This window comes from Mus musculus, chromosome 9 (genome assembly GCF_000001635.26).
Source record: "Mus musculus strain C57BL/6J chromosome 9, GRCm38.p6 C57BL/6J".
NCBI classification, from domain to species: domain Eukaryota; kingdom Metazoa; phylum Chordata; class Mammalia; order Rodentia; family Muridae; genus Mus; species Mus musculus.
The window spans coordinates 53,427,697-53,716,054 of record NC_000075.6 but is presented as its reverse complement, the minus strand read 5'-3'; the positions used below and the strand labels follow the sequence as shown (position 1 = coordinate 53,716,054).

The 288,358-nt window shown below is 40.3% G+C and overlaps 6 protein-coding genes, 1 long non-coding RNA gene, 1 other non-coding gene and 2 pseudogenes across 21 annotated transcripts in view; 5 read left to right on the top strand and 5 right to left on the bottom strand.

The window, feature by feature from the left end:
• Positions 1-9,822: 9,822 nt before the first annotated feature.
• On the top strand, positions 9,823-31,945 carry Rab39 (RAB39, member RAS oncogene family). Its single transcript, NM_175562.3, has 2 exons — positions 9,823-10,166; positions 29,319-31,945. Exons 1-2 carry the CDS (start codon positions 9,940-9,942, stop codon positions 29,743-29,745), a joined length of 654 nt encoding a protein of 217 aa, NP_780771.1. The 5' UTR covers positions 9,823-9,939; the 3' UTR covers positions 29,746-31,945.
• Positions 16,126-16,249, bottom strand: Gm51731 (annotated as a pseudogene).
• On the top strand, positions 25,734-26,560 carry Rps6-ps3 (ribosomal protein S6, pseudogene 3; annotated as a pseudogene).
• Positions 31,946-34,724: 2,779 nt separating the features above from the next.
• Positions 34,725-48,962, bottom strand: Gm16124 (predicted gene 16124). The gene is made up of 2 exons (NR_166653.1): positions 48,700-48,962; positions 34,725-35,195 (listed from the first exon to the last, which is right to left on the bottom strand). It is a non-coding gene; the product is annotated as a predicted gene 16124 (long non-coding RNA).
• Positions 48,548-101,474, top strand: Cul5 (cullin 5). Of its 3 annotated transcripts, XM_017313680.2 has the most exons (20): positions 48,928-49,017; positions 57,375-57,484; positions 57,870-58,097; positions 60,684-60,783; positions 69,212-69,388; positions 71,427-71,568; positions 73,229-73,374; positions 73,457-73,537; positions 80,990-81,083; positions 81,940-82,070; positions 82,216-82,323; positions 83,718-83,782; positions 86,748-86,880; positions 90,061-90,192; positions 91,774-91,897; positions 92,245-92,420; positions 93,112-93,273; positions 94,079-94,197; positions 94,772-94,895; positions 98,045-98,969. In XM_017313680.2, exons 5-20 carry the CDS (start codon positions 69,365-69,367, stop codon positions 98,237-98,239), a joined length of 1,956 nt encoding a protein of 651 aa, XP_017169169.1. In that variant the 5' UTR covers positions 48,928-49,017; positions 57,375-57,484; positions 57,870-58,097; positions 60,684-60,783; positions 69,212-69,364; the 3' UTR covers positions 98,240-98,969. The 3 variants fall into 3 exon arrangements, with proteins under 3 accessions (NP_082083.3, NP_001155090.2, XP_017169169.1); NM_027807.4 differs by lacking the exon at positions 57,870-58,097 and having other exon boundaries at positions 48,548-49,017; positions 98,045-101,474; NM_001161618.2 differs by lacking the exons at positions 57,870-58,097; positions 73,457-73,537 and having other exon boundaries at positions 48,548-49,017; positions 98,045-101,474.
• Positions 75,950-76,078, bottom strand: Gm22304. Its single transcript, XR_003948469.1, has one exon. It is a non-coding gene; the product is annotated as a small nucleolar RNA SNORA61 (small nucleolar RNA).
• Positions 101,475-105,704: 4,230 nt separating the features above from the next.
• On the top strand, positions 105,705-135,533 carry Acat1 (acetyl-Coenzyme A acetyltransferase 1). Its single transcript, NM_144784.3, has 12 exons — positions 105,705-105,842; positions 117,923-117,970; positions 120,655-120,772; positions 121,266-121,361; positions 121,549-121,649; positions 123,944-124,087; positions 124,598-124,748; positions 126,782-126,877; positions 128,489-128,602; positions 131,151-131,215; positions 132,461-132,618; positions 133,390-135,533. The coding sequence occupies exons 1-12, from the start codon at positions 105,780-105,782 to the stop codon at positions 133,508-133,510; spliced, it is 1,275 nt and encodes a 424-aa protein (NP_659033.1). The 5' UTR covers positions 105,705-105,779; the 3' UTR covers positions 133,511-135,533.
• Positions 135,534-140,427: 4,894 nt separating this feature from the next.
• Positions 140,428-179,166, bottom strand: Npat (nuclear protein in the AT region). Of its 3 annotated transcripts, XM_006510336.4 has the most exons (19): positions 178,867-179,166; positions 170,769-170,887; positions 167,085-167,145; positions 165,945-166,017; positions 164,417-164,457; positions 163,581-163,805; positions 162,083-162,170; positions 160,914-160,998; positions 159,576-159,667; positions 159,400-159,487; positions 157,834-157,930; positions 156,848-156,973; positions 153,072-154,013; positions 152,379-152,900; positions 149,223-149,338; positions 149,031-149,139; positions 146,108-146,168; positions 144,877-146,008; positions 141,708-143,484 (listed from the first exon to the last, which is right to left on the bottom strand). In XM_006510336.4, the coding sequence occupies exons 1-19, from the start codon at positions 178,901-178,903 to the stop codon at positions 143,407-143,409; spliced, it is 4,092 nt and encodes a 1,363-aa protein (XP_006510399.1). In that variant the 5' UTR covers positions 178,904-179,166; the 3' UTR covers positions 141,708-143,406. The 3 variants fall into 3 exon arrangements, with proteins under 3 accessions (NP_001074621.1, XP_006510399.1, XP_011240833.1); NM_001081152.1 differs by having other exon boundaries at positions 140,428-143,484; positions 152,379-154,013; positions 178,867-179,008; XM_011242531.2 differs by lacking the exons at positions 159,400-159,487; positions 159,576-159,667; positions 160,914-160,998; ... (5 more) ...; positions 170,769-170,887; positions 178,867-179,166 and adding an exon at positions 160,536-160,667 and having other exon boundaries at positions 152,379-154,013.
• A 60-nt stretch (positions 179,167-179,226) lies between these two features.
• Atm (ataxia telangiectasia mutated) lies at positions 179,227-278,933 on the top strand. Of its 4 annotated transcripts, none has more exons than XR_870525.2 (63): positions 179,231-179,492; positions 182,089-182,190; positions 182,283-182,395; positions 184,279-184,424; positions 188,718-188,882; positions 191,543-191,708; positions 193,769-194,007; positions 195,900-196,063; positions 197,386-197,552; positions 199,479-199,850; positions 200,703-200,897; positions 202,855-202,950; positions 204,126-204,351; positions 205,767-205,892; positions 208,152-208,277; positions 209,423-209,512; positions 211,929-212,109; positions 212,911-213,110; positions 215,053-215,135; positions 215,228-215,383; positions 216,858-216,933; positions 217,068-217,198; positions 218,802-218,922; positions 220,030-220,203; positions 221,274-221,443; positions 222,771-223,017; positions 223,687-223,856; positions 225,015-225,141; positions 225,745-225,944; positions 227,334-227,505; positions 227,985-228,149; positions 229,109-229,241; positions 229,951-230,046; positions 231,811-231,982; positions 233,612-233,753; positions 235,305-235,481; positions 236,297-236,474; positions 242,352-242,439; positions 244,548-244,703; positions 248,003-248,090; positions 250,741-250,829; positions 250,921-251,023; positions 251,754-251,902; positions 253,470-253,574; positions 255,045-255,164; positions 256,108-256,342; positions 257,079-257,252; positions 258,564-258,677; positions 259,347-259,561; positions 260,080-260,287; positions 261,226-261,339; positions 261,608-261,774; positions 262,385-262,523; positions 262,620-262,702; positions 264,366-264,506; positions 265,421-265,537; positions 267,853-268,002; positions 270,545-270,710; positions 271,977-272,063; positions 273,534-273,648; positions 274,318-274,381; positions 275,888-276,024; positions 276,126-278,923. XR_870525.2 is itself a non-coding variant. In XM_011242385.3 (63 exons), the coding sequence occupies exons 2-63, from the start codon at positions 182,119-182,121 to the stop codon at positions 276,307-276,309; spliced, it is 9,234 nt and encodes a 3,077-aa protein (XP_011240687.1). In that variant the 5' UTR covers positions 179,238-179,492; positions 182,089-182,118; the 3' UTR covers positions 276,310-278,923. The 4 variants fall into 4 exon arrangements, 2 of the variants coding, with proteins under 2 accessions (XP_011240687.1, NP_031525.3); XM_011242385.3 differs by having other exon boundaries at positions 179,238-179,492; positions 261,608-261,766; NM_007499.3 differs by having other exon boundaries at positions 179,384-179,492; positions 223,687-223,814; positions 261,608-261,766; positions 276,126-278,933.
• A 2,695-nt stretch (positions 278,934-281,628) lies between these two features.
• Positions 281,629-288,358, bottom strand: part of 4930550C14Rik (RIKEN cDNA 4930550C14 gene) — a 31,714-nt gene continuing 24,984 nt past the window's right edge. For all 7 annotated transcript variants that reach the window (XM_006510654.4, NM_001376945.1, XM_006510656.4 and 4 more), the window contains 2 exons: positions 287,865-287,920; positions 281,629-283,652 (listed from right to left, as the gene is read on the bottom strand). In XM_006510654.4, the coding sequence (XP_006510717.1) occupies positions 283,492-283,652; positions 287,865-287,920 (217 nt within the window). In that variant the 3' untranslated portion in view covers positions 281,629-283,491. The remainder of the gene's footprint in view (positions 283,653-287,864; positions 287,921-288,358) is intronic.

The window sequence follows — 288,358 nt, the reverse complement described above, 5'->3', positions numbered from 1 at the left end:
CCCTCATTTATGCTCACAGATATCCCTAGGAAGGACCAAATTAGAAGAAGGCTGGGCCACATCCCTCCTCACTCCTCAGCCACTCCTGCTGGAGTACATTCAGATGGAATGTCACTGTCCTTCACTAAGGGGATATCTATATCTATATATCTATATCTATATATCTATATATCGAGAGAGAGAGAGAGAGAGAGTCAAACTCGCTGGTCTTTCCATGTCTTCACTTCCTCACCTTCATAGATGCTTTTCATCAGAACCATGAAAGAGAGAGAGAGAGAGAGAGAGAGAGAGAGAGAGAGAGAGAGAGAGAGAGACCCATTTCCAAGGTCTCATATATTAAAGTACAGTCATCACTAGAAACTGTCTCACTTCCTAAATGACAGATCAGATGTCTCACCTTCCTGGCAGTCTGTTCAACTCCTTTACTTAGCTGCCTTGGTGCCCAAATGTCATCAAGTGCATCTGTCTACTGACCCACCTTCATTCTACCAAGGTTCGCTTACAGTCTCATTCTTCCTTAACTCCCCACAAGCACTTAGGTCTATATTTATAGTCACACATGTGATTTACAAATCAGAGTAAGGGTCCATGAGATGGTTCAGTGAGTAAAGGCACCTGCTGAGCCTGAGGACTGAGCTCAACCCTGGAAGAACTTGGTGGAGAAAATTAATCCCCACAAGTACATACAGACAAATATGCACACACACACACACACACACTTTAAAAATAAACACACATATTAAAATTGAATTTTTTTTAAATTCAAGGTTGGAGTTTGGTTAGAGTTTGATATAAAGGATCAGAGGATGTCAGTAGGGAGGATCCTCAAAAAATAGGATAACTGAAGAAACTACAAGCTCTCTCTCTCTCCTCTGTGTGTGTGTCCTGGCATAGCAATTGACAGACAGACAGATGGATGGATGGATAGATAGATCCTGTCTTAGTTAGAATTTCTGTTGTGTTGAAACACCATGACCAAAAGCAACTTGAAGAGTACTTTTCTTACTCTTCCATATCACAGTCCATCATTAAGAACATTCAACACAGGATCCCAAGGCAGGAATCTGTATGCAGGGCCCGACCCAGAGGCCATAGAGGAGAAATGCTTACTGGCTTGCTCAGCTTGCTTTCTTATAGCACCAGGACTACCAGCTTAGGAGAGCTCCTACCTACAATGGGCTAGGCCCTCCCGTATCAATCACTAATTAGGAAAATGCCTTAAAGGCTCGCCTGCAACCAGATCTTATGGAGCTATTTCTTCAGTTGAAGTTCCTCCCTCTCAATGACTCGAGCTTGTGTCAAGTTGACATAAACTAGCCAGCACATACCAAAGGACTCTAAGCACACAGTAGACACATTTGTAGATCCTTGTCGATTGTTGCACTATGAACCAGTCTAGGTATCCATCAACGGATGAATGGAGAGAGTAAACGTGGTATACATGCGGAAGTCTACACAGCCAGAAAGAACAACAAAGTCATGACAATTGCAGGGAAAAGATACACTGCAATGCATTAAATAAAATAAGTAGGGACTTGGGGGAGCACTGTCTCAGAGGCAAGGGAGAGGGGGGATGGGTGAAGAATGTAAATAAATAAAACAATTTTTAAAATAAAATAAATATATATTTAAATAAAACCATGAAACAATAAAATAAATAAAATAATGAGTATTTTACTTATTTTATTTATTTACTTATTTACTTACTAATGAGTAAAAATAAAACAAATTTTCTCTTCTATGTGGAACTTGGATTTAAAGTCTTGAGGGGAGAGAGAGATTGAGAGAAACTAGAAAAGGGATGGTGATCAAGAGGAAGAGATCTTAAAGGAGGTGGGAGGCAGTGTAACAGAATTCACATAATAGGAATACACAAAGGAGCACTAACTGCAGAGGGAAGGAAAGAACCAGCTAGAAGGGAGCTATAAAGACACCATGATGAAACTCATTAATTTATACCACAGCCTGAAACATTAATTGAAGAACTCACTACTTAAAGCAGTGACACAACAGGAGGTTCAGTGGCCACCCACAGATACAACTCTCATCATAGCTCCAAGCTTCACTGGAATATCCTGTCTGAACAAGCGTGAAGCATTTGTTGACATGGACACCCACTACCATCCCTCTTACATGTCAGTTATCATCCGTGCCAGTTCCTCCTCTGATAGGAGGCACGATTCTTCCAGTTTACTGCCGCAGGCATGGAAGTGAACAGTGAATTCTTCCTACAACTCAGTGTGGTAGCCATCCTGAGAGTCCATTCCGCCTGATGATAATACATTTACTTAAGGTATCTTTTCAATATTGTTATAGATTTAACTTACCAACTCAGGACTCCCTCCTCCTCATATTTGTTCAGATTGTCCAAATACCTAGATGGTTATAGGATCACAGTAGATTGGAAGTGGGGCTGGCTTGGTGGTGCATACCTTGAATTCCAGCAGACTGATCCCTGACTTTGAGGTCAGCCTGATCTATAGAAGGAGTTCCAGGACTACACAGAGAAACCCTGTCTACAAACAAACAAACAAACACACAACAACAACAATGACAGGAGATGGGGGTGGAACTGAACATTAGCCCACCTGAGAGATGGCAAAGGCTTTCACAAGCAGTGACTGTAGGGTCTTAATTTTTTGTCTTTTGTTTTGAGTCCATAGTTTTGCTAGGTAGCTTAGTCTAGCTTGGTACTTGTGTAAATCCTCTTGTTTCAGCCTTTCAAGTGTTAGAATTACAGGTTTGTGCAAGTTAGTTTTAATTTTTTTTCATTAATTTATTTATTCACTTTCCATCTGATATATACTCTCCTCCTGGAAAGGGTAGGGGCCCCCTTGGTATCACCCCACCCTGACACATCAACTCACTACAGGACCAGGCACATCATCTCCCACACAGGCCAGACAAGGTGGCTCGGTTAGCTGGATCCACTGGCAAACAACAGATTCAGAGACAGCCTGCCCTTCTCCAGGTTTTGGGGAATCCTCATGTAGACCAAGCTGCACATCTGTTACATATGTTGTTTGGTGGGGGCGGGGGTGGTTAGGTCCAGACCGTGCTTGCTTTTTGGTTGGTAGTTCAATCTCTGGGAGCCACCAAGGTCTTTTTGTCTTGTTCCTATTAGCTTCAGGTCCCTCAATCTTTCCCCTAACTCTTCTACAACACTCCCCAAGCTCTGTCTAATGTTTGGCTGTGGGTTTTTGTGTGTGGGCTGCATTTGTTTCCATTGGCTGCTGGGTGGAGCCTCTCAAAGGACAGTTATGCTAGGTGCACATCTGCAAGCATAACGGAGTATTATTAATAGTGTCAGGGATTGGTTCTTGCCCATGGAATGGGTCCTAAGTTGGGCCAGTCATTGGTGGGTCATTCCCTCTGTCTCTGCTCCATCTTTGTCCCTGCACATCATGTAGGCAGAACATGGATTGAAGGTTTTGTGGGTGGGTTGATGTTTTTAATCCCTCCACTGGGAGTCCTGCCTGGCTACAGGAGGTGGCTACTTCAGGCTCCATATGCCTCACTGCTAGAAGTCTCAGCTAGAGTCACCCCCATAGACTCCTGCCCCCATCTCATCCCAGGTCTCTGGCATATACTAGAGATGACCCCCACTGCTCTTTTCCTGCCCCTCCTCTCCCTATACTTCCTTTCTGCCCACCACCCTATCTCCTCCCCTATTCAGTTCCCAACCTCCATCCACCTCCAATATCTATTTTATTTCTCCTTCTGAGTAAGGTTCAACTATCCTTCCTTGGGCTCTCCTTGTTATTTGGCTTCTTTGGGCCTGTGGATTATAGCATGGGTATCCTACACTCTATGGATAATATCCACTTATAAGTGAGTACATACTATGCATGTCCTTTGGGTCTGGGTTACCTCACTCGGGATGATACTTTCTAGTTCCATCCATTTGCCTGTGAAATTCATGATGTCCTTGTTTTTAATAGCTGAATAGTATTCCTTTGTGTAAATGAATCACATTTTCGTTATGTATTCTTCAGTTGAGGGACATCTGGGTTGCAAGCTATACTACAGTGAAATAGTAATAAAAATTGTATGGTATTTGTATAGGAACAGACAGGTTAGTCAATGGAATTGAATCGAGACTCAGGAGTAAACCCATACACTACTGACTCTTGATTTTTGACAAAGAAGCTAAAACCATACAATGGAAAAGGGAGAGCATCTTCAGCAAATGATGCTGGTCTACCTGGATGTCTGCATGTAGAAGAATACAAATAGATCCATATTTATCACCCTGCACAAAACTCAAGTTCAAGTGGATCAAAGACCTCAACATAAAAGTGGATACGAATACGCTAAATCTAATAGAAGAGAAAGTAGGGAGTAGCCTTGAACTCATTGGTACAGAAGACAACTTCCTGAACAAAACACCCATAGCTCAGGCACTAAGATCAACAGTTAATAAATGGGACCTCAGCCGGGCAGTGGTGGCACATGCCTTTAATCCTAGCACTTGGAAGGCAAAGGCAGGCAGATTTCTGAGTTCAAGGCCAGCCTGGTCTACAGAGTGAGTTCTAGGACAGCCAGGGCTACACAGAGAAACCATGTCTCAAACAAACAAACAAACAAACAAACAGACAAAAAATGGGACCTCATGAAACTGAAAAGTTTCCGAAAGGCAAAGGACACAGACAATATGACAAAATGACAGACTACAGAATGGGAAAAGATCTTCACTAGTCTGATATCTGACAGAGGGCTAATATCCAAGATAAAGAGCTCAAGAAGTTAGATACCAACAACCCAAATAACTTAATTTAAAAATGGGGTACAGAGCTAAACATAGAATTATCAACAGAAAAGAGAAACATAGTGAGACTCTGTAGATAGATAGATCGATAGATAGATAGATAGATAGATAGATAGACAGATAGATGAATGGATAGACAATTTGGTTTTTTTTTTTAAAGATTGATTGATTATATGTAAGTACACTGTAGTTGTCTTCAGACACACCAGAAGAGGGCATCCGATCTCATTACAGATGGTTGTGAGCCACCATGTGGTTGCTGCGAATTGGACTCAGGAAGAGCAGTCAGTTCTCTGAACCGCTGAGCCATCTCTCCAGCCCAACAAATTGGTTTTTCAATACAGGGTTCCTCTGTCTGGAACTCTCTCTGTAGCCCAGGCTGGCCTCAAACTCAGAGACATAACTGCCCCTGCTGGGATTAAAGGTGTGTGTCACCACTGCCAAGCTTAATAAACAATTTTTAAAAGAAAGAAAAGAAAATCCTATCCAGAAAACAACTATAATTTTTAGAAGTATTGCAAAGAACATGAACATATATTCTAAACTAACTTTATTTTATGGAATTATTTTTGGCTTCTCTATGTAGTAAATTCTAGACAAGCTCCCTATCCAAGACTAAGAAGTTAGATGAGAACCAGTTCAAATCAGAGCTTTGGTTCCAGCGTCAGCTGTCTCTGTGAGGAATAGGAAGTTGCAAACACTTCACACAATCCCTCAATGGTCTATCTCCAAACTCTCAGCTGGAGCCATTATGGAAAATTCCAGTTTTGGCAGCAAATTTATGACTGAGTTAATGTATGTACTTTAGTTTAATGTATCAAAAGCTTCTAGAAGTTTTTAAAAGAGGAAGCAAAACTGAGGGCCAACTGGGTGTTTAATGGGTAGAGATTTGTTCTGCCAACGTGAGAACCTGACATCAGTTCCTAGATCCCAGAAGAGAGAACAGACTTCTACATGTATGTACCTACAAAATAATAAGTGTTTCAAAATTTAAAATATAACATGAGACTGGAGAGCTGGCTCTGTGGTTGAGAGCACTCATTGTTCTTATAGAGGACCTAGCACCCATTTGGTGTCCCACAATCATCAATACCTTCAGTTCCGAGGAATTTGACACCCTTTCCTGACCGTTGTGAGTATCAGGCATCTCCATGATACACATACATAAAGGAAGGTAAAACAGTAATGCCCATGAAATTAAATAAATCTTAAAATTGTACAATAGAGGCTGGAGAGATGGCTTAGCAGTTAAGAACAATAGACTTCCAGAGGTCCTGAGTTCAACTCCCAGCAACCATAGTAGCTCACAATCATCTGTAATGGGATCTGATGCTCTCTTCTGGTGTGTCTGAAGACAGCTACAGTGTACTCATATAAATTATATGTATCATACATTTATTATATAATGTATATATTTTAAAGATTATATATATGTGTGTGTATCTCTATCTATCTATCTATCTATCTATCTATCTATCTATCTATCTATCTATCTATCATAGGAAAAACAGCAAGCCTTGTATCAGACTCTCCTGGATAGATTGTAGATGTAATTATATATGCTCTGTCTCCAACACTATAACACACACAAACACAATTTAACATCACCCTCAGCTCCACCCACATTGGTGTTACAAGTATATGCTGTCATATTCTCCTGCAGCCCCTAACTGCAGGCCCTCATTCAAGCAGCAAGCACTTTACCCACTGAGCCATCTCCCTGGTTTCATCACAACTATCTTTGAAGTCATGCCTTCCAAGGACCGAAAGACCTTCTATCACCGTCCAGCAATGTGCCAAGCTGGGGGGGGGGTGTTAATATATGGAGCTTTTAGCTTCATCTAAGGCCCACATTATAGCATGTATGAACACCTATTCTAGATCAAACCAACTAAATTATTTCTATACAGAAACAGAAATCAGTCTGTAATGTGTCTAGACACCACCTAACAGGAGCTCTGCAGCAGCTATAGCCTAATGCCTTTCAGATACCTGCAGCATTCCTATCTGTGGATTTTGCTAAAAGAACAAGGAGCAGCAAAAGGGGGGAGGAAGAGGAGGAGGAGGAAGAGGAAGAGGAAGAAGAGGAGGAAGAAAGAGGAGGAGGAAGAGGAAGAAGAGAAGGAGGAGGAGGAGGAGGAGGAGAAGGAGAAGGAGAAGGAAGAAGGAAGAAGGAAGAAGGAAGAAGGAAGAAGGAAGAAGGAAGAAGGAAGAAGGAAGAAGGAAGAAGGAAGAAGGAAGAAGGAGGAAGGAGGAAGGAGGAAGAAGGAAGAAGGAAGAAGGAAGAAGGAAGAAGGAAGAAGGAAGAAGGAAGAAGAAGAAGAAGAAGAAGAAGAAGAAGAAGAAGAAGAAGAAGAAGAAGAAGAAGAAGAAGAAAAGGAGGAAGACAAAAGAAAGAAAGTCCAGCCACCAATAGTTGAATGGGTACTGATTCATTTGCCTATTACAAAGCTGGTAGCACAGATCAACAAAGTCACATAGGAACCAGTATCTTTTTCACTTTCCCACTACCTTAGCATCCAGACTTTCCTCTTCACAAGATGGTTGTTATAATACATTCCGGGTAGGAAGAAAAAAGAAAGAAGAGTGAAAGGCATGCAGCTGAGAAGTAAATCAGAGCACTGGCCCCATCTCCTGGGTACCCAGCTTCAATACCCAGCACCTATATGTTAGTCCACATCCTGTTGTAAATCTGATGCTCCCTTCTGGGCATCTGCCTGCATCAAGCCCCCAAATGGTGCTCAGACATAATGCATTCAAAACACTCATATTCAAGAAGAGGAGGAATGGGGCTGGTAAGATGGCTCAGTGGGTAAGAGCACCCGACTGCCTCTTCCGAAGATCCAGAGTTCAAATCCCAGCAACCACATAGTGGCTCACAACCATCTGTAACGAGATCTGATTCCCTCTTCTGGAGTGTCTGAAGACAGCTACAGTGTACTTACATATAATAAATAAATAAATCTTAAAAAAAAAGAAGAGGAGGAAAAGAAGGAGGAAGATGAAAAGGTGGAAGACGAGGAGGAGGAGGTAGAGGAAGAAGAGGAGGAGGAGGAGAAAAAGAAAAACAGACAAAAAGGTTGCCATGCTCTCACAGAAAGAAATTATCTTTACCCAAAAATGCCACTCCTCTGTCTCAGAGGATAGAACCGTCACTTGGTTACCCTTAAACGGAGGGGTCCTGAGAGGTCAGAGGTGAGAATGATGAGAACAGGTAGGTTGAATCTGATAATTAGGGGGTCTCATGCACAGTTATCTGAAACAATTGTTTCATGAGAGTCTGCGGCATAGAAAGTGTATGAAGGTTTGTTAAAGATAGTCTTGTGGACAAGAAATGAGGGAGGAGGGCTCTTTTGAATACGTGAAAAGGAACAAGATGGTGGAAGCAAAGAAACATCACCGAGGGGGTTCTGATTAATTAGCTTTAGGACTGAGAACACTCAAATATGGTTGTAGGCAGAGGAGTAGAAACTAATAGTAGAGCCAGGTGGTGGTGGTGGTGGTGGTGCACTCTTTTAAGCCCAGCGCTAGGGATGCAGAGGCAGGCGGATCTTTGTGAGTTCGAGACCAATCTGGTTGACAACACTAGTTCTAGGATAGCCAGGGGTACATAAAAAACCCTGTCTCAACAAAACAAAAATAATAAATAAATAAACAGGAAGGAGGGAGGAAGAAAGAGGGGGAAGGAAGGAAGGAAGGAAAGTAGGAAGGAAGGAAGGAAGGAAGGAAGGAAGGAAGGAAGGAAGGAAGGAAGAACAATTGTAGAAGGGAGACAAGATACATACCACATAAAATAAAGATTGACTAATTGCAGACAGGGGCCTAAAGATGCATGGCAGAGGAAAGAAGAGTTCTCTGAAAGTCACGCTTCTTCCTCCAAAACAAAGAAAGGAATTAAGGATGAGTGTGATAGTTAGATGTTGCAAGAAAAGAATGAAATGGTTGGCAAGAAATTTGCACAGTCCTAGCTGTCCTGGAACTCACTCTGTAGACCAGGCTGGTCTTGAACTGAGAAATCCATCTGCCTCTGTCCTCTGTGTAGCTGACACAGAGAGTTACAGGATATAATCTTAAACTTCTGATCCTCGAGCCCCATGTGGTGGAATAATAACCGTGGGCCACCATATTTGTTTTATGCGGAGTTGGGGACTAAACCCAGGGTTTCATGTTGCTAGGCAACTCTACCACCTGGGGGCTACATCCCAGTCCAGAAGAGAACACAGTAAGGTCTCACCAACATTTAAATTACGCTTCGTTTATTAGGTCTTTGGTCATACGCAAGCAGAGGGCAGCTATAGACCGAGAATAATGATGACTCGTATGAGCTTCTCAACATTTTAAGTTTTTCCCAGGCTGAAGGGCCCCAACGAGCATAGGGCTAGAACCATCCTGAAAACGCTGTGGCAAACAGCAACAGGCAATCCTTAACAGAAACTATCAGAACTAGTTCTGCAAATTTGTTTTCTTCAGAGGAAACTGTCAACTGGAATCTTCTGAGAACCCGGACACCACGAATCCACATACAGAAGCCTGACTGACTTTCAAAACTAGGGTCTTAGTCTGAAGAGAGCCTTCGCAGATGCGTGAGAGAAAATGACTCTCACTTCCCATTGGCTGACCTTTCTGGAGTTTAGCCCTTGAGTACATTTTCATTGGTTGCTATTGCTGTCACATCCTTTCGCCACACCCATTCCTTGTCCATTTCCAGCAAGATCTGCACTAGAATACGCTAAGGTCGTCTAGAGTTCTGCTACTTCCCTATCCCCTCAGCCGACGCTCTCGCCGCGCCCCTCTAGTTAGAGGCCCCGCCCCCGCACGACCAATGACCCGCCTCTACAACGTCAGTTCCCTCCCCTTACAGCTGGGGCCCGGCCCCCTGCCCGACGCAGCTGCTCTGCAAGTTAGGTTCCCGCCCCCAACTCACGATCACACCCCTACCTACGGTCCCTTCCAAACTCGTGGCCCCGCCCTCACTCTCAAGCCCCACCCCAATCAGACCAAGTCCACGCCCCCTGCCCGCGGCCCCGCCCCTCCTTCCCCAGAGGGCGGCTACCAGGCGGCGGCCGCAGCCGCAGGAAGATGCTGGAAGCGGGCGGGCGCGCGCCGCGTAGGTGCTGAAGGGACAGTTCCTTAGGCAGAACTTGCTCCTGAGCGCACGGGGCACGTAGGCGATGGAGACTATTTGGATCTATCAGTTCCGCCTTATTGTGATCGGAGACTCCACGGTGGGCAAGTCGTGCCTTCTGCACCGCTTCACCCAGGGCCGCTTCCCAGGGCTGCACTCCCCCGCCTGCGACCCCACAGTCGGCGTGGACTTCTTCTCGCGCCTGCTGGAGATTGAGCCGGGCAAGAGGATCAAGCTGCAGCTCTGGGACACGGCGGGGCAGGAGCGCTTCAGGTAGGGAGGCACCCGCCACAGGCTCTCGAAAGTGCTAGCGCTCGGTGCTCGCTTCCCCTTCGCCCCTCCCCTTCCAGGGGCGACTTCCTCCTCCGCAGTTTCTTCTTTCTTTAGTGCGGATTTCCTGCGCCCCCTTTCTGTCTCCTTTCCTGTCCGAATCAGGGTCGCCGGTCTTTCCCAGCTCTGTCTGCTCCTCTTGGCCGTTTGGGTCCCTTTGGCTCCACCGCTGCCTTCTCCCCAAACTCGACTTCGCTCGCCGTTCACACACACCCTGCCTCAGCCACCCTCCTCCTAGCACCTCCTCCAAGCCTTGACCAAGCCTCTTTCAGGCCCGGGAAATATGCCAAGTGGGGTTCCCAGGTCTGTGAAAAATCTTTAGTTCTCAGCAAGCAGAATTCCAGACGGGGTTCCAGCCCTCGGAACGGTTCACAGAGAGATGCATGCGGTAATGGTTTAAACATCTGAAAGCACCGAGTGTGGTCATCAGAAAATTCTGGGCCATGACCCTCGGGAGTAGGTCTTGGAAAACAACTAAATGCAACATCGGAGTCACTGAGACAACTAAGGGTGTGTGTTTGCATTTATAGGGTGAAGTTTCCTTTAAAAGTTTGTCACCTTTGACGCTTTGGTGTGAAAAAGATAATACTGAGGGTTGTCTGCAACCCTTCCTTTATTTCACTGATGGATTCGTAACATTCTGTATGTGACAACAGAAGAAAGCACTTTTCTAAATGGGGAGAGAGTCAGTCTCAAGTAAATAGTCTCATTCTGGTTGTTTACTGGGGAACCTGAAAGATTGTATAAAGTCGACTGGCCTTACAGAAAAAAAGTAAATGAAACTGAATTCCTTGGATAGTTGAGATTAAATCACATTTAAAGCGTATTTCCAGTTTTTGAGATCGAAGAGTACTTTGTTCTAGAGCAAAGTAAGAAAGCTGATAATGTAGGGAATTGTTTCTTTAAAAATCATATGATCGGGGCTGATGAGATGGCTTAGTAGGTAGAGATGGCTTAGAGCGCACTGACTGTTCTTCATTCTGAAGGTCCTGAGTTCAAATCCCAGCAACCACATGGTGGCTCACAACCATCCCTAATGAGATCTGATGCCCTCTTCTGGTGTGTCTAAAGATGGCTACAGTGTATTTACATATAATAAAAAAAATAAATCTTTTTTTAAAAATCACATGATCAATTGGAACTCTTGTAGGCAAGCATTTTTATATCTCTCAACAAGTACTTTTGCTTGTGAAATAAAGAACTCCGTTAAGGAACTTAACAAATGTGGCTTGCCCTCATTCAGCCAGCATCCATTCCAAGAGAGTTCAGCCTACATGTGTAAAGTGTTCAACATTCAGAAGTTTGGCTTCTAGTCAGAGTGTGATAGGACAAGCCTTTAATCCCATCACTCGGGAGGCAGAGACAGGCAGATATCTCTGTGGTCTCAAAAAAAAAAAAAAAAAAAAAGTGAGCCGGGTGTGGTGGCAGACGCCTTTAATCCCAGCACTCGGGAGGCTGAGGCAGGTGGATTTCTGAGTTCAAGGCCAGCCTGGTGGTTTTGTTTGTTTGTTTGTTTTTTTATTTCCATTCCTGGGTCTGACAATGATTCCTCGGGTACACAGAGATAACAAGGGATGTGATGCATGGTAAGGCCAGCTTCCAGAGCGGTGCTAAAGGTCATGGACTGTTTAGAATTCCATGAAGACATTGTCGTTTCCTTTTCAGTTGGCCTCCTTTGATTGAAGCAGTTTTGGTTTTTTCTTTAAAACTTGTGCTCCATCTGTAAAATGAAGACATTTTTATGATTTCTAAGACTTCTTCCGGTTCAATCACTCGTGAAATCCTTTACTGAGTCTTCCATTTGTGATCTTAATCAGAGATGATCTTGGCGATATTTCAAGGTCCGGAGGGGGAGAAAAAGCATTTACTAAGAGCGTTTGCTTTACCCTTTAAAGATAGTAAAATCTTCCTCTGTCTATTTACTTAAAAGTAATTCCTCACCCTATCGACAGGAAGGTGAAGGATAATTAATTTGCTAGAATGTAAACCTTTGCTAATTGAGGGTTTTGTAATGGCTTTGAGAAGAATCTAAATAGCAATTCATTTTATGTATACATTATTAAAACCACCCAATAATGCAAGGACAGTTAGAGAACATTTATGATGAGTCATACTTTGCTTAGTTTGGCTCTTTACCAATGATATATTCATATAAATACATATTTCAGTAGCTACCTACAGTAGTTGCCTTTCTAGCATTTAGCAGAATGCCTCACCATAAAACGGTATTCAGAACAACTGATGTTAAGTCATCCCATGGCTTCTAGAAAACGAAGACATTTGCTTTGAATCGTGGATCTCCTTCAAGGGTACTTGAAGATATATGTCTGTCATTACAGTCGTAACCTGAGGAATTTGTGGGAAATATTATATTAGGTTTACTGGTGATTAGACATAAAGAAAAAAGGAACTTACCTTAGGGAGCTTATGAGATAGTTTGAAATATATTACAGAACAATGAAGTGATTATCAGATAATTATCACCATTAGTTTTACTTTATAGTATTTAAATTAGCATTCTGGTGGGTTTTAACTACCAGCATAACAAAGAAGGAACAAGATCAGGTGGGCATTGTGATACTTGCCTATCATTCAGAGATTGAAGTAGGAAGTTCATAAGTTCAAGGCCAGCCCAGGCTACACAACCAGACTTGGTCTCAAAAGAGAACATTACTGGGCATGGTGATGCAATCCTTTAGTCCCAGCACTTTGGAAGCAGAGGCAAACAAGTCTCTGACTTACAGGCCAGTCTTGTCTACACAGAGAGTTGCAGGCCAACCAAATGCTACATAGTGAGACTCTTTCTAAGAAAAATAGAAGAATAAAATCGGAGTATTGATTTGATTTGATTTGATTTGATGCAATACTTAGGTTTCCATGAAGAACCCTAGTTCAATAGAAAAAAAGGGCTGTTCTATGTCTAGGAAGTGGGAAAGGGGAGTTTAGAATTATGAATGTTACAGGGGAACTAGCCATCACCACCTTTTATAATTTCTAATATATTGGGGAAAATTGATCAGTAAAAGAAAAAAATGTGTTTAATGCAGTATTTGGTTTCTGTTTGTTTTGTTATTTGTTATTTTGTTTGTTTACTGTTATTGTTTTTATTCTCCCCCCCCCCCAGCCCTCTTTGTAGCTCTAGGAACTCATTATAGAGCAGGCTGGCCTTGAACTCAGCCAGCCAGCTGCCTTTGCTCCCCAGGGCTTGCATTAAAGGTGTGCACCATCACACCAAGGCAATACAGTGTTAATAAGTATACAGAGAGTGCTAAAATATGGAAAAGTATTAAGTAAAAGAATACAAATTTTGATTTTGTTTCCATAAAGTACATTTATGTACTATAAAGTACTAATGTTTATCATTCATGTGTTGACACTACCAGTCTCAACCAAATTCACCAGTGTAATTGGGAAGAGGTGTTGGGACTCAAAATATAGGGGTCTATAGAGTAAAACTATTGGGTCATTGGCTACACCATCCTTGGGAGGGATCAAGTCATTTCTCATGGAAGGGTCTGCAAGATGGCTCCATGGATAAAGATACAAACCTGACAACCTGTGTTTGGTTCCTGGGACCCACATGGTATAAAGAGAACATCGGCTCTTGTTACAAGTTGTCCTCTGACCTCAATGTGGATAATGAGGTGCCTTTCCCCATAAATAAATTCATGAAATAAAATTTTAAAAGAAAAATGTAGGATAGAAAGTTTTAAAAAGTAATTTCTCATGGAGCCTCAAATAGTTTCATGAAAATAAGTTCTTTCAACAGAGTGAGTCCAGCCCCTTCCAGCTTTCTGGCATCTTGTCTTGCTATGTGATGTCTTCCTCTCAAACATGCAGCCAGGAGGATATCACCTACCATGATGGGATGCAGCAGAGGTTGACCTCACAAAACCCAGTGTCATGCTGCTAGATGAACTGTTTTTCTTTATACTGTATCCAGTCTCAGATATCCTGTCACAGTAGCAGAAAGTGGTCTAATTTACAGGGTGAAAAACGCATAGTAGCAATATTGAATCCACACATGCATCATGAAACTTGTGAATTTCAAGCCAAATTTGGCCATTTTTTTTTCATATTGTTTGACCTTTTGGGACAATACAGTTATAGGCACTAATAATAATACTCCAGGAGTGATGCCTTCTTCCCTCACCTTCTTCCCTCAGTCCTCTCAAGGTGTGCTTGATCCCTAGTGATCCTTTTCAAAGGATGACTGAATAATCAAATGTGTCAGAAATCTCTATCACTTTAACATTCCTTTAAAGCCCCATATCAAAGCATCTAAGAAGCTGAGCAGTGGTGGCACATGCCTTTAATCCCAGCACTTGGGAGGCAGAAACAGGCGGATTTCTGAGTTTGAGACCAACCTGGTCTACAGAATGAGTTCCAGGATAGCCAGGGCTACACAGAGAAACCCTGTCTCAAAAATAAAATAAAATAAATATAAATAAACTAAATAAAGTATCTAAGAAGCCGGGCATAGCGGTGATCTAAACATCTGGGAGGCAGAGGCAGGACTGTAAGTTTGAAGCCAGCATAGGCTACCTCGCAAGACTTCGTCTCAAAATACTAAGGACTAAAGCTGTGGCTCAATGGCAAACTTTTTCTTTACCATTCCCAAGGCTCTAGGTTTGATCCTAGCACAGGAGCACAGGAAGAAGAAAGCTGCTAAGATTGCAGCAAAGAGATGTGTTTTGTTTTATTATTATTATTATTATTATTATTTATTAAATTATCCAATTTACTTGGGCTCTTTCAAAACATGCAATCAGGAATAACTGTTTACCAAGGAGTATAAAGAAGAAGCAGCTCTTTTTTCTTTTTTAAGATGGAAAGCAATAGCAAACCTACTAATGAGTTAGCTGACTAGTTAATTTAGCAAAAGGCTATAAGGGTCATTGAACTCCAGGTCTCCTCCTGCCTCCACTTCCTCAATGCATGCTGCTGTGCCCGCCTTTTTTTTTTTTTTTTTTTTAAACATGGGTGCTGTGGACCCAAATTTAGATCCTCTTGCTTGCAAAGGAAGCAGTTTACCCAGTGAGCCACTTCTGCACTCGCCCTTCCCAGTGTATCCTTTTTACAGGATACAGTAACATTTACAGGATGCAGATACACTCCTGTGATATGGAGTCATGTAGGTAAAGCTGAAGTATAGCTTCAACCACAGATGCGTGCCTCAGAGGTACAGAAATAGAGGAAGTGATCCATACAGGAACCTCTTCTGCAAAACTAAGAGAGAACGCTGGGGGTAGGGTGAGGGGGAGCTAGGAGGCTCCCAAGAACTTCCCTAGCCATAAAAGAAAGCATTATGAAGAAACATTATAGATTCTCAAATTGTAGGTTTTGCCCATCACTTTTCCCTGAAATAGTTTTCAATGTACTATTAGTAGGTGTCATTGGAGGAAAGAGCTTCTTATTTTTTATGAAACTAAATTTATTTTATTGAAAAATGGTCTCAGTCAGGCGTGGTGGTGCGCGCCTTTAATCCCAGCACTTGGGAAGCAGAGGCAGGCAGATTTCCGAGTTCGAGGCCAGCCTGGTCTACAGAGTGAGTTCCAGGACAGCCAGGGCTATACAGAGAAACCCTGTCTCAAAAACAACAACAACAAAACAAAAAAGAAAAAAGAAAAATGGTCTCATGAAATCCAGGTTGTCTCCAACTAACTTTGTGGTCATTCCCTTAAAATTCCCTTAAAACCTTGAACTCCTGCTCCTCCCACTCCACCTCTCAAGTGCCATTTTCTTTCTTTCTTTTTTCTTTTCCTTTCTTTTCTTTTCTTTTCTTTTCTTTACTTTTCTTTTCTTTTCCTTTCTTTTCTTTTCTTTTCTTTTCCTTTCCTTTCTTTTCTTTCCTTTCCTTCCTTCTTTCCTTCCTTCCTTTCTTTCTTTCTTTTTCTTTTTTAGCCTACAGCACCTGGTATTCCCAGGTAGTCTTCCATCCAAGTACTAACTAGGCCCAACCCTGCTTAGTGTCCAAGATCAGATCAGATGAGATCATGCGTGTTCAGGGTGATATGGCTGTAGACTCAAGTGCCATTTTCTGTCTTGTTTTGTTTTTGTTTTTTGAGACAGGGTTTATCTGTATAGCCCTGGCTGTCCTGGATCTCACTCTGTAGACCAGGCTAGCCTCAAACTCAGAAATCCGCCTGCCTCTGCCTCCCGAGTGCTGGGATTAAAGGCGTGTGCCACCACGCCTGGCAAGTGCCATTTTCTAAGTAAGATAATTAATGTGTAGAGAATCTTTGGTTTGTCCACGATCTTATAGCTTATATCTACCTGGCTTGCATAAAAAGTCTCTCTCTCTCTCTCTCTCTCTCTCTCTCTCTCTCTCTCTCTCTCTCTCCCCACTCCACTTTCTCTCATGTACGTCTCTGTACCACATGTGTATAGTGCCCATGGCGGCCAGAAGAAGGCATCAGATACCCTGGGATTGAAGTTATATGCCGTTATGACTGCCAGATGTGTATAGTATTTAATTGTATCTGATAATCCATTTTATTATATAAACAATAATGCTAAGAAGCCGGGCGTTGCTTTTCTGCAGAAGATACCATGAAGCACTGGATTAGGAGCTGGGGAGCTGGCTCAGTGACTGAAGAGCTTGCTGTTCAAGTATAAGAACCTGAGTTCAGATGCAGGGTCTTAATACATAGCCAAAGCTGGCTTCGAACTCATGATTCTCCTGCTTCAGCCTCTCAGTCTTGGGATTATAGCCATACACCACAATGACTAGCTCTGTGGACCTAATTTTATAATGGGAGGAGTTGAACTATAAAATAAGCTAAAAATCATATAGGATGTCAGAATGTATCCACTGCTATGGAAAATAAAAAAACAAAAATGGCAACTAGAATACTAGGGAAGGCAAGAAGCACTGTTACCAAACGCGGATGTGTCATGAAAGAGAAATAAAACATGTCCACAGGGGAGTGGATTGACTGACATATTCAAAGGGAAAATGGGGTCTACCAGCCTCTTGTCAGTATTTCTTGGAGCCTTTGTAACCACAGCATTATTTTTTTTTAATTGAGAAGATGCTGCAATTTTTAATGATTGGGTGAAGAAAGACTAGCCTAACTTCAAAGTGTTGAGTTTCAGAATCCTAGACAAGGGCAGGGACTGAGCCCTGCTAAAGCGAGAGGGCGGGCATTTGTTGTAAGCAGTCCTAAGGGCTAGAATCACAAGGCAAAAGGAGCAGGTGAGCGAAGCAGTAGCACGATGCCTATTCCCACAAGGGCAGTCGGAGCACAGCGCCCTGGCTGGAAAAGAGGCTAATGCATATAATGCTAATGTTGGGGCTACTAGCTGCCAACCGTCTCCAGCATCAGAGCACTCTCGTCTTCTTAATGCCTACTTCACAGTTGGCAAAGCCACAGGACGGGCATTTCCAGGAGAAGCATCTGATTCACTTAACCCAAGTCGGCAGATGCCCAGTGTTTTAAAGAGTCTGAGGTCCATCCCGAAAAGTTCAAGATGACATGCAAACACTGTTTAATCTGGCCACTTACACTTAAATATTTATATATGTCACTGCTATAAATCCGGGCACTCCAGGGCCTGTGGGGCGTTGTCCTCCTTAGAGCAACATCATCTTCTTTTCAGTGCTTGCCAAAAAACTAGGTAGCTGTTTGAGATATCATTAATATAATTTTAGAACCTCAATAATTGTTCTTTGTGCCAAAAGACTCCAAATTCCCCATAGCCGTTCACTCCCAGTTCGTTACATTAATCAAACATTAAGTCTTTATAAATTTAAGTGGGTTCTGAGGCTGCTAGCAATTACTCATGTATACATTATCTCTGGAGGAAAAGGAAGAAAGAAAGAAAATTCAGCAGCTAAAACCCTTTAAGTAGCCATGTTAGACATGGTGGCAAACACCTATAATCCCAGCACTGGAAGCCAAGGCTAGCGCTGAGGCCAGACTGGGCTATACAGTGAATGTTGGAAAGAGACAGAGAGATGTCAGGGGATATATAATGCATGATTCTAGAAGCATTTAACCTGTCAAACTTAAGGAAGCAGGAAATACAGTGATCAAGAGAGATCTAGATTTAGAGACCTGAAGACCTGAGCAACATTGTCCTTAAAATGAACAATACTGTACTACGCACTTAAAGATTAAAGATGTGCCGGGAAGTGATGGCGCACGCCTTTAATCCCAGCACTTGGGAGGCAGAGACAGGCAGATCTCTGAGTTCGAGAGATCTCAGCCTGGTCTACAGAGTGAGTTCCAGGACAGCCAGGGCTACACAGAGAAACCCTGTCTCAAAAAAAAAGAAAACCCAAACAAACAAAAATAGAAGGTGTGTGACAATTTGAGTCTGAGATGTCCCCCAAAAGCTTGTATGAAAGGGACTTAGTCACCAGCTGATGGGCTTGGGAGAAGGGACTGAATCCTGACCTAATTGATAGATGCTGTCACAGTTTGATGGCGATGTGAAGAAGTGACGAGTGATTGGGAGAAATGTCACTGAATGATGCTTGTCCCTGGGAAATGGGTGTGTTCTGTCTCTCCATCCCCCTCTGCCTATCACGTTCCTCTCCCTCCCTCTCTATCCCTACAGCCCTGCTCCCCCACACCCTGCATACCATGATGCTTGTCCTCATCACAGGCCCACACAGTGGGATCATGGGACTTTGGGTATAAGCCTCTGAGACCATGAGCGAAAATAAATCTTTTCTCCCCTTAAATTTCTATCTTTTAAAAAAAAAAGATTTTATTTTATTATTATATCTAAGTACACTGTGGCTGTCTTCAGATGCACCTGAAGAGGGCGTCAGATCTCATTACGGATGATTGTGAGCCACCATGTGGTTGCTGGGATTTGAACTCAGGACCTTTGGAAGAACAGTCATTGCTCTTAACCGCTGAGCCATCTCTCCAGTCCAAAGATTTATTTTATGTATATGAGTACATTGATGCTATCCTCAGCCACATCAGAAGAGAGCATCAGATCCCACTACAGATGGTTGTGAGCCACCATGTGGTTGATGGGAATTGAACTCAGGACCTTTGGAAGAGCAGTAAGTGCTCTTAACCACTGAGCCATCTCTCCAGCCCCCCCGCCCATTAAATTTCTTTTCTCAGGTATTTGTCAGGGTAACAAACAGTCTGGCTGACTAACATAGAGGAGAGAGAGAGAGAGAGAGAGAGAGAGAGAGAGAGAGAGAGAGAGAGAATTGATTGATCAGTGATTAAGAACACATACTGTTCTTTTGAAGAACATGAGTTCAATTCCCAGCACCCACATCAAGCAGCTTACAACTACCTATAGCCTCAGCTCCGGGGTGGGGGGAGGGGGGGCTGACACCTCTGAGCTCTGTGGGCATTCATGTGCACATTACCCATGCCTTACCCCATACACATAAAGAAAAAAGAGGAAAAAGTGAAAGTTGCTCTGATCACTTTTCAGGCTGCCATGATAGAATGGGATGAGATTGTTCCTAAGCTGGAGACGCAGGTTTAGAAGAACCAGTAGATCCTATGAGCTCTGAGCAGAAGAATCACAGGAAGCCTGCAGTCCCCAGGTGATGGTGCTGCCTCTCCCTGCCTGCTCACCCACGGCTATAAGTAGCTCCGAGGAGCCAGTTGGCACCCTGGGCTTACTCAGTAGAAGCATTACGGTGTTCTCTAGTGAAAGCATTCCTCGTCTGATGGCAAAAGCTTCTTAATCAGCAAAATTTAAAAGAATTCAAGTCACCCAACGTATTTAGTGACTCACATGCCAAACATGGTAACTCACATCCCCTGTTCTTGGGAGGAGATGGCAGAATTGCCTAGAGTTCGAGGCCTAGTCTGCTACAGCGTGAGTCACAAAAAAGAAAAAGAAATTGAAAAGCAAAAAAAGACTTAGTGACTCATTAAATGTGATTGAGAAAGGCTCCCTTACTCAACCTTCACCTATAGCTTCCCATACAGCAACTTTGACTCATGGAGGAAAAAAAAAAACCCACTTTATGTACTATTCATAAGTTTAGAATGAACACATTCTGAAAGATCATGTCACAGTGTTGCCAGGTGACATCCTCTGGCCGTGACATATTTATATCTTCATGAACCTTTCCACAGTTGTATAGGAGCAGCTGCCTCTCGGTGATAGTGTCAAGCTCTTGGAATCCCATTGTTGACATTAGTCCCCTTTCCATCTTTACCACCATTAACTGAATGCTTTAACCATTGTGCTAAATAAATACGTCAGCAAGGAATGAAGCATTCTGTGATTTCGTGGATGGTCACTAAGATGTCCTGATTCCAGGGTAAATCCTTGACAGTGAGACTATCCAACTTCTCACATCCGTGGTTGCTGGAGATGTGGGTAGCAAACAGGGATGGATGGCCCAGGCCAACCTGGGTAAGAGGAAGACCCTCAAGCCCTGGCACAGCTCCCAAGTCCACTTTTCATTCAAACTAGAGTGAAAATCTTTACTGATGATGACAGTATTTTGCTTTGCTAATTATCAAGAATTCCTCTAGGGGGGGAGCCTTTTGGTAACCTTTCATATAAGCTACAAGTGTTCATTACATGTTCATCAACATATTCCTTAAACCTCTTTGTAACTAATCCTCTGATCATGGTTTTTGCTTCTGTTTCTAATATGACAATCCCTTAGCCTGTACTAATGAATTGCTGTGGATCTTAAACCACATCTATCTTGTAGAAAGAGTAGACCATGCTTGGGCCACTAGAAGCTTTCCAAATAGGAGTTTCCCTTTTCTATTTATCTTTAAGCTCACCAAAGAAGTGGAGCTAACTGGTACTAACTTGATCTCGATCTCTCTCTCTCTCTCTCTCTCTCTCTCTGTCTCTCCCTCTGTCTCTCTCTGTCTGTCTCTCTCTCTCTCTGTCTCTCTCTGTCTGTCTCTTTCTGTCTGTCTCTCTCTCTCTGTGTCTCCCCCCGTCTCTCTCTCTCTCTCTCTCTCTCTTTCTGTCTCTCTGTCTCAGTCTCTCTCTGTCTCTCTCTGTCTGTCTCTCTCTCTCTCTCTGTCTCTCTCTGTCTCTCTCTCTCATGGTGTGTGTGTGTATATATATAGACATGTACTCGTGCACACACTGTATGTCTGTCTAGTGACAAAGGTCAAGCCTGGTAAATCAAAGAATACCCTACTCACAGTGAGCATCCAAGTTGCACAGTCATTTGGTGTTTTACAGATGGGTATTTAGTCTCTTTCAAGCCAGGTTATAAGCCAGGAACTATTTTTCAAAGGTGTAATAACCTTTGACAAAGAGCATGCCTCTGTTACAAAATGTCACTCCTATGATTGTTATTGGAGTCTTCCCTGGGCTAAATAAAACATCTCATTCTGCTGTGTACACTTGAGGCCAATGCCATTAGATCTGATGGCTTAGATGGCAAAGTTGCTTTCATTATAGCATATACCAGTGGTTTTCAATTTTCCCAATGCTACAGTCCTTTAATACAGTTTCTCATGTTGTGGTGATGCCCCAACCATAGAATTATTGTTGTTGCTATTTCATAACTGTAATTTTGCTGTCATTATGATCTTAGTTGACCCCTGTGAAAGGGTCATTTGACCCCCAAAGGGGTTATGACCACGGGTTGAGAACTGCTGGCAAAGACCAACTGAAGGTACTTCACCTGTTAAAGATGGCACTTTTTGGGTCTCACAGATATGGGGCAGAGAAGTACATTATTCTATACAAATATCTTCTAAGATTAAAAAAAAAAATCTATCTTTCTTCTTGGCAGGGGTATAAGATATACAACTACAACTACAAGGTAGCATACAAGCCTGGTAACCTGAATTTAATACCAGAACTCCTATGTGGTGGTTTGAATAGTTTAACCCCCATAGATTCATGTGCTTCAATGCTTGGCCATCGTCAGTGACAGTGTTAGGAGGTGTAGCCTTATTGGAGGAGGTGTGGCCTATTGGAGGAAGTGTATCACTATCTATGTGGGCTTTGAGGTTTCCTATGCTCAGGCTCCTCCCAGTGCAGAAGAGAGCCTCCTCCTAGATGCCTGTGGATGACAGCCCATTTCTGCTGCCTGTGGATCAAGATGTAGAGCTCTGGGCTCCTCCAGCACCATGTCTGCCTGCATGTTGCCATGCTTCCCACCATGATGATAATGAATAGAACCTCTGAAACTCTAAGCCAGCTCCAATTAAATGTTAGCCTTTACTAGAGTTGCCTTAGTCATGGTGTCTCTTCAGAGCAATGAAACCCTAAGACACCTTCCACCTAAGGGTGGAAGGAAAGAATTGAATCTTCATATTTGTGCTTTGGCTTTCACATGCATGCTGTAGCAAGCCCACACATTTACATCATACAAGGATGGTGATGATGATGACGACGATGATGATTTTTTGAGATAGGATCTCACTATACATGTATCCATGGTTGGCCCCGAATTCACAGAGAGCTACCTGCCTCTGCTTCCTGAGTGGTGTCATTATAGATGCACACCACTGTGTCCAGCTAATTAATTTTAAAAGCTACCACAACTCACGTTCTTTGGTCTCATCTACACGTCTCCAACTTAAGAGTCAGTCCCCACAAGAAACTTTGCTAAGATCATTGACTACTATTATGTTAATCAACCTCTCCAAATACTGATAGCAACTGCTCTTGTATAAAGCATGAGGCTAAACTAATTGATGACATGTTAGACAACATTTTTGCACTGCTCCTATCTCTTTGCCCTGGCTTTCATTATTCTGTTATGTCTCTTGTTTCCTCAATAGCTGTGTTGGTGACCCTGACCACATCAGCCATTTATTGATTCACAAAGATACTGGGTGATCATTCTGTCCTATGCACTTGAAGAGCAGTGGGTATTCAACAGTGAACAAAGTGGACATGGCGCCCTTCATGCCTCTCGCAATTAGCAGTCCAGTAGCATGCATATAGAGTGGAAGGGAGGGTAAGAGAATGCCATGCAAGAGCCCTGGCAGTGCTCCTTGGCACTGCTGAGTGCCCACCTGGGATTGGGTATAATTAATTCATAGTGATTTCAAATGATGTACCGCTGAACCACCTCCTCAGCCCAAATTGCAGTTAAATTTGTTTTTTTTTTTTATATTTACTTATTTGGGCGGGGATCATGTACATGACAAAGGACATCTTGCAGGAGTAAGCTCCTTCCTTCCACTATGTGGGCCCTGAGACTGAACTCGGGTCATCAGGCATAGCAGCGAGCACCTCCACCCACTGAACCATCTCACCTCACTGGGCCCCCAAATCTAGGTCACTATAGATGAGAACATCTAGGAACAGGTGCGATTGAACAGCTTGCCAGAGTAGCTGCGGATATCAGCAGAATGACAGGACTTGAGACAGAGACAAGGTCAAGTGCTAAAATCTCTAGTCTAGGGAGAATGGCCCAGAACTGACAGTCTCTAGCAGATGGCCTCAGTTTCAAAGGAGCAGAGGATTTGTTTACAGCAGGGATTAGAGGGGATAACTGGGGGAGGGGTTAGGGTGGGGTCTTCCTGAGGCCTGGCCAGAGAAGATGCCTTTGAAAGTGGGAGAGACTGTGTCACCTTCAAACTGTGAAGGATCTGCAGGCTTCCTTCACATGCTAACCAGTGGGACTGAGGATATAGCTCAATGAGAGAGTGCATACTTGTTAATGAACGCTTGGGCTTAATCCTCAACTCCTAAAGACATAAAAACAGCAGCCAAGGGCTGGTGAGATGGCTCAGTGGGTAAGAGCACCCGACTGCTCTTCTAAAGGTCAGGAGTTCAAATCTCAGCAACCACGTGGTGGCTCACGACCATCCGTAATGAGATCTGACTCCCTCTTCTGGAGTGTCTGAGGACAGCTACAGTGTACTTTAAATAAATAAATAAATAAATCTTAAAAAAAAAAAAAAAAAAAAAAAAACACAGCAGACAAAACCTGGATCTTTCCTTTGGGAAGAACAAGGGGCTGCTAAGAGCTTGTAACCTGAACTCCAGTCCCATTATATTGTACTCTGGGAGTTCTGTATCCCCCTTACATTTCTGGCCAGAGAATGTCTCACAACTATTCCCTCTAGTTCTACCTCTATCAAACAAACTTAGGATTTTTTAAAAAAATGCAAGTTTCTAGAAAACATGGTATTTCCTATAATGTAAGGCATGCTTATGTATGTATGTACGTACGTATGTATGATGTATCTAGCTACACACACATTATCATGCAAACATTTCAACATTGAATTTTCCTTTTTGGGTGGTAACTCATTCTTTAAATTTGTAAACTTTAACATTTACCAAAGTATCTCGGTGATTCAATGAAGTCAAGCTAATCTGTTTGTATTACATCCTGTAATTTTGGCAAAAATCCATTTCTGTGTAGTCCTGGAACTCACTTTGTAGACCAGGCTAACCTTGAACTCAGAGATCCACCTACCTCTGCTTCTCAAGTGCTGGGATACAGGCATGTGTCACCACTGCCTGGCCATTTCTGTTCTTTTTTTAAAATAATCTTAATTTTAGAGCTTAATATAATTACATCATTTCCCCTTTCCTTTCCTCCCTCCATGCCCTCCCATGTGCCCCTCACTTTTACTCTCTTTCAAACTTATGGTCTTTTTCTTCAATTATTGTTGCCGTGTGTGTGTGTGTGTGTGTGTGTGTGTGTGTGTGTGTGTGTGTATGTCCCTGAATATATAAACACACAACCTGTGCAGTCTGTGTAATGTTACTTGTGTGTTTGTTTTCTCGGGGCTGATCACTTGGTATCTCCGTGGTGTGACCTTCCTGGGGAAGACCGTTGCTCCTGCTCTCAGCATTCTCCAGTTGCCTGTGGTCTTTGTCTAGGATGGAGCATGCGTTTCCCCCTCCTCACTAGCCTGTCTGTTAGTGTGGTCCTTGTCCAGGCTCTATTGTTTTTAATTATGTATACTTGTGTCTACCTGTAAGTGTGTACATTTGAATGTTGCCCCCAAAGAGCCAAAACATCAGTCACACTGAAACTGGAGCTATAGGCAGTTGTCAGCCACCCAGCTTGGGTGCCAAAAACCCGGTGTGGGTTCTTCGCAAGAGCTGCACATACTTGTGACCCCTGAGCTATCTCCTAAGCTCCCACATCCCAGGAGAATTTTGACAAACTTGCACTTAGTAATCTTTCTCAGTATTGAGTTTTCAACTGCAAAAGTTTTGTTTATAAAATTGCTCTGGCGCAGCCAGTAAGATGGCTCAGTGGCTAAAGGCAACCAAGCCTGAGTTCAATCCCCAGCCCCACATAGTGGAAAGGGAAAAGCAACCCTTGAAAGCTTTGATCTTCATGTGTGCTATGATATGCATATACCCAAATACATATGGGACATATACACACATTAGGTAAATAAATGTAATAAAAATTACACCAATGAGCCGGGCGTGGTGGCGCACGCCTTTAATCCCAGCACTTGGGAGGCAGAGGCAGGCGGATTTCTGAGTTCGCGGCCAGCCTGGTCTACAAAGTGAGTTCCAGGACAGCCAGGGCTACAGAGAAACCCTGTCTCGAAAAAAAAAAACAAAAAAACAAAAAAAAAAAAAAAAAAAAAAAAAAAAAAACAGTTTTTCGTGACGCCTCCCAGGCGCTCGGCTGTGTCAAGATGAAGCTGAACATCTCCTTCCTCGCCACCGGCTGTCAGAAGCTCATCGAGGTGGATGACGAGTGCAAGCTCCGCACCTTCTGTGAGAAGCGCATGGCCACGGAAGTAGCCACTGATGTTCTTGGTGAAGAGTGGAAGGGTTATGTGGTCCGGATCAGCGGTGGGAATGACAAGCAAGGTTTTCCCATGAAGCAAGGTGTTCTGACCCATGGCAGAGTGCGCCTGCTGTTGAGTAAGGGGCATTCCTGTTACAGGCCAAGGAGAACTGGAGAGAGGAAGCGCAAGTCTGTTCGCGGATGCATTGTGGACGCTAATCTCAGTGTTCTCAACTTGGTTATTGTAAAGAAAGGAGAGAAGGATATTCCTGGACTGACAGATACTACTGTGCCTCGTCGGTTGGGACCTAAAAGGGCTAGTAGAATCAGAAAGCTTTTTAATCTCTCCAAAGAAGATGATGTCCGCCAGTATGTTGTCAGGAAGCCCTTAAACAAAGAAGGTAAGAAGCCCAGGACCAAAGCACCCAAGATTCAGCGACTTGTTACTCCTCGAGTCCTGCAACACAAACGCCGACGTATTGCTCTGAAGAAGCAACGCACTAAGAAGAACAAGGAGGAGGCTGCAGAATACGCTAAACTTTTGGCCAAGAGAATGAAGGAAGCCAAAGAAAAGCGCCAGGAACAGATTGCCAAGAGACGTAGGCTGTCCTCACTGAGAGCTTCTACTTCTAAGTCTGAGTCCAGTCAAAAATGAGTCTTTAAGAGCAACAAATAAATAATGACCTTGAATCTTAAAAAAAAAAACAAAAACAAAAAAAAAAAAACAAACAAACAAAAAAAAATTACACCAATGGTAAGTTATAGAAAGTAATGTAGATGATGAAGTTTTGGCCTAACAACATAACCTTAATTAGAGTTATCTTATGGCATGGCACATCTGCCTGAATGTACACATACAGATAAGTGACAAAACAATAACAAATCAATTATCCCACAGAATTAAAGAAGACAGCATCGACTTAATTGAAATAGATTATTTGTATCCTGCCAAAGATGGTGGGAGATCTTTCTTCTCATCAGCGCCTGTACAGTACTGTAGTCCTCGTGCTCTTGGAGCCTGGCATGATGGTGCACGCCTACAATTCTAGCACTCAGGAGGCTGACCTAGGGAAACAGCTGGGCTGCACAGAAATTTTGGGCCATCCTGGACTTCTAAAACCATGTCTTACAAATAGAAAGATGCCAGCAGAAGCCCCAGGAGGAGTGGCTAACTCTGCTGCCATCTGGGCCCATCCAGGGCTTTGAGTAGGTCCACCCCAACATCTATTCCATCTATGAGCTGCTGGAGCATGTGGAGGAGCTGGTCCTGTATAACCAAATATCATCATTGAATATGGCAGTCCTAGGCCCACCAGCTGGCCCCAGCTTAGAGATGCTGAGACTGCAGCCTGAGCTGGGAGACAGAGAGTTGGGGGTGGGGGCTGTAGGCAGGGAGGCTATGTGGCAGCCTGGAAGTTGCACAAAACCTGCCTTCCCCAAACTCCTAAGGAGTGTAGCCACAAGATCACCTCGACTCTGGGCAACAGCGTGATATCCCAGTGATGGTCCAATATTTATAGTGTGTCAGAAACCAGACATTTGAACCAGACCAATGCAATGAATATTTGCATGTAAAGCTGTTAGAAATTAAAAACCAAAAAACAAAGACCAAACAAAAACTTTGCGACACATTCTAGTTTCCAAATGCCACTACATCGAATGCCATATTTGGTGTCCTTGGCCAGTGTAGCCCTAGAGGCTGTGTTGATGTCCTTGGCCTGTGCTGCTGTGGCCTGTGATGGTGTCTATGGTTGGTGCTACAGCAGAGTGCCGTGTTGATGTCCAGTAGTCTGTACTGCCACCGGAGACCATGCTGAGGTTTATATAAGTGCTGACTCCGGAGACCATATGGATGTCCATGATCGGTGCTCCCCTGACTGTAAGGGGCAAGGAAGCTATTTTTGTAGTGGGATACATGACTGCAGATTCACAGTTAAGACTGAGGGATGTAGAAGATTTCGGGTGACAAACCCCAGCCCACCTCCACAACAAAGAACAGCAACAACCTAGACAGGAAACCATAGAAGAGAACTCTTAAAAATAGTAGTAAGGATGCTGAAGTGTAGCTCTCCACAATTTTGGGCTTCTGGTGGGTTGGGGGATAACCTGGTTTCCTTTAAAGGGCTGGCTACTGGGAGTTTGACCATGCTCCAGTGAGTGTACAGGCAACATAAATTAAATTTGTGGGTGTTTTTTCTTTTGGGGGAGTGAGTCAAAAAGGTGGGGAACGGACCTAGAAAGACTAGAAAGTGAGTGTGATTGGGGTGCATGATGTGAAATTCCCAATTTATCAATAAAAATATTATGAAAAAAGAGAGATGGATGAAGGGACAGGAGGGGGGAGGGGAGTCACTTCGGAATATGCTAGGAATTTTGAGGAACAACTGGGAGGCAAGTGAATAAAGCGAGAGGTTAGACACTTTGCATTCAGAAAGCAAATGTGCTTTGTTTTGTTCCTCCTAGCAGTGTTAGGTGTTGAAGCTGTGTGTTTGTGTGTGTGTGTGTGTGTGTGTGTGTGTGTGTGTGTGGTGTATTGTATACATGTGTACCTGTTTGTGTGTGTGCAGGGGCTCATGCACATGTGTGTGATGAGTGTGGTAGGGTTTTGGGTTTTTGGTTGGTTGGTTTTGGTTTTTTGGAGACAGGTTTTCTTTGCAGAGCCCTGGCTGTCCTAGAGCTAGCTCTATAGACCAGACTGGCCAGGAACTCAGGACACACTTCTGTCTCCCAAGACTAAAGGCATGGGCCGCCACCTGGTGTCTGTCTGCCTTATGTTTTTGAATCCTATCTCTCACTGGCCTAAAACTCACTCAGTGTATTAGCTGCCTGGACAGCAAGTCCCAGGGGTCTGCCTGTCCCTCACTCCCAAATGCTAGGATTACAATTTTGAGCCACCACCACATACTTTTTTTTTTAACATGAATTCTAGGGACCAAACTCAGGTAGGTCTTCATACTTTCTTGGCAAGCACTTTACCAACTGAGTTAGCTTCTCAGCCCAGCCTTGAACTTCTCATCCTTCTCCCTTCACCTCCTGTGAAGGGATTACAGGAGTGTGCCACCATACATTATACTTGGTGCTAGGCATTGAACTCAGGGCTTCCTGCATGCTAGGCACTCTACTGAGTTACATCCCTAGTTTTCTATTTGTCTATATGTTTTAAACCCAATTTTGTAATAACTTTTCTACCAATTACTTAAAAATAAAACCTCATAAGATACTGCAAAGTATGCAAGTTCTTATATATCTGAAAATGTTATTTTAATATTCTGTCAGAATATGAAACGGGCATGTGTTAATCTCAGAATATTTCCTTCACTTATGATACTTCATATTGAATTTTTAAATTCTGTTACATGATATGACGGTATCTTCGAATTTGGTTTTGGTGTTTCATTATTCAAAGGAGTAAGAAAGAGCATTGTCCTCACACAGCCTTTTTTATTTTTCAGATCAATAACTCGATCCTATTACCGCAACTCAGTTGGAGGATTTTTAGTGTTTGACATTACTAACCGACGGTCTTTTGAACATGTGAAAGATTGGCTAGAAGAAGCAAAAATGCATGTACAGCCTTTTCAGATTGTATTTCTACTGGTGGGACATAAATGTGACCTGGCTTCGCAACGCCAGGTTTCAAGGGAAGAAGCTGAAAGACTGTCAACAGACTGTGGAATGAAGTACATAGAGACCTCAGCCAAGGACGCGACAAACGTTGAAGAGTCCTTTACAATCCTGACAAGAGACATATATGAGCTTATCAAAAAAGGAGAGATTTGTATTCAGGATGGATGGGAAGGGGTTAAAAGTGGTTTCGTTCCAAATACTGTGCATTCTTCTGAGGAAGCAGTCAAGCCCAGAAAAGAGTGCTTCTGTTGACTTCAACCTGCTGAAGAACTACCACAGACAGACCGTGCCACTCTGGATAGATGTCAACATTCACAGCAGAATGATGCAGGGAGTGAACGCCCTCAAACATCCAGACCCGTTTCATAAGCTGGTGGACACAACACTGTGTCTCACCACTTATACCAACAGGCTGGGTAGTCTGCTAAGTTAGGAGGAAAAGGAGACAACTTTTCTCTTGAAACCAGGGTCTACAAAATTACATCCATTCTCACTTTGTTAGCATAGAGCTGACCTTAATGTCCAGATATGTCAGTATTTATTATCTTTCTTGACAGCTGAAAATAGATTTTTTGTACATATGTAATCCCTCTGAAAAGAATGTATCAGGATTTAGATTCTCCTGGGTTAGCTAGTATTGAATACAAAGTGCACTTGAAGGGCCAATGAGGTGACTCACTGGGTAAAGAAGCTTGCCACCAAATCTATAGACTTGAGCTTCATCCCTGGGGCCCGTGTGGTAGAAGGAAAGAACCCACTTCCCTTGAAGTTGTCCCCAGACCACATGCGCACTGTCATACACATGCACATACAGATACACATGAGCAAGTACAGGCCCATACACTACATAATGGTGAAGATACGTATGGTCCAACCTGAAGGCTGTGCCTGTGGCTCAGTGATAGAATGTTCCTTTAGCTCTGAAAACCCAGATCCAATCCCCTGCATCAAAACTAGAGCAGGAAAAAGGCAGAGTACCTAGAAGCCGTCTTAGAAATACTGACTAGGACTAAAATATAAATTTTCTATTCAAAGAAGCAGAGTTGCCATTCTTGGAACATAATAAGTTTTATATTCCCCTTGTGTTCCTGGATTTTTTGCTCCTGGAATCTCCACAATTAATAAGGGATGTGAATGTTCAAAGGAGATGCTTTAGGCGAATATTGTAAGGGAATAAAAAGGATCACTTTATCAAATACTTTGATGTTATAGTACATTGTCCAAATTTAACAATGCATATATACTGACATTTCCAAAGAAAAAAATACAGTTTACCTTGAACTACTTTTAAAATTATCAACATACATAGTATTTTTTCCAGATTTCCAAATTATCCCATTTCCAGTAAAAGTGTGGACAAGATGTTCTGAACAAGAAAAATGGCGTTAGAAACTCGATTTAGCATTCATAATTCATTATATAAACTCATTTGTAGAAGGGAAGATAAAATAGTTAAGTGAATAAAATAATGTTCAAGTTCAATTCTTTTTTAAAAAACAATATTATTGTTTTTCTTCTTTACAGATAGTTCTTCTATATAGCTCAGATCCACTTGCCTCAGTCTCCCAAGTGCTGGATATGTGGCACCATGCCCAGCTCCTTAATTTTTAGCATGGGGGTCAAGACCAGGTCTCACTCTGGGAGGCCTTGTGGACCTCAAACTCAGTATGTAGACTCAGCTAGATGTAAACTCAAGAGATCTGCCTGCCTCTGCCTCTGTGTGCTGGGATTCAAGGTTTTAACTTACTGCTTGAACATGCATGGAAAGGACATTTTATAAGTGTTATATATTTTATAATATGTATACCTGTTCTATGCTATAAATTGCAAAGTGTATCTAACTACCCAATGAAGCTGACTTTTTGACATTGTAAGGCTCTTATTCTTAAACCATAGTAACCTTATGTGTACAAAAAGCAAAATGGTTTAGTGTAAAGAATATTAAGCAAGAAAACAGAGAACATAGCTCTAAGCTTACCTTTGCTCATTTTTTTTTCTGGTTTATAAAATGAGCCTACCAGACTCATTTATTGAATTCTATGGAGCTATTCTGAAAATCAAGCAAATGGTGTTAAAACTATTTGGGTGCAGAAAGCATAATACAAGTGTTTTGCTGGTTCTGGACATGTCCTTATATTTACAATGAAGACAGATTTTCTTGAGTTCTTTCTTGTTATTTCTGTGTGGAGATACCAGAAGACAGTGTGTGTTTTCACGGACCAGGGGAGCTCTTGGCTGGTGTTTGTCCTCTGTCCTTCTACCTTGAACTGCTGCTGAATCACTGCTTCTCTAAAGCATAAACAATAGAGAAGAAAACCCTTGGGAAACTAATTCAACCAAAAAGTTGTATCTGGAAATATTTTGTGCAACGTTGAAGTAGGTATTTAATTGTATTTTAAAATATAAACACTTGTACATTTTCTAGATTTGTGTATTTTTAATAGTACCCATGAAGAAAAGAACATAAATTATGTCACTATGAAAGTTTTGAATATTTATATTGTCAATATTTTTATATCCCAGGACTGTTTTGTGAGAATGAATGCAAACTGCCCCTCCCACACAAGTCTATTTTTACTTTTATAATATTCAATTCCATCACATCCAAAATGAGGTGACTTAAAATGCTGAATATCTAACGGTTTCAAGTACAGTTAGTTACCTGTGTCTACTTGTCAAGCTAAAATACTGCAGTTGAAAGAGTGACTAGACTTTCAGTGGACACCTTTTATATTAGTGCTGGATAAAGTCTAAAATCTGGTCTGAAGGTTAGATGTATTCCATACCCAGAATAGAAGCTGGAAGAACAGATGGGAAGGCGGGGCCCCCAAAAGTTGATACTTGCACAAGCAAGTTCTACAACTCTGTGTCTCTCAACTCTTTGGTTATCAGGGTGTGTGTGTTGTGTGTGTGTTGGTGTGTGTGCATGGTTAATGAATGTAAAAGGAGAAGTAAAGCAGGGCACAGTTGATTTTACTTTATAGAGGAGGTCTTTCCCTCCCCTTATGGGAAAACTGTGTGGAAACTGGGCATGAGATAGAGGCACACAGATTTCTGTGAGTGTGAGGCCAGTCTGGCCTGCAAAGTGAGTTCTAGGACAGCCAATGGTTATGCAGAGAGACCCTAGTGAGTGAAACTAAAGATTTAAGGCTGCCAGAATGTAGACCCTTATCCCCAAATCCATTTATATATATACATATATGTGTGTAACTGACCTATTTTTTTTAATATATTGCTATAGAGGATGTGGATAATCATGCAAAAACAGCCAAACATTTACTCTAGGCAAAAATATTTTGCCCAGGTTTCATAGAAACCAGACATATGCCTTTACTCTCCAGCACTTAGAAGATAGAGGTTAGGTGGACCTCTGTGAATCTGAGGCCAGCCTGGTCTACAGAGCAAGTTCATGTCAGCCAGAGTTACATGATGAGACCATATCTTAAAAAATAGACACACCTTATTTTATATTAATATTACTAAGATTAAATTTATTTAATCTTATTTAATTTTAATGCCAATAGTTGTAGCTAATTACCAAATACTTTAAGTCATTCTAATTTTATAAATGAACAAATTTCTACCCAGTGTACAATAAATTTGTGCCTGATCAACACTGCTCATCCACAGTGCTAACACTTTCAGAACATGTAATGGTGTGATGGTTTTCTGTATGTAAGCGTAAACAAAATGTCCAAGTGATCAGAATGATTTTCAAAGCTTTATGGTTTTTGTATCATCATAGGAACAAGCAAGAAAGAGTTTTTCAACCTGGAAACCTGAGGATTTGTTTCCAGAAGCATTAAGAACTCCGCGAGCTTTCTTTACACCACTGAAAAGCTGAATCTGGGTCAGTAAAAACATTCTAAGGATGATGTTTGTTTTTATATGGCCCTTGGTTCAATGAGGAGCAGAACTTCCATAACTTCAGAGTGATCTGGAATTGCATAATTCCTTAGATCTGATCCAATAAAAAGGATATAAGCAAGACTAAGGATCCATTTGGATCCATATGGTTTCCACATAGTTGCCCAGACAGACTTAGATCTGAAAAGCAAAGGAAACATCATCACCTCTGGGGGGAAATCACTCAGAGTAAATCTTTTGTATTTTAAAACAGTAAAGTATCAGGGCCAGGTGTAGTGGTGCACTGCTGTCACCCAGAGACAGCAACAGGGTCACTGCTACAGAGCAAAACCCCTTATCAGTCAACCAACAGTAGAACAGATGACCAAACAAAGCTACTCTTAGAAATCCCACAGTTGATACATTTATGCTTTCCAATCTTCAAATGTTTGCACCAATCTTTTCCTGGACAACCAATCTTCACCTGTGAAATAAGAGACAACACTATTCTCTTGAACATGAATGAAGTGCTGTATGATTCAATACTTCTATAAGAGCAATAACTGTAGACCAGCCGTGGCAACCTGGATCAATTACTATACATTCTAGTTCACTTGCTGAATATAGTCATGTAAAAGAAATAAAACAAAAGAACTCCTTTTGTTTTATTTCTTTTACATGACTGTTCAGCAAGATATATTACAAACGAATGTACCTTGTTATCTCTCTTGGTAAAAATGTTGTCTCTATTAAAATAGTGCCTAATGGGGGCTGGAGAGATGGCTCAGTGGTTAAGAGCACTGACTGATCTTCCAGAGGTCCTGGGTTCAATTCCCAGCAACCACATGGAGGCTCACAACCATCTGCAATGGGATCTGATGCCCTCTTCTGGTATGTCTGAAGAGAACAACGGTGTACTCATATACTTAAAAAAAATAGTGCCTAACATACAGTTGTAACTGTGACATGAACTACTAACATGATTATGGTATTGAATTATGCCTTTTAAATGTGAGTTCCACATATTTAATTTTAACTTAGACATTCCATGGGAGGATACATGTTTTTCTGTCATCATCTCTTGGTATTTTTCCCACAATGACAAGAAAAGTAAAATATGGTATAAACTTGATCTATATTTTTAATGCTACCTGTTTTAAAATAATGAAGACTGTGACAGAAGCCTTCAAAGCTATGAACTGAAATAAACCATTTAACAAGCTAATTAGTCAAACTTTTGTTATGGATACAGAAAGTTGAAAACATATTCTTGATTACACATTCTCCTTTTCTTTTGACTGTGTAAAACAAACCATTTGGTTAGCTTCCTGTTTTACAACCAGGACACTGGTAAACCAGCGTTATTCAAAGAAACAGAACCAATATTAAGCTCATAGGTGAAGATATTTATTCTGTTGTATTTGTTACATAGCCAATTTGAACCCCATTTCTCTTGTGGAGTATCTTGTCAGTTCCAAGATATTCAGCCTGGAGACTCAAAAGAACTAATGGACTTCAAAAGCCATCTGTCTGCCAAGAGACAATGAAAAAGCCAGTGTTGACAATGATATTCAAAGACCGTCTTCTGGAGAATTCCATGTGCTCAGGGCAGACCAGCTTCTTCATTCTAATTAGCCCCTCAATTGATTAAATGACACCAATCCACATCACAATGGCTGATATGCTTTACTCAAAGTCCAGGAATTTAAATGTTAACTTCTTCTGCAGGTGTGGTAGCACATGCCTTTAACCCCAGAACTCAGGAGGAAGAGGCAGGCAGATAAGATCTCTGTGAGCCTAGTCTACATAGTGACTTCCAAAATGGCCAGGGCTATGTAGAAACCCTGTCTCAAAAACTGTAAAATAGGAAAAGAAAAAGAAAAGTTAATTATCCTCCAAATACACGTGCACATAAACTTCTATTAATGATCATTAATGTCACGGCTCAACAAAGTGAACACATTAAACTAGTCACCCCAAAACCTAGAAAAACAAAAAGAATTCTCATTTACATGTAAACTCTAAAACAAGAGATCTCATAAAAAGCAGAGATGAGAATGTTTTTTACCAAAGACCAGGAATAGGAAGAAATGGAGGTGTTACAGACCAAAAGATACAATCATTCAATTAGACAGGAGGAATGAACAGTAAATACAATGATGGGTATGTGGATTAGGTTGATTCAGTAATTCCACATTGTGTACCTATGACATGGCATCTCTTTGTATCCCATAAATACATGTACTTTGACTTATGGTTTATTTATCTATTTATTTATTTATCTATTTATTTATTTATTTATTTAGGTCTTTTTTTTTTAATGTATTTCTTTATCTTATTTATATGACGAGTGCACTCAAACACAGCAGAAGAGGACATCGGATCCCATTACAGATGGTTGTGAGCCACCATATGGTTGCTGGGAATTGAACTCAGGACCTCTGGAAGAGCAGTCAGTGCTTTTAACCACTGAGCAATTTCTCCCGCCCTATTTGGTCTTTCAAGTAAGTGTTTCTCTGTGTAGCCTTGGTTATCCTGAAACTGGTTCTGTAGACCAGCTAGCCTTGAACTTGCCCCATCTTCCTACCTCTGCTTCTCAAGTGCTGGGACTAAAGGCCTACCACCACCACACAGCCCAATATTCAAAAAGTTAACCATTAAGAAACCATATCTACCTTTAGTCCCAGCACTTGGGAGGCAGGCAGAGGCAGGTGGATTTCTGAGTTTGATGCCAGCCTGGTCTACAGAGTGAGTTCCAGGACAGCCAGGGCTATACAGAAAAAGGAAGGAAGGAAGGAAGGAAGGAAGGAAGGAAGGAAGGAAGGAAGGAAGGAAGGAAGGAAGGAACCATGTCTAGGGCTCTAGGGCTGGAGAGATTGCTCAGCAGTTAAGAGCACTGACTGCTCTTCCAGAGGTCTTGAGTTCAATTCCCAGCAACCACATGGTGGCTCACAACCACCTATAATGGGATCCAATACCCTCTTCTGGTGTGTTTGTAGACAGCTATAGTGTACTCATATACATAAAATAAATAAATTAAAAAAAAAAACAAAGAAACCATGTCTAATCACTTTTCTATGAAGCTGCACAAAAACAACACCTGGCTGCCCCCTGAACTTGCCATACATTATGACTGAAATCATATGGTCATTAAGTGTTGTCACAAACTACTAATATAGTCTCAGGATTGCTATTCCTACCGGGAAGCCTGTAATGACCTCTCCTATCACCAGCTTTGGTCTACAGAAGTGAACTGCAAGAAGTGACCTTCTTGGAGAGAGAGACAAATGCCCTTTTATTAGAACACTTCTTTCTGCCTTTTCTGCAGAACATAGGTATGTGGAGAGCCTCTCACTTTACATGGTACATCCATTTAGCATGCTCAATTTTCTGGGCCTGTTGAGCCCTTTATCTCCTGTCATGGCAGTTCCCGAATTCCAACAGCAGTTAATATGGTCCGATTCTCTGCCTTCCCGAGGTCTACCTAGGAAAAAGCTGGCACTATTTTCCAGGATTCTTGCCAGAGTTTTAAATCTTACATTCCTGAAAATGCTCCCAAATCAAGAAGAGCACTGTCTGTTCTTCCAGAGGTCCAGAGTTCAATCCCCAGCAACCACATGGTGGCTCACAACCATCTGTAATGGGATCTGATGCACTCTTCTGGTATAGCTACAGTGTATTCATGTAAATAAAATAAATAAATAACTCTTTAAAAATAACAACAACAAAACAGTGGTAAAGCAGGACATAATAACAGCGTAAGCTTTTAATTCCAGCACTTGGGAGGCAGAGGCCAGCCTGTCTATATAGTGAATTCCAGGACATCCAGGACTATTAGAGAGACAGTTTCAAAACAAAATACAAAATGAAAACATTACCTGACAACAAAAAAGCCAAAAACTAATACAAGACAAAACAGAAAAAGAGTGGCAGGCATTGTTCTCAGTCCCTGTCAGCTGCAGCCTTGTAGCAGTGTTTTGTTTTGTTTTGTTTTGTTTTGTTTTGTTTTGTTTTGTTTTGTTTTGTCTTGTTTTGTTTTGTTTGAGAGGGATCCACCTGCCTTTGGGGGAAATTAAAGGTGTAAACCTCATTGGGTTGTTTTATTTAAAGATGATTTTTACTATCCTTCTAATTTATCTCCTGAATACTTTTTAAAAAAAAAATCAATGTGTTTCCTGCATGTTCATATGTGTGCCACTTGTTCCTGGTATCCAGATCCCCTGGAACTATAGGTGGCTGTGAGCCACCATGTAGGTGATTGGAACTGAACATAGCATTATGAAACAGCAACAAATACTTTTAACTGCTGAGTCATCTCTCTGGCCCCTCCTGAAAATATTATTAAATTAGTTTGCCAAATTAAAAAAAAGAAGTAATTTATTGGAATTTTAATAAATACACAGATTAAGTTTGGAGAAACATATCAAAGGTAAATGTGACAAGATGTTCCTGCTGGTCTGACCTGATCTAAACCACAGAAGTTGAAGGAGAATTTGTACTTCTTCAGCTTACTCCACCTGTGATGGAGAAAAAGTTTAAAGACAAGAGACAGGGAGAAATGACTCTTTGGAGATATAGTGTCTATTGCAGCTACAGTGTAAATGCCTTAAGCCCTAATTTTTTCTGTTATGCTTTTTCTCAATTGCCCCATAATTAGCACTTACAATTACACTATCTGAACTCATCAATACATTGTATTACAGGGAGCCAACTAAATGAAGTCTAATGAAGCAGGAGTCTCAATCAGAACTGGTCCTGTTTCAACAATGAAGTAGGCTTGGAAGACCAAAAGAACAATATAGAAAGGAGGGGCCTGTGAGATGGCTCAGTGGTGAAAGGTACTGGCTACCAAACACAGCAACATGAGTTCAATCCTAGGAACCCACACTGTGAAGAAGGGAACACTCTTGGAACTTGTTCCCTGACTTCCACATAAACATGCACTGAGCTATACAAACACATATATACTAAGGGGAGCTGAATGTGCTAGTACACACCTGTAATTCCAGCACTGGAGAGACAGAAAATTTACTAAAAGTTCCATGCATACCAGGACTACATAGTGAGATCCTGTCCTTAGAGGAGCCGGGCATGGTGATGCACGCCTTTAGTTCCAGTACTTAAGAGAAAGAGGCAGATGGATCTCTGTTAGCTCAAGTCTAGCTTGCTGTTTAGAGTGAGTTCCAGGCTCTGTGTAGCCAAGACCCTGGGGTGGGGGAAAACCAATAGAGAAAGTGGCAATATTTGGGTATTAATGTTATCTCCTTGCTTAGACCTATAAAACCTGGCCATGTTTTAACTGTATAAGTGCCACACCCACTCCAGTGGAGTCTGCGTGACAAGTCCAAAAGCTTGGCTGCAGTCCTGAGGCAAAAAGTTTCATGAAAACTGGTCTCCTGGAGAGTCTTTGGCATCCCATAACACGATGTGGCCCAGATATGTCCTTGTAATAGTCGGTGAAGGATTTAGCATGCTTTCTTTCAGTATTGTTTTATTATAAGTGCCTCCAAGGAATGAATTAACAAATAGATAAGATAACTGGTTTCTACCACTGTTCCAATACCCTATCAAGGTCGACCTTGAGCTGACCTTGGTCTTTGAATTTCAAAAGAATGCTACTCATTCAGACGAAAAGCCTCCAGTGTTGACAGAGAGATAGTGAAAGAAATCAGGCATCACAGTTTACTGGATTAGAGTAGAAATCTCAGGGCAATTTCTACAAAGTTAACTTGGAATTCTCATTACAGTCAGGTATGGCAGACTACATTACATATTAAAAGAAAGTTGGTGGGCTCCTCTGTTAAATGGAGGTTCCCTACAGATACTTAAAATAACAACTAAGTCACTCCCTTATAGAGGAGTTTACAATAGCCTAGGAAGAAGGTGGGTTGTGGTCTAAGAAGGAACTAGAGTAAATACTTAGAATAACAGCTGAGTCACTCCCATATACAGGAATTTACAATGGCCTAGGGAGAAGAGGGATTATACAATAGACTAGAATTGGAACTATGGCAAGGGCATAAAGCCCTTGCCCCTGGCTTCTAAGAATAAACTGACCTGAGGTAGGGCTAATTTTAATCCCAGTTGTAAACACTGATTTTTATCCCAGTTGTAAACACTGCCTGGTTCCTGCTTGCTTTTATGTATATGTTTCTCTGTTTTTTTAAAAATATTTATTTATTTATTTATTTATTATATGTAAGTACACTGTAGCTGTCTTCAGACACACCAGAAGAGGGTGTCAGATCTCATTATGGGTGGTTGTGAGCCACCATGTGGTTGCTGGGATTTGAACTCTGGACCTTCAGAAGAATAGTCAGTGCTCTTGCCCATTGAGCCATCTCGCCAGCCCGGTTTCTGTTTTGTGTAAAGAATCGTTATGCATCAGATGACCTTAATGTGTCACCTAACTTCCTTGTTTTCTTCTGTAATATAAGTCTGATGCTTGCATTGAGAAGTTACACTCAGATCCAGCACTCCCTTGTGTTAGTGTCTGTCATTTAGCAGACTCTTTGGCCACCTGAGTACCCTGACCCTGGTTCTCCCTTGGGTTGAGGGACCAACTGAGTCTAGTCCATGGCATATAAGTAATGTGCTGGCTAATTTTAAGTCAACTTGACACAAGCTAGAGTCATCTTAGGGGAAGGAAATGCTTCTATAAGATCTCACTGTAGGGGCTGAGAGTTGGCTCAGTGATTAAGAGCACTGACTGGTCTTCTGAAGGTCCTGAGTTCAAATCCCAGCAACCACATGGTGGCTCACAACCATCTGAAATGGGGATTTGATGCCATCTTCTGGGGTGTCTGAAGACAGCTACAGTATACTTACATATAATAAATAAATTCATTAAAAAAAAACTCACTGTAGGCAAGCCTGTTGTGCACTTTTTAAATTAGGGATGTGAGAGGGCCTAGCTCATTATGGGTGCAGACACTCCTAGACTGGTGGCCCTGGATTCTATAAGAAAGCAGGCTGTGTAAAACATGAGTAAGCCTGTAAGCACACTCTTCTGTGCCTCTTCATCAGCTCCTGCCTCCAGGTTCCCACTCATTCTGAGCTCCTGCCTTGGCTTCCCTCAGTGGACTGTGTGACTCAGGACATGTAAGGGAAAAACTTCCCTCCCAAGTTTCATCACAGCAATAGTAACCCTAAGTAAGACAGGTAAGTAGCTTACTAAGTTTTAAGTTGAGAGAGAGAGAGAATGCAATCATTGCATTTTAACTATTATACTTGTACACAATAAAAATATTCTAATGAAACTTACTTTAGTTTTAATTTTATTTATTTATAAGATTTATTTATTTATTTATTTTACGTATGTGAGCACACTGTAGCTGTCTTCTGACACACCAGAAGACGGCATCAGGTCACATTATAGATGGTTGTGACCCATCAGGTGGTTGCTAAGAATTGAACTGGGACCTCTGGAAGAGCAATCAGTGCTCTTAACCTCTGAGCCATCTCTCCAGCCCCTGATTTAATTTTATTAAGAAATTGAGTTTGGGACTGGAGAGATGGCTCAGTAGTTAAGAGCATTGGCTATTCTTCCAGAGGTCATGAGTTCAATTTCCAGCAACCACATGGTGACTCATAACCATCTGTAATGGGATCCAATGCCCTTTTCTGGTTTGTCTGAAGACAGCTACATTGTACTTGTATGGGTGGGGGGGAGGAAGATCTTTAAAAAAGAGAAAGATACTGAATTCTGAGAGTTGGAGCAATAGCTGGGTAGTTAAGAGCACTGGCTGCTCTTCCAGAGGACCCAAGTTTAATTCCCCATACCCACATGATGGCTCATAACCATCTGTAACAGTCACAAAGACTCTGGTGTCCTTTATGACCTTGGTGTCATGGCACACACGCACTGCATAGACGTCTATACAGGTAAACCCCTGACACACACACACACACACACACACACACACACACACACACAAATTAGTAAAATAATTTTTAAAAGAAGAAATTGAGTTCTGTGTAGTTTTAAAAAATCTTTTAAATCCCATTACTAAAATATTACTTTCATTTGGTCCATTCTTATTTTTGAAAATTTTGACTGTGAATTTAAAAACAATTTTCATGCCAGACAGTGGTGGCACATGCCTTTAATCCCAGCACTGGGGAGGCAGAGGAAGGTGGATTTCTGAATTTGAGGCCAGCCTGGTCTACAGAGTGAGTTGCAGGACAGCCAGGGCTATACAAAAAAACCCTGTCTAGAAAAAAAAGAAAAAATATGGTTTCCTTTTTCTTTTCTTTTCTTTTCTTTTCTTTCCGTTTTGTTTTGTTTTGTTTTGTTTTGCTTTTTTTTCCAAGACAGTGTTCCTCTGTTTAACAGCCCTAGCTGTCCTGGACTGGCTTTGTAGACCAGGTTGGCCTTGGACTCACAGAGATTTGCCTGCCTCTGCCTCCTGAGTGCTGGAATTAAACACACCACTATATCCTGCTCTATCTTTTGTTTTTCTATTTAATGATAACTGGACTAGCTAAAGTTGTTTGAAGTTTTCTGGTACTGGAAAAGTAGATAACTAGATGTGCAACTATGTATAAGAAAACAGCATTAGAGATGCTGGGAAGCCAGGCATGTCTTTACTGCTAGCACTTGGGAACTTGAATCAAATAGGTGGATCTCTGAGTTTCAGGCCAGTCAGAGCTATGTAGAGATGTCCTGTCTCAACACCCATCCTACCCAGCAAAACAAGAAGTGCTGGGAGTGTGATTCTTTGAATCTGTCCTTTTTTTTTTTTTTTTTCCCGAGACAGGAATAGCCCTGGCTGTCCTGGAACTCACTTTGAAGACCAAATCTGTCCTCTTCTTGTATCAAGTCCAAGTGAGACAGCAGTCCCTGTCATGGGAGTTAGTTGTTACACCACAGCGGTTACACCTTAAATAGGGGCTGGAACACTCTCCATCCATCTCCACTACTGCAAGCAGAACAGTGGCCATTAGAGGGAGCCAGAGTACCAGGTTCAAGAACCGACCTACAAGTCTTGCCTTGTCTGTAGCTACTTAAGGTAGAATAAACCTGACATGGACACTGAACCAAAAGGGTCTAGAAGGCAAACAAACAGGTCAAATGGAAACATCAGAAAATCCAGAACAATCTCCAGGTTCATCACTCCTATCCCACAGGAAGAGAGTTGAGGGAAAACTCTTGCTAATTATGGTCAAAGTCTATCAGGGGTCCCTTTCTTTGACCTTGTCTGAGGAATTCAATCCCCCATCCCTCCATGTCTACCTGCAGAATATCTCCTAGCCTTAGTTAGATTATAGGTTCAACTTCCTTTCTCCTTCAGGACCCAAGATTCCTGAAATGCTTGAAAAGCTTTCCTTTGCCGATGAGGTATTTCAATACCCTAACCCATCCCGGATGTTACCACCCCAAGTTCCCAAAATTACATAAGCCTTGAATCATTCCAAGTAAAGTTGATCTGCCTCCCTGCAACTGGTCTTGGTGTGTTATTACCAAACATACTCACAGGGTTTCCGAACCCCTCAATTTCCTCCCCTGTGTAACCTTTGCCCTCGTGAACATACCAATGATCCTGAGGGCAGGGGGTTGAGAGGTCAGGAGAATAAGGCAGGGCAGGTCATCTTTAGATAAGGGGCAGAGAGGAAATAGTTTTGGAGGTGGCAGCCTCTGGGGAGAAGGGAAGAATTAGGTTTTGCTTTGCAGGGTAAGATTCACATCTAGGCCGGGCGTGGTGGCGCACGCCTTTAATCCCAGCACTCCGGAGGCAGAGGCAGGTGGATTTCTGAGTTCAAGGTCAGCCTGGTCGAGTCTTTTGTTTCTGTTTTTGTTCATATCCCCATTCCACCCCCCGAAACCATCAGACAGAATAAGTAAGCATCCAGTCACAAATTGGAGCCCCAATTCTGTCAATCACCCATACTATGGTGGTGAAGAGGTCAGCTCAGCTGCTAGAAAATTCCAATGGACTCCATTCCCCCCCCGCCCCCGCTTGGGTGGATGACATTTTTTGGACATTGGACAGACTGAAAGACAAGTTAATTATTCTTTCCCACCACACAGGTTCTGACCGTAAGGAAGAAAGAAGCACGGGAAGAAAGATCTGGACCTGTGAAACTTTTGGTCCTCCAAGACCCTTCAACAGCAGACCTAGTACTCCAAGACCCTCCTCCTCCAAATCTCCCTACCCTTGCCCCATGGCACCAGTTCTGGCATCCTCAGCCCATACGAGTCTGGGGTCATTGCACCCCCTCTTTACCGGAGGGAGGGATGGGAGGAGACCTGAGAGCCACCTCTCTTGATACCACGATGGCTCTCTCACTGAGGGCATATGGGCTTCGTATGGGCAATCAGGCTATGCAATATTGGCCCTTCTCTTTGGCTGACTTATACAACTTATACAACTGGAAAGCCCAACCACCCTCACCCTTTTTCCAAAGGGCCAGTTAATCTCTCTGAGATTGTTTTATTTATAATGCAGGAGGCCAGAAGCCAGAGACATGGGGGCACCATTGATTGACCAGGCTGTCATGGACAGTGGGCCTTCCCTGACTAGACTTGACTAGGACTTTAATATGGCAAAAGGCAAGGGGCACCCAAAGGTCTAACACCAGGCTACACTGGCAGGTCTCAAGGGGGCGGAATGACAACCCACAAATTTGAACGAAGTACGTGAGGTTAAGCAGAAACCAGATGAGTCACCCGCAGCCCTTCTAGGGCAGCTCATGAAGCCATTTACCCAATATACACCCCATGACCCCAGCAGCAAAGAGCATAAAGCTACTGTGACAGTGGCTTTTATAGACCAGGCTAGTAGAGATATCAGGAAAAATATTCAGAGGCTAGAAAGACAGGATAAGCCATTGAGGAATTTAGTGTAGGTTGCTGAGAAAGTTTACCATTACAGGGTAACAGAAAGAGAAGGAGCAGAGAAAGAGAAAGAAAGAAAAGTGACAGGGTAGGAATCTACAGAAAGTCTGGGCTACAGTAGTTAGGGAAAACAGAGAAGAGAGACTCCAACCAGAGAGAGACAGAAAATCCCTTAAAAATGACCAGTGCACATACTGCAAAGAGAGAGGCTGCTGGGCTCAAGAGTGCGCTAACAAACAGAAGCTGGGAGCAGGAAGTCCCAGGCCTTGGGAAAAGCACCCCCAAAAGGCAAAGGTCTTAGCCCTGGATAAAGACAGTGATTAGGGGAGACAGGGCTTGGACCCCCTCTCAAAAAACCCAGGGTAACTCTGGGAGTAGAGAGGAAACCCACTCAATCCTTGGTGGACACAGGGCTCAACACTTGGTCCTCCAAGCTGATGGCCATTTCCAAGAAGAGAGCTTGGGTACAAGGAGCCACTGGCACCAAAATATATTCATGGACTACCCGAAGAACAGTGGACCTAGGGATGGGCCGGGTATCCCATTCTTTTAGGGTTGCCCCAGACCGTCCCTACACTCTGTTGGGACATAATCTCCAAAATGGGGGCCCACATACACTCCCTGCTGGTCCAAAAGGAGAGACCTCTCAAACTGATGCCTGCTGAAAGCTGAGGCTACCTGGTTTATAGATGGGAGCAATTTTCTCCATGAAGGTCAGAGACAAGCAGGTACTGCTGTGGTGGATGGCACAAAAGTCATCTGGGCAGAACCTCTACCTCCACCCATTCCCCTGCACCTCTATCCCATGGCACATGGACACAGAAAGTGGAGCTAATTGCCCTCACCAAGGCCTTGGAACTTGGAGCCAGCAAGAAAATTAACATCCATGTGGATAGCAGATATGCCTTTGCTACAGCCCACGTCCACAGAACTCTCCCTGTAGACCAGGTTCTCCTCGAACCTTGCCTCTGTCTCCCAAGTGCTGGGATTAAAAGTGTGTGCTACCACTGCCCAGTCCTTAATAAGGATCTTAATGTTACACTGAGAAATGATATGCATTCCTTGGTGCACAGTGGCATGACTGTTGGGAATGTAAACAACTAATTTTAGGATTGAGCTTCTAGTCTGTTCCACAAAGAAAATTTACACACAGTGCTGTAACAAAGGACAAAATGCCAGTGGCTGGGAAGGTCTTAGGCCTCAGTGGAGAAGCAACTGCTACTGCACTGTTAAATGAGTATGATGTGCCTAGTAAATTGCCTTTTTTTTTTTTGGTTTGTTTTCAAGACAGGGTTTCTCTCTATAGCCCTGGCTGTCCTGGAACTCACTTTGTAGACCAGGCTGGCCTCCAACTCAGAAATCCGCCTGCCTCCGCCTCCCAAGTGCTGGGATTAAAGGCGTGCGCCACCACGCCCAGCTGTAAATTGCCTTTTAAACATTTGTGATTATACACATAATTACTGCAGCTGTCAGCCTAGTTTGTCGTGGAGGGATTTCCTTTCCTGCAGTGTACTGCAGAGACTCGTTAACCACTTAGCTAACCTCCTGAGAATTAACTGTGGCTGTGGCAGAGTGGCCCGGTGTTCAGCTTCCCATGGAAAAAAATAACTGGGTACCTACAATTACCACCCGTGCCTCCCAATAAGCTCAGAAAGCATCATAGAAGTAAGGATGGAAAGAATATAAGCCAAAGGGAGGGGTGGCAGGTTGTGTGGCTACTCCTTGATTGAAACATTTCTTCCTAAAAGGAGGATGGAGGCTAATGAGACTCAAGATGCCGAGGTTAAAGTTCAAAGCTTAGAAACTGTATTGGCTGGTGTTCTCCGTTTGTAAAGAAAGTCTGCCCCCAGCTGGCTCTGATTGGTAATAAAGACTTGCCTTACAATGGCTGGGCCAATGGAGAGAGGGCAGGACCTGGAGAATTGCAAGGGCTAGATAACCAGACTAGAGGAAGAGAGGAAGGACTGGATATAAGAACAGCAAGAGAGCAAGGCCAAACAGCTTTGCCTTGTTCGTACAAGAAGTTGGGTAAGTGGCCACTGGCTACCCGGGAAGCATGGGAAGGTTTAGGAGTCTCAGGAGTACCAGACGGGAGTGTTTACTAGCAGGGGAAAGTTTAGGAGTGCCCAATCTTTGAGCTAGTCATGGCATGTCAAAATTAACATACTTACATGTGTGTTGTGTGTATGTGTATCTCTCTGTGTATATGTATGTGAGTACAGAGTCCCTCGGAGGCCGGAAGCATTAGATCCCCCACAGAACTGGATCTTTCCAGACAGCCGGTATATTTTTTTACCCGAGTCATCTCTCTGGACTATTCTCCCTTCTATTTTTGCATCCTTGGCTTTTTTTTTCTTCTTCACTGTTCTTTTCACAATGTTTAATTAATACTTAAGGTTTCTGCCATGAGTGATAAATTCCAGCATTCAGTAATTAATCTATTAAAATGTATGGAATCAGCTGAGGTGGTGGCAAACTCTAATCCCAGCACTCAGGAGACAGAGGCAGGCAGATCTCCGAGTTCAAGGCCATCCTGTTTAAAGAGCGAGTTCCAGGAGAGTCAGAGCTACACAGAGAAATCTTTCTGTTGTGAAAAACAACAGAACAAAACCAAAAATGAATAGAATCATGTCTTGTTTGTTTGTTTGTTTTGTGTTTTTTGAGGCAGGGTTTCTCTGTGTAGCCCTGGCTGGCCTTGAACTCAGAAATCCACCTGCCTCTGCCTCCCAAGTGCTGGGATTAAAGGCGAGCGGCACCACACCCGGTTTTGTCATTTTTATTTTTTTAATGGACTATGATACCCTTTTTATTTTATTTTATTTTTAATGTATGTGAGTATACTGGGCCATCTCTCTAGCCTTTACATTTAATTTTTGCCATAGCACTATGCTATAGATGTTTTAATACTAATTTCACAAACAAGATAACTAAGGCCCATTGTGAAGTAGCAGATTTTTTTTTTAAGATTTATTTATTTTATGCATATGGGTACGCTGTAGCCGTCTTCAGACACACCAGAAGAGGGCATTGGATCCCATTACAGATGGTTGTGAGCCACCATGTGGTTGCTGGGAATTGAACTGAGGACCTATGGAAGAGCAGTCAGTGCTCTTAACCACTGAGCTATCTCTTCAGTCCTAAAGTAGCAAATCTTAACTCACTTTAAGTGCTATATTGTTTAGATAGGGGTCTCACTTTATAGCTCTAATTGGCCTGGAACTTAAGAGTGTGCTAGGATTAAAGGCATGCTCCACCACACCCAGCACGAAGCAGATATAAAGAACTCTTGGCCTTTTCCGAGGGAGGCGTATACCTATAATCCCACCAGTCACTCTGGAGGCAGAGGCAGGCAGAACTCTAGAGTTCTAGGTCAACTTGGTCTACATACAGAATTCCTGGCCATCCAAGAATACATAGAAAGTCTTCTTTAAACATAGCTACCTGGAATGCTTGGGGCAAAAGGAGTTTTCAGGCATAATATATGAAATAAAATCCTTCAGAGTGGAGCCTGAAAGTCTGCTTTTCTAAGTAGCACCCCAGGTTATATTAATATAAAGAATGCACTAGCAACGTTTGAGAAACTTTTGTTTTCTTGGGTTTTTTGACCTAGCTGTTCTGAAACTTGCTCTGTAGACCAGGCTGTCCCCAATCTTACGGAGATCCTCTTGCCTCTGCTTTGAGTACTGAGACTAAAATTGTTGGACAGTGAGAGATGAGTTTCAAAGAAACAAATTTGATACCAGGTGGTGGTTTCCCACACCTTTAATCCCAACACTTGGGAGGCAGAGGCACCTACCTCCACTCTCCGAGTTCAAGACCAGCCTGGTCTACAGATGGCGTTTCAGTACAGCCAGGGCTACATAGAGAAACTGTCAAAAACCAATCCAACCAACCAACCAAGCAACTAAAACCCCCAAAGGGTAGTATTAGGAACTTGCATAATGCATTAAATAACAGCTAACCTGAGAGATCCCTGTATAAATTACATTCTCTTCCCTTGATCAGAGATTCGTGATCAGAAGCGATGCAATTTGGAGAAAATACTATAGGGTGCTCTAGGATATGTCTTAAGGAACCCAAGATTAACAATCACTTCTTGAACAAGCAGGGTTTTTTTTTTTGTTTATAGGAATAACAGTACGTTTGTGCATCATTTATTAATTGACTGGGCGCCTTCTCTCAGTCAGCATTTCCTGAGGACAGCAGTAAGAAGCCTTCCAGGCTAATCTAATCCTGAGCTCTGAATAGCCATTCCGATCTGGGGCGAGCGCGTGAGGGCTGCGCCGGCTCCAGCCAGCAGAGGGCGCGCTCGCACCCTCCGCGCGGGCCTCGGGACCCAGTGGCTTGCTGTCGCCTGGGTTGCTCCCGAGCACGCCCCCGCCCGCCGCGTCACGTGACGCCGCCACGGACCCTGAGGTGCGGGCCCTAAGCCGAGATAAAGTCGTTGCCGGCGGCCCAAGCGGGTGCAAGCCCAGCGGCAGAAGCGAAGGCGAGCTGGGGAGGCCCGAGGAAGTGGCTACTACCTCTTCCCGGTCTGGTCGGCTCCCGGTCCCTTCCCACCATTCGCCGCTCGCGTCTCCTCAAGCGTTTGCATGCGCTCTCTCGCGTGGGCAGGCCGGGGTGACCATGTAGCTGGAAAGCCCGAGGAAGCACGGCTGCCCGGGACGAGCTCGGCGCTGACGGCACGCCGCTCCGGCGTCCCCCGCATCCCCCGCCGCGGCCTGCGGGGTCCTGCTGGGAACCCCGGCCTCTCGAGGAGGCCTGGCCCCGAGCGCCGCCAAGTCTCGCCCCGTCTCGCGAGAGTCCAAGTTGAGAACATGGCGACGTCTAATCTGTTAAAGGTAAGTCCCCCCGGCTGCAGCCGGGCTTTTGCCCGGCCATCGATGCGCTCGGCTCCCGGGGAAGGACCGGGCTCCGTGGGAGCGGCAAGATGTGTATGAGGAGAGCGGTTCGGGGTTGTCCACCGGAATGAGCCGGGGTGGCTGTTGCCCGAGCACCCCGACGCCGGGCCCTGGCCTCGGGGGTCCAGAGGACCTGGTGGGTTCCTCCCGCCGGCTCACCGACTCGCAGCGATGCTTTCAAGGGACCAACCCCGGCTGGGAGCGAGAGCAGTGTCGCTGGGCCGCACCAACCCATCATTGTGACTCTTGGGGCCCGTCCCTTCTGAATGGAGTGTCAAAGACATAATAGGGGAAAAAAATCCCAGCAAAATGCTGCCTAGCAGGTTTCAATGGCTGGTCCCCCCATGCTCCCCCAACCCCATTCCTTAATTTCTGTTCGCACTCTGCAGGAACTGTGAGTTAGACAGCAGTGCCTGCCTGCCACTTCACCTCTTTCCTCCCTTCTCTGAATGTCACACCTTCCCACCAGTTCTCTCACGCCTGGCCGTCTATTTCCACCTTTTCTCTGTCCCTTGAGGAACTGTCTCCCAATCCTGACCTCCCTTATAGGACATCGATGGCACCCGATCAAGTGCTGCTGTCCATCCTTTTAGGGTGTAGAAAAGTTTTCATTTAAAGAAAGCATTGAAAAGTTGTAAATGCCAGGAGAGTCCCAGGGCGAGCAGGTTATGTAGAATCATCTCTAAAAAAATGAGGATTGAGGAAGACAATTGAGGCGAGTTTGTGTTTTTTAGTAAGAATTCTGACCTGAACTTACTAACTGAAATATGGGACTAGTGATTACCTGAGGGGACATAAACACTATGTTCGCAGGCTGTGTGAATTAATAATAATAATAATAGATAATAATAGATAATGCTCCCTCCCCCCTAAAAAAGGGTCTCATTGGACCCGTCTTGCCAGAACTTGCTGTGTAACCTAGCTGGCCTTGAAGTCACAGAAATCCATTGTCTACACTGAGGCTGAGGGGAATGAAAAGGCCTACCTGACCCAGCTAGGAGTAAAGATAACTAGGATGATTTTTAAAGCTCTGCATTCCAATATGGTAGCACATACCTTTAGTCCCAACGCTCTTTTTTTTTTTTTTTTAAGATTTATTTAAGTATATGAGTACACTGTAGCTGTACAGATGGTTGTGAGCCACCATGTGGTTGCTGGGATTTGATCTCAGGACCTAGGAAGAGCAGTTAGTGCTCTTAACCACTGAGCCATCTCACCAGCCCTAGTCCCAACATTTTTGAAGCTGAGGCAGGCTGATCTCTGAATCCAGGCCAGTCAGGGCTGTCATTAGAGCCTGACTCAAAGCAAGAGAGAAAAAGAAGTACTGTAACTTCATGACAATATACTGGAAAGACCAGTAACCAACTGAGTGAAGTCAGATGCCAGAAATAGGAATTTTCAAAAAGATCTTTGTAGCTTTACCTGATCTTGGTACTCACTGTGTAGACCAGGCTGCTCTTGAACTTAAGAGAGGATTCTGGGTGTTCCCCACAAGGCCTGGCTGATAGTCTGATTTTCTATAGCTAGTACTGTTGTAATATGAAGGACATAATAAACAGACATTTGATTCTGTTATCTCTACATTGTCAAACATTTACCTATTTTAGTTGTTGGAACTTTTGGGGAGAGGGATTCCAAATACTCATATTTTGAAAAGTACTAATCATAAAATGGGGAGACTGAAGTTTGTCTTTGGAATATGTGAGGACCAGCCAGGGTCTGTCTATGATTTAATATATGGGATTATTAAATTCAGGGCTGTTACTACCTTGAGTAGCTATAGAGCTTACTGGGGAGTGGCCAAATTAGCATATTTTTTGTTGGACTAGTATATTGGCTTATTTGAGAAATGCCTTGGACTTATGCAAGTAGATTTTACCAAAGAGAGAATTAGCATGTCCATCGGTCAGACAAGAGTAGTGTGAGTCAGTCCCAGATCTACCAGCTGTACCTGACACATGCTGAATAATGAGCCCGAGCCCCTTCAGGGGGAAAATCTCAGCTTGCTTGTGACTTCCAGAAAGGTGGTTTTTTTGTTTTGTCTCATTTGTTTGGGGTTAGGTTGTTTTGTTTTTATAGTTGACAGAATTCAGAGAAATAACTACTAGTACATTTGAGAAAATAAGATTAGAAACTTTATGAAATTTCTAAGAATCTGATGCAATAAGATCTGCTTTTATATTGGCATTTTATTTTATTTGGGATCATGTTTTCTGGTTAGATCAAGTGAACTGTCAATTGGATTTTGGCAATTTTTTGAGTATGTAGTGCATATTTGACAATACAGTTTGCAACTGGTTGAATCTTCTGACTCCGTTTCATGTGGGACCTATCCCTGTTTTCCTTACACAGTCTAGCTGTAGAACATTTCATCACAGCCCCGTTTCATCTCCTACTTTGGATTACTTGATACTTAATTCTGCCTGTTCTTTTTCTTTTGTAGTTGTCATCTGAGCCCAGAGTGCTCATTCTCTTCAGTTTCAGTTGGTTCTTCTACTCCAAACAGCAATTGTTCAAATGTTTTCACTCCTCTTAGTTCCTAACACTAACCAGCAGTGTTCATTTATTTCCCTTGGCCACTACCATGGGTCTTTCTGATTTCCCCATATTACCACAGCTCTTTTTCAGGTTGCCCTCCACCTGTTTTGTTGAGCCTGCAGTGTCCTTCTGGACTTGGTGGCATGTCTCCCTCCTGCTGCTCTTTTCTTTTCCCCTATGTAACTATAAGAAGGCTTGTATCTCTTGTGTCTCTTGTATAAGCCTGTAAGACTTTGCCCGTGGGCCCTTTGTAGCCCTCTTTTCCCTTAATTGGCCCATTCAGTTACCTTGAAGCTGTCGGATGTAAGAGCCTGAACAGTAGGGATATCCTGATTGCCAAACCAGATTCTTGTTGATAAGCTTCATCCTCTTGTCTGGTATTACTTCTCATTCTCTGCTGTTTCTCTCTTTTTTGTGTGATTTTTTTTTCTCCTTATTTTTACTGTCTTCCACAATCACTTGTTTTTCACTAACATACAAATTATTTCTCTGGATTCAATCTTGAGCTCTTTCTGTCTTTGTATTTTGTTGTTGTTCTGGTGCAGTTACAACACCTCTTTCATAATTTTATCTCTTAGTGCTAATCTGATCTCTAGGCCAAATTAGGTTTCTGACCCTATCACTTTCTTGCTTAGCTATGGTCCATCCTGCCAATCATTTGAAACCATCTCAGTTGGATCTTTCAACAAGAAACTGAAAAAGAACTGAAATGGGATGCCCAGCTTTCTCTCAGTGAAAACTTTCATCATTTGGACAGAATATAAAAGTACAAACAAGCAAGTCTAAATGTCTAGTATTTATTCATTCTTATAGTATTTTATTAGATACCAACGTGCAATGGTACCCTAAGGAATTGAAAGACAGACATAATAATGCCCATGGTCTATGGAAATCTGTCATTCAAGAAGATTGAACTGATGGTTTTCTCTTAATGCAGGAGAAGTTTCAGAAATGTTACTGTGCCTTACATATTGAAATATTTTTGATGGGATGATTAAAGAAAACTAGGAAGAGAGCATTGGAGGAAATTTTGAAGAATGGATACTGTGTGTTTGCATATGTATATGTTTGAATGTGGAAGGCAGAGTCAACCCGGGAGCTGTCCACCTTGTTTTTTGACCGGCTCTCTCTCTCACTTGCTTAGAATTTTCCAGTTACCCTAGATTGGCTGGGAGGGAGTCCTGGGGATACACATGCCACTCTTTCACTAGCACTGGGATTACATGGAAAGGCCACCATACTCAGTGGTTTGGTTTGGCGGTTTGTTTGTTTGTTTGTTTGAGACAGGGTTTCTCTGTGAAACAGCTCTGGCTGTCTTGGACTGGCTTTGTAGACAGGGTTGGCCTCAAACTCACAAAGATCCGTCTCCTTCTGCCTCCCAGTGCCCAGTCTTTTTTTTTTTTTTTTTTTTAAAATAAGAATTCTCGGGCTGGTGAGATGGCTCAGTGGGTAAGAGCACCCGACTGCTCTTCTGAAGGTCCGAAGTTCAAATCCCAGCAACCACATGGTGGCTCACAACCACCCGTAATGAGATCTGATGCCCTCTTCTGGTGCGTCTGAAGACAGCTACAGTGTACTTACATATAATAAATAAATAAATAAATAAATCTTTAAAAAAAAATCTCTTATAAAAGAATTCTCTGGGCTGGAGAGATGACTCAGTGGTTAAGAGTACTGTCTGCTCTTCCAGAGGTCCTGAGTTCAATTCCCAGCAACCACAAGGTGACTCACAACCATCTGTAATGAGATCTGATGCCCTCTTGTGGTGTGTGAGAAGATAGCAACAGTGTACTCATGTACATAAAATAAATAAATCTTTAAGTGGGGGGGTCTGGATGATTCCTGTCTTCTCATTTTTGTAAGTCAAGTACATACCAACTGAGCCATCATGCAATACTCTGTAGCATCTTGAATTTTGATTGTAAGACTTGCATTGCTTAACTTTATAATTGCCAAAAGTGCCTGTATAGAATGACTTAGTCGAAATGAAAAGGAGAAGGGAGTGTGATAGCAGGCACTGGGTGAGGGTGGGGGTGGGGCGGAGGCAATATGTGGATCTCTGAGTTTGATGCCAGCGATGTCATCTGAGATTTATAGTGAAATCTTGTCTCAAAAAGAGGGATGGGGGCTGGAGAGATGGCTCAGTGGGGAAGAACACTGACTGCTCTTCCAGAGGTCCTGAGTTCGATTCCCAGCAACCACATAGTGGCTCACAACCATCTGTAATGGGATCCAATGCCCTCTTCTGGTGTGTTTGAAGACAGCTACAGTGTACCCATATACATAAAATAAATAAACTTAAAAAAAAAAGAGGGATAGTAGTTGGGGAGATCACTCAGCAGTTAAGAGCATTGGTTGTTCTTGCAGATGACCAGGATCCAGCTCCCAGCACCCACCTTGTGTCTTATATGTAACTGTCTGTAAAAGAGAACCAATGCTTTCTTCTGCCCTCTGCAGGCAACTACACATGCACTTAAGTACACACAGACAGACACACATAAATACAATATTTTTTTTAGAAGGAGAAATGAAGTTACAGGACAATAGTAGCAGTAGAAAAAGTAATAGGCAGCCAGGCGGAAGGTTAGCACGTAATGTATACTTTGGGATCATGAATCTGGCTAAGCTCATTAGCTAGCTCCACAAGGAGAACAAACTTAAATCTTTCAATTTACCTAAGTTTTTCTGTTTAGACAGGGCCTAACTGTGTAGCTTTTATTGTCCTGGAATTTGCTTTGTAGATCAGACTGGCCTGGAACTCAAGTTCAGACAGGGCTTCTGCCTTCTACGCGCTAGAACTTAAAGGTACATGCCATTGTTCCTGGCTCACTTACATTCTGTAGTTGAAGGGAAAAGGGCTCAGCTAATTCTGGTGTTTATCTCTCAGTGTCTTTATAATATTACTATGTGATATCAGTAGGCCCTTGGGGCGAGGCCTTGGGGTAACCTTTGTAAGTGACTATAAGAAACCACTTCCTTTTAGTCTTATATGATGATGGCTGTTTGTAGTTCATAACTTTTGATGCCATAGACCCTTTTACATTTTTACATGAATTTATCATTTGATAAGCCTGCTGATCCTGAATTCTAGTGGGTTCAGTAGGTCTATGGTAGGTTTAACGTTTTAGGTAAAATTATTACCCCATAAGATTTGATGTAGGTTGTCAGAGAATATGTTGAAAAATGGTTTCTGAAGTATATAATTTAGGAGGTTTGCTGATTTCATGCAGTATATGAACTTTAGGTTAAGAACTTGTGATAGCGGTGGTGGCACACGTCTTTAATCCCAGCACTGGGAAGCAGAGGCAGGTGGATCTCTTGTGAGTTTCAAGGCCAGACTGGTCTATAGAGCAAATTCCAGGACAGCTAGCTCTACTAAAATAAAAACCAACAAATAAAACAAAAAGAATCCTATAATAAATAATTAGACTAAGCAGTATCCTTAAAAACACTTGTGTGGTCTGGCAGGTCAGACCAGCTACTAAAGCTCTTGCTGCCAGGCCTGAGAACTTGAGCTCAGTTCTCTGCAACTCTCACGGTAGAAGAGAGCCTACATTCAGGAATTGTTCTCTGACCTCCAAATGCACCTGCATAGGAAGATGTAAAGTAAATAGGTAGAACTGTAAAAAGTAAGCTATATAGAAACAAATCATGAGTTTCATAAAATAGTGCTACTTTACTAGAAAATGAATGGGAGGGGGAGGAGTCAAAAAAGAAAAGAAATGAATGAAATTTATTGGCCAGAACAAGTTGTATAAATACATTTAGCCTGAATAGGAGCTAAGCTCTTGACTGGTGCAAATGAGGTTGTTCCCTCTTTCTGTCTAGTACCTGACTAATTAATTTGTTTTTTCCTCCTAATAAGATACTATTCATAGGACAAAATGGTTAGGATGAACTAGTGTTTTCATATACTTATTTGATAGTGCTCATTTAAATCTTTGTATATGTTTCCTTTGTGTCTTATGCTGCTCTCAAATTTGATGTCAAGATTTTATTAGCATTGTAAGATGAAATCTTTTCTTTTGGCATTGATTTCAACCAACTGTGGGTCAAAGTACTTTTTTTAAGTACTTAAAAAAATTTAGACTTTTAAATGTATACAGATATTTTCCTTGTCACTTGGTAATTATTTATATAACATGATATATTAAGAATTAGAAGTAAGCTGGGTGGTGATGGCCTATACCTTTAAACCCAGCACTTGGGAGGTAAATGACTCTCTGAGTTTGAGGCCATCCTGGTCTACAGAATGAGTTCAGGACAGTCAGAGATATACAGAGAAACCCTGTCTTGGTCAAAACAAAACAAAACAGCAGGATTAAAGGTGAGTGGCACCACTGCCTGGTGGGCTTTTGTGGGTTTATAATGTTTTATTTTGTTTCTTTGAACTGGGTCTTTGTAGCTATAGCTTGTCCTAGAACTCACTATGTGGATCAGGCTGGCCTTGAACTCACAGACATTTATCTGTTTCTGTTTCCAAGTTCAGCCACCACACCCAGCCTCCCTCCCTCCCATTTTTAAAAACACATCATCCATGGACATAAATATTTTACATGCATGTATGTGTAATATGTGCATGATGGGGGTCCCTGAAGTCTGAAGAAGGAGTCAGATCCCTTAGAAGTGGAGTTGCAGAGAGTTGAGTTACCACCAATGCTAGCGTCTAGACCCAGTTCTTTGCAAGAGTAGTAAGTGCTGTTAAATGCTGCGCTCTCTCTGCAGCTGACAGCTTTACAGTGGGAAGAGTTGAGTACAGCTTCAGAATTAGAGGATTAAGTCTCTCTGTAAGATACCCATTCATTTTCAACACCAGAAAGACTCAGGCTTTACTGCAAGCTGGCATAATTACTGTTATTTGTTATGTAGCTGCAACATTCAGTTCAAGATCAGCTTAAGAGAGAGAAGTATAGGACGGAGTCTAGGAGGTCCCGAGTGTAGTTTCTGTTATCCTTCCCGTGGTCAGTGTATGACAATATACACAAATTATGCCTAAGGAAGCTAATCTAACTTTCTTCCTGTCCAATTTGTGTGGAATTTCTTCACAAAGACGAGAATGTTTATGTCCATGAGTACTTTGAACTCTACATTGACACAAAGCCCTTCTTTAAATTACATTGTTAATCTTTTAAATTGGCCAGCCCCACTTTTGAGACCATGTTGACCCTGCCAGTCCCCTACCAAAACTACATTTGTTAGCTAAGGTTCATTTTAGGTACACATTCCCATTGACCATGGATTATCTGCCGGAAGGAACCAAGAGGGAAGGCCACACTCTTTATAACAAATTCTTCCCTGTGCATTCCACTTTAATCTTAGTATTGCTGTCTGTTTCTTCCCCCTTCTCCTAGGATTGACCCCTGGGACTCACGCACAGCCTATAATTCTGACCTATAAATCAGCCCTGATTTGTGTTTATAGTTATCTTTGATTCCCTGCTATAAGATTAACCCTATAAGAACTCTTGTTTTGGAAAGGTATTTGTTTTAAATTTGATCTCTCTATTTTTCTGGGCTCTTTTTTTTTTTGGTTTTCGAGACAGGGTTTCTCTATAACCCTGGCTGTCCTGGAACTCACTTTGTCTGGCCTCGAACTCAGAAATCCGCCTGCCTCTGCCTCCCAAATGCTGGGATTAAAGGCATGCGCCACCACGCCCAGTCTCAGGCATCTTTTAAGAGATATTTTTAGATAAAAGTATGTGAAACTTTTGTATTTAATTGATTTAAAACAAGCCATATTTTATCTCTTTTGTTTTTAAGAATAAAGGTTCTCTCCAGTTTGAAGACAAGTGGGACTTCATGCATCCAATTGTTTTGAAGCTTTTACGCCAGGAATCTGTAACAAAACAGCAGTGGTTTGATCTATTTTCGTAAGTAATCCAGTAATTCTGTTTGTTAACAGTGGGTTTTGGTGGCTTTCCATACTGGATGGACAGTATGAGTTTAAGTGATAGGAAAACCTGTATATTGTTACTTAGTTGTGTTGGAGATTCCCAAGACAGAGTAGAGTCTAGGTTCCTTGACGTGCTAGGTGACCTTATAAGCCTGAACATACAGCGAAAAGACATATGGGTTGAAATTGGAAGATGTAAGGGGGAGATTAAGCACAGATTTCCAAAGGTCCTTTTCCAGGGGATTCACCTGGGACATTACGTTCTTTTTCTTAGATTAGTTTATCTCATTTTATGTGTATGAGTATTTTGCTTGCTTATATGTCTATGTAATATATGTGTTCTTGGTACTGGTGGAGGACAGAAGAAAGTGTTGGATCCCATGGAAATGGAGTTAGTGAGCCACCATGTGGGTGCTAGGAAATGACCTCGGGTCCTCTGCAAAAATAACAAGTGCTCTTAACTGCTGAGACATCTCTCCAGCCTTGGGACATTTAATTTCTTCAGCAGGAAGATTGAAAACATGTGATATGTTATCAAGAGTTAATGAAAGTGGCTATATAGTCATTCAAATTCTGGATTCCTAGGAAGAGTAAGTATAAATTCAGTAAAAATCAGGATGTTTGTGTTATCAGTTTAGATAAACTGAACCAGTGTTATCATTTCAGGAAGGTTTTATATAGATGTGGGAACCTGTCAGTTCTCAGATTTCAGTCTAAGGCTAACCTTACAAACAGATTTTTTTTTTTTTTTTAAGGAATTGAATCTCAGGTCTGCTTTGTTACTGCTTAGCCCTTGGCCAAATGTCTAGAGAACAGTTATTGTTAGAAGTCCCTAGGAGGCAGTGTAGCAAGTTTTAACAACCCTATTAATCACAAAGTTCACCTTAGAAGCCAAATGAGATGGTTTTCTCCTTCAGTTTCTATGTGAACAGTTAATTTAATTTAATATGTATGAGTGTTTTGCCTGCATATGTACAAGTACACAGTGTGCATTCCTGGTTCCTTTAGAAACCAGAAGAGTATGTCAGCCTCCATGTGGCTGATGGGAACTGAATCCCAGACCTGGGAGAGTAACAAGCAAGTCTTCCTAACCCCTGAGCCATTACTATAGAATCCCCACCCCCACATCCTTAGGGTTTTGTTTGTTTGTTTGTTTTTAAGATATATTTATATATTTCATGTATACGAGTACACTGTAGCTGTCTTCAGACTCACCAGAAGAGAGCATCAGATCTCATTACAGGTGGTTGTGAGCCACCATGTGGGTACTGGGAACTCAGGACCTCTGGAGGAGCAGTCAGGGCTTTTAACCGCTGAGCCATCTCTCCAGCTCTTCCCCCAATCCCCTCACATCCTTTTTGAAAAACTAACTTTTGGTCTAGTGGTAGAATACTTGTTAACATGGACAAGACCTGGTTTAATCCCAGTATGGGGATGAGAAGGTAGGAATAGGAACTTAGCTAAGGCCTGAAACATTAATTTAGGAACAGAGCCTAAAGCTTCCAGGGCTATAGTCTATAGTATCTAAGGTCAGGGCATTCTACACACGCCTATTTAATTCCAGAGGCCACATTTTTGTTAGCAAGCAAAACCAAATAAGTTGGTTAGTGAAGGTGGATGATTCCAGCAGTGTTGGGAAGCTATCCATGTTGGACTTCCCAGTTCAGTCAGCTAGTTCAGCTCAGACCTTGGTATCAGCTAGCTGTTCTGTGTTAGTCTCAGTCTCACTTACCTGTCACATCACTGAGGTGAGCAAAATTTGCAAGTTTTCTTGATGGCAAGTGCAGAAAGAAGTGGGAGTTGTCCCAGCTGTTTCATCGGCAGTGCAGTAGGTGTGATTGCATCTGGACAGAAATCACTCACAGCAGTTTAGAAAATCAACTCTGACCATTTTCACTGAAGAAGAGAAAGCTTTGAGCAGTAGTTCTGAAAAAGCACAGTCTAATGATCATTACTTATACCTGAACTCTCTTCCCAGGTTCTGCTTATCAATTTTTTTCATTTATTCAGAGCTATGAGAACAAAAGTATCCATTTAAATAGAAATACAGTGTTATAATGTAACTAGAAAGACATGGAGTGTTTATGATTTGGTCAGGTTGAAATCCACAAATTTCACAACTTCTAAGAATAGGTTCAAATTGCAATAGAAAAAGATTCTAAGTTATATGATATATTAAATATTAGAACATACTCAAAACCTTACACGGTCGGTCAATTACCAAGTAGTATAGCTGGGAAAAATTACAACCATAGTAATTACAGTACAGTCAGGGGCAGGGAGAAGATCCAGTAGACACAGTTCTTGCACTGCAAGCGTGAGTACCTGAACTTGATCCCCAGAAATGGTGTATGTGTATTAATGCATGTGCTTGCATAAGCCCATGTGTATGTGTATGCAGAGGCCAAAGACTGACAAGGTAGAAGGGAGGAAGCAAAGTCTTACTTACTAAACCTGGAACTCACCAATTCAACTACATTGGCTTACTGTGCATCCCCACCCCCACCTCCCACCCCACCCTGCCCGTGTTGGGACTGCAGGCATGCACAACACTCCTAGATAACAAAAAAAATTATAGCAATTAACTTTGGGGATAGAGATTAGGAGACAGGGGCATTCTTTTGTCATGATTTTGGTGTTTTATCTGTTGTATTGTTTTTCAACACAAGGTTTTTCTGTGTAGCCCTGGCTGTCTGGGAACTCCTTTTGTAGACCAGGCTCTCACCTGGAACTCAGAGACCCACCTGCTTCTGCTTCTTGAGTGCTGAGATTAAAGGCTTGTGCAACCACCACCTGGTTTGTAATACATTTCTATACTACACAGAGAGAATTAAGAAAGCAGCTAGGAGGGAGGTGATGCTGCACATCTTTAATTGCCAGCTCTGGGGAGGCAGGTAGGTGGTTTTCTGTGAACTTGAGGCCAGCCTGGTTTACAAGAACAAGTTCTATGACCCCAGGGGCTGTACAGAGAAACCCTGTCTAAACAAACAATAAAAAAGCAAAAACAACAATGACAATGGAAATAAGTAGAAAGTTACCTGTTTGAGTACCTTACAAAGAGTGTTTTCTTATGAGTGGTCCATGGAAACTGTACTAACTGTATGTCGAACAAGATGAATGCTTGTCTGTGTCCCTGTTTCACTACTGATTTTTATCCATCTGATTTATTTTTACAGGGATGTACATGCTGTCTGTCTCTGGGATGATAAAGGCTCATCAAAAATTCATCAGGCTTTAAAAGAAGATATTCTTGAGTTTATTAAGCAAGCACAGGCTGTAAGTTCTACATGTTTTCCATGTTTAATTTACATTTTTTTCTTTTTAGTGCAGGGTGCCAATTACAGAGCCTTAGACTCTTGGCAAATAAATGAGCATGGACTGGATCAGTGAGCCACAGCCTCACATCCTTAGATTGCTTTGTATGTTTGAGTTGGTTGGTTTTTGAGACAGCTCTGGCTGTCCTGGAACTCACTATGGAGACTAGACTGGCTTCAAACTCAAAGAACTGCCTACCTCTGCCTTCTCAGTGCTAGGGTTAAAGGCATGTGCGACCATACCTAGCTCCTTGGATTGCTTTTAAAAACTATATATCTGGTGCTAGAAAGCTGCTCTGGGTTAAGAACATATACTGCTTTTGCAGAAGACTGGAGTTTGGTGCCTAGCACCCATATCAAACACTCATAAGCTGCTTGTTGTAACTTTGACTCCAGGGGTCCAATGTTTCTAACATATGGACACCTTCACTCAAATCAGATAGTACACAACTACACATAATTAAAAATGAAATAAATATTGAAATTGCATATCTAGCTGGGGAGATGATTGACAAGTATTTGGCTTGCAATCACAAGGATAGGAGTTTGATTCTCAGAACTCAAGTTTAGAAAAAGCCAAGTGTGGACCAGTGAGATGGCTCAGTGGGTTAAGGTACTTGCCATCAATCCTGACATAACTTTAGTTTAATATCTGAGACCTACATGGTGGACCTACAAGGTAAAAGTTGTCCTCTTGCTTCTATATGTATGCTGTGGGGTTATACCCATCCTGCACATAAGTAAATGAATATAATATGTGGAGAAAGAGGAACACTCCTCCATTGCTGATGATATTGCAAGCTGGTACAACCACTCTGGAAATCAGTTTGGCGGTTCCTCAGAAAACTGGACATAGTACTACCTGAGGACCCAGCTATACCACTCCTGGGCATATATCTAGAAGATGTTCCAACTGGTAATACGGACACATGCTTCACTATGTTCATAGCAGCCTTGTTATAATAGCCAGAAGCTGGAAAGAACCCAGATGTCCTTCAACAGAGTAATGGATACAGAAAATGTGGTAAATTTACACAGTGGAGTACTACTCAGCTATTAAAAACAATGAATTCTCCAGACAGTGGTGGCACAAGCCTTTAATCCCAGCACTTGGGAGGCAGAGGTAGTTGGATTTCTGAGTTCGAGGCCAGCCTGGTCGGTCTACAGGGTGAGTTCCAGGACAGCCAGGGCTATACAGAGAAACCCTGTCTTGAAAGACAAAATAAGACAAAAAGGCCACCAACAGATTGGAAAAGGATCTTTACCTATCCTAAATCAGATAGGGGACTAATATCCAATATATATAAAGAACTCAAGAAGGTGGACTCCAGAAAATCAAATAACCCCATTAAAAAATTGGGCTCAGAGCTAAACAAAGAATTCTCACTTGAGGAATACCGAATGGCTGAGAAGCACCTGAAAAAATGTTCAGCATCCTTAATCATCAGGGAAATGTAAATCAAAACAACCCTGAGATTCCATCTCACACCAGTCAGAATGGCTAAGATCAAAAACTCAGGTGACAGATGCTGGCCAGGATGTGGAGAAAGAGGAATACTCTCCCATTGTTGGTGGGATTGCAAGCTTGTACAACCACTCTGGAAATCAGTCTGGCAGTTCCTCAGAAAATTGGACATAGTACTACTGGAGGATCCAGCAATACCTCTCCTGGGCATATATCCAGAAGATGTTCCAACTGGTAAGAAGGACACATGCTCCACTATGTTCAAAGCAGCCTTATTTATAATAGCCAGAAGCTGGAAAGAACCCAGATGCCCCTCAACAGAGGAATGGATACAGAAAATGTGGTACATTTACACAATGGAGTACTACTCAGCTATTAAAAAGAATGAATTTATGAAATTCCTAGGCAAATGGTTGGATCTGGAGGGCATCATCCTGAGTGAGGTAACCCAATCACAAAAGAACTCAAATGATAGGTTCACACTGATAAGTGGATATTAGCCCAGAAACTTAGAATACCCAAGATATAAGATACAATTTGCGAAACACATGAAACTGAAGAACGAAGACCAAAGTGTGGACACTTTGCCCCTCCTTAGAATTGGGAACAAAACACCCATGGAGGGAGTTACAGAGACAAAGTTTGGAGCTGAGACAAAAGGATGGACCATCTAGAGACTGCCATATCCAGGGATCCATCCCATAATCAGCCTCCAAACGTTTACACCATTGCATACACTAGCAAGATTTTGCTGAAAGGACCCTGATATAGCTGTCTCTCTTGAGACTATGCTGGGTCCTAGCAAACACAGAAGTGGATTCACAGTCAGCTATTGGGTGGATCACAGGGCCCCCAATGGAGGAGCTAGAGAAAGTACCCAAGGAGCTAAAGGGAACTGCAATCCTATAGGTGGAACAACAATATGAACTAACCAGTACCCCGGAGCTCTTGTCTCTAGCTGCATATGTATCAAAAGATGGCCTAGTCGGCCATCACTGGAAAGAGAGGCACATTGGTCATGCAAACTTTATATGCCCCAATACAGGGGAACGCCAGGGCCAAAAAGTGGGAGTGGGTGGGTAGGGGAGTGGGGGGGAGGGTATGGGGGACTTTTGGGATAGTATTGGAAATGTAAATGAGGAAAATACTTAATAAAATATTAAAAAAGGAAAAAAACCCCAAAAAACAATGAAATAATGGAATTCTTAGGCAAATGGATGGAACCAGAAAATATCATCCTGAGTGAGATAACCCAAAGTGGATATTAGCCCAGAAGCTTGGAATACCCAAGATACAATTCACAGGCCACATGAAGGTCAAGAAGAAGGAAGACTGAAGTTCGGATACTTCGGTCCTTCTTACAAGGGGGATCAAAATACCCATGGGAGGAGTTACAGAGACAAAGCGTGGAGCAGAGGCTGACGGAAGGGCCGTCCAGAGACTGCCCCACCTGGGTATCCATCCCATATTCCATACCCAGACACTATTGTGGATGCCAACAAGTGCTTGCTGGCAGGAGCCTGATAGAGCTGTCTCCTGAGAGGCTCTGCCAGTGCCAGTGTGGTAGTTTGTTGTTTTCCTTTTTTTGAGACAAGAGTTTCTCTACATAGCCTGGTTGTCCTGGTACACACTACATAGATCTAGCTTATCTTGGACTCACAGAGATCCACCTGCCTCTGCTGATGCTGGGATTAAATGTATGCTACCATGCCCAGTGAGAAATAGTCAAAAAAAGAAAAAAAGAAAGAAAGAGAGCTGGTAAGATGGCTCAGCTGTTGAGAGCACTGACTGTTCTTCCAGAGGTCCTGAGTTTAACACCAGCAACCACATGGAGGCTCACAACCATCTATAATGAGATCTGATGCCCTCTTCTGGTGTGTCTGAAGATAGCCACAGTGTACTCATATAAATAATAAATAAAAAACTTGAAAGAAAAAGAGAGAGAGAAAGAAAGTAAAGGGAAGAAAGAAAGAAAGAAAGAAAGAAAGAAAGAAAGAAAGAAAGAAAGAAAGAAAAAGGAAGGAAAGAAAGTATGTGGCACCCCGGGAACAAAACCTCAAAACCCTTCTGGCTTTCACATGTATGTTTATGTGTATTGATGAATACCTGCACATACATGAACATGCACAATACATAAAGCTATGTATTTTATGATTTTGAAGACAGGAGTTCCTGAAGTAATTTAAAAATTGATAATTTTAAAAATACTTTTATTTACTCATTTGTTACTGTGTATCTGTGTGTATGTATGTGCAGTATGAGCTGTAGTGTTGATAGGACAGCTTTGACGTGGTTCTCTCCTACCTGTAGGTGGGCTGCAGGGATGGAACTCGGGTCTCAGGTAACGAGTGCCCTCACAGTAACTTGTGACATATCTGTTACAGTTTGAAATGAAGTGATGGCATTAGCTTTCCCATATTCCTGTCAACAGAACATTATTCTCAAAAGATTCTATAAGTTGGCAGTACACATGCTTCTTTTTATTTTATTTTTTTAAAGATTTATTATATCTAAGTACACTGTAGGTGTCTTCAGACGCACCAGAAGAGGGAGTCAGATCTCATTACGGATGGTTGTGAGCCACCATATGGTTGCTAGAATTTGAACTCAGGACCTTTAGAAGAGCAGTCAGTGCTCTTAACTGCTGAGCCATCTCTCCAGCCCTGGACACATACTTCAGTTGGTACACCACTAGCATATAAAAGGACCTGAGTTCAGATTACAGCACCACATAAACTATGCATGTTGGCAGGTGTTTGAAACCTTAATACTAGGGAGGTTAAGGCAAGAATATCCCCAGTTGCCATAGACCTTAAGAGTCAGAGGTTTCTTAGCAGAACCGATGTGTCCCAAAGGGAAACTAGATTACTACAGTGGCAGATACAACTCAAGGTCAGCTTCTTTTTCCTCATGACTAAGTCCAACTCCAATGGGAAGTAACTTTCCTTCAAGTTCAGATACTTCTCTTTTAGGATTGTTAAATCCTGCAGTTACATTTTGTGTTGTTGCTGCTGAGCTGAAGTTAGCACTCAGTTTTTGATAGATTTGAAGTTTTTAGTATCGCTGAAATGAAGACAAATCTTACTTAGGCATTTAATTAATTACACAAGTGTTATTTTGGTTAATTTTTTTTCCTGTTTTTTTCGAGACAAGGTTTCTCTGTGTATCCCTGGCTGTCCTGGAATTTACTCTGTAGACCAGGCTGGCCTCGAACTCAAAAATCTGCTTGCCTCTGCCTCCCAAGTGCTGGGATTAAAGGTATGTGCCACCACTGCACGGCTTCATTAAGGTCTTATTAACACCATCTTTTGGAAGGAAAAAAGATGAATGCAAAGATGGTGTGTTTCTGAGTAAATGTGCCATCACTAATACATGTGTCCCTTACCAGTAAATGTGCCATCACTAATACATGTGTCCCTTACCAGTAAATGTGCCATCACTAATACATGTGTCCCTTACCAGTAAATGTGCCATCACTAATACATGTGTCCCTTACCAGTAAATGTACCATCACTAATACATGTGTCCCTTACCAGTAAATGTGCCATCACTAATACATGTGTCCCTTACCAGTAAATGTGCCATCACTAATACATGTGTCCCTTACCAGTGGAGAAAATGTGCCATCACTAATACATGTGTCCCTTACCAGTAAATGTGCCATCACTAATACATGTGTCCCTTACCAGTAAATGTACCATCACTAATACATGTGTCCCTTACCAGTAAATGTACCATCACTAATACATGTGTCCCTTACCAGTAAATGTGCCATCACTAATACATGTGTCCCTTACCAGTAAATGTGCCATCACTAATACATGTGTCCCTTACCAGTAAATGTGCCATCACTAATACATGTGTCCCTTACCAGTAAATGTACCATCACTAATACATGTGTCCCTTACCAGTAAATGTGCCATCACTAATACATGTGTCCCTTACCAGTAAATGTGCCATCACTAATACATGTGTCCCTTACCAGTAAATGTGCCATCACTAATACATGTGTCCCTTACCAGTAAATGTGCCATCACTAATACATGTGTCCCTTACCAGTAAATGTACCATCACTAATACATGTGTCCCTTACCAGTAAATGTGCCATCACTAATACATGTGTCCCTTACCAGTAAATGTGCCATCACTAATACATGTGTCCCTTACCAGTAAATGTGCCATCACTAATACATGTGTCCCTTACCAGTAAATGTGCCATCACTAATACATGTGTCCCTTACCAGTGGAGAAGCAACTGCAGAGCAGAGTACTTTCTTCATATGAAATTAAATCTGAAAACTACAAAGCCAGATCTTCTTACTCCTCAGCTGTCTGTCTGTCTATCTATTCATCCATCCATCTATCATCTGTTTGTCTGGTTTGGTTTTTTGAGACAGGGTTTCACTGTGTAGCCCTGGCTGTCATGGAACTCACTCTGTAGACCAGACTGGCCTCAAACTTGACCTTAGAGAGATCTGCCTGCCTCTCAGTGCTCTGATTAAAAGTATACTCTACTTATCTGTCAGTGGTAGACTTTTTAAATGATAATTTTATAAGAAATTACTTTACTGAAAACTGGGGTTAGGAGTTGGGGTGATAGTGGTATACCTTTAATCCCAGCATTTGAGAGGCAAAAACAGGTGGATCTCTGAGTTCAAGACCAGCCTAGTCTGCAAAGCTAGTTCCAAGACAGCTATAGCTACACAGAGAAACTCCTGTTTTAAAGCCTTACTTAGAAAATTAAATGGTTTAAGTACCACAATTTAATTTGTGCCCTAGCAAATATCAGCTTATTTGTTAAAGATTTTGGGTAAAACTACATAATGATTATTTCAAATTAATAAAGTTTACACTTTAATTTCTGGAAGTAGAATCATAGAGGCAGATTATTAACATAGATTATATATGTAATGTGTATATATACTATATATGTCTTGAAAAACAAGCCAAAAGAAAAGTAGATAGGGTTGAGAAATTATTAGGAAAAGGTAAGTTTTTTTTCTTTAAACTTGTTTTTACAGGGTTTTTTTTTTTTTTTTTTTTTTTTTGGTGAGTGTGTGTGTGTGTACACGTGTACACACTTGTGAACTATAATGTGTATGTGGCAGTCAGAGAACACCCCATGGAGTCAGTCTCCTTTTTCTATCATGTTTTTTTCAGGCTATCAGATTTGGCAGCAAGTATCTTTACCTGTGAGCCATTTTGCAAGTCTGATTTTATTTTAAATAGTACCTAACCATTTTATTTTACTGATTTATATTTCAGTTCTGGGGAATCCATGGTCTCACACATACTAGGCAAGCAATCCATCCCTGAACTGTACCAACCAACCCAGCACAACTAATTTATGCATTCATAATTGTATGGTTTAGTAATGTGGGCTTGCCTCAACTAATTTCACCCAAGCTTGTAAATGCATTGGTGGTTGGGTCTGCAAGGTTAGGAAGTCCAAGTGAGCATAATGAAGTACCTATTACTCAATGCTATTTTCTTCTTCAAACAAGTAATCTCACATTCTTAGGGAAAACATCTAGAAGGTGTTTGTGGGGCCTACAAGATTTCTTCAGGTCTAGGTTTGTAAATGCCACATTGCAGTGGCAACATGGCCTATGGGTAAAGCTGCTCACAAGATCAGCCCAGTGTGAGCAGTGGGAAATTTTTTTTTTTTTTTTAAAAGTGAAGTCAATTGATTACCATGTTTAAGCTCTAGATATGACTTCAGCACCAATTCCACCCCTGCAAAGAGAAATAATTTACATGTCATAAAATTTACTGTTAACTGGATGTGGTAGGGCATACTTTTAATCCCAGCACTCATCAGGAGGCTGATATCTGTGTTGGAAGCTAACCTGCACCACACAGTGAGTTCCAGGCCAGCCCAGGGATACATAGTAAGACCCTGCCTCAAAAAAGGAGTGAAGATGACAGGCAAAAACTTAGAAACAAAATACTTCCCTTAAGTGTATGCTGCAGAGAGGTTTAGTTCATAGCTCAGCCACTAATTGTAGAGTATTTTCACCACCGTCTGAAGAAACAGTACTGTTAACAGACAGACACTCCTGTTACTTCTCTTCTCAAACCCTGGTCACCACCTCTTTCTCTCTTTTCTCTCTTCTCGCCCCTTCCACTTGCCCTGCCGTTCCCAAAAAAACATCTTTCACATGGAAGAACAAAACAAAACAAAACAAAACCCTGTTCCTCATTACACATGAATTTTTTTCAATTTTAAGATTAATTTATTTTATGTACATGAGTACACTGTAGCTGTCTTCAGATACACAGAAGAGGACATTAGATCCCATTACAGATGGTTGTGAGCCACCATGTGGTTGCTGGGAATTAAACTCAGGACCTCTGGAAGAGCAGTCAATGCTCTTAACCACTGAGCCATTGCTCCAGCCCTACTTTTTATGCCTCTGAGTTTGTCTGCTCTTGGATTTCATAAACTGATTGATCTTTTATGATCAGTCTTTACTTGGGATAATGTTTTAAAACTCAGCTGTGTGTTCCCTTTACAGGAGTACTGCTGGGTTGAGTTGTGTATCACCTCCTGTTTATCCTTAATCAGATAATGGGCCTTAACATTCTTACTGTTTTGTGAGTTTATCTTGTAGCCCTGACTGTGCTGGAACTTGCTTTGTAGAACAGTCTGGCCTCTAACTCAGAAATCCTTCTTCCTACCAGCAGCTGGGATTAAGGGCATTCTCCACCATGCCTGGTTTCCACTTCCTACTGTTGACTGTTTTGGATAATGTGGCTCTGAACATTTATATACAGGATGTTTATTAGGACATGTGTTTAGTTTCTCCTAAACATAATACTTTGTATAATAAATCATATGTCTTTAAATTACTGTTTGGCTGCATACTGTTATTATTTTTTTCAAAGCATTTTAAGTTCAAGTAGGTACAATTTTGTTTTTCAGCGTGTACTGAGCCATCAAGATGACACAGCTTTGCTGAAGGCATATATTGTTGAATGGCGGAAATTCTTCACACAGTGTGATATTTTACCAAAACCTTTTTGTCAATTAGAGGTGACTCTATTGGGTAAACAAAGCAGCAATAAAAAATCAAATATGGAAGACAGTATTGTTCGAAAGGTATGTGTCTCACCCTTTTGTTTCTTGATGTTACCTAATGCCCTTTATGTCATTTATTTATTTATTTGTTTGGTTATTTATTATGAGTACACTGCTGCTGTCTTGAGACACTCCAGATCAGATCCCATTACAGATGGTTGTGAGCCACCATGTGGTTGCTGGGAATTGAACTCAGGACCTCTGAAAGAGCTGTTGGTGCTCTTAACCACTGAGCCATCTCTCCACCCCCCCCCCCCCCCCAATTAGGAAGAAGGTGTTCATTGATTTATGTCGGCTTTGCTCTCACATGCAGACACTTTATGGCTGTTAGCTTTGTTTTTTCATGAAACTTTCTTTTGCACTCAAATTTTTGTTTCAGCTTTCCTTATCTTTGTATGTCCTCTTAAACTGTAAGTCTGTTTTCAAACATAACCTCCTCTTTTTTTCTTCTTTAGCTTTTCCTTCAGTATCTTTTTGTTTTATTCCTTTGTACTTTATCTTTTTATGAATTATTTATTCATTTTCTCTTTGAAAAACCATTTCTTCTAATTTTCCATTTAATTATGCTGACCAACTGTTATCTTTATAGTTACTTTATGCTAGTTTAAACTTGGTATATACTGTGTTAATTTCTTTACAGTGCATGTTTTCTAATTAAAAAACTGTGCCCGGTACCTACTTGTGCTTTAGTCCTGTGTGTCACAGGGTTTCTTTCCACTCTAAGATAGTTTTTTAAATTTGTCGACCTACTTACCAGTTACCTTCCTACTAGTGAGACATGAGTGAAACTTACACGCTTCTGTGTGAGCACATACACGCTTCTGTGTGTGAGCACATACATGCTTCTGTGTGAGCACATACATGCTTCTGTGTGTGAGCACATACACGCTTCAGAAGCTTTACCACTGAGCTGCAGCTTCAGCCTTAACAAAAGTGACAAATAAAAACTGCCATTTGAATTTCAAAAACTGTCTGCTGTGATGGTTAGGTTAACAGACCAGTACCAGAATTGTGTGGCCTGGGTGTTACCATCCTATCCTACTCTTAAATTTTGCTTTATGTGAAGTTACTATAAAATTATATATAGATGGTTTTTTAGTGCTAGAATTTGCTGCAAACTGAAACATTTCTTTTTAAAGGCAAAAAACCTTTGAAGATGCTGTTTAATGTGTAGCCCATAACCTGACCCTCTTTTGTTCTGTCCTTGTTATTCCTTTCATTTTTACCATTTTTAAAATTTGCTGCGAGGCTTACTGGTTTAAACGAGCATTGTTTCTGGGATCAGGTTTGTTGGGTTCAGATGTGGGCATGTTAGTGCTGCCTGCTGGGCCCCAACTCTCAACATAGAGAAGTAGTTCCTACTTTGGGACTATTATTGGCATTGTGTTAAATGCCATTAAATCTGTGGAAAATACACAGTGCAGTCCAGGGCATGTGGTAAGAGTTACAGAATTGTTAACCATTGTCACCACTCTCCCTGTTACTGATAACTGTGGGACAACGTGACTTGCAGCATCAATGTTTGTTTACTTTATTTCTATAATTTTGATAACCAGATAGTAGAAAGATATATATATTTTTATTAAGACCATTAGCATGCATATGAGTATTCTAAACACAAGTTTTCCATATATTACCATATTTAATTTTTATAACAAACACTTGATATTTGGCTATTAGTGTTTTGCACATGAGAAAAGAAATAAATAGCAGAGCTAGGAACCAAATCCTTTTCGGAAGAATTAGTTTTTTGTTTTTTGGATTTTTGAGACAGTCTCTTTATTGTTCTGCTGTCCTGGAGCTCACTGTGTAGACCAAGCTAGCCTCAAACTCAAAAGAGATCCCCCTGCCTCTGCCTCTGCCTCTGAGTGCTCAGATAAAGGTGTGTGTCATCATGTTGGTCCTAGTTCTTTACTGTTGGGCTAATATGTGACTTCCTAAAGGACCCAATCCTGAAGATCTAGTAATAGGATTTCCTTTTCTCCCATTTGTCCTGAGCCCCGTGTGGTACTTGAGATGTTAGTCACTGAAAATGATGCTGTATTTTCTTCTTTCCCAGCTCATGCTTGATACGTGGAATGAGTCGATTTTTTCAAATATAAAGAACAGACTCCAGGACAGTGCAATGAAGCTGGTGCATGCTGAGAGATTAGGGGAAGCTTTTGATTCCCAGCTGGTCATCGGGGTGCGAGAGTCCTATGGTATGTTCCCAACTTTTATCACCACATTTCCAGCCTGGAAATCTTAGGATATTATAGTTTGGTCAGACTCCCATGTACTTTCTGTTCCAAATACTTTGTAACTTTAAAATCATACAAATGATATTGACTCTGTGTCTGAGAAACCTGCTAAATTCAAATGTATTTTTCATGTTTCCTCTTTATTAACTCCCTGGGTTAACAACTTTCTGGTGTCCTAAATTAGAGAACTGTAAATTGCAACCTACAGCTCATAAAAGGTAACTTTGTTTTATCTAGCTGTTCTCAGAAGTTAGGTTCCTGTGCATGTTCTCTGCCTTCTCTGCTTCTAACAATGATGCTTGGTTCTATTTACTCAAATACCTTGTCTCTTCTGACTTAGAGAATGAATGCTTCTTCACCTTCAAATTATCCGCATGCCCCGTCCGTCCCTTCCTACTTTTCAGACTAGGTTAAGTCCTCACATTTAGTGACTCCTAGTAGTTGTGCCTCCTTAGCGTAATAGTTTACGTAAGGGTCTTTCTCACTGATGCTTCATTTTACTGAATTAGTGTGCCTAACAAAATAATCTTCAGTAAATCTATTTGTTAAAGTAATGAACTTTAAATCATTTAAAAAAATTTTTTTGGTTTATTTATTTTAGATATATGAATACACTGTAGCTGTCTTCAGACACACCAGAATTGGGCACTGGATCCCATTACAGATGGTTGTGAGCCACCATTGCTGGGAATTGAACTCAGGAGCTCTGGAAGAGCAGTCAGTGTTCTTAACTGCTGAGCTATCTCTCCAGCCCTATTTTTAGATTTTCTTTACTTTATCATTGAAATTGTTTTTATTTCATCTGCTACTAGTCTAGACCTCTTTAAATTCTACACCTAGACTTTTGAAATGATCCTCTTACAGTTAATTTTTTTTTCCAGTACTGGAAATGTAACCTTGGGCCTCACATGTGTTCTGTATAAGCTCTGCTAATAAACTGTTTCCTCAGTCCCCTTTACATGCGTGTGCCATGCTCTGTGTGTGTGAAGGTCAGAGAACAGCATGCAGGCTTCAGTTCTTTCTACGACGTTTGACTCAGGGGCTAAATTCAAGCTATTAGGCATGACAGCAAGCACCTTTGCCTGTCACCATCACACCAGCCTGCTGCTTAGTGGTATCTCAGAGCGGAGTCTCCCCATAACTGTTCTTCACTTCCATTCTTGTAGGCAGCTTAATCAGTATAATTGAGCTTTTGGGCTTCTGGGTATTGATTTTCTTATCCTGACTATGCAAACCCTTGTTTATTCCTGCAGATTCAGTTAAAATAATCAGTTCAGAAGACAGTCTCTTCTTTTTTAAAAAATGAGATATTCCACATTACTATAATATTTGTTAGTTTACTGCTTTGTGCTTTGATCTTTGGGACTTTTTTCCAGTCACATAACCATACCTCAGTATGTTATTCATCGGTCATTCTTAAAAATACTCAAATTATAAAAGACAGCCGGGCGTGGTGGCGCACACCTTTAATCCCAGCACTTGGGAGGCAGAGGCAGGCGGATTTCTGAGTTCGAGGCCAGCCTGGTCTACAGAGTGAGTTCCAGAACAGCCAGAGCTACACAGAGAAACCCTGTCTCGGAAAAAAAAAATTATAAAAGTCACTTTATTTTCTGTTTTTCAGTTAATCTTTGCTCCAACCCCGAGGACAAGCTTCAGATCTATAGGGATAATTTTGAGAAGGCATACTTGGACTCAACAGAGAGGTTTTATAGAACACAGGCACCCTCATATTTACAGCAAAATGGTGTGCAGAATTACATGAAATATGTAAGTCAGAATTCAGTGCATTTCGTAATTTTGACTAGTCTGCTGATAGTCTTAAAATGATTGCTATTTTGCTTCTGGACAGGCAGATGCTAAATTAAAAGAAGAAGAAAAAAGAGCACTCCGATACTTAGAAACACGACGAGAGTGTAACTCTGTGGAAGCAGTAAGTAATGTGACTCTACTTTCTGGGACTGTCTGAAGTCATAGCACAGGGACGACAATACACCAGTGACACCACATCTTTGTTGTATGTATGTATGAATGTATGCACTGTTCGTGACGTGCATCTTTGGAGATCAGATGGCCTTAGATATCTGGAACTGGTAGTTGTTTTTTGCTTTTTTGTTTTTGTTTGTTTGTTTTGAGACAGGATTTTTCCATCTGTCCTGGAACTCACTCTGTAGACCAGGCTGGCCTTGAACTCAGAAATCCACCTGCCTCTGCCTCCCGAGTGCTGGGATTAAAGGTGTGCGCCACCACAGCCTGGGCTGAAACTGGTAGTTGTAAATCAACATGTACATGTTGGGAATTGAACCTGAATTTTCTGGAAGAGCAGACTGTGCTCATAACTGCTGAACCATCTCTCCAGCCTACCACACTCCTCTTTGTTATGCCTTTAACTAGTATTGGTAACTGGTTATAATTCTCTTCCCAGGTGTGAAAAGTAATCTGCAAAGGTATCCTAGTCCGTATTCTAGTCTTTACTGCATGCAATGTACAGATGTACAGTATTTCAGCTTTGGTCATCCTCCTTAAATACGTTTTATTTATATCAAAAACACATGTTCTATACATAGCTAAAAACAAATCAGTGGGATTTCTCATGACCTTTTTTTTTGAGTTCTTTGGTCTTGATTGATAGTCATGCTAACACTGAGCAGAGTCTTTGAACATGGTCTTTCTTGAAGAGGCCTACTTGTTCATTATTCATAGTATATTTAGATTTTAGTCATTAAAGTAAGTTTTGTTTTGTTTTGTTTTTCGAGACAGGGTTTCTCTGTATAGTTCTGGCTGTCCTGGAACTCACTTTGTAGACCAGGCTGGCCTCGAACTCAGAAATCTGCCTGCCTCTGCCTCCCAAGTGCTGGGATTAAAGGTGTGTGCCACCACACCTGGCTCAAAGTAATTTTGATGCAGGCAAAGAAAAGGTGAAAAGTTGAGGCTAATTTAGTGGTTGTTTATAGAAATTTTTATAGAAATTTTTAGCCAGGCTTAGACTTACTCAGAAGTCAGGGCCATTTTTTGTTTGTTTTATTTTTAAGATTTGTTTATTTATTTTATGTATATGAGTACACTGTAGATGTTTACAGACACACCAGAAGAGGGCATTGGTTCTTGCTACAGATGGTTGTGAGTCACCATGTGGTTGCCCGATTTGAACTCAGGACCTTTGGAAGAGCAGTCAGTGCTCTTAACTACTGAATCGTCTCTCTAGCCCCCATCAGGGCCGTTTTTTAAACCAGTGTGCCGTGATCAGAATTGCTCTCTGTGGCCTGGGAAGTGACTCTGTGGGTACTGTGCTTGTTATGCAACTGAATTATGCTGTCACAGAGCAACTGAGTATAAAACATTTTAAAAATAACAAGTTCCAGGGAAGTGACTTATTAGTTAAAATTGAATGCCCCATGACCTGGATTCAATTTCCAAAAACCCATGTAAAATTCCAGATGCAGGGGCACACGGTTGTAATCCCACTACTCCTAGGGCAAAGATGGCAGCCAGAGGCAAGAGAATTGCTAAGCAGCTTGAGAACTGACTTATGAAAGCTGTCCTCTGATTTCCACACATTTATATGATTTACACACACACATAACAAAACAGCAAATATGTTGTAATTTATAAATTGTTAACTCTGTCTTAGCTTTCAGTATTTCAGTATTTTAAGGGCCTTGGATTTGATCTCTGTTACCCAAAATAGTCACACAAAACAAATTGACAATGAGGAGGAGGAGGAGAAGGAGGGTGGAGAAAAGGATAGTTTAGAAATGAAACAGATGCCATTAGTAACACTGGTGGAAAAGATCTTAACCAAGCCAGAGAAGCCAAGAGAAATCAATTTTGAGAATAGCTTGTCATATAGAAAAAAGAATTGAGGGACTTTGACGGTAGTGTTAACCCAGAATCCTGGGCCAGCAGTGGAATGGTGCTCACCATCAAGCCTACTACAGAATTAAGTTCAGGCTTCCGGACCCACACGGTAGAGAGAACTGATACCTGCAAATTGTCCTGACCTCTACATATGTGCTGTCCCCTCCCCAAATAAAATTATAATTTCTAAAATTTAAATAGAATTTAGGTAACTTTTAGTTTAACTCTTATTTTACAGCTGAGGCAAAATAAATTATTATTTACAAATTTATATAACTAATAATAACCAAAGCTGTTTTGTTACCTTCATTAAATTTCAGTGGAGTAGAATTAATTGTGCAATTAATTGATCCCACTAAAAGAAAAGCTACCCTACCATGTAGCTTTCTTTCACTTTCACTGTCAGTGTGTTTGGTTTTTGTTTTTTAATACTACTGCCCAAAGGCATTTTTAATTCTCAAGTTATTTCATTTTACAAAGAGCCCAGAGATGTTTGGATCTGGCCTGATGCTCTACAGCAGACTGCATCACTGTTAGGCCAGCTTCAGTGTGTTCTTCCTCCTTTACGACCACCGAGACCAGTGTTGAGACCCGACGGGAAAGGAAACTAGAGGGTGTGTTCCTTCTTTTTTAAATGCTAGCTGTGCCCATGGCAGCCTTCCTTACCTTTGAAGGGTTTCCAATCCGGGTGTAGCAGAGGGTAAAACATCAAGCACATTGATAACCTGCTGCACTCTACAGATACCTGGGGATGGATTGCTCATCTCAGGGAAACAAATACAGGAGGAGCTGATGGCATTTGACAAAAAGGTTTCTTGATTCTCTGGAAGCTAGCAGATGGAGACAGATGAGAGAGGTGGTTGAACATCCATTCATACAAGATGCTTTCACATAGCAAGTATATATCTAGGCTCAACTATGTATAGTATTTTGATAAACGGTATAGAAGAAATATAAAAAAAAAAAGGGTTTAAATGTTTTTTTTCCTCAAGAAATGGACTTTTTTGGTATAGGATGAGACTCATTTGAAGCAAGAAAAGAAATTAGCAATCTCTTATTTTTGCCTGATGAAAATGATTTTCTAAGTGATTTTTTTAATAGATAGGGTCTGTGCCATAATCTTAGGGGTAAAAGAACTTTCAAGAGTTTCATTGCTTTCATTATGTGTATTTTAAGTTTATATGTGTGTAGGAGCACATGTGCTATAGCATGCATCTGGAGCTCAGAAGGATAGCTTGCCAGGATTGGTTCTCTCTACCATATAGGTTCCAAGGATCAAAACTCAGTCACCAGGCTCCATAACACCCCCAAGGTCACACACACACACACACACACACACACACACACACACACACACACACACATACACACACATACACACACACACACACACACACACACACACACACATTTTATTTCTTTTTTTTCTAGTGGTGCTGACGATCAAAACCATACCCCTCATGCATGCTAGGCAAAGACTGCTACTGAGCCAGGCCCTGGCCATCAGATTTATTAATCAAGAAATAGTGGGCTGGAGGGGAATGAAATATGGAGTGTAAAATAATTTAAAAATTTTTTAAATTAAAAAAAAAAAGAAAAACAATGTGAAAAGAAATAAATTAAAAAAAGAAATAGTGGCCGGGCATGGTGGCCCACGCCTTTAATCCCAGAGGCAGGCGGATTTCTGAGTTCGAGGCCAGCCTGATCTACAAATCTACAAAGTGAGTTCCAGGACAACCAGAGCTACAAAGAGAAACCCTGTCTCAAAAAACCACCAAAAAAAAAAGAAAAGAAATAGTGGCGTAGCAAACGCCAGATTCCACAGTTGTTTATTTTATAATAGTCATTTGCTTCATTTCTTTTTCTCTTTCCTTCCCTCCCTTAATCTCTTTTCTTCCTTCCTGTACTCTGGCATTTTTAAAAGAAGTTTATGATATTATATATACATGCTGACTCGATACTGATGTAACATTACATACAAATACACTGTAATATACCTAGCCAGGTTTCTATTGGGAGCCATTTTTTTTCATTGTTTTAGCTTCTTATAAGAAGGGGGGCTGTAGAGATGGCTCAGCGGTTGAGAGCACTGACTGCTCTTCTAGAGGTCCTGAGTTCAATTCCTAGCACCCACATGGTGACTAACAACCATCTATAATGAGATCTGGTGCCCTCCTCTGATGTGCAGGCAGAACACTGTGTATTTAATAAATAAATGAATCTTTTTAAAAAAAAAGAAAGAAAAAGGTTTGCAACTACAGATACATCCTTCCTCACACTCTGCACTCTCTTGGGTTGGAATCTCCTGGAAAAGCGACTGCTGAAGAAGCAGTATCGTATCACCCATATACAAACTGCTGTTTAATTCCAAACTGACATTTCGATTGTTACAGTTCTTATTCTAATCTATCTGTACAGACCTAAGTTTTATTGTTTTTTTTTAATATTCTTCAATTTCCCAGTGTAATAAAATTTAAAAGATTTTCTGTACATTTAAAAATTGGGTTGGTGCTGGAGGAATGGTTCAGCAATTCAGAGCACTAGTTGCTGGGTTTGCTTCCCAACACCAGCACCCTCTTTTGGCCTCCTGCCAAAAACCTGCAGGTACAATACAGGTTAAAAGAGTTAAATATCACTGGTGCTGGAGAGATGGCTCACTCATTGCTTTAAGCAGATGACGTAGATTTTGCCATCAGCACCCACATAGTAGCTCACAGCTCTAACTTCAGAATGGAGTCTGATGCTACCATTTCACAAATGCCAGGCATGCAAACAGTATACATAGATAAATTCTTACCCATAAAATAAATCTTTTAAAAAAATTATGGGTAAAGCTGAGTATATTTATTGTTGCTTTCTTTTGTAAGTTCATGTCAATTTTTCAAATGTATCATTCTGAATCTGTTACTTATTATTTAAAAATCACTTATTGAATCTGAGTACTTGCCAACAGAGGCAGTGGATGTCTGGGATCAGGTCAGCCTGGTCTACATAGTGAGTTCCAGGACAGCCAGGGCTACACAAACCTGTGTCCAAAATCCAAAAAAAATCATTATTTCCTATTCCCAATTCAAGGCCCTTCAGAATCTGGCCTTTGCCTATATGTCATACTCAATATTATTCAAAATAGTTGGACAAAGTGGCACACAAATTATAATCTGTTTTGTCATGTCCTTTATCCAACGTCAGCTGTTTGAGGGACCAAGACTATAGCTGTGGACAAAGCTCAGTCCTGTCCTTATGAAGTTTACTGAGTGTATGTAGCAGTCATGTAGGTATTTCACTTCTGTACTTATTTATGAACTGAACTTCTTTCATGTATTCACCTATTTTGCGAGTGATACACCTAATTGAAGGTACATAATTAGGTTCTCAGAAGGGCTATAGGCTCATAGAAGATAGCCTGGCTGTTGTGGTGTATGCCTTTAATCCCAGCACTCAAGAGCCAGAAGTAGGTGGGTCTCTGGGTAGGCCAGCCTGGTTTACAGAGGGAGTTCCGGGAGTATACAGGAAAAAAAAAAATTGGTGTTTCTTTGCTGAACTTTTATTCCACCTATAGCCATGTTCTCTTAGTATATCGAGAGGGATTGTACGTCAAAAAATCATATTCCTGTCTTTCAGCTGTAGCACCAATCCTTGTGAACTATCTGGATAGTGTTGTGGTTTGGCCTCTCACTGCTGCCCTGCCCACTCTCTGAGATATGGTCTTACTTAGCAGATGCTGGCATCTTAACTTCCTGTATAGTTAAGGATGGCCATGAATCTTGATCTGACTCTCTTCCATCTCCCATGTGCAGAAATCATAGACACATACCACCATGCCTTACTCAGTCCATGTCTCCATATATTAAGAAGACACTTTATAAGGCTGCTGGTTACTTTTGAGGATTGGAGAGATGGATCAGCAGTTAAAAACACTGGTTGCTCTTCCAGAGGACCCAGGTTCACTTCCTGAATTTATAAGGCAGCTTGCTACCATTTGTAACTTCAATTCCAGGGATTCTGATGCCCTTTTCTGGCCTCCTTGTGTGCACCAGGAATGGGAGTGGTGCTCGGATATACAAACATGCATACACATAAAATAGAAGATGCTTGTTAGAAATAATTGAATGTTTCAAACTAGAAACTGCCTCCTCTACCAGATTCCTTTCAATGAGGCAGTTACTAAATTCTGTGTAATTGTCTTTGTAATTGTAATTCAATTTGACTTCCCATTTAAATCTCCTTGTAAACCACAATAAGAAGTACATTTTATGTTTATGTATATTTATATATGAAATATCAGTATATATGTTTATATGGATGTCTGTTGTAATTTATTTGTACATACCTACAACAAAAGTTTTATGGAGTTATGATCATGGTTTTTGTTTTTGTTTTTTTTAAACTTATTTATTATTATATGTAAGTACACTGTAGCTGGCTTCAGATGCACCAGAAGAGGGCGTCAGATCTCATTACGGGTAGTTGTGAGCCACCATGTGGTTGCTGGGATTTGAACTCAGGACCTTTGGAAGAGCAGTCAGTGCTCTCACCCACTGAGCCATCTCGTCAGCCCGATCATTGTTTTGAGATGTGATATATTCTGCTGTTTTATTGTTTTATTTTTGTACTCTTTTGTGACACTCTTGGTTTGGAGATGGGGCCTGGCTGCCTGAGTTTCCCAAGTGCTGGGATTTAAGAGGTTTGCTACCATATCTGGATTTACTGATCTGTAATATTAAAACAAATAGTCATAGCATTTAAACCTGTCTTTACAACATTTTGAAATACAACAGGCTAGATTTTTGGGATCTGAAAATTCTGGATTGCCAATCACAACATGTTTATGTGCAACATTTGTTGGAACAGAAAACATTTAAGTGACTATGCCTTAAGCTTATCTGTTTGTTGCTTCATACGATTAAACTTAGCTGGTCTCATCTGACTTTCCTGGGCAGGTGCATGGGTGTGGGTCTAGCAGGAAGGCTCAGCTGTTAAGAAAGCACTGTTGCTGCTGAGCGCCTTCATAGGCAGTTCACAAACAGCTGGATCCAGTTCCAGGGATCTCATGGCCTCTGATGGCACCAGCCATGCTCACAGGCAAAGCTCTCATAGGAATAGCATAAAATCAATTAGTGTTTAAAGGGAGTATGTTGGTCTATGGTAGAGTGACATCCCTCCGCAGGTGGGACAGAACTTCCTACCATATTGGGCAAGAGGCTGTTAACCATGTGTGTATTATTTTTAAATGTTCATGTCTTTTTGGATTATATGTAGAATTAAAATTCTAATACAGATTTCACCAAGTAAGAAAAGTTAGCCAAAGTTTATTTTGTTTGTAGCCTAAGTTCTGTGGGTTTTTCCCTTTACTTTGGTATAGTAGTATGGTTTGTTCATTGACCCATACATTGACAGCAATCCTGCGTAAAGGTAGAGAAAGTCTACTTTCAGTGTACTTATTTTCTCTTTTCTGTTCCACAGTATGATTTGACTCATTCGTGTGCTGTAAAGCTTATAGTAGCTGTTACTGTTCTTTCTGTTTCAGCTCATGGAATGCTGTGTAAATGCGCTGGTGACCTCCTTTAAAGAGACTATTTTAGCAGAATGCCAAGGCATGATCAAGCGAAATGAAACTGAAAGTAGGTAAACTCTCACAAAGACAGAACCTTTTAAGCGGGTATCTTAAGTACATCACCTAATTAGTTGCTGTTAGGCCATTCTTGTAGATGGAGGTGCATTTTCTCCTGCATAGACCAACACTTATTGTTTGAGAAGGCTTTTGTCTTTTTTTCCTTGACGTTGAACTGTGCTTTTACAGACCAGTATAAGTTGTAGACAGTGTAGACTAGAACTGGTTATTTGACTTGTATAGAAATTTGGTGCATCTTTTTAGAAAACAAAGATGATTCAGTAGGCCTGCTGACCTGAGGTCAGACTCCAAAGCACAGGTGGTGCAAGGAAGACTCCTAGATTGTCATCCGACTTTGCCATGCTTAGGGTGTGCACTCACGCATGTATGTGCACGTGCTCTCTCACACACCAGCAATGTTTATCCTGCCCAGCAGTGCTGGCCCACAACTTTAATTGGAGCACTCAGGAGGTAGATGCAGGCGGATCTTGAGATTGAGGTCAGCCTGGACTATAGAGTGAGTTCCAGGACAGCAAGAGCTACAAGGTGAAACCCTATTTTTAAAACAGCAATTAAAAACAAACAAAACTTTTCTCTTAAATTTTAGACTAATTATAGCTACATGATACTAATAATATATTTCAAACTCCCAAGTAACATTTCTTCAGAATCTTATGACTGAAGACCTAGCTGCCAATAGTGCCTCACACCTTGGGAGGCAGAGGGAGGTAGGTGTCTTGAGTTTGAGGCCAGCTAGGGTGTAGTGAGATCATGTCACAAAATAAAAAACAGAAGGCCACAGACATTAATGAAGAAACAATTTTATTCTTATAAAGTAATTATATGAATGTGTTGTGTCCTTTCAGAGTTACATTTGATGTTTTCCTTGATGGACAAAGTTCCTAATGGGATAGAGCCGATGTTGAAGGACTTGGAGGAGCATATTATAAGTGCGGGCCTAGCAGACATGGTGGCCGCAGCTGAAACCATCACTACTGTAAGTAGTTCCAAAGCCACATCTACAATAGTGGTTGAAACAGCAGACTAGTAAATCATTCAGATTTACTTTTAAGAAAATAATTTCCCCCAAGTTTAAACCGTATTTTCTTTTAAAAGCTAATATGAAAACATTCTGTTTCCAGGACTCTGAGAAGTATGTGGAGCAATTACTTACACTGTTTAATAGATTCAGTAAACTGGTCAAAGAAGCTTTTCAGGATGATCCTCGTTTCCTTACTGCAAGAGATAAGGTGATCTTCTCTTTTTGGCCATTTTGTATAAACGCTGACACTGTAGAGTTGACTGACTGAGCAGTGGCGTCATACTGCTGAGTTGAGAACTAAGAATTCAGGAACTCAGATTTTCTGTAGAGCACAGCAGCTCTATTTTTTACATTTTGCTTAGTCTTTTTGTATTATTGTGAACTCGGATTCAACCAGGAAGCTTCTCCCTTCTTCATTTTTTCCAGGGATATTTTCCTGTGTTTTGAAGGTTCCTGCTGGTTAGATTTTTCTTCATTCTCCATTCTCCCTTTAAGACCAGCCTTGCTACACTGCTGCTCTCCATGGCTCATCCTAAGCAGAGCCATATCTGTATATAACCTCTCTCTCTCTCATCTTCTGTTTTGTTTTGTTTTTAGACAGGGTTTTTCTATGTAGCCATGGCTGACTGGAACTTAGTCTATAAACAGACAAGCTGGTCTGGAACTCAGAAATCCACCTGTCTCTGCCTCTGAGTGCTGGGATTACAAGCATGTACTCACCACCTCTGGCTGATAATTTTTCTTTAACATATATATGTTATTTATTTTGCTGGGGTGAGAGAGGGTGTGTATTCTGAGCTGTATTTGAGTATGGAGGTCAAAGGACAACTTCCAAGAGATGGTTCTCTCAAAACAAGGGCATCAGGCTTAGCAGCAGCTGCCTTTACCTGTTGAGCCACCTCTGTCCTTTGGTGGAGCTCCTGTGAGAGTTCCTTTAAAGTTAGTTGGTTTTGTGTCCCATAGGAACATTAGCATTGCATCTTCTCTGACAGTCACAGTTTTCTCAGTGAAATGGGAGAACGTACCATTTGTTGAGGATGGACACTGGAAAGAAAATGTTGGCAGTTTTAGGAGAAAGGAGATAGAACAAACTGTTGTTTAAGAAGCTGAACAGGGCAGGTAGAGGTTATGACCTCACTGGAGAGAGAATGGTGGTGGTTACATTGTGACAAGGAATGTGCTGGAATATTTGGAACAGTTACCTAGGAGGGGATCAGTGAGGTAGCTTAGAGGATGAGTCAGTTGTCATGATGTCTTTTCTCTAGAACAGGTCTAAGTAGAAGGGAGCCTCACGTCACAGCATACACGCACATGGCACATCCTGTGCCTACCACTACACCAATAATAATAATGTTTTATTTTAAAAAAATTACTAAGGCAAAAAAAGAAAAAAGTTACTGAGTAAAAATTAAAATTGAGTTGGAGATAAAAGTCAGTAATAGTGTATGTATTTTGCAGTCTTCATGCAGTTCTAGCACGACAAAAAAAATAAGTAAACTGAGAAAAATACCTGATTCAGATTTACTTGTCTCAGCGAACACGTAGTTTCTATATTTTAAATATTAAATCTCATTCCATTCCAAATTGGATTTTATTTTACAGGCATATAAAGCAGTTGTTAATGATGCTACTATATTTAAACTTGAATTGCCTTTGAAGCAAAAAGGGTAAGCTTTTAAACTTTTTTTTTTTTTAAATAATTCAAGTTTGGGGGACTATATTACACATTACTGGGCTACTCAGGGAGCATGGGGCACTGTTTCCCTGTTTGGGTTTTACTTGGGCTTGCTTTTAAGTTTAATTGTTACTGATTTGTTTAGTTTTGGAGACAAGGTCTTTAGCCTTGGATGGTCTCAACCCCCCTTTGTAGCCAGGGAGGACCTTAAAAGACTACCTAATCTTCCTGTCTCTACTTCTGAGTGTTGGGATTACAGATTCAGTGCACTGTGTATGGTTTATTCAGTGTTGGGAAATGAATTATTAGTATCCTATCCAGGGCTTTTTGTATACTAAGCAAATATTCAACCTACCAACTGAGCTACATCCTTTACCCTTTTTGTTTGTTTGTTTGTTTGTTTGTTTGTTTGTTTGTTTGTTTTATGTGTATGAGTATGTGCCTGGTATCCATATAAGTTAGAAGATAGCCTCAGATCTCTCAGAAGCAGATCTCACAAAGCTATTTGTGAGCCACCATGTGGGTGCTAACAACCCAGTCTGGGTCCTTTGGAAGAGCAGCTATTGCTACTAATCACCGAGAGCCACCTCTTAAGTTTCATATCCTTTTTATCTTTTGGTTTTTTTATTTGTCTCACTAGGTAGCCCTGACTAGCCTTTAACTTATATAGATCAGACCCAATTGGCTACAAAAATCATTATTCTTCCACCCATGCTTGGATTAAAGGCATGTGCATCACAACTGGCTTTGTCTCTTGACTTATGAGCATGTGTGTCTACAGAGCCTCCTGCGTCCAGCTCAGAAATGCTGTGGTGTTGCATACCTTACTATTTGACTTTTGTTGTTGTTCTTAAATTTTTTGCTACCTGTTGCCATTAAAATTCTTCAATTTATAATTTTTTTGAATCTCCTTTGTACCAAAATACTGCTTTAGAAGTTAGAAAATAACTTTTCTTTCACGTTTTTAGAATCTCTCCCTCTATTAGTCACTAAAAGTTTACTATTCTGAAAGCATACAAAATGATTTTACTCTCATGATATAAAAAAGGAAATCAGTTTAATGTAAACTATGAATTACCAATTTTAATACATGATCTCCTTACCAAGTATGAGGCCCTTGTTTGATCTCCAACTCAGAAGGAAGTAAACAGGTGAATTGGTCAAGGAATGCACGCACCATGAAGGCAGAAGAGACAGCGAGACTAGCTGGAGAAGGAAGGAGGAGCAACTAGTTGGAGCAGGGATGAGGGATGCACAAAATGTCAAAATAAAGCCTATTAGTGAGCCTACAAAACAGTTCAACTGATGAAGAACCAGACAGTCTGAGCTCAGTCCTAGAGATCCCACGTGAGATGAGAGCAACCTGTGAATTGTCCTCTGACTACCATCTAGCTACAACACACAATAAAGGGATTAATTAAATAAATAAAACCAACTCACTACTTTTCTATACTAAATTTAAACCAGAAGTTAAAAGGAAAATATGTCCCTTCATAAAGTAATCTGGTTCATGCTAAGTAATAAAACTTAGAGAAAAATGGAAAGTTAGACTTTGGACTACTAGGGGGCTGGAGAAATGGCTCAGTGGTTAAGATCACATCTGCTCTTCCAGAGGTCCTGAGTTCAATTTCCAGCAACCACATGGTGGCTCACAGCCATCTATCCTGCCATGCAGGTGTACATACAGATAGGGCATTCATTTACATACAATAAATAAATTTTAAAAAGAATTTGGACTACTAATTAATTTGACTTAGGTACAGCATCCCTTCTTACAGTTTATAGCTGAAAATTAGCATTTCATAGAAATTTGGTGCCAGGCGTGGTGGCACACACCTTTAATCCCAGCATTGAGAGGCAGAGGCAGGCGGATTTCCGAGTTCGAGGCCAGCCTGGTCTACAAAGTGAGTTCCAGGACAGCCAGGACTATACAGAGAAACCCTGTCTCGAAAAACAAAACAAAAAAACAAAAAACAAACAAACAAACAAAAAAATTGGTGTGTGGTGTCTTCCTTTAATTTAGCACTCCTAAGAGTACAGTGAGAGGATCTTGAGTTTGAGACCAAACTGGACTTTATAGATCCTGTCTTCAAAAATAATAAAAGAACACTCCTTTAATCTGAGCACTGCAGAGTCAAAGGCAGGAAGATCACTTGAATTTGAGGCCTACAAAATGAGTTCCAGGACAGCCAAGACTATACAGAGAAACCCGGTAAAAAATAAAAACAAGCAAACAAATAAAAGAAAGAAAAAATAAAAGATTAAAAAATAAAATTGTAAAAATTAAATAATGTGAAAGGAGCAAAGACATTGTTTTGTCAACTCATGAGGCCAGCGAGGGTGTAACGGCAGATTACATCACAGCTGATAGGAAACAGTGACAGCAGAAATAGGCCAGGGAAGATACAGCCTTGAAGAATGCCCATGCCTATGCCTGACCTGGTGACCTACTTCCTGAATGAGGCCATAGCTACTAGTCTCTTCAGAATTTGAATCCCTAACAGATGATACCAGAGACTAGTCCTAACTGGAAACAACCCTCACAGATGCAGCCACCGGGTGTATCTCAGTGAAATCAGGTTGGCAGTCAAGGTTAATTTACCACTAAAGGTAAACTTGTAGCAGCATCCAGACTACTTAGGCACTCACTGGTGAGGGGCCATAAGTGGTTGATGCTAGACCTGTGCTTCTGCAGAGAAAAACTGGAATGAGGTGCATGCAGCACAGGTCCAGACTGTTTATTTAGTTCATACTTGGATTAAAGTGCTCACCTCTTCCCATGCAGAGTGAGGGGCGAACCCACTGTTAGCACACGTCCTCTTGTGTCCTCACGATTCTCCCACACACAGTGCCTTTGCCAGCTCTCCATCACCAGTGCTGTGGATACAAAGACGTTCCAGGCAGATGTTTGGGTGACTGAGTATTCCAGTAAAGGACAGCTACGTTTTCTTTTCTAGAGTGGGGTTGAAAACTCAGCCTGAGTCAAAATGCCCCGAGTTGCTTGCCAATTACTGTGACATGTTGTTAAGGAAAACGCCATTAAGCAAAAAACTAACATCTGAGGAGATTGAAGCAAAGCTTAAAGAAGTGGTAAGTACACTTTTTATTTCATTTCTTTATCAGTAAATATTTATTTCTTGCAGTAGGTAAGGAAAACCTTTGTATCCAAATCAATGTCCTCGACAGTGGAGTAAAGTACTTGCCGTGCAAGCATGAGGACCTGAATGTGGACCCCTGCACTCACATAAAAACGCCAGACGCTTTGTGTGGTGCTGTGCAGCTGTGGTCCAGCCCTGCGGTGAGCATGTGGTGCCAGAGACAGGTAGAGTACAGGGCTCACTGACTAACCAGTCTTGTTGAACCAGTGAGCTCTGGGTTCAGTGGAAAAACTTGTCGGAAAAATTAAGGTGGACTGGAGAGATGGTCTGCGGTACCAAGTTCTCACAAGCATCCGCAACTTCAGTTCTAGATCTGACATCCTCTTATGACTTCCACAGGTCATGGAGGAACACTCATAAACATAAAATATATTTAAAGAAATAAGGTGCCGGGCGTGGTGGCACACGCCTTTAATCCCAGCACTTGGGAGGCAGAGGCAGGAGAATTTCTAAGTTTGGGGCCAGCCTGGTCTACGAAGTGAGTTCCAGGACAGCCGGGACTACACAGAGAAACCCTGTCTCGAAATAGAGAAATAGAGGAAGGTGCCAAACTCTGACCTCCATAACACACACATTCAGACTCCACACAGATAAAAATGTATTTATTTGTAAATACTATAAAGTTTTACAGTGTAACACACTTCATAAGGTATATAGTTATATTTAAAAATTTTTATTCAGTGCCTTCCTGAAAAGAAACTATCATCTCTTTATTCCTAATTGTGTGTGTGCATGCCTTTTTCTGCACGTGGATGCTGTGCTTGCCTGAATGTGGTAGTAGAAATGAACTTGGGTCTATACATGCTAACCTGGCACTATTCTATTTAATTACATCTCCAGCCCTTTGTTTTTCGAATGGTTCTCTTCAATGTTGCTGGTTGACCTTATCATTATCATCAACCTGCCTCTTTCTCCTGATTGCTGTGCTATAGGCATGCATCTAATGTTTTTTTTAAATTACTTTATTAATTGCTTTATTTTCTTACATTCCAAATGTTGCTCCCCTTCCTGCCCCCCCCCAAGAGTTCTTCACTTCACCCCCCTCCCCTTTGCCTCTGAGATGTCGCTTTCTACCCCTCCTTCCACCTTCCTGGGGTACCTAAGTCTCTACAGGATTAGGTGCATCTTCTCCCACTGAGGTCAAACAAGGAAGTCCTCTACCACCTATGTTCAGGGCTGACACGGACCAGCCCATGTGTGCTCTTTGGTTGGTGTCTTAGTCTCTGGGAGCTCCCAGGGTTCTGGGTTAGTTGTTACTGTTGCTCTTTCTATGGGGTTGCAGTCAGCTCTTTCAATCCTTCCCCTAACCATAGGGGTCTCCTACCTTAGTCCAGTGATTAAACATAGGCCCTACCTTAGTCCAGTGATTAAACATAGGGCCCTACCTTAGTCCAGTGATTAAACATAGGGCCCTACCTTAGTCCAGTGATTAAACATAGGGCCCTACCTTAGTCCAGTGATTAAACATAGGGCCCTACCTTAGTCCAGTGATTAAACATAGGGCCCTACCTTAGTCCAGTGATTAAACATAGGGCCCTACCTTAGTCCAGTGATTAAACATAGGCCCTACCTTAGTCCAGTGATTAAACATAGGGCCCTACCTTAGTCCAGTGATTAAACATAGGGCCCTACCTTAGTCCAGTGATTAAACATAGTGCCCTACCTTAGTCCAGTGATTAAACATAGGGCCCTACCTTAGTCCAGTGATTAAACATAGGGCCCTACCTTAGTCCAGTGATTAAACATAGGCCCTACCTTAGTCCAGTGATTGGCTGTAAGTGTCTGCATCTGTCTTAGTCAGCTGCTGGCAGAGCCTCTCAGAAAACAACTATGCTAGGCTCCTGTATGCAAGCACAACATGGCATCAGCAATAGTGTTGGTGTTGGTCCTGTATATGGGATGGATTCCAAGGTGGGCCTGTCATTGGATGGCTTTTCCTTCAATCTCTGCTCCATTTTTGTCCCTGTATTTCTTTTAGTTAGGATCAATTCTGTGTCAAAAATTTTGAAGGTGGGTTTGCTCCCTCCACTGGGAGGTCCTGTCTATCTACTGGAGGTGGTCTCTTTAGGTGCCCTCTCCCCATGATTTGACAGTTCAGCTAAGGTCCTCCCCATTGAGTCCTGGAAGCCTCTCTCACAGCCCAGTTCTCAGGGCCTTTCTAGAGGCTTCCCCCACCCTCCTGGTTTCTTTCTTGATGCATTAGTTAATTAAAGTCAGTTTCTGTTAAAGAATAAAAAAATAAGTGGAGTTTTTTTGTGTTTTGTGTGTGTGTGTGAATGAGAGTGAGAGAGACAGAGACACGGGGAGAGAAGGAGAGAGAGAGAGAGAGATGAGAATAGATGAAAATAATAAGTTTATATGTGCATTAGTGTTTTGCTTACCATGCATGTCTGTGTGAGGGTGTCATATTCCCTGAACTTCAGTTACAGTTGTGAGGTTCCACGTGGGTGCTAGGAATTGAACGGTGTCCTTTAGAAGAGGACTAGTGCTCTTTAACTGCTGAACTTTCTTTCCAGTTCCTTGGGTCCTCCAGGTTGGTTGTTAGTAACATTATTTTAGCCCAGGAATGCAGAGAGGTGGGTAAAATGAGGAAAACATCACATAAGTACAGACAGAAAGGCCTGGGGACATGATTTGCTGTCACAAAGGGAGGGATTAAGATGTGCCGAGAAGTTACTTCTAGTTTTCTCATAAGGTCTTATCACATTCATATACAGTCTGAAAAATTTGGATAGTAGGAACTAAAAGATTAGTTGGTTTAAAGTCTCAAGTGTGTAGCTAGACATAGTGCTGCACCTTTAATCCTAACATGCAGGAGGCAAAGGTAGGTGAATCTCTGGGCTTGAAGCCAGCCTGGTGTATGTAATGAGTTCCAGGACATACCCTGTCTCAAAAATAAATAAATGAATGAAGGAATGAATAGAAGCAAGATTTGCTGTAGAACAGATTTGCTGTTGAAGCAGTTACTTAGAATTAGTTTCTCAGAGATGAGTACTCTAACAGGCCTGTCTTTGTAAATCTCTTCATCTTTGCTGTTGGGCATATAGAAAGGTCTACATGAAAGAAATGGCTGAGTATATAAGAATTGAAAGTAATTTTGTCTTCTGTGCAGCTCTTGGTACTTAAATATGTACAAAACAAAGATGTTTTTATGAGGTATCACAAAGCTCATCTTACCCGACGTCTCATATTGGACATCTCTGCTGATAGTGAGATTGAAGAAAACATGGTAGAGTGGCTAAGAGTAAGTACAACAATTTTTAAAAATTTTATTGGTGGTGTTTAATAGGCGCCTCACTGTTTTGTCTACATGTTAGTGCATGTAGAAGAGAAAACAGCTAGAGAGGTGCAAGTGTCTTATTAAATAGAATTGCTAGTGTGGGGAGGCCTCAGAGGCTATTCCAGAGAGATGTGGACAGCCCACAAGAGTGTAGTAGGGAGTTAAGGTGGAGGGAAAAAGCAGCTGAGAGAATCAAATTTGGCGGGTGGCAGAAGCCAGCAGAAACAAATGGCCCATACATTCCTTAGGACAGTCAGCTCAGCAGCTTGGATAGGAGCTGCGGAGTTCCTTGGGAAGGGAACTCATTTAAGTCACTGCCTTGGTTTCTACAAAAGATGAATGGAGAAAAAAAAGGGAGAAAGAAAGAAAAAGAAAGGGATGTGACTGATGCTGTAGGTGTGGTGGAGGTGAAAGCTTATTGTAAGCAAAAGGAGACACAGCAAGAGGCAGACACAGCTGGGAGAGTCCAGGGTGGTCATGACCCTGAGCCATGAGAGGAGAGAGAAAGGTGAAGGGAGAGACTGGAGCCAGATTTAGCAGCCAGGAGGCCAGAGGTACAGAATGGGGGAGGATAACCAAAATGTCTGGAATAGGGGGCTGAGGGATGCCAGGAGAACTCAGAGGCCAAGTCTGTTTGATATGTTAATATGCATCTCAGATATGTTAAATCGGCATCTTGGGTGACTGTTTTGGATTTGAAATTTAACAGATTCCTACCTTGGTGTAGGAATTGAATGCAGATGATGAGTTGTTTCAACAAGCACCTTTACCTGATGAGCCATCTCATTTGCCTAAAGTGTTTTTTTTTATGTTCCTGTTATTGATACAGCATATTATTCATGTGCATGCTAAAGTAATTGTTTTAGAATTGCTATTAATGTCAGACAGATTCATTTTATAAGAATATATAATAAAATATATAAATAGTAGTATCTAATAACGTGAATTTTCTTAATTTTAATCTTGCTTTCTTTTTACTGTTGTACTTTCATTTCCACTCTCAATTTTAACTGATTTTACTTAAGTAGTATCCAAGACAAAACAGCAACTTTTTAAAACCATGTCTGGTAAGAAATGCTTAACTATAGACATATTTGTAAATAAATAGTAACCGATGTAATTTTTTAAGAGGCTGGAGTGGTAGTTCCTAACTGTAAATAAAGGAAGTGTAGAGGCTTAGAGGATCATCTTCCTCGAATTTGTCAAGGCCATCCTGATGAATGGGTTTAGTTAGTGACCATGTACAAAGACCCTTAGCATGCTATGACTGAGCTATACCAGTGACAGCCTTCTGTCATTTGTCCTGACCGTATGGATTGAGGAGTTAAAGGTGTAGGTTGCAGTCCATGCAAACACATTTATCTTACATAGTGTCAACAGTAGTTGGAGTGGGAGTTGATTTTATTCACACTGTGGTAACTGAAATCCATGCACACTGGAATTGAACAGAGCAAAGAGTACCAAAAACTACTGTTTATTTAATACGAATCATGTAATAGTATTTATTACACTATATATAATTATTATCTGTCTTTATTTTCATAGGAAGTTGGTATGCCAGCAGATTATGTGAACAAGCTTGCTAGAATGTTTCAGGACATAAAAGTATCTGAAGACTTGAACCAAGCTTTTAAGGAAATGCACAAAAATAATAAGTTGGCATTACCAGGTATTATTTATAATTACATATAAGTATATATTTAAGCTTAAAAAATCTTTCTTTTTCTTTTAACAAAATCTTTCTTTTTTTTTTTGAAGATTTATTTATTTATTATATGTAAGTACACCATAGCCGTCTTCAGACACTCCAGAAGACGGAGTCAGATCTTGTTACGGATGGTTGTGAGCCACCATGTGGTTGCTGGAATTTGAACTCCTGACCTTTAGAAGAGCAGTCGGTGCTCTTACCCACTGAGCCATCTCACCAGCCCCCAACAAAATCTTTCTTAAACAAGATTTTTCACCAAATTTTAACTTGTCTCAAAAAGTTATGATTTCTGGTTTTCTTACCTGCAGCTGATTCCGTTAATATAAAGATTTTGAATGCTGGTGCTTGGTCTAGAAGCTCCGAGAAAGTCTTTGTCTCACTTCCTACTGAACTGGAGGATTTGATACCTGAAGTAGAAGAATTTTACAAAAAAAATCACAGTGGTAGAAAATTACACTGGCACCATCTCATGTCAAATGGAATTGTAAGTAGATGGGCTGTCAGTTTGGGTGTTAGTAGAAAGTGTTACTTAAGAGCTGGAGAGATGTTTCCGTGGTTACGAACTCTGCTTTTCCAGAAGATCTGGATTCAATTCCAGGCAACCACATAGCAGCTCACATATTCATAACTTCAATCCCAAATAGATTTGATGCCCTCTTCTGGCCTCTATAGGCATTTGTGGTGCATAGGCATTTATGCAAACAAAACACCCACACATGTAAAATAAAGTAAAAACAAAACAAAAAGCTAAGAACAAGAACAGTGGCTGTGTTTTCAGGACTGTAGTTTTCATCATTGTGTTGCTTACCAAACAGACCTCTTGACTGTAGAATCCAGTCTGATCCCCAAACAACCCTCTCTGTCTCCCTGCAAAAAGGAGGGCAAGAAGGGAGAAGAACCTTCTTTTAAGGCAACCTATAAGCATTCTCCTCACCATTTCTACTTCAAACACATTGGACAGAATGAAGTCACATGAGTGACCACATTGAGCTGCAGGGAAATCTGGGCGATGCATTGTATGTGTGCTAAGATTATTACCTCTGAGTAAGGAAGAATGGGTCTTGGGGAAAACTAGCAATCTCATTTTCCCATAGTATCTTATGTGCATTTACTAGGTATTGGAGTAAGCTTCATGAAGAAATGAGTTACTTATTAAAGCCCATTATCTATTACAGATAACATTTAAAAATGAAGTAGGTCAGTATGATTTGGAAGTAACCACGTTTCAGTTGGCTGTGTTGTTTGCATGGAACCAAAGGCCTAGAGAGAAAATCAGCTTTGAAAATCTAAAACTTGCAACGGAACTCCCAGATGCTGAACTTAGAAGGACTTTATGGGTTTGTTTTATTTTCTGTTTGGCTTTGTTTTTAAAATAGCATTGTGTCACATAGCTGGGATGGCTTCTAAAATTGGATTTTTGGTGCTGAGAGTTAAATCTCTGGCCTTGTACATGTTAGGCATACATTCTACCACTGAACTACATAACTAAGCTACTGTAAAATTTTTAAATTCATGACACTCGAAATATGACTTTCAACACAAAATGCACAATATTGAGGAATTTATAAAAAACAATATGAAAAGAGGCTAATTGCCAAAGTGGAAAACGAAAGAGGATGAGAAGAGGGAGAGACTGAGCTGGTGTTAAATGTGTTTAAGGAGTTCTAACAAAGACACACTACAGTTAAGTTTATAATCAGTGAGTTAGTTCTTCTCAGTTTATAAACTGTGCTAATGCTTTCTTGATTATAACTGCATTTAGTTCTGACTCTGTAATATGAACTCCAGAATAAACTGTTTCCACCGGACAGAACTTCCTACATATTACTGGCAGGTAGTTTACTGTAGTACTGTGTATCAGTCCTAATTGCTTGTGTCACTCACTATATATGTAGTAAGAGAACATTTATTGCTTTCTCTGAGCCAGCTCTTTCCTTTCCGCTCTTATCATGCGTTTACATTGTCATATGCTTGAAGGTACTGCATAAACGTTTGGATTGTGATTTGGTACATTTGTACATACACAATTTACTGCATGAGTTTGAGCTGTAGATTGTCTAGAAGTCATTCTTGCCTGTGTGGGAGAGTTGAGCTATCACTCCACATAACTTACTGTGTTAATTGCTTTCTTTTTCTTCATAGTCTTTAGTAGCTTTTCCCAAGCTCAAACGGCAAGTTTTGTTGTATGACCCTCAAGTCAACTCACCCAAAGATTTTACAGAAGGCACCCTCTTCTCAGTGAACCAGGACTTCAGTCTCATGTGAGTAAGCTCGCGCTGCTGAGCATGCCAGGGCTTTATTTTTATTAAGGTGATTGTTTTTCTTATGTGACGTTAAAAACAGTAAATGAATAGTATCACTAAACCTGTTGTCATTTCATTTTTTAATTAAAAACAAAGACCAAAAGGTAGAGGGGCTGGATAAAACAGCTTTATTTAGGCAGAGCTGTTTACCTGAAGAGTCAATCAGATAATGCTGCATAAAACTCTTTTGCTTTAATTATTATTATTTTCATGGCAATGTAATTTATTTTCTTCTGAGGAATGAAGTCACTGGTCAGCAGAGGTTTTATTTTTTGAAAGAATCACATTTTTTAAAAAAAATTGTTTGAAACAGGTAGACTAGCCTCAAACTAATCAAGATCCTTCCCTTACTAGGATTATGGTGATTATAGACCAAGTTCCACCATGATAGGCATAGGGATTGCCTTAAAGTAAAGCTGTATGTTGTTGTTTCTTAACTTTTAAACAGCTCTGAATGTTAATTTTCTGAATACTTATAAAACTTCAGACATTGTGCTGTAATAAATGTTTAACACTTTGATATTTTTTGTAGAAAAAATGCAAAAGTACAGAAAAGGGGGAAAATCAATTTGATTGGACGCTTGCAGCTCACTACAGAACGAATGAGAGAAGAAGAAAATGAAGGGATAGTCCAACTAAGAATATTAAGAACCCAGGTTTGTAAAGGGAAAAGGAATGTCTGAATTTTTAAAAGCTTCTTTGAAAAAACAAACCTTCAAAGTTGAACATGGTAACACATTGTTTTAACCTCAGCCCTCTGGAATTAGAGGCAGACAGATCTCTGTGAGTTTTAGGCCTGGTCTGTAGAGGATTTCAGAACAGCCAGGACTACCTAGAGAGACTCTGCCTCCAAAATAAAAAAACAAAACAAAAACAAAAAACCTTCAAACATTGAATTAAAAGCCATGAAAGTTATTTATTCATAAATAAGAGCTAATGCTCATTTTATTAGTAATTAAAAATTAATTTAATTATCACTGCTATAAGAAATGCTCTTCTGGGTTGGACGTTTCTAATAAATTCTGATGTATTCTTTCGATAAAATCTTGTTTTTTACTCATGTCTCTTTTGATACCCAACTGGATAAGTGTATCTCAGCAATAACTTAGAGTTTGTAGAATTCAAGTATTTAAAATTTAATTTTGATGTGCCCATAGGAAATTTGTTTTATTTAGCACAAAAAAGCATTATCTGGTGTATTTTTCTTTGAAAAATGTGTTAAAATTAGGATTATGATGGCTTCTGAACATGATAAAAATTTATTACTAGAAAGATAAGATGGCTCAGTTTGTCATTTGACACCAAGCTGACAACTTGCCCTGTCCTGGGGACCCACATGGTGGATGCAGAGAACAGATTTCTTAAGAAAGGTGTCCTCTCGTCTCCACTACATGAAAATAAATACAGTATAATATGAAAAAACAGAGCTGGTCAGGTGATGGCTCGATAGGTAGTGTAATTGACAACCTGAGTTCAATTCCAGGCACTTAGTTGACGTAAGGAAGAAACCAGCTCTCAAGTTGCCTTCTGACCTTCGCATGTGTAGGACAGCAGCACTATCCCATGGGCACACGCACATGCACACAAACAAACAGGCTTTTAAAACCTCTTAATGTATTGCAAACTGATAGTTATTTTAATTTTAGAAAAAAGTCTCTTAATGGGACTGCTTCTTTTGTTCTACTTTTATAGTTTTTATTTAATATCATTCAAAATTCTGGTGCCAGTTTGAAGCACAAAAAAGATTAAGTTTTCATGGTCCTATAATCTTTACATTCCTGGATGGACAGACTTACCTTTTTTTCTATATATTTTTGATATAAAACCCTATTGGTAATCTGATAAAAGCCTGGTATCATTGGACAAGATGACTCATCAGGTAACAGAAACCTGGTGATCTGATTTGATCCCAGGAAGCCACTTAGAGATGTTCCAGGGCAGCCAGGGCTGCACAGAGAAGCAAAGCCTGCCTCAGACATACCAACCAACCAACCAAAGATGGAGAGAGCTGACCTTAGAGAGCTGTCTTCTGACTTCCACATGCGTGCTATGGCATGTACTTATAAACATGTAATATATAGTTATGCACAAAAAAAACTTAAATAAAAACCCTTGTAGCTGGATGCACCATAAATTATCTAGCCGGGCAGTTCTAGCACACGCCTTTAATCCCAGCACTTGGGAGGCAGAGGCAGGAGGATTTCTGAGTTTGAGGCCAGCCTGGTCTACAGAGTGAGTTCCAGGACACCAGGGCTATACAGAGAAACCCTGTCTTAAAAACCAAAATCATCATCATCACCATCAGTCATCAGTATCAATGAAAGACTGTCTTGCCTGTACAGGAAGTTGAAGGGTTTATCCTGCTGGACGCTAGCTTCCCGAGCCGATTTGTATGATTACAATCAGGTGTTAAATACAGCGTCCACAGCAAATTAGTTCAAGGATTTCCTGCAGGTCCCAGAATTTCTTGTATAAAGCATTCACCCTACAGGTTTTATACTATATATTTAAATAATCTTTAGGTCACCATAGCACCTAATAGAGTATAAATGCTTTGTGACTAGTCACCATACTGTGTTGTTTAGGAGGCAATGTTTAAGTTTGTGTGTTTAATACACATGCAACTATCATAGGTCTGATTATATTTTTGTGGTTGGTTGTTTGGTTGTTATTTGTTTTGTTTTGGTTGATTGGTTTCCTTCTTGAGACAGAGTTTCTCTGTGTAGCCCCGGTTGTCCTAGAAATCACTTTATGGACCAGACTGACTCAGAGGTCTGACTAGGATTAAAGGCAAGGACCACCATACTCAGCTCACAATTCTCTTGTTCATTCAGTCTGTGGGTATGGAGCTCATAGAACCAACTGTTTCTCTTTTGCATTTACTTTACTAGTCTTTACTAAGGCACCTTGTTGCTTTTAGTTGCCTAAGAAAAGCTAAAATTTAATGATGATTACAGTAGGTGTACTTTGCAGGTAATGTCATTGCCAACTTGTATGTAGTTTAAAAATCACCAAGAACATAATCGGTAAAATTGACTTAGGCGAAACTTGTTGATTTCTTTAGAAACATTTAATTGTCAAAAAATGAATTAAAAACAGGATCTGTGGTAAATTTTGCTATCACTTTATCAGTCTAGTTAATATGTAGTGTTTACTGATTTTTAAGAGTAGATACCCATGGTTCTCTTCTGTTATACAAAGATGCACCTTAATATTAGAGGCAAATTTGTGTAAGTGGAGTCTTATGTCTTAGTATTATCTATGTATTTGTATGTGTGTGGCCATATGTGTATGTGTAGGTCAGAGCACAACTCTTTAAGAATTGATACTATTTTTCCACCATTGGGTCCTAGTGCTGCACTCAGGTCATCGTGCTTGTTAGCGGACAGCGCCTTTACCGTCTGCTCGCTCGCTCGCTCGCTGGCTGCCATAGCAGTACTCACCTGTTTGCCCACAGTATCTAGAACTCCAGCTCCAGGGCATCCAGGGCTTTTTTTCCCAGCCTTTTCAGGCACCAGACTTGAATGTGATAAAGTCATACAAGGAGACAAACATTCAAGTGCATTATTAATTTTAATAAAACAATAGAGAGAGTATAGGTTAATTTTGGCTTCCTTTACTTTCAAAATCTTTGTGATAGTGTAATGGAGAAAAACTGTAGCTGCTGAGTGAGTCTCCAAATGATGACCTGGGGCTGCTGGGCAGTGTGGGTGCTGTTAGAAGATAACATAGGAAAAGTTACTGGTTTGCTTTGCTCAAATTAATTGAATGTATTAATGTACTTTCATTTTCATTTTTCTCTTAGGAAGCCATCATACAAATAATGAAAATGAGAAAGAAAATTAGCAATGCCCAGCTGCAGACTGAATTAGTAGAAATTCTGAAAAACATGTTCCTGCCTCAGAAGAAGATGATAAAGGAGCAGATGGAGTGGCTGATTGAACACAGGTACATCCGGAGGGACGAGGCCGACATCAACACCTTCATCTACATGGCCTAGCCGGGCCGCTGCTGCCGCACACACGCCCCTGAAGGCCTGGGCAGAGGCTGTCCCAGCCCCAGCTGGAGGAAGCTTTATTTGGACTTTGATTACATAAATATTAAACTCTGCCTTACCTTACAAAACGACTCTATTTTGCCAGTCACATTAGTTAGCATGATGGCATTCCCTTCATGTTGCACACTCTTTAACAGCATGCTGTTTTGTGGAGAAAATTGCATTCATGAAGAGCCCATTGTGAACTTTCAAAGTCAATTCAATTTTTACCCACCTAGAGAAATAACATGTCGGAAGGGTGAGGGTGGGGTTCTTTTTGCTTCTTTTATCCCCTTTTCTTCTTCAAAGAAATATACTTGCACAAGGAAGGATTTTCAGATATTCATGCACTGAAAAATGCTGGGGATTTTTGTTTGTTTGTTTGGGTTTTTTAAATTCTTTTTTTTTTTTTTTTTTTATGAAATTAAAGCTAGACGTAGCACTAAGCTACTTCTGATGCAAAGAATGAATCGTCAACACTGTGCTGGGCAAGGGCAGGCACACTTGAGAAGACACGTGTGCCAGTGTCAAGTTGTTTGTCAAACACTGCTTTCACTTTAGTGACTGGATCTTAATGGTAACCTGAAATGGTATTAAATATTTCTACCTTATAAATCCTGATTTTCAATGAGCAGGAGAGTTCTGTTTAGTTATTTGTTGTTAAATGATAAAGATTTGGGATTTTTCTTTTAAACCTTGTACGGCTGGAGAGCTTGTTTTGAAAACATGAAGTTTATAATGAATGTTGCTTCAGTTAAAAAATGTGTGGGTATACGTACATTATTGATTGCATAATCAGAATCTTGAAGCAAAAATTAAGTGTGTTACTAATACACTCAATTCTCATACGTCTAATATTTATTATACTGTACCTGAATTTGTTGAAAACAATGCAGAAATATTCTGATGCAGTGCAGTGAGAGAATTGCTTTCTTAACCTGTAGCATAGAATTATTTGGTGATTGAAAGTGTTGTGATTAGGGATTTACCACCTCAGTTTTCTGGAAAGACATTCTCTATTTAAAAGTAATAATTACCTGCCACTTAGCAGGAAGAAAGGTGAGATTACAACCTGCAACCTGAAAAGCACTCAAAGTTGTTAGTCTTAACATGAGCAGTAACCTTGCCAAATATGTACATATATTTATATATTTTAAAAATAAACATTTTTAAAATGTTCAGAGGGCAACACCTACCTTGCTCCTCTCAGTGATCCAGAGCAGTGACTCAGGACTTTACAGAGCAGTGGAAACTTAGAGATTGAGGACTCAAGCAACTGAAGAGAATTATTCCCCAGCAGGAAAAATGGCTCCCTGTGGATTTTACTCATTGTGGTGCACGTTTCGAGTTTTCTTGCAAATTTTAGAACTTTTGATGTTAAGTAGTATTTTGAAGTATTGGTTCTGAAGCTAGCAGAAGATGGAGTGTTGAGAAGCATACAGTATTATCTATCCTATTACCACAGAGGGCTGTGGATCTGCCCTGCTGCTCAGCAGCTGGGGTCTCCTTGCTGGAAAGAAGTAAAGTATATGTTAGATGTTTAAGGCTTTGATAATTATAGTCATATATCTGTTGTGAAACTCATAGGAAGTTGGAAGTGCATGTGTGCTTGCTGTGCCCTGCAGCTCTGAGGTGATGGCTAAAGCAGGTGTGCAGCGCAAACTCAGTCCCTGCTGCTCTACCACGTGGAGGATGGAACATCCGGAATTTAGAGGGATAGTTTTATCATGACTGTTCAATAGCTTGGTGTTGGCAAATTTTCCTGTCCCAATACCAGAATGCCAAAGGAGGAAACAATCAAGGGAAAAATTTTAGGCCATTTAAAATGACAAAAAAGATTTGTCATTTTAAACCATCATTTTCTTTAGAACATCTTTGAAATTTCTAATCGCTTTGGTCATTTAAGAATGAGAGCTGTGATGTTTTGATTTATAAAGGCAAACTTAATGCAAAGTGGGTAACACTAAATCCATAGCAAAGTTTTTTATTAAATTTTTATAAATTTTTTAATAGTTAATTATGTCCTAATTGTATTTTGGGGAATGAGCAGCAGTAAATACCACAGACTTAACAGTTTCATCCTTTTTTAAAAATATATATATAAGAGTGTAACTACTTTTTGGTGTTTATCAAAACTATTTAGTTGACAAGGTGCCTATACCATTGTTGGGATTTTCTTTAAATGTTTTATGAATAGATTTGATAATTTATCTGAAGATCCAGAACCACTGACAGCGCCCCTCTCTCTCCCTGCAGACTTCATAGTCTTGCTATCTGAGCAGGGCCAGACATGCACAGGGAGGGAAGGAGAGGCCAGCTCCCACTCACACTGGGAGGCATTGTTAAGTGAACGGTACCGCAGGCTCAGATTTGAGCACTTCTGTCTACCTAAGGTGGCGCCATCTGTAAATGCTAACCTGTCACCAACTCACGGCCAGAGTAAGGAGACAGGGAACAGATGCATGCAGTGGAAAGGGGAGACTCCTGGACGCGCAGTTAGACAAATGTGAGGCCGTCATCAGTCTAATAATTTATAAGGATCCTCAATCAAATTCTGAAGTCTCCGACTTTCACAGTTCTTGGAAGGGATCCCTGAGTTTACCAGCGTGCTCACTGAAAGCTCTCACTCTTTGTGCAGAAATATTAAAGTCTCCGAAAAGGTGAACTGTTAATCATTCTTATTTTTTTTAACTCTTCATTAAATTGAATATGATATCATTAGCTCTGCTCCAAGGGCAAATTTTCAAGTTTAATCTGGGTGAAATATTTGCTAGTTTACAGAAAGATTTGCTATCATATCAATAGCTGGCTCTTCTGTTTTTGTGTGAATGACTGGGATGCTGACACAAGTTGTCCCAAGGTCACAGTTATGAGAGAAACACTGTTGGAGAGCGTTCCTGTCATCTGCACTATGTGTGGTCTGGAGTTCCTAAGGTGTAGCCTCTCATCGTGACCTGTACAGTTTTGAATGTGCACCACTACATACCCGGATGGCACTGTACAGTTTCCCACGGTAGCAGTCTGTATGCAGTAGGCTGAAATATTTTGATGAACGCTTAATTTTTGGATTTTATTTTTTAAGTTGTATAATTTATTTTCTTGCAAAATAAAAGTGTAATATAAAACATTTCATCTATCCAGAAAATCTTGATGTTCTACCATAAAAATTTTTGCAACAGTAAAAAATTTTGGCAAGCCAGGGCAGTATCATGTACCTTTAATCCCAGCATTCCAGAGACAGGCAGAGGATCTCAGAGTTCAAGGTCAGCCTGGTGTACTGGTAAGTTCCAGGCCAGTCAGGACGAACCTGTCTTTAAACTCAATGAAAATTGTTTCAATTGGAGAGGGCTGCATCTGTCGTCCAGCTGCTTGGGAGGAGGTGGTAGCTCATTGTTCAGGCGCAGCTCAAGACTAACATGGACAAGCATAGTGAGACCGTCTCAATGAAGAACATTTTGTTTTGTGTTGGGATATAATAGTAAACTGTAGCCACCATAAAGACCAGAAATAAGACATGACCGTTGGGTTAATGAATACATGACTGGCTTCCTAAAGGCTAGAACTTTTGCCACTGGGATTGGGGGAATTGAGGAATAGGGGTGACTGGGAATTAAAGCCACAAAAAAGCATGAGGTTAACCTGAGCCAAAATGAGATTAATAATTAAGCTTAGATTTTAGGCTTCTTCCACGAGTGCATTACAAAGCTTTGGCAGTCCTGCCCAAGGCATTTTGATATAGTATCTTAATAAGGAAAGAACACCCCCACCGCCCAAGAAAACAGTACGCTTTACAGTGAGCTAAATTGTTAAGAGCCCAGACTCTTATGACAAGAATGGAGTCTAGAGGCAAGCAACATTAAGACAGCTGGGTGTGACTAGGATAGACATTTCTATTATGAAAGAATTTGCATGGAATAAATAGCCGTCACTGACAATAGTTTAAAACAGAAGTATAGTATGTTGTAACACTTGTAATGTCCCAGCATTTGGGAATCATGAGCTCAGAGTCCTCCTTAGCTATATAAAGAGTTGGAAACCAGCTTATACTACAAGATGATGAAAACAAAGCTAAAGGGCTGGCAGGGTGGCTCAGTGGGTAAAGGCATTTGATGTGAAGCTTGGTGACCGGTCTTCAGTCCTCACGGCCTGTGTAAAAGTGGGGAAGAGAATCCACCCTACACAGTTATCATCTGACTCCACAAATGCTCTGCAGCACGTGTGTTACAAAGGCTAACCATAATATAAACTTAGTTGGTTTTGGAAAATGGAATTTATGGGTAGAAGACCTGTCTATTTGTACATAAAGTCACTACTAAAGACTATAAAGGTAACACCTCTCGCCAAACAACAGAATCCTGGTAAGATCTAGTGTGCTAGACTAAGATGTTAATCTATTTGTTTTTGTGAGAAATAGATTTCTACATAGTCCTGGCTGTTCTAGAGCCCACTATGTGCACTCTGCCTCCTGAGGGCTGGGATAAAATTTGTGTGCTGCAACACCTGGCTTAAGGTTTGATTTTTGTTTTTGTTTTTTCACAAAATTTTGAGGGGCTTGTGACCGAACAGTTAAGAACATTTGCTGCCTTTTCATAGGTTTGAGTCTCAGCATCCACCTGGTGGCTCACAACTTTATGTAACTCCAGTTTCAAGGGTCCCTTTTCTTCCTCTGTGCCCACCAGGCATACATTTGGAGGATAGATATGCATGCAGGCAAAAACACTCATACATAACTTTTTTTTTTTTAAATCACAGGGCTCTCAAATAATGGTGAGCTTCAAGGTCTTAGAAAAATAGCAATATCAGAACCACAAAAATCAGGGCAGAAATTAAATGGAGAAGCTTGACACGCTTAGACTCCCAGTATGGCGGAGCCTGAGGCAGTAATAATATCACTGCAAGGTCAAAGCTAGCCTGGACTACAGTGAGTTCCAGGCCAATTAGGGCCTTGAGACAAAACCTTGTCTCAGAAAAAAGCCAACCCCCCCCCCCCAAATCTAATGGCTGTAAACAAAGAACCAATGCAATAGCTTTTTGGGGGAAAAAAAAAAAAAAAAAACAAGAATGACAACCTCCAGCTGAATTAGCCAAAATACAAAAATACAAATTAATAAAATTAGAGCAGAAAAAAATTACAATGAACATTAGCGTCTCGACCACTTTGAATCCTTATATTCCATCAAATTTGAAAATCTAGAAAAAATAAATTTATAGGCAATTATAGCCTGCTAAAACTAAAAAGAACACACATAACAATGAGATTGAAGTAGTAAGTAAGATGATTTTTGTGTCTGATAGCTGTGGCTGTCCTGGAACTCTGATCAACCTGCCTTTGCCCCCCAAATGCTGTGATTAAAGGTGTTCACCACCATGCCCAGCACAGATGGCTCAGTGGGTGAAGGACCTTGCTACCAATCCTGTCACCTGAGTTTGATCCCAGGGCCCTATGTTATGAAGAGAGAGCGTCTACTCCAGCGAGTGTTCTGACCTCCACATTCACGCTGTGGGACATTCATCCCTCCTTTGCCAATTACATTCCAAAACAAACAGACAAGCCAAAACTACCCCAACAAAACAAAAACCATGTTGAAGATGTGTAGGCTTCTTATAGAAGCCCATCCCAAAGCTTTGCCAATCACCCAAGACATTTTGATATAGTGAGTATCTTAATGAGGAAGGCACACCCCCACCATGCAAGGAAACGGTAGGCTTCATAGTGAAGAGATAGCTTAGTATACTTGCCTAGATTATATGAAGACCTGGGATCAATACCCACCTCTGTTGCCAGCAATCTAAAGGTGGACATTGGAGGAGTAGAACTTCAAGGTCATCTTTGACTACCTAGTGGGATTGAGTGCATCCTAGGCTACATGAGACTCTAACTTGAAAAACAAAACAAAAGTGGGGCTTATGGTTCAGCAGTTAAAAATACTATCAGCTCTTAGAAAGGACCTGGGTTCAGCTCTCAGAACACAACAGACAGTTCCCAACTACCTACAACTTCAGTTTTAGGAGTTTTGACGCCCTCTACTGTCCTCTTCAGGCGCCTGTATGCACTTGGTGCAGATACACAAAGGTGCATATACACATACACACACTTTACCCCAAAAGGGTCTGGGAAGATGATTCAGTGTGCAAAGTGTTTGCATCACAAGAAAGCGTTTAGAGCATCATCCATGTAAAGAGCTAGGCGTGGTGGCCCTTGATTGTAGCCCCAGTTCCATGGATGGGTGGATAGGGTTGAAGGAGTAGAGATGGTGGCTTATTAGCCAGCCATTCTAGTGCAAGGAGAGATAGACCCTGTCTCACAAAACAAACAAAAACAAAACAAAACAAAAAACACCAAACAAAAAGCAGCAGAGAGTCTCAGAGGGAGTTATCTGAGGTTTACCCTTGGCCTACACAGGAGTGCACACAATTACATGAAACAAGTCGACTTGAAGTAAATTGTTCAATTTGTATGTTGTGCCTTTTGTTTTACATCAAGGAAAATTAATGTCACAAGCAGAAAGATCTGCTATCCCCAACTGAAGATTCAAAGTCAGCAAATGGCCTGGCATAGTGCTTTTAATACCAGCACTAGGGAGGCAAAGACAGAAAGATCTCTGTGAGCTCAAGACCATCCTGGTCTACATAGTGAATTCCAGGATAGCCAGAGCTACACCGTGGGACCCTATCTAAAAACTAACCAAACAAAACCTAAGCAAAACAATCCTCCAACTAGCCTTAGCAATGGGTTACACAAATGTGAGAATTATCATGTAATATCAGTTAATGCACTGTTTCTGTTTTGTTTTAATTATTTGGAGACAGGGTCTCCGTCTGTAGTTTTAGTTGTTCAGGGACTCGCTATGTGGACCAGGCTGGCGTCGAACTCATAGAGATCCACCTGCCTCTTTCCTGAGTGTGTCCCATCACACCCAGCCTGCGGGGAGTTTCTTTGAAAGTTGATGTAATCTTATTATTACTCAGTGAAGTTTAGATAGTAATATGTATTTTACTTAGCATCCTACAGAAAAACAACTTCAACATTCTTTTAACGTAAGAAATTGGTTTATTTGTATTATAAATGAATATAATGGGAATTGCTGGAAACATTTACCAACATCCTTTGTCTGGGTAATACAGTCACCTGATCAGGCACGGCAAAGTGAATGGAAAGTCTCGGACTGCACGAAAACTACAGGCATCTGGAGGCAGAAACAACTGGCATCAACAATCAACAGTTTAGCGTGCACCACCTAGGTGTCAAGCCACGTGGTCATTAGTCCTTTTTTTTTTTTTTTTTTTTTTTTTTTTTTGGTCCAGGAGAGCCTCAGCTCAGTCCTCGGGCCAAGCGCCAGGCCCCGCCCTCTGGCTACGGGCCAATCGCCGCCAAGCGCAGCGATCTTGGACTGCTATTGGAGGAGAGGGTCGGGGCGGTGCCCGCCACGACGTCGCAAGCTCTGCGGTGGGGAAGTGGAGGCCGCGGCGCGTCTCTCTGCCCTTGACAGCCTTTCGCGTCTCCATGGCTGCCCTGGTGGCTCTGCACGGCGTCGTCCGCAGGCCTCTGCTTCGCGGGCTGCTGCAGGTGAGCAGGGTCGATTCCGGGGGTGGGCCGGGATCGGGGAGCCCACCAGCCGCCCGCGAGGTCCGTCCTCGTGGGCCACAGCGCTCAGCACCAGCGCCTTGGGGATCGAGTGCCTGCGCCGTCGTGTGTCAGTCCACCTGTCAGTCTGTGCTACTGTCACGCTCCGCATCAGCTGTGCAGCAAAGCTTGGGCCTGACCAGGCGCGATCCCAGACTGCAGAGAGCTGAGTCTCTCTGTAGGCCCAGGAGTTTCTAAGACGTTTTTGTGACCTTGTGATTTCCTTTTCCTTGTTTTTTTGTTTGATTGGTTTGAGTTTTGGGGTTTGGTTTGTATTTTGTTCCACTGGTTTTTCTGTGGAACCCTTGCTGCCCTGGAACGCTCTCTCTCTCTCTCTCTCTCTCTCTCTCTCTCTCTCTCTCTCTCAAGATCAGGCTGGCTTCGAGCTCATTGGTCTTCCTCCACCTGCAGAGTGCTGGGATTAAAGGCATGAACCACCACCTGGCTAATCATTGGTTTAATTAATTGTCTTAATCAGAGCTCAGGCACTATATGGCAATCAGAAGATTGTCTTAAAACTAACAAGATGGCTACTGAGACAGTACAAGAAATAATTTTTATTTGAAGTGAGTGCCTCGCTTCTGATGGTTGTGTTCGGCGAACACTTTGTACTTTCCAAAGGTGACATTCTAGACTTTGTCGGTCAGTCTTTAAGAGTCTGGAGTTAGGTTTGCGTGGTTTTGTTTCTGAGAAAATCAGGGTTCGCCGAAACGGGTAGTTCTGGCAATAGGAGCTGAAAGAGAGCATTGCTCTGCAAGAGATTGTGAAAGAATAATTGAGGGCCCGAGGCTTGGAGCTGGAAGCTGAGGGCAAACAAACTATAAAATGAATCTTACTTGAGTTGCTGCTCGGGCAAGAGGAGCTTGAGATCAAGGATTTCAACCCACGTGGGCAATTTGGAGATACCCAGTCTCCGAAAGATAAAAAAACAATAAGTACTGGGTGACTGCAGTAATAGGAAAGCCAGAGGGATAGTCTATTTTCTCATCTGGAGATGGGCAGAACCTCACTCGTAAAATAAGTGTTCCCGGGGCTGGAGAGATGGCTCTGTGGTTAAGAGCACTGACTGTTCTTCCAAAGGTCCTGAGTTCAATTCCCAGCAACCACATGGTGCCTCACAACCATCTGTAAAAAAAGGAATCTGATGCCTTCTTCTGGTGTGTCTGAAGACAGCTACAGTGTACTCATATGCATAAAAAAAAAAAAGTGTTCCCAAGAAAGACTCGTGTGCCTTTTTCCTTCTGACCCTTCCTTCTCCTCCCCTCCCTTTTCTTGCCTCTCTCCCCGCCCCAGCCCCACTCTCCTTCCTCCCCCTCCCCACCATTACTATTACTCTCTTTCTAGTGGTTTTGCTAACTAGGTCATCTGACTTTGAACTCCTCACTCCCCTACCTCAGCCTCTGGATTATCTGGAATTGAAAGAGTAGCCATCATGCCCAGAGGAGTTCTGGATGAGTAAGTAAGTTTCGCGAGGATGGCTGGAGAGAGGTCCATGAAATTAGGTTAACTGGGATTCTGGATAATGTGCCTGGACGAATTAATTAGATAAGCCAGGTAGTCAAGGTGTGTAAACAGAAGTGTGCAGAGCCGGCTTAGTCTACACTGGAGGCTTTATAACCAAGTGCAAACTATCTTCTGCATGATAAAAGTGAGTCTGAACTGGTGTAATGGAGTCCATCTAAATGTAATTCTGCATTGAAGAAGCTGAGGCAGGAGGATTGTGATTTGAGGCTACCCTGGGCTGTATAGTGAAAGATGGTCTCAAAACAGGGCAACCAAAATAAAATTGATGTATAGAAATTGATATAGAACTTGGGTCTGGAGGAGGGATTTCTGTACAGTATCAAATGTAATTTAATGATCAATGAATCCCCTACGCTCTTAGTCCTAGATTTGGGGCCTTCTCTATCTTCTTCTTCTCTGGGTCCCAATGACCTAAATTTGTCTCTTCCCAGCATTTATTTTTATACTGTCTAGTTGCCTGTGTTCTGGGCTCTTTTTACCACTTGTAGGTTATGTAGCATATGCCATGTGCCCATCTCCCCTTTATGTTGGGTATTCCTCTACTCTAGAATGGTCTCCAGAATGCATGTTCTTTTTGCCTCTTCATCATGAGTTCTGGAATTAACAGTCGGGTGCTTGGGACTGAATCCAAGTTCTCCAGCCCAGTTCACCTTTTTGAACTCTAGAAAAGATTTTTTTTTTCTTTTTTGTGGCTTTTCCGAGACAGGGTTTCTCTGTATATCCCTGGCTGTCCTGGAACTCACTTTGTAGACCATGCTGGCCTCGAACTCAGAAATCTGCCTGCCTCTGCCTCCCGAGTGTAGAAATGAATTATTGCATGTCACTTGAATTAAATTAAACAGTAATTTATATAACCATAGAAATCTTTCAAAGAAGAATTTTTTTTTAAATTTTCTTCCTTGAACCTCAAATCATTTTTTTTTTAAAGATTTATTTATTTATTACATGTAAGTACACTGTAGCTGTCTTCAGACACTCCAGAAGAGGGCGTCAGATCTCGTTACGGATGGTTGTGAGCCACCATGTGGTTGCTGGGATTTGAACTTCGGACCTTTGGAAAAGCAGTCGGGTGCTCTTACCCACTGAGCCATCTCACCAGCCCCTCAAAGAAGAATTTTTAATAATCTGTGCCATATTGTAGAATGGGAATTGACCTTTCACCCATTGTGTGGGCTCTTTAACCTTTGCTTTCAAGTACACACAAGCCTCTCTGTGGTCAACAAATCTTTATGGGACTTTATCCTGTTATCTGTCTGTCTGTCTGTCTTTTTTTTTTCAGACTGTGTTTCTCTTTGTAGCCTTGACCTGGAATTCACACTGTAGACCAGGCTGGCCTCAAACTTTAATATTGACCTCCCTCTGAGTGCTGGAACTAAAGGCGTACACCCCCAACACCCAGCTGTCTGTGTTTTTCACACAAGTCTTGTGTAGCCCATGCTGGCTTTGGATTCCTGACCCTTTGCCTCCACATCCCATGTACTGAGATGCTCTGAATGCCTGGCATGCTGGGCAGGGTTTTACAGTTGTTTTAACATACAGGATTGACCTGTGATTCTTTTTCTTGTGTCTCCGGTTATACCTATACCTATAAAGGAGACAGACTTGACCAGTGAAGTAACTGATGTCTGCCCAATGAGAGATGCAGTGTTTGGGAGGAGCAGTGCCTCAGGTTCCTGAGGTCTGTTATATTTTTTTTTTTGGGGGGGGTGGTTCAAGACAGGGTTTCTCTGTGTAGCCCTGGCTCTCCTGGAACTCACTTTGTAGACCAGGCTAGCCTCGAACTCAGAAATCCGCCTACCTCTGCCTCCCAAGTGCTGGGATTAAAGGCGTGCGCCAATAAAGGTAGAGATTAGAGGCCCTAGAGGACTTGACAGCCCTCCCCCTTCCCTGGCTTCGTGACTTCAGATGCTGGGTCTGCAGGGCTTTAAGATGCCTGTTGGTGAAAGGAGACCAGCAGTAGCCGTGGGCACTCCTGACTTTAAGGTATTCCAGGACCTGTGTCTACCCCCCTGGACCTCCTAAAAGTAGCCATACTCACCATTGCCAGCCCCCACCCCCCACCTTCTATTCTTGCCTGCTACATTCAGCTCTTTATGCTGTGGCGAGAGCTTTCTTAGGAAAGTAGCTGGGGATTGCATGGGCAGAATCCAGATCTTCCCATGTCTGCAGCCTCAGGTCATGGGCTTGCCTACTTCTGCTTGTCACTTTTTCCCCCCAGCATACTGGCTGGTTTTGTGTCAACCTGACACAAGCTGAAGTCATCAAAGAGAAAGGAGCCTTGGGTGAGAAAATTCCTTCATGAGATATTTTCTCAATTACCAATTGATGGAGAGGGTCCAGCCCCTTATGGGTGGTGCCATCCTTGGGCTGGTGGTCCTGGGTTCTATAAGAAAGCAGGCTGGGAAGCCTGGGGGAGCAAGCCAGTAAGCAGCACCCCTCCATGGCCTGTGCATCAGCTCTTGCCTCCAGGTTCCTACCCTGTGTGAGTTTCTGTCCTGACTTCCTTGGGTGATGAACAGCAGTGCAGAAGTGTAAGCCCAGTAAACTGTTTCTTCCTCAACTTACTTTTTGGTCATGATGTTTCATTGCAGCAACAGAAACCCTAAGACACCCAGAAGTGACATCAGAGCCTCAGCAAGCATTCCCCTACTGAGCTCTACTCTCAGCCCTCCCTGCCTTGTCCTCTCTTGTTACAATAGGCTGGCCATTCCCTGTGCCTCAGACGCCTAGTTCTCCCTAAGGCTGACTCTGCTTTTCAGCCCCATGGCCAGCCCAGAGAGGCTTTTTTGACCATGTAAGATAGATAGGCTGCAGCTACTCCGGGCTTCTTGTTTGCTGCTTTCTTAAAGTGTTACTGGGAATATGGTTTTTTCAGCCTTGTTAGTAAACATCAGACTTTGTTCTCACACATGTTTAGCACTTGCTACCCTCACTGAGATAAGTAAACAATATCTTGTCATTTACTCTTCAGGTTTTTGGTGTTGGGATTTGTCTGTGAGATCCTGTCACAAACAAACAAAACAAAACAAAACAAAACACCCCAGTGAAGTTAGCCTACATAATTTGTTTTGAAATCATTGATCTGGTTTGAGATCTCTGGCTTCTGTCTGTTGTTGCCCTGTGTCATGGAGATCCTGCAGCTTTGTTGGAAATGCAGGACTGGCCCTTTCACATGTCCCAACCTTTAGCAAATGATATATGTTTTGGGGTGGACCAACTCAGAGCCCTGGATCTGGGCATGTGTGGTAGCAGAGCTGGTCAGCTCGTCGGCTCTCCCTTATCTGCACACCAAGGCAAGCTCTTTAGCACTGGTCTGGATAGGCCACCCAGTGCCACCATCAGCAGGAGGCAAGATCAGCTCTCTTGCTCTCATGCCCTTGGGTCCAGCTCACCCACACCCCGGACACCAGGGCCGGGTCCATTGTGCAGCCAGGGCGAGGTGCAGGGCCCACTCTCCTGAGTGCGCTGCTGGTGAGAGATGGGGTGGGTTCTCCAGAGTACAGCATCCAGTGAGGGGCAGGGCCAGTTATGCCCAGCCCATGGACATTCACAGGGTCCCTGGCAACTGTCCCAACCAGGACAGCCCATGTTCTCTAGTGATAATCTGAGTCATGGACATCGATACCAACCCTGCCTAGCCACAGACTCAGACATGTCTCTCAGAAGCAACTTGGGCTGGGCTGGGACCTCACCATGGCCCCAGTTGGCAGGGCTGGCCACTCACAGCAGGCTACTCCTCTCCACACTCGACTTTGCTGTCCCATCTCTCTTTGTGATGCTCAAGCTGCTCCACTTCTGTTTCTCTTCCCATCTGACTACCACACACTTACACATTATGTTGGTTCCCACTGCAGGATGCCCACAAGGCTGGCAGGCCCCTGGGTGACATCCTTCATCCATTCTGTGTGGTGTGGAAACGAGCTGGTGTCTGTGGCCATGTGCTGGAGGGCAGGTCTGTGGGTGTCATGGTAGTCTGTAGGTCTCTGTCTGTGCTGCCTGGATTTGATTTGATTTGGTTTGATTTTTATGAGTCCTAGATATAAGACAGCTTTGCCCACCAAGCCAGGCATTGAGCTAGGATGCACAAAGGACCGCCATCTGCTCTGCCCTGACTGATACAAGAACAGCACCACCATGCATTTTGCCCATCGCTGGGGGGCAGGATGATGGTATGGATGGGTGGATGGACGATTGATAAATATATCTTTTAAAAGTATTGATACTGATAGTACTAGCATATCTGTTCGATTCCATAAAGGTATACCATTGTTTTCTGTTACATACCCAGGATGGTGATTAGAGCCACATACATATCTGGATAAAAATCCATACCTATTACTATATATGAGTATGTTTCATAAAAAATAGCTTTGCATGTGCATACGGGCAACCACCTATAATACCGGGCTTCTCTCATGTGCAGGCAATAAATTTCTTATCCCAGCATTGATAACCATAGTAGTCTGGATCTCACAGGTATCCAGACTACCATGCAATTTCTGAATCGTTTATTTGCTTTTGTTCCAGACAGTATTGACCTTGTTCAGAGCCAACAGTGATAAAGTGGCAAAGATAACAGGAAGCAAGAACAAGGAGACATTGCAGGCATGGGAGATGTCAGAGTTCACTGCATGTGGGCTGTGTGTTCAGTTACATGTTCTAGGCTAGAGTTGTTGAAGAGCATTTATGTGCTTATGGAAAGATCTAGAAGGAAGAGAGAAAGGAGATAGGAGAGTGTGTATATGGCATGAGAGCCACAGTGGACACACAGGGACCCTTCAGTGACAATGAGCCTGACATCTGCAAGACTGCTGGGACACAGTGGGACACAGCCCTGCTTTACAGCAGCTATGGGAATTATTCTGGGGTAGTACTGGGATTAGACCCAGGGACTTGGATATACTAAGCACACACACTGCCACTAAGCTACACCATCCATTCAGAAAGGGAAATGTGTGAAGAGATGTAAGACAAATTCTTGGATATTCATAGACAGGAAATAGGCACAGCTGGCCTTGCTAGGCCCTAAGTAGAAAATGACTCACCAAGGACTCTCCTGGCTCTGGCAGTGTGCCACTTCCTGTTTCTTGAGTATGTTTTTGCTATACATTTCATTCTCTACTAATTTGTGGCTTCTCTCTCTGGCTCCCCCGCCCCATCATGATTCAGCTGAAGTACCCATTGTCAACTGACCCAGGCTCTCAGGGTGCCAACCAGGTTAAGTCTAGTCTATTCTTGGTGCCACCAACTCTAGAGCTGTCTTATGGAGTTGTCTTATGGTAGCAAGGACTGGCATATTTATCATGTCAGAATTTTTATTCAGAGTTCTATTGCAGACAGTGTGAGAGTAGACAAGCAGCTTATGTATAAACAGTAGCATGGCTTTTATCGATGTAGAAGGCATGGTTGGGGAGCACAGCCATTGAACACATGCACTTGGGCCTTAGATGTGTTTATGGTCATGGCTGAGTGCACTGTCTGAAGCTCAGGAGAGTAAGAACAATGTGTATCTTCTTAATTTAATGTCTTTTTTTCTTTTCAAGACAGGGTTTCTCTGTGTAGCCCTGGCTGTCCTGAAACTCACTCTGTAGACCAGGCTGGCCTCGAACTCAGAAATCCACCTGCCTCTGCCTCCCGAGTACTGGGATTAAAGGTGTGCGCCACCACTGCCCAGCTTAATGACAGTCTTTAAGAAATGCAGATATGGGGCTGGTGAGATGGCTCAGTGGGTAAGAGCACCCGACTGCTCTTCCGAAGGTCCAGAGTTCAAGTCCCAGCAACCACATGGTGGCTCACAACCATCCATAAAGAGATCTGACTCCCTCTTCTGGAGTGTCTGAGGACAGCTACAGTGTACTTTAAATAAATAAATAAATCTTAAAAAAAAAAAAAAAGAAATGCAGATATGGGTTGGGTTTGGTATTGGGGGAACTTGATTTCAAGTCTTGCCTTGGCTACATATACATAGTAAGACCCTGTCTAAAACAATACTTTTAAAAGTATAGATATAGTAGCTGTTTCATTTCAGTCGGAATAAACACAGGCTAGTTTAATAGCAACTGGTATCAAGTATTGTGTTAATATAAGATTTCAACAGACGGATGATAGAACAGGAGCACGCTTTTCAGGGGAGCCCTGAAGTTTGAAGACCACTGCTCAGACCAAGGGACCACTCTCCGTTGAACCCCAGGGGCAGCTTGCTTATGGTAGAGGTCTTGTTGTCCTTACGGAACCCTAAGGAATATGTCCAAGTGATCCCCTCGCTTCTCGACAAGCATGCATTGCTGCTGGGGGGTAAGCCCAGGGCACGGGAGCTCAATCCCTGCAGGGCCTCAAGGGTTTGGCTGAACAAAAATAGGATCGAATAATTTTATGCATTTTGGTCATTTCTCCTGTGACACAGCAAGGACTAAAGACCTCTTCAAAATGGAAGATATATTTTGTGATGTTATCATTTTTAAAACCGGATCTTGACCGAGTTGTTTGTATAGCAGAGTTGATTGTGTGCACTTCCACCTTCACATTCTCTCACACTCTCCCTGAGGAGAACCATCTTTGGAGTCTGTCATGTCGAGCTGCCTCTGCCATACACTTCTGTCATTCACATACTTTGTGAAACCCAGTTTGGTTACCATGGCTGTTTCCGTTTATAACTCCAGTGTCAAATTTATGTTTTGTTTAATCTGAGTTTTAAGCGGAAATTTTAGATATCCACATTCAGTTAGGATAAAGTGTTTAATCTGTGAAAATCCAAATTCTTGGGTCACCTGAAAGTCTAGGCATTTGCAGGGCTGTTGATTGCTCTTCATGAGCTCTAACTGCACACTAACTGCTGCCAGCTGCTGTCTGAATGTCAGGCCTGCTGACCTCAGAGTCTAGCTGCAGATCAGCTAGGGTTTGAACTCTGCTCTACATTTTCAGAACCTCCTCTGTTGACATTTGTTTCTACAAATAGTGTGGAAAGAATTAAGGTGCTTCTCCTTCTGTTCTAATGAATGTGATGCAAAGGATCAGCCAGAACCTCACAGCTAGGCAAGCCTTGTGTCACTGTGCCACTGAGCTACACTCCAGCCCCCGCCTTAATTAAGAATTATCTGGCAATATAGGCCATATTCCATGGCGTGTGTTTGCCTGTGTAAATCAAGAGGCATCATTGGAAGGCTTGTGGAGTAACAGCAAGCTTTACTTAAAATGTTTTTAAAATAGATATTCCATCTAGTAGTAGTCTTTTAAAAATATTTGTGTGTGTGTGTGTGTGTGTGTGAGAGAGAGAGAGAGAGAGAGAGAGAGAGAGACCAACCTGTGTTCTCTGAAAGAGTAGCAAGGTCTGTTAATCACGGTCTTCTGCCTACTTTAAAAAATTAAACAGGGGCTGGCGAGATGGCTCAGTGGTTAAGAGCGCCAACTGCTCTTCCGAAGGTCCCGAGTTCAAATCCCAGCAACCACATGGTGGCTCACAACCATCCGTAACGAAATCTGATGCCCTCTTCTGGAGTATCTGAGGATAGCTACAGTGTACTTACATATAATAAATAAATAAATCTTTAAAAAAATTAAACAATATATATATTGGTTTTTCGAGACAGGGTTTCTCTGTGTAGCCCTGGCTGTCCTGGAACTCACTCTGTAGACCAGGCTGGCCTCGAACTCCGAAATCTGCCTGCCTCTGCCTCCCAAGTGCTGGGATTAAAGGCATGCGCCACCACCACCCGGCTTTAAACAATATTTTTATGTAAAACTTTAATATCACATAATTAAGAACTTAGATAAACTACAATTTGTTCAGGAAGCTGGGGCAGGAGGAGTGCATTCAAGGCTGCTTTGGGTCTTCATGAGTTTGAGGTCAGCCCGGGCTTTACAAAGGTACTTTCTCAAAAAAGCAGCCCAAGGCTAGAGATACAGTTCAGCCACTAGAGAGACTGTCTGGTGAGCATAAAGTGCCCTGGGTTTGACCCATCTCCAAATAAACCAAGTGTGGTAGTTCAAGTCTGTAATCCCAACATTTGGGAGGTAGAGAGTCAGGAACATCAGAAAATGACCATATAGTAAATTTGAAGCCAGCCTGGTTCACATGAAATTCTGTCTCAAAACAAAGAAACACAAATGAACAAACAAAAACCCTCAAAATAAAAGCACTGGATTTTACTAAGTATTTACTTTATTTTTTTAATTTAATTTTATTTTGTTTTACTTACTCACTTTACATCCCGCTTACTACTCCCCTCCCAGTCATCCCCGCAACAAATCCTTTCCCCACTCCCCCTCCCCTTCTCCTCTGAGTGGAATGGGGGGCCCTGGTTATGCCTCCCACCCTGGCACTTCAAGTCTCTTCGGGGCTAGGTGCTTCCTCTCCCACTGAGGCCAGACAGGGCAGCCCAGCTAGAACATATCCCATATCCCGTGTACAGGCAACAGCATTTGGGAGAGCCCCCGTTTCAGTTGTTCAGAACCCACATGAACACATCTGCTATATATGAGCAGGGAGGTCTAGATCCCAACAACTCACTCAAATAGCCTAATTGAAACATGGGGTACAGAACTAAACAGAATTCTCAACAGAGGAATCTCGAGTGGCTGAGAAGCAGTTAAATGTTTAACATCCTTAATCATCAGGGAAATGCAAACTAAAAACAACTATGAGTTTCCATCTTACTCCCATCAGAATGGCTAAGATCAAAAACTCAAGAGGACACATGCTGGCAAAGATGCGGAGAAAGGGGAGCACTCCTCCATTGCTGGTAGGAGTGCAAACTAGTGCAACCGCTTTGAAAATCAGTTTGGCATTTTCTCAGAATACTGGGACTAGTTCTACCTCAAGACCCAGTATACCACTCCTGGACATATACCCAAGATGCTTCAACATCTCACAGAGTATTTACTTACAATTAAGAATCTTTGTTGTTTTATATTTACTTAAAAAGTTTTAGGGGCTAGAACGGTGGCCCGGTGATTTTTCTGGAAGTTCTTGCAGAGGACCTGTCCAGTTCCTAATACCTACCTGGCAGTTCACAATCCTCTATATCACCAGTCGCAGAGTATCTTATGCCTTTTGTCCCCTACTGCATGAATGTGGCGCACAGTTACACATACGTGCAGACAAAACATCCATACACAAATGGCAGCTCTTCAAAAGTTAAAATGTATGTTGTAGGACAGTGGAAGGTCTCCTGGTTCCTCGTTGTGCTAAGGCTAGAAGCCCTGGGGACCCTGAAGGGACAGTAGGAGTGTTGCCTGTTCCTGGGTACTAGGCCACTGTCACTAGGTGCAGGCTCCCATGGATTTGTGGCCATCACTCATATAAGGACAGCTCTCCAAGCACCCCATAGGTAGGAAAGGATGTGACCACAGGCCACGTAGGCTCAAGGCAGATCTCTGTTTTAATGAGGTACCTAAAGGCCTGGAGGGCATAGCCAATAAGCTTTCCTTCCCAGATGCTCCTCCCTGCAAAAGCTGCTTAACCTCAGGCCCGCCCTGAGAAGTGGTGTTTGGTTTTACTCATCCACTTTCCGCCATGGCAATAAATGCCTCAAAACCACGGGCTGCCTCTTTTCACTGGGATCTGAGTGGGGAGCCATGGAGATGGCCTTTGCCTATGTTAATCTCCCATAGAAGGCCTCTCTGCACTCCCAGCCACAACAGTCATCAAGCAAAAGACCCCCTCTCCCCACCCCAGCCCTGGGCTAGATCCAGCCCTAGGGGTGGAACCCACTCCATTCTCAGCTCTTCCAGTGGTGCCTGGACGTCCTAGAGCCTGAGAACCAGTCAGCCCTGGCCTCTTCACTTCAGACTGTGCTTCCTCACCCGGAGAGGAGCAGTGACCTGGGGCTTCCCTAAGGCGACAGTGTGGGGTCCCGCCTACGGGATTCTCCAGCGGCTGTGACCTGTGACCAAGTGGACATGGGACCCCACAACCCTACAGTATGTTTCCAAAGAAAAGAAAAGCTCACCAGAAAAGTAATATTTAAGCTTGGGCAGTTATGTCACATGCCTTCAACTCCAGCAGCACTCAGGGGCAGAAGCAGGTGGATCTCTCAGTTCAAGGTCAACCTGGTCCACAGTGTGAGTTCTAGGATAGCCAGGACTACATAGAGAAACCCTGTCTGAAAAAAGAAAAAACAAAAAAACCACACACACAAAAGAAAGGCAATATTGGCCAGGTGATGGTGGCGCACGCCTTTAATCCTAGCACTTGGGAAGCAGAGGCAAGTGGATTTCTGAGTTCGAGGCCAGCCTGGTCTACAGAGTGAGTTCTGGGACAGCCAGGGCTACACAGAGAAACCTTGTCTCGAAAAACCAAAAAAAAAAAAAAAAAAAAAAAAAAAAAAAGAAAGGCAATATTGGCTATAAGCATTTTCTTTATAAGAGCGGTGTATATAGACTGTGGAAAACTTGGAAATAAAAGTGTAAAAATGAAGAAAGTCACTTTGATTCTATTATTGCTAAGTGTAAAATTAATGGATGAATTTTAAAATATTATAACATAAACATTTACCTTACAGGAAGTAAGATGCCTGGAACGAAGTTATGCATCCAAACCCACTTTGAATGTAAGTAAAGTTTCAATTGCACCTTCAAGAATGTAAAGGTGTGTTGCCAGTAGAGACTCACATGTTGCTAGGCAAGGTGGCTCATGGCTTGAGGATCACCAACCCTATCACATCAAACAGAGCTGCATACAGTTTTTTGTCTTGAATATATTTGAAGATTAATGGGATTATACAGTGGCTCGGGAAAGCTGACAATTCACATACTAAGTTCTTATATTATCACAAAAGTGGTTCATTCAGTCTGTGAATAATTCCCTATAATACACTATGAAACAGTTTTCCTCCAAAACTTCCTTTATTATGAGGGGCCCACATTGCACTGTAGGTGGTGCAGTGCAGTGGACACGAGAGACTCGGCAAGAGAGGAACTGACTGCCTAGGGGTTAACCCAGAAGACCTTTGCTTCATTTCCTAGTTATGATCTCTGCCTTTGTTTATAGGTTCCCAAAGTGAGACCAAGTCTTCCATGCTTTTACTGCATCCAGTGCTTTTTGGAGACTGTAGGAACCAAACACAAGGAGAGTGTGTTTCATGGCATTGACGAGGACTTAGCACTTTTCATTTTGTAGTTAAGGAAATTATGGTTCTGGCTATGTTCTAGTTGGTGCTGTTCTTGTAGCACATACAGATGGCTTGCTAGCCCAGGACTTTGTTCTGTAGTAAAGGAGCTTTTGGTTAGTGTTGTTTATTTTTTAGTTTAATAGATTAATGGCTAAGAGCATTTGCAGCTCTTCTAGAGAACTTGTACTTAATTCCTAGTAATCAAGTTAGGTCGATCTTAACCACATGCACCTCTAATTCCAAGGGACCTGACACTCTCTTCTCCAAGCCCTGCCACCCCAAAACATTCACTTATACAGATAGATACTGTGTGTGTCTGTGTCTGTGTGAATGTATACATGCCTGGGGGGCGGGTTACACATGCTTCATGTGTAGAGGCCAGAATAAGGTGTCAGACCTCACGTAGTGGAGTCACAGGAGTTTGTGAGGCACCTGGCTTGTTACAGAGGTGCTGTGATTTTATTTCTGGTTCTCAGGTTAAAACAACATGCAGTCTTAAGTGTTGAGCTATTTCTTCAACCTCAATGTTGTTTATTGAAGCAGTTTTTTGTTTTTTATATTGTAAGGTTACCATTTATAAAAGTTTTTAAAACTTTATTACTGGGGCTGGAGAGATGGCCCAGCGGTTAAGAGCACTGACTGCTCTTCCTGAGGTCCTGAGTTCGATTCCCAGCAACCACATGGTGGCTCACAACCATCTGTAATGGGATCTGATGCCCTCTTCTGGTGTGTCTGAAGACTGCAACAGTGTCTTTGGGGAAAAAAAAAACTTTATTATTGCTGGATATAAATCTTTAACCCTAGCACTCAGGAGTTGGGTAATCTCTGATTTCATGGCTAGTCAGGTCTATGTAGGAAGTTCCACGTGGCCAGCGTTACGTGTAAAAAAAAAAAAGAAATCCCAGGCTGGTGAGATGGCTCAGTGGGTAAGAGCACCCAACTGGACTTCCGAAGGTCCAGAGTTCAAATCCCAGCAACCGCATGGTGGCTCACAACCATCTGTAATGGGATCTGATGCCCTCTTCTGGTGTGTCTGAAGACTGCAACAGTGTCTTTGGGGAAAAAAAAAACTTTATTATTGCTGGATATAAATCTTTAACCCTAGCACTCAGGAGTTGGGTAATCTCTGATTTCATGGCTAGTCAGGTCTATGTAGGAAGTTCCACGTGGCCAGCGTTACGTGTAAAAAAAAAAAAAATCCCAGGTTGGTGAGATGGCTCAGTGGGTAAGAGCACCCAACTGGACTTCCGAAGGTCCAGAGTTCAAATCCCAGCAACCGCATGGTGGCTCACAACCATCCGTAACGAGATCTGACTCCCTCTTCTGGTGTGTCTGAAGACAGCTACAGTGTACTTACATACAATAAATAAATAAATCTTTTAAAAAAAAGATTTATTTAAAAAAAAAATCCCTCCCAAAACAAACAGTTATTTGGGGCCTGTGTGTGTGCGTGTGCGTGTGCGTGTGTGTGTGCATGCGTGTGTGTGTGTGTGTGTGTGCGCATGTGTGTGTGCGTGTGTGTGTGTGCATGTGTGCGTGTGTGCATGCGTGTGTGTGTGCGTGTGTGCGTGTGTGTGTGTGTGTGTGTGTGCGTGTGTGTGCGTGTGTGTGTGCGCACTCTCAGTGTGTACATATACACATGGGACATTTCCCCTGGGATCAAGCTCAGGTTGTTCAGGGCTCATTGCAAACCTTTACCGCTAGGCCACCTTGACTGCCTGAGTTTTAAGGCAGACTGAGCAGACTGCCCGAGTTTAAGCCTTTGCTGTTAAACATCCCAGAAATTGCTGGGAAGGATTTTTATGTCTGCTTTAGAATTTGCCTTAGTTTCTTTCTTCACCTCCCTCTGTATCCCTGTTGTATCCACACCTGCTCCTCCCTGCCCCCTCCCAGCCTCTGTGGATTTGTGGATTGAACCCAGGGCCTTGTGCTCGCCTGACAAGCACTCTATCACTGAGCCACACTCTTGTCCTGTCTTTCCGTTGTGCCTTAAATTGTGGTGTGTCATGGTGTTTTCCAGCTGCTAAATAACTATTCATAAGTTGTCTGGGTATGAATGTTTATTAAATGAAAGAGAATTTGAGTATGCCTATGCTAATTTTTACCTTTTTCTGTCTTGCCAGGAAGTGGTTATAGTAAGTGCTATAAGAACTCCCATTGGATCCTTCCTGGGCAGCCTTGCCTCTCAGCCGGCCACTAAACTTGGTACTGCTGCAATTCAGGGAGCCATTGAGAAGGCAGGTCAGTGGTTGAACTGTTTTGGTATTGAGGGGACAAATGATGGGTGACACATACTTATTTTACATTTGCTGACTATATTCCTCTTAGAAATGACATGATTCTTCCATATCTAAATGCCTTGTCATAGGTACACAGGAAGGAATCCAAAACTAACAGGAAAAAGAAACCATTCCTGTCTTGTGTCATGGAATTTGCTTGGTAATCTTGATTATATAAATTGAAGGCTGGGGCTGGATAGCTCACTCAGTGGTTAAGGGCACTCGCTGCTCTTCAGAGGGCTTGGTTCAGTTTCCACATGGCAGCTCACAGCTGTCCAGAACTTCAGTTCCAGGCGAGTCGATGCCCTCTTCTGGCCACTTTAGGCACTGCATGCACATAACAGACACAGGCAAAACACCTGCAACATACAAAATAAAAGCAAATAAAATCTTAAAAAGGAAAGAAAAATGGGTTGAATAAATCCAGGACAGTCCTTTTTTGCTGTTTTTAAAAGGGATTCCAAAAGAAGAAGTGAAGGAAGTCTACATGGGCAATGTCATCCAAGGGGGTGAAGGACAGGCCCCTACCAGGCAAGCAACACTGGGCGCAGGTATGAAAACACACATTTGCTTTTATACTTAGTATGCATTAAAGTGTCAAGACCAGCTAAAGTATTAAATGCACAGCTCTTATAGAAATGAAATTTGCAAATTATAGTTACAAGCTCTATTTTAATTTTACAGTTGTTTTTGAAAACTGTTTCTACTTTTCAAAAATCTGATTTATGTTGGCTTTAGGTTTACCTATTTCCACTCCATGCACCACAGTAAACAAGGTTTGTGCTTCAGGAATGAAAGCCATCATGATGGCCTCTCAAAGTCTTATGTGTGGACATCAGGTAAGAAACCCCTTGTTTTATCTGTTACTTGGAAAAACTCTAAATTCTAGAAAATACTAAAATATCTAAGCACATTTATATTGTAGTGGTGAGATTCATTCTTTATTCCCTTTGTATGTGTGTGAATGTTTTACCTGTATGTATTTGGGCGTCACATGTATGCCTGGGGTTCAGCGGCCGGAAGAGGGCACTGGCTCCCCTGGAACAGGAGTTACAGTTATGACTCACCACGTGGGAGCAGAAAATCAACCTTGGGTCCCAGGAGAGAGCAACACGTGCTCCTAATGGCTGGGCCACATTTCTAACCCCCACCTCCTTTTAAAAAGTATTTATTTTATGAGTACTTGCCTTGCATGTGTGTATGTGCCGCACATGCTTGCCTAGTGCACACGGAGGTCAGAAAGGACATTAGATATCTTGTTGAATGGTTCTGAACCACCATCTGGATGCTGTGGGTTGAACCTGGGTCCTTGGGAGAGCATCAAGTGTTCTCATTGACTATCTGTCCAGATTGTGTTGTTTTTGGTTTTGTTTGTTTGTTTGAGACATCTCTGTTTTAAGGCTTTCTGTTTAGCTTTGGCTGCCCTAGAACTTGCTCAGTAGACTAGGTTGGCCTGGGACTCCCAGAGATCCACCTGCCTCTGCCTTCCACCAAGTGCTGGGATTTTAAAAGGCATGTACCACCACAGCCTGGGCCCTCTGATTTTTTTAAATGTTTATTTTCATTTATGTGTGTGTGCTTGTGTAAACAAATGCCACTTGTGGACATGTCCTGTGTCGACCAGGAGAGATGGTGGCTCCCCTGGAGCTAGAGTTCCAGGTGGCTGTGAGCTGTCTGACGTGGATGCTTGAACTGAGCTCTAGCCCTGAGATTCTTTTCCATGAAGCACGTGCCGGATTTTAGCATTTATGAGATAGAGCAGGAGAATGCAAGTTTGAGGCCTGTTGGTTAAATCTTCTCTTTACCTAAGAGTGAGGGAGAGGCCGCTCAGGGACTACACTGTGACACTCAGAGCCTGTTTTCTGCTGATGTCTGGATTTAAGAACTAACACTTCATCAGTTTTAAGATGGAAGGATACTGAAACAGCCACAGATACAAAGTTACAGGGCAGGGGTGAGAAAGACAGAGGTCTTCATTAGATCCTCTTCATTCCTGGGTGTTGTACCTACTGTGTATCACAACCAAACCAAGAGTAAGTGTGGTGTGCTCACATCACTTCTCACAACACACTTATGGGCTGGAGAGAGACTGGCTGTTCCCCCAGCACCCCTGTGTAGCTCACCACCATCTCTACTACAGTTCCAGGGTCGTAGAGGCCCTCTTCTAGCCTCTGTGGGGATTAGGCCACATGTGTACACAGTAAGTACATGGTACACAGACACACATGCAGGCAAAACACTCATGCACATAACATACAGAAAATGGAAACAGGAAAAAAAACCCCCATGCTTTTATGTTGGAAGTTGTCAATTGTTTTCCAAACTTACCAGCTCCACCTTCCAAAGTTAGGTGCAGTCAAATTGTCCAAGTCTTATCGTTTTTTGTTTGTTTGATTTGTGTTTTCTGAGACAGTGTCTCATGTAGCCCAGGATGATTTCAAACCCTCTGTGTAGCTGACAATGCCATTGAACTCCTGAGACTCCTGCCTCGGCCTTCCAAGTGCTAGACTATAGATGTGTACCACCATACCCATCTTCTAATTTTAATCTTAACTGTCACTGAACATTTTTAAAAAAAGATTTATTTATTTATTATTATAGGTAAGTACATTGTAGCTGTCTTCAGACACTCCAGAAGAGGGAGTCAGATCTTATTACAGATGGTTGTGAGCCAGCATGTGGTGGCTGGGATTTGAACTTAGGACCATTTGGAAGAGCAGTCAGTGCTCTTAACTGCTGAGCCATCTCACCAGCCCCAGCGTTTAATATTTTTTTTTTTTTTTTTTAGTTTTTCGAGACAGGGTTTCCGTGTAGCCCTGGCTATCCTGGAACTCACTCTGTAGTCCAGATCACTGAATATTTTAAACTATTTTCTTCTTATCAGGGAGATGTGATAAAGGGCATTCACTGTGTAACCGTGGTTAGTAAAGCCACATTGAACACTCCTTTGCCAACAGCTGTGTGTGTAGAGTACAATGGATCACAGTGCCAACAGTTGTGTGTGTGGAGTGGAGTGGACTGGACTGGTGTTGACAGTTGTGTGTGCAGAGTGGAATGGATCACAGAGCCAACAGCAGTGTGTGTGGAGTGCAACTCACAGTGCTGACCTTGGCTTTGCTGTGCTGCTGAGCAGGATGTGATGGTGGCAGGCGGGATGGAGAGCATGTCCAATGTCCCATACGTAATGAGCAGAGGAGCAACACCATATGGTGGGGTAAAACTTGAAGACCTGATTGTAAAAGACGGGCTAACTGATGTCTACAATAAAATTCATATGGTAAGAACTATTTTTTTAAAACATTTCTGTGTGTTGGTACCCATGGAAGTTAGCGTGGTGTCAGATCCTCTGGAGCTGAGTAGGTGGGTTTGAGGCACCTGACCAGAGAGTCTAACTCAGGTACTCTGGAAGATCAGTATGGGCTCTCAGTTACTGAGGTCTCTCTGGCCCCCGAATGCTGCTTTAATAGGGAGTACCATTTAATATATAACCCTTGGCTTTTCAGAAGATATATATTTTAAATACTGAGTTCTAGGGTGGGTTCTGTAAATGTTTTAGTCAACTTTATAAAACTATCTTACTATGTCCATTTCCTCAGCATGGATTAACTATTTATAACCACCCCACACGTAAGTGGGGTGTTTCCTCCTAAAATGGCAATTCTGTTTGCTGCAACCATTTGAAAAAACAAGGGAGGAGTTACCTAGAACGAAGGAAAGGAATGTAGAGACATGGAATTGAACTCCCGAGCACTGAGTTATGCAGAGGTAATTTGTTCAAATTTCTTAGGGTAACTGTGCTGAGAATACTGCAAAGAAGATGAATATCTCACGGCAGGAACAGGATACGTACGCTCTCAGCTCTTACACCAGAAGTAAAGAAGCGTGGGACGCAGGGAAGTTTGCCAGTGAGATTACTCCCATCACCATCTCAGTGAAAGGTAGAGACATTTCCAAAGCAGACTTGACATTTGTGGTCATTTATTTTTCTTGGTTAGAGTTTACTATTAATAGATAAAATGTGTTATAGAATTGATGTTTCCAGTTTTTTAAAAAAATATTATTTCCTGTGCATTGGTGTTTTGCCTGCATGCATGCTGGATCCCCTAGAACTGGGAGTTACAGACAGGTGTGAGCTGCTATGTGGGTGCTGGGAATTGAACCTGGGTCCTCTGGAAGAGCAGCCAGAGCTCTTAACTGAGCCATATCTCCAGCCCACGTTTCCATTTTAAATGAATATTATCTCTGCTCATCTGTGCTGACCATCTTATCGGTTTTGCTTATAGTTAGGAAAGGGAAAGGTTACAGGTTAGAAGAAGTGACGGTTCATCCAGGTCACAGTGCCTACACTTAGTACTTCTAGAAGTTTTTTTCTAATGTTTGTTTGTTTGTTTTGCTTATTTGGCACGTGTACACAGTGCTGTATATGGGGAGGCCAGAGGACAACCTGCAGGGGTTGGTTCTTTCATCTCGTTTGTCCCAGGGGTGGAACGCAGGTCATCAGGTGTGGTAGGAAGCGGGGAGACTTAACTGTTCTAATTGAGAAACAGTAGTTGTTAGAATCCCTGCTCCTATAAGTGACTGAGAGCACGTTAGCCTATGGATTTTCCATATTTAGTTAACTTATTTATCTTGGTTTTTCAAGACAGGGTTTCTTTGTGTAACAGTCCTGGCTGTCCAGGACTTCACACAGTTCCCCCTGCCTCTGCCTCCCGAGTGCTGGGATTAAAGGCATGCACCACTAAACCTGGCCTTAATTAGTTTTAAAAAGATTTTCGGGGGCTGGTGAGATGGCTCAGTGGGTAAGAGCATTGACTGCCCTTCCAAAGGTCCTGAGTTCAAATCTCCAGTAACCACATGGTGGCTCACAACCATCTGTAATGGGATCCAATGCCCTCTTCTGATGTGTCTGAAGACAGCTACAGTGTACTCATATACAATAAATAAATATTAAAAAAATAAAAACAAACAAAAAAATATTTTCTTCTTACTATGTTGTGTGTGGGTCACATGCACACTAGTGCGAGTGCCTGAAGAGGCCAGAGGTATTCAGGTCCCCTGGGGCTGGATTATAGGCAGGGTGAGCTACCTGACATGGGTGCTGAGGCTCAAACTCTGGAAGACTAGTCTGTATGCTCTTTACCACTAAGTATCTACCCAGCCCTGCTTACATGTTCTTTTTATTAGTATGTGCATATGTATGTGCACACATGTGCTCCATTGCATCCACGTGGAGGTCAGAGGATAACTTTGTGCCATCAGTTGCTTTTTTTCCCCTCCTACCTATACATGCATTCTGGGGACTGACCTCAAACTGATAAGCTTGTGCAGCAAGCAATGCTGTCTACTGAGCCATCTTACTGACTCTAACAAGTATTTTTTAAAAAGGGATTTATATTGAAAGACTATTAGGGTTACATCCCAGAAATGAAGGCTTTGCCATCCACCTATAGAGTTACATGTTCTGTAGTGCTCAGAGTCAAAGAAAGAGGCCTTCTCATCAGCATCACTGGAATAAATTCATGGTACATAGTAATTACTAAGTTTGGACTGCTTCCAAGAATGATCCCCGTGCCTGGGTTATAGCTAACTAGTTCATGCAGCACTGGTTGAACATCTACCCCAGGAGTACAGGCTGTGAGGTCTATGATCATAGAAGAGGGTTGGGAAGATTGGGTTAGGACTCTTGCCCTTAACCACAGCATTTGACTCTGGGAGGCAGAGGCAGGGGGATCTCTGTACATCCAAGGACAGCCTAGTCTACATATTGAGTTCCAAGATAGCCAGGAATACATAAAGAGACTCTGTCTAAAAAGAAAAAAAAAAGAGAAAGAAAGAAGGTTGGGAAATAACAGGAGTTGTTGGTGTAGTTTCACATTCTAGATGAACTTACTTGGAGCAGCTTAAAGCATGTTAGAAGTAACAGTTTCTTCCTGAGGTGGTGTCTTGACTTGGGATTACTTTTCAATTATAGGTAAACCAGATGTGGTGGTGAAAGAAGATGAAGAATACAAGCGTGTTGACTTTAGTAAAGTGCCAAAGCTCAAGACCGTGTTCCAGAAAGAAAATGGTAAGGAGGAAGAAATCAGACATAAGGGAAAAATCTGAGTTAATATGAAATGTTTATTCTTGGACTTGCCTAACAGGTTTTTAAAAGATTTTTTCTATGTGTGAGTATTTGGCCTGCATGCATGTCTGTGTATCACTTCGTGCCTGTTATGCATGGAGGTCAGAAAATGACATCTAACCCCTGGAACTGGAATTGTGAACTGCCATCTGGGTGCAGGGAACCAAACTCTGGTCCTCTAAGAGCAGCCAGTGCTCCTACCTGTGGAATATCTCTCTTTAGCCCTGACCTAGCAATTTAAACAAAGGTATAGAAAACATCTAGACATCACATAACATTTTTAAAATACTGTGTTCAAATAAAATTAACCAAGTAATATAAATTCAAGGTATGTTTAAAATTGCTTAACAGTTAATACCTTCAGTATATTAAGTCCGCGGGAGAAGACTATATAACATGGCTAGAGAGTTGTTTTCCACAGACAGGCATCTCTATGGTTTGTGAATTGAAAATACAAACTTCCGTAAGTTCCTTGAGTCTTCTTATGATGGCTGTGTTTACCAGTATTTAATACCTGGCTTAGCCTGTATTAGTCTTTAATGTTGGGACAAATAAGAGTCTGTGTTCTAAATTTCCTTTTGGGAGGGTTTCCTGGGGAATCAAACTTAGAAGCTCAAATATTAGGCAAATACTCTCTGAGTGCCATGCCTAGCCTCTAAATTTCTAAGTGATTTGGAACTTTAAACTTGGAGAAAATATGAGCTCTTTAAGCTTGGCTGTGTGTACTGTGATACTCTGCAATTAGTTTTTCCTTTCTTGATAGAATTGCTCAGTTCCAATATGGAAATGGCCAGTCATCTTTCTGGTCATTCTCATAAAATTTTATAAGTGTAAGAGTACGTGTTGCCAGGTGGTAGTGGTCCACACTTACCCCAGTACATTCAGGCGAAGATAAGAAGATATCTGAGTTTGTGGCCAGCCTGGTCTACAGAGTATGTTCTAGGACAGCCAAGGTTGTACAGAAAAACCATCTTGAAAGCCAGAAAACAAAACACCAAACAAACAAAGTACATGTTAAGCTGATATGGTGATACACAAGTTTGATTCCAGCTCTTGGGAGGCAGAGGCAGGCAGATTTCTGAGTTCGAGGCCAGCCTGGTCTACAAAGTGAGTTCCAGGACAGCTAGGGCTACCCAGAGAAACCCTGTCTCAGAAAACCAAAAAAAAAAAAAAAAAAAAAAAAAGTCTCTAGCTGAATGGTTTTAGCGTTCACTGACATTCAGCTTCGAGTGACTGTAGAGAGTATGTGGTTCTGACATAGGTTTGAAGAATACATTGAGTGTGCTCTAGTTTGGCTGTGCAGAGGTGCTGAGGAGAAACATTAACTCAGTGCCACCGTGTGTTTGAACTACCTCTGAAACTCCCACACTGCACTCTTGACACTCACTGTGGAGCTAGCTTTGTGCATGTTTCCTCAGGGCAGAACACATCCCCAAGCCGATCTGTAATATGTCTACTCCCTTAATAACCCAGATAGTGCTCTGTGAGTATTGTGGGAGAGAGCAGAATGGACTCAGTGCAATGAATGTGTGACTTGAGTTTTGTCGATTCCAGGCACAATAACAGCTGCCAATGCCAGCACACTGAACGATGGAGCAGCTGCTCTGGTTCTCATGACTGCAGAGGCAGCCCAGAGGCTCAATGTTAAGCCATTGGCACGAATTGCAGGTAAATGTTCTCACCTTGTTTTTCCTTTTCCCCCCCTGGTATTGAGAATCTAGGTTTCAGTCCAGGTTACTAATGCTGAGATGAAACACCAAGTCCAAAGTAACCTGGAGAAGGAATGGGTGTATTCAGCTTAAGCTGCCACATCACGGTTCATCAAGAGATGTCAGGATAGGAACTCAAATGGGGCAGGAATCTGCGGGCAGTAGCTGATGCAGAGGTCATGGAGTGGTGTTGCTTACTGGCTTGCTCTTTATGCCTTGCTCAGCCTGCTTCTTATAGAACGCAGGACCACCAGACCAGGGGTGGCATGACCCACAATGGGCTGGCCCCTCCCCCAAATCACTAGTTAAGAAAATGCCCTATATAGCCTGATAGTATGGAGGTATTTTTATTTTTATTCATTCTTCTTTCCTTCTTTCATATATTATACCTCTACTGCAGTTCCCTCCTCCCCTTCCCCCTCCCCCCCATATACTATTTTTGTTTCCCCTCAGAAAAGAGCAGGGTTTCCAGGGATAGTAACCAAACATGGCATACTGTTACAATAAGACTGGGCATATGCCCCGGTATCAAGCCAGGTTGAGACTTACCTAGTAGAAGGACAAAGGTCCCATAAGAAGGCAAGAGTCAAGAGAAAACCCGACTCTCAGAAGTTTCACAAAAGACCACGCTACATAACATATGCAGAGGACTTAAGTCTTACCTCTACAGGCTCCCTGATTGTACTTTCAGTCTCTATGAGCCCCTATGGGCCTTGCTAAGTAGATTCTGTGGGCCATGTTCCTGTGGTGTCGTTGACCCCTCTGTCTCCTATAATCCTTCTTCAGGATTCCCTGAACTACATCTAACAATCTGCTAGAGGCATTTTCTTGAGGCTTCCTCCTCTCAGGTGACTTTAGCTTGTGTGAAGTTGACATAAAACTAGCCAGCACACACATGCTAAGCAAGTATTCTGTCACTAAGCTATACATCTCCAGCTCTCCTGGGACAAGGACTCAGTTGTACAGGCTGGCCTGAACTCAGTCTTGTAGCCCAAGCTGGTTTTGATCTTGTTATGTTTGCCACAGCTTCCGTAGGTAGGATTATAAGCTTGTGCCACCAAGCCTGGCTTAACCCTGTCTACCCCAACCCCCTGGGGATCCATCCTATATGAGTAGGGAAAAGGGAGACGTATGCCTTACCAGATGGAATAAAAAGATATGGGGTTAGGAGTCTAGAAAAACACAAACAGAAGTTATTATATTCATGTATGCTATGCATGTGGCAGTGAGAGGACATTTGTATAGTTGGTTTTCTCCCTCCACCTTTATGTGGGTTTTACAATTGAACTTGGGTCTGTAGATATGTGTATACTCAGTAAGCCAGCTTGCTAACCAGTATTTTCCACCTTTAAAATGTGCTGTGCCTTTTGTGTAAGGACTTGAATACAATTTGCTTCATTATACATTTAGCCTAATTATACTCTAGCTTCTGTCATAGGCTTTTAGCTAGTGGTTCACAACCTGTAGGTCCCAACCTGTCTTAGTTAAGGTTTTTACTGCTGTGAAGAGATACTACAACTACAAGCCCATTTGAGGGTTGAACAACTCTGTGGTGGTTTGAATAAAAATGGCCCCCAGTCCATAGGAAGTGGCAGTATTAGGGAGATGTGGCCTTGTTAGAGTAGGTGTGGCTATGTTGCAGGAAGTGTGTCACTTGAGATCTCAGAAGCTCAAACTAGGCCTAGTGGTTCACAGTTCTCTTCCTGCTGCCTACTGATCTGGAATGTAGAACTCTCCTCTGCCTCTCCAGCACCATGTCTGCCTGCGTACTCACCATGATAATGGACTAAGCTGTGAGCCAGCCTCAATTAAGTGTTTTCCTTTAAATAGTTGCTGTGGTCCAGCTGTAGAGTTGGCTTGCCACCTCCTCAAGCAACAGCATGCTTGGTGCACAGACACACATGAAGGCAAAACATACACATAAAATAATAAAAGTAAATCTAAAATATTTAAGAGTTGCCATGGTCATGGTGTCTCTTCACAACCATAAAACCCTCAGACAAATCCTTTCACAGGGATCACAATCAAGTATTTATGAGTAGCAACGTTACAGTTAGGAAGTAGCAACAAAAACAATTATATAGTTGGGGTCAGCACATGAGGAACTGTATGGAAGGGTTGCAGCATCACATAGGTCAGAAACCACTGTCCTAGACAGTGCTATTGTCTTTAACCTCTCTCCAGGCAAATCAGTGTCTAGAAACTAATGTAATCGTATTAAGAATAGCCAAAGGAGCAATGTGTAGCTGGGTGTGGAGGTACAAATCTTTAATTCTAACGCTTAGAAGGAAGGGGCAGTAAAGTGTCTTGAGTATGAGGTTAAGGCTCCCCTGGTCTTCAGAGTGAGTTAAAGCACAGACAGGGCTACATACGGACACCCTGCCTTAAAACAAAAAAGAGCAAATACAAGTCACACGTGGCATAGAGATTAGGCAACATGCACTTGTTAGCTTGGACTTGAGTGTTATGTACAAGGGTGAAAGAGTTAACAGTTACTGTTTTTGCAGCATTTGCTGATGCTGCCGTAGACCCCATTGATTTTCCACTTGCGCCTGCATATGCCGTACCTAAGGTAAGAAACAAGGAGGGGCTGTACCCATTACAGTAACTCCTGGTACCAAGATGTTTCTACATTATAAATGTCGTCCACTTGCAGAATCAGAGATGATTTGGTATTGAGCCTTTCTACTTCAGAAAATAGTAACTGTCAGGAACCCTCAAACTCCATCTTGATTAGAATGGATTAGAAGCGGATAGCTGAATCACTTGTAAATACATCCAGTGCTTACCCCTGGAGTGGTAAAGGAAAGGTGCCAGGTCTAGAAAACAAAGTAAGTAGCTGCTTGCAGAGGCTTCTCCATGCTGAAAGGAACCATGGACTGTATGGTTCGCAGTATAGAGTAACGCTAGACTCAGTGAACCCACATTGTTGTCTTTGCATCCAAAGGCAAACACAACCAAGTTTGTGGGAAGCCACTCACAGGCAAAGGAAGAGCAGGACACTTAGGGGTTCAGGGATCTCAGATGTGTTCAGCAAATGTATGCCTACAAGAGATAGCCTCAATTTGACCTCTTGTTTGTACGCCAAGTTCTTGCTATCTTTTCTGGGCTGGTATTGAACTTGAGATCCTCCTACGTCAGCCTCCTGAGTGTTAGGATTAGAGGTGTACACGCCCCATCCAACTTGAGTGGACATCTGAGAATAGTACATAAAGAAGGATCAGACACAACTCCACATAGGAGCAGACATCTGTGAAAGTGAATGTGCTAGGTTAGCAGCTAATGGTAAAATTTCTAAACAAAAAGGACTTTGGCAATATTTTAAAACTGTATTATCATAAGGATAAACCCTTCCCTTCAAGATGGTCATGTTTGGTGAAACAAAACATGATCAAAGTTTTTACAAGAAGACCTGTGATATTTGTGCCTGAGATAATCATTCCACAGCTTTTCTAAAGAAATTGAGGAGATGCGTGGCAACAGACAAAACTATCCAAGAATATAGAACTAAATAATATAGCCATCAAGGTACATCTTAAGGACCTATATATATTTTCATATAGAGAATGCACCTTTTCAAACATCTGTGGAGACTGTATTATACTATAATGTAATTGCAAACAAAATTCTGATTATAATACATAAAAGCAAAATCTGGAAAACAAATCCTTTTAAAAAGAAAAAAAACCTTCCTATTTAAGCATGTAATTACTTTAAAGGAGAAATATAAAACAAAACTATAAAATCTCTAGAAAATAATGAAAATAAATTTTGAGTGCTAAATATCTGGAATAATCATCCTGAAATTTGTTTTTAGGTTCTTAAATATGCAGGACTGAAAAAAGAAGACATTGCCATGTGGGAAGTAAATGAAGCATTCAGTGTGGTTGTGCTAGCCAACATTAAAATGCTGGAGATTGACCCCCAAAAAGTAAATATCCACGGAGGAGCTGTTTCTCTGGGCCATCCAATTGGGTGAGTACCTAACAAGCAATGCGAGCCAGGCCAGTAGCTGCCTCTGTGTTTCTGTAAGCTGCTTCACCACTGCTCCTGTTTTGATTAGCAGTTTTCCTTTCTGTCCATCTCTAAGATATATTTCTGAGATAATATCCAGTAGTGAACACAGTTAGCACTTCTGTGGCTTGAAACACGACTGCCTTAGGCTTTCTATTGCTATGATGAAACACCATGAACAAAAGCAAATGAGAGAGGAAAAGGGTTTATTTGGGCTATATTTTCACATGGTGGTCTATTGCTGAAGGGAGTGAGGTCAGGGACCTCCAACAGGGCAGGAACTTGGAGGCAGGAACTGATGAAGAAGCCATAGAGGAGGGGTGCTGCTTACTGCTTGCAGCCTGATTTGTATAGAACCCAGGACCACCAGATTAGAGATGGCACCAACCATAAGGGGCCAGGCCCGCCACATCAGTAACTAAGAAAGTATCCTATAGGCTTTTATACAGCGTGATCTTAGGGAGACATTTTCCCAATTGAGGCTCCCTCCTCTCAGATGATTATAGATTGTATTAAGTTGACATAAAACTGTCCGGGACACTAACAGCGTTGAGTAAAAAAGTTCAGGTTTTTATAAGAGTTATCACTCACTTCTTGAAATTCATTGTCTAAACTTAAAAGTACTTACCCACAAGTACTGGATTTTCAGGCAGTTAGTTTGGAATAGAAACTTCTCTGGTTAGTCCTAAATTCTGTTCTTGATTAAAGAACCAAATGCTTTCTTAATCCTAGGATGTCTGGAGCCCGGATTGTTGTTCATATGGCTCATGCCCTGAAGCCAGGAGAGTTCGGTCTGGCTAGTATTTGCAACGGAGGAGGAGGTGCTTCCGCCCTGCTGATTGAGAAGCTGTAGACAACCTGTTTTAGGAGACAGTTCCATGTGACCGGCTGAAGTAAATGTGACTCCCTTGGGCCAGGTTATATTCAGCATAAGCTATTTCATTTTTTATTATTTTCTACTAAAATTTTTAAAAAATCATATCCAAAAAACACACTTAAATTACAAATAAAAATTTCTTCTTTATTTTATTTTATTTTTTTGTAAACTTAAACAGTTGGATACTCTATTATTTGAAATACCAATATAGGTATTTGAGGCATGGCTCAGCAGTTAAGAGAATTTGTTGCTAGTTGGGTGGTACATGGCTTTAATCCCAGCACTTGGAGATAGAGGCAAGTGGATCTTTCTGAGTTTAAGGCTAGCCTGGTCCACAGAGCTACTTCTATGACAGCCAAGAATACACATAGAAGTAGAAACTCTGGAAACAAACAAACGAACAAAAGAGCATCTGTTGCTCACACAGAAAACATTTGGTTCCCAGGACCCACACTGGGTGACACAGCAGGGAGGACTTGGACACTGCACTGCACGCAGAAACCAGAGAAATGAGGTCCTGTGCTTTTCTACCTCACTGCTGCCGGTACAGCAGAAGCCAGCCTTGGGGATAACCTGTAACCGGGTTCTCTCCTGATGAAGGCAGGGTAAAGTTCCAGCATTTTTACATCTAAATACACCAAAGAAATGAGAATATCACAATAGCAGCAACAAAGTTCCTTGACTCTCCCAAGCCCCAAAATAATCTAACATCCATGGACTTCTATTCTGCCATTAGAATGAACACTGGCTGTTTATGTTTTGTTTTGTTTTCGAACTTTAATCCTTGGACAGTCAAAATTGGTTTCAAATAAAGTTATGTGAATGAAAATTTTAAAAAATATGGTTAAGTCTTCCAAGTGAGCACAAGTTATAGCAATCTATGTCCACCAAGCCAACATAGAAGCTCTTTAAAGGAGTCCTGCAAACAAAACAGAGCAGGAAGCAGCAGTCACAGACCTAAGAGCACAACAAAGAATACATTCCAGGAGAGGAACTGAGAGCCAGGAGAGAGACAGACCATGCCCAACTCAGTAAACCAGAAGAGCTATAGAATGAGGAAGGAAGAAAAAATAGTATTCAAGCCAGCCAGAGAATCAACAGAATTACTGTAATGAGAAAATATCCTCAGCCCAAACTTTTAATGGGCTCAACATAAAATTTAAAAATACTATCTCAAAAACATGATCCACTGGGTGTGCATGCCTTTAAATCCCAGCACTTGGGAGGAAGAGGCAGGAGGATCCGAGTCTACATAGCCAGCTTGGTGTACATAATGAGTTCCAAGACAGCCAGGACTACACAGAGAAAAAAATTCTCTCTTGAAAAGATCAACAAAGTATTGTCTTACAAGAGACCTCATTGGCAAAGACTCATAGACTAAAAGTGGCAGAATGGGAAGCCACGTGCTCTCAAGTAGCACAAAATCAAGTAGGTGTAGCTTTGTCCGTCAGTTATAAAAGCTAGGTTTGAAGCAGCTTGTCAGAGAAGACAAAGAATGTCACTAAACATCAATGAAGGGAACAATCACCAAGAAGACAGAAGAGGACTGGGGAGGTAGCTCAGTCGGTAGTGTTGGCCCAGCAGACCTAAAGCCCTGGGTTCTTTCTTTCTATCCCTGCACTACAGAAACAAGCAGGGAAGGAGGTGGAGTAGAGACTCCATAGAGAGAAACGAACCGAGAAACGATCCAAAAAACTTGTGGTGTGCTGCAGTTTCGTACCTCTTCAATGGACTCGGGCTGATTGGCAAAGTGATGTCAGCGAGACAGATGCTCATGCTGAGACAAGACCCAGGCCCGCAGAGGACTTGGGATGTTTAGAGGCCTGTGATGTTAGGCCCAGCAGACAGTGACGGAGGTTTGGTTGGGCTTGCTTATATACCTAGCTGTGCAACACTTGTGGGTCTGGAGTCTTCACTGGTATTTCCCACTACCTCTAGTGGGAGGTGGGCCAAAAGGGATGTTAAAGCGTTCAAGAACCATCATTAAAAATGGGTGTTGAAAAACATTAAAGTTACAGATGTGGATGAACCAGGAAGGTTCACAAAGTCATGAGGAAAGAAAGAGCAAAGACAAGACTCAGGCTGAAGGTAAAGGACCACATGGTTGGGAAACAGGCAGCCTTAGAGTTAGAACAGCTCAGAACCTGCTCAGCATAGTGTATGCAGCTTGTTAATAAAAATACCATGTCTCTGTTTCATTTATTTGGGAGCTAAAATGGGCTAGAGGTGGCACAGCAATGCCCTGAAGTTATTTGGGAGCAACAGGGACATAAGAAATCCCTCAAATTACTTTTACTTTCACCTTGTACAAAAAAACAGTTTTAAAATGGATCAAAGAAGGTAAGATGTTGATTTATGACTTGAAGCCTTGAAACTCTACAGGAAAACAGGAACAATACAGGAATAGAACAAATACTGACCAGGATTCCAGCAGCCCAGGAAAGCTGAGCAAGAACTGAGAAATGGGATTACACAAAATTGAAAGCTCAGCACAGTAAAGCTAATAGAATGGAAAGACAGTCTACAGAATGAAATACTCACTATTCATCTGACAAACTGTTAATATTCATGATAAAGAATAAAAAATAATAACCTAGGGGAAACCCACACCAAATAACCCAATTTGTGCAGATGAGCAAACAGTTATTAAGAAGTGGAAATGGTTTGTAAATATGAAAATGTTCATTATCCTTAGCCATCAGAGAAATGTAAATTAGAACTAAATTTGGGGGCTCAGCAAATTCCTCAGTAAAGTGCCTGTCACACAAGTATGAGGACATGATCTCAGATTTCTCACATTCACATAAAAGCTGAGATTGGCATATGTGTCTAACCCTAGCATGGGGGGGGGGGGGGCGCAAGAGAGGCAAAATGGCTAGGCAGGTGGATCCCAGAGTTTGCTGTTTATTAGTGGGCTTTTGGCTAGTTAAAAGAACATATCTCAAAATATGAGAATGGTGCTAGAAAAATCAAGGAGTGTGCACTGTTCTTCCAAAGGAGCCAAGTTCAGTTTCCAGTACCCATACTAGGTGGCTCCCAGCTGTCTGTAATTCTAGCTCCATGGGATCTAATGGCCTTGTTTGAACATGTGCACAAAACCATACTCAGATACACATGATTAAGAGTAAAAATGAAAAAGGTAGAGACTTAAGACACACGACACAGCCTTACCTCAGTTCTATTCTTGCTAAGTCACACTGCAATGCTTGGTTGGGACCAGCCTTGTCTAGCAAACTTGTGGATACAACAAGCTTCAAACAACAGGGCTCATTCTTGACACTCCCCAGTCAGTTCATGCAAGACCAATGGCCAACATGGCAATAATTATTAAGAGACACCTCTCCTCAAATATGGGTTTGGCTCCACTACTGCTCTTACCATTTCTTGCTCTGTCCTATTTGAAGGGTAGCTAGAGATCAGGCAGAGATACTCCTGCCTTTTCAGGCCAGCAGTGCAAGTCTTGGACTTACCTTCAAGGTTCCTAAAAGGTACATGCCAGAGACAGACAAGACAGAGGAAAAGTGGCATCAAAGAGCCCGTAGGTAGCATTTCCCATTTCAACAAGGACCAGGCTAACCTCTTGTTTTATTGCTATATATCAGTCAAGAACCTTCCCTGCTCCTTGCTTCAAAAAGTTCTGCCAGTCAGAACTAGGAGAGCGTGCAAGAGATACTAAATTCTCATTGGGTATGCAATGCATACTCAGGCTCCATGTAAGTGAATATAAGTTTCTTATCCAACCCAGGTAAAATGTTCCAGAATGTACAGCTAGTTGTTACCCAGTGACTCACACTTTATAGTATTATCACTAACTCCTTCAAATGGAAGGAAACAGAGCCCTACTCCCAAAGGCCAGTGGTCCTAGGGGTTCATAGGATTATCTACAGCAACAATAACCTGGGAACATTGCAGTACCTTTTAAATTGTGTAAGCAAGGCCAGTGAGACAGCTCTGCACATAAGTGTGCTTACTACAAAACCTGATGACCTAGAAGGAAATAATTCAATGTGTTGTTTTTTTAAAAAAGAAAGTATGCAAGCAAAGTTCATTACTTAACCGTGACATACAACAGCAGCCTCACCTGGGACTACTCAGGACTACAGCTGTCTCACTCTACTGTCTTTGGGGATACTAGATAGACTTGCATTAAACTTAAATCCCCCTTGGCCAGTGGTTCTCAACCTTCCTAATGTTGTGACCCGTTGGTACAGTTCCTGATGTTGTAGTGACCTCCAACCATAAAATTATTTTGTTGATATTTTATAACTGTAATTTTGTTATAATGCGATGAATTATAATGTTGACATCTGATATATGTAGCTCCCAAAAGGGTCATGATCCACAAGTTGAGAACCACTGCTATAGGATATGAAGTATTGAAGTGAAAATGGGATCCTCTTAAGTATATATATATATATATATATACATATATATAAAACTTCTAAATATTACTAGGTAATATTGTTTTTGAGATAGAATTTAATGTAGCCCATACTGACCTCGAACTTACCATGTACTTGAAGAGACCTTCACCTACAGTTCTTCCTGCCTTCATAGCCCAACTGATGGAATTATAGGCTTGCACAATACATTCTTGTTCCACTGTAGACCCAGACTTGAGCACACTTCTAAATTCACCAAGGATTAATCGGCATCATTACCAAAGACCTAACTGGCCATTTAAAGGTACTTTCTCAAAAAGAAAACAAAACACCCGTATCCCCAAAACCCTCTTAAACTGGTTCCAGTTTCTGACATTAAAAAATACTATATGATTTAGTTCACAGATATAGATATATCAAGGCATCCCTAACTTTTCTGAAAAGAGTCATTCCCCTTTCCAATAATGAGGTCCCCACCTGGCATCTCAGGCCTTCCTCTAAATGCACATGTGTTTGGCCTTCTATATCCATCCTGGAATCAACCTCACTGCATTCTCTCCCTGGATACCTGGACTGTTCCAGGCTCTTTCATTGCTCAGTGCAGCCAGCTGTTTGACATTAGGTATAGTATAGGGCGCATGTGTTAGCAAAGTGGAACTGGTGTTGCCCACAGAAGCAGATAGAACTACAAGACCCAGGTGTCCACTGGCTGTAAAAGGCCAAGACTGACTAGCAGAGGCAGGTGTGGAAATCTGTGATATGGACTTGTACAGGAACCAAGGCAGGCCAGTGGAGGCAGAAGTAGGGCCTGAAGCCTGCCCGAGTTGCTGAGACTCATGTTTTTGGAGGTCTCTAAGCTCCTGCAGTATAGTCTTTTAATAAGTGGGACATCAATTCCAGATGGATGATTTCTTAAAATAGGACATTAAACAAAAACACTTGAAGAAAAATACAGAAAATATTGACATCTGAGATCAATCTATTCAACTATAAACCTGTATCTAGAATATAGAAAGAAAACTGAAAATTACAAAGGCAGACAATTCATTAAAAAGATAGGCAAAAGATATGGATAGTTCACAATAGCAAGGAGTATACTAACATACTCTTCAAAATGATTAACATGAAAACCGTGAGCACTGGTGACAACTGCTGAGCGGTTACAGACAGCCACATTCACTCAGGATAAATTAAACATGTTTGGGAATAAACGACACTGTGATCCAGCAATACCACTGGGTGTGTAAAAGTACATATACTGTTGCAGGATATTTGGTCACAGGCTGAACCCCAAGATTGTGTTATTTTCTGGGAAAAAAAAAAAAAAAAAGCTTGTGGTGTGGCTCAGCTCTAGCACTCGCCTAAATTTAATCCAGGAGCTAAATAAAGTCAGCCATAGGTGAAGAGGTGGAAGAAGCAACCAGCGGACAGAGTGGACACAAGTCAACAGAAAGGGGTGGGAATAGCCTCTGAGGTAAAAGGGCTTTAGCCTTCCAGGACACTGGTGGGAGTAGGAAGGTCAGCTGGGTGCTTTCTCTGCCTCTCTGAACTATTAGGTTTTCAGCTCAGGACCTGGCTCCTGAGTCTTCGTTAGTAAGATTGGACAGCTGGGATTTTTGTCTTTAAAAAACAGTATACTTAACTGAACAAGTGTAGCAGTTCCCCAAACATAAACAAGCACAGCCATGGCCCCATACTGGACATCATTCGAACATAAAATATTTGTAAAACTAGATCCACTGTTTAAAATCAGACCTATACACAGATTGAGGAAGACTGACTAAAACACAAGCAACCCTCACAATGAATATCCTATACTAACTAGGAAACTTAGAACTAATACAAGAAGCTGAGCCCATGCGTCTAGAAGGCAGGGTAGTGGTGACCCTTTGGGCTGGGAGCCATTAGGAGGGATACAGGACTTTAGAGTGTTGGGAGTCTTGACCGGGATGATCTGTAGTTTGAGGAAATCCCTTGAAATGTATGACTTCATGCATTTTCTGTTTATGTATATAAGCATACGACTGTAAAAACTTTACATTGGGTATCAGTTTGATACCTACTGATTGGGGAATGAAAGATATGTTTTTTCCTCCATAACTGAAACATGGTTTCCACGGTTTCCCCAAGAGCAGAAAACTTTGTATGTCAGTAAAACACTGCAATTCATAACATGTCAAACCCGAGCCAAAGTGTTTCACACAGTCAGCAGAAATTTACATTAAGAAATAACATCTGGAATGCAGGGTTCTCTAAAATCAGCTTGGCAAGAAATCCCGAGGATAGTGATACATACAAAGTTCTCTGGAGTGCCAGACATGGCAGCACACCCCTGCAGTTCAAGCCAGCCTGGCCTACAGTGAGCGACAGGACAGCCAGAGCTACTCAGAGATTCATTCTCAGAACCTCCAAACCAAATCAAACCCAAAAGAACTTTATTGATACTTACCTCATGATTTTTACCATTTGCTCATGGCAATGCTCCTGCCTCAACCTCTTGAGTGCTGGGATTACTGGCTTGTGCCCCCATCTTGACCTCCATTTGCTATTCAGTATCAATTAAGCTATATATAACCTTAACATATTTCAAAAATTTATTTCAATAGAAGTTTAGTTTGAAATAGTGTTAATTCTGAATTAGGAAGTATAACAGGCATACTTGAAAAAACACGAATAACAGCTAGAGTTATGATGCAACCAATGAACACAATTTATACACAATTCAGAACATTTTGGGTTTCTAAAAAGTAACGTAATATATGTATCATATATCACAAAATAGCATACAAGTTAAGCACACTATTTTAATAATGAATTATGAATGTTCTGATAAATGAAATAAAGGACTGTAAGAGGGGCCTCACAGTCTTTAACAATGTTTTGCCATGAAATGAGCTTTAATGTTAAGTTGGATAACAAAGAATTGGTTGTCAGAAGTTTTTGGACATTAGAATTGTAAAAGACTGTGACTCACAGTAAGAGGAGCATGTGAGCATGGGAAAGGAAAGTTTATTTAAAAAACTGTGGTAGCCACGTGTGGTAGCACATACTTTTATGCCCAGTACTGGGGAGGCTGAAGCTGGTGAATTTCTGTTTTAGGACATCCAGGGCTACACATAGAAACCCTATCCTGAAGAACCCCAGCACTACCACCAAAAACCAAACCAAACCAAAAAAAACCCCAAAACAGCGAAAAAACAAAACCCCCCAAACAACCAAACCCACAACATGAAGACAGCAGATGAAGATCTGAATTTGGATTTCAGGGACCCATGTAAAAGCCAGGAATGGCTGTGTTTACCCTTGCTTCAGATATGGCAAACAAACATAGGAGAATAGCTGGGACTTGCTGGCCAGCCAGCAGAAGAACCCTTTTCCTAAAGGAAAATGACAGAGAAATATAAAAATACCTGATATTTGTGTGTGTGTGTGCACTAACTGTCTTTGGACTATCTAGTGGTTTCAAGCTAGTTCACTAAGAATCTTGAAGGCCAGGAGGGGTAATATACACCTTTAACCCCTAGCACTTGGGAGGCAGAGGCAGGAGGATCTCTGTGAGTTTGACGTTAGTCTTGTCTACACAGGTCAACAAGAACTACATAGCTACCATCTCAAGAAACAAATCAAAATGACAAGAATCCTGAAGCTCTGTGTATGGTGCATGCCTGCAATATTGGCACTTAGAGGAGGTAGATGAGGAGGACCAGGACTTCAAAGTCACTGGACTATGTAATGAGTTCAAAGCCAGCCTGGCCTACAGGAAAGACACTGACTAAAAACACACATAGAGCTATAGAAAAGAGCATGAGTTAGTTTATATATGAATTCTCATTATGCAGCACATAGATATGAGTTACAGGAGAAAATCTGTAATTTCCTGCATTATATGAATTCCTGAAAAACACAGAGAATTAACTAAGCTACAAAGAAATTTAACCAATTTCTAAATATAAATCCAAACTGGTAAAGTTAATGAAAATATATTTATTCAAACCTAACTGTAGGACAGACCCAGACTGAGTTATGCAAACAGTAACTGTATGCTTAGTTAGCTCCTTAGGAGTAGAACAGCTCAGTCATAGAACATTTCTCAAAATATAAATTTGTACAGTAAAATCTAGCAATTAAAAAGACATAATTTACATCTTGAAGACGTTTTTGTTGTTGTTACAGTAGGATGGATTTATTTCTTAAAGGCCCAGTACAAAAAATGGTTGAAGAAAGTGACTTTTTAATAAAATATACACCCGTAGAAAAAAAAATCCTAATATGCTGATATTTAAACAGTAAGAACTTAAGAAAACACTTCAATATCTAGGCACAATCGGTCAAGTATTAATGATAATTTCTGTCATTCCTTTAAAGTTTAGGCCAGCTTTTCAACTTGACTGTTGTTTATGAGTCAGTCCAACACAGAGAAGGCACCTCTCACTCCCCTAAGGACCTTTTGAGAGTAACTATTTATAACACTTTAAAGAACACAAGGTTCTATAGGTTATGTATGAACACAGTTATTTACACATCCCATTTCAGGGTAAACTAAATTACAATATAACTATGATTTGCATTTTTACATCTTATGATGGATATGACTTTCAAAGACACCAGAAGACAATCCTCCATATAAGCTTTTACATACAAGATTTAAATTAAATGTGCATTGGTCACTAGTATGTGAAAAAGTCTATGAATTAGTGCAATTCTTTGTATCCCCAGTGCTTAGGGAAAGTTTACATATAATCAAGAAATCTCGACTACTACATAACTCAAATTTTTATGGCTCAATAGTCTAACCACTTAATGTTCTGTAAAAGATTTCAAAAAGTTGTAAGTGAAATATCAGAACACTTAATAAATGGTTTATAAAAATCTCTTTAAAACAAAGAGAATAGATGATCAGAATAAAGTATAAAACTTCAGAAATATAGTTTTTACTGAAATTTATGAAGGGTGATAAAATATTGACTCTAGGGGGAAATCATCATCCAACTGTTGTTTACTGATTAGATATTTTACTAACCAGTTGAGGTGGTTATCATTATTATTTTTTACTTAGTGGCTTATCTAATATTGGCTGAAGGTAATTTGTAAGAATAATTATCATCTTCCTCCAAAGGAGATGAGAAAGTACTCCAGAAGAATAAGCCTCGGGCGAAGTCAATCAAGACAGTGTGGGAATATTAGGTTGATTTAAGCTCTATTTTTACACAATATACACATGTACAATATACAGTGTCAAAGCTGTACAGTTTTGCAGATTGGGTTTACTTACATTTCTGCGTATGTTCTTTTAGAATACAAATATTCCATGAGAGTCTATTTACAAACTAGGAAGCTGCTTCAGAAACAGCATGACTTAGATATAAAGTGAAACCTCAGTACAGTCAAAGTGCAGGTCATGTTCGCAGTCTGTCTCTGGCCCGTTTCCTACTCGCCATCTGAAGGACACTAGTTTTAAATAGCTACTGGTCTCTGTGTCTGGGTGTTCGTTCACTCATCATAATGCAATGAGAGCAAGAATTTGTCCACATCCATTCCTGCTGGAAATGAACTAGGTAGCTTCTTTTTCTGTCAAAACAAACAAAAAAGAAGAGAAGGAAAAACAATAAACTCTAGGCCAGATAATTTTCTTAGCAAATCACCTAAAACACCGTATTAGGCTCTTTATTATTAAAATTGCATCATTTTTGAGTTTGTTAGAATTTATTTCCATAGGGAAAGACAGACAGGTTTTATTAACCCAATTCAACGTTAGTTTAGGGCAAAAGGCAAAAAAACAAATCTAGAGTATATATATGAATGTTCAGACAAGAGACATGCTTCCTTTAAAATGGTCATTTGTGTCAAATCATAAACTTACAAAACATTACCAACAGATACTGTTTTACTATACTATACTGATTTATTGTGTGCATGTGTGTATGTGTGTAAGTCAAAGGACTGCTTTTGGGAGTGTTTTTGCTTCTTCATGGTTCTCAAGAATTGAACTCTATAGTGGATCAGCCTTGAAGCTAGAGGACCCCTTTGCTAACACACATTAAAGAATACCACTCACTCACCAAGCTCCAAATGTTAAGATAGAGGAGATGCTTTTTAAAGTGTTAGCCTAAAACAGACTACAAAACCACAGGGTGAGACAATTTTAGGTTCAATGATGAGGCACAGAGGAAGAGACCAGAGACTAGACATGAACAGGCAGGCACAGGAATGGCATACACTTGATAAGAGAATTCAAACTCAGGCTTGCAGGACACCAAACCTAAAAACCACTCCTAACTTACTATACTTTCTCCTGTGAGTAGGACATTCACATGCTTTCCGTTTAATCTACTTGGTAAAACAAACTTTAAATAAATGCACTTTATTTATCAATGCTACCATCCTTGTACTGCCTTACTACAGACAACCATGGTTACAGAAAAAAACAAGAACATGAGTTTTTCTGCTCCTCTGCTAGGACCATCATTATAGACTATGGAAGGGATGGAGACCAGGAGGTGGGTTTTTTTCTTTTTTCTTTTTTTTTTTTTTTGCTTTTTTTTTTTTTCAAGACAGGGTTTCTCTGTGTAGCCCTGGCTGTCCTGGAACAACTCACTTTGTAGACCAGGCTGGCCTCGAACTCAGAAATCCACCTGCCTCTGCCTCCCAAGTACTGGGATTAAAGGCGTGCGCCACCACCGCCCGGCATGAGGTGTTTTATTTGGTAATTCATTTAATGGTTGTTTCCCAGGCTTTCACACTTTTTGTATTTCCATGAAAAATACTGGGTGATACCATGACAGAAACATTCACTTTTCCTCAGGATGATACATAGACAACTTGTATCATTGTGACTAGGAAACACTACTAAGTGTATAGTTTTGGAGGTATAGTTATCTATGTAGCTGCAGCAAACACAACTGAACTCTCTAGATACTGAAGGGACAGGAGTAGAATTGAAATGAGAACTTTCAAACTTGCCTTGATTTTCTTCTTTTTCATTGGTACTGATGAATTAGCAAGATTTTTACCAGACGTGCGGGAGTTTCTCTCACACTCATCTAATTCCTCAATTTTCCGTTTCTTTGTAGTGCTCCTTGAAGATGTTCTAAACTGCTGCGTGTTATCTTTTAGAGGAGTTGCTGTAGTCCTAGCAATTGCTGCTCTGGAGAGAATCATGAGCGTGTGGGCAGCCATGCTCACACTGTTTTCACTGCCTGTTTCACTGGCTGGGCTGCAGGCAGGCAAGTCTGCAGTGACAGGAGGGATCATTACTCTTGGCATGCTGCCTTCTTCACCACAGCGTCTACTAGCGGGGGCCTTCATACTGTCACTAGGCTCTTCTTTATGCTTTTCCCCTGCTCCTGAGCCAGGGGTCCGGGGTACTGGCAAGTCAGTATCGGCACTCCTATTGGCTGGGCTGTGGATGGGAACATCCTGCAGTATTTCTGCCCCAATTAAAGAACTGGCAGGTTTACTCTGCTCTTGTTTTTGATCCTTCACAGTTCCACCTACAGAAGTGGCATTTTTATTGTTTGAGGGTGTGGCTTGTTTTTTGGTCAATTCCTGCAGCGAGGCTATGGCTTTTTCGTTCCTCAAGCTCCCATTCTGCTGCCCACCAGGCAGTTTTGAGGTGTCTGCATTCTTCGGCCTTTCCCCATCACCGCACAATTCATTCTCCTTGTTAGCTGTTGCTTTATGGAGAGACTCAAGGGCCACTTCTGTGGGGGAAACTTTCTTTTCAGACTGAACTTCTTTCACAGTGGTGTGTCGACTAGAGGCAGTTTCTGATTTAGATAAAATCTTGGGCACGGTTTTCTCTCTCTCTCTTTTGATGGCGTTATTAGGAGGTGGTTTTAAGGTAGAGGACAGAATGGGTGAGTCAAGATGAGAAAAGGATGCTTCCTTCTTTTCTTTGTTTTCGGAGGTCATCTTATACAGTGACCCCTGTGTATTTGCAACAGAAGAAACAGTACTATCGAAACAAAGCACCCGCCTATGACTTTCAAATGGCTTGCTGGGAGGAGCTACCCTCTCTCCTGAGAGGGAAATCGTGGTGTCTTCCATTTTTTTCCCAAGTTCAGTGGCTATATTCTTATCAGAAGCTTCAGTTCTACCGAAACGAAAATTTAAAAAAAATCTCATTTTTAGCAACCAAAATTAGTCATTTAAGCATTTTAATAGCTTATGATGCAACATATTTTATGCTCACCTCTGCGTATGACATGCTTCTGAAAGACTGGACAAGTTTGTCAAATTATTTACCTGTTTTCCTGGAATTATAAATTAATTCATTAGAAATTATAAATTAATTCTTTGTGAAAGAATATATTCTTCTGAAAGAGAATGAGTCAGATGACATTATAATGAGTTAATCAACTTATTTGCTTCTATATACTTATTTTTTTAATACTTACATTGTTTTACAAAATAGACTCACACACTCTATAGAGGAAATCTAGATACAGAACCAACGATTTGCTTTAATTTCAGGCAAACATGAATTCAACCTTCAGGGCTACAACTTTTAATGTTCCAGATAGTACTTAGTGCACCAATTCTCTCAGTGTCTCTGAATGAATAGATCCCATAGATAATGCATGCACATGACCAGGTTCCTTACAGAAAATTGGAGTTATACATGTAACAGAGACATATCCTTTTATCACATCTAGGTTAGTCATACGATACAATACAAATACCATGTTAATAGCTAATATTGTACTGTTCAGAGAAAAATGATGAGAAAGGTATTTGGCACAAATGTAATTTTTAACTCTTCAGAAATGTTCTACCTGTGGCTGGCTGAATCTACAAATGTCAATGAAACTGAGAAGGAAATTGAACTGTACTTTGATCAATATAGCTGTTCAAGAAAGCCCCTTGGGGCTGAGTGTCTGACAGTGGCACAGCAGCAGAGGCAGGAGGATTTTTGTTTGTTAAAGGCCAACCTCATCTACAGAGCAAAAAGGCTACACAGAGAAACCCCGTCTCAAAAAACAAAAGGACAAACAAAACAAAGCACCGTGGGGAAAAGGGTTATAATGAATTAGAAGTGGTGTTTGTGAGACCTGGAGTTTGGATGGAATAAAGTCAAAGTAATAAAATCACCAATGGAGAAAAAAGGGGAGAGCCACATGGATTAGAGATAGGAGTAGATTAGGTGGGCTTTTCTCCATAAAGAAGCCAGCTGGTATAGCCAGCCACACCATGCTGCTTATACACACATGGTGGCTCATAACCATCCAGTTCCTGGGAATACAGTGGCTTCCTTTAACTTTAGTGGGCAGCAAGCATGCACAATAGCCATATACATATGTAGAGAAATCTTAAAAAAGAAAAGAAAAGAAACTAAACAAAACAAAAATCCCAAAACAATAGTGATCAGAAAAGAGCACCCTTACAACACAGTAGCCAAATTTTCAAAACAAACAAACAAACAAACAAACAAACAAAAACAGTAAAAATGTGAGGGAAAAACACCAATTCACACATAGAGGCAAAAACATTAAGACATGAGATCTCTTGTCAACAGCCCTTAATTTAGAAGTTCAGGAAAGGATATTTTAAATCCTGAAAGTAAATAATTCAAAACTGCAATTGTTATACCTCTCAAATTGAAAGTAAAATTCTACAAGACAAGCACAAGTTAGTTAACAACCAAACCAACACTGTAAGAAATTTTACTATAATAAACACTAATTTAAAAGGTTGACCTCAGATACTACAATATTTCTGAATGATGGTTATCAGAGAGATACTAAGTAAATTATCCAATGGTTACTTATAGCATTATATATACCTATATAGATATACATACATTTGTTCGCATATTTGTGTATGTATACATATATATACACATACACACATACACACACACACACACACACACACATATATATATATATATATAGAGAGAGAGAGAGATTAAAACCCTCATCTTGTAGGGAGGCTCCTTAAGACACTGGCTGTTAGCAGGGAAGTAAAACTGCATCCTACAGGGAAGCTCCTTAAACTCAGTTAGTAAACAACTCAATAACTTCAGGAAGTCACTGTGGCTAATCAGTCACCAGTCCCTCCTCCAAGAGGCATATATAAACAGTAAGGACTGCAAAGAGACAGTCACAGACCAGCACAGAAGCCTGAAGAGGTACATCACCCAAGCTACCTACGAAAGAAAAAAAAAAAAAAGAAACTAGCCCACTTGCCTGGAAGAGTCTCAGATCAACAGAGCTACCTGGAAAGGCCTCAAACCAGCTGAGCTGTACAGTACACTCCAGGTTTCTAGATTTTGTGAGCTGTCATCCAGGCTTGGGTGGTTTTTTAAAGTCATGCTGCAGTCATTTCTGCTGTTAGTAATCTCTCACCCAAATTCCTGTAAATACGTTCAATAAAGCTCATTGGTTCACAAAGTGAGACTGATCTGTGGTCAGTTCCCTGGTTCCTTATCTGGGGTGAGTACAGGTGTGCTCACACCTCCCCATAGAACAGTGTCACGTAACAATGACGCACGCATCTCAAGGTTTCAGCAAACAAACTCAGAAGGAGCAGGCAGATGGTAAAGAATCACAAGAAAATGAGGGAGAGGAGGGGAGGCTGCAGTGACCTCACTGGAGGTAGAAGGAGCTCTTACAAACACTCTCCAGTAAAATCCCTAGGAAATCCTTAGTGGGTCAGGGGGATTGCTTCACTTCCTTTTCTTTTTCTCAAGAAGGGGCCTCAAATTGTTCGGCCTCATCTAGCTTCTTATTTCAGTCTGCCATGGATGGGGTATGCAGAATTTGCCACCACACAGAGCCAGGAGCTTCAATTTTATAATGAAAGGAACAGGGAATTCCTGAAATGTTTAGGTACAAACATATATTCTAATATGTAGGAAGGAAGGGGTCACTCAGCTAACAAATATAGGATGAATTAGAGAACCGAGGATATCCCCCCCCCCCCCAAAAAAAAAGGACAGCAGGGTAGAACACTACTGAGACAGAAAATGAGGAATATATGAACTGTGAGAAATGTGTCAAGAATAACTCAGTTTTTTGACAAGAGTAAAGAGATGGTACAATGTATTCAAGAAGAAAACATTCAGTTGTTACTTCTGAGATAAAAAGTTGATTTTAACTTTTTTTAAAAAGTACCTGTAATAAGCTTGTTTCTGAGTCCCTGAGCCTTCTGGGATTTTTGAGGAATGGGGAGCTGAGCGATACTTCTATTACAAACAGGTGCTGCTAAAGGCATATGAAGGACCTAGGAGAAAGAATGAGAGAAAAAACTATTAGTTATGCTGTTTGAAATGCTTCCCCACACTATTTTTAGTTCATAAATGCTACCTGCTGAGGAGGAGTAGAGAATGTATTTCCATTCTGTCCAACTACAGACACAGGTATCATTCCCACCATTCCTTGAAGTACAGGCTGGACTGGAGAAGCAATTATGATGGCAGATCCTAAAAAAACAATTCTAATATCAGATTTCCTCCCTAAATATTTTGGTAATAAATCAGTATTTTGAAGCAAATTCTATGACCAAATCTTCTTTCCTGACAGTTTCTGCATCAGCTCCAGGTTCCTGTCCTCACACCTGAGCGAAATAAACCCCTTCGTCCTCAGGTTGCTTTTGGCCATTCCATGTCAGCAATAACCCTAACTACAACAGAAGCTGGTACTAGGAGCATACCACTGAAGACTTACGAGCCCACTTTGTTTTTGGGAGGACTGTGGAAGAACTTAGGAACTTGGGCCAAAAAAGCACTTGAGAGAATGTTGAGAGCAGTGCAGACAATGGAAGCCTGGCTTCTAAATCTCAGAAAGCAGCAAAGACTCTCCTGGGCCTTTTGTGTGTAGAAGCTGTAGTGTCTGGTCAGCTGGAGCTTAAGAACTGGCTGTGATTAACAGGAAACCAGAACTACTAAAGTAAAACCTTTGCTGTGCTGGCACAGTTGATGCTGGTCAGCTGGTGCTGAAGGATCAGCTGTGATTAACAGACTAGCATCACTGAGGTGAAGTCTCCTGGAAATGTTTCCTTGGGGCCAGCATACAGAAACTGTCTCAGAAACAGCTGAGGTCGTACCTCTTGGGGGCAGCCAAACACTCAACACTGAATTGTTTAAACTTTTGGGACTTTGGTTTTGCTTTGTTCATACTGAGACTGTGCCTTGGTTCTCCCCCCTTGAAGAAAGTATTTTATTTTTTTGATTTGAAAGGAGACCACAATTGAAAGACTTTGAATTTTAAAAGAGACTGTCCATTTTAAAGACACTTAACTTTTAAAAAAGATTTTATTTATTTTGATGTTGTTTTGCATGCATGTTTGTCTGACGGAGAGTGACAGAGAGTGCCAGATCCTCTGGAGTTACATATAGCTGTGAACTGTCATGTGGGTGCTGGAAATTGAACCAGGGTCCTCTGGAGAAGCAGCCAGTGCTCTTAACCTCTGAGCCACCTCTCCAGCCCCCAAAGATTATATTTTAAAATATTTTTATTTTTAGAGACAGTGGGACTTTTAAAATTTGCAATATTTATATTGTAATGTTGCTATTGATGTCTGATCTTGTGAAAAACAAGAAAAGAAAGGTTATGGTTTAACAATGATATATTTGTGTGTTAAACACTGATGTATTTAGTGTGACAAGGGGTTAATTTTGCTGGCTAGTTTTGTGTCAATTTGATACAAGCTGGAGTTATTTGAAAGGAGGAACATCAATTAAGAAGACGCCCCTATAAGATTGGGCTGTAGGTAAGCCTGGAGTGCATGTTCTTAGTAACTAATGTGGGAAGACCCAGCCCATTATGGGTGATAGACAGCATTCCTGGGTTGGTAAGCCTCGGTTCTGTAAGAAAGCAGGATGAGCAAGTGATGAAGTGCAAGCCAGGGAGGGGGGTGGGGGTAAGCAGTAAGCAGCCCTCCTCTCTGGCTTCTGCTTCAGCTCCTGCCTCCAGGTTCCTGCCCTGCATGACTTCCTGTCCTCACAGCTTTTGATGATGAGCTGTTGTACTGAACTGTGAGGGAAATAAACAAACACTTTCCTCCCCAAGTTGCTTTGGTCATGGTGGTTTTTTTTTAATCACAGTAATAGTAACCATAACTAAGCCAATCTTTTTTAAAATTAATTTAAGTACAATAACAAAGTGAAGGTTTCACGTTTGAACCATGTATCAGAATACTTAAATTCTAAGTGAATATTTATAGCCCCAAAGAATTTTCCCAATGTATTAAGTCTTAAAAGTATTGTTCAAAAAGAATACATACTTTTATAACTAGATTAAACTACTGGGGGAAATTATAGTGCCTACATGGTCCTCATGAGTTAAGCAGAATCAAAGCAATAGTAATTTAGTCCTGCTCTGTAAATCAGCCTTTCCCTAAAATACTACCTGCTCCTATCATATTGATCTTATTTTCATGCAAACTGACAATTTCCTAACCATCCACGAATGCTTATTCTACTTCCCTTGGCATTATACTGACTTCTTTTAACTGTCAATCTTACCTCATTATTCTAAGTCAAGAATATTCTGTACCAATTCTGGCCTCTCCTTTATCTCATTTGAAACAGATTCACTAAACTTAATACTTAGTTGATAATATTTAAGCAAACTTCACTGTATGTCTATGAACCAGTACACATGGAAATGTAGGTGAACATGTATGAATTCTTATCGCTGAGAAACATAAATTAATTGATACAAGTTTGTCAATTACTAACTGCTTGTTTTGTCTTTTGTTTGTTTGTTTTTGTTTTTTGAGACAGGGTTTCTCTGTATAGCCCTGGCTGTCCTGGAACTCACTCTGTAGACCAGGCTGGCCTCGAACTCCGAAATCCGCCTGCCTCTGCTTCCCAAGTGCTGGGATTAAAGGCGTGCGCCACCACTGCCCGGCATTACTAATTGCTTGTAAACCAGCATATAATGAATGGAAGAGCCCCCAGTGGAGCCTCTAAAGACTTAAATCATTTTTAAATGGCAGAAGATAGTGAGAAATTAGAAAGGGCTTTTAAAATTTTTTTTCTTGAAAGCCTCTCTAAATGACAACTTTCTTAAAAACTTTAACTATAATAAAAATAAATATCCTGAAACATTGAATTTAAGTATGTATACAGTTATGTAATGAATTAGGCTTTCTTTCTCACAGCTTAGTGTTGTAGATTAAAAAACTGTTCAAAGAAAACAAATTAAAGCTACAGCCTACCAGATTTAAAACAAAACCTGGCTGAATTAGATGGCAAAAGGCATAAGCAATTACTCAGAGGATTTTGTCATATGAATCATCTATATTATTTTCCTAGTCTGTGACTTCACACAAGAAAATTAAGATTGCAATCCAGAGAAGCTCCAAAATATGTGCGCACACACATATACATTATACACACATACATGTATCTTGTTCTGTGCAGTGCTGGATAGAGTCCATGGCCTTGCACATGCTGTACAAGAGCTTTTCCACTGGACTATACCCCAGCTCACCTCCGATATGCTTTTACAAGTTACCTTGTGAAAAGTTTGGCGACACAGCTTGGCTGACAGCAAACGCACTGTTAGATTTAGGTGGTGTCTGTAACTGCTGTTGAGGAGGCTGTGCAGTCATAGGTGCAGAACTCCCAGGCAATACCACTACATTAGACTGACTGACAGTTGGTCCCAAGGCTGTTGAATCAGTCATACAGGTAGCTATCAGAATGTTACTTGAATTGCCAAACGCTGTGCTTGTGGTAGGCATCAACTGTATGTATCCTCCGTCCTTAGGAACACATGGTGCAACATTGGCTGAAAAAGCAATGCCATCTTCATTCTGAGTGTTGTTTACCATGGGCTCCTCAGGTTTGAGCACTAAAAGGTTCTGCTCCATGGAGCCGGAATCCCCTACTTCAACAGATACAACAGCACTTGCAGTTTCTTCTGAAGATAGGCATGTAACAAATTCTGCATTTTTGGCAGGAGATTTAGAAGACAGAATTATCGTTGGTAAGTTTTCTCCACTGATACTAGACACAGCACTGTTAAGCTCTGCATCTGAGGAAACAAATGGATCATCACTAATGATAATTTTGAGAGAGACAATACTTGATGCATCTACCTCTGTTGAGTTGCTAGTTTTACCATCAGTATTTTGGGTCTCAGGAGAGACTCCCACTGAACCACCAGATTCTGAAGAAAGCGAATTATTATTTTTTACAGGATTACCTTCTCCAAGAACCAGTGCAACTTCTTCACAGCTGTTATGTTCACTCAAAGAGAGAAAAATAGTATCTCCATCTTTCACAGAAGGGGGCTCGGGCTCTTGAGCACTGGCAGACTGAAGTGGCTCCGTCTTGCTTTCCGTAGGATTTAAGTCAACAGACGCTGCATCATTAGAGAGCTGTTTATCTGAAGGGGCTGGTTCTTCAAGATGAATTTCTATTTTCTCAGTCACATTTACACCCAAACTTTCACCAATCCCAGGAGGTGGTTTGCTCTGCAGTGGAGAGTTATCTTGGCAATCTGCTTGTGGCTGTGCAGCAGCTGGCGATACAGTGTTAGTCTCAGTTTTCCTGTTTGCAGTTTCACTAGAGTCTGCTGACTCAGAAGCCTGAGGATTAGTTTTAACTTTTATTATATTGTTAGAATTTTCACAAAGTTGGCTTTTTGATGGCTTTGTAGTTAGTGGAGTACTTTGGGACAAAAGCTGGGAATTTTTCCCAGAGAGAACTAAGTTTTTGTCATTGGTCTCACCACCAAGAGACACAAATGAAGTCACTGGCACACTGGGCTGATCAGGCTGATACTGAGATTGACTCAGTATATCTGCAGACAAAGAATTCTTCTCACCCACAGCCACTTCAGCTTCAGTGGGTATCTGACTGGCGAATAACTCAGAACAATGTTCATTACATTCAGCAGAGCTTCCTCTTTGGTTAAAGTCACTCAAGTTAGACACAGACTCAAGGGTAATGTCAAGGGCACACTTCTGTTCAGCAGGTATGGCTGTTTTAAAGGTCTTTTTTTGAATGTTAGAGCTTATCTGAGAGAAGTTTTCCTGGGATTCCTGTGGAAGAACATCATGGCTGTTGCCACTCTTCAAATCATTTAATAATACATCTTCATTTTGATAGGATGTACAAAATGGAGGCTGACCAGACTGCCCATCTGTAAAACACCAGTGTGATGGAAAGTTGAGTATGCTTAGCTTCCGAAGCAGTCACTTTCTGTACAACCTATTTTGCCAAGCACATAACAATCTTTGGCATACCAATAATTTTAAGACTGACACATAATTACTTCCATTCTCTGGGTATCAAAAAAATCTAATTACTTTTCTAATTGCAGACAGTTTTGTAAACAACTGTCAAATTGTTTCCCAAGTTTCTACGAAAACAGATGCCACAAAGAAGGAAAACATAGAGGCTTAAGAACATCCAATGCTTACTAAGAGACAAAATGCCCTAAGCTCTAACCCTAGTGGAAAGAGTGTTGTTTCCCTCTCTAGACCTTTTCTCTTTCTCATTTTTCCGGTGTTTGTAAGACAGGTCTCACTGTGCATGTTGCCCACACTGGCCTTGAGCCTGATCATGCTTCAGCCCCCTGGCTGATGGGATTTTCAAATTTTGCCACATCTACTGACCTTATTTTGATTGATATACTTTTTTCATGGTGAAATGAGACCAAGATCATTTTACACAATTAACACAATTTCTGTGTATACTTTAACATTTGACATATTTCCTGAGGTTAACCATACACATGGCTCTAGAATGCAAATATGAATGCTTCACTCAGTAATATTATAGAGATTAAGACAGCTAAAAAAGAACAAACAGAACAGAAAACTGTGATAAGGTACAGGCTGCTGGGCGATGAAATGTGGCATCACTATAGTGAATGTTACAGCAACCATAATCTAGACAACCCAAACAAATAAGGAAAGAAACGTAATAGAGAAAAATAAAGAAAGATGTCTGCAACTATAACAAGTAAGTATCATATTGTGTATAGAGCCCATTAATTCTATATTGAGGGAGAGATTAGTGTATATTAAGGTATACAAATACAGGAGAAGTGGTATTTTTAAAAATGTGATGCTAGAGATTAAATTGAGGGTTATGCTACATAAGCACTCTGCCTCCGAACTCCAGTCTCAGCCTGGAGGTAAATTCAAAATAAAATGGCAAGACTTTCTGAGAAAGTAGAATTACAAGTTTTATTTTGTTTATGATAAAGCATAATCTACTGGATGTGAACAAACATGCAAACACGTGCTCAGTTAAGTTACAGTGCAGCCTAAGAAATGGAGGATTGAGCTTTGCTATTAACAATGAACTCAAAGGAAGATACTCTAAAACTAGGTTTTGAAGACAAAGATGTAAAAACACTGGATGCCATTAGGCATTTAAAAGTAGGTATGGAGTTGCATGGTGGTGGGTACCTTTTCCCCCAGCACCCAGGAGGCAGAGGCAGGTGGATCTCTGAGTTTGAGGCCATCCTGGTCTACAGAGTGAGTTCCAGGACAGCTAAGGCTACAAAGAGAAACCCTGACTCAAAAACAACCAATCAATCAAAACAAGTAAGGAGAAATGATGATCAGGCACAGCTTGCAGACTGACTACATAAATGGAAGTGGTACTGAAAGGGGCATAAAGTTTACCATATTATGAAAGGCGAAGATGACAGCTATCTCTGAAGAACAGAGATGCAGGGTGCAGAGGGGGAGTTACTGGGAGGAATCTTTCCTGTGCTGACAACAATATCCTTTTCTTACATAAGAGCTGATCCCAAGAGAATTTCTTCACTTGATTTTATAACTGAGAGAACTATATACATTTTTATTATGTGTTTCTCCAAATTTGTTATATTTAATAATACTTTTAAAAACTAATTCTCTATTTTAACTGTTTTGATAATGACTGACTCTTGCTTTCCTTTAATTCACAAGTGCTTATTATATATGGACTACCTATGCTACACCGGTATTCCATGAAAGAACGTTCAAGACTATCAGTATATACTATATAATCCCCCCCCCAAAATGGCGACCGTCACCCAACTCAGAAGGCTGAAAAAACTCTAACACATGAACCCAATAGATCAGGCCTCAGAATTGGTGCACTAATAAAATTATTTTGGTGCAGACTTACTCATTTGGGCAATACTACTTTCTACTGGGTTGTGTGTCTACTACTCTATTAAGGAATGAATATGAAAAATTAATGTATTAATCAAATCACTAGAGTGTACTGGCTAGTTTTGTGTCAACTTGACACAAGCTGGGGTTATCACAGAGAAAGGAGCTTCAGTTGAGGAAATGCCTCCATGAGATCCAGCTGTAAGGCATTTTCTCAATTAGTGATCAAGGGGGAAGGGCCTCTTGTGGGTGGGACTCTTGTGGCTGGTAGTCTTGGGTTCTATGAGAGCAGGATGAGCAAGCCAGGTGAGGCAAGCCAGTAAGGAACATCCCTCCATGGCCTCTGCATCAGCTCCTGCTTCCTGATCTGCTTGAGTTCCAGTCCTGACTTCCTTTAGTGATCAACAGCAATGTGTAAGTGTAAGTTGAATAAACTCTTTCCTCCCCAAAATGCTTCTTGGTCATGATGTTTGTGCAGGAATAGAAACCCTGACTAAGACACTAGAGATTTAGCAAAAATTTTCTCAATGGACATAAAAGTATAAGCATAAAAAAGAGACCTATAAGCCAGGCGTGGTGGCGCATGCCTTTAGTCCCAGCACTCGGGAGGCAGAGGCAGGCGGATTTCTGAGTTCGAGGCCAGCCTGGTCTACAAAGTGAGTTCCAGGATAGCCAGGGCTATACAGAGAAACCCTGTCTCAAAAAAAAAAAAAAAAAAAAAAAAGAAAAAAGAAAAAGAAAAAAAGAAAAAAAAAAGACCTATAATAATTTAAATAACTTCCAATTTAAATATATATATATATTTTTAATTTTGAGACTAATTTTAACGTTTTCGATGACATTAAGAAAATAAAAATCTTACCTGATTCTTCAGTTTCAAAAGAACTTTTAATTGTTAGATTAGTTTCTTCAGGCAAGACTATATTAGAATTAGTCTCCATAGGTTGACTAGAGATTTGTGGCATATTTTTATTGTTCTTTGTTTTACCTATTAAAAAGATAATAGAAAAATAATTAAATAACCATACTAGGGGAAAAAAAAAGCACAAGTATTGTCATTCTTAAATACATGTTAAAATTTTATTTCAATCATATTATTTATTTATTTTTTTCCAGATAGGGTCTCAGGTAGCCCAGGCTGACCCTGACCTCACCTCACGATGTAGCCAAGGATGACCCTGACATTTCTGCCTCTACCTTCAAATCCCTGAGGATTACTATAGGTATGCCCCCCACCTCCTAAACAACGCTAACATGCTTCTTTATATGCCACTTACAAACACAAATTCAGAGTCTTTTCTCACCAAATTTTCTTTTTTTTTGGTTTTGCTATGCTGCCTTAGGCTATTTTGAAGTTCTTAGTTCAAGCGATCCTCTTGCCCTCAGCCTTTTGACTGAGATAATAGGCACATGACAAGCACCTGGTTGTCAATGTTAATGTTTATTAAAATCTTCTAAGAATCTGTCCATGTAATAAGTTCTTAGATAACGCTGATTCCATTGGCTGTTCTGACTGTAATGCCGACTACTTTGTATATTGGGGATTCATTTATATTTACCTGCATTATAAAAGACTCACCACAGCTCATGTTGACTGGTCAAAATACTCACAAAATCAAAAGAAAAACAAACCCAAACCCAAGAAAGAAAAAGAAAACCTCTATTTTTAGAGTTGAACTTTCCTAAGTAAAAATAAAGACCCACTTTCCCATGTCCATTACTTGCTGTAAGGAAACAGGTAGTTTTTCAGAAGTCCTGGGTGATGTTACTTAATTCTGGGTAGGTTACTCAATCAAGTCAGTAGAGAAAAAAATTTATCTAGTTGTTAAATCAATACCAAATAATTACCATAGTCAAAAAGATCAAAGAGTGCCTGAAAGGCGGGGTCTGATTCTGTCTGCTCCAAAATATCTTGTATGGCTTCTTCAGACATATGGATTTCACTCTAAATTAAAAACGAAGGAATGAAAAATTAGAATTAGTATGTGTTTAATACCAGAGAAATTACTCACCTTTTACACGTAAATATTTCCCTACAAGAAATTTTCTTCTAATTTTAATAAGAGGTTTCTGGGCTGGTGGATTATAAACTGTAGCAAATGACAAGAGTGAGGATAGGACAGATCGGAGTCTACTCCAAAGAGGATGTGTGGAAGAACAATATCCAACATCACAGAGGGGCTATCTGGTAACTGTTAGGTGTGAAGAAACAGATGGTGACAGAGTAAAAAGGAATGAGCACATGGCTCCAGCCCAAAAATTAAGCCAAGTATCAGGAGTGAAAGAGAGACCAGCAGTCCTACACATCCATAAGACAAACCCACAGTTCTCAAAGGCTGTGCAGGTTTTGGTAGATAGTGAGTGCTCCATTGTGCCCAGCAGGCCAGTAAGGAGAGAAGGACTACTTTGTCACTTGCTGTGTCTTGGAGGGTTATAAATAGACAAAACTGAGACGGCGTCTATTAAGATGAGGTACCTTGAGACCAGAAAATGAGGGATAATCACAAGTCAGGGATCCTAGAGTCAACTTATATGAAGGATGGGAGAACTGTAGGAAGGAGTTCTAGGAATAATGAAGATAGATAAAGAAATACTGAAAACGGCTTGGCTTAGACAGTGAAGGATATAGGATATATATAAAATAGGATATAAATATAAAAAAATTGAAGCAACTTTAAAAACATCTATTTTAAAAAATCTGCCGCATTTAATCTATGAGTCCAAAGGTTCAGGGTGGGAATCTCTTGGGAACTTCTATATTTCCTATGATTTCTGCTGGTCCTAATCCATACTGGGTAAGTGTCTTATATCTGACAGAGCCGTCTTACTTCAGCTTTACTCATCTCTCAGTTTGTAAGTTGCTAAGGTTGCCACTCTCTCAGTTGATATACTCTAGGGTAGCCAATGGTATACAGAATATAGTTGGCAACAGTACTCCATAAATTGTTCTCTGTGGCTAGGCAAGTCTACCATTACCTGAACTCCAGAGCTGAGCTCTCTGGAACCATCTGTCTGCTTTTAAGTTCACTGTTGTAAGAACTGAGAAGCCTGAAGTTTCAGCAAATTACTTCATGTCCACTGCCACACCCTTTGCCAAGGTATTTAATGTCTATAGAATTTTCAGTGTTATGGAGGCTAGTGCACTTAGACCAATCTCAGTACCATGTGTGCTTCCCAAACTCCCAACAGACTCCAAGACATCTGCTGGCTTGAACACTGTATTCACTACCCAAATGTGTTCAGAAACAGATCATATTTGTGATGAATGAACAGTCTATTTTAATTACTTTAAATTAGATTATACCCATGTAATTTTTTGGCAATGATTTTAAAACAAAACCAAAACACTGTTTCATTCTGACTCTACTTCGCTCACACTCTCTCACACTCATCCCCACACACATCTACCCATACCGGAAGGCCTAGCAGTTCATCAATTGACGTTTCTGGCTCTGTCGGGTTGCTGTCTGTCTGCTTAGGTACTTGAGCAACACTACTATCACTGTAAAACAGAAAGGAAAACCAAGAAACTGTTAGTGCAGTTGGGGGATTAGGTAAAAACAATCAGAAATTTGAATCATACAGCTCACCTAGTCAAAAACTTATTTATGTTTTCTGCTAGTTTTTCTTGAAGAGATTTGTTGCTTAATATTTTCTCTCTTGCATTTTCAATAACCATTTGCTGAAAAAGAAAATCAAGATTAGTAAAAGATAGGAAAGCATATTACGTCATTCCCCAAAACCCAACCCGCCAAACCAAACGTAAATCACTTTTTGTGATCACATTTTTTGTTCCAGCAATTTGGGGAGCTGAGATAAAATTATAAATTGTAGTCAGGATTTTATGTACAATCTGGAACACAGGACAAGACCTCAATTCTAAATAAATAATTAAAAAAACAAAATGTCAGCCATGCGTGGTGGCGCACGGCTTTAATCCCAGCACTCAGAAGGCAGAGGCAGGCAGATTTCTGAGTTCGAGGCCAGCCTGGTCTACAAAGTGAGTTCCAGGACAGCCAGGCTATACAGAGAAACCCTGTCTCGAAAACAAAACAAAACAAACCAAAAAAACCAAAACAAACCAAAAAACCCCCAAAATGTCACAAAACCAAGTGGCTAGTTTTGATAAACATTAGTAGAAAGAAATGCAAGTTCTGGTGCCTCCATCTGCATTCAGGTCTGAACAAAATATTTTGCAATTCAGAAGTGTTGTCCAGATCACCAACTTGGTCTTCACGCCATCCTGAATGCAGTTCTACACGTTTTACACAAGGTCTTCAATGACCTGATCCTGGTCAAATGTTCAGCTAAACCCCAGGAGCTGGCAATCACAAATAGCTTTTACTTGGTGCATTTGTCACTATCCAAATGTGTTCAGAAACAGATCATATTTGTGATGAATGAACAGTCTATTTTAATTACTTTAAATTAGATTATACCCATGTAATTTTTTGGCAATGATTTTAAAACAAAACCAAAACACTTGTTTCAATCTGACTCTACTTCGCTCACACTCTCTCACACTCATCCCCACACACATCTACCCATACCGGAAGGCCTAGCAGTTCATCAATTGACGTTTCTGGCTCTGTCGGGTTCTCTAACTGCTACTTTCAGTTACTGTCCCCTGCTCCATAGCCAATCCTCTTGCTCTCAGATTCATACCAAACACATAAACACACCTAACTATAAATACATCAGTGGTTTTTTTGTTTTGTTTTGGTTTGGTTTTCCCCGAGACAGGGTTTCTCTGTGTAGCCCTGGCTGTCCTGGAACTCACTTTGTAGACCAGGCTGGCCTCGAACTCAGAAATCTGCCTGCCTCTGCCTCCCAAGTGCTGGGATTAAAGGCGTGCGCCACCACGCCCGGCACATCAGTGTTTTTAAATGTGAGAATACTTCAAACTGAATTTTGAGAAGGTCACTTACTTTTTCTACTGCAAATGCATTTGGATCCTGAAAATTCCTTGATGAATGCGGTCCAGATGATGTGAGACTCTTCTTTTGTGATTCACTGAAATAAATTATAAAGCGTGTTTGTTAGTATCTAACAGATCAATGATAGTATGAGTACACATTTTGAGATCATCATGGTAGTAGGCAGATTTTTCCCCCCTCTTTTCTTAAGAACAAAGCCAGAAGAACAGAAAAGCATGGATTCAGATGTAATGAGTTCTATTAAAAAACAACAAAAATAAAGATGAAAAGAGAAAGAAAACAAGTGAATGGAAAAACAAAACAATCAAAAAACATCACGCCCAAAACAAAAATTAGCTCTGTGGTCCTAAGTGTACAAGCTCTGTACTTTTATACCTTTTTCTTTCTTTCTTTCTTTAGTGGTAATGGGAATTTATCCCAAGACCTCATATATGATAGGCATGTGTTTTTCCAGTAAGCTACAATCTACACTCCACCACCTATCTTATGATGGAATGTGAACCATTTTATTAGTGGCTTTATGAAAAAAGTTTTAAGTATTTATAGACTTTTTATTATAAAAGTTTCTGAAATGTTATTAATAAGTTTTATCATTGTATGTGTTTGAGAAGTTAAAAATTCTAATCAAAAAAAGAAAAAAATATTGTTGGCAGATGAAGAATCAGATAAAAACCATTTAGAATCCTGACCGCTGATTTTTTTTAAGAAATAGAAGCTTAACTAGAACAGGAAAAATATACATATGAAAATAAAAAACGAGAACATGCTTTCATGATTTAAAACTTCATGCATTCTTGTGGACCATAGCACACCTAAAAACAGGCTGTCATGACTTAGCTCCATGTACTCTTCTGGATTATAACATTAACATTATATTCATTCAAGAAACGCTCGACAGATGAGCTAAGATCTGTCATAAGCTCTACCATTATTCTGCACATCATCACACAAAGTTACTGAACAGCAAGTTACACACCATTGATTAAAGGACACAACTCAAATTCAGTGAAGTTACAATATTGGAAAAGATGTGTTTGGAATGTGTCACAAAAACTTAATCTAGTCTTATTAATTTATTCACAATGCAAACACTTACTAAGTTATCGTTTGTCTGTTTTTAAGTGGCTATTGACAATGTGCTGATTATATAAAGTAATTACCTTTTACGTCTACCAGGAGACATTAAACTGGTTTGAGTTTTCCTTTCCTGAGGACCAGGAATGATATTCAAAGACTCTCCAGCTGTATCTTAAGAAAACAGAGTAAGCCAAAGAAACAGAAATTTTATTAACTTGTAATGAGATACTATTATTGTATATTAAAACCTAGAAAACATTTTCTGAGTACCACTATGAGCAAGGCAGTGTACAAGATTGTAAGATGAATCAATACGGTCCCTATGTACTTAAGGTTGGACACTTGACACAAGACAAAGGAAACATAAAGGAAAAAAAAAGTATAAAAACAATCAACTGAATGCTCTTAGTATACAGGATTTGGAGAAAGACAGAAATGAACAATCTTCTTCTTGTTATTTTTCAAGGCAAGGTTTCTGCCTGTAGCCTCAGCTGTCCTGAAACTCTCTCTAAAGACCCAGCTGGCCTCGAAGTCAGAGACCTACATGCTTCTGCTTCCCCAGTGCCGGGATTAATGGCATCTCCACTATGCCTAAAATGAGCAGTCTTAATGGGTGGCAAAATTACTCGACTCAGAAATAAGAGATGAACCCTGAATTCTAATCCCAAAGAACATACTAAAACAGTTTCCTACTTCTTACTACCCTGTTTTCACTTCAACAAGTATACACACAACAAGTATACATACAACAAGTATACATACAACAAGTACACATACAACAAGTATACATACAACAAGTATACATACAACAAGCATGATCTGGATTAGAACACAATCTCCAACTTTACTTCTAGCTCTAAGACTCAGCTGAGACTATAAAGAATATTCAGCACAGAAAGATGGTGGTATATTGGGAATATATTCCAGGACAGACTGACATTTACAGTAGAGATGGTGAAATATAATGTACATTCTGCTTAAAAACATAATCAAGTCTTTCCAATTATTAGCCCAAAATTGAAAGTTAGACGAGCCAGGCAGTGGTGGCACATGCCTTTAATCCCAGCACTTGGGAGGCAGAGGCAGGAGGATTCCTAAGTTCGAGGCCAGCCTGGTCTACAGAGTGAGTTCCAGGACAGCCAGGAGCTACACAGAGAAACCCTGTCTCGAAAAACAAACAAAAAACAAAACAAAACAAACAAACAAACAAACAAAAAACAAGAAAAAAAAGAAAATGAGGTGAGTTCAAGGTCGGCCTGCAGTTCAGTTAGAACAGAAAGAACTGTAGACTGCAGCCACAACGACGTCTAGTTTTTAAATAAATAAATACTTATATTTGAAGGCATGTAGCAGATGACCTTGAATTTCTGATTCTCCTGGCTGCTGGGATTACACAGGTGAGTCAGTTTTATATAACAGTGAATAAAAAAATCCAGTTTTATGTTTACATTCTTGTGGCTGAACAATTGTCTGTTCTTTTTATAAGTTCTTTCATCTCGCCCTTGGGCCATGATTTTATATTTTAAATTAAGTTATGATTACTTGGATGAACTGAATTTAAAGAATAAAACTTAAACTTACTAGTTACAGTACTTTGTGGCTGTGACTGGTTGACCACCACAATATTTGACCTCACTGGAGTTGAAATTGGGCCAGTTGGCTTAACAGCTTGTGTGGCTACCAAAGGAGAAGTGGTAAACTGTCCTGAAGCATAAGGTAAAACCAGTAACTCTGAACTGACGGGAGCTGCCTGAGATGCTAGCCATCGCTGCCGCTTGATTTCTGCAATTCCATTTCTCGTTCGAGCTGAAACACATGGGCATTACAAAATTAACAGTGTCAGAGGTGTTTTAGAATCTGACCAAGACACTATGTTGCATGGCCTATATGCTGTATCATGTTAGATTTATAGATTAAAAGATAACTCTGAAAAACATAAAATAGCTTTATCCAACTATTTCGTGGAAAACAAACTAAAATAAAAACATTACAACTTCATATAACCCAAAGTACAACTGTTTTTCCATAACCTATAATGTCCCCCCAAAATTAAGATATTCAAAATTATAGATTAAGGATGCTACCACTTGACATGCAAGAGTTAAACTAGACATACTTTAATGTATATATGCACACACACACAAAAAACAAAAATCACAAATTTGAATATATGCACATTCATACACAAGTAGTTTTAACTTTGTTTTATATTGCTGAGCATTAAATCCAGGGCCATATACATGCACTCTACTACTAAGCCACACCTTAAACTCCCTCAACTATGATATATGAACATGTCTAATGATTGTACTAAAACAAGAGTAATTTAAAGAAAACATGGATGTATATTGTTAGTTAAAATGTTCAAGAGACAGAGTGTGAAGTATATTGTACCTTGATGAAAGTTAAATACCAACCTCTCTGATGGGCAGCAAACCCTGGAGAACTGTGCATGCTCCTAACAATGAAACAAAGTAGTTACTTTTAAAGTATTACTTTCAGATGAGATATGTTTTGGCTTAGTTACCAGACCTGAAGTAAATTATTAGTTAAAAGGCAATTTTCCTCAGATAAAGAGTCTACATGTCTTTGGGGTATTCAACTGTGATTTCTTTTAGAAGAAAAACAGAACCATATAAACACTCAAACAACATAATTTTGGTGATCAAATTCCTACCTAATCAATATGCTCTGATATTAAGGTATAGCCTGGCCTGACTTTAGAAACTTGTCACGTTTAAGTAAGCTACATATGAATGAATATAGCATTCTCAATTCAATTTTGTAATGACAGAAACTTTCCTAAAAAATGTGATTCACATATATTAATACTTTAGGATCTCAGAATTCAAGGATATCCTGCTGTCATGAAATTACTTTGTTGAACCTCCATATATGTAGAGAAGTACACAAAATTCTGTAGAAGCTTATTCTTTTACTGTAAATTATAATTATTTTTAACATATTTGGTAAGCAATCATAGACACCTGTTTTTATGAAATTTGTCAAATTTCCAACAAGATCCACAAAACTTAATGAACTGAACAAAGATTTTTTTTAGTAATACACAGAAGTTTTGAGAAAACCTGTGTAAACTGAATCTTATTTTTATCTAACAGCTTACCAAAACAAACATCTCCCACTAAACCCTCAAAACTCAGTGACTTTAAGAGTCTTGAGTTGTAAAAGTCTCCTATATTTTTGTTATATGTGTGCAGTATGTGTCCTTGGTGTACAGTGTGTATACACGCGTGGCACACTCAATGAATGGAATGTAGAGGAAATGTCAGGCTCGTTCCTTAATTTCTCATTATCTTTCTCTTTTGAGTCAGCTCTTTCATCAAAACTGAAGTTCACAACTTGGCTAGGCTGGCCGGCTGATCAATGGCCTTCAGGATTTCAGGTGTTTCTCCTCCCTATCAACCAGTCCTGGGGCTATAGGCATGCACCACCGCACACAGTTTTATATATAGTACTGGGGGCGCCAAACTCAGCTATTCATCTTTGTATAGCAGACACTATTATTGACCGAGTCAACTCCAGAACTACATAGACAGTATAAGTATTCATACTATGAAAAATAATAGAAAATTCCAGAAAGAACCAATTGGGCATGAAGTCAACAATTCTCTGAATATGTAATGAAGAAATGGTTGTCTAAAGGAATTTGTATCTTGGTCTAAACTGTTTCTAAATTGGTAAGCAAAGTTGAGAATGTCATTAAATTTTTGTATATTAAAATTCCCTCATTTGAAAATAATCTATTAAAAGTATTCAACTTGTTTCAAATTATTTTAAATTTAGAGTAAGAACCTCAATTACCCTCTAGAAAACTTTGAAATTAAAAAGATGTTACAAGGATATACTATAAGATCTTAAGAAGTCCTATAGCCAAAGTGTATTTACATTTATAAATCAGCACACCTTAATAGGCACACACAGTACCTGATCTGAGAGAGTGTGTGGTCTAGCTTCTTCCATAGAGATGACATTATTGTTGGGACATCATTTGATGTTTCTAAATAAGAGGAAATAAACTCAGTTGAAAACTTCATTTTCAATTTGAACAAAGACATAGATAATAAACAGGAAAAAACAAAAACCTTGTCTCTTGTTGAAGTTACAGTAGAAATTGAGTAATAAGCCTATTTATAACTGTGTAAATGTGTAATGAGGTGGCTGTATTTTTTAAATCACCGAGAAGCAAATCTAATACAAATGAGAAAGTATATCTAAATAACTTGTAAGGCTAATAATCTTATCTCTTCTTTGTATTAGAGAAAGACAAACAATATTATCAGAAAGTTAAAAAACTATGTGTGCAAATTTAATCCTTAATATCTTTGTTAAAAATAACTATGAGCAATATTTTTTATTGGGTTAAAGACTGAGATACAACATAAAGCAACTAACATGATCCTTGCATATCTAGTTATGAATAAAAGTAAAGCTACTTTTCCTCTGGCTATTAGCTTATGACAATTAATCTAACAGTAATAGTTTTGATGACATGAACTATAGAAACAATGTCAAGAAAATAAGTAATTCCCCTCTAAACTCATCAGAAATATGAAAAAGTTTTGTTAACTATGAGCCAATTTTTTGACCAAGTCCTATGCCTAGTTTCGTATTACACAGAAGTCAAAATTTAATTACCAGTTCAAAGTATTTTAGCAAATAACACTGATTTGTTTATCATTATAAATAACCTAGAGTTAAGTTTTATTTTATTTTAACACATGAGTTTTGGCTTATGTTGCTTAGTTACCATCTGGAGTTTTAGAGTTGGTTTTACTCAATATAAGCAGAAATAAATTCTGTTTCCCAGTAAAGTATATATATCTTTTATTGTTTATCGAGAAAGGGTTTCTCTGTGTAGCACTGACTGTCCTAGTACTCACTCTGTAAACCAGATTGGCCTTGAACTCACAGAGATCTGCCTGCCTCTGCCTCCCAAGGGCTGGGACTAAAGGTGTGCAACCCCACCACTTGGCTCAGTAAAATATGTCTTACCAGAGTAAGATTAAGTTTTTTCAAGGCTTTTAATGAGACAGTATCTTTAAACAAAAATATCCAAGTCCTTACCTTTTGCTTTCATAGCTACATACTCATTCAAAATTGTGGTCAAGTTTTTTCCAAATAAGGACTGAAAGGCAAAAAGATCAAACATTACCAAAACCATTCAATTTACCACTTTCCCACCATAAAAGCCAACGAAAGATCCAGACTGCAGAAAATCATGTGAGAAAGGATAGAGAAGCAGGACTGTTGGGCCTATATTCCAACAGTCACTAAAGTGTATGTAACACTTCTGAGAGAAAGAACTCTCTCTGCCTGTCTGAATGGTGACATGAGTCCTTGTGTAAAAAAAAAGCATGGTCATAAAAAGCAGTTTTCAGCCAGGAGGTAGTATTTTGTTATACTGTTTAAAAGAAAGAATAAGGACCCACATTGAACCTGTTTTGACTGACCTGAAAGCAATGTAAACCATATAAAAATGAAGTTTTAAAAATAAGTGTATATGAGATATCCTTCCTAAGGATATTTGTTCTTATTCCTGTCAACATATCTACATGCCTTTCCTTATGACTACAACTCACGAGTACTCGGTTATAACAGTATGATTATACGCTTAAAGTTAGAAAAGAGCAAGGATTTTGGAACCAAGAATTCTGATTTCAAAACAGTAACAGCATGTAGCAAATTCTTTAAATACCTCAAATTGACTGCAGACATACTAGTATAAAACTTTTATTTTGGACAATATTGAAGACATATACTGAGAAAGATATATGACAGGCAATTACATTCCCTTTCCCACTTAACTTTCAATAGTACACTTTTTTCCCCTCTTACTATAAATCCCAGGCTGGTCTTGGCTTCCTCAGTACTGGGATTAAGGCATATGGTATGGGCCTATTCCTAAGTCCTTGGAAGGGTAAAGCCAAAGGGCTGTAAATTCAAGTTCTGTTAGATTTACAAAGAACTTTTAAGTTACTTAAGTTACAACTCCAGTAACTCAGGGAGATCCCAACTCAAAGTAAAAGAGAAACTGGGATTTAGCTCCGATGGAGACTACTTACTCACCGTAAAGCCTGAGAAGGCAGGAGATTTCCCTAAGTAACTCCCTGGGTTTGTTTGTTTTCCTTTCTTTCTAATAGTGATGTGTAGTAAGTGACCAGTAACTAGTTATTGCTCAGTGACCGACTGGAGAAACGGTTCACCTCTGTATAGTAACACTCATCTCCACTGGCATCCAGCCTCCCTAACACTGTGAGCTGTTACACAGTTCCTCATGTTGTAGTGACCCTTGGACCATACATTTATTTTCACTGCTACTTCATTAACTGTAATTTTGCTACTGTTATAAATCATAAGCAAACAAACAAACAAACGTGTTTCTCGACGGTCTTAGGTGACCCCTGTGAAAGGTTGTTTGACAGCCCCCAGGGGTTGTGATCTACTGGCTGAAAACTTCTGATTTGGTGGGACAGACATTCCTTTCCTTTGGTCTCAGCACAAGGATGAAGTCATAGTCACAGAATATCCCTTCCCCTCCTATTTTTATCAACTCATTTTATTTCTTGTCTTCACTACTGTTCTAAAACTCAACTAATAAAAATACTCAGTAATAGAAAGTAACACAGTAAAGATCTATTGCTGTGCAAATATAACTTTGTGCATTTTAGTTTCATGTTTAGAATCTCAGTTTACTTATAGGGAGAGAAGGTCCAGAGGGTAACAGGGTATCTACCCGTTTAGAGACCCAAATTCAGTTCCCAGCATTAACACTGGCCAGCTCCAGGAGATCCGACACCCTCTTCTGACCTCTGAGCGTTGCTGTATTCATGTGTGTATACTCCCAGAGTTGCTGTATTCATGTGTGTATACTCCCAGAGTTGCTGTAGTCATGTGTGTATACTCCCACACAAACATGCACAAATACACATAATCAAAAAAGGAATGAGCCTTTAAAAAATGGGACATGAGTATTTACCTTTTTGTACTTTGTAAGTTTTAACTTAATTTTTAAGATTTTTGTTTTTAAAATTTTAATTCAATGAGGAGCCTAAAGACAGCTTAGAGTTCAGTAAGCCATTCTTAGTACCTTCTAGCACTGGCATCTTATAGAAACAAAATACTTTTATCAACACTAAAAGTAACATTAGCATGAAACTACTGGAACTTATTCAAACTCCCAGTTTGGAAGTTTTCTCTGAAATGTGAGTCTAAAATTCTAGATTATACTTAAGCATTATATTTTATTAGTCTCTTCTGGTATGTGAGTTTTCTAGTCTTTTTCTTGATCTTGACACTTTAAAATGATAGAGAGTTCTGACTCTTCAAGATTTATTTTATTTTTGTCTGGGTGTGCAAGCGTCCAAGGAAGCCAAAAGAGGGAGTATGATCCCAAGTAACTGCAACAAAAGACAGCCGTGAGGTCCGCCCAGTCAGAGCCAGCAGACAGGGGTGCTGGGTGTGAGCAGGTGCTTGAGCCATCTTTTCCAGTTCCCCAACACTTTCAGGTCATTCACAATTGTTTCTGGTATTCCAATCATTTTTCTACATAAAATTCAGAATTCAGCATGTTGCTTTCTATAAAACTGTGGGGATTCTGACTGATCAATCTACAGTGAAATTAGGGAGAACTGACTCAACACCACTGAACTGTTCATTTACACATACAATGTTTATTTTATTCACATCTTTTTCTTTCAAGCAAACGTTACAGACATATTTTGTTAGGTTACTCAAGCATTCTGTTTGTTGTTATTATAAGTAATTTAAAAACTGAAATAACTGTTCATTGCAAATATGTAAAAGTAGAGTGGAATTTTGGATATTTTGTATCCTATGTCCTTGGTAAACTTCAGTTTTGTAGTTTCTTTTAGGCTTTTTATAGAAAAATGACCATTAATAGTTAAAATTGCACTAAGGGGCCATCCTTAACATATACCTACTAGTACATGTAATTCCAGAGTATTCTTTTTATATTTATATATCTAAAAAAAAGAGGTGACAATCTTTTTTTTTTTTTTTTGAGATGGTTCCTCTGTATAGCCCTGGCTGTCCTGGAACTCACTCTGAAGACCCAGCTGGCCTCGAACTCAGAAATCCACCTGCCTCTGCCTCCCAAGTGTTGAGATTAAAGGTGTGTGCCACCACTTCCTGGCTGACATTTTTTTTTTTAATTTATTTTATGTATGTGAGTATACAGTCATTGACCTCAGACACACCAGAAGAGGGCATCAGATCCCATTGCTGTGGTTGTGAGCCACTGTGTGGTTGCTGGAAACTGAACTCAGGACCTGTGGAAGTACATCCAGTGCTCTTAACCACTGAGCCATCTTTCTAGCTCTGTGACAATAATTTTTAAATTTTAATTTTTTATAAAGTCTTGCTGTGTGGCCCAAGTTGGTCTGAAAGAAATGATAATCATCCCTGACTCAGCCTTCTAAAATCTGCATTATTGATGTATACTACCTGGCTAAATCTCTGCTTCTCAGTTATGTGAACTACACACAGTGATAAGTCATGTAGCTTTTGCCAAAGCTGACTTGGTTGATGAGTGACAAGGGTCTTGCTAGGATGCCCAGGCTGTCCCTAAATTCCTGGGCTCAAGTGATCCAGCAATTATCTTAGGTTCCCAATCGCATAGGAAAACAGACATATGGCAAAGTGCCCCCTTATAAAGCTCACATTAAGGCTGTGCTTTACAGTCTTCTGCGTTGGTTAGTAGAAAGTTCCTGAAAGGAGTAAGTAACTCACCAGTAAGCAGGCTGGAATAAAACCTTCATCAGTACAGTGTTCTGCATATTCTTTTAAATTTGAACTTTCCAAAATAAAAGTCTGGCAAGTAGATGTAAGGTTTTCTTGTTGTAAGTAACCTAAATAAAAAATAGAAGTTTGAATACTTTCATTAAACTCTGTACTCTTAGAACTGCTAGAGTATGTAGGAAAGCCATAAGTGGAGCCTCAGGCAAAACATGCCCATGTTACAGCCTTCAGTAGGTTGTACTACAGTATAAAGCATAATGATTATGATCACGAGTTCTTTCATAGGACAAATTCTAGTTAAGCTTGTAAAAAGAGATCTTTGACAGAGTGCAACCAGAGCATAATAAACTTGGAGAAAACCAGCAGGGAAATAGTAAGTGCATTCCACTACTCCATGACTTCCATGGTAACTAGGCGAGGGGATGAATATATATGCTAACTGGATTATCCAAAAACCACCTTCTCTCAGGATCACTTATCTGTGTCTGACTAGCTACTTCATGATTTAGCAAATAGAAGAGAGATCTATACATACAGTGTTTCAGGTCAGAAGGATAGTCTTGATATTAATTCCAATAAGAACTTCAACCTTAACAAGAAAGGCTATAAAGGTTGGTAACCACTTGGCTCTGTATTAAAGTTATTAAAAAAGCTCACTGGAGGAAAAGAAAGAATAGTTTGTTTGTTTGTTTATTTGAGACAGGGTTTCTCTGTGTATTCCTGGCTGTCCTAAAACTGACTCTGTAGACCTGGCTGAACTCAAACTCAAGAGACCTGCCTTCCTCTTCCTTCTGGAATTAAAGGCACATGCCGCCACCACCTGGCAATAATAGTCTTTTAATAACTCATGTTGTAGCAAGTTGATATCTGCTTGCAAAAATGAAGCTGGCCCCCAAATCCCACTCTATTAAAAAATTAACCCCCCTAAAATATAATACCTAACTGTAAAGTCTAAGGTTATAAAAGTGTTTGGAAAAACAAACAAACAACAAAAGAGATAATTTTTTTTTGGTCTTGGATTGAACAAAGATATAACAATTAAACAATGATATATTCAGGTATAACACCTGAAACACAAGCAACCAAAGAAAGAGATAAGCTGAATATCAACATTTCAAATTTATATGCTTATAAGGATAAGGTAAAGTAAAACAATAACTTTTAAAAAGTAAGAAAATATTTGCATATCACCTATCTGGTAGATGCTAGAAACCAAACTAGAACTTGAAAAGGACAATGATAAATATACAATCTAATTAAGAAATGAGCAAAAGGTTTGCAAAGAAGATAATACAACTTGTGAAAAGACATTCACTTTACCATATACCCTGGGACAGAAATTCTAACAATCATGACCTGAATCACTCTTCAAATCACACTAAATGAAGTTAGATATGAAAGCCACAATATTTCAATTTTATGTGATGTCCATAAACAGCAAATTCATACATAAAAATAGGTTAAGTGGAGGATGGGGAAACTGAGAGTGCCTGTTATCAGTATGTAATTTTTGATAGAGATAGGCAAATGTTTTGGAATTAGTGGTCCTATTCTATATTAGAAATATTATAAGCCCCCAAATTTTATATTGTGTCAATTATACACTGCAATTAAAAAAAAAAACCCAACTATAAATTCCTAACACACTATATGAAGCTTTAACTGATAGCTTTAGTAAATGACTTCTAAAGTCTCTTCCTATTTTAAAATTTTAAGGCTTTTTTTCACTTGGAAATCTATACATACTCACTTCTAATTAAAAGCAACAAAAACAAAACAGGAGCTGGAGATGGGGTTTTTGATTAATAAGAGCACTTGCTGCTCTTCCAGAGGACTGGGTTCAAATTTTAGCACCTACACTGTGGCTAGCAATCATTTTTAACTCTAGTTCTAGGAGCCTCAACATCTTCTTCTGACCCTATGCATTGTATGCGTGTAATACAGACATACACACAGGCAAATCAGTCATACACACACACAAATAAATAAAATAATAAAAAACCCAACCCCGATGAGAAGGCCTACAAAGCCATTACACATGAATTTTAAAAAGGAAAGAGCAAGAAAAAGGTCCTCTCATTTTAGGCACTACCTTTATGTTAACAAATAGGTTTTCTAACTTCTAATTTATATGAAGAAAAACAAATAAATATTCAAATATTTTCTGGAGCATAAGAAGCATTTAGAAACCAAATCAAACCAAGAAAACCAAACCAAAACAATCAGGCAAAACCTCCAAACAAACTCTTTATTTCAGATTATTCCTACTTTAAAATTGCTATCATTGGGCTGGTGAGATGGCTCAGTGGGTAAGAGCACCCAACTGCTCTTCCGAAGGTCCAGAGTTCAAATCCCAGCAACCACATGGTGGCTCACAACCATCTGTAATGAGATCTGACTCCCTCTTCTGGAATGTCTGAAGACAGCTACAGTGTACTTACATATAATAAATAAATAAATCTTTAAAAAAAAAAAATTGCTATCATTGAAGATCATATTGCAAATTACATGAATTAAAATGATACATCTGGCATAGCAAGATAGCTTCAGCTGGTAAAGGCATCTACTTCATGAGTCTGATGATTTGGTGTGAACCCCAGAGCCCACAGTGGAAGGGGGCAGCCAACTCCTTAAAGTTCTCTTCTGACTTCCACACATGTGCACATCCTTTCTGTCACATGCAGCTATCTTCATCTCTCATATAAAACAAAAAAATTCAATTGTAAAAAAGCCTTTTCCTGACTGTTAAATATAATCATCTTTTAAATTTTTCCTCAGTACTCTCAAAATATTATTTGGATTGAGGGAGGTGCCACTAGGATTCTGTGACCACAAATTTCAAACATATATAAACCACTGAAATCACCTTGGAACAGGGGCAGCTGGAACTGTCTCTTCAGGTTTTGGATTTGGATTAGATCCACCAAATAAATTGTTTTTCATCATAGAGAGATCTAAAAGCTTAATCACCTAGATGTATATTCAGTCACTTGAGACTTATGACAGGTGGTCGGTATGAAATAGGACTCCTAAACATTTTTCCTTCCTGTAGAACACACATTCATTCCTAAGAAGTGGCAGCATTCTAAAAGAGGGTAGAAACTGCTCCTCAGAGAAATCGGAAAATTTAATACAAGAAATATACATCTAATATAAAAAGATGTACAGTTTTTTTGTGAGATTAAAAATATTTGTGGGAAGGGTGGTTAGAAAAACTTTACAAAGTCTCCTTAAAGGGTATAACAGTGAAATGAAGGTTGAAAAGCAATGCCTTAGACAAAAAAGATAATTGCTGGGCAGTGGTGGCAAACACCTTTAATCGGAGCACTTGGGAGGCAGAGGCAGATGGATTTCTGAGTTCCAGGACAGCCATGGCTGCACAGAGAAATCCTGTCTCGAAAAAACAAAAACAGAAGCAAAAACAAAAAGAAGATGATTTATCCACGACCTATGAAAAATATGATCAATTGTGCTAGCATGCCTTGGGAAAAGAATATCAGATATGATAGTTCATGATACATTGTAAATCAGTACAAGCTTGCATAGTGTATTTGAGAAAAGGCTCTGGAAAACAGTGCATCACTGCTACTTGTTATAGAAATGCATAGCCATCTAGAAATACCTGAGACATTATGTTCTACTCTCAAATATGCTTTGGTAAAATTTGAGCTTTAATTTTTTGGTTAAATTTGGTAAGTTCTGCTTTACTTTGTCTTAAGAGCTCAAAAACAACGTAGAAATTACCTGAAAATGTTCAATGATGCCATGGTTTATATGATTAACTGGTTATGTGCTACAAAAATGCCTACCCACCATCATTAACCATCTGATCATAACCAACTAATCACATGACAGATAAAATCTAAACTATACGAAGGGTCTTCATAAATTGGGGAAACATTCTAAGAGCTTGGCCTTTTTAGGAAAAGACAAAAAGGAGTCCAAAGAAAGCAAGAACCAAAGCTCTGTTTGTGTAAATATCTCCTTCATGTACTGATTCCCCAGCAATACTGATGGTTTAATATCCCTGAAAGAATATAATTTCTTAATAAGAAATAAGGTCTTACTAAGAGAAGTAACAATGTCTTGTAGTACTAGATCTACAAATATAAAATGTATGGCTTCAATCCACAAATTATAATTTACAAGGAGTTAGAAGAAATTATCTTAGGAAAGGCTAAAAGTACTGAGAAAGTAGGAGTGGCTTAGTTTATGGGAAGATACAGACTTAAGAATTTACTACAAATAAATAAATAAATAAATAAATAAAAACGGGGCTGGGGATTTAGCTCAGTGGTAGAGTGCTTGCCTAGCAAGTGCAAGGCCCTCGGTTGGTCCTCAGCTCTGGAGAAAAAAAAAAATACTACCAAGAATGGAAAATGACTGTTCAAGGGGGTGATATGCTCCAAAGTATTGATGGCATATATGTAGAAATTTGTTTGGGGACCATGCCTAGTATGAGCGCTGCATAAAAGAATAGTTAATAAGCTTCAAATGAAAAGACAAAATGGTTAAGAACCAGAAAACTGGACTGGAGAGATGGCTCATCAGTCAAGAGTGTATATTACTCTTCCACGGACCCGAGTATGATTCCTGGCACCCACTCAAGGTGGTTCACAACTGCCTGCAAATCCAGCTCCAAGAAATCTAATATCTCTGGGCTCCACAAAACCAAAATGTGGTGTGCATTCATGCACACACATACACACAGAGATTTAAAAATAAAGTAACACAAACATGAAACACTTCAAGTGTCAGCAGTGAGTGTAGGTATTATTCAAGATGTAGAATGATTACAATTGCATCCTGGTAAATGTTTATTATATCATTGTCTTCAATATAAAAGAAAATAAAACCAATGGCTCCCGATCTCTTAAGAATATGCCAGTATTAGTTCTTTTTGCCCTTAAACCAGTTCTTTATTTTCTAGGACTCTATTTTGGAAGCTAGACTTCAAGCAGGCAGTTACCCGGTTCACCTATCACGGCTTCCGGCTACGGTTCTAAAAGGGGAAGGGCTTGTATCAGACTGGAATTCAGAAGGAAGAAGCCTTATTCCCTGATTGTCTCACGAATCTTTGCTCTGACTACAGACAGTCCCTTAGGAGACAAGACTTCAGTTTCATCTTCCACATAGTTGTCTCTGGGATGCTGTATAACGCCCTGTCTCCAGGATTAGCATGGCTTCCTGCTGTGCTGAGTTCCTTCATCCCATAAGCTAAGAAGCTTTGGCACCACCTGTGTAACCAAGTCCTTCATTAAATCCTATCACATTAAACATAGGACTTAGTTTCTGTTTTCTGAATGGACACCAACTCATACAGAAACTAACCTAGTTATGAAATTGAAAAAAAATCTGAACCCTTCAATCGTAAAAGTGCTCCTTTTATACATAGAACTTAACATTTTTGAAGTTCCTAAGAACTCTGAAACTTGAATCCAAAAATTCTTGTTTGAATAGAGAATACTGATTAAGAAAGTTTCAGTTTAGTAAGAAGAAAGAAAATTTAGAGGTAGACAGTAGTAACTAATACTACAGAACCATAAACTTAAAAATAGCTGTAATTATCAATTTTGTTATGTGTACCTCACCAAGAAAATCTCTTATCCACCAACAAAGTTACTTTAATAGGACAGTGGCTACTGAAAGAACTTTCTGATATCACATTTAACTTGAACCTTTAATACAAGGAACACAGGGGGAAAGGAATATACTATTTCAAAAAATGTAAGTACTTTAGTATACTGTAGCCTAGCGCAAATATTGAAAAGATGAGGCTGGGTAGAAACCAGCTCCACAGAGCACTTCCTATGACATATTAGTAAAAGCCAAACTGATGACCTAGAGGCAGCAAGCAATGTATCTTGGTCTCTACAAGAGTTTGAAAAATTCCATCGAGGCAATAAATAGCTGGCTGAGTAGAGAACACTTAGGTGAATAATTCAGTGCAGTAAGCTGAAGAGTTAGAGGAACGTGAACTAGTAAAGCTACTAAGTAACAGGCGGTTTTACTAGTAATCTCCTGGGTGACACAGGGCACTGGACAATGTGAGAGGGAGTTGAGAAAAATGTTTTGGTATTAAAGGGTAAAAAAAATAAAGAAAGAAAGAAGTGAATGTTAAGTAAAATTACTTTTCCTCTTATGCTTAAAAATCTGGCAGTGTTTGGAACAAGACAACAGAACAACCAACAACAAAGACCATATGCAATCAAGAAAGAGGGGCTAAAGATGGTAAGGGGGTACCACAGAAGGACCCTGAGCAAGCAATAAACCTGTAGATAGAAGTGTGTGTGTGTGTGTGTGTGTGTGTGTGTGTGTGTGTAAAGATAGTACTAAATCACAGAACTGAAAATAGTGGGAGGCTTTTTTTGTATTCCAAGTTCAAAAGAGGTTCAATTTTTAGATGCTTCAGCAATATTTGCAACCCGAGTATACATGAATTGCAAGTAGAGTATGAGGAAAGGCATCACAATTCCAAAACAGAATGGGAGGCATGCTGGAATTCATGGCACTGAAAGCAGAATCTGAACAACAAAGATGATTTTAAGGATGAAAAGCAACAACTTGAGTTTCTAGGCATCAAGAGAATAAGTTACCTTGTTAGTGGGGCAGAAACATAATTATTCCAATTAGAAAGGCCCTGTCATTTCCTTAAGGTTTTCTTAACAAGGCAGGACTTTCTCTTCAGGGGATATGCTGACAGTATATAAAGCCCCTCCCCACCCCCTTTCTTACATGAAGGAATGACATCCTACTTGTATCTAATGAAATCAGGGTTGCTATTAAGCATCCCATAAAATCTGAGGAAAGAAAACATGGAAAAATCCTCATAAAAATTATCCACTTTTCAATGTTCATACTACCAAACTCCAAAAGCCACTTTTGAGGCTATGATCATGGAATTTTATATGGATCACAAGACTGCTAAAAGTCGCAGTTCTTACCTAAACAATACGTATAGGTGGGGAGAAAAAAAATCATGTGAGTCTACTTTTAACCAATTTTGTATGAGCCTAATTTTAAAATTACAAGAAAGCTAAGTTTAAAAATCACAGGTATAAATTTAACTATCCAAGTCTGATGAAGATGAAAACATTCAAAACACTAGTTTTTGTATTTAAGTTTCTCAAAAAATGGACAGTAGAATCGTACAGAGCCTCTTAAATAAGTCCTGCCTAATGTGCAATTTTTATTTTTTGGACAGGGCTGGGCACAAAGCAAATGTTCGTAACGGCTGTGGAAACTATGGAATGAGTCCTCATACTTCGACCACTTTCTTTTAGAGATGTCCCAAATAACGTTTCAAAGTCACTGTCCAGTTTTGAGCCTAAGAGGCTCTTGTTCCCTACAGAACAATCCCTTTTATTCTTTCACAGGACAAACAACGAAAACAGTCTTTTCCAGAGACAGTATCTCCCGACCAACCAGTGGTCTATGAACAAACCCTTTTCGAAAATGGAGGAAAACGAGGGCTAGAACGTGTGCAACCAGAAGTCAGTCGTCGTACCTCCTAAATATTTGCTCAAGAACACGACACGCTGCCGTTCTGAAATATGCAATTGGCGTTTCAAGCCACTATGGTGGGCCAGGGGTGTGGGGCCCTCCCTGTGTCCCAAATTCCCAGTGCTAAGGTCGGGTTATGGGTAAGGGCGTCGGAAAGTCTTTCCACAAGGCTGGGCGGCCGGGGAAGCGGGGGTCCCCCCGCCTTTTCCTTTATCAGTCCCGGCTCTTGACAAGGGAAAGGGTAGGGGACACGCAGCCTCGTCCATCACGCAGGCGACACTCCTTCAGGTGTCCCAGCGGGCCTGGCTGTGCCTCGGAATCCAGGCCCCAGGTGTTCCCCGCCGAGCTTCTTTCTCCCTTCGGCTGCCCCCATCGCGCAGCAGGAGGAGAAGGGACATCCCTACACCGAGGAGCTTCGACTGTCCCAAGGCGCCGAGGGACCGAGCCTCTCCGCTAGTCTGAACTTGGACGGGAGCAGACCACTCCTCAGAGCTTCCCCACCCCGAGCAGCCCTCCCCCTCAGCCCCTGGTCTTTCCGTCCCCTCAGCCCGGGTCCGATCACCCGCCCTCCCAGGCCGCCGCTTACCCAATACCAGCCTGGCTACATCCGAGGGTAACAGCATGATCCGAGCTGCACAGGGAGCGGCCTGAAGGGACGAGACTCAACTCAAAGCAAACACGGCGACAGCCCCGGCGCCGCCGCATCTCCCGGTTCCACTGGAGGTGCTGAACCCGCGGCAATTTGTCCCGCCTCTTTCGTGCCACACTAACCAATCGCTTCCGCGGGAGACAGAAAGGCGCCGAAATGAAACCCGCCTCCGTTCTCCTCGGAACCGTCGTCATTTCCGTCTGCGGAGGGTTGTGGCCAGAGAGGACCTGGTGGCCGGCTGTGGGAGCGTCGGCCCCTGGGCGGAGTTGCGGGAGCGAGGGCAATCGCCATTGGTGCGCACTGCGCAGGCGCGTTTCCTCAGGCCGGGAGACTGTTTTGAGGGGAGCGAGTGTTTTGAGTTGGAGAGCGCGTGATGCCTACGCGCAAGCGCAGTCGTGCGGCGGCGCATGCCGACTTCTTCCTTTGGGGCACCCGTGCCTTACCAACTTGCTGCTTTATAGAGCCGGAAGCGGGAAGGCGTGCGTACAGAACCAGCTGCTAGATCCGTGCACGCGGGAAAAGGCGAAGCGACCTGGGTTTGCATTGGCAGGCAGAATGCAGCGGTAGGAGCGAGGGACGAACGCTCGGGGACTTCTGTGAGGGGAAAATTCTCTTCTGAGCCCATCTTTCCTCAGCTTCCGAATGGCTCTTACCCCTTCTCTGCAGAACGGCCGTCATCTTCTCCCTCTTTCTGCAGACCCTAGATGGAGTGAGCCTAAATCTTCCCTTCTGCACGTCCCTCTTTCCTATCTGTCATCTTAAGGGTTCTGGTCGATCTAGATTTTTTAAATCTCATACTTTAGTCTCAGAGCGTTTATTTATATTTAAGCTACAGGTTTGCACATGTTCGTAGTTAAGAGCACTGGCCCTTGGAAATCACAGTCTCGTATTCTCATTGTCAGTTGTATTGCCTGTGTTGTCTGTAGTAGGTAAGTGGCAGCCACTCTGAGCCTTTGAAAATGTTTAACCTGCGCTCCTTCCCCGGTCCCACCCCCGCCACCTGGCACAGATAAGTAGACAGCTACTTTTTCAAAGCGACAATGTGATAGGAAAAACTGTGTTAGCCGAGGAAGGACTGGTTCTGTGGAAACTGAGCCTGAAAGAATCGACTTTGCTGCTAGATCTTGCCGGGTGTAAATTCTTCTGCAAGATGGTAGCGAAGCTTTCAGACAGAAGGAAGTGCATGGAAAGGCACAAAGTGTAACGAGCTCTTGTTATTGAGTGATACAGATTTTGCAAGTTTCCAGTGTATTGAAGCCAGAGGAAGGGATGAGAGCAAGAAGAGGAGGAAAAAAACAGTCATCAAATAGATTTATAAAGCGATCGTAAGAGAAGACAGTAACAGGATGACAGTTATACTGAATATTTGCTGTGTGTGTGTGTGTGTGTGAGAGAGAGAGAGAGAGAGAGAGAAAGAGAGAGAGAGAGAGAGAGAAAGAGTGAGATAGTAAGAGAGAGAAAGAGAAAGTAGGTGTGTGGTGGGGGAGAGGGAAACAGAAACGGAAACGAACTCCTTAAAGTAGATACTGGTATCATTTTCTCATCTAGCATCCAGAAAACAGGTGCCAGTTTAACCAACATGTTGCAGGTTGGATAACTGTTAATTGAATGGACCTGGATCCGAACAATACAGCCTGACCATAGAACCCACCCTTTTGCAACCCAGGCTAGCCCCTAACTCACAATTGTGCTGCCTGAGCCTCCCCTAGGCCTGCAATACCTGACTGAGCCCCAGTGCTTTTTACCACTAGCCAAGACTAACATGCCACAGGTGGGGTTATTTCTGGGAAGGGGAGATGTAATTATTGTCAAAATGCATCAACTTGACTGAACCCTCAAAAGGAAGATTTGATTTGTCTGTTCAGGGGCTGTTGCTTAGGAAGCTTTTTTAGTTGAATGTTGGGAGCTGAACTATGTTACTTGTTTTAATGTCTCAGCATTTGTTCACTTGATAGCTCTCTTCATCTAGTTGGATAGCTTTGGTTCTGCCACCCACCACTATTTGGTTGGTTGGTTTGTTTGTTTTTGAGTCAGGGTTTCTCTGTTGCCCTGGCTGTCCTGGAACTCTTTCTGTAGACCAGGCTAGCCTTGAATTCAACAGATCTACCTGCCTCTCTCTCTTTCCTTCCCTCCCCCTCCTCCCTCCCTCCCCTACTCCCTCTCCCTCCCTCCCTTCCTCTCCCTCTCCTCTCCCTCACTGCCCCCCCCTTTCTGCCTCTTTCTGCCATTCAGTTCATTCAGATCTTGCATTTACTTAATTCATAACAATTTAATCTAAATGATAAACTGTTGTAATTTGGGGGGGGGTATGAGCTTCTTTAGCTCAGTGTGGCATTGATCTCACTGAGGGTGACCTTAAACTTCTATCCTCCTTTCTTTACCTTCCCACTGGTATTGGGATTACACTAATGTGCTGTGGCACTCTCTGTTCTCTTCTTTTGTTTTCTACTGTATTTTGATTTCCTTTGAGGCATAAGTTGCAACTTGGAACTATGGATTAATACTTGTATCATCACCATTGTCACCAGATGTCTCCAAGAGGGTAGGCTGTGTATCAGTATGGTTCAGTTATTTTCTAGCTGTCCATAGCATGCCTAACCTGATACACTGTACATGTGAAACAAATATTGTTTGCTGTTATCAATGAATGTTTTCCTTTTTTTTTTTTTTTGTTTTTTGAGACAGGGTTTCTCTGTGAAGCCCTGGCTGCCTTGGAACTCACTTTGTAGACCAAGCTGGCCTCGAACTCAGAAATCCGCCTGCCTCTGCCTCCCAAGTGCTGGGATTAAAGGCGTGTGCCACCACGCCCAGCGAATGTTTTCCTTTTATAGAGATAATACTGAACTGTTTCATTTTATTCAAAATAATAGATTACCATGCTAGGCAAAGCACACATTTGAGAATTAGAGCCTAATTTTGATATACTTTAAGAAAATGTCCTATAGAAATGTTAAGAAAAATTATTGTGCCTTTGATCACAGTGTGCCTCTGCATGTATAGTTAGGTTTAAATGTGTAGTTAATGTCTAAAATAGTTACGTACAGGTCTAAAGTACAGCTTACTGGCACATCACATGTTTAGTATGCTTAAAGCACCAAGCCAGTCCTTAGCAAAAAAAAAAAAAAAAAATCAATGAAATTTGTATATTTCTTTTTACAGGTGAGGATGCATGTTCTGAAATCTTAAACCATGAGTCTAGCACTCAATGATCTGCTCATTTGCTGCCGGCAGTTAGAGCATGACAGAGCTACAGAAAGAAGGGTAATATAGTATTTGAAGTTGTTTTTCTTGAAGCAAATGTGTGATAGGTAACATAGTATGTTATTATTATTATTATGTTTTTTTATTTTCAGAAAGAAGTGGATAAATTTAAGCGCCTGATTCAGGATCCTGAAACAGTTCAACATTTAGATAGGCATTCTGATTCCAAACAAGGAAAATATCTGAATTGGGATGCTGTTTTCAGGTATCCTCTTTGAACTTGTGTTTCTTTTTCTGTTTTGTGATGCCATTTTACTCTTTAATTTTGTTTGCTGTATATCATTATGTGTTACATAGGAAGTTGACCCTTAGTGGTTATCTGAAAGTTTTAAAAACATACATAACACTGGAAGGTTTATGTCATTTCTTTGATAGAATATTTTAGATGTATATCCTGTAACAACAAGAAAGATGCATCAGGGTGCTGGCGAGATGGCTCGGAGGGTAAGAGCACTGACTGCTCTTCCTAAGGTCCTGGCTCACAACTACCTGTAATGAGATCTGACACCCTCTTCTGGCATGTCTGAAGACAGCTACAGTGTACTTATGTATAAAATAAATAAATCTATGGGCCGGAGCTAGCAGGGATGAGCTAGTGGGGCCGACCAGAGTGAGCAGAGGTTCTAAAAATTCAATTCCCAACAACCTCATGAAGGCTCACAACCATCTGTTCAGTTATAGTGTACCCATATACATAAAGTAAATAAATAATAACTAAATTGTTTTAAGAAAACAAGAGGCATCATAGGATTCCTGTCATACTGCTTTCTTGAGGCTGAGGCAGGAGGCCAGGCCAGTCTGGCTTTCATAGTGAGTTCTTGTCCTATCTGGTCTATATAGGGAAACTCTGTCTCAAATAGAGCAAAAACAACATGAGGATTCTGTTCATTTTTACTATAAGAATCTGTTTCAAATTTGTTTTAAACATAAGTTACAGTAGCTGGGCGATGGTAGCACTCTGGAGATGAGGTGGGCAAATCTCTGAATTCTAGGCCTGCCTGAGCCATAAAAGTTCCAGGACAGCCAGGGCTAACAGATCTTGTCTCAAATCAACAAAAAAGTAAGTTATAATATAAGTTTATCATTTTATTATTGCTGATTATAAGTATCTGGCATTAGCTTGGTATAATCATTCCACCCTGGATCATGACATCATTTTGCGCCCTATAAACACATGCAATTATAAATCGTCAGTTTACAATAAAACTTTTAAAAATTAAAAAGAGAAAAATACTAGCCAGGCGGTGGTGGTGCACACCTTTAATCCCAGCACTTCGGAGGCAGAGGCAGAGGCAGAGGCAGAGGCAGAGGCAGAGGCAGAGGCAGGCGGATTTCCAGCCTGGTCTACAAAGTGAGTTCCAGGGCAGCCAGGGCTACACAGAGAAACCCTGTCTTTAAAAAAAAAAAAAAAAGTTTAAAAATTTACTTTTTTGTGGCAGACTTGATACGTGTCTATATTGAAACTAAATTTTCAACCATAAGTTCATTTATAATTAAAAACAGATATTGTAAGACTTGTTGGGGAAAGAAAAAGGGCTTTATAAAAAATATTATTTATTTATGTGCTTCTGTAGACATTGGATATCCTTAAACTAGAGTTATATAGAGGTTGTAAGCTCTCCTCCATGGATGCTGGGTAGTGAACCCTGGTCCTTTGGAAGAGCAGGTGAGGACCCTTGACCATCTAACAGCCCCCAAACATTTTAAATTCATGTAGAATTTGACCTGAAGCTGGTTCATTGGTATATATGACACCTATAACCTTGGCTCTTGGGAAGGTGATAGAGGAAGATAATGCCCATGGGTGGGTGTACAATTACTGTTATCTGTTTTTACAAGCTGATTAGATAGGCTAGATGTGCAACCATTCCTGACCAGCTTTCAGTACTTTATAAGCAGCTTTCATTTAAAAACTAGAAATATAATAAACTGCTCATAATGTAAGGAAAGTTGAACAAGAGATTGTTTCATGTGTCTGGTTGGTACAACAGTGTGGTTTAAAAGATGTTTTGGGGGAAGATACACAGGAGTTTTTGAAGTGATAAAAGTATAAGCATTAATGAGGATATGATTTATTTTTCCTTGAAGGTTTTTACAGAAGTACATTCAAAAAGAAATGGAAAGTCTGAGAACAGCAAAATCAAATGTATCAGCCACCACACAGAGCTCCAGACAGAAGAAGATGCAAGAGATCAGCAGTTTGGTCAGATACTTCATCAAATGTGCAAACAAAAGTAAGTAACCTTGGCTGCGTGTGGTGGCACACACTGCTGTGGTGGCGCACACCTTTAGTCCCAGCACTCAAAAGGCAGAGGCAGGTGGATCTATAGCCTAGCCTGGACTATAGAGTGAGTTCCAGGACAGCCAGGGCTACACAGAGAAACCCTGCCTCAAAAAACCCAAAGCAACAAAAAACGTAAACAACATCATGTATTACACACAAATGCTTCAGGAGTTAGCGTAGCATAAATTTGATCTTAATACAGTAGCATAAAAATTAAGTTCTCCTTGAAATTCCTAGCATTACACTGGCTTTTCATATAGTAGGTCCAAAATTTAGAGTAATTTAGCATAAAATGTTTAATCTCAGAAGTGGAAAGATTAAAAATTAATGTTTCAGTTCCCCATTCTTGTATTCCCTCTACGTGTTTTTATACATCAGCAGAAGTGCAGTCTTAAGGAGGCTGAATAACTTTAAGGGTATAAATTGCTGTCAGGCCAGTGAGATGGCTTGCCAGGTAAAGAATCTTTGCCAGTGCCGGGCGTGGTGGCGCACGCCTTTAATCCCAGCACTCGGGAGGCAGAGGCAGGCGGATTTCTGAGTTCGAGGCCAGCCTGGTCTACAAAGTGAGTTCCAGGACAGCCAGGGCTACACAGAGAAACCCTGTCTCGAAAAACCAAAAAAAAAAAAAAAGAATCTTTGCCAGCAAGCCTGGTGGCCTCCGTTTGAGCCCAAGAACCGAAACGATGGAGAAAACCAACGCTTCCAAGTTGTCCTATGACCCCTACACAGGCACCAAGGCATGGCTGATTTAGTGCACGTGTGAGCATGTGAGTGCACACAAAGTAAATACTCAGAAAATGTGTAAAAAAAAACATTGTTTTTAAAGTTTACTTTCATCGATTACTGCTCTTTTTATTTTTAAAGATTTTTTTGTTTTATATATGTGAGCACACTGTCACTGTCTTCCAACACATCAGAATAGGGCATCAGATCCCATTACAGATGGTTGTGAGCCACCCTGTGGTTGCTGGGAACTGAACTCAGGACCTCTGGAAGAGCAGTCAGTGAGTGCTCTCAACCGTGGAGCCATCTCTCCATCTCCTTTTTTTTTTTTTTTTTAAGGTTTGCTTATTTATGTGTATGAGTGGTTCTGTCTGCATGTATGTAAATACACTACATATTCCAGTTCTTGAAGAAGTCAGGAGAATCCTCTGGAACTGGGTAGTTACATGTGAGTGCTGGGAACCAAACCCAGATCCTCTGCAAGAGCATCAAATGCTCTTAACCAGTAAGCCATATCTCCACCCCTCTAGCTGCATAAATTATACACAGAAAACCTGGTATTTATTTCCACATGATATCATTTGATGTATTTGAAAATAACCATAGCATTCCTGAGTGATCTTTCCCTAAATTAAATGGACCTAATTCCTTCAGCTCATTGACATAGTTTTAATTTCACTTTCTCTTTAATATTCTTGAGTTTGTTATTTCTTAAAGAGTGGCATCAGTCTTGTAGTATTATCTAGTTGGTACAGCCTACAGCATATTTGTTTCAGTTTTGTTTTTTGAAATAGGGTCTTTCAGTGTAGCCCAGGTTGGCCTCAGATATGTGATCCTGGTGCCTCATATCTTCTTCAGTTCCTGGATTGCAAATATGTGCCCCCATGCTGGCTCTGTACTTACTCATTCATTCATTCATTTTCGTGCTCACGCATATATGTGGTGGGTGCACACGGGTATTTTGGTAAATGGGAGGTCTGCTTGTGTTTTGGAGGTTGCTAAATAGTCCAGGTTTTCTGGTCAACAAGCCCCTGAGTCCTGTCTTTTTTGTGCTAGGATTACAAGTGCATGCCACAATGCTCAACTTTTTTATGTAGGGTCTGGCAGGTCAAATGTAGGTCCTCATCCTTGTAAGGTAAGCATTTTACCAACTAAGCTATCACCCCAGCATTTATTCTTTACATTTATTATTTTGAGATAACACTAGCCTCTTGTAGTCAAATTTAGTCTATTTACTTGTTTTTTTTTTTTAAATGTTATTTTTGTTTGTTCTTTTGCAATGGTAGGTACAAAAACCCATGGTTTATGCATGCTGGGCAGTACTGTGCTACTGAGTTTTAATCTCGACTGAGAGAATTAGGAAATAAAAACATAAATTTTAAAACAATTGTGTTTGGCAGAGAAAGAGAATGTTCTGGGCAAAAGGAGACAGAAAATTAAGATTTCATCTTAATATTTATGAAGTTAACTTTATTTATTGTCTATTGTTGGTCTTGGGCATTTGTGGTAAATTATTCCTTTCCAAAATCTGACAGTACAACAAATACTGTATATAAAAAAGTATTTCAGAAACTGTGGGAGAGATAGCCAAGGACTATAGAAAAGGATCATGCAGACGTGGGCATTGTCATGGGTCACACGCCCGGAATCATAAGCCATGAGTGAAAGCTGCTATTTATACTGTGATAGCATTGCGTACTTACCATAGCCTGACCCTCCTGAGTGTAGCCAGTCTCATCATTAAGAAAATGCTAATCTAACACATTTTACTTATGCATATTGAGTTTCATCCTACCTGTAGTTCAATTTCAAAATGAAGTCAGTACTGAAGAAACCATGGTCTTTTAGTTTCGATGTCAGTATGATTTTATAAAAAGCAAGCCAGTAAGGAATATCCCTCCATGGCCTCTGCATCAGCTCCTGCTTCCTGATCTGCTTGAGTTCCAGTCCTGACCTCCTTTGGTGATGAACAGCAGTGTGGAAGTGTAAGCTGAAAAAACCCTTTTCTCCCCAACTTGCTTTTTGGTCATGATGTTTGTGCAGGAATAGAAACCCTGACTAAGACAAATTGGAAACTACAAAATAAACATTTTAATTTCTGTAGCCTTGGCTATAGCCTTTACCTGGAGTTACAGGCTGACACACCCTAAAGGTAAACTTAAACCCTGCCCTCCCTTTTCTTTAGATAGGGTTTCCTTGTGGCCCAAGATGGTCACTTTTATTTTTTAAGATTTATATATTTATGTGTACACTATAGCTGTCTTCAGACACTCCAGAAGAGGGTGTCAGATCTCATTACGGATGGTTGTGAGCCACCATGTGGTTGCTGGGATTTGACTCAGGACCTCTGGAAGAGCAGTCAGTGCTCTTAACCACTGGGCCATCTCTCCAGCCCCACCAAGATGGTCTTAAACTTACTTACTGTATAGTGAAGAATGATACCTTAACCAGAATCTTGCCCTAACCAAGGACTATTTGGATTATTGGTGTGTAATACTGTTCCTGGCATAATTTTGTTTTTAAATGTAATTTTGTGATCTTTAAAAATATACATTTAGGGGTGGGGGAGATTACACTGGCTGCCTTTCCGGAAGACTTGGATTTGATTCTTAGCACCCACATGGGAGCTCTCAACCATGTATAAATTCAGTCCTTAAAGATCTGGAGCCTTCTTCTGATTTCTGAGGCACTGCATGCATGCAGTGCACAGACATACATGGAAGCAAAACACCCATGCACATACCCATTTTAGAAGAACATTTATTAGCAATGAATTTTCAGAATCTAAACTATTGTGCTGTTAAAACTTCAGCCTTTTCTATATGTATGCTATTTGTCTTCTGTTTAGATGTAATGGAAATAATCTTGCTTTTTAGAGTAGCTAGGCTATTCTTAATAGAATATTTCAAGATTATTTTAATAAATTTATTCATAAAGCTGCTCAGTGACTTAGAATCCTTTTAATTCCAGTGCCACAAATTGTGAGTTCAGTATAAAAATTAATCTATTTTTGCTGTATTTTTAGAGGTTGGTAAATTTAATCTTTAATGGTGCTATCTAGCAAATGTTTTCTTTTTCTTTAACTTTCTGGGTCATATATTATCCATTGCAGATACTCATTTCTTGTCATTTACAGTATTAAATGCAGAAATGTGATTGTGTTCCAGTTAAACTTTATTAACAAAATGGCCAACCAGTTGAATTTTACTTAGGGGCTACCCTGTTGAGAGAAACTATGAGAGTGAGTTAAGAGAAACTTGCTGAATGGAATCACTTAAAGAAGTTGGCACTTAGCTGGGCGTGGTGGTGCACGCCTTTAATCCCAGCACTTTGGAGGCAGAGGCAGGTGGATTTCTGAGTTCGAGGCCAGCCTGGTCTACAAAGTGAGTTCCAGGACAGCCAGGGCTACACAGAGAAACCCTGTCTCGAAAAACAAAACAACAAAAAAAGTTGGCACTCTGAAGGAGTCTTTATTTTTATGATCTATACATTTTTACTATTTTGTTTTATTTTTAAATAGGAGCACCCAGGCTAAAATGTCAAGACCTCTTGAATTATGTCATGGATACAGTGAAAGACTCATCTAATGGTCTAACGTATGGAGCTGACTGTAGCAACATACTACTCAAAGACATTCTTTCTGTGAGAAAATACTGGTGTGAAGTATCTCAGCAACAGTGGCTAGGTATGTTTTGAAGCCTGTGATTTTTTCCCCCCCTTATAAGATGAAATTTCAACAATAAAAGCAGTCTATATCCCACAGACGACTCAGAGTTTAATATTATATTGATGAAATTATATCATTGTAGTTTCAGAGCCTTCATTTTCTTCCTTTTCAAGTAACATCTTGCTATATATCCCATTCTGGCCTTCAACTTGTAATCCTCTGCATTGGTCTGTTAAGGCTGGAATTATAAATATGGACTACCATGCCCAGTTCTTAATTTTCATTTATTATGTACTTTGAAAAGCATTAAGACAAGCTGGTGAGATGGCTCAGTGGGTAAGAGCACTTACTGCTCTTCCAAAGGTCCTGAGTTCAAATCCCAGCAACCATATGGTGGCTTACAACCACTCGTAATGAAATCTGATGCCCTCTTCTGGTGTGTCTGAAGACAGCTACAGTGTACTTATTTATAATAATAAATAAATCTTTGGGCGAAAGCGAGCAGGGACTGAGCGAGCAGGGTTGACTGAAGCGAGCAAAGATCCAAAATTTAATTCCCAACAACTACATGAAGGCTCACAACCATCTGTACAGCTACAGTGTACTCACATACATTAAATAGATAAATACATCTTTTTTTTTAAAAAAGTATTAAGTCACATTGTTTATAGTAGGTGTTTACCACTAGAACTGGAATTACAGATTTCAAAGATTACTGCTCTGTTTTCAAATATTCAGCCGTCCAGTGACTGAGAAAAATAGTCAGCTAAAAATTACCATGCCATTCACTCTCTCCAGGCTTGTTTACAGTGTGTACACAGAACAGCGATACCTTAACTGAGCCATAAATAAAGGAGGAAACCAAAAGAGAGATGTCACAGAGGTTGAAAGCAAGGGTTCTGAGTTAAAAGGGTTGTGGTAGATACTTTAAATGTCAGAGGAAGGATAACGTGCAAAAGTATTCACTGTGTTAGGCAGAGGTAGATATTAGGTAACTAGTAAGGGAATGAAAATCAAATGCGTTAAAATATCTTTTACTCATTGACTTACTAGATATTCAAAGTACTATTCTTTTTAAATTTCTATTTCCAGACTGTTCACTGCTGTGATACAAAATTATTTCTTCCACCTGGCATCCTGGTCTGAGCACTTGAGAGAGTTGTTATTAAATCCTAATCCCAAATCACTGAAAGTATCACTTCTCGGATCATTGTGATGCAGTGTAGCTTAAGGCCTCACCAGAGTCAAACCTGCTTCTATAGCATTTCAGCACTACACTTCAGTCAGGGCATTAAACCGAAGCACACACAGGTCTGAATGCTTCATACCGTTTAGTTCCATTGACACGTGACAGAATTGCTCACATATGGTGTCTGAAGAACCTTACCTTTGGTGATATTTGAGATTTTATCTTTTAAACGCCACAAACAGTTTTCACATATGCAGTTTTACTGTTCATGGAGGAGTGCATACATTGCACCTTCTGTGAAGAAGCAGGATTCTACTCTTCTGAGACTCCTTGAGGTGTCTCGTGCTGTCCTTCATGCCCTCTCTTGAGCATGATGGATTCTGAAAATGTGGACCATTCCCCTCGAGAAACATGAAGCTTGATGTGCTATAATGAGAAGCAATGGCAGTGTTGGCCCTTGCTCTTTCTTTTCTGTCAGTAAAAGAGAAAATTGTTAAAGAGGATTCTTCCACTTCAGTATGTGTGCATGAGCATTTTTACCATGCTGTGGCTATCTGATACATTGCAAACATGTTAACATAATTGATAGAGTTTTATGAACTCTTATTACACAGTATGATTAAAACTACAATGTTTGATTTATTTGTATTGGCCATATCTCTTGTTTGATACCCAATTTTAAGCCAATTTTATCCACTTTTGCAGAAGCATGACATGAGCAATTCAAAAGGAAGATAAAGACAGTTGATATTCTTCCCTGTCTCTATCTTCTAGTGGGGATAAAGTCTTTTGCCACTAGCTTACTTTTCATTAAGTCTGGAACAATTCTCAATAGATTATACTGCATATCGCTGACTCTTGTTACTGTTTTTCACCTAAACTACTTTCTTCAAGGGTGTATTGTGTAGTGAATCACTTGAGAGAGTCATTGCCTTCCTTCAAACAAAGAATGGTTTTGCTTTTAGCCTTATTTATAAAAGGGCTACTATTTTCATTTGGGTGAACCATCCCTCTTCATGATGCTGTTGAGATTGGGGACCTCATGCAAAGATGGAAGTATTCTGCTTACCGTTACTGCTGTGAGGAATAAACTTTCCTTTTTTCTTTTTTGAGCAAGAACCTTATGTCCTTTACTAAAAATCCAAGAAACTGTCCTGTTGTTGTTAGGTTATATACAAACAGAGCAAACTGTGAAGCCATTCATAAAGGGTGATACTTTCTATACATATTTTAAAAACACCATTGATAGGACACCAAAACTTAGTGACTTTGTTAGTCCTAGCTAAAACAGCATAGGCATGGAGACAGATATTAAGTAGCTTATTTGAGGTTTAAGTACATTAATAAACATTGATGTATTCTATTAAACTCAAGGTTATCTTTAATACTTTTGTCTTGGAGAATTGTAGCATACTTAAGTTGAATTGTGATGTTGAACATAGTTAATTTTTAAAATAATTATCTAATACTTTCTTTTTTCAATTTTTAGAATTGTTTTCACTGTACTTCAGGCTGTATCTCAAGCCATCACAGGACATTAATAGAGTTTTAGTGGCTAGAATAATTCATGCTGTCACCAGAGGATGCTGTTCACAGACTGATGGATTACCTTCAAAGTTTTTAGATCTTTTTTCCAAGGCTATTCAGTATGCCAGGTAATTAGACCACTTGGTTTCATATTGTACCATATTCATATTAGATTTTCTTTCCATCACCATGTTTTAGATTTAATAACTAAATAATACTACCTTTTCAACAGTGGGTATTCAGTTGCTCACATTTCTGATGGAAAATGTGATTATTCAGAATATTTCTATTTTTCTAAATATTAAGTTTTTATTAATACATAATTATGGATAGTCATGGTTCATTGTGATATTTCAATTTTGTGTGCATCTTGACCTCTGCTTTTTATCCTATTAAAAGCGAAAAAAAAAAAAACCCTTAAAACAGACCAAAGATTTGCAAGTTAGAAACTTGAAGAAAGCAAACAGATGAAACACTTGGAGATAGTGACACAAGGGTCTGAGGAGGCGACTTAGTGGGTACAAACACTTGATGTGTAAGCATGAGGACCTGGGTGTGGCTCCTGAGCAGCCAAATAGAATAGCCAAGGTAACTGGGCAAATTTTTGATCCCTCGCTGAGTTGAAGTTGAAGATAGAGACAGAAAATAATTGGGGTTTGCTAACCACCATTGTTATTCCACAATGGCAAGCTCCTGGTTGAGTGAGAGACCTTGTTTCAAGGGAATAATGTGGAGAAGAGTTGGCCATCCAACATCCTCCTTTAGGTCTCTTCATGCATACATGTATGTGCCTATGTGTGCATACACACTCAATTTTTTGTAAGATAAAAGCGGTGATCTTTTGGGACTAAACCCCCAAAACAGAAGCAAAAGGAAGTAGGTGGGTTTATATAAACTGTAGTTTCTTCCTAGAAAGGAAATGCTGAGCATAGTGAAAAGATACCTTGCCAAATGGGAGAGGCTCTTGCACACTGTGGATCCAACTAAAGACTTAACATCCAGATTATATAACAACTTTATGAAACTTGGGAACAAAAACTATGTTGCTGGGGAGATGGATCAAGGCACATTGTATGAAATTCTCAACAAATAATAAAAAATAGGTTACTTAAAATTTTTTTTAAATGCCCTAGGTAAAAACCTAGGCAAAGGGTAGTGATGCACTTCTGTGACTCCAGGACTGGATGGATATACTATAACCCTAGTACTTGGGAGGCCCTGCATGGCATGATTCTGAGTTTATCGTCATCTTGGTCTGCATCATGAGAAAATAAATGAGAAAAGAAAAATAAATATGCAATCAATTAATTTACGAACACATTCAACTTCCTTAGCTATCAAAGACATGCAAGGAAAGTCCCAGTGAGATAAGTGGTACTGAAGTTAAAAGAGCTGTGTTGCTAGAAGTAAACAGCAGATACTTTGAACAGTCTGGAGACAAGACTTCTCACTGCATTGGTGGGAGTGTCTTTCAAAAGGAACCATTGACTCGTAATAGAACCCGTAGTTTCTTGAAGGATCATTTTGAACCAAATGTTCTTAATGTGTGAACACTTAAGTGACACCCTTTATGTGTGAGCCCTGTGGTCTTTCTCATCTGATAAAAAGGAAAGCTGGATGTTGCTTAAGTAATATCATTCTTTCCATTTTAAGGATAGACGTAGTATATCGAGAGCAAAGTAGTGAGTGGGCCTGGAGACATGGCTCAGAGGTTAAGAGCACTGATCTTCCAGAGGTCCTCAGTTCAATTCCCAGCAACCACATGGTGGCTCACAACCATCTGTAATGGGATCTGGTGTCCTCTTCTGGTGTGTCTGAAGACAGCTGCAGTGTACTTATATAATAATAAAAGAACAAAGTGGTAAAATATTTTGGAAGCATTGGTACACATCTGTAAGGCAAAATTCAGTTCATGTTAAAACATGTATTACTGTAGGTATACAAATAAATTGTGTGTTTTTAGACAGTGGTTTAGTAGCAAAGAGGTTTAACAGGAAAAATTTCTTAGCCCCAAGTGAGAATCAGTGGAGTTTTTTTTAATGGTTAGAAATGTTGTGTTGGGTTTTTTGTTTGTTTATTTTTTTTTTATGGAGAGATTTGAACCCAGGTTATGATTCTGTTTGAATATTAGATTTTATCCTTTTCAACTGTTCCTGTTACACCCAGTTGACCCTATCTTCTGTTGCAGACAAGAAAAGAGCTCTCCTGGCTTAAGTCACATCTTAGCAGCCCTTAACATTTTCCTCAAGTCTCTGGCTGTCAACTTCCGAAAACGGGTGTGTGAAGCAGGAGATGAAATTCTTCCTACCTTACTATATATTTGGACTCAACATAGACTTAATGATTCTTTAAAAGAAGTAATTATTGAACTAATTCAACTGCAGATTTATATCCATCATCCACAAGGAGCCAGAGCTCCTGAAGAAGGTATAAAGGGAATTTTTCCTGATTTGCATATGTTTCATTAAAATAGAAGCTGTCTGAGCGTGGCATCAGTGTTCTGTAGAGGAATGAAGTGTCTCTGGTTAGGAGTGTGACTAGTCCTGAGACGGGTTTCATGCATTCTCTTGGGTCTGAACCAGTGGGAGTAAGTTCTGACTCGCCTTTCCATTGTCAATAAAGTATCAGATGAAAACTAGTGGCATTTCCTGCAGCAGCCACTCACCCGTCACCACTTCCTACTAAGAGGGGCCGTAGGCTGGAGAGCAAGGGGTTTATATAAAGTGGGAGCTTGTTTATCTCCATGTGAGGTAGACTAGCCAAACCTGGTGCCTCACTCTTACACAAGGCTCATTTCCTGGGAGCAGAATAAACAGTAAAGCACTGGTGGTGAATGTCTTGTGCTCCCTGATTGTTTTGCATCCCCCTCCCCCCTTTTTAAACCAAAAATACTATTCTTCATTCTTTAAGAAGTGTATTGAATGAGGTAGTGTTGGCGCATGCCTTTAGTCCCAGCACTTGGGAGGCAGAGACAGGCAGACTTCTGAGTTCGAGGCCAGCCTGGTCTGTAAAATGAGTTCCAGGATAGTCAGCTCTCTACATATTAGCTCTGTCTAGAAAAACAAAACAAAACAAAACCAAAACTGGATTGAGTGACAGTTGACCTCGATGAACTCTCTCGTGGATGGTCTTTGATTATCTTTGGGCTTGTACTAGCCTTTAGACTAAGTTCATCTTGGGTAATAGTGATGATTTTGTTGAGGTGGTCCGAGACATTAAGTCACATCAGCAAGAATGGAGAATAACTGTTGTACCATTCTTTTTTCAGTAGGGATATGTATCAGCTCTTTGAATGTATACATTCAGGTTTATGTAGTTTATGAAACTACTATAAGTCAAAAGAATTGTGACTTCTCAGTTTTGTCTTTCATCTTACTCTAACCAGGATAAAGATGAGGCTGGTTAAAAGGTGATGTAATTTGTTAGTTAACTGCATATTTATGGTTAATTGAAAATTTGACAGGGTTATGAGACTGTCAGAAAAATTCACATAGTTTTAGCCTTCAATATTATGTTTTTATGTTACTTTGTTTGTGAGAAGTAATAACCCTGTAGTTTTCCATGAGGATTGTGTTTACCAGACTCTGCAGACTAGTTCAGCATTTTAAGAGGGGCATAAATTGACTGAAGTGTGACTTGCATGGTGAGATAGCCACTGTAAACGGAGAACAGTGTAAGTGTACTAGTAGAAGGAGCAATGAGGGCAGGGAGGATGGGGTAGGGGTTTCCAGTGGAGGGGAGGGGGGCCTGGAAACGGGAGAACATTTGAAATGTAAATAAAGAAAATATCCAATAAAAAATTCAATCATTGGGCTGGTGAGATGGCTCAGTGGGTAAGAGCACCCGACTGCTCTTCCGGAGGTCCGGAGTTCAAATCCCAGCAACCACATGGTGGCTCACAACCATCCGTAACGAGATCTGACTCCCTCTTCTGGAGTGTCTGAAGACAGCTACAGTGTACTTATATAAATAAATAAATCTTAAAAAAAATTCAATCATTAAAACAGATAGAAGGAGTCATAATAAAAATTATACAGAAGCTGGTCCCATGTGGAAGAAGGGCATGTTATCTTTCTTAAGGCACATCATACATTAGAAAAGGGAAAGTTTTAGATGAGAACGTGAGGACATTTATAACAACCACAGTTACCTGACTATGAAGTGAAGACCACCAGGAAGTGAGTCTTCAAGGATATTGCCCAAAGGGACATTAGTACTGAGTAGACCTCGGACTGGGCTGCCTAAGAAGGTGAGTCATTCTGAGAGCTGGCAGTGCCAATGGCGTTTGAATATAAATATGCTGTGTTTCTGGGTTACAGGTGCTTATGAATCCATGAAATGGAAAAGTATCTTGTACAACTTATATGACTTGCTAGTGAATGAGATAAGTCATATAGGAAGCCGAGGGAAATATTCCTCAGGATCTCGTAATATTGCTGTCAAGGAAAATCTGATTGACCTGATGGCAGATATCTGTTACCAGGTATAGTAGCTGTTGTCACGTTGGAAATTTCCTGTTAACCTTCTCTCTGCTGGATGCTTGTACTTTGCATTATGACAAGTCTATAAAATTACTCTGTATACCTAACAGTTATTTTCAAATTATGTGTATTTGAAACTAACCCTTTTCATTGAAGGATGACTTTTGGACATGTGTCTAGAGCTAGTGGTGACAGTCACCTACAGGGAAGGTGAATGCATCCTAGCCTAATTTTTAAAAAAATCAACTGGGCAGTGGTTGAGAATGCCTTTAATCCCAGTACTCGGGAAGCAGAGACAGGCAGGTCTGTATGAGTTCAAGATCAGCCTGGTCTACAGAGCTAGTTCAGGACAGCCAAGGATACACAAGGAAAACCTGTTTCAGAAAAAAAAAAAATTAGGATATTCATGTAGCATAAAATTCGCGATGATAAATATTTACAATAATTATTATCATTGGTTTGTTCTGAAACCATCACCAAAATCTATTCAAAGCCTTCTGTCATCCCCTATAGAAACTTTAGACCTCTTAGTTTTCATTTATCTTTATTTGTTTCTCTTAGCCACTAATCTACTTCTGTTATCTTTGAATGATTTGTCTGTTTGATACATTTAATAGAAATAGAATCATATGTATGTGGATTTTTGTGCCTAGCTTCATTTATATAGTGTTCCACTGGGTACTATAAATGAGTATTTTATTCTCATATTGCCCAAAGGGACATTAGTACTGAGTAGACCTCGGACTGGGCTGCCTAAGAAGGTGAGTCATTCTGAGAGCTGGCAGTGCCGATGGCGTTTGAATATAAATATGCTGTGTTTCTGGGTTACAGGTGCTTATGAATCCATGAAAGGGAAAAGTATCTTGTACAACTTATATGACTTGCTAGTGAATGAGATAAGTCATATAGGAAGCCGAGGGAAATATTCCTCAGGATCTCGTAATATTGCTGTCAAGGAAAATCTGATTGACCTGAGATTTGATTGACATATTGGTACTTATTTTGCTCTCTTAAATGTTAATATAAATTTAATTTTTATGTAATCTCATGTAATTAAATATAAATTTAAAATTTAATCCTGTTGAAAATACACTATTTGCAGTTTTGGTAAGTGTCCCCAGAAAATAAATGTAGTACCCTACTTATAAATACTTACTAAAAATGTCATTACTGCTATGTAAAAATATTTATCTCTTAATGTCTTTAGATATTTCTATAACTTATTAATAATTATGAGTCCCTATATTTTCAGTTGAGAAGTATTTTTCTCCCCGATGATTCATTTAAAAATTGTAGCAATAAAAAGGTGTTTTTTATTTTGCAGCTTTTTGATGCAGATACCAGATCCGTGGAGATTTCTCAATCTTATGTGACACAAAGGGAATCCACTGATTACAGTGTACCTTGCAAAAGAAGGAAAATAGACGTAGGCTGGGAAGTGATAAAAGATTATCTTCAGAAGTCACAGAGTGATTTTGATCTCGTGCCTTGGTAAAATGTTGTATTTTCTCATTTGGTGTCATTTCAATCATTTCCCCCAGAAAGCCTTCTTTGCTGAGAGTTGTTATTTGACGGTGCCCAGACCTGCTGTTAGTGGCAGGTGAAGTGTGATTGCTGTAGATAATCCCTAAAAGGCTCATCTGCTGTGCTAGACAAGGCTACCTTTTTAGACATGTAGACACGGTTTTTGTGTTTTCCTTTTTCCTAACTCTTATTTTCATTCATATTTAAATGTGCACAATTCCACAATGACAGATTAACTCTGATTAGGATCAGTAGACTGTATTTAGCCAGGCCAGTTTTCTTTGCTGAAAGGGACCAGCTCTAGAAATGTTAACCAGCATGCCTGAAGGTACTTAGAGACTTAACAGATTGTGGGAGGGGGAGGGGGAATATTTTTCACCTTGTTGCTGGAATATGTATGTTATTGAGTTGTGAAGAAAAGCTATATAGACTTTGTTATCTATTGCTTAAGTTTACATTTATTCTATGCAGTTGACAGTTCTACTTCAGATTTTATTTATTCTTTTTGTTCTACTTTATTCTTCTCTGGTGTAGTACACCTTGACTGGAGTTTCCCCTCTCTCCGCTCTTCTCACTTCCTCCTCCCTCCCCTCCCCACAGATCCACTCCTCCGTTCCCTGTAGAAAAGGGCAGGCCTCCCAGAGATACCATCCAAACAGCATGACAACCTACAATAAGACTGAGCACACACCCTCGAATAAAGGCCAGATGAGGCCACCTGGGAGGAGGAAAAGGGTTCCAAAGCAAACAAAATAGTCAGAAAGAACCGCGCTCCCACTTTTAGGAGTCCCACGAGAGCACTAAGTTACACAACCATAAAATGTATGCAGGGGATCCTAGCTCCATAATTACGGCTTCAGTCTCTGAGCCCCTATGATTCTCCTGGGGGTGATGTGCATAATGTTTGGCTGCATCTGCTCCTGTCAGTTGCTGGATAAAGCCTCTCTGATGATCACGGTAGGCTTAGGTCTGCATACAACAGACCTATCACTAGGAATCTTTTCATTGACTCTTTTTTTCTCGTTTCTCTTCAGATTATATAAATCTTCCATGGCTTTAGATTCTTAATCTGTCTATTTAATCAAGAATTACTAGCTGGGTGAAGGTGGTGCTGGCTTTCAACCCCAGCATTTATTTAGGAGGCATAGGCATGTGAGTCTCTGAGTTCAAGGCCAGCCAGGGCTACACAGAGAAACCCTGCCTCATAAAACAACAACAACAACAACAAAAACCCACAAACAAAAAGAATTACTGAATGGCTTTTCTGTGCCACACTTAGCAGTGAATAACATAGGCTCCTTGGTTTTGATTAGCACTCCTTGAGCAGTGGTTCTTAATGTTTCCAATGCTGCAAATCTTTAATACAGTTCTCATGTTGCAGTGACTCCCAACAGAAAATTATTTTTGTTGCTACTTTATAACTGAACTGTAATGTTATGATTGTTATTAATCACAATGTAAATATCTGAAATAGGCAACCCCCGTGAAAGGGTTGTCGACTCCCAAAGGGCTTGTGACCCATAGGTTGAGAACTATTGTTCTGGAATATTCACAGAACATTGTGTTGAATGCTAAATTGGTGTCAAAGACAAGTGTTTCAGTTATATTTTTCTAATATGAAGTATTTTTGGTGCCAAAAGATCAGAAAATGGGTTGTTTTTGAGATTTTATGTAAAGACATAGCTAGCCAGATCGTGTGATTCTTCCTTCTGTAATTGGCAGCAGGGCCTAGTCAGTATCAGCAGTTAATTTACTTAAAAAACAATATTGAAAAGAGTGAAGATGATACTGTAGTTAGGATATAGAAAGGTATAGTATTTGCATCTTTGTTTTCTTTTATGTTGTTAAAGATTGAAAAGAATTCACAGAAATCCTTTTCTTTTTTCCTTTCAGGCTACAGATTACAACCCGATTAATATCAAAATATCCTTCCAGTTTACCTAACTGTGAGCTGTCTCCATTAATACTGATACTGTACCAGCTTCTGCCTCAACAGCGACGTGGAGAACGCATCCCATATGTGTTACGATGCCTTAAGGAAGTTGCCTTATGTCAAGGCAAGAAATCAAACCTGGAAAGCTCTCAGAAGTCAGATTTATTGAAACTATGGATCAAAATTTGGTCTATTACCTTTCGTGGTATAAGTTCTGGACAAACACAAACTGAAAACTTTGGTTTACTTGAGGCCATCATTCAAGGTAGTTTAGTTGAACTTGACAGAGAATTCTGGAAGTTATTTACTGGCTCAGCCTGTAAACCTTCTAGGTAGGTTGTATAATATTTGATTTTACATAAACACACAAATGTATCCTTGATTATTTTTGTAGTTTGTTATTATATCAGCGAAAGATATAATAAATCTTTTGTGTTTTGTTGGCCCAAAATAATCAATAATACTGAGATTTTTTTGTGAAGGACAATTTTAATTTTTTTATTTTTCATATTTTTGAGTTAGGATCTTCCTGTGTAGCCTTGGCTAACGTCTATGATTGGCTGACCTTGCACTTAAGACATAGGCTGCTTATGCTTCCTAGATGCTAGGTTTAAAGATGTGAGCCATGTCCTATCTTTTTATTTTTAAGACCAGTTTTCGGTATAGGATTATAAATTTTAAATTCTTGACTATAATTTATAATTATTCAATATTCATACACATTCTTGTAGCTCAGTGCATTTTTATTGGACAGTTATATGTATGAGTGCTCTATCTATATGTTTACCTGCATGCCAGAAGAGGGCATCAGATCCCATCAGATCCCAAGATATATATATATCTTGAGAGAGAGAGAGAGAGAGAGAGAGAGCATCAGATCCCAAGAGATATAGATATATGAATGAATGATTGTGAGCCATAATGTGGTTGCTGGGAAGTGAACTCAAGACCTCTGAAAGAGCAGGCAGTGCTCTTAACCTCTGAGCCATTTCTCCTGCCCCCGGGACAAAAATTTTACATCAGAAGAGTTTTCTGAAATGTAATCTTTCTTTCCCAGCTTTGTTTACAAAATGTTCCTCATATTGCCCTGAGCATGATAGACTTAGTGAGTGCTAAGCAGCAGAGGTAAAGCGTCTGCCCTCCAGAGAGCTTGCTGCTAACAGTCTCCTTGTGTTTCTTTGTAGTCCTTCAGTATGCTGCTTGACTTTGGCACTTAGCATCTGTGTAGTTCCAGATGCAATAAAAATGGGAACAGAACAAAGTGTGTGTGAAGCAAATAGAAGTTTTTCTGTAAAGGAGTCAATAATGAGGTGGCTCTTATTCTACCAGTTAGAGGATGACTTAGAAGACAGCACAGAGCTGCCTCCAATTCTTCAGAGGTAATTCTGCTTTTTTTGGCATACTCCTGCATTCTTGTTTTGCTCTGACTCTGCATGTTTTCTTGTTTAATTTTATAAGGCTCTCTCTACATATTTGATATCAGATAGCTTTATTTTATGCTCACAGTGCAGAATTTCCTGGAGTTATCTCTAAAATATTACAAATCATCTGTATCTTTGTGCTGGATCATTTCTGAAATGCAAGGTTAACTCACTGTAGGATATGGGAGATTTTCATGAAGGATAGACACATAATTGTTTCTTAAAAATTTAACATTTATAAAAAGTTTTCATATTTGTGATATGACATCTAGTATTTGATACACACATGCATTGTAAAATGTTTAAATCACCATTAATATATTATCTTCTTAAGTAGTTGTAATCTTCTTATGAGGAACACATTGAAAACCATGGTTTCTTTTAAAAGAAAAAAAAAACACCGAATTTTTCATGATTACCTACTCCATTGTAGGACACTAAAATGTCTTTCTTTCATTAAATTTAGCATCTGTTTTTTGGGGTTTTTTTCCTTTTTTTTCCTTTTGCCTGTTGGTTTTGTTTGTTTGATTGGTTGGTTTGGTTGGTTTGTTACATGGTCTCACTGTGTAACTCTGATCTGGCTTGGAACTCCCTATATAGACCAAGACTAAGCTAGCCTCTTATAGGAATTCCCCTACCTCTGCCTCCTGAGTGCTAGGATTAAAGGAGTGTGCTACCACACCTGCTCTGTAGTGTTTCTTTGTGACACTATTGTAGTTTTACACTCTACTGGCCTTTGCTCCAAGAGCAGCAGGCTAACAGCCCCCTCCTGGCTTCCCATTTGTTCTACCCACCTTTGCTCCAGGAGGTGGGCTTTGCTACCAGGCCCCACCCACTTCCTTTGAATCCTTGGACAAAAGACACACACAGTTTTTTTTTCCTTTTCAACTTGCCTTAAGACACAATTGCTGGGCACTGCTATGTCCTGCCTGGAAAAGCATGTCCTTAATAATATTTTTATCTCTACTCCTCCCACCTGCCCTAAACTTCACTGGCTGGTCTCACATAGCCCCTGGCCACCCACCTGTAGTACTGACCACAGGCCCAGCTCTTCTTGAAACCTCACATGGTTACTGGCTTCTCCCTCCAAAGCATAGCAAAAGCTCCTCTTCTCCTTCCTTGCGTCTGCCTTTTCCTCCTGAGACCTCCTGAGACCCGGAAGTCCCGCTTGTACCTTCCACTCAGCAATTGGCCCCTAGCTTTCTTCACTGACAGGTCAAGAGCCAATTGAGGAACAGGACCTTAGCTTCAGGTCCGCCCCCTTCATTCTATATCTTATCTTATTCCTTAATCATAATGGATATCGAGAAATTTGATACATGAATGATGAGAAAACAAAGTAGGGCTTAAGCCCTAGGACTAGCCCAGTTTACTGTTCCCCAGGAGGGTAGAGCATAGTGTTTTACCTTTAGTTCATAACCTTTTATCTCAGAAATATTGTTAGGGCAGAGGGTGCTGGAAAGATGGCTTAAACAAGAACAAGCACTTGGCTGCGTTCAATTCTTAGCACCTACATGGAAGCCCACAACTGTGAGCATCTACTCCAATTTATATGTGTCTATAACTCTAGTTTCAAAGTATCTTGATGCCTTCTTTTGGCGATTTTGTGCATCAGGCACACAAGAAGCATAGACATTGATGCAGGGAAATTCACATAACAACAATAAATAAACAATCCAGAAAAAGAAATCCTGCTTTTAAAATTATATGTAACCAGCAGTTTTAGAAACCATAGTACATTGCTCTAACCTCTTTAATAAACTTTCAATACTAGTGATTCAGGACAAATGAAAGCATTTTTAGTGTGGAATCTGAATTTTAAGGATCATAATTGGTAGCTATATATACATGCATATTAAAGTTCTTTTTAATGGTGTATGGTCTTTTAAGTAAAGTTTTTTGTTTTCTTTTTTAGTAATTTTCCTCATCTTGTAGTCGAAAAAATTCTTGTAAGTCTCACTATGAAAAACTCAAAAGCTGCAATGAAGTTTTTTCAAAGTGTGCCAGAATGGTATGTTATATAAGAAAGTATGTGATGTTTTGAGATATAGTATTAATAGTATTAATTAGAAAGATAATTCTATCATGGTGGGAGTTCATCTTATTAGTAATTTTGATATAAATTGGTCTGATTGAAGAAATATCACAACAGCTAAGCAGAAAGAAGTTTTTTATTGGTGATTATAATTTATGTTCTATTACTTTAGATGAAGGTTACCATTTTATTGCTGTATATTATAACATGTCTAACAAGTGTTAAGAGAAAAAAAGCTGAACAGCTATGCAAAATTAAGAACATAAAATTTATGTGAAGTGAGTTTTTAGTAGGGACCCACTGTTTGTATGTTGACTAAATTTTATTAAGTTTTAAAACGTGCCAGTGAGATTGCTTAGCAGGTAAAGGCATTTTTCAATCCTGATAACCTGAGTTCAGTCCGTGGGGCCTGAGACTCACCGGCTGGAAGGATGAACTGACTCTTGACAAGTGTGACAAGTGCATCTGGCGTGTGTGTGCACACACAGTCACTCACTCCATCTCACTAGCTAAATCCATGGCAGAACAAAGGAAAAACTAATGAGAGTTGGCTATCATTATGTTCTGTGGTCCAGACTCTGGGAAGCTGAGGCAAGAGAATTTTGAAATCATAAGTTGAAGACCCTCCTGAACAGTGTAACTAGAAGCAATACTGAAAAGCAAAGCTTAATTTTAATTACAATGTGAAAATATTTAAAAACTCGTTTTTAATTGATTGGCTCAGTTCATTGCCACATTTGGCACTGTGACTGAAAATAGCTCAATGATATGAGGATATCCAGTCTCACTTCTTTAAAATTAAAGTAAAATCACTAATTTTGGAAATCAGGTGAGAAGAAAGCAGATGTTTTTGGTAATTACATTCAGCTATCTAGTGTTAGTGTCTAAATATATCTCTGAATTTGTATTTGGAACTGTCACTTCTATATTTTTGTGAGTAAAATTTGCTACCAATAATGAAATTATCCAATGTCAATTCAATTTGCCATAAAAGCCCAAAGAAGAGAAGCATTTCACAGAATAACTCAAAAATCTTATTAGCAGTCTTTGAATGGTATAAATGTTTTCTTGATGATTTTATTTGTAATGTGTTGTGAACTAGTTGAAAAAATATTAGATCATGGTTTTAATCATTAATCTCACTCCTGAAGTGAACAACACTGCGAAGATAAAGAAGAGCCTTCATTTTCAGAAGTAGAAGAACTGTTTCTTCAGACTACTTTTGACAAGATGGATTTTTTAACTACTGTCAAAGAGTATGCTGTAGAAAAATTTCAGTCTAGTGTTGGCTTCTCTGTCCAGCAAAATCTCAAGGAATCATTGGATCACTATCTTCTGGGATTATCAGAACAGCTTTTAAGTAATTACTCTTCTGAGGTGAGATTTCTTAAAACGAATTCAGGTGTATTCTTGAGCATTTATGGGTTGTTAGGAAGGGAAAATGGGAGTGTGAAAGGTATGAAAGATGAGAGAGGCCTGGTTGTAAATAAACGGTGGCACAGCCCAACAAGTAGGAAAAATAGGCAGGGAGGAAAGGGAAACGATAATTTTGAGATTCTTTGTTCAGGAACTCTGTAGACAATTCTTGAGGTAGGTTAGTGGGAAGGAGTGCTGGTGTGAGTCTAAGAACTTCATGATGGGATGAACATATTGGTACAAAGCATGGAAATTTAGTCATAGGAGAAGAGAAATCTAGTTGTTGCATTTGAAACAAGTAGAATGATTATAAAGCTATGAAATGGACGAGCAAATACCCAGTCATTAGAAGCCAAATGATTTATCTTTGTAACATCACAAATACAGCTACTCTCTATAAATCATGCTTTCCTAGATGGTGTGTATCCTATTCCATGTATTTAGATAGCCACATGTTGCATTTGTTGTAACATGTGCCTTAGGTTCACTCAGCCACAGTAATTTTTCACATACTAGTTTCAGTTTTTGGGTGTAGTGGCATATACTTTTAATGCCAATTCTCAGGAGGCAGAGGCAGGCAGATTTCTGAGTTCAAGGTCCATCTGGACTAAAAGCTAGTTCCAGGACGTCAGAGATACACAGAGAAACCCTGTCTTGAAAAACAACAATTCATACTATGTAGCATTTCAATTTTAAGGGCACTTAATTAGTATCTTCTTTGTACCATGGATCCTTTGCATAATTTGCTTAAAGGGCATACTAGTTTGTTAATCTGTATCTTCCACAAAGTGGTCTGTTATGTAAATAACGAAATTGAAAAACACTTATAAACTCACAAAGGAGTGAAATGAGCAGCCCTAGAAAATGACCCAAGAAACCAGGTGGGGGCAGTGTGGCTGTTGCCCTGTCACTGCCACTTACTAATGGGGCTTTGTCAGCTGGAGCTAGCTTTGCTCTAACATGATTCAGTTTTCTTGGAATGTTATTGATTTGTCTACTTGCTTGCTTGCTTATTTATTTATGTATTTATTTAATTTGGTTGGCTGGTTGGTTTTTCAAGATATGGTTTCTCTGTAGTACCCTTGGCTATCCTGAAACTTACTCTGTAGACCACCAGCTTCTGCCTCCCAAGTGCTGGGATTAAAGGTATGTGCACCACCACTGGGTATTCTTGCCTGTTTTTAGCATATTGGTTATATTTCTACAGTGATCTTTGAGCTAGTTTTAAAGCATGACCTAGAGTATCCCAGCTTTAACTCTGTTGGATTTTTATTTCTCCATATTTACGGAAACTTGTTCTTCCAGGGGTAATTCCAAACTCCATAGGTTTATTTATATCTAATACTGTCTTTTTAAATTTATGATTTATTTTTAAGATTACAAGTTCTGAAACCCTTGTCCGGTGTTCAAGTCTTTTGGTGGGTGTTCTTGGCTGCTATTGTTACATGGGTATAATAACTGAAGACGAAGCCCATAAATCAGAATTATTCCAGAAAGCCAAGGTAGGAAAACTTACTCTGATGAAGGTTTAGATGCATTTAAGTGAACTGACATCCTGGAAAAATTATGTGAAATAAATTTTTTGTATAAGTTGAATGTCCCTAATCTGAAAATAGGGAATCTCAAATACTTTATAGAGTTGTAAAGTTTTAGTTACAGCACAACCATAAAGGTGAACATTTCCACATCTGTCCTCATACAGTCAAAATGTAGACGTGGGTCACCATCAGGCATGTACGAGACAGACGCTGTCTTTAGTTTTCTGGTGCTATGATAAAGACCGCGATCAAAAGCCTCCCCGGGGAGGAAAGGTTTATCTGGTTTACCCTTCAGGATCGTAGAACATCATAGAGGGCAGCCACGGTAGCATCCTGGAGGTGGAAAGCAGAGGCCATGGAGGAATGCTGTATGTATATTGGCTTGCTCCCCCACTTTGGTTTTTTACCTCAGGATCTGCCCATGGATGGCACTGCCTACAGAGGACCCTCCTACAGCAATGATCAATCAAGTCCCTACAAGCTTGTCTATCAACCAGTTTCTCAATTAAGGTTCTCTGTTCTCATATGAGTAGTTTGTGTCAAGTTGAAAAAAAAATATAACCAACGCAGAGTTGATGAAACAAATGAGTTTTGTATTTAGATTTGGGATAGCCCAAAGAGACCACGTTGTTATGTGTCTATAAATATTCCAGATTCTGAAACATTTTTGTTCTCTGTATTTTAGATATGCTCAATATGTATAGATTAACTTTTTTCTTTCACAGTCTAAAATAAATACTGTGCCCTTCCTTAGAATATGAAATTATTACAAGCCAGTAATTAATACATATGGTAAATGATCTCATATCACAATGTAACCTTATTAGAATACTGGTTTTTGAGGTAGGGTCCCTAACTGTCTTGGAACTTGCAGAATGTTTGCCTTGGACCTCCTAAATTCTGGGGTTGAAAGTGTGTACTACCATCCTTAGCTATACATATTGATTTTTATCTGTACTCTTAAAATTTTTCCCTCAGATAATCTATAATAAGGAACTCTTTATTGAGTATATTATTCAAGTATTTTCTAAGCTTAAAACTTTGTTTATCTCCATTTATTTATGTATTTATTTATTTTTGAGACAAGGTTTCTTTGTGTAACCCTCACTGTCTTGGAACTCGGAACTCACCCTGTAGACTAGGCTACTACTCAGAGAAATCCTCCTGCCTCTGCCTCCCCAGCGGAAGAATCAAAGCCATGGGCCACCACTGCCTAGCTTAAAGCTTTCTTCATCTCTCAACACTAGTGTATCAGTGTTGGGATTGCAAAGGAAACAGGATGTTAAGATTGTGGTGGGATTTTTGTTGTAGTTAATTTTGCTGAGACAAAGTCTTACTTTATAGTCCAACCTGGCCGGGAACTTAATGTCCTTTATACTCTCTGAGCACTAAGATTACAGGTTCATTGCCACACATAGCTTAGATTTGCCATTTTCTTTTTGGATGTTTGTCACTTGTAATCTTATTGCATGACAATGTGCCCTTTTTTTCCCTTGGTAGTCTGTTGCGTGTAGCTTTTGCTACCCCGCCTAAGCTCTTGAAGCAGGCTGAGCTACCAGCTCCCACTCAGCTTCCCTTGAATCTAAGGATAAAAGACACACACACACACACACACACACACACACACACACACACACACACACACACACACACACACACACACACACACACACACAGTTCAACTTGCCCTTTGACACAATTGCTGGGCGTTACTACCTCCCGCCTGGAAAAGCTCCACACCTCCCACCTGGCCTAAACTTTACTCAGTTACATCTAGACCCTGCTAAACTCCCCTGACCACCCACCTGTTTGGAGCGGCATGTGTGGCCACTCCGTTTAGAGATTGTACATTGCTGGTCTACTTTTCTCAGAAGCATGGCCAACTCTTGTCTCTTCTCTCCTTGAGTCTCTCCCTTTCCTTCAGGGACCCGGAGGTCCCGCCTCTTCCTTCTGTCCAGCAATTGGCCCATGGCTTCTTTACTGACATATCAAGAACCAATTGGGGAACAGGATCAGAACTAGCATCAGAACTAGCCCTACCGGAGTCAGGGTTTAGCCCAAGCATCAGCCTTTCTTAAATGCTAGTGTCAGCCCAAGTCCCAGTTTCATATTCAGTTTGTAAATATATTGAATTTTTGTCCTTAAATGAAATTTCAAAAATAGCAATGCGAAGTTGTTATTTCAACTGGAATTTGTCTTCTTTTTATCTTCTGTTCTAAATAGTCTCTGATGCAATGTGCAGGAGAAAGTATCTCTCTGTTTAAAAATAAAACAAATGAGGAATCAAGAATTGGTTCATTGAGAAATGTGATGCATCTGTGTACAAGTTGCTTGTGTATACATACCAAGGTAAGAGTGACTTCTTAGTAGTATAGCCTATTCATGGGACATATTATTTAGTGGTGTTGAGTTTTTGGTCCATTTATAAGTTTATATGCTGATCTAAAATTAAATTGAATAATAAAGAAGAACATTCAGAGAATATTGGTTTCTCATGAAACAATTTCATAACTTTGATTTTTTTATCATTACATACACACACACACACACACACACACACACACACACACGCACGCACGCACGCATAGATGAGTCTTTTATTGTGAGTATACTTTCATTAATTTGTTGATTATTAAGAAGTATGTTTTTTTTTTTCCCATAACAACTATACCACAGGAGATGAGTGCCACAAAGATAAATAATGCCATCCTAGGATGGAGCTTATTCTGTAGAGCGCCAACAAAGATAAATGACACAAGTACAAATGCTACTTCCTTTAACCCATATCATCATAGGTAACATTTGGTAGAAAAAGTGCCTCTGTTAGTCATCCTTTTTTGGTTTTGCCTGGTGGAGTAACTAAACCATGCTAGAGTGTTACCAGCAATTGGAACAGTATTTGGAAGCTGGTATGCAAGCAGCTTGCTCTTCATAAAGTATGGTTTTGTTTTCCATTATCTTTCCTGTATTTATATAAGTGTAGAAGGCATGAAAGGACAGAATAAACCTCACAGTTAATTGCTTATTATGTTTAGGATCAGTAGCTGGTACTTTAGTGATGCATAAACACAAAGATATTTACTTTGTTTATATTTCCTTAAGGAAAGTAGTTAGGCTGTAGTTGCTATTCTGGTTACTTCCTAGTTTACTGCCCTCTTGAATGGACTTAATAAGTCCTATTCTTAAAAAACAGAAAGAAAGAAAGAAAGAAAGAAAGAAAGAAAGAAAGAAAGAAAGAAAGAGGGAAAGAAAGAAAGAAAGAAAGAAAGAAAGAAGAGGGAAAGGCAAGGCAAAGGAAGGAAGGAAGATAGATAGATAGATAGATAGATAGATAGATAGATAGATAGATAGATAGATGGTGGTGTATCTTAACTTAGAACTTGACCTCAGTTCTGAACTCCTATCTACATCTCATTCAAGGTAGAGAAAATGGTACTACGAAAACTATGTATTTGTTTTATTGTTCACTGCTTATATCTGTTTTCAAATTACAGCATACGCCAAACAAGATTGCCTCTGGCTTTTTCCTACGATTATTAACATCAAAGCTTATGAATGACATTGCAGATATTTGTAAAAGTTTAGTAAGTATGAATCCTTTTTTTATTAATAAATTTCTTTGATACTAAGATGTAGTAAAATTATATGTATATGTGTGAGTGTGTATGTATGTGTATATATATATATTGTGTGTATGTATGTACGAATGTATGTGTCAGAGAGGAGGGGAGGTGAGCAAGCATAAGCAAGCCAGTGCATGTGTACTACAATATATGTAGAAGTCAGGACAACTCCTGGGAGTGGGTGCTCATTGATCATTTTTCGGATCCAGTGATTGCACTCAGGATGTCAGGCTTGCATGAGAAAACCTCTACCCAGGCTGGAGAGATGGCTCAGAGGTTAAGAGCACTGACTGCTCTTCCAGAGGTCCTGAGTTCAATTCCCAGCAACCACATGGTAGCTTACAACCATCTCTAAGGGGATCTGATACCCTCTTCTGGTGTGTCTGAAGACAGCTATAGTATATTCATGTATGTAAATAAAATAAATAAACCTTAAAAAAAAAAACAAAGAAGAAAAATACCTCTACCCACTGACCTAGATTGCCAATCCTTTAAATTGCAAATTTTTGTTGAAATACCTATTGAGTAGATAAGCATTTCATGGTATATAACATGTTGGATTTTTAAAAAATAATTGTAGCCTTTAATAAGCTTTTGCATTTAGGGGCTATGTATTTGATTATTGACTATTTCTTCTTTTTCTCCTTCTCTTTATCCTTCTCCTTCAAGATTTATTTATTTATTTTACATACGTGAGTACACTGTAGCTGTCTCCCGACATACCAGAGAAGAGCATAGAATCCTATTACATATGGTTGTGAGCCACCATGTGGTTGCTGGGAATTGAACTTAGGACCTCTGAAAGAGAATAGTCAGTGCTTTTAACTGCTGAGCCATCTCTCTGCCCTGATTTCTTCTTAAGATCAGTACCTGGCGGAGTAGTTTAGTTATCTTTTAGTTTCCTACTAAATAATTGAAAGATTGCTTTTATTGTCCAAGACATGTTCTCAGTATACAGCTTGGCTAGCCTAGAACTTTATGTGTAGACCAGGCTGACCCTGAATTCACAGAGGTCCACCTCTGCCTCCACCTTCTGGGTGCTGGGATCAAAGGTGTGCATCTTCATACCAGGCAAAATTATTCCTTTAAAAAAAATCCCAAAGTAGGGGTGACACCTTGTCTTCTAGGAGTATGTGTTTCCTGTGGTGTTTATACTTCATCTTCTGTGACACTGGACTTATACACTCTTTTTTACATTTAATTGTTCACTTCTAGTAGTTCACTGGGTGAAAAAATAGCCTGTAACGTTATTTTTTTATATCATGGCAAATAATTTTCCTTGTTAGTGTATTTCTTTATGAGGCTTACACTGCTGTGCTCTGTTTGGCAGTCACGATAGTCCACTCTTTGGGAATAGTGTATGCCTATCTCTAAAGGAATGACACATTTTAAAAGAATCTACCTGCTCTTGCTTTTTTCCTTTGTCAGATTGGCGGTGAATCTTTGATAGTCATCCTGTCTAAGCCTTGCAGGCAGTCTGCTTGGGGCTCATACCTCTGTCAATCCCATTCCCTCTTACTTAACATTTCAGGTCACTTTCCCCTCCTAACCAAGAGCTGCCACAAAGACGCCTGCATTTCCGCTTTGTCTTCTTGTACTTGTGCACTTGAAGAATGGAAGAGAAATTCCAGAGAGGGACTCACTTTTTCAAAGGAATGTATGAAAGTTTTAGGGAGCATTTTTGTTTGCTTGTTTTAAGATATGATCTTAGTTATGTTGCCCAGGCTGGCCTTGAACTCTAGGCTCAAATGGTTCCTTTGTTTCAAGTATCCAAAAAGGTAGGAGAATACAGGCACATGCCTCTGTGCCTAGCTTTAATTTTAATTTTGATTTTGGATGTGATTTGGATGTAGGATATTGCTATTGTCCTACATAATAGTCGTTATAATTGATACTTTTCCTATGCTTCTGTCAATTTCTCATGCTAACTTTTAACATTTTTATTAAATGTTGCAAGGTTTTATTCTGTGGGGGGGAGGATACATAGTGGCATTTGAATGTGTAAATACAGTACAGAATGACTGCTGGACTTCGTTTTTATTACATTTATTTATTTTATATCTGTGTGTGTCTGTGTGCGCGCATGTGTCACAGTGCACGTGTGGAAGTCAGAGAACGGTTGCTAGAGGTTATTCTCTTCCTAACCTGTGGGTTCCAGGGATTCACCTCAGGTCATCAGGCTTGCAGCAGGTTCCTCTATCCCATGAGCCATCTTGCTGGCCTATGCTACTTTTTAATAAAATAAATTATTTTTGTAGTTTTGATATTATCCTACTATCTAAACAGATTCCAGTTTATATATCCACTTCCCCACAAAATTATGAATTAAGGTCCTTCTGAAAGAAGTTGAAAACGTCTTTGTTTCTCCTCTCGAAAGGCATCCTGTACGAAAAAGCCATTGGATCACGGAGTACATCCAGGGGAAGATGATGAAGATGGTGGTGGTTGTGACAGTCTGATGGAGGCAGAGGGTCCATCGTCCACTGGTCTTTCTACTGCTTACCCCGCTAGTTCTGTGAGCGATGCAAATGATTATGGAGAGAACCAGAATGCTGTTGGTAAATAAGTATTTACTGCTCTGAGTTTTGTTTTGTGTGTGTGTGTGTGTGTGTGTGTTTTTAACCATTTTACATTAATTTGGCACAGTAAGGGGCCTCACTGAAAAAACCTTTAATGATAATTTCATTTCCCATAGGTATAGTCTACTTGGACTGATCTTTTTCTATACATTTAAGACTTTTAACAACCCCCGCCCTTCTCCCCACCCCCAGGGACAGAATTTTACTCTGTCGCCCTGTCCTGGAACTCACTATGTAGATGGGGCTGACCTATAAACTCACAAAGATCCATCTACCTCTGGCTCCCTTGATTTGAGATTGCAAGTGTGTACTACCATGCCTAGGCACTCAGAAATATACATACATACATATATGTGTGTGTGTATATATATATATATACATATATATATATATTGGTTTTAATTCTTTTCTGTGTCCTTGTGTGTTAATGTGGGTACTCACAGAGATTGGAGAACAGTATTCTAGGAGTCAGTTCTCTCCAACTGTGCACTGTGGGTTCTGGGTTTCTAATTCAGTTTTATCAGCCGTCTGCAAGCCCTCTTACTTCCTGAGCCAAATTCACTCACTGTTCTCCTTACTACACATTCTAAGCTACTCTCATTTTACAATCATATTCATTAGTTTCTTATTTTATTCTTCATGGGAGGATTAAAATGTAAAGTAGTTTAGAAGAAACTAAAGGCTAGGTTATTTGAACTTTGGAAAGCTGGAAAGCTGTTTGAGGTTCTATCTGTCTACCGGGTCCCTCTCCCAGTGTTAATAAGTGCCTTTGATTTTTAGGTGCCATGAGTCCTTTAGCTGCCGACTACCTGTCCAAACAAGATCATCTTCTCTTAGACATGCTCAGGTTCTTAGGCCGATCTGTAACTGCATCTCAGAGCCATACTGTGTCGTTTAGAGGAGCTGACATTAGAAGAAAATTGTTACTGTTGCTTGATTCTAGCATACTCGATCTCATGAAGCCCCTCCACCTGCATATGGTGAGTCAGAAGCTTTGAGTTTGGCTGCGGTTGCCATTTTCTGCATGTTTGTGTTGCCCAGACCTAGCTGAAGCAGTCTCACCGAGTACACAGAGTAAGAGGCCCGTGCTATTATCGTGCCTAGACTTCTCAGGTTTTCTTTTGACATGCTATGAGAAGAATTGAAGTAGATGCTGAAGCATTAAAACTTGGATTATTTTGAATATTATTAGGCGTAATTTTTATGAATTATTATAGAGTGGAACAAGAGGCATCTTCTTTGAGATAGGTTCTCTCTGTGTAGCCCAGGCTTGCCTGTATTAAATAAATAGTCTTTCTTCCAAGCTGAGATTATGAGTGTAATTAACATTCAGAAAAACGTAGATCTTGACCATAAAAATAATTTATAACATGGAATTTGAGGTCTGAATTTTGGCCTTTGAACTCTGCTAGTACATACCTTCAGTTCCAATTTATAACTTTATGGCTTATTTCTTGTTCCTCTGCACAAATTTGTAGCTACTTTGTTTGTCTTTATAAGACAAAATGAAAACCTTCTTTTTCACGAACAAATAATGAATTTGTTCATTCAGTAATGTTCTATGAAACTAAATTCTTATCATACGGAATATTGCCTTACCTCATTCCCTGTAAACAGTTGGAAATAGCTCCTGGCCTGGTGGAACATCATCTGGGTGTGTTCAAGGTTATATCCTTGGTTCTGGTAAACTAGCAGACATACCTGGTGAGCTCCTAACCATGCTGTCTTGAACACGCAAAGGCCATTCCCTAACAATGGACATGGGTTTCATTGTGTGGTCCCTTGGCTTCCTTCTTCATGAACACTAGCGAGCTATTACCCCTGACCAGTCGGAGGGCTCATATGCTTTCCTTAAGGTTTTATGTTTAAAATCATTTCACATTCTCAGTAACATTACATATGAGGCATTAAAGAGGATTTTAACTTTTTTTAAGATTTATTTATTTTATGTATATAAGTATTCTGTAGCTGTACAGATGGTTGTGAGTCATTACGTGGTTGGTTGCTGGGAATTGAACTCAGGACCTCTGCTCACTCTGGCCCTGCTCGATCCAACTCTGCTCACTCTGACCCAAAGATTTATTTATTGTTCTATGTAAGTACACTGTATCTGTCTTCAGACACTCCAGAAGAGGGCATCAGATCTCATTACAGATGGTTGTGAGCCACCATGTGGTTGCTGGGATTTGAACTCAGGACCTTCAGAAGAACAGTTAGTGCTCTTAACCACTGAGCCATCTCTCTAGCCCGATTTTAACATTCTTTATACGATATGAGAGAGATATGAAAAATATCTCTTAGGATTTTTTTGGTGTTACTAGAAAATTTCTTAAACCTCTGAGAAATTGATTGCTTAGTTATAACTACCATTATAAATGTTCACATAGAACGCAGCTCTTTGTGCATAGTAACGCATAATTACAAACTTGCCATGACGAGTAGGTAGGTTAGGATAGTTTACTTTTAAGGATTAAAAGCTTTGCTCCCCAGAATTCAGTCATTTTTCACCTTTGAACTTACCATAGCAAGCATTATTCTGGAACTGTAGAGCTATAGTATAGTCTCATATTCTTTATCTTTTAACTGCATTGGTGACAGTAGTGCTCATTTATTGAATTCCAGAAGTTGAGATTATTGTTTCTACTCCTTAGTTACATAGCCAGGTAATTGATATATCCCCGATGTGAGAGAATATGTTTTCCATGGCACATGGTCAAGATTTTTTTTAACCATTTGAGTAAAGTCTGTTATGCTGAGTTTTAAATCTAGTATTTGACTTTAAAGATATTTTTTTATATGCTGTGTTTAGAAATTTACAGCTATGTGCATGTTTGAATTCGTTTATATATGCTTTTAAAAGTGAGTGATTTGTGGATAAAGCTGGCTTTTGCTTTTTCCTTCCCTTTTTTTAAACCACCGTAGTACTTAGTGCTCCTGAAGGATCTCCCTGGAAACGAGCACTCATTGCCAATGGAAGATGTTGTTGAACTTCTGCAACCATTATCGTAAGAAGTGAAAGCCGTGTGTTATGCTCACGTTGAATTATAAACTGACAGCGTGGTTGTAAGCTTATAACCTTCAACCTTTTCTACCACAGCCTTGTGTGTTCTCTGCACCGACGTGACCAAGATGTCTGTAAAACGATTCTAAGCAATGTCCTTCATATAGTGACAAACCTAGGCCAGGGCAGTGTGGACATGGAGAGCACACGGATTGCTCAAGGACACTTCCTGACAGTGATGGGAGCATTTTGGTAGGCATAAGTCTCTTTCTCTAGTTACTTCACTGCCTCTGGATGCAGATGTAAACTCTGTACGTTAGAGATTTCCTGGTTATCATGTATAAATAACATTTTGCATCTTTTAACAATAATATACATAATCTGTCTTCCTCTTTTTATTTATTTATTGGTTTGATTTTATTTTTAAGATGTATTTATTTATTTATTATACGTAAGTGCACTGTAGCTGTCTTCAGACACACTAGAAGAGAACATCTGATCTCATTACAGATGGTTGTGAGCCATCATGTGGTTGCTGGGATTTGAACTCAGAACGTTCAGAAGGGCAGTCGGTCCTCTTAATTGCTGAGCCATCTTGCCAGCCCTGCCTTCCTCTTTAACATGCATGTTTGTGAATGATCTCTTGTATGAGTATGGGTACACGTGTGTCGCTCCTGTAGCAGTCAAAGAGCAATGTTGGGTTTCAGTCCTCAGTCTGTACCTGTTTGAAGCAGGTATAATGTTTGCTGTTGCACACACCTGCCAGACTAGCAGGTCTCCAAGTTTCTTCTGCTGCTGCTTCCCGTCTCGCTGTCGACATCTTGAGTTTACACATATCGTTGCTACTGCACCTTACTTTACATGAGTTCTGGAGAGCCAGACTCTGGTTCTCATACTTAATGAGGGGTGCTTTTCTGTTGAGCCATTTCCCCAGCTATGTCTTCCATTCCCTGAAAAGCTACTTTGTTTTCTTATAAGGTTTTCTTTCCTACAGTGTTTAGCACATGGCCCTGTAAATTTGAATCACATAATAACTTGATATAGATGTTGCATAAAAAATCCTAAAAATCAACTGAATTGTTGATCCAAATGAACCAGTTGATTTTGTCACTCTTAATTTCATTCATAGTCTCACAGTAACATTTTAAACAGCTTTCTAACCTTTTATTTATGTTGTGTTGGGAAGTCATGCTGCACACGGGCAGGTCAGTGAGCAGCTAGTGGGAGTCAATGTTTTCCAGGAATTGCACTGAGGTCCAGCGATTGCCTTACCCACTCGGTCATCGCGATGGCAGGACAGTAGCATTGGGTGGTTGTAGATAATCACCTGCATGCCACTTAGATGCCATGTCATTTAAATGCCATGTCACTTAGATGCCTCCTCATGTTTTATTTGTAAGTCAGTTTGGAACCTAGATTCTCTAAGTCTGTGCCATAACAATGAAAACTTAAAAGATATTCTGTTTATCTTTAGTTTGCTATAGCATGCATGCCCAAAGTGTGTCAGTTCCAAGGTACAAAACAAATAATGTACATTAAAATGATTTTTCTAAATTTAGCTTGAATTTTAGGAAAGGTAAATGCACTGGCATTTTCCACATAATGAGAATTAATAAAATGGACATTTTGGAACTAACCTGTGATAATGTTAGTATCGGTTGGCTTTCTTTTTTGTCTTTGCTTTTGTTTGAATAATTACTACATTGAAAATCTTACCTAATTTCAGGCATTTGACAAAGGAAAAGAAATGTGTATTCTCTGTAAGAATGGCATTAGTAAAGTGTCTTCAAACATTGCTTGAGGTGAGTTACTCCATGTTACTAGAAAGTTCTTCTTTGAGATTGTTAAAGCTACCTCTATATCTGTATGCTACTCACAAATTTTTCTCTTAGTTTTCTTGTATTTAACTTATTTTTTAATTGTTATTTTACTATAGGCTGATCCATATTCCGAATGGGCAATTCTTAATGTAAAAGGACAAGACTTTCCTGTAAATGAAGCTTTTTCACAATTTCTTGCTGACGATCATCATCAAGTTCGGATGTTGGCTGCAGGGTCAGTCAACAGGTAATGAGTTAGGTTTTCATGAAGCTCTTGTATTGCTGCCGACATCAGTGTGGCACCCTCACTAGCTGTGATGGAGCAGTGACTTACACTTAATCAGTACCAGGATGTGCCTGGAATCTGTGTTCTTTCTTTAGTCTGACAGTTCTTTTGCTTAGATAGCATTATTTTCTCCAAGTTACAAGTGAAAACTCTGGCTTTGAGAGGTAACTTGCCTAGTTCTATGGAACTAATAATCCATTGATTTGAGTGATATGTGTGTGCACCTCTGCCACCTAAGGGGGTGTAGAATATTTGGATATTACCATGGCGTTATGTGAGTCAGTAAAGTGGTAGTTTCTTCACTTCATACAGTGATGACATAATCATTGCTGTGTTTTAACCTAAGATAATATTTGGCTGTTCCAGTTGTTCACTGATGATGAAATAGATGAATGTTTTTGGAAAAGAAGTTATATGCTGCTTTGAAAACATCAAAGCTGAAATTGCATATTATTCAGACCTAAGTGGCCAGTAAAAGAAGGTCAACATAATGATATTGTCCAAGAAGTCACATACTGAACCTCGGTGATTCTCAACCTGTGGATCACGACGCCTTGGAGGGTTGCCTAAGTCCATCAGAAAGCAAATATTTACAGTTCATAACAATAGCAAAATTACAGTTATGGAGTAGCAATGAAAATAATTTTATGTTTGAAAGTCATCATATACATGAGGAACTGTATGAAAGAGTCGCAGCATTAGGAAGGCTGAGAGCCACTGGCCTGTGATGTTAGAATTAATGAGTCCACACTTTGCCTCTGCGACAGTCATGTTTCCATGAACGAGGTGTAGTCACATTCCTCATTTGTTTTAATAAGAAAGTAGTACGTTGTCAGGATTGCTAGTGGGATTGTGTGGAAGTTCAAATCCTTACTGAACTGAGGTTAAAGCTCTCGGGTTATAGAGGATTCTAGTTGAGTGTTATAACTCAGTGTAGTGGTGGCATGGGGAAAAAAATCTACATTTCAAAAAAATTCAAGAATGGTTGTTAAGTAGGATTCATTGGTCTTTTTGGTCCTTGATTTGTTAGACATTTAATGTTGGGCTATTTCAAGAAAAGCTAGCAAAATAAAGGAATCAAAATAACAAATTATAAAAATTGGTTTCTAAGAAATATCAAGGATAAAATTTATCGCAGAGTTGCCTTAAATATGTAGATATTCTCTGTAAGAGGCACTGATAACCTTTCCCCACCTAAAATATTGTGTGAACTGAACATCGAAGCATTAAGATGCTCACTTTGGGGCTGATTAAATATTAGAACATAATGACAGAGAAGTTTGTGGACTCGTGTGATTCATGTTTGCTAAGAGGACAGTGAATCTTTCTGACAACCCGAGTTTAATGTTCAAATCTGAACAGTAGTTCAAAAATCTTTGAAATCTTCTTTTCTTACAGGAGACATTGACTTATAGATTAACATTTAGCAGGCTGTCTGAACTGCTAAAAGAGTCTTTCAAACCAAGGCCTGCTATCTTACCTCATGGAGGGGTTTTCTTTTGTTCCATAAGATGCTTTGTTTTGATATGTAGGGTTTAAAATGAATTTAATTTTTTTTTTAAAGATTATTTCAGGATATGAGACAAGGCGATTTCTCCAGAAGCTTGAAAGCACTCCCTCTGAAGTTTCAGCAGACATCTTTTAACAATGCATACACGACAGCAGAGGCGGGGATCAGAGGACTGGTAACTGAGATAACCTCACACCTGTGGTCTGTCTGTGTCGTATTTCTCTAGCACACTGGAGTCGAGAGTTTGTATTCGGTAGTTTACACTATAAAGCCGGTCTAAGTCAATGGTGTGGACTGAATAAAATTTTTCTGAATGAATTTTATAGGTCAGAATGAGTCCAATAATAGCAATTACTTTTGCTTTAACTTATCTATGCTGTTTTTGTGAGGACACTCCAATTTAATGGGGATTTTGATACATTAGAGAACTTTAAAAGGTTTGTTTTTTTTTTTTTTTTAGTTTAAGAAATCTTTAAAATCAAAAAGACAAACCCAAAACACAACAAAAAATGTTGTGTGTGTGGTGATGTATGTCTCTGGCCTTGCTATTCAAAGACTAAGCTAAATTTGGACTGTAGAATGATTACAACTAGTTAAAAAATGCAGATAGGGGCTGGAGAAATGGCTCTTAGTTAAGAGCACTGACTGTTCTCCCAGAGGACCAGAGTTTGATTCCCAGCACCCACATGGCAGCTTACAACTACCTGTAACTCCAGTTCCTGGGGGTCTTGTGGCTTTTTCTGATCTCTGCAGGCACTATACATAGACTTACATGCATGCAAATCGCCCACACACATAAAAATAAATTTTAAAAATGTAAATGGTTCTCTGTTGGGGACTTTTGAAAACTAATTGATCATTGAAATGAAAGCATGCCCTTCTTTTTGCAAGATTTTGTTTCTTTTTATAGTATAGATGGTGATAATCTTTACAGAAGAAAACACTATAAAGATGTATCAGTAATAAAAATCCTCCTAGCAGTAGCAGCTATAGTGAAAGAACTCTTGATACTTCTTGTTCTCATTTGCTGTTTGCCCTTTAAACTATTTAACACCTTGTTAAAATCTCTTTTCCTTTGGTAATTCTTTCCACTAGATCTTAAGAAATGGCAGCTTTTTTATTTAACTATAGAAAAGCTTGTTTCTCGAAGTCATTTTCTCTTAGCTCATTATTATAGAATTTAAACTTTGCAGGCTGCTTAGAGGTTAGAGAATGCTTGAATTTGAGCTGGTTTATGATTTTAAAAATATTTATGCCGTTCTTCTTATGATTCTTTTTGAAGTTATGTGATTCTCAGAACCCTGATCTGCTGGATGAGATCTATAACAGAAAATCTGTACTACTGATGATGATAGCTGTGGTCTTGCACTGTAGCCCAGTCTGTGAAAAGCAGGCTTTGTTTGCTTTATGCAAGTCTGTGAAGGAAAACAGACTAGAACCTCATCTTGTGAAAAAGGTATGGTGAATATGTTCACTCTGTATGTGGCTTTTGACACTTAGACACAAATATTTTAGGCTCGGAATATTGCAAGCAAGCTTAGTTTCTGTGTGTGTGTGTGTGTGTGTGTGTGTGTGTGTGAGTGTGTTGGGGCTTGGACCCAGAGCCTTGTATTTAACTACTGAGCTGTATTCCCCTCCACAGCCAAATTTGATCATTCTTTATGTGGCATATTAATTTGTATTCAGTGTGACTTACTTCTTAGTCAGTTTAAGAGCATTTTACACAGCACTCACTGAGAATAAACAATAGTGGATGGTCTGTCTCCACACAGACCATATTCTCTGGAATAGTGTTTATGGAGGGAGACACTTGGAGATGCTTGGTTGCTTTTGCCTTCTTAGTTGTGGAGAAGCACATTGGGATTTAACATAGTTAAACAGAAAACAGAGTTGAGGACAGCGTGACCTTTACATTACATTTAGGGAAGAGGCCTGGGCTCAGTCAATTTCAACAATATCATCCCATTCTTGTAGAATATGGTAGCCTTCCCCATTCTTCCACTCCAAGTTCATTATTTAGGAACCTTTACAGGTTCCTGTTGCATGTTTTAATGTGGTGAGTATGGTCTGATGGGCAATTAATTAACTTTTTGTATGAGCCTGGGTTCCATGGAGCTTTATTGTAGGCCAGTCTGCAGGGAATTGGTCCTAAATGAGTTTACCTTTTACCTATTGGTATTAAAATGAGAGTTTTTAAGAAGTATTTTATTATACTACCTGATTTTGCAAGTTGTATGTGTTGGGATTTTTTAAAAATGTGGACACGAGGCTGAAAATAATTTTTCCCTAGACTTTCCTTTGAGATATAGTCAGCTGTGTAAAATTAGGCTATTATTTACTTAATGTTTATAATGTGTTTTCTATGTGCTCTATGCTATACCAGTTATTAAATACATTTTCCATTTTCTCATTTGCTATCTTTCTGTCATTCATTGGTGAAGAAATCAAAGTAGAAAAACATTGAGCGACTGCTCTAAAGTCCTATTATTCCCATTTTCTTAAACATCATGTTTTTCCTTTCTGCAGGTTTTAGAGAAAGTCTCCGAATCGTTTGGATGTAGAAGTTTAGAAGACTTCATGATTTCTCACCTAGACTACCTGGTTTTGGAATGGCTGAACCTTCAAGATACTGAATATAGCTTATCTTCTTTTCCTTTTATGTTATTAAACTACACAAGCATTGAGGATTTCTATCGGTAGGCTGCAGCAGTGTTTCGACAACCCCCTCCTCCCTAGCTTCAAGTAGGAAGTAGCCTAGTTTTTTAAAAAGTCAGATTGAGACGATCAGAGAATGTGCTTGAACTTAGGACTGTTAGCACTATTAGTAATCAGCTGTGCATCTTTGAGTAGGCCATCAATACATCATGCATCTTGGTCTACACACAAGTATCTTCCCTTTGGAAAACAATCAAAGATTAATTACTTAGTCGCTAATTATTTCCTGCTTGCTTTTCTTTCCTATTGCTTAATAGTAGGTTATTTAAACACTATGAGGTTTCAAAACTTACTGCAAAGTAACTGGTTTTGTGGGGACTGAGACCTAGCTCAGTTGGTACAGTGCTCACCTAGCACGTTCGAAGTCCTGGTTCAGCACTGCCTACGTCAACCAGGGAGAGTGGAGTATACTGTAATCCCAGCACTCCGAAGGTAAATAGATGCAGGAAACTCAGTAGTTCAAGGTGATCTCCATCTACATCGGGAGTTCAGTGCCAGCTTATACTATAGAAGACCCTGTAATCCAAAAAAAAAAAAGAGAGAGAGAGAGAGAAACAGCATTTTCTGATAGATGTACACTTGATGGCCTTATCACCCATTCTTTTTTTTTGTAGTAACTTGTATTCTTTCAATTTATAAATTGCTTTTACCTTTGATCTTACAGTATTACCTAAGTTGATTATGTGTAAAAAATAAAATTCCTTAGCTGGGTATGGTAGTGCATGCTGTAATTCCTGAACTTAAGAGGCAGAGGCAGGAGGATTACCACAATTTAGAGGTCAGCATGGTTTATATAATATTTTCCAGGCTAGTCTGGGCTACAGCATGATACTTAGTCTCAGAAAAAGGGGAGGAAGAATAAAGTTACACTATTTTAAAGTGTGATTATTTATATTTTACTTTAATTTCCCCACTTACAAAGTGAGAAAAAGAGTATTTAATGATCTATGGGGCTAGAGCAATGGCTCAGTAGTTAAGCGCACTTACTCCTCTTCTAGAGGACCCAGGTTAAATTCCCAGCACCCATTTGGTATCTCACAATTATCTATAACTTTTGTTCCAAGGGAGCCAGTGCCCTCTTCTGTTCTTCAGAGGCACCAGGTATGCACAGCAGTACATAGACATATATGCAGGCAAAACACCATATTCATAAAACGTTTAATAAATAAAAGATTAAAAATATAAAAAGAATATTTAAAGATCTAAATTAATGTTTTAAACACTGAATGTTAAAGCATTTTGCTGTTTTGATGTAAAATTTTACTTTGAAATTTATTATAACCTAAATTTTATACTTAACATTTTCAGGTCTTGTTACAAGATTTTGATCCCACATTTGGTAATCAGAAGCCATTTTGATGAGGTGAAGTCCATTGCTAATCAGATTCAAAAGTGCTGGAAAAGCCTGTTGGTAGATTGCTTTCCGAAGATTCTTGTGCACATCCTTCCTTACTTTGCCTACGAGGGCACGAGAGACAGCTACGTGTCACAGAAAAGAGAGACTGCTACCAAGGTCTACGATACTCTTAAAGGGGAAGACTTCCTAGGAAAACAGGTATGGCGTCAGTTTTTGTCTGCCTTTATGTACTGGCAAAAGAAGTAAGCTTGAACCTTTAAGGTTACTGGCCTTAAGCATGACAACTTGCGTTCATATCCCTACATCCACATAAAAGCTGGAGGTGGCAGCTCACACATACAACCCAGAGTCGGGGATCCTGGATATGCGCTGGCAGCTCTAAAGACTTCCTGTCCTCTGTGAGGCTACCTGTAGCAGAAGCAGATTGGTGAGAAATCTGCCTCTTAGAGAGGAGTCATTTTAATGACTATTAATGAAAGGTGGTACTGGCTTCCAGTATCCAGAGAAGTACACAAGGCATCTATAGGGAATAGTGCCAGTCACAAAGATTTGCTTTTGATAGTTAAGATCTTTAAAGATCTAGTGGACAAATAAAAGATAAGATGCAATTTGTGGAACTTTGCTACCTGGAGAACTTCCAGTTTGAGGAATTGAATGCTAAATCCAAAGTCAGTTCAAATCGTTCTGAAAAATAGAAAGCTTGAAGTGAGGTTTTCCTTGCAGAACTTGGGACTTAGATATCTTTATTTTGTTTTTGGTTTGTTTGTTTTAAGTTATAAAGTAAGGGATCAGCACATGCCCTTTGTGCTGTTGTGAAGTTCACAGATATGAACGTGTTTGTTCTATTTTAATTTTGTGTCCTTACAGATTGACCAAGTATTCATTAGTAATTTGCCAGAGATTGTGGTGGAGTTGCTGATGACATTGCATGAGACAGCTGACTCGGCTGACTCGGACGCCAGTCAAAGCGCCACCGCCTTGTGTGATTTTTCAGGGTATGCCGGTCTCACACTTGGAGAGCTAGCCGTCGCTGACGGGTGACCTTACTCTCCTGTCTCCTTCACTGTGGTCTTCTGCTGCAGCTGTTCTTTCCAGCTGACATCTATCTCATCTTTTCTCTCTTCCGTGGAACTTTGGCATCGAGCCACCTGATGCCTTTTGAGGCTGTTTTTCTTTATGTGTTTCAAGGTGTGGCTTCCTTCCCTTCCCACACCTTGCCTTTCTCTGCTTCCTTTTCCTTGTGGTATTCCTAGCTGTCTAGTTTAATTTAGATGTGAAATCTGTTGGTTGTGTATGAATATTGGTGATGGGAGGCGTGGCTTGACCGTAAGGTACTTGAAATTTCTCAATTTTTAAAAAAGATGTAAAAATGTTTTATTTTTATATGTACAGGTGTTTTGCCTGAATGTATGCGTGCACGCAGTGGTCATGGAGGCCACAAGAGAACGTTAGAACCCCTCCATTCCCCACTCCCAGCCCTGGAACTGGAGTTGTGGTTGTTGGCTACCATGTGGGTTAGGAATTGAACCTGGATCCTCTGGAAAAGCTGTCAGTGCTCTTCACTGCTGAGCCATCTCTCCAGTCCCCAAAATATTTTGTTGGATTTTGTTTCTGTGATACACGGTTTCACTATGGAGCGCTGCTGTCCTGGTGCTCTCCTTGTAGAACAGGCTGGCCCCAAACTCAGGAGCTCTGCCGACTTCTGCCTCCCCAGTGCTGGGATTAAAGTCATGTGCTGCTCTGCCCTGCTGAAAATACTTGGTGTTTAAATATGCAGACTATGCTAAGCATGTAACTTAGCAGTAATACTGAGAAAGTGCTCAGACTTTATGTTTTAAATGATGCTATTACTCTAATGCATCGCCCGGCTTAAGATACTGTTGGTCTCGCAATAGTCATAAAGGAGACCTGAAGGCAAGTTTTACTGAGTCCCAACTCTGGGGCTGCCATTAACTTTGTAAAAGGTTACATAAACAAATTATGTTAAACAAAACATCTGACATTAATTCCATGGGGAAGATGCCTAATTAATGGTTGTGAATCATTTTATTGTCTGTGATTTAAAAATAATACAAAAAAACAAAAAACAAAAAACAAAAAAACCAAAACCTAGTTTTTCAGTAGAAAACCAGTTTTGTAACTTGGGAGATATTTTATTTTTAAATAACTACATTTCTTTTCTTCTGCTTCTTTAGGGATTTGGATCCTGCCCCCAACCCGCCATATTTCCCCTCACATGTCATTCAGGCAACGTTTGCTTACATCAGCAACTGTCATAAAACCAAGTTTAAAAGCATTCTAGAAATTCTTTCTAAAATCCCCGTAAGTACACATTGCATTACTAATACAATAATTTATAAGAAAAGTCCTCTCCGGGTCTTGGAGTTGGGGAGAACATAAAATTAGTTGACTAATTTAAATAGGAACGCACTTGATTAACAAGTTGTATCTTGATATGTTAGTCGGTGTTTAACTAATATGCATTACATATTAGGTCAGGATTTTATGATCTTGCCTTTATAATTAGCTCAGAGAACATGTTTCCTGTTTAATCATAATATATTAACTTTCAGTTTACTTTCTCAAAACTAACTGGCAACTTTTTCAAAAGTAAAATTGGGCTGGGTGTGGTGGCACAGTCCTTTAAACCTAGCACTGGAGAGGTGGAGGCAGGTGGATCTCTGTGAGTTCAAGGACAGCCTGGTCTACAGAGTGAGTTCCAGGGCTGTTACACAGCGAGAAACCTTATGTCTGGAAAGACCGAAAAACAAAAAGTGAAATGGATGCTAATAATTTAATGTAACATTTTACATGTGATATCAAGCCCATATCAAAATGATCATTTAATAAAGTATAAACTATGTTGGTTGTAGCCAAATATATTTTGTTTTAAAAATTTCTTCTCAATGTGTGCCTATTTTGTAGGATTCCTATCAGAAAATACTTCTGGCCATTTGTGAACAAGCAGCTGAGACAAATAATGTCTTTAAAAAGCACAGAATTCTTAAAATATATCACCTGTTTGTTAGTTTATTACTGAAAGATATACAGAGTGGCCTGGGAGGGGCTTGGGCCTTTGTCCTTCGCGATGTTATTTATACTCTGATTCACTACATCAACAAAAGGTGAGTGAGACATTACAACAGACACCTGCATTAGCAGTCCTCTGTTTCTCATAAATCCATTTGCTCTGTCAGTTTTTTTTTCCTTAGTTCCAAAAGTTTGTGATTTTTCTTTTTTTGTATGTCTTCAATGAAAAAAAAAATTAAAAACCATTCATCATTTTGGTAGATGAAATCAATCCTTTCTAGAAGATTTTTTACCTACGTAATTGTTTCCTGTTGATTCTCACTTGTGTAGCACACTAGACTGTCTCCTCCCCCACTGAACCCTAGTACCTGCAGATCTTCCCGTTCTCCCACATTCCTTCTCGTGGGTCTTCGGTAACCTCTATCTTATCCTCAACTTTTAAATTTTAAAATTATTTTGAATTCCATTTTTAGTAACCCACTGCAGTGCCTGAAGTTCTTTAGGAAATGTTTCTATTTGCTTCCTTTTAATACTTCATGCTTTATTTCTTTACGTGGTCTAAAATGTTGTTGCTAAAATCTTACCCCTTCAGCACACAATGTGGTCAAGTGTGGAATTGGGTTCTCCCTAAGGTGTGGCTCCGAATGCTGCTTCGCGCATGTCAGTATCTGGGTGTGCACATGGAGGCCAGAGTGGGAAATGCTGCATCTTCCTGGATCTCCCACCACCTTATTTCACTGAGACAGGGTCTCTAAGTGAGAATCTGGCCATTGCAGCTAGTCTAGCTGGCCAACAAGTTCCTGGCCCACCAGTCCTGTGCCAGGGACAGCCATGGCCGGGTCTTTACCTAGGAGCTTCGGATTAGCATTTAGGTTGTCAGGCTTTCAGAGTAAACACTCTTACTCATTGAGCCTTGTTTGACCTTTATCCCTTTTCTTCTCTGTTCCTTCCTCCTTCCTTTCTTTCCTCCCTCCCTCCCTGTCTTATCATTTATTATGCTTATCTATTACTGAACACCAGCTGTTAACCAGCTCCTGCTTTGTCAGTGATTTTCTTGCTGCATGTATCCAATGGAGCCTGGCCCTCTTTGCCTGCTTTTGGACAGGGCCCTTCAGAGGTTACGTGAATATCAGTAGTACTAGGGATGTGGAGAGCATGAAAGAGAATAAGACTTTCGTTTACAAAAAAGCACTGTCCTTCCGTGCTTGCTGGCTTGCAGTGATTCTTTAAAATCTTTCTTCCTTTCTTTTTTGAATGATTGTGACAGTTTTTTTGTTTTGCAGTAATTACATGATGTATCTTTCAGACATCCTTTGTCGTTTTTGTGTTATAACCATTGAGAGATAAGCTATGACACTTTTTTTGTCAAATCCTATAAGAATTAGAGACATTGAGTAAAAAAGAACTTGAAATTTATTTCAGAGTAGTTTGTTAGGCCTTGCTATCATTCATTCATTCATTCATTCATTCATTTTTCCTGTTAGGTCTTCTCATTTCACAGATGTGTCGTTGCGTAGCTTTTCCCTTTGCTGTGACCTATTAAGTCGAGTTTGTCATACAGCTGTAACTCAATGTAAGGATGCTCTAGAAAGCCATCTTCACGTTATCGTTGGCACACTTATTCCCCTTGTGGATTATCAGGAAGTTCAAGAACAGGTAATTTCCCAGTGCATCTACAACAGAGTATTTGAGACGAAAGATACTCTTAGGAACTGAATGCTTTAAGTTTACCTTAATGAAAATGCTTTTTGATAAATGGTGGAGAAGACATTTTTAGCAAATTAATCCTTGAAATCAATTACTACCCCTTGGTGGTTTTGATCTAATAAATCCAATAGTTTCATCTGTTACACTGAACTGTAGTCAGAAGTAGAGCTAACAGTTCCCATCGTGATGGTCCGTGAGATCTCCTATAAATAACATTCCAGTATGAATTCCTTATGCCTCCTTGTTCAGCACTGTAAGTATTTTAGAAGTGTTTGAAGCCATAACCACTAATAGCTGGGTAATACATATGCCGTTAGAACATGTCTTCTGGACTAGGGTAGCAGAGGTTTGTTTTTATAATGTCATAATGGGATTTGGCTCTTTAAATATAATTAAGACTTCTCTGTCTTCGTTTGATAATTGTCTAGGTATTGGACCTGTTGAAGTACTTAGTGATAGATAACAAAGACAATAAAAACCTCTCTGTCACAATTAAGCTTTTGGATCCCTTTCCTGACCATGTTATTTTTAAGGACTTGCGTCTTACTCAACAGAAAATCAAATATAGTGGAGGACCTTTTTCACTCTTAGAGGTAATAAACACTTTATTTATAATTTTGTATTATAGAACATAGGCAAAAGTATTATTTTAAAACATTAGTGCTTCACTAATAAGGACAGAATACTTTCAGTTGTAGTAAAATTAATACATAAGATTTACCTTCTTAAATACAATACAAATCTTTTAAAAATATACATAGATATTTTAAATGTATACATCTGCGTGTATATGTACCTTACGTCTGCATGTGCCCAAGGAAGCCAACAGGTTTCAGAGTCCCCTACCACTGAAGTTATGTATGGCTCTGAGTCATCTGACAGGAGTTCTGGGAACTGAATGCAGGTCGCCTGCAGGAGCAGCCAGCTCTTTTAATCACTGGGCCATCTCTTCAGCCTCTCAGAACAGATCTTTTTACATCTTCTTGCATTGCATTTAAAGTACAGATATCAAAGCTTCCTGACAGAGATAAATTTGAATATTCAGAGAATATGATACAAAATAGTATTAATTTTAACATGCATAAGGTCCTATGGTTCATTAATATCTCAAAATTGCCATGTGTTTTTCTTTGAGAGTCAGTAATGTTTATATTAGAGATGATATTAAGAATTTTATCTTTATAAATTGTAGTTATATCTCTAACATTTTTCTAAATGTTATAATTTTAAAAATCATTCCATTAAGACTATAATATGAAAACCTTTAATACATTTAAGGTGTACAATACTGTTATACTAACAAGTAAATAAATTTGTAACATTTCCTTCCAATTCAGTTATGTTGACATCTAATATAGATAACAGAATCTCTTGGAATTTAAGCTCTTAAAACATTGTCAGAATTCAAGTGGAAGAAGGAGCTTAGTTCTTCCATGTTGGTTTTATGGGTCAGCAGCTATAGACAGTACTTACTATCTTACCTTGTATTGTTTCACTCTTCACAGTTAGCCAGTACATACTCAGCTAATATTAAATTAATTTGGTCTTTTAGGAAATAAACCATTTTCTCTCAGTAAGTGCTTACAATCCACTTCCGCTGACCAGGCTTGAAGGACTGAAGGATCTTCGAAGACAACTGGAGCAACATAAAGATCAGATGCTAGATCTTCTGAGAGCGTCTCAAGGTACTAGTTTATTTGTTTATCTTAATATTTATTTTATATGTATGGGTGTTCTGCTTGCATATATATTATGTGCACCACGTGAATGCCGTGCACATAAAAGGGTATTCAGTGCACGTAAGAGGGTATTCGATTCTCCTGGAACTTGAGTTAACAGATGGTTGTGAGCTGCCGTGTGGGTGCTGGGGACTGAACCAGGATCCTCTGCAAGAGCAGCAAGTGCTCTTAACAGATGAGCCATCTCTACAACCCCCTTGCAGGAATAATTTTAACATGAATTTTTTTCTTCCTGTTTCTTTCTCAAATATTCTTTGTGAATTTTTCTTAGCTTACCACCACCACCATTTGCATTCCTGTCATTACAGAGAGGCCACTGGATGGCACAGGTCTAAGTTCCGAATACTATGTGGGAACAGTCCAAGCAAGGTTCCTTCTAGCTTTTGTGTTGAACAATTCTTATGTTTCAAGTTATTTTTTATTTTGCTAAGATTATTAACTTTTCTGTTCAACTTGTTCCAAATATTTCTTTATTTGATGGGTAAATCTTGCTAATCATTTCCCTGTGATTGTATTTCAGAAGGAAGTTCAAATTCTGTCTACATGTATTTTTAAAATTTGTTTATGATTTAAAGCCTTTTAAAATGTGCTAGTTTGGGGAGTGGATGTATTGTCCTTATGATAATTGAAGCATTTTTCTCTAAATTATTTCTAGATAACCCACAAGATGGCATTGTGGTGAAGCTAGTTGTCAGCTTGTTGCAGTTATCCAAGATGGCAGTGAACCAGACTGGTGAAAGAGAAGTTTTAGGTAAATGATGTAGGCAAATGGTCTTCTTTAGTATGGTCAGAATGAGTATAAGCTCCTCATTTGATTCACTGGAAAATTAAGTATGGCTTGCTAAGTTATATATCTGTTTAATTCAGGTAACCCTGGATAGCCAAGTGCCTTTTGTATTTCCGAAATAGACATTTAAGATAAAGTTAGCAATTATAATTAATACTGTATAAATGTTAACCGTAAAATGCCATGTAAATATGCAGGGAAACCATAAATCTCTGCTTAGTTAAGTTGCGAATTAATTAACTTCTGAAATGTTTCATAACTATGACTGGTGGTATTTAATGTTTATTTTGTTTATAACAAGAGGAACAGAGATGCTGAAGGATGGCTGTCTTAGTCAGGGTTCCTATTTCTGCATAAAACATCACAACCAAGAAGCAAGTTGGGGAGGAAAGGGTTTATTCAGCTTATACTTTCACACTGTTGTATATCACCAAAGGAAGTCAGGACTGGAACTCAAGCAGGTCAGGAAGCAGGAGCTGATGCAGAGGCCATGGAGGGATGTCCCTTACTGGCTTGCTTCCCCTGGCTTGCTCAGCTTGCTTTGTTATAAAACCCAAGACTACCAGCCCAAAGATGGATGGTACCACCCACAATGGACTCTACCCCCTTGATCACTAATTGAGAAAATGCCTTACGGCTGGATCTCATGGAGGCATTTCCTCAACTGAAGCTCCTTTCTCTGTGATAACTTCAGCCTGTGTCAAGTTGACACACAAAACCAGCCAGTACAATGGTTAAACTCAGATTTTTTTTTATAATACCATTTAAGTCTTTGATTGCTGCCGTTTAGGCATAGTCTAATCTAAGGTAACTTGCTGACATGTTGAATATAGGCACTTAAGATTTGGCGGTCTTAGGGTGGGAGAATCACATGGTTAACGCTAGCCAGAGGCTGGCGTGGCAGCAGTGCTTTCTGGGAAGAGTAAGTGCTGGTGGCGCCCAATGGTGCCCACCTCTTCTCTCGGTGGGAGCCTGCTGCCCTGCATGCCTAATGTTTAGGCTGGTTTTTATTTAAATTTATCTTATGTATAGACTTGAATACAGCCCATGTGTTCCTGATTTCAAGTATCTGTACACAATCAAAGAATAACTGCATTCGCTTCCCAGATCTAGAAACTGAACCTGCCTCATCAGAATCCTCAACTCTGCCCGACCCCAGATTAACATCTTTGTTCCTCATGCTGTTTCTGGCCATAAACCTGAGCTGCTCTGGGATCCCTCAGTAGCTTTCTTATGTAATATAAAGTGAACCTGCTTTGAACATGTGATACACATCACACTTCGTGATAGAAGAAAAAGCCTTTCCTCTAACATCAGGCAAAGAGAAGTTATCCCTTTACTGCTTGTATTCAGTACTGTATGTGAGTTCCAGCTCGAGGTACCAAGCACGGAGCAGAACGAGAAGTGTGCAGAGTGAAAAAGAAGCAAAGCTGCCCGTGTTTGTAGATGCATGATGGCCTATGCTTAAAACACTCTTGATTTTCTTTTTAAATTTTTAAAGTCGATACTTCATGCAGTGCCAGACATGTTAATGCTTTTGCTTCTAATATTCTGTGACTGTAATTGTTAACTTATTTCCTGTCATCTCTGGTGAAAAATATATTACCACACTGATGTATTTTGTAGCTTTCTTTACTCCCAGTGTTAGAAAACACTGAAGTCTTGAAACATGATAAAGCAGTGTTAATACTTTTTATGACTCGACTAAAATGAGGTTCCTATATGCAGAGGCTGTCGGAAGGTGTTTGGGAGAAATAGGTCCTCTGGATTTCTCCACCATAGCTGTCCAGCATAACAAAGATGTGTCCTATACCAAAGCCTACGGGTTACCTGAAGACAGAGAACTTCAGTGGACCTTGATAATGCTGACTGCCCTCAACAATACCCTGGTAGAGGACAGGTGAGTACAGAGGATGCCTTTCATCTGATAGAGACATCACATCTGGCCTTCAGGAAAATGACACCCATACTTCACTCAAGTGTACACTTCCTTTTTCTTTTTTAAACGATTTTATAATTTTTATGTAAATCAATGTTTTGTGTGCATCTATGTATGTGCACCACAGGCACGCCTGGTGCTCCTGTGGCTCCGAAGAGGGTATTGGATATCTTAGAGCAGGAGTTGGATGATCGTGAAGCACCATGTAGAATCGAGCCCAGGTCCTCTGCAAGAACACCGAGTACTCTTAACCACTGTGTCATACTCTAGTCTTTCAAGTCCTTACATTAAAGAAAAAAAATGTTGTATATTTTAATGAAACTCATTTATGACTTTGTGTGATCAAATACCCAATATTCCTGACACTTGATGGTGGTGAAGTTTGTCTGTTCTAAATTCGAGTAAGACGAAGTTAGACAGGATAAATCAGTAAGCTGCAGGTGGTCCACACAGTCAGTTAAAATACAGAACTACGGACTGGTGGGGTGGCTCAGCAGGGAAAAGGACTGCCAGCAGGTGTGATAGCCTGAATTTGATCCCCAAAGCTAAGTGGGGCGGGGGAGAGAACCTGCTCCTGAACGTTGTTTTCTGACCCCCACAGGCGTGCCGTGTCACGCACCTCCACCCTCACACACACAATAATAATGTTAAGTACAGGAAGGTAAAGAGTGTTTAAAATAACACTTAAAATAGTGATTCTTGCGGGGGCGGTGGTGGCGCACGCCTTTAATCCCAGCACTCAGGAGGCAGAGGCAGGTGGATTTCTGAGTTCGAGGCCAGCCTGGTCTACAGAATGAGTTCCAGGACAGCCAGGGCTTGGGGGGTGGTAGGGAAGAGTGATTCTTAGAACCAGAGTGCTTTGTTCCTTCAAGCTAATCTTTATTTTGATTTCTCTAAAATAATCCATGGAGCAAAAGCTTTGTAATTTCAGTCCAGGGCTAGAGGTCATCTGAGTAGACAAAACGTTCCTGAACAAAATTGAACCATCCTTTGGTCCTTGTGCTTCCTCCAGTCTCGGGCCCAGTAACACACTCTCTCTGTCAGTTGACCACATTTTTAGGTCTCTTGTAGCCCTCCATTTCCTGGGGTGTTTTTGTTTTAGTAAAAAGAGAGTTCTGCTTTTTATTTAGAGGTTTTAAATGCTAATGGTTTTCAACTAACTGCTTTGTCAGAATGAGTGTATGTTCCTTCAAAAAGTATCTTTCCAATAGTTTTAACATTTGGAGTAAGATATTGTACTTCACATCAAAAATGATTTGTATCTCTGGAGAAAACATCAGCTTATTTCCTCAGGTGAATTAGGATTTCGCCATTTTCACTAATCATATTTATTAGGCTACATTATTTCCAAACAATTCTTCTTAAATTTATGGTCAGTGTAACAGTCATTGTGCAGAATGAAGAGAATTGCTATTGATTAGTAACTCGTATTTACTGAGCGACTATTTTAAAAATCCTTTGACTTTTTCTCTTCAGTGTTACAGAATATTATAGATAAGTTTCTAATATTTTAAATTATTAAGTTTAAAACTTTCCAGTCAAATTTGCATAGCATTCCAGATTAATAAATTAACTATTCATGTTTTTCAGTGTCAAAATTCGATCTGCTGCTGCTACCTGTTTGAAAAACATTTTGGCTACAAAGATTGGACATATTTTCTGGGAGAATTATAAGACATCAGCGGATCCAATGCTGACCTATCTACAACCTTTTAGAACATCGAGGAAAAAGGTATTTTAAGTAACTAATATACTGCTTGCTAGAAAGACTCAGACTGCACGTTCTGAATTCAAGGCATTTGTGATTTTTCCCTAGGCAGATTAGAAAGTTGAAATGGATACGTAAAGAGATGCTAATTTGGGGCCAAGGGAAACTCTTTCCCAATATACCTGTGATATTTGCATCATTGATCCGGGATATTTTAGGGGTTGTGATCAGCCAGCAAGCAATTACTGCTTAGCATACCTTTGATAAAATAGAAGATGTTTAAGCTTCTTTGACGCATGTTAATCATCATGGCAATCCCGTTGAAAGCTGTCTGCAGTGTCTTTAAGAGCTTTTGCATCTTTGCTCTAAGCATTTCTCTCTTCAGAAAGTGACAGAGCAATATGCAGTTTTTTGGTGTTTTGCTTTTTTTTTTTTTTAACCTGTTTGAATTTAATGGAAATACGCACCATTGAAATAGTCATTTTAATGTATCATAGTTTTGGTTCCCAGTAAAATTAGTAGTAAATCAGACTGTTAATGAAGTTAATAATGTAGCCTAATGTAAAGTATTAGGTTTTTTATTTGGTTGGTTTGAGTTTTTGTTTCTTTGGTTTTTTGATTTGGGGGTGTTTTGGTTTGGGTTGGGCTTTTGTTGTTGTTGTTTCAGTCTGGGAGTTGTTGTTTGGTCTGGTTTTGGTTTTGTTTTTTGAGGCAGGGTTTCTCTATGTAGCCAGAGCAGTGCTGGAACTCACTTTGTAGACCAGGCTAGCCTTGAACTCAGAGATTCACCTGCCTCTGCCTCCTGAGTCCTGGGATTAAAATACGTGTATGCCACCACCTCCCAGCTAAATATTGTACTTTTAACATGTAATTTTTACATTTTATTTTGAAATCAATTTTGTGTAGATTTGAATCAGTTTTACATATGAGCCAGGTGAGGCAGAGGTTGTGGCTTGTGTGGCTGCCAGTGAATGACAGAGCTAACAGAGGAATTCAGATTTCCCGCTCCCTACACATAATATTTTTACAGTTTCACTCCCTCAGTTTAGATCCCCCATCCCACATGTGTGCTCCCCACTTCACTTGTTTGTTTTTCTAGCAAACATTGCCTCTTAGGGCCTTGTGCTTGACCACTGACTTGTACCCCTAGCTCCGGTTTACTTTTGAGATAGGATTCCAGTAAGATACCAAGCAGGCTGTGAAGGTAAAATCCTCTTGCCTCAACTCTTAAATAGGTGGGATTACAGACCTGAACCACCATTCCTGATCTAATCTGTTTAACTTTTATTAAACATTTTTTTCATTTGTGTGTGTGTGTGTGTACACATGTACATGTATGTGCCATGGCACACATACACAGGTGAAAGAACAACTTGCCAGAGTCAGTTCTCTCCTTAGACCATGTACATTCTTGAATCAAACCTTGGTCAGAGAGGGTTGACGGCAAGTACCTTTACTTCCTGACTTATTTTGTGTGCACAGGCCCCAGGTGTAGTTTAAGTGCACTCAATTTTATTGGAAGCAGATTGACTGTACCTGGTTTATTTGACATAGGAAATGACTTTCTGCCTCTAGTTTTTAGAAGTGCCCCGATCTGTTAAAGAAGATGTTTTAGAAGGCCTGGATGCTGTGAATCTGTGGGTTCCTCAAAGTGAAAGTCATGACATTTGGATAAAGACACTGACGTGTGCCTTTCTGGACAGTGGAGGCATAAACAGTGAAATTCTCCAGTTATTAAAGCCAATGTGTGAAGTAAGAGAATTAATCTGACTTAGAGCCTGTGTTTTTGTTGTTTGTTTGCTTTTCCCATTAATTTAAATTCTGTGTCTCTGATTGTGATTTACATATTTGAAAATAACTCTAAATGATGAGTAAACCATCCACCAGTGTAATGTAACCCACATCCAGCTGCCACAAGTCCACTGAAGTGGCTATCTCCGTTTAGCCAGAATAAACAGCAGGCTTTAGGTTTAAGAAAGCAACATACTAGTTAAATTCTACAAATTGCTGCAATAATTAGTAGTGATGCTTAAAGTAATTGAGATTATAAGTTATTTACGTTATTGAAAGTCAGCTCCTATTTCTTCACTGCCATTTGGCATTCTCCAGTATGCTTTCTGGGTGAAGCTATTCCGTTTCACATGGAAGGTCTGGGACAGCCAATTTCAGCAGATCCTAAGTAGGTGAGCTAATAGTGTTTGGGGCCTGGAGTGTGGCTCACGGGAGAGCAGGTTATGAATGCATTAGTCAGTCCCTGGGATCAGTCCTGGTGCTTTGCTGCCTTTTTGTTGTTGCTGTTTTGAGATAGGGTCTCGTGTCTCCTGAACTCTGTGTGTAACCAGGATAACTGACCTGGTGTTCCTGCCACCCTCTCCCAAGGTCGGAAACCCTTTGCTTGGTATTGCTGGGTTGTTTTTGTTCTGTTCTGTTTTTCTTTATTTTAATCACTACTAGATACACACTTTTGCTTGTTGTAGTTTTTAATTGATCTGTCAGGGGAATGAACCTTTTCAGTAAATGATGTTACTCTAATTCAAACAATTGAGTGGATATATGCCATGTCCTAGGTGAAAACCGACTTCTGTCAGATGTTGCTGCCATACTTGATCCATGATGTTTTACTGCAAGATACACATGAATCGTGGAGAACTCTGCTGTCTGCGCACGTCCGAGGATTTTTCACTAGTTGTTTTAAGCATTCCTCCCAAGCAAGCCGCTCAGCAACTCCTGCAAATTCGGATTCAGGTATCCTGTTTGTTAGTGTTTATACCGTTAGCATCTCAGCTCTAGAGAAAGATGGTTCCGTAAGTTACAGGGCAACTTTCTGCACACTCCTTACACCAGGCATTGTGCTTGCAGTGTGGACGTGAACCACACAGCACTCCCATTTTAGTAGTGGAAAAAAACATGTAAACAGACTCGTCCACATGTGTTGTTGTACCATGGAAGAGTTGAGATGGAGTTTTTATATTTTTAGACGTCTAGCCAACTACTCTTTAAAAACTTTACCACCAGCCAGGCGTGGTGGTACACGCCTTTGATCCCAGCACTCGGGAGGCAGAGGCAGGCGGATTTCTGAGTTCAAGGCCAGCCTGGTCTACAAAGTGAGTTCTAGGACAGCCAGGGCTATACAGAGAAACCCTGTCTCGGAAAAACAAAAAACAAAAAACAAAAAACAAAAAAAAAAAAAAAAAGGAAAGGAAAGAAAAGAGAAGTTTAAAAATTCAACCTTTACCACCAAGTCATGCATATTTTTGTAGGCAATAAAAGTTCTACAAATTTTTTTAATTACCCATAATCATACCCATAACCAAAGATATCTACATTTGGATTCATATGTATATAAATATAAACTTGTATATTTACATATGTTTTGCATTTAGATTATATCCATCTAATTTTTTAATTATTTTAAAGAAACAATTAGATTGTGTTTTACTTAATCTTCAATTTTACTTCCATGGTGAGAAGTGAGTATTTTTCAGGCCTTAAAAGAGCATATCAAATAAATCACGGGAGCATTTCCGATATTATTTACTAACAGAAGTAATTACATTAAGGGGGTTAGGAAGACGACTCAGCAGGTAAGATGTCAGAGTTTGGATCCCCAACACTCCTGTAAAAGACATGTTACATTTCAAGAAGTAGCATTTTAGGGGCTGGAGAGATGGCCCAGTGGTTAAGAGCACTGACTGCTCTTCTGGAGGTCCTGAGTTCAGTTCCCAGCAACCACATGGTAGCTCACAACCATCTGTAATGGGGTCTGATGCCCTCTTCTGGTGTGTCTGAAGACAGCTACAGTGTACTCATATAAATAAAAATACAAAAATAATTTTAAAAAGAAGTAGCATTTTAATAAAAACCACACCTTTTGTGTTTATTACAGTTATTTCAGCATAATTGTGGCTATTCAGTTGTCCCAGTTTTCTGCTTTGACTATGATGGGGTGGTTTGAAATGTCTTTGGTGCTCTTTAGACTTCATGTTGCTGGTTTTATGTATCCGAGTTGAGAGCGGCTGGGGCGAGTTGACTAGTGCCTACTGAGTTAGAGTTCTGTAGGATAAGATCCAATGTCCTGCTGAAGAGTGGAACAACTCCTGACTGTGATCATGTATGGCATGTAAAAGCAGATAGGTAAAAGCAGATAGACAAGCCTTTGAGGTACTGGAAAGTCCATAACCTGAGTTCAGTTCTCAGCTTCACATTGGCTGGCTCACCTATAGCTCCAGCTCCCTGGGGACCTGACACACCTCTCCTCCATGGATGCCTGCATTCACCTACACACACATTTTAAAAAATCTTTCTTAAAAAAAAAAAAACAAAAACCTATTCTAAACAAATAAAATTTTGAGGAGATGAACATATTTAACCTGACTAAAACATTAAAAAATACATCCTGGATTGAAACATCTAATGGCATCCCATTAATATGTATGATTTAAGTTAAAAGTTTTAAAAGAACAAATCTATCTGAAAAAAAAAACATGCAAATATAAACATAGACAAAGTTACCCCTTAGGAGCTATTCATCTAAATAGTCTGGAATGTGCTTACGAAATTTGGGGGGGGTTGCTGAATTAAAAATTCTAAAGCATGGGCTAAGGTGAGAATGGTTTATGGGTAAGGGTGCTTGCCACCAAAGCCTGAGTTTCGTCTTGAGAATCCCACACAGTGAAAGGAGAGATCCAACCTGCACACTCTGCCCTCTGACCTCTGCATAAGCCCCGTGCAGCCAGTGCCCACACACACACTGATTACTGTAATTATGTTTATTAATAAATATAATCTTTAAAGCCCTAAATTAAAAATTATTGCAGACACTCTGCAAACTATGTAAAATATATCACCTATGTTTAATTGGGAAAATACAGATGTAAGTCCACAATTACAAGTAACCATTTAAAGTCTAAATTTATTATAAGTACTGTTTAAAACCATCTTACTACTCACATTTATGCTCTGACCACATAGTAGCAAAATCATCTCGTTTCATTTCTGCATAGAGTATCAATATTTTTACTACCTTAAATGAAATACTGAATTTCACATATATAAAACTCTTACTGAAAATGACAATAAGTGTAGATTCCTATAAATCTTTTTTTTAATTTATTTATTTTATTTATTACGTATTTTCCTCAATTACATTTCCAATGCTATCCCAAAAGTCCCCCATACCCTCCCCCCCACTTCCCTACCCACCCATTCCCATTTTTTTTTTTGGCCCTGGCGTTCCCCTGTACTGGGGCATATAAAGTTTGTGTGTCCAATGGGCCTCTCTTTCCAGTGATGGCCGACTAGGCCATCTTTTGATACATATCTTAAATGCTGTGTCTCAAGGTCTCACACCTTTACTGGAATGTCTCAAACTCAGCTGTGTGAATAAAAACAAACGCCCGCACTAAAACACTTTATCACCCATCTGAATGCACATCCTGCCAGTTGTGTTCCCTCTGTGCCCCTCATCCTTTCTGCTTTCCAGCTCTGGTTCAGCAGTAGAGATCCCCTCACTGTCTTCTGAGTTCTACTTGATACTAGCCACCTCGGATGGACTTCTTTTTTCTTTTTTTTTTTCTTTTTCTTTTTCTGTCTTTCTTTCCCTTTCTTTCTCCTTTTGAGACAGCAACTCAAACTCAGTCGGCAGTACCCTAATTCTTCTGCCTTTGCCTCTCAAGTGCTGGCTATAGGTGCCATGACACCCAGTTTACACAGAGCTGGGGACTGAGCCCATGGTCTCCTGCAGGCTAGCCAAGCACTCTTACCAACCGAGCTACTCTCTCAGCTCCATCACACCCTGCTAACGTCCCCTGGGTCTCTATCCTCTCCCTTTCCCTGACTGACTGGTATTTTGGCTTCAGATGTAACTTTCTCTTTCAGGCCTTTCTTAGTCCAGGTGAGGTGACTCTCCTGTGACTTCTGCAGCATTCTTACCTTTTCTCTCACACCCTTGTGCAACCATGTTAAGAGCCTCCAGGCTAGTCAGCAAGCTCTGTGCGCAGGAACAGTCTTGATTTGTTCATGGTTGTAAATGTACTAAGCACCTAGCACATAAGACATTGCATATATCTCAAAGCAGTAGATATACCTGCTTCAGAAACAAATTATAATTTGTTTTTTTAATTGGATATTTTCTCTATTTACATTACAAATGTTTTCCCCTTTCCAGGTCTCCTCTTCAGAAACCCCTTATCCCATCCCATCCCCCTCCCTCTGCCTCTATGAAGGTGCTCCTGCACCCACCTACCCACTCCTGTCTTCCTGCCCTGGCATTCCCCTACACTGGGGCATCAAGCATCCTCATGCCGAAAGGCCTCTCCTCCCACTGATGTCCAACAAGGTCATCCTCTGCCACATATGCAGCAAATGCCCTTTATGTATATTCTTTGGTTGGTGGTCCAGTCCCTGGGAGCTCCGGGAGGGGGGGGGGGGTTCTGGCCTGTTGATACTGTTGCTCCCTCTGTGGGGCTGCAAACCTCCTCAGCTCCTTCAGTCCTTTCTTCAACTCCTCTATTGGGGACCCTGGGCTCAGTCCAATGGTTGGCTGTGAGCATCTTCCTCTGTACTTGTCAGGCTCTGGTAGAGCCTCTCAAGAGACAGCCATATCAGGCTTCCATCAGCAAGTACTTCCCAGTATCCAGGTTTAGTGGCTGTATATGGAATGGATCCCCAGGTGGGGCAGTCTCTGGATGGCCTTTCCTTCAGTCTGTGCTCTACACTATCTCCATATTTCCTCCTGTATTTTGTTCCCCCTTCTAAGAAGCACTGAAGCATCCACACTTTGGTCTTCCTTCGTCTTAGGTTTCATATGGTCTGTGAATTGAATCTTGAGTATTCCAAACTTTTAAGCTAATGTCCACTTAACAGTGAGTACATACCGTGTGTTTTCTTTTGTGACTGAGTTACTTCACTCAGGATGATATTTTCAAGTTCCATTCATTTGCCTGCGAATTTCATCAAGTCATTGTTTTTAATAGCTGAGTAGTATTCCATGGTGTAAATGTACCACATTTTCTGTATCCATTCCTCTGTTGAGGAATATCTGGGTTGTTTTTAGCTTCTGGCTATTATATATATATGGCTGCTATGAACATAGTGGAGCATGTGTCCTTATTACATGTTGGAGTATCTACTGGGTAGATGCCCAGGAGTGGTATAGCTGGGTCCTCAGGTAGTACTATGTCCAATTTTCTGAGGAACCACCATACTGATTTCCAGAGTGGTTGTACCAGCTTTTAATCCCACCAGCAATGGAGAAGTGTTCTTTCTTTCTCCACATCCTTGCCAGAATCTGCTGTCACCTGAGTTTTTGATCTTAGCCATTCTGACTGGTGTGAGGTGGAATCTCAGGGTTGTTTGGATTTGCATTTCCCTGTTGAACATTTCTTTAGGTACTTATCAGCCATTCGAGTTTTCTCAGTTGAGAATTCTCTGTTTAGCTCTGCTCCCCATTTTTTAATAGGGTTATTTGATTCTCTGGAGTCTAACTTCTTGAGTTCTTTGTATATATTGAATATTAGCCCTCTATCGGATGTGAGATGGTAAAGATCTTTTCCCGATCAGTTGGTTGCCATTTTGTCCTATTGACAATGTCCTTTGCCGTACAGAAGCTTGGCGATTTTATGAGGTCCCATTTGTCAATTCTTGATCTTAGAGCATAAACCATTGGTGTTCTGTTCAGGAACATTTCCCCTGTGCCCATGTGTTGGAGACTTTTCCCCACTTTCTCTTCTGTTAGTTTCAGTGTATCTGATTTTATGTGGAACTCCTTGATCCACTTGGACTTGAGCTTTGTACAGGGAAAAAAGAATGGACCAATTTGTATTCTATATGTTGACCAACAGTTGAACCAGCACCATTTGTTGAAAATGCTCTTTTTTCCACTAGATGGTTTTAGCTCCTTTGTTGTCACCTAAGATCAGGTGACCATAGGTTCATTTCTGGTTTTCCAATTCTATTCCATTGACCTTCCTGTCTATTTTTGTACAAGCACCATGCAGTTTTTATCACTATTGCTCTGTAGTACAGCTTGAAGTCAAGGATGGCGATTAACCCAGAAGTTCTTTTATTGTTGAGAATAGTTTTCTGGGTTTTTTGTTTTTTGTTATTCTAAATGAATTTGCAAATTGTTCTTTCTAACTATGAAGAATTGAGTTGGAAACCAAATATAATTTATAACAAACTCTTTACGTTATATTTTTATATTTCCTTTGAAATAAAAATAATGCCACTAAATTAAATTGATTTCTATTTTTTAGAAAGTGATTTTGTGATGCTGGTGAGATGGCTCAGTGGTTAAGAGCACTGACTGCTCTTCCAAAGGTCCTGAGTTCAAATCCCAGCAACCACATGGTAGCTCACGACCATCAGTAACAAAAATCTGATGCCCTCTTCTGGAGTGTCTGAAGACAGCTACAGTGTACACACATATAATAAATAAATAAATAAATAAATAAATAAATAAATAAATAAATAAATTGATCAATCAATCAATCTTTTTTTTAAAAAGTGTTTTTGTGGTGGACAAGCCACCCATCATAACCTTACAGTGTAGAAGGACACACAGACAAGAAAAGACTTTCACGGCAGTGTGAGACTAAGAAGAGATATTTCTGTTTTCGTTAGAGTCAGAGAACTTTCTCCGATGCTGTTTGGATAAAAAGTCACAAAGAACCATGCTTGCTGTTGTCGACTATCTGAGAAGGCAAAAGAGGTAAAATGATAACCGTTGTTTCTCGGGTTTGGGAACTGGGCACTCTAACTTCTTCTAATGCTTTTTAATCTGATTATTTTACATGCAACTTTTTCAGACTGCTAAAATTGATTGGTGTGGTGCTTGTGCATTAAAATTTTAATTTAATAATCCATATGCAGGACTGCACCTGGGCTAAGTATGGGAGACTGTCAGTTTTGTTCCAGCTGTCCCAGCAGGCATCCTGCAGAAGCTAAGTCATGCAGGCTTTAGCTTATCGCAGCAGGGAAGATGCGGGAACTGAGCACATGGTTTTCCGAGGTTGTTCTCAGTACTGCAGCTGCTCATGAACTCGTTCTCAGAGTAGCTGGGGTTGGTCATCGTTATCGTCTTTTATCGTCTAAAGCCTTTCCTGCTCTGTGCCAAACTTACCATGACAATCTGTAGTAAGTTTGTGACATTGTCATGGGGGTGATTTAGGTAAGTTACTTTACAGTATAGTGTCTTTGTTTCTATTATAATTTTTTTTTGAGACCAGGTCATTGTAGCCTAAGGTACCTTTCAGTTCTCCACGTAGCTCAGCATAGCCTTGAATTCCTGACATTCTTCCACTTGGAGTGCTGGGTTTTTATCAGTGTGTACCATTGTCCCAGACCTTCAAAGGGTTATTAACAAAGTTCAGAAATAGCTCAAAATGGGTAGTGCAGTTGAAGTGTGCTGCTAGCAAGTTACCAGAACTCTGGAGAAGTAGCTCAGAGTGGTCTAGTCCATCTTACGATTGTTCAACTTTACATCAATGTGTGGCAGCATTCAGAGAAAGAAAGGTGGACTTCAGAGTCCGGTCATGTTCCAGGCTGGTGAAAATACAGCATGATCCTTTTTTCTCTTTCTCATCTTTGTAGCCCTGGCTGTCCTTAAACTCACAGAAATCTACATGCATCTGCCTCCTGAGTGCTGGGATTAAAGGATGCACCACTATGTTCAGCAATCCCTTCATGAGATTCTAGATTGTGGCTCTTTAACAGCCCTGTGATGAAGAGGATAAACCATAATTGGTGCCCCCATAGTATACTGTGTTGTTATGATTTTCTATAGGTTATGTGCGATAAATGCATTTTTTAACTTAAAGTATTTCCAACCTGGGATGGATATATTGGCCATACTCCCAGCCCAAGTGAAGGAACATGCATGATTTGGACACGTAGTTATTAATGCCTCATATGCTGTGTATGGCGGTAATGACAGCTGTTAGTAAAGAATGGGGTGATGAACTGGAAGAATAATAGATTATTTGACCCTACATGCATTTGTGTTGTAAGCAATGCAAGCCTTTCATAACATTCTATTTCACAAACAGATTTCATCTTGCATTTAGTGACTTTGTGATTAGAAAGTTTGTGACTTACTTTGTTTTATTGTAGATCCTTTTCTAAGAAAACCTTTAACTGTAGCTGTGAGTACCTTTTCTGGTGTCGGGAGGTAGTTTCATCTTGGGGCCAATTATTTCAGACTTCATGAGGTAGAATAGTATTAGCAAGGCATAGAGAAGATAAAAATCCTTTTTTTAGAGAACATTTTTTAGTGCTGGGAAGATGGCTCCGCGTGGGTAAAGTGCTTCTGGGTAAACCTAGCATGCTGCACAAGCCTGGTGGCCTGACTTTAAGTTGCAGAGCCTGTGTCAAAGCTGGGCTTAATAACATATGCATCTAACCCCAGTGTTTATAATAGGTTATAGGAAGCAGAGACTGGAGAATCTCCAGGAACTTCTGGGCCAGCAAACCTAGTATATGCAGCAATAAACATATGAGGCCCTGTCTTAAACAGGCTGAAGGCGTGGACTGACCCCCAAGGTTGTTTTCTGACCTCCACATGTGCTGTCCTTTGCAGCCAGTGATGTAAAGGGTGGGTACAGAGCCCAGATTGGTTCGGCATGATGCCTAGTGGCTTTCTTTAGATTCTCTGAGAGGTTATGCTCCGAGTCGACGGAGAGCCGCCCTTGTAGCCATGCTGTCTCAGAATGGTTCTTGCCATACACTCAGGAATTATGGCTTGCGATGAAACAGTACCATTTTGCTCCTTTCATTGTTTATGTTAGAATGGCAGGACACCCGTGTTTAATTCCCCTCCAGACCTTCCTCGGGAACAGCTTTTGATGACGCTTTCTGGCTGGATTTGAATTATCTTGAGGTTGCGAAGGTGGCTCAGTCCTGCTCTGCTCACTTCACGGCCTTGCTCTACGCAGAGATCTATTCAGATAAGAAAAGCACAGACGAGCAAGAGAAAAGGCAAGTGGATTTTGAGGTTTGGGTTTTGTTTTATTTATTTGTTTATTCTTGTTTTTTTTTTTCAAGAAAAGGTTTCTCTATATAACTACCCTAGCTGTCCTGGAACTCACTCTGTAGACCAGGTTGGCCTCAAATTCACAGACATCTACCTGCCTCTGCCTCCCTAGTGCTGGGATTAAAGGTGTGTGCTACCAGCTACCACTACCCAGTGACATTTTGGTATATTAAATTGATGTTGATACTGTTTTCCGTTCAAATGTATAGTAAAGATTTATTTTTGCTCCATTTTTCCATTTAAAGGACATTTTAGCCAGAGATTTTCTATATCAAAGCAAAATACTTTTTTAAGAAGTAATTCTCTGAAAATATAGAAATTGTAGTTATATAATGTGTTCTATTTTGTATTATAAAGACTAGACATAGGAAGCTAATGAAGAGAAACAACATTTGGTTGTTTGTATATTCCCTATAGCTAAGCTAGCATTTGGAATGTAAACCACCCATACATGTGTTCATGACTGAGTGATTTCCTAGTTTTGGTTACATTAGGTTTACCTCTAATTCACATTTCAGAATTCATTTTACTCTTTGACTAGAATGTGATCAGTCTGTGTGTGACTAAATAAGTTTTATTTATGTGTTACCTGCTTGTATTTCTAGCTACTTCAACTCAATTTCCTCTGATTGAATTAGAACTTTTATAAAAAGCTTAAAAATATGATCATAGATCGTGATGAAAAATAACCAAGAAAGTAGGGTATTAAATTACATTATACGTTTTATTATATGAACCTCCTTTTAGATCCCTGTCTGAAATAGCCTAGTGTTTGTGTTTATAGATAGCCTCACTTTCTTACCAGTAATTCAGCCTTACTAAGAAATTAAAATCACAAATGTGAGTTATGCCAATACATACATTATTTTTGTTATTAATAATGGTAGATGCCATTAAGCTGGAAATGTAATATATTTGTTTAGACTGGAAAAGTGGGACCAGAATTCTCATGTTCTACAAGTCGTTAACATAGATCTAGACTGTTCACTTGTGGTTTGATATTTAAATCTCTGCCTTTTGGTTGAAAACCATTAGAGATGTACATTATGTGGTCACTATAGAACATTGTAACCCTGTGTGTTCGTGGTCACTATAAATCCATGAAGACAAGTGCACAGCACTGATCGCAGTTTGAGTGAGTTTTAGTATTTTGGGTTTGTAGAACGGTGTTTTTTATTAATCAAGAGCAAATAGTATGTCCTCTGAGTATAAATAGAAGCATTTTAAATTTGAATGTTAGCCATTATGTGAATGGAGCAAACTTGTGCAGAGCTGCTTGCCTTCAAGCAGGTGTGACTGCATTTGCTTTGCTGGTCTCTTTGGGGTTCTCCCCCAACTTCCAGAGAACTGATGAAAAAAGGAGGACAGACAGACAAGGTGTACGGAGACTGAGAAGTGCAGGAGTCCACAGTGGCTCTGTTAGAAGAGCCAACCTGGAGACCTAAGATAGTAAGCACACTGCGTTTGTAAATAGAATATAGGCAAGCAGTTTACCTGTACTGTCAAAGAAACAAACCACAAGTATTTTCTATTCAAGTTGTTTACTAGGATTCTTCATAGTATGTACTTGAAATAAAGTACTGTTTTGTTAGCATGTTCCTGAGACACTGCAATCTCAGAGTTAGTGTCCTCAATCTGTGTAAAACAAAGTCAGCTCAAGGCTTATCAATAAGACTCAGAGAACGGATTTTTACAGCCTCAGATGTCTTACTGTTCCAAGATCCTAAAGTAATGCCTAACAGTAGTACGTGCAGCTGTGTTATATGTGTGATGCCTGACAGTAGTATGGGCAGCTGTGTTACACATGTGTGATGCCTGACAGTACTACATGCAGCTGTGTTACATGTGTGATGCCTGACAGTAGTATGTGCAGCTGTGCTACATGTGTGATGCCTGACAGTAGTACGTGCAGCTGTATTACATGTGTGATGCCTGACAGTAGTACGTGCAGCTGTGTTACATGTGTGATGCCTGACAGTAGTATGTGCAGCTGTGCTACATGTGTGATGCCTGACAGTAGTATGTGCAGCTGTGTTGCACATGTGTTGCCTTGATGAATTGGAGCTAGATGGATATTTTACATGTGTATCATATCTGTACCTGAAGGTCACAAAGCAGAGTATCGTCAACAGCATTCTGTCACTAAGTGCGCCCCTCCCCCCCATACCAGCCTCCTGAGACTCTCCCAGGGGTAAAGGTGACCTTCAGTGTATGTTTATCATTCCTCCAGTCTAGCAATGTCATATTACTTGTCATATTAGTATGGATCTTGAAATACAGTGTAGTATTCTCTATTTTTGAGTTTTATAAGACATTTTCTATGCCACATTTTCCACCCAAGTTTTTAATATCTATGCTGCCTATTGCTGTCATTCTTTACTGCCATGGTACACTAGAGAAGGCACCAGTTTGTTACCTGTGTCAGTGACATATACCTTATTGGGAGAACTACTGGTGTGCAGATTTTCAACTTACTGAGGTAGTGCTGAATTGTATTAGTGTGTGTACTTTATTAAACTGTAGTTGGTAAGAAAATTAGTTTGTATAGTTATTTGCTACATTGGAAGGAGGAAACAAAAGTGTAACTTTTTCTATTTTGAGGGAAAAATATAGAAAACACAAAACATGTTTTAGAAAGATATTAGAGGGGGCTATCATTTATGGTAGTATTTAATTTATATATTGGATTATTATAGGCACAGTAGCAGTGATGATACTAAAATTGAGTCACTTACCAAGCTATAACACCCAAATATATAAATGCTTAAAGGTAAGGTCTTACAGTGGATAAATCTGAGTTCTCGTCGCATTATTACCTCTAGATTTCAGTTGCTCTCGCTTATTTTCATCAGATTTCTTTCTTTTCAGTTTATTGGGGGTTAAATTGTGTCTTGTGGTTTTACTATATATATCTGTAATTATCAAGTTAAACTTTAAGTAAGACCACTGGTAGAATACTTAGGATATGTATTGCAAAACTTCTGTTTTTAAACAGGCCTGTCTTAGCATATAACTGCTGTTTATACAATAGTGTTATTATGAATAATTTCCGCATGTAGAATTAATATTCTCAAATTTTTCTTTTTTCATGCCAGTTCTAAATGATATACTGTGTTAAAGTATAAATGGTTTACTGTTCTTTTTGAAACCATAATTAGTTTCTTTATGTTGAAGTATAGAATGAATATATTTATAACATTGGATAGTATGTTCTCATTAAAAGAGATGTTTTTATGATAAGCAGAAGTCCAACATTTGAAGAAGGAAGTCAAGGAACAACTATTTCTAGTTTGAGTGAAAAAAGTAAAGAAGAAACTGGAATAAGCTTACAGGTAAATATTAGAAACCCTGTGATAATTTGTATGTGATATGTTGGATTATCTTCTCATAGGGATATAATTGATTTTAAAACTGAAACTAGGGCTGGTGAGATGGCTCAGAGGCTAACAGCACTAGCTGCTCTTCCAGAGGTCATGAGTTCAATTCTCAGCAACCACACGGTGGCTCACAACCATCTGTAGGGGGATCTGATGCCCTCTTCAGACAGGCATATATATATGTGTGTGTGTGTGTGTGTGTGTGTGTGTGTGTGTGTGTGTGTGTGTGTGTGTGTGTATGCAGCAGAGCACACATACATTAAATATAAAAAAAAATAATTGTTATATAACTGAAACTACTTATTGGACCTAGAATATTTATATAAATTTATGCTCTGATTAGAGAAGTGATTTCCAATCTCGACTCCTCCACTTGTTCTATAACACTGCATAAATATGTGGCCCTTCTGACCTTGAATAAAGGCTCTTTTATTGCTGACCATGACACCATGACCAAGGCAACTTATAACAGAAAGTGTTTGATCTGGGCTCATGGTTTTAGAGTTTCATCCATGATGGCAGAGCAAAGGCATGGCAGCAGGAACAGCTGAGAGACAGAGACAGACAGAGAGAGACCGTCCCAAAGCTCACGTCCTCCATAAGATTGCAGCTCCCAATCCTTCTCAGACTCTTCCACCTAGGGACCAAGTATTCCACCGTGAGCCTATGGGAACATTCTTATTCAGACCACCACATCCCATAATTGTCTTAGTCTCCCTACCTCTGCTCTTGTCCTAACCATCTCTCTTATTAAACTAACAAACACCTTCCCTTTATCTCGGGGTATTTGTTCTTGTTCAGAAACTTTGTTATGCTGTGCCTATTCTTAACTATATCATGAACATTTCAGACTTCTACTGTTTAAATCGTTTCTGTCCTTGGATCTGGAAGGAGTTTCTCTCTTCTGTATTCTCTTAAGGTGTTGTCTTCTTTCCTTTCACGTCCAGACTTTCCCATGATGTCTGTAGTTGCTCTCTCCATTTCTTTCCTTCATTCCATTTAAATGGCACTTGCCTAATGTTTTCCATGAACTATATATTGCTTAGTCTATTAGTCACCTTTCATTTCTTTCTCCTTAACTTTTTTTTTAAAGGTTTATTTATTTTATGTATATGAGTACCCTGCCACTGTCTTCAGACACACCAGAAAAGGGCATCAGATCTCATTAGCCACCATGTGGTTGCTGGGAATTGAACTCAGGACCCCTGGAAGAGCAGTCAGAGCTCTTAACCGCTGAGCCATTTCTCCGGCTCTCTCCTTAACTTCTGACTCCACATCTAGTCATGTCTTGTATGTGTGCTTGTATGTGCAGGCCATAGGTTGACATCAGATGTCTTTAATAACTATCTTATTTTTTTGAGACAAGTTATCTTATTAAATGTAGAACTCACTGATTTTGCTAGGCTGGCTGATGAGCGAGCTCTAGGGCTCTGCCTGTCTGCCTCTCCAGAGCTAGGATCACACATGCGTGCAGCTGCTTTGAGTTTTCTGTGTGTGTCCTAGGGATCTGGACACACACTTTAGTGACTGTTTCCTGAGCTCCTCAGCCCTGTCTCGGGCTTGCCATGTGATCCTCTATACTAACATTTCTCTTTTTCTCTTGGAACTATGTAGTTTCACCTTTCTGTACTGATTTTCATGAGTATTTTCTTATGCCAAGGACTGTTAGATCCCTAGTGTTTCAACTCTTAAGGTTTTATTTCATGTCTATGAATAGAAATACTTGAATAAGAGTTATATGTAGACTTATACCAATATTGATTTGTAATTAGGAAATATTTACCACAGCAAAAAAATATCAAGGCAACTGACTTGCTTGCTCAGTTTCCTATGGAGTGTAGCTTCTGGTTTTTTGGTTGTTTATTGTTTGTTTCTGCTTTATTTCATTGAAGTTAAACAACACTAGGCTTTCCTGTGTAAATATCACTAGAAGTATTTTAAGAAATTGCTGCTTTAAATGCAGCATATTTCTAAAACTATGGGCATTTTAAAGAAAATTTATAGCCTTCATTTGCTCCAATTTCAGTAGTTAAGGTTTGCAGAATTTTATTCTTCCATTTACAGTTTTATTTGTGGACAGGATTGTTTTGTTTTGTGATTATTGCTGAATGTGATTAAAAGTCTAGTATGTTGGTATGCATATCTGTTTCATGAAATTCCTTAGTTTTATTATTTTATGCATATGAGTATTTTGTTTGCATGTTTGTTAAGTGCACCACATGCATGCCTAGTTCCTGTCAAGGTCAGAACAGTGCATGGGATCCCGTAGTCCTGGAGTTACAGGTGATTGTAAACCACCATGTGGGTGCTGGGGATCAAACCTGGGTCCTCTGGAAGATAAGCACTTTTAACTACTGAGCCTCTCTTCAGTCTGTGAGCATTACTTCTAAAGTAGACCAACCATTTTCTTGTATAGGACAAGACCACTGTCCTATACAATGATTACAGTGATTAGGATACTTTCTATTTTTATCATTATATTTTACTTTTACAGCACATTTATGAGTTGTAAGTTGTGAGTTGATAATGATAAAATTTAAAGCTTATAAAATCCATGAACTGATTTTTATTTTCAAGTCTCTGCCTTTGGTATTTCTGTTTGCAGGATCTTCTCTTAGAGATCTACAGAAGTATAGGAGAGCCGGACAGCCTGTATGGCTGTGGAGGAGGGAAAATGTTACAACCCCTTACTAGGTAAACTGCACTTTCTAGATAGTAATTCTACTTCTCGAAGGAGCTATATGCATACAGAAACAGAAGATGTTTTCACCATCTTTTCTTACAGAATACGGACATATGAACATGAAGCTACGTGGGAGAAAGCCTTAGTAACTTACGACCTGGAGACCAGCATCTCCTCCTCCACCCGCCAGTCAGGAATCATCCAGGTGCGCTTCTGTCTGTGTCTGCCACCGTCAGTGCACCTGTTAGCGTTAGTTCAGTGTATCAGTGAAGTTTACGCAGGCAGCAAACTTGAGACCACTGGAGCTGCACTGTCAGATGTGAGGCTAGCGCCTCAGTACACACAGGAAAGCTGCACGGGTCAGTGTAGTTTGTTGATAGTACCTTTATTACCCGAGAGCAGAAGACCCTTCCTGAGTGTGTACAGTATGCCAGGAGACACTAGTAGTGCTTCATGTGGCACTTCGAGTTTGCATTAGAGTTGGTCCCAGAAACTGTTATATCTATTCCTAGTTAATAGGCTTAGGTATTTCTCCATCAAACATTAACATTCCCTGTAAATATACATGCTAAGCAATATTTTAGAATTTTAAGTGATACTGTTAATTAAAATTTTTTAAATTATTATTATTATTATTATTACCATTATTATTATTTGCTGTTTTCCCTCTCCTAGTCCAGTGGTTCTCAATCTGTGGGTCGTGACCTCTTTGCGGGCTCACTGACCCTTTCACAGAAGTTACACATCAGCTATTTAAATTATGATTCATATCAGTAGCAAAATTACAGTTGTGAAGTAGCATTGAAAATAATTTTTATGGTTAGGGTCACCACAACGTGAGGAACTGTATTAAAGGGTGGCAGCATTGGGAAAGGTTGAGAAGCACGGGTCTACTTTGTGCTGACATATTTGATTGTGTATTTACCTCCTTTCAGGCCCTGCAGAATTTGGGGCTCTCCCATATCCTGTCTGTCTATCTGAAAGGATTAGACTATGAAAGACGAGAGTGGTGCGCTGAGCTGCAGGAGCTGCGTTACCAGGCGGCGTGGAGGAACATGCAGTGGGGCCTCTGCGCTTCTGCCGGGTGGGAGAAATGGACTTTCCAAAGCACAGCCCTTCCCCAGGGGTCTTTCTCTGACTCTGAAACTGCACATTTGATTGCTTTCTCTTATCTGTGAATATTAACATGTTGGTTTTTCTTGTTTAATATATTTCACAGACAGTATGGCCTGACTTCTTATTTAAGATACAGTAGGCAGTTACCACAACGAAGCTTGAATTACATTCTTTTTTTTTTCTCATTAGAGAAATTATATCCCCTGCTTCAAGCATTTTGAAGATAGACATTTAAAAAATGTCTTTTCCTATGAGAATATTGTATGTTGGATTGAGGAATCTAAAGACAAGTGTAGGCCTTCTCCCTTGCACTACTTGCTGCATTGTAGTCATATGCACTTTTATTGGCTGGGTGATAAAATAAGTTACCCTTGTTAATATTTTGTTGCTGCTGTTGTTGTTGCTGTTAGAAAGCAGTACTAGGCCCAGAAGTAATGATGCACACCTTTAGTCCAGCACTCAAGGAATCAGAAGCAGGTGGATCTTTGGGCTTGATGATAGCCATGTCTACACAGTGAGTACTTGGCTAGCCAGGGCTACACAGGATACAGTGCCTTAAAAACAAATAGATAACCAGGCATCTTAAGATGTATTGATAAACCAAGTTATGCTAGAAGGTAAAAGTTTTAACCAGTTTGTCAAATCACTATATTTTTAAAATGATAACCAGAACACCTAGGGTACTGAAGGATTTAATAACTACATAAAAATCTTTTAATGATATAACACTGAAAAAGTAAGTCATTTTAATTATCTTAATGGAAAAATATTTTCATATATTGGAGTATTTATCAAATTCTATTAAAGGAATGGTATAAAAGCAGAGTTTTTTTTTTTAAAGATTTATTTATTTATTATAAGTAAGTACACTGTAGCTGTCTTCAGACACACCAGAAGAGGGCATCAGATCTCATTACGAATGGTTGTGAGCCACCATGTGGTTGCTGGGATTTGAACTCAGGACCTTTGGAAGAGCAGTCAGTGCTCTCAACCGCTGAGCCATCTCGCCAGATCCAGAGTTATTTATATGTAGATGAGTTTGTTTCAGGACAGAGTTCCTCTGTGTAATCCTGGCTGTCCCAGAATTCACTCTGTAGACCAGAGGTAGAGCTCCTACTTCTGCCTCTTGAGTGCTGGCACTAAAGGCACTGCCGCCACCTCTCAGCTGTTCTCATGTTTTCAATATTCATCTTACATATAAGATTGGGAACCAAACAGAATTTCTAAGGTTATTTTTTTTCTTTAAAGAATTTAAATGGCCTATAAAATTCTTTCCTTTTCCTACTGCTTTGTTTTATTTTGTTATTTGCTTGTTTGTTTAGATTTTACTATGCAACCATGGCTGGCCTTGAGCTCACTAAGATCCATCTGCCTCTGCCTACCAATTACCAGCTACATGTTTTTCTTAATTTCTGCAAATTTTTATGAGAAATCTTAATTTTAGTTCTCAATGTTGTCCTTTGAGTTAGTTAGTTAGTTACCATGACTGTCTCGGAACTTTCTGTTTTTAAATTTGTTTTTTAATCATGTCACAGCCAAGAAGTAGAAGGAACCAGTTACCATGAATCGTTGTATAATGCTCTGCAGTGTCTAAGAAACAGAGAATTCTCCACATTTTATGAAAGTCTCCGATATGCCAGGTATTATAAAAAGACAAATTGTTTTTATATTTAATGCTGTGGCTGCTATCCTCAAAATGAGTAGTTTTAATGTAAGCATTTGCATCGATGAAGGGATGAAGGCTTGGTGGCTGTGTTCAGATATTTGTCATCCTTTGCTCTCAAGAAATACTTTCTTCAGGACCTATGTCAGCTCTTCAGTCTGAGCCCTCAGGGAAAGTGTGATAGTGTTCTCTTTTCGTTCAGGTATCCTAAAAGAGTTGACTTTTGTCTTTTCTAGTTTCATAGCCTTCACTCTCTTACTGTCATAGCTCTACTTTCTAAAATAGGTTTCTTTGAGGCATACATGAAATGATATATGATGTAGCAATTATCTGCAACAAGTTAAAGAAACATTAATTTTTTTAAAAGATTTATTTATTTTTTATATGCAGTGATGTTTTTGCCTACATATATGTCTGTGTCAGATCCTTAGGAACTGGAGTTACGGACAGTTCTAAGCCACCATGTAGGTGCTAGGAATTGAACCCTGGTCCTCTTGGAAGAGCAGCCAGTGTGCTTAACCACTGAGCCATCTATCTAGCCCCCAAACATGAATATTTTAAACACTAGCCACTGACATCACAAATCCTATACATATTGTTTGGTTTTAGACCCCAGAACAGGGGACTGCAGTGCATATTTTACACACCAAAGCAGACCTGGCCTCCATGTTCTCCCAGCATCCCTCAGTTCCTGCCTGGAATGCCCTGCCCCGAATCCTGAACTTTTCAGCCTAGGGGCTGGGCTGCCCTTTCTCCATAGGATCCTCCCTATATAATCCAGGCATTTTGGTTTCTTTTTTTCTTCTCCTCTTCTCTGTCTGTGAGCTTGTCCCTTTCTCTCTGTCTCTCCCTCCCCTACCCCTTCCCAGTGGTGACTTTCCCAGCCTTGGACCTTGGGGCTAGTGAACTCGGCCACCAGAGAGCTGCTTCCCAATAAGCCTGCCTTTAATATAATCTAATCTGGCCTGAATTGGCTCATTCACCAGTGATGGAGAAATAACCTATGACAGATGGCAGAAATAATATTTCTACTTTTAACGTGATTGTATTCTAGACCTTTTGTCAGGCTCTTTCTATACATACTCTTTAACTCTAAAGGTGGAAAACAATAGCTGTGGCAAGATTTGGTAGCAGGTTCAAAGCCAGACAGACATGGCAGAACTGGGCTTTACACTTAGAACTGTATAATCCCAAGGCTGGTCACACTGCTGTTTCACCACTGTGTTTGTGTGTGTGTGTGTGTGTGTGTGTGTGTGTGTGTGTGTGTGTGTGTGTGTAGTCTTTACTGCTGTTTCACCAGAGTCTCTCTCTCTCTCTCTGTGTGTGTGTGTGTGTAGTCTTTTCAGGTCAGCAACAAGTGTATGACAAGTATTGCTCAGCCATAGAATTGAACCTCTATCTCCCTGAGGACGTGTCAGTTTCAGATGATCTGCTCTCTTACCCCTAGGGTGAAAGAAGTTGAAGAGTTGAGTAAGGGCAGCCTTGAGTCTGTATATTCGCTGTATCCCACACTTAGTAGATTGCAGGCAATTGGAGAACTGGAAAACAGTGGCGAGCTTTTCTCAAGGTAGGTGGCTTGCGGGTTTTGCTAATCCTGAAGCGTGTTGCTTGTTGTGTGTTGTGTGTCAGCAATGGAAACATGTGATGGGCATGATTGATTATTATTTGCTTTGTTAAGAAAGGTTTATGTGGGCTCATGGCTTCCAAAGGTTTCAGCCTGTGATTAGCGGCTTCTGTGTTGGCCTGAATGAGAGGTTGTATTGATGGCACACAGCAGGAGGGAAGGGGAGATCTGTTATAAAATAAACTGGATAAATTTATTAATGTGTGTGTAGTAAACACATTCTAGACATTTACCAACTGAGAAATGTAATGCCAGTAGGTATAACCTAAGAATTGAAATCGAAGCTCTTCAGAACCTTAATTTTAAGAGTATATAGAGATGCCTTTGTCTAAAATACTGTAGATCTGTTGTTCTGGGGTCGTTTGTGACAGAAGTAGAAGCTTGGTTTTGATGAACATGCACAAGCAACTGAAATGATTTCTCATCTTTACTTCATTATTCTCTTAGTCTCACTGGATCTTTTTTTTCTCCCTCTCAACACAAGTCCTGAAAGATGGGATAGTGTAACATATTTTAGGCATGTGAAAGGCAAAGTATTCATACAAATGAGTTGTTTTCTGTTTAATAATGTTAGCAGATGAAATGTTTTCAAGTGCCCGTTGTTTGTTCAATGAACTGATTTTTTTGACAGCTATGTATAGTGTCATTTGTAGGTAATTAATGAAAATTAATTGATTTCCTTGTAGATATGTCTGCTTTCACCACAATGAGGACTAGCAGAGTAGACGTGTCTTTATGATAGGTCTGAATGCAGCATTCTCGTTTCTGAACAAAATCTGTTTAAAGGCTACCTTTTAAAGTACCCATTATCTGTAACTACATGTAACTTTGCACTGTCCTAAGTATTTTTCATTTGCTCAACTAAGTTATGTGACTTGACTTTCAGGTCAGTCACAGACAGAGAGCGCTCTGAAGCATACTGGAAGTGGCAGAAGCACTCCCAGCTTCTGAAAGACAGCGACTTCAGCTTTCAGGAGCCTCTCATGGCTCTGCGCACAGTCATTCTGGAGACCCTGGTACAGAAGGAAATGGAGCGCTCTCAAGGAGCATGCTCTAAGGACATTCTCACCAAACACCTCGTTGAATTCTCTGTTCTGGCTCGAACCTTCAAGAACACACAGGTAAAAAGCTTATATTTATGTTACCTCACTTCTTGGGCTTTTTTTATTACTCAGATACCAGAAGGTATAATGATGTGAAGAAGAAATATCACTGAAAATTGGAAATCGTTGTATATAAAGTTATTGAAGATTTTAGGTTGACTGGGGCTTGTACTTAACTTACAATCCTAGTCACTTGAGAGGTTGAGGTAAGAGGATCACAAGTTCAGAGCCTACTTGCGAAAGACAATGAGTTCATGGTCCCCTTGAAAAACCTAGTGGGACCTGTCTTCAATGTATAAAAGGGTTGGGACTATGGATGTATGATAGCACGCTTCTTTGCATAGCTAATACAACAAGGCTCTGGGATCAAACCCCAGTATCGAGTGAGAAAACAAAACAAAGCTTTCATACTGGAATTAGACAAAAACTTGAGTTTAAACATTGGCAAGGCAATAATTATCATTTCTCGCCCCCAATTTCCTGGTTATAAAATAAGATTCCCAAACTACTATAATGTAATGGTAACAATTCAGTGATCTCTCTCTCTCTCTCTCTCTCTCTCTCTCCCTCTCTCTCTCTCTCTCTCACACACACACACACACACACACACACACACACACACACTTGTCAGACTTTGTGGTCTGCAGGTTGGTAAGTAAGCAGGAAACTAATTAAGATAGTCTCTGAAAAATGAGGTTCTCAGTGGATATCTTACCAGTAAATGTATTTATTTCCATATGCATTTTCACTGTAGCTCCCTGAAAGAGCAATATTCAAAATTAAGCAATATAATTCAGCTATTTGTGGAATTTCTGAGTGGCATTTGGAAGAAGCACAAGTATTCTGGGCAAAAAAGGAGCAGAGTCTTGCTCTGAGTATTCTCAAGCAGATGATCAAGAAGTTGGACTCCAGCTTTAAAGATAAAGAGGTATGTATGTGCTTTGTGTGCACGTCGGTGGGGTGGCTGCATCCGTGATTGAATGTTGTCAGAAAGCATTTCTGCTTCAGAATATGTCTGTAATGACTACATTAAGGTTTTGAAATTACGGGTCCATAAATAAAATAATATGAAAAGAGACTTTGAAGATTAATGTCAGAAATGAGACTTGAAAACTTTCTTATTTAAAACAAATCTATCAGTCTGTCTTGTAGTATATTCATTCAGTTTTTCCAGAAGTCAAAAATAATATGTAGGAAATAAATGGAAATACATGTTATAACTTTGAAGTAGCAAGGACAAAAATAGAATTAGAAATGTCTGAGAGAAGAAAAGTAGGAAACAAGTTACAACAATTTGTCATTCTTAAAGTGTTTTTTTTTTTAAGGTTTATTTATTTATTTATTTATTTTTTAAGATGATGATAATTTTTTTAAAGATTTATTTATTTATTTATTATATGTAAGTACACTGTAGCTATCTTCAGACACTCCAGAAGAGGGCGTCAGATCTTGTTACAGATGGTTGTGAGCCACCATGTGGTTGCTGGGATTTGAACTCCGGACCTTCGGAAGAGCAGTCGGGTGCTCTTACCCACTGAGCCATTTCACCAGCCCCCAGGTTTATTTATTTTATTTATATGAGTACACTGTCGCTGTCTTCAGACACACCAGAAGAGGGCATCGAATCCCATTACAGATGGTTGTGAGCCACCGTGTGGTTGCTGGGAATTGAACTTAGAGGACCTCTGGAAGAGCAGTCAGTGCTCTTAACCCCTGAGCCATCTCTCCAGCCCATAATTTGTCATTCTTAGTGCTCTGAAAATATCACATCCAGTGGACAGGACACTGCAGGGTCATGAAATATTAATTATAACAAAGCATTAGGTGCCAGTAGAATTTGCTTAAATATCTCCTAAATCGTATAGTCCCTAACATATGTGGTAGTTTTATACCTCATTTTTTGCATGGACAAATAGGTAATAATGATATATCTAATTTATAGTATTCCTGTGAAAATTATGCATTAATATATATAAAGCTATTGGAAAATTCCTGGCATTTTAAAATAATAATTAATAGTATTAATAGTAATAGCAAATTGTTAGTAATAATAATAACAACAACAACAATAACTAGACAGTTCACAGTGGTTGTTTCATGAACTGGCATACTTAGAATTATTTATACGGTAAAAGTATGAGGAAAATATTTTTAATTGTTTTTTTTTCTATCTACATGGAAGATACTTTTGTAATCTTGAAAAGGAATTACATTTTAAGTTTTTTGCTTCTTGATACAGAATGATGCAGGTCTCAAAGTCATATACGCAGAGTGTCTGAGGGTTTGTGGCAGCTGGCTGGCAGAAACTTGCTTAGAAAACCCTGCAGTCATCATGCAGACCTATCTAGAAAAGGTAGGTTGTTGGCACAGCTCTGAACATTATTGTTTAGTATAACTATACTTGATCCTTTTATGAAGACCATGTGTATCTTAAAAGCAAACGCAAGTGTGGTTTCAATCCTTCAGCTCCTGCTGGGGCTCTGTAATCCGTTAGAGCAGAAAGAAGCAAAATGCCACAGAGGGAGGAACAGCTTTGAATGCATGAATGTCTTCCGTCCACTCTTTATACCCACCCCTAGCGTTCAAGAAGTCATTTCTGATTACTCTGCTTTTATTCTACAAAATGTCCTATTAAACATAGAAGCCATCATTGCTATTTGTCCAACTACTTACGGTAAGGGTTAGGACTTCACTTCTATAATCCCCATTGGCCTTCCTGTTTCTCCTTCTTTGTCCTTTAGTCTCACTAATTTGGGAAATAGGAAGTTCAGTATGAAAAGTAAGATATAAATGTCGGGCTGGAGAGATGGCTTAGCCATTATTATATCATAAACATAAGATATAAATGTCTTTGATACTAAAGAGTTCTTTTTTGCACAGTTCATTGCAGCTGTTACCTGATAAGGTTCCATGCCATTAAGTTTCACATTTACATAGATTTGAGTGGGCTACCTTGGTCTGAGAGTCTTTAGCTATATCTATGCATGTAAATATGATCTTAATGGATTGTGTGTTGTTGAAGGCGGTGAAGGTTGCTGGAAGTTACGATGGCAACAGCAGAGAGCTCAGAAATGGACAGATGAAGGCCTTTCTCTCGTTGGCAAGGTTCTCTGATACTCAGTACCAGAGAATTGAAAACTACATGAAGTCATCAGAATTTGAAAACAAGCAAACTCTCTTAAAAAGAGCCAAAGAGGAAGTGGGCCTTCTAAGGGAACATAAAATTCAGACCAACAGGTAACTTTTAGCTGACGGTTTATGTTCGGCTGAGGGGCTGCTGACGTGAAAACTGCCCTGACCTTGTCATCTGAATTATAGTTTTGAAAACTTAGCTTTTTAATAGGCTTTCTCAGTCCTCTAGTGGCTAATCACAACTTCAGTCAGTTAATACACTGACATGTTCTTCTATGAATAATTAATGTCTTGGTTTAGCTCTTGGCAGAGTACGTGGATGTTAGTTTGGTTTTACTAGAAGCTGACATTAAGTATAGCAGACTTGCCTACTTTGATATTGTCACAGTACTTCTAAGTCTGCATTGGGTTTTTGTATGTTTGGAGTAAGCAGAGGATTAACTTAGAGTCCACCCTGTCCTTGGGTGTGTGGAAGACCTATTAATTGCAGGTGTGACAAGTCCTTTTATTATATTTAGAATTTTTTTTGGAGTGAACACCTTGTATTTCATTGATGTTGTCTTATCATGTATGATTTTATAGTTATGTAAAGGTTTGTGACTGTTATGTTTGAATTTATCAAGATACACAGTAAAGGTTCAGCGAGAACTGGAGCTGGACGAATGTGCTCTCCGTGCACTGAGAGAGGATCGCAAGCGCTTCCTGTGTAAAGCAGTGGAGAACTACATCAACTGCTTACTAAGCGGGGAAGAACATGATCTGTGGGTGTTCCGGCTTTGCTCCCTCTGGCTTGAAAATTCTGGAGTTTCTGAAGTCAATGGCATGATGAAGGCAAGTCTTACCCAACCCAGCATTTGAGCATACACTTTAAAAACTGAGGCCTAAGCCCCTGCAGTGTGGGATTTTGCACATCCCTGTGTACCCCTCCTAATGGGTTTGGTGCTCCATAAATAAGTACTTTATAAACTCTCAGTGATACAAGTGTGTGTGGAGGCGAGAGAATTTCTGTAGGTGTTTTACCTCTGCAGATAACACAGAGGAGTCCATAGGGGGGAATGCTAGACTGGAGAATAGGAAACATAAAAATAATGTGATGCTAAGCAAGAATTTTCCTTTGTTTTATTTGTGCTTTTGAGGGATTTTTTTTCCTAATACAGTCCTTTTACAAATAAAAAAAATTCATAACATGTACAGGAGTACTTGAAAGTTTTCATTGAAAAAATATCTTAAGATGTGGTCATAAAATAAATATATAAACTAAGTATATATTTAGTTTAAAGGTTAAAGATAAAATGTTTCTCCAGAATGAAAAGAATGGTAAGACTCAAAATCAACAAAACCAGTCTTTTCTACTGTATGTGTTAAACCTCATTACTTCTGGCATGTAGGGAAAAGAACTTGATTTTGTTACCCCCCCCCCACCCCATCCCCCGACTTCTTGGGAGTTGAGACCACAGTAGACTCAGATTCGTATCTATCCTCCTTGGAGTCACTGGACTGGATGTGGGGTTAGCATACCAGCTCTGGATGCAGTGTGACTTAGGGCTAAGGATTTTTGTTATCACTGAATCACTAGGTAAATTTTATTATCACCGAGGCGTCGAATTAGAAAGACTTTCAGATAGGCCAAGAGGTAAGGGAAATTGCCTAGTTAGTAAAGTTTTGACAGCCACTAGGGTGTACTAGTGGAGGATCATTATTTTAGGTACCATAGATATAAGATTATATTACAAACATGTTTCTATATTTTGTATTTTTTTTAATGGCAGAAAGATGGAATGAAGATTTCATCCTATAAGTTTTTGCCTCTCATGTATCAATTGGCTGCTCGAATGGGGACCAAAATGACGGGAGGCCTAGGATTTCACGAAGTCCTCAATAATGTAAGTATACTTGAAGTCAAAATGTAATAACTACCTTTTATGTTAGTAAACATGTGAAATCAAAATATTAAACTTTCTCTTTCATTGCAGATAAGCTTGTCTCTTATTTCTGACATTCCTCTATAGCTCTCTCTCACAGATATACACACCCACTACTTACTATACAATGATGACATTAACTTGAACTTGATGTAAAGTAAAATTAAAAATGTATATTTAAGGTTTTTTTCTATTTGCACGAAACTAATAGTTACTACTTTTCTGATAGCTAATCTCTAGGATTTCACTGGATCACCCCCATCATACTTTGTTCATTATACTGGCCTTAGCAAATGCGAACAAAGATGAATTTTTGAGCAAACCAGAGACAACAAGAAGGAGTCGAATAACCAAAAGTACATCTAAAGAAAACTCTCACCTTGATGAGGTATTTGGGTAAATGCAAGTACCCTTTTGTGTTGTGATGGTCATTCTTCCCCAGAATATTCCTTTTTTAATTCTCAGAGACTTTAAGAATGTATGTTTCTGGTAGTATTCTATATCCTTTATTATGATGATGCCACCCAGAATTGGTTAACAATTTCTAAGCTGGTATTTTAAAATACCAGTTTGATTTTGTTTTCTGGCAGCAATGGGCAAAGAAAAAGCAGATCTTTAAAATGATTTATTTGTAACATTCATGAGTGGTTCTCTGCACCATATGTACATCTGGCCCCTACAGAAGCCAGGAGAGGGTTTTGGATGTCCCTGGACCTGGGGTTGCCATGTAGGTTCTGAGAACCAAACCATGGTCCTCCCAAAGAGCAGCAAGTGCTCTTAACCACTGAACCATCTCTCTAGGCCCAGAAAAACAGATTTTTGAAAAGTACCCAAGTCATTAACCTTGAATTTTTTTATGTGTGTATTTCATTCCCTGAGTGGGTGTTTTGTTTGCATCTGAGGAATTATAGTCCTTTCGTTGTCTAGATCTGTGCATGGATTCTCTTTGTATAGCTCCAAGAAACTTAAATGTTTAGTGGGTCTTGTTCTTTGTTGTTGATGGTAGGATCGAACAGAGGCTGCAACCAGAATCATCCACTCCATCAGAAGTAAGCGATGTAAGATGGTGAAGGACATGGAGGCGCTCTGCGATGCCTACATCATCTTGGCAAACATGGACGCCTCTCAGTGGAGGGCTCAGAGAAGTATGTGTGAAAGTACCACTGCCGCTGTCCAGCTTGACCTGCAGTGATAGTCCTCCGTTTACAGCTGTCACTAAAATCTATTTATTTTTAACGTAGAAGGCATCAATATTCCAGCCAACCAGCCAATCACTAAACTGAAGAATTTAGAAGATGTTGTTGTTCCCACTATGGAAATTAAGGTAATTTACTATTAACTCTTGATTTTTTTTTAAAGATTTATTTATTTATCATATCTAAGTACACTGTAGCTGTCTTCAGACACTCCAGAAGACGGTTAACTCTTGATTTTTAATAAGACTAAATTACGGGCTGGTGAGATGGCTCAGTGGGTAAGAGCACCCGACTGCTCTTCCGAAGGTCCGGAGTTCAAATCCCAGCAACCACATGGTGGCTCACAACCATCTGTAACAAGATCTGACTCCCTCTTCTGGCCTGTCTGCAGACAACTACAGTGTACTTACATATAATAAATAAATAAATCTTTAAAAAAAAATAAGACTAAATTACACATTAGTAGATTAAATTATTTGTAGATTTTTTTTCAGTCCAAATGGCTAATTATTGTAGTTTCATATCTTTCTACCTATAGGTTGTCCATTAGATTTTTTTCTTTCTTTTTTTCTCCCTTCCCCCACCTCTCTCTCTCTCCCTTCCTCCCTTCCTCCCTCCCTCCCTCCCTCCCTCCCTTCTTTTCTTTCCTGTTATCTCTTATTGTTATTTTAACTCTAGGGACTGAACCTATTATGCACTGGGGAAGCCTTTTTTATACGTTTAAGGCAGGGTCTCACTTTGTTGACTATGAACCTGCTCTGTAATTGAAGCAAGACTAGAACTTGACCATCCTCCTCTCTGTCTTTTGAGTACCTGGGACTACAGACCTGTGTCCCGTTCACTGTTTTTCTCTGTATTATTCTTTCTCAGTGTGTGGGTGTGTTTCATGCCCATGGTGATGGAACACTCTACCTCTGGTTTGCGGGTGGGCAACACCACTCCATCATTTTTGTTGTCGCCGTTTTGGTTTTTAGTCATTCAGTATGCACTGGGATGTATTGGCTGTGATGTAACTATATTATTTAGTAAAACAGTAGGTGTTATGGTACCTCTAAGTTGCTGTGTATACGTACTAAACACCTATTCATAGTGATCTTTTATTCCTAGAAGTACCATGTGGGCAGGATGTGTGTAACACTAAAGGTTACCATTTTAGAAGCTGATGCGTTAGGTCCATGGTACAGCTCTCTTTCTCCTTCCAATGTGTACACTAAGATTAGTGTTCTTGTTACTGAGTTTGACCCATTATTGCATCATGCAGGTTAACAGATACAGGCTATGTGGTTTAGCTGAATATTTCCTCTTTTAAAATTTTACATGATACTCTTGTGAATTAAATAATTCCTTAGATTTTTTTCAACATATGTAAATAACAACTAAGTTCTAGTTTTCAGTAGTTTTTCAGCAGTACTATTTAATTGACTTAAAATGCTGAAGATTTATGAAAAGATGTTTAAGAAAGTAAACTGTGTTATATGTAATTTTAAAAATCTGGGCAGCAAGTAAAGACACTTGCTGCCAATCATTTAAACCAGAGCTCTGCCTGGGTACCAGCATGGTGACACATATGTGTGGTCACCCAAATACACACACATACACACCAAGTAAATAAGCAAACGTAATAAAAATCTATCAGTGTCATTAATTCTAACTTGAATTAAACAAATTAGAAATTAGAAACCCAGCTGTTAATTAGCAGAGTTATCATTTGTGGTTGTTTACTGTTTATCATTAGTTATTCTCCTGTTTTGTTTGTCTGACCTATAATAATTATTTATCATCATTTATTAGGTTGATCCCACAGGAGAGTATGAAAATCTGGTGACTATAAAATCATTTAAAACAGAATTTCGCTTAGCTGGAGGCTTAAATTTACCCAAAATAATAGATTGTGTGGGTTCTGATGGCAAGGAAAGGAGACAGCTTGTGAAGGTAAGACTTCCTGTTTCTGGTATAGTCTTCAGAGGATTAATGCCATCAACATCAACAGCAGGATATTTAATTCTTACCTCATTTGGTTGTCTGGATCTAGCTTTATCCTGAATAATGACAGGTAGAAAACATTTTTGAAGTAGAAATACAGTGTGATAGAATCAAACTGCTTTTTAGAATTGTGTGTCTTCTCTGAAAGACTGTAATTTTTGTTTTTGTGTCCTGCTATTATGGATTAGAACCAGGGCCTCGCTCATGCTCATCTGCTTCTGAGTTACATCCCAGCTCTCCTTTAGGTTTTATTTGACACAGGGTCTTGCTAAGCTCCCTGGGCGGGGCTTGAATTTAAGACCCTCTTACCTGAGCCTCTGGAGAAGCTGAGACTGTAAGTCGGCAGTACTGGGCTTAGCAGGCTCTTGCACAGTTGATTCAAGAGAAAGAATTGCACACGCTATGAGCTTACTTGTAAAAAAGGCTTATGGTGGGGATTAGAACAATTTAAGGCCTGTACTCAATATCCCGGGCCTGACACAGTGCCACTTGCTCCTGAGAAGTAGCAGCACTCCCTGCTTTGCATTGCTGCTTAGGTGCTTTTGGAGTCTTGCTGAAAATAGAAGAGAAATGAAAGATTACTTTATTTGGGTGTTTTGTATTGTGCCTTCAGTTGAAGGAGTTAGTTTAGTTATTAGAGAAGCAGCTAAGAGGAACTTGGCCTTTGTATCAATCTGCTTCCCAGTTTCATAGGTTTTGTTTTTTTTTTTTTTTCTAAGTGAAAAATGACAGTAGGTATTAATTATTCAAGACATTCTGAAGATGAGTGTAGAAACTCAGATTGACTAGTTCTGCCTTTTCTTAGATGACTCTGTGCTTATAATAAAGTAAACTCTGCCTGTTCATGTCTGGTTGTTCTGAAGGGCCGTGATGACCTGAGGCAAGATGCTGTCATGCAGCAGGTCTTCCAGATGTGCAATACACTACTGCAGAGAAACACTGAGACTAGAAAGAGGAAACTGACTATCTGCACATACAAGGTAACTTGTGGTCCTGCAAGGTAGCTTGTGTTCTGCAGCTTGCCCAAGGAAGGTGCACTGTTTGGACCAAGAATGAGCATATGTTTTCTGTAAAAGAACAACTAGTAAATATTTTAGACTTTGAGGACCATTCAGGTCTTTTGTATATTGTTTAATTTTTACTTATGACTTTTTAAAATCTCTGTCATCTTTTGCTCACAAGCTGTACAGAAATAGACTGATACTGGTTTTGCTTCAGAGGCTATGGATTGCCACTCTCAGGTTGGACAACACAACTTTAATTTTCATTTTAGTATTATTTAATGTTGGCTGCCATTAGACATTTTCTACAGTCAACAGCAATAGTCTCCCTTTATTGTGGTAAGTAATGTGCTGTAGGGATTATGCTGCTGCTTATCTGTGCATGGTTCATTTTGGTTATTTCTGGGCTTGTGTTACTGCACACGGTGATACTCTGCACTGAACAGATGAAGTGAGCATGCATGCTTCGTTCATTTCACATTCTGGTCAATCTATTGGAAAGATTTTCAGAAATTGGATTGCTAAGTGAGAGGACACTGCAACCTTCATTTGGTAGATTTTACTGTAGGACAGTCAATGGAGTTAGACCCATTTCCATTTTCTCCACAGTTCACTTGAGAAATCCTCGGGTCCTGTTATTCTATCATTAGCTGATCTTTTTTCCTAAGAGGTGAAGGTTTGTCCTTTTCCGGCTTTGTTCCCACATTCTCTTCCCCATCTCCATCCTCTGTCACTGCTGTCTCAGGGCTTCTTGCTGCTTATCTTTCCCCAGGAAGATAGGAACAAACTGAAAAGCATTTAATTCACGTCTAGTTGAGAACCAGCTCTTTTTAGAACAGTCTCAGTGGCTGTTTCTTTATTTTCAGAAGGGTAAACTCTGCAACTATTTTCTCTAGACACTCAAATATTTTACTAGAAGATAAACACTAGTAAAATATTTTAAAGTGCATTGGAAAAGTGTTCCCTTCACAACAGTTAAAGAGTATGTATCATCATGTTCACTGCAGCAGCACAGATTCTAAAATTGGACCAGTACAAAGAAAATTATCGTGGTCCCTATATAAGAAGAGGGAAAAGGTAGTATGTATTATGGAGTGTTGGGACCCCACTTGAGGTTTAGAAATAAAGAAGCTGAGATATCTGTATAGTTGAAGGCTCTTGGCTTTTTTGCTGGGGCAGTCTCTCAGCTAGCTTCTAACTTAACCTGACTGCCATCCTGTCCAGCCATGTGGCGAGCTCTCTCTTTCTCTCATCTCTCTCTTTACATCCCTGCTTCATTTTTGTCCATGATTCTGTCTTTCTGCCAAGACGTTCTGCTTTCTTCTGCCCCGTCTCCAGCCACCAGCTCTTTATTTAGCAAAAGTCACATTTCTTTCTCCTATCAAAAGCTGCTAGCACAGTGGGAGAGGTCCCACAGCTTCCCCCCGCTGAGCAGAGCAGCAGGACTACACCACGTTCATAGGGTGGTGTCCTTTTGGCCAGATTGAAGGCGGTGTCACCTTCCATGGCCTCCTCCATGGCAGCTTGCTTTTTATCATGACAGTCTTAGGGAATCCTCTTTGGTGCAGGTGAGGAAGTGACAAACATTTACTTACAGAAATCAGGTAATGCACCATAGAAATGACAATACCAAATATCCTGCCAGCACTTGGCACTGCTGGCACAGCAATTGACAATTGAAAATACAAGGGCCACATTTACAACACCATTTGATACAGTATGTGTAGGTGCAGACCATCCCTATGTAACATGAATAAACTGCCTAGGAGTGGTGTTGACAAGTACAGGAGTGGATTTTAAAAATTAGGAAAATAGAACATGTAAACACAAACTTTGATTTGTCTTAAATGGGATAGCATTGAAAAATATCTGCTTATTTGAAAATAATGTGTGATAGTAAAATTTCAATAAAAATTTTTAAAATAAGTATTGAATGCTTGCCTATCAGGTATAAGGCCCAGAGTTCAATATCCCACACTGAGGTGCGGTGTGGATGGGACTGGAGGAAGTCAGAATACAGAATAAGCCTTAAAACATTTTCTGGTATACATTTCTAAAAACCCAGTGTATATGCCACCGACTGAGTTACATCCCTAACCCAAGACATCCTCAGTCAGTGCTAAAAACAAAAGTTAAAAGTCGGTAAAAGCCGTTTTGTTGTTATTGTTGTTTAAGATAAGATTTATTTTATGTGTATGAGTGTTTCCCTCACATACTTTGTACTGGCTGATGATCAATGGTCACCGACAGTTCTTTAATGTCTTTCTAATCAGAGATATTTGACTTCATCTCAGGTGGTTCCCCTTTCTCAGCGAAGCGGTGTTCTCGAGTGGTGCACAGGAACCGTTCCTATTGGTGAATATCTTGTTAACAGCGAAGACGGTGCACATAGAAGATACAGGCCAAATGATTTCAGTGCCAATCAGTGCCAAAAGAAAATGATGGTGAGTCGGAAGGTTCTTCAGTCTTTCACATTGCCACCTGATGTTATAAAATATAAGATACATAACCTCATGAGGTGATTGTTGACGATAATAAGTAAAAACAAGATGTAAACTTAACAAGATGAGTGCATGTGTGAATAGAACAGGGCTGTTTTTAAACAGTATGAAGAGAGGAGGCATGTGTCGTTACAGACCACATAAGCTTGGGCTTAAGGAGGGATAGGTGAGGCTGGAGTTGTAATCGACCCAAAAAGCATAGGTTTGCTGTAAAATGTTTACAAGCATGTATCCTGTAGGTGAAGAGAGACCCCTGTGAAGAATCAGGGTGTCAGATTTACTTTTTAGGGGGAGGGCAGCATTGAGCCAGAGTCTCTCTAATACTGGCTGTCCTGGAGCTCAGGATGTAGACCAGGCTGGCTTGGAACTCAGAGATCCACCTGCCTCTGACTCTTGAGTGCTAGGATTAAAAGCATGGATCATCATGCCTGGCTTCAGATTTACATTTTAGGAAGATAATTCTGACAGTAACGTATGTTGTGGTTTTGAGAAAACAGATTAGGGGTATTATTTGAATTAAGACTAATTAATGTTATGAATGAAGAATTGTGGGTAAATAAGAAATACGTTAAAGAGGCAAGACTGATAGAATTTGATTGATTAGAAGTGATAATATACTCGTAGAGAAAGATGTGAGGAAAATACAAGGTCCTTCTGAATAGAGCTTGAGTCACTCAGAAATGAAGTCAGCAGTCAACAAACAGGATCATGTGAAATGAAAAGGCATCTTTACAGCAAAGGAATGAGGTAATCAAATGTAAAGGCGGCTTCCAGAATGGGGGAAAGTCTTTGCCAGCTCTGTATCCAACAGAAGTTTAATAGCTAGATAAGCAAAGAACTTATAAAAAAAATAAGAAAACACATGACCAAATCAATAAATAGGCTAAAAAATGAACAGTTAGAAAGGCAAAGTCTGAACCAACCTGTGAATACGAGTGTTCTACTTCACTAGACATTGAGATGCTCTCCTACCCAAGTCAGATTGACAAAGAAGGAGCCTGAAGGGATGGCTCAGTGGGTAAAAAGGTTCCTGCTGCTAAGCCTGACCACCTGAGTTCAAATCCCAGGAGCCAGGTGGTGGAAGTCAAGCGCCAACCGCACAGGCTCTGCTCTGACTGACACATGTGCACTGCGGTACGTGCATCCCCAGCACCCACACACACACAGTAAAGAAAATAACTGGGCGGGAGAGATGGCTTCGAGGTTGAGCGTACTTGATACTCTTGCAGAGGACCTGGGTTCAATTCTCAGTGCATGCATGGTGGCTCACAACCATCTTCAACCCCATTCCAGGGGCTCCGACGGGGTCCCGAATGCTGCACACACATGCATGCAGGCAGAGCATCCCTACACTTAGTAAACTAAACTAAACCTAAAGTGAGTAATGAACGCAACAAATGCTAGCACAGATGCCCTTATATCCTGCTGCTGCTGCTGTAAACCAGTCCAGCCACCGTGGACGTTAATGTGGAGGTTTCTTGAAAACCTAAAAACACATCTTCCATATCACCCAGCTGTACTGTTCCTGTACCTGAAGGTTTCCCAGGTAGTCATGGTATCTAAATTCTAGAGGCAGTCTAGGTGTCAGGCAATAGGAATCAATAAGGAAAATGGAAATTTTTTAAAGGTTTAAAAAGAATGAAGTTACATTGTTTGCAGAAAAATAGATGCAGCTGGAAATAATAATACTAAGTTAATTAAACAGGCATTATGTATAATTTTTCAAATTTGTAGTTCCTAGATTTTAAAAACAATATGTATATATAGAATGAAAGAGAGCAGAACTGTAATTTTTTCAGGATTCAAAGCGGGGGAGGGTAACAAGTGAGAAAAAAAGAGAGGAAGCAGGCTGGGGAGTATACTCGGTACACATCTATACCTGGATGAAGTTCTATGAAGTAGACAAGAACAGTGTCCGGAAGGTGTGTTCTTCCCAGGTTTCTGGACCACGAGGCTAGCTGCGGTGTTTGGATTTGGATGCTGAGTGGGAAATGAGGTGGGACTTCATCACTCAGGTTAACGGAGGTGTCTGGGCCAGGTCAACACACCATCCTCAGATGGATGGACACCGAGCCCACTGAAGTTGGTAAACTCGGCTTCAGGAACGTAATCCATGGAGGGGCTCTAGAGGACAGAAGTCTGATGCCTCCATCCCGTCACAGTTCTTACCCCTGCCCTGAGATTACTGGGAGATTATTGGGAGCGCTTCTGGCATTTCCCATGCCATTTCTCCAAATGATAAGAACCTTCAAATTAGAATTTAGTTAAAAAGCGTTCCAACAGAGAGGGTCCTCAGTCGATTATCACTTGGATTAATGGTTTTCCTGACCAGATTGCTAATTTCTTGTGAGTAGAGTGTCTTTCTCACCTTTTATTGCCCCTATAATCTATTAGCTGTTTCGTGTACATGTAAAAGCATTGTGGATGCTAGCTGAATGATGTGAGCATACTACTGAAAAAAATGTTATAAATGTTCTGTTTAAAGGAAGTGCAGAAGAAGTCTTTTGAAGAGAAATATGATACCTTCATGACGATTTGCCAAAACTTTGAACCAGTTTTCCGTTACTTCTGCATGGAAAAATTCTTGGACCCAGCTGTTTGGTTTGAGAAACGATTGGCATATACACGCAGTGTGGCCACATCTTCTATCGGTAATCCTGTAGAAAATACATATTGATCACATTACTGCTTCTGTCTCACAAGGAGATGGTAGTGGCAATGGTAGTTGTTACTCAAACTGTCCTCACAAGGAGACCATGTGTTTGCTCATGCTAATTGTTAGCTTGCAACCATTGTTTCAGAGGAGAACTCTACTCTGAGGTAGAGAAATAGAACCAGTTTGGGTTTAGTTTTTAGTATAGTGAATGTGATTTATTTTCTCTCCCCTCAATATACATTTTTTGAGATTTTCTTTGGAAAATTAAACCTTTGGTATTGCCATTTGACTTCTTAGTCTTCTGTACAAAACCACTGATTTGTTCTGCTTACTAGAATCTCAGAACAGAAATTGTGATATGTGTTTAGATACTTGATATACAACATATGTTTTGCCTTTTTAACTTTGTGTGAGATTGGAATAAAGTTAGTATAAAGCCATTAACAAGATGCTGGAACGTGAGAACTGACAGAAACGTGGAGACTATCCTGTTAATTCATAGCTAAAGCAGTTCCTTCTGCCACTGCTATGCTGTATGTAGAGCAGCAGGGCAGGCTTAGGCGAGGCCTCAGTGCTTGTGGGAGCCTCTTCTTCCATGAAAATCATCATTTGGATTAAAGGGGCTTGGGTTTATAGACAAGAAAGCAGGCTCAGCTAACAATGAGGCCAGTCAGACATGGTGGCATCCTTACTCCCTACCCCATGGTTTTTCTGTAACACTGCATGCTTTCTCTTACCAGGTTAAAGGTACTTCAAGGCATGCCATTATCTGTCTTAAAAAATAGAAGTGCAGTTCTGCCTGCACAGGCACCTGGTGAAATAAAGTAGCGATCAGTTTCCAGTCAGCTTAGTTTATCAGGCAGAGGAAAGTCTCACTGTTGAATGATGAAGTTACCAATCCCTGCATCTCTTGGTTTGTAAGGATACTTAATAAAAATCTTGAGTGTACTGCACTGACCCAGGTAAATTAGGGTCTCCAGCCTTAACCACACTAACTTCAGAGAAAATCTATGCTTTTTTTTTTTTTTGTAAAGAGAAAATATTTTTAGCAGCACATCTATTTGTAAAATGTAATGTGCCTTAAAGAACCTGGCTAGATTTGACTTAAACCCTACACACTATTCACTGTATATAGTTTCCTTTAAGTAGCTTTAAAGTCTAAACTACGTAAACATTGCATAGAGTCAGTGATACTAGTTGAGATTGTAGTTGGCTGTGTATTAGAGATTTCACATGGTTGGTTTTGGGTTTTTTTCTCTAGTCGGTTACATCCTTGGACTTGGCGACAGGCACGTACAGAATATCTTGATAAACGAGCAGTCGGCAGAGCTTGTGCACATAGACCTGGGTGAGTAATGAAAGATGCGGATCTTTCATTAATATTTTGTCATCAGACAGTTCGGATGTCAGCGTGTTACAAATATGAGGAGGTCAGACACATCAGCAGGAAAATACAACAAGATTTTTCTGTAAGTGTCAGCACCAGAGGTGAGGGAGTGGCTGCATCTACCTGTGACAGTGAGTAAATGTCACTGTAAGATTGGATGGCAGTTGAGTCAAGTTCTCAAGACAAGAAGGAAGGGTGACTGAGAAGGTGGAGATCTAGAAAATGAGGAGGGCTGACTAGCAGCCTTGCTAGAGGAGCCTTGCCAGTAATTAAGTAGCTTGAGGCAGAGCGCAGTAGTAGACTGAAGAGATGGGCTACAGGGTTTTCACTTTTAATCTGTTGGATGGTGGGAAGTGAAAAATATTTAACCAGCAGACAGTGGTGTTTGGATTTTAGGTAATTTTCTGAGCGATTTGGACCAGGAAGTTGAGAGAGAAAATGAGAGTGTGGACATGAAATGACGGTTGGGACTAGCGTTGGGACAAGGAGCTTGGATTTGAGGCCGTTTTTGTAGTAAGCCCATGCCATTGAAGTCAGTGGCACAGAGTGGGAGGAGGATTCCAGACATCCAAAGCATCTAACAAAGGAATACAGCAGATCTCATAGACAACTAAAAGACAATGAGTTTTGCACATTTCAAAACATTAGAGAGCTTTCCGGATAGCAGCAGCAGCTCAATACACAAGAGAGAGATTGGATGTCATGGCCAGCCCAGCTCATCAGTAGTACAGGCGGCTGCAGCCACTGGGCTGGGGCAGACTCTGATCTCACACTGACACGTTAGCAATGCTAGGACTGAAAAACTAAACCAGTGTGGGCTTTGTAGCTCATGACTATAATCCCAGCACTTAAAAGACTGAGGCAGGAGGATTGCTGAGAGTTCAAAGACAGCTTAGGCTATATAGGGAGTTTCAGATCAGTCTGGGCTACGAAATGAGACACACACACACATACACACACTGTTACTTTCTGGGCTTTACAATGTCCATATTCTGACTGTGCTACTGTACAATGGTTTTCCACTGCAGTGGGGGAAATGGGTAGAAAGTATGTAGGGTGATCTTTGTGCATGAAAATCAGTATATGAGTCTGTATCTCAGAACTTTTTTTTATTAATTAAAAATGTTTTAAAATGTTGGTACATAAGTCTTCTACATTTTAACCATACCAGTTATCCAGTTTTAAAATCATCCTTTAATGTGCCTCCCTTCGCCAAGTAGCTGTTACTTTTGCGTTTGGTGTGGCTCTCATCGATGATGAAGCTGAGATACGCAGGGAAAGCAACAACAGGATTATGTATTTTTTCAATCATCCAGGACTAATAGAGCATGAGTACCAGATGGTTGGCTGCCTTTCCAGAGTTAGCATGGACTTACAGAGACAGCGTGTCAGCCCGTCAGACTCGCTTGCCTCACGTCTCTTTTATTTTAGGAGTGGCTTTTGAACAGGGGAAGATCCTTCCCACTCCAGAAACAGTTCCTTTTAGACTCAGCAGAGATATTGTGGACGGGATGGGCATCACCGGTGTGGAAGGTGTCTTCAGAAGGTAAGGGAGGGAAAGCATGCAGTGTTTGCTATCAGAACTATTCAGCTAGTAGATTTAAAGAGATGATGCACAGAGACCCTTGGCACGGGCCACCTTGGTGTTAATTCAGCATGACATCGTGTGGTCATACCTGACCTCCTCTGGAAGAGGCCCACTTTTATGCTGTTACTCAGTCTTAGCTGACTCACTCTGGTCTTTTGCTGTCTTATTGATGCTCATGGTTGGGGGTATTAAAAAGGTGGTGGTTATTTTGTCTGAAAAAAAACATGTTTCTATATCATGTTTGGCTGGGTATAACTTCCAGTCCTTGTAGTTCCCCCAGTAAAGGTCCACAATCTCAGCTCGGCAAAGTAAATTAATACTCGCCTCAGTAATCAAGACAATGAGTATTTCATAGGAGTACTGTCTTCCTTGTAAGTGCTGAGCTTAGGAGACACACACACACACACACACACACACACACACACACACACACACGTGCATCTGTATATATTTATATCAATTTCTGGAGCATCTCTTAAATGTCTTAGCGGTCCTGCTCTTTGAAATACAATATGGGGAATTGCTAGCAAGAATCCTCTAAGTATGTATTCCTAAGTGCATATAGGCAAAGAAGGGCTGAAATACCAGCGTCTACAGAATCCATACCTGTAATGTTTCCCCTCGCAGGTGCTGTGAAAAAACGATGGAAGTTATGCGGAGTTCTCAGGAAACCCTGCTGACCATTGTAGAGGTAAAGCGTGCACAGGGCATCTGCATTCCTTTGCCATCGGCCTGCTCATAGAGAGTCACTCATCTGAAGAGCATTGCTGTATTTCATGTAGAGTGGGTCTCGGGCAGCAGCAGAAAGGGGAACAGTGAGCACCTTCATACATCAGAGTCTGGGGTTGGAAATGGCTCTAGTCCCCTCATGTTTCTTGGAAATATCATACATTGTTAAGTAATCTCCAATCTTTACGAAATTAATGAGCACTTTGGCATCTTAGACATCCCACGTGGGCCTGAAGATGACTCAGCTGGCAAAGTGCTTGCCCCACCAGCATGAGGACCTGAGTTTGGATCCCCAGAACCCATGTCAAAACCTGGCCTAGTGGTGCATGCTTATAGTCCCAGCACTGGGGACGCAGAGCTGGGGCAACCTCTGGGACTCTTGGCCAGCAAGGCTAGCCAAATCAGTGAGTTTCCATTCAATGATAGACACTGTCTCAAAAAATAAAGAAGAAAGGTGGTTGAAGAAAGCACCTGGCATTAACCTCTGGTTTACACACGCACGCACGTGTGCACGCGATTATGTGCGTACACATATAGATATGTCTGTATGCCTCTTGGATAGTTTGAGATTGGTTTCCGTGAAGAAAAATCAGTAATAAGTATCACTTTCCCTACAAATCTCAGAGCTAGTTTAGATAGAAATCAGAGTATCAGTCTTGTTAGTGGCAAGCGTAACTGAAGAGGGAGATTTGCTGCTGAGGCTCCTGCCGGGCCTAGTTGCTTTGGGACAACTCACCTGAATGGAGCTGTGGCTGTGTACAGGTTTAAATCCAGTTCGTCATTTCAGCTTGACCCAAGACAGAGAGGGAAGAAAGTCTGCAACGCTTGCAACATTAATTCTTCCCAAGAATTAATGAATTGTGTGGTGCTGGCAGTCATCTGCAACCTGGTAAGGGTGTGTGAAATAAGAGCTCAGCTGTTTCCTGCACAGGGAAATACATGCAGGAAGTAGAGTGCAGGCCTGACTGGCTGCGCACAGTGTCGTCTGCACTGTTTCTAAAGAGTAGGTGTTAACTGTGTTCAGACCAGATTCCTAGGGATGCAGCAGGACCCTGTGTTTTGTAGATGACTCTTCCTGTGCAGGCACGGTTAAGAGCCATTCATATCTCACTGGCACTATTAAGTCCGTGATAACAAGAGCCGAGCTGTGTCTTTTAGATGACTCAATAAACAGTCTGCCGCAGTGGTCTGAGTGAGGGGACTGCAACTGAGAAATTATTTCTGTCTCCACCTACGATGCCTGTATCACTTTAGAACCATCCCCACCCCCACCCCACCGACCAGCCACACACACACAGAATTCTGTATTGCCTTCGGTAAATCAGTCCAAATTTCTGACAGCCAGTTGTTTTTCCTTCAAACAGTTACCTGTTCACTGTTGGTTGTGACTAGTATTACTTCATGATGTGGTTACTATTGTTTTTAACTACATAATTAAAAGGCACGCTGTTTTGTTTTTTCTATTTAGGTTCTTTTGTACGATCCACTCTTTGATTGGACTATGAATCCTTTAAAAGCTCTGTATCTACAGCAGAGACCAGAAGATGAGTCCGACCTCCATTCCACCCCCAATGCAGATGATCAAGAATGCAAACAAAGTCTTAGGTGGGATATTTCAGGAAGGACCTGTTGTTACTTAGATTTTCTTGTTCCCAGGCCCTCCATGGTTGCACCTCATTGTAATCTTTGTGTTCTTTTATCATTAGTGATACTGACCAGAGTTTCAACAAAGTAGCTGAGCGTGTCTTGATGAGACTGCAAGAGAAACTGAAAGGCGTGGAGGAAGGCACTGTGCTCAGTGTGGGTGGACAGGTGAACTTGCTTATCCAGCAGGCCATGGATCCCAAAAATCTCAGCCGACTCTTCCCAGGATGGAAAGCTTGGGTGTGACCTTCACCCTTAAACTCGAACTTCAGAAATGACATCTCACCCACCATATTTGGACAGGAATTACTTAAGTGAATAACTGCTTTTGATCCAATTTTCTACTTGACTGATCACCACCTAAATATTAGTATTTCTACTCTCTTCTGTTAGAGGTAATGGTCACTCAAGATCCATTCGTAGGATACGTGCTGACTCTTAGGTCATGCTTGTGCTACTGCAGCAAGACCGCCGCATACACACTGAACTGCAAATGGTGGGGGCAGCAGAGTGAGCTTTACTGCTGGTGTACATGAAGACAAGTTCGTAACTTCTGCTCTAAAACAACCTTTAATTAAAGCATGTTTTCCAGACTGTGTGTGTGTGTGTGTGTGTGTGTGTGTGTGTGAGAGAGCATGTCACACACATTAAGTAATGAAGTGCTTAATAATACTTTTCAAAAGGGACTCTTTAAAATTGTAACTATCACTATATCATGGGAATCCCTCATTAGAATGAATGTAGGTAGGGCTGGAGTGTGGCTCAGTGGGAGAACATGTGCCTAACCTGTAGGAGGCCCCATATTCAGACCAGAATTGCAGATTCAAGAGAAAAAAAAAAAAATAGAGCATGTTGAAAGCAAGCAGTATAAGTTGAGCCTTCTTAATTCTTAAGTCCAAAACATGAGACATTTTCATGTTGAAAACTTTCTGACATATTGGGCTCATTTTAGACTTGCACATTATATTAGGCACACAGCTAGTCTTAGCTCGCTGTCTGCATGAATGCTTCCCAACCTGGAAACGTCTAAAACTGAAAGCAACTCTCAGCACACATACACACACTCACAACAATAAAGTAAACAACTTTTTTACAAAGGGAAAAGTAGATTGCATAGTTTCAGCTATGTGCCCTGGAACTAACAGATCCACCTCCTGGGGCCTCCCAAGGTGCGGAAGGAAGGTCGGTGTTAAAGGTGTGCCACACCATATTCCACTTTATTAATGTTCCAAGTCCTGGTCTGTCACTAACCATCTTTAAACACCGCATTGGGATCGTCTTGTTAAGGCAAGGGCTGGGTGGGCGGTTGGTTGTATTGTTGATTCTTGTCTCGGGGGCTGATTGGTCATTTTGTCATTTTGAAAGGTGTGCTCACTCATACACACAAGCACACACCGTGTGTGGGAATCCAGAGTGGCTTGGTTAAGAGGGGTTCTTCCAGATAGTTTGCTTCTGTTTCACCCTCAGGGATTTTACTGACATTTCTTGGCTCCGGAGCTTTAGATCTCAGGAGTAGTGTAGATTCCCGAGAGCAGCAGAGTCTTTCAGGCCGCAGTAGACCTGTTCTCTCTAATCTGTATGCTAATGGGCATAATGTTGAATTGATGCCCCTTAAAATGAAAGCTCGACCTGTGTCTCACTGTGGTGGCAGGGTAAAGGGAGATGGCATTTAATGCTTCTCTTGTGCTGTTTGCAAGCCTAATACCACACGTGTGTGTGTGTGTGTGTGTGTGTGTGTGTGTGTGTGTGTGTGTGTGTGTGTGTGTGTGTGATTTGTATTGTATATACAAAGCCAAACTACTCTTTTGGTTTCTGTAAACTGCTATGAAACTGTTCTGCATTTCAGCTTTCTTGTGTATTTTGTAAGAATTGTTAAATGGATATTTGGCATCTGCTTGACTGCAGTAAATCAGGCGGATGTAATGAACTTAGAATGTCTGTAAGCAAGTGTTGATGTCTTCATGGATGGAGGAAGAAAATTAGCTAATGATGTCTAGCTAAATGAATTTGTAATTTGTTTTTGTAGTTAATCCACTGAAGAGGTTGGAATAGTTGATCCATTCTTCACCCTTGAATAATATTCTGTTAACAGAATATATTCAGATTTCTTCAGTGGCTTTGATAAATCTATGTCAAAATTTTTCAGATAAACCCAGAAGCTGCTACTTGAAAGGTGAAAAAGACTGAGTTAGAAAATCTTTCTGACAGGTTTGAGTGAGACGGGCTGTTACCAGGAGCCCATGAGTGATAGTTAGATTTATAGGTTACTAAGAATCAGGTATTTTCTTTATGCTGAGTACCTGACATGTCTATCAGCAGCACCTCTGATTCTTACAACAAAACTTTGTAATATTCCTGACGGTGCCACAGATTATCTGGAGAAAAATTACTTGCCTGAGGACAGAAGACATTGCACATGTGTTCCTCACAGAAGCTGCTAGAAAAGAAGGAGGCAGCATGTCTGTCTGTCTGCAGTAAAGGAGGCAGCACTCCTCTTCCAGCCCTATGCTGCTGTACCCCTCAAATGGTCCCCAGTCAGGTCCTAAGGCTAAGGTCATCATAGCGTTCAATTAAAACAGGGAAAAAAGGGTGTGTCCCTAGAAATCCATCTCAACTTTAGATGTGATAAAAGGAATAAACGCAAAAAGGAACTTAGAGCACCTTAAGGTTTATAATAACTGTCTTTCTTTTTAAGTAGAAGGTCAGTATGAAATAGAAAATGTGCCATATCAAATGTTTTAGTTGCACCTTAGTAAAATTATGTATGTTATGTAGATTTGTTTAGTGCTAGTAAATGTTTTTCAGTTATGCTGTTTCCTGAATTATCAGTTTGTTTTAAATAAAGAACTGTGGAAGTATATGCTGACTATACAACCGTATGTCCATTTTATGAAATACTTGAGTATTGTGTGTGCCAGGCATGGGGCTAGTTCCTAGGGAGACAACAGTGAGCTCAGAGTCCAGGAAAGAGGCGGGTGGCTGCTGCAGTGGAATCAGTAGGCAGTCCAGGACATTACATTCCAGGCTGTGAGTCTGACAATTTTCTTAATTACCTTGTAACAGGAAGGCAAATGAACACTGTTCTTTCACTTATAATCTAGTTGACTTTTCTCAAATCTAAAAAACTAAAGATCCTAATATCCTAAATGTGGTATTTTATTTTTATCATGTTTTAAAATAAATTCCTTCCTTTTGAGGGTTTCATGTTCCTCTGTGCAGCTTCTAAGCAAAATGAATTTTGTATACACTGTAGTCAACATTTCCAGAAAGGTTGGGTTCAGAATTGGTAAAGATCTCATATAATGAAAATTATTCCTTGGAGTAAAACCCCAACTTTGCTCTAACAGGATGGGTGGTTTTATGTATAGTGGGAGTAAGAGTGTGTAGTTAGTAGTGTATTGTTCAAAAGCAGAAGTTCTAAACCAGGTGATTTTTGCCTTGTATATATTTTTAAACTAAAAAAAAAAAAAATCTTTTATTGTTAGGTACAAAACGGCTGTAACAACTAGGGACGCAACACGTTTCTTTACATGTTTTTTGGTTTGGTTTGGTTTTTGGTGTGGTTTCCTTCTCTTGAGTAGTCACGACGACGGCTGAGTGTTTCACAGTGTTTCTCTTCCTCTCCTGGCTACATGCTATTATTGCTAATCTGCTCTGTCACCAGTCACTTTTTGTCATCACTGTTCCACTGATGGTTAGAGCTCCTCTGAGGACTTCCCTTCATTCCTAGACCTTCCGAAATGTTCCATTCTTACAGTTCTTACCGAGGGGGTCATGCATACTTACATTACATTTCTCCCTAGGTACCGTCATAGTTTTGATAAGCTCTCTCTTCAGACTTTTCTTAGTATTTGAAATGTGTTACTCACCACTGACGTTTCATCCAGTAGACAGAGATAAAGTCTTATTCTTTCTAGAAACGTGCATGGGTTCTTTGGGAGCAGTGGTTCTCAGTTCCTCATGTGGTGGTGAACCCCAACCATAACATTACTTTTGTTCCTGCTTCAGAACTGTGATCTTGCTACTGTTAGGAGTCACCATGTAAATTACCTGTGGTTTGCAGTGGTCTCAGGCGACCTGTGAAAGGGCTGCGACTCACAGGTTGAGAACCACTGTTTTAGGCGATCCTATATGCTGTAAACATTTTTCCTCCCAGATGTTATGCTACTTTTGTTCCTTTGTCCTCCTTTACTCTCGTGGCCGCATCCTCAGCTTGGTGCAGTACAGAGCAGTCATGTTTGAAAGTCCTGTGGCTGATGGCTAGGGCTCAGGCGCCAGTGTGTTCCCTTTTCCTGCAGGGGTTTTGTGAAGCATCTGTGTCACTTTTTTTTTGTTAAAGAAATTCCTTCTCATACCTGGAATACTGTGAAGTTCTGTGGTGAGTGAGCCATTGCTGTACTTACTGAAGATGACCGTTTTTCTGAGTGTGTTACTATCCTGCTCACACTGTTAGGTTTTCTAAGATTAAGTCATCCATACACTTCCAACATCTTTAGGAGGTGGGCCAGTGCAGGGGGGGGGTAGGGGAGGGCATGGATTATGCTCTTTGAATTCATAAAATGGAACCCCGGTGCCGCTTTATGTCCGTGGCATGATACCGTCTCACCATAGAACCCAATGGAGTCCTACGACTTATTTACCTCATATAATGTCCCAGCGATAGTGTGCCATCTTAATACACACGGGGATATAGGCATCTCTTTAAACTCTGTCCCTAGTACTTTTAAGTATAAAACCAGAATGGAGTGGTTGGTCCTTTTGGTTTTGTTGTTGTTAACCTTTTATTTCCCACAATGTATAATTTCTTGAGATTGACAGTATATACCATCAATCCCAGTAATTCAAGAAAAGAGATGATTCGACTTTCTTCCTAATAAGCATATGAAATGAGATATTGTATGCTTTGTGAGAGTTTTTTTCTTTTTCTTTTTAATGCTTTAAAAGCCTAAAAATGTACTCATATTAATGGAATACATTGAAGTGTGTAAGTTGTGTAATGTTCCAATCAGGGCATTTCTCCTCAAGGGTTTTCTGAGGTTGTGTTTGATGTGTATGTGTGTCTTGCCTGCATTTATGTCTGTGTACCACTTGCATGCCAGAAGGTGGGATTAGATTCCCTAGAAATGGAGTTAGATAGTAGTGAGCCATCATGTCAGTGCTGGGAATCGAACCTTGGTCTTCTGGAAGAGCAGTCAGCACTTTTAACCACTATGCCGTTTCTCCAGCCCCAAGTGTATATAGTTTGTTTATGGTAAGACTCTCCACAGCCCTTTTTATCGGGCTTTTGGAAATATACAGAATGTTGTTTTCTATAGCTAACCCAATGCAATATCACTCAGAGCTTAATTTTCTTTTTATTCTAATTATTAAGGCATATTGATATATGTAATATATTGATATATATTAAGGCATGTGCATATATGTAAACTTACTGATCATGTCTGCCCTCTGTTCCCCTGCGGGAGGTGTCCTCCCTGCAACCTCATGCCTTCTTTCATAACTGACAGTAGCTTTTGTACTCTCAGGTCTTTTGCTTCCATGTGACAGACAGCATGAAATAATAACTTTGCTATGTCTGGCTTTTATTTTGCTTAACATGATGCCCTTCAGATCCATTTGCCACAGATGATGGGCGGCATGATTTTATTCTTTTTATGAACAAATAGTATTCAAATATATACACATACATATATACATGCATGCATGCATGCATGCATATATTTCTTTTTCTAGAAGAGGATGCTGTATTGGTGAGAAATATTTAAGTCGCTGTTACCTGCATTAGGACGTGTCTGTCCCTTTATGGTAAGCACAAGTCTTCCTTGCTGAGGACAGGGATGTCTTGCTTTGTTCTTAAGCTTCTTATTTTAGAGCTCACAAGTTTGCAGTGAGATCTTAGGTCCAGATAGGTCAAGCCAAAAATGACTACATGCAGGCTCAGTTTTATCCTGCTTCTAACAAAACTTCGTAAAGGCAGCTGTAAAGGCAAATCCATTCACAGCAGTTACAAGTAAAATACCTTGGAGTAAATTCAGCTGAGGTTCAGAAAGACCTCTACTGTGGAAATTACAAAGCGCTGATCAAAGTCACTGGAGAAATCCCAAGATGGAAAGACTTCCCATACCAGACAAAGAAGTTTGTAGACTGACCAATCCTTTTAAAAATCTGAGGAACATCCTTTAAGAGAACTATAAAATCACAAAATTCATATAGAAAACCAACTTGCCAGTAGCTAACAACAAAACACTTGAAAGGATTGCGAGACATGCTTGAGTTACAATAATGAAAATTTTATGGCCCCAGAGATAAAGCTATATACCTCACTAAGCTAATTCTACACTGATGTTCGGAAAAAAAATGTTTACCTAGGCACCGTTTCCTTATTTCCATTGGTGCTGATAAACTATATCTTAATGCAGAAGATTAAAAGTTGATTCCCTGTGTCACACCCTATACCAAAATCAACTCAAATGTGTCAAGACCTAGAGGTCTTAAGACAGAACTATTACAGGAACACAGGAAATGCAAGATGCTAGTGGGAGTAAAGACTTTCTTGACGCACCCTTAATGCACAGAAAACACAAAAGTGGCAGGTTGGGAATCATACCAACTGAAATGCTCACGCGGAGCAACAAAACTATAAGAATAAGAGAGAGCTTACAGGTTTTAGGTAAAGATACTTGCCATCTATTAATCTACAGAGTCAATATCAAGAACACATTAAAAAAAAACTTTAAAAAATGTTAAGCCATCAAAACCACAAGATGCTGTCATGCTATAAACAATGCACATTATCAAAAACCAAACAAAATGTGTGTGTTGATTGATATGAGGGGAAAGTGAATCTGCTGTGTGGCTCAGCAGTGTCACTTCTTAGTGTATCTCCAAAGACGTCCGTGCACTCTACATGCACTGTGGCACTACACACCCAAAGGTGCCAAACTAAACCAAGTGGACAGACATCGGCCACCCTGACTCCGTCGGTACATGTTGTATAAATACTGTGAAATACACCATTCTCCATAAATGTGTAAATTGTTACCTGTGCAGAATTAAAAAGGAAAAAAAAAATCAGTGGACACTTCAGTAAGACAAGTAAGTGAGAGCCGTTTGGAGATGGAGTGTCCAGTGAGTGAGCCCTGCACTGAGCAACTGCCCCACAAGCAAAACTGTATTTGAAGGTTCTTAATGTCAAAAAAAAGTATCTTTATTTTAAGTATAACTGTCAAACAACTATAGTTTATCAGAATACCAGGAGGAACTGTACACTGTCCAGGGCAGTATTTCTTCAGTATCCCTTAACTAAGAGTAAGTAAGACATGTAAGACGTACACATGTCATTGTAGTCAGAATAAGTAGTTTCTTGGCTTTCGCTGGAAAGTGGGCTTGAAGGTAGGTCCATCGCTCAGAAAAGGGAATCCTTTCTGGTTACATGCCGAACATGGAATCGGGTGTTAATCTAGTGAACTGTTTTGTATAAGCATTTTCATAGTAAGTAGAATCATCGTACAGTGACTCCTCTGCTTGCTTTGCCTCATCGCCATAGATGTTGCTCTGTAGGCTTTTCTGTATTCGCTGAAGCTTGACATCTAAAGAGAAATGACAGATAGTTAAAACAATGCCCTGCTGGGTGTGCTGGTGAATATCTTCAGTCCCAGCACTTAGAGGCAGGGGCAGATGGATCTCTGAGTTAGGGGCCAGCCTGCTAGGAAGCATGTTCTAGGACAGACAGGGCTACATAGAGAAACCCTGTTCAAACAACTAAAATACACACACACACACACACACACACACACACACACACACACACACACTAAATCTTGCTCTATAGTCCTTTTGTCCACACTTTGAGCACATGTCCTTATTGTGGTTTTACAGAAACTGAATGCCCCATCTCTGTTCTACTTTAACCATTGTCTTTCTCTACATAGGTCTCTGCAGGGCCTGAGTTCTAGGTATGGCCTACTAATAACTACTTGTCTAGTTTGGGGCAATCATTTATGTTCTATAAGCCCAAGTCTTCATCTATAAAATGAAAGACAGTGGTAGAACCTGCTTCCTGGTGTGTGTATACCCTCATAAAGGCCACGGGGTGATGTAAGGTGAGCGTCTCTAGCACAGTGCCTTACTCCTTTGGCTCTTTCACTGGTCAGGTGACTGACCAGTGAGCTCCTGGGGCCCACGTGTGTCTACTCCCTAATGCTGCGATTATAAGCACCCACGGGCCACGCCTGGCCTTTCTTACACAGTGCTTCAAGCTTGCAGAGCAAGTGGTCTTCCCCACTAGTTAGGGCCTGCCTGGTTGTATGAGGATTACATGTGGTGGTGCATATTCTTTGGAAACCGAGCTTTGTGATTAACTATGGCCATTTCCCTCTACGGATCGGCTCTGGATACCCCCAGACCCCTATGCACAAAGGCCCTGTCTTTTTGCTTTGTGTTTTGAGACGGGCTCTGTTATGTAACCCTGGCTGTCCTGGGAACTATGTTGATCAGGCTCACGCTAAACTTATGAGATCTGCCTGCCCTGCCCCTGCCTCCCACGTGTCTGGCTTTCTCTGGCTTCTCGAATGGGTAGTGTGTATTCTAGTGCTACCTTCTTCACTATTTAAAATAACTTTCACCTAGCCTTTTATAAAGGTGATAGTTGGAAAGAGCATATCTTCTACCATAACCCTTGAGAACTTAGTAATTTATGTTGTTTCCTTTTTTGTTCCTGCCATTTGTGTTCTTTAATCTGCCAGTGAACCGTGTGTGTGTGTACTATTTGAGATTACTAGAGCAAGGCTTTAGCCTCCCTGCCCTTTATTATAAAGACTGTTACCAAAAATTGTTCTATAGAGGCCATTGTAATGGTTAGTCTTGGCTGTCAACTTGACTCAATCCTGAGTCAACTTAAAGAGAAGCAATCCTGTAAGGAATTTGCTTGATTAAAGTGGAAAGGCCTAACCTGAATTTGGTGGCATCCCAAATAAAAGAAGGTAGAAAGGGAAGTTTGCTTTGCCTGCTTGCCTTCATTTTAACGGCAGGTTTATCTGTACTGTTGCTACATTCTTTCACTGATACCAGAACCAGCTTCTTCGGGTTCCTAACATGTCCTGAAGACTAGCAGCTCTTCAGGCTTTCAGAACCGATGTTGTACCCAGCCCTAGATGAGCGTTAATCTCCGATAATCCCCAGTGCAGAAACTGCTTGGTGTGTGTGAGGAATCATCATGGGTCTGAGAAATGAAGAGTATGTGTAGAAAGCATAATGTGTTCATGTATGTACAGCTAGTCAACTGAGTTCATATGTAAAAAGCTCTGTATTCAAGGCATCCGACTACAGCAGTGTTTCAGCTGTGGATTCTTAACCTGCTTCAGGTTCAATCCTAGCATAGACTACCCTTGAGCAAGTCATAACATCTTTCTACCATCTTTCTCAGAAAATGCAGGTAATGGAGCCTGTTTCATATGTTTGCTTGAAAAGTCAAGTCAGTTCTTCATTGTGATTGTTAAGAGTTCACATGATCTGTTGTATGTAGAATGGACTTGAAGTGTCAGCATGGAAGCCATTGCAGAAATCATGAAAGGCAGTCATGTGGTGAGTCTGGGTGGCATCAGCGAGCTGAGAGTGAGTGAGTGAGTGAGCTAATGAAAATGGGAGCTCCTACTGGGGGGTAACGAGTGTTGGGCAGCATCCTGAGCTCTGGTAAGTGCCCAGCACTAACCTAAGCTTTAGGTGTCACCACAACCCACAAGCTAGGTATAGATACTGTTGTTATTTTTGCTTTACAAATGAAGGAGTTGAACTATTTAGCTTGCCCGAGATCACATAGGTAGTAAACAGCAGAAAACAGCAGAACCCCACAATGTAACCTCTGCCTGCCTGCTGCTCATATAAGGTAGCAAGGTCACACTCTGACCACAGGGCATCACAGGCTTTCCTTACTGCGCTGGTTGTTGGTTTTTTGGTTTTTTTGTTTTGGTTTTTGGTTTTTTTGTTTGTTTGTTTGTTTGTCACCTTGACAAAAACACAGACATGGGAAGAGTGACTCCTAATTAGGAAATGCCTCTTTAAGATTGGCCTGTAGGCATGTGAGTAAGCCTTTTCCTTCCCAAGGTTTTTTTTTTTTTTGTCCTAGTGATTTCTCACAGCATAGAAACTCTTAAGACATATTGGAATCATTGTTATTTCTGTGGTATAATGATAGTCTTTAGTGTGTTGTTACTGGAAGGACACTAGTGGCATTGAACTTAAACATTTCCATCATTTGGAGGCATTCTTTTCGCCAAATCAAGTTTGCCCACTGGAGATCATTAGCAAAACCATGAGCTATGCTACTTGAAAAAATGTTATGCAGCTGGGTGGTGGTGTCGCATGCCTTTAATTCCAGCACTCGGGAGGCAAAGGCAAGCAGATCTCTCTGAGTTCAAGGCCAGCTTGGTCTACAGAGTGAGTTTCAGGATAGCCAGAGATACACAAAGAAACTCTGTCTAAAACAAAACAAAACAAAACAAAACAAAACAAAACAAAACAAAACAAAACAAGAGGGCTGGTGAGATGGTTCAGCGGGTAAAAGCACTGACTGCTCTTCTTAAGGTCCTGAGTTCAAATCCCAGCAACCACATGGTGGCTCACAACCACCTATAATGAGGTCTGACACCCTGATGCCCTCTTCTGGTGCATCTAAAGTCAGTTACAGTGTACCTATGTATAATAATAAATAAATCTTTAAAAAAATAAGAAAAAGCCGGGCGTGGTGGCACACGCCTTTAATCCTAGCACTCGGGAGGCAGAGGCAGGCGGATTTCTGAGTTCGAGGCCAGCCTGGTCTACAAAGTGAGCTCCAGGACAGCCAGGGCCATACAGAGAAACCCTGTCTCGAAAAACAAAAAACAAAAAAAAACAAAAAAACAAAAACAAAAAAAAGTTATTCAACCTTAAATAACATAGAAAACCTATTTTCAAATGATAGTCCTATATGTAAAGGTAAATATGACCTGACAGTCATTTATACCCTTGTACACTCACAAAAACTCTTGATGGTAAAAGATTAGCTTCTTGGATATATGTTGGAGATTGGTTCTAATGCTTTGATTCAATTGGGAATCTGCATGTCCAAATGCCAAAGGTCCTTGTCCCCAGTTGGGTTTTGATGGACCAATAAAGATGCCAGCTGCTAATGGCTGTGCAAAGGGAGACTGGGTGGGACTCAGGAAGGAGGAGGAGGGAGAGATTGCCATGAAGTGCTGTGTTGTGGATGGATGTAGGAACTGCAGGAGATAAAGTCAACGAGCCATGTAAGAATTCGGGCCACTGGCCACTTCCCTGATCGGGCCTGGAGTAGCAGCAGAAGGTTTAAGAGTGCTTAGCCTTTGAGGTAGCCAAGGCATTTTAAAATTAACGTGTGTGTGTGTGTGTGTGTGTGTGTGTGTACCTTTCATTTATGAATCCAAAGATTCCCTAGGCAGGTGGCTGGAAGCGTAATCTGCCAAGATCCAAAGTGCTGTGGCCCAAACTCAATGCTACAGACATATATGCAGATAAGAAGAGTATCATTTGGACTCATATGGATTTTCCATAAAGTATTGCTAAAAATCACCTACTTTGGACTGGAAGGATGACTCAGTAGTTAGGAGCACTCAATGCTCTTCCAGAGGACCTGCGTCACTTTGCAGCAACCATTGTAACAGTACATATAAGTGTAACTCCAGTTCCAGGGGATCTGGTGTCCTCTTTTGGCCTCCACAGGCACGTCATGCATGGTGGCACACTTAAATGAAGGCAAAATACTCACGCACAAAAAAATAATCGCCTACCTTTTAAGTTAGCTGAAGAGTTGCTTGTAGCAGTTTCTCTCCAACTTGCAATATACCTGCAACATATTATATGGGCACTAAGTTGACTTACTACTAAATAATAAATTAGTTAACACATGCTTAATGGTGGCACCTTCACTAGTCTCAATGTTCTGATTTTTAAAACAAATTCATCAGATTTTTTTAAGTCTTTCCAAGAAATTACTGATTTAACAATTTTCCTGTAGGGAGAAACGCCATATTTCAAAGTTTTCCTACACAGTGTGTCATTAAACCAACTATAAACAAAGTTAACAGTAAAGGAGACAGGAAGCCATAAACACCAACAGAAGCAGCTGCTCATTCCTGCCACAGGGCCAAGTCGCTGAAAGCTTGCTCTTGCATCAGATGGTTTGTGTCTGTGGTCAGAAGCTCTGCTAGCATATTCCTAATACTCACCCTCCTCACCTTAAAGTTCTTCTTGTCAGGGGCCATTTAAAATCATTGCCTTTTTT

What these genes read in the sequence shown, in the direction of transcription:
- Npat (NM_001081152.1), bottom strand. Translation starts at nt 178,903, where the DNA reads ATGCTGTTACCCTCGGATGTAGCCAGGCTGGTATTGG. An exon ending in GTTTGCTGCCCATCAGAGAG is followed by an intron (nt 163,806 to 164,416) that starts GTTGGTATTTAA and finishes CATGTGTTTCAG; the next exon opens with CTCGAACGAGAAATGGAATT. An exon ending in ATGCATTTGCAGTAGAAAAA is followed by an intron (nt 159,668 to 160,913) that starts GTAAGTGACCTT and finishes TTTCTTTTTCAG; the next exon opens with CAAATGGTTATTGAAAATGC.
- Acat1 (NM_144784.3), top strand. Translation starts at nt 105,780, where the DNA reads ATGGCTGCCCTGGTGGCTCTGCACGGCGTCGTCCGCAGGCCTCTGCTT. An exon ending in GGGAGCCATTGAGAAGGCAG is followed by an intron (nt 120,773 to 121,265) that starts GTCAGTGGTTGA and finishes TGTTTTTAAAAG; the next exon opens with GGATTCCAAAAGAAGAAGTG. An exon ending in CGTGTTCCAGAAAGAAAATG is followed by an intron (nt 126,878 to 128,488) that starts GTAAGGAGGAAG and finishes TGTCGATTCCAG; the next exon opens with GCACAATAACAGCTGCCAAT.
- Atm (XM_011242385.3), top strand. Translation starts at nt 182,119, where the DNA reads ATGAGTCTAGCACTCAATGATCTGCTCATTTGCTGCCGGCAGTTAGAG. An exon ending in AACCTCATCTTGTGAAAAAG is followed by an intron (nt 220,204 to 221,273) that starts GTATGGTGAATA and finishes TCCTTTCTGCAG; the next exon opens with GTTTTAGAGAAAGTCTCCGA. An exon ending in TGGTGAAAGAGAAGTTTTAG is followed by an intron (nt 230,047 to 231,810) that starts GTAAATGATGTA and finishes TCCTATATGCAG; the next exon opens with AGGCTGTCGGAAGGTGTTTG.
- Cul5 (NM_027807.4), top strand. Translation starts at nt 48,994, where the DNA reads ATGGCGACGTCTAATCTGTTAAAG. An exon ending in CAGTGGTTTGATCTATTTTC is followed by an intron (nt 57,485 to 60,683) that starts GTAAGTAATCCA and finishes TTATTTTTACAG; the next exon opens with GGATGTACATGCTGTCTGTC. An exon ending in ATCTCATGTCAAATGGAATT is followed by an intron (nt 92,421 to 93,111) that starts GTAAGTAGATGG and finishes TATCTATTACAG; the next exon opens with ATAACATTTAAAAATGAAGT.
- Rab39 (NM_175562.3), top strand. Translation starts at nt 9,940, where the DNA reads ATGGAGACTATTTGGATCTATCAGTTCCGCCTTATTGTGATCGGAGAC. An exon ending in GCGGGGCAGGAGCGCTTCAG is followed by an intron (nt 10,167 to 29,318) that starts GTAGGGAGGCAC and finishes TTTATTTTTCAG; the next exon opens with ATCAATAACTCGATCCTATT.